At 42.2% G+C, this 256,008-nt stretch overlaps 7 protein-coding genes across 24 annotated transcripts in view; 3 read left to right on the top strand and 4 right to left on the bottom strand.

Annotated features, from left to right (window-relative positions):
- Positions 1–12,982: 12,982 nt before the first annotated feature.
- Positions 12,983–87,557, top strand: acot7 (acyl-CoA thioesterase 7). 6 transcript variants are annotated; one of them, XM_052482934.1, is made up of 11 exons: positions 12,983–13,139; positions 14,157–14,256; positions 29,459–29,576; positions 37,192–37,348; positions 47,683–47,774; positions 47,879–47,993; positions 48,748–48,762; positions 49,091–49,177; positions 55,831–55,947; positions 66,999–67,183; positions 87,114–87,557. In XM_052482934.1, the coding sequence occupies exons 2-11, from the start codon at positions 14,207–14,209 to the stop codon at positions 87,210–87,212; spliced, it is 1,035 nt and encodes a 344-aa protein (XP_052338894.1). In that variant the 5' UTR covers positions 12,983–13,139; positions 14,157–14,206; the 3' UTR covers positions 87,213–87,557. The 6 variants fall into 6 exon arrangements, with proteins under 6 accessions (XP_052338894.1, XP_052338896.1, XP_052338895.1 ...); XM_052482935.1 differs by having other exon boundaries at positions 13,028–13,139; positions 14,160–14,256; XM_052482936.1 differs by lacking the exon at positions 48,748–48,762.
- A 12,009-nt stretch (positions 87,558–99,566) lies between these two features.
- On the top strand, positions 99,567–154,481 carry LOC118361243 (probable G-protein coupled receptor 153). 3 transcript variants are annotated; one of them, XM_052482933.1, is made up of 6 exons: positions 99,567–99,984; positions 117,809–118,473; positions 124,903–125,332; positions 142,249–142,438; positions 147,807–147,826; positions 148,166–154,481. In XM_052482933.1, exons 2-6 carry the CDS (start codon positions 118,085–118,087, stop codon positions 148,988–148,990), a joined length of 1,854 nt encoding a protein of 617 aa, XP_052338893.1. In that variant the 5' UTR covers positions 99,567–99,984; positions 117,809–118,084; the 3' UTR covers positions 148,991–154,481. The 3 variants fall into 3 exon arrangements, with proteins under 3 accessions (XP_052338893.1, XP_035596907.1, XP_035596908.1); XM_035741014.2 differs by lacking the exon at positions 147,807–147,826 and adding an exon at positions 145,158–145,339; XM_035741015.2 differs by lacking the exons at positions 99,567–99,984; positions 147,807–147,826 and adding exons at positions 113,562–113,796; positions 145,158–145,339.
- A 3,679-nt stretch (positions 154,482–158,160) lies between these two features.
- Positions 158,161–159,545, bottom strand: her3 (hairy-related 3). The gene is made up of 4 exons (XM_035739678.1): positions 159,393–159,545; positions 159,159–159,254; positions 158,990–159,071; positions 158,161–158,812 (listed from the first exon to the last, which is right to left on the bottom strand). Exons 1-4 carry the CDS (start codon positions 159,444–159,446, stop codon positions 158,298–158,300), a joined length of 747 nt encoding a protein of 248 aa, XP_035595571.1. The 5' UTR covers positions 159,447–159,545; the 3' UTR covers positions 158,161–158,297.
- Positions 159,546–172,446: 12,901 nt separating this feature from the next.
- On the bottom strand, positions 172,447–178,850 carry LOC118360422 (taste receptor type 1 member 1). The gene is made up of 6 exons (XM_035739676.2): positions 178,684–178,850; positions 176,892–177,189; positions 175,872–176,615; positions 174,047–174,256; positions 173,833–173,953; positions 172,447–173,548 (listed from the first exon to the last, which is right to left on the bottom strand). The coding sequence occupies exons 1-6, from the start codon at positions 178,839–178,841 to the stop codon at positions 172,620–172,622; spliced, it is 2,460 nt and encodes an 819-aa protein (XP_035595569.1). The 5' UTR covers positions 178,842–178,850; the 3' UTR covers positions 172,447–172,619.
- Positions 178,851–179,417: 567 nt separating this feature from the next.
- rer1 (retention in endoplasmic reticulum sorting receptor 1) lies at positions 179,418–199,665 on the bottom strand. Of its 2 annotated transcripts, XM_035741013.2 has the most exons (8): positions 199,515–199,665; positions 191,080–191,165; positions 190,729–190,833; positions 190,041–190,137; positions 188,870–188,948; positions 185,469–185,604; positions 181,886–181,940; positions 179,418–179,984 (listed from the first exon to the last, which is right to left on the bottom strand). In XM_035741013.2, the coding sequence occupies exons 2-8, from the start codon at positions 191,158–191,160 to the stop codon at positions 179,974–179,976; spliced, it is 564 nt and encodes a 187-aa protein (XP_035596906.1). In that variant the 5' UTR covers positions 191,161–191,165; positions 199,515–199,665; the 3' UTR covers positions 179,418–179,973. The 2 variants fall into 2 exon arrangements, with proteins under 2 accessions (XP_035596906.1, XP_035596904.1); XM_035741011.2 differs by having other exon boundaries at positions 179,418–181,940.
- Positions 199,666–205,279: 5,614 nt separating this feature from the next.
- wrap73 (WD repeat containing, antisense to TP73) overlaps positions 205,280–256,008 on the top strand; it is a 63,217-nt gene continuing 12,488 nt past the window's right edge. The window contains exons 1-4 of one of the 4 annotated variants that reach the window (XM_052482931.1): positions 205,280–205,507; positions 246,151–246,246; positions 251,520–251,672; positions 252,107–252,223. In XM_052482931.1, coding sequence (XP_052338891.1) covers positions 246,178–246,246; positions 251,520–251,672; positions 252,107–252,223 — 339 coding nt within the window. In that variant the 5' untranslated portion in view covers positions 205,280–205,507; positions 246,151–246,177. Of the gene's footprint in view, positions 205,508–245,277; positions 245,508–246,150; positions 246,247–251,519; positions 251,673–252,106; positions 252,224–256,008 lie in introns of those variants that run through there. The other 3 variants (XM_035741006.2, XM_035741005.2, XM_035741004.2) reach the window with 3 other exon arrangements.
- On the bottom strand, positions 207,251–252,232 carry tp73 (tumor protein p73). 7 transcript variants are annotated; one of them, XM_052482926.1, is made up of 15 exons: positions 251,979–252,232; positions 238,427–238,522; positions 235,949–236,090; positions 229,781–230,032; positions 216,741–216,927; positions 216,300–216,415; positions 215,491–215,600; positions 214,742–214,887; positions 214,398–214,480; positions 212,783–212,848; positions 212,412–212,536; positions 212,033–212,151; positions 211,652–211,787; positions 210,020–210,113; positions 207,251–209,810 (listed from the first exon to the last, which is right to left on the bottom strand). In XM_052482926.1, the coding sequence occupies exons 1-15, from the start codon at positions 252,008–252,010 to the stop codon at positions 209,412–209,414; spliced, it is 2,103 nt and encodes a 700-aa protein (XP_052338886.1). In that variant the 5' UTR covers positions 252,011–252,232; the 3' UTR covers positions 207,251–209,411. The 7 variants fall into 7 exon arrangements, with proteins under 7 accessions (XP_052338886.1, XP_052338887.1, XP_035596893.1 ...); XM_052482927.1 differs by lacking the exon at positions 251,979–252,232 and adding an exon at positions 243,724–243,974; XM_035741000.2 differs by lacking the exon at positions 212,783–212,848 and having other exon boundaries at positions 251,979–251,996.

Below are 256,008 nucleotides of genomic sequence, written 5' to 3'. Positions count from 1 at the left end.
TTCCGGCTCACACTGGCAGAGCTCTATTCTCACATCATGCACTCGGCCTGAAAGAAGAAAAATAGTTAGTCATGAAAAGTTATATTTTAAAAAATGGATCAAAAACTACACATTTTCCAATGCAAATATAAATGGTTTTCTTTGACATATCTGTGATGCGTAACTGGACAATCCACAGTCAGGAATTCAGTTTCACCATCAATCGGGGTCAACAACGTAGAAAACTTTGCATTTCTCATAGTAAACATAGCCAACAAGTTGAAAAAGTTGAGGTTTGGTGAAAAATGTATGGGAAATAACATTACCACTGGGTGCATTATAATTAGCCTTGTCCCAGCCATGACAGCCCATAGGGCAGAAGACTATCTCCTGTTTCAGTAGTGTGAGGTAACTAGATATACAAGTAAACCCCTTGGACAGGGTGCTAGTCTATCGCAATGCCTTACCCCATATCCATCTGCTTAATGCGGAGTGCCAAGCTGAGATGCATTCGGTCACGCTTTTTAGAGTCTTTGGTATGACTGAACTGGGGATCAAACCCAACCTTCCAATCTCAGGGCCGACATTAACCCCAAGGCCACTGAGTTGATGGGTGCATTCTGCTTTAAATAAACAACATCCTCTGCATATTGTCTGCTGCTGTAGCTGACAACTGAGGTTTTAGGTTTTCTCCTTCAATGATTTGAGGGCAATTGAAACTGTCATGTTCAGTTTTAATATCCACAAAACCATGTATTTTGAGTCGTAAAGGGGTGGCCAGCCAAATCATTCGTTTTAAAAGTCTCCCATGACTATATCCAGTAATAGTTTCTTATTGTTCTAGTTATGATCTCGTAACACAGTTACGCTACTACAGTTAAGGCATAAGTCATAATCAAGGGGTATACACTGAGTAAACCAAACATTAGGAACACCTTCCAAATATTGAGTTGTGTGCCTCCCCCTTTTGCCCTCAGAACAACCTCAATTCGTCGGGGCATGGACTCTACAAGGTGTTGAAAGCATTCCACAGGGATACTGGCCCATATTGACTCCAATGCTTCCCACACTTGTGTCAAGTTGACTGGATGTCCCTTGGGTGGTGGACCATTCTTGATACACACGGGAAACTGTTGAGTGTAAAAACCCAGCAGCGTTGCAGTTCGTGACACGAACCGGTGCGCCCGGAACCTACTACCATACCCCGTTCATTTTTGGTCTTGCCCATTCACCCTCTGAATGGCACACACACAAACCATGTCTCAATGGTATCAAGGCTAAAAAAAATCTTTCTTTAACCAGTCTCCTCCCCTTCACCTACACTGGTTGAAGTGGATTTAACAAGTGACATCAATAAGGGATCATAGCTTTCCCCTGGATTCACCTGGTCAGTCTGTGTCATGGAAAGAGCAGGTGTTCCTAATGTTTTGTCCACTTAGTGTATTTCATTTGAAAATGCAAACTAAATTGCCTTGAACTTGTTACGTAATAAAAAGGTTATATAGAGATGAAGTTGAAAGATTTTTGTTTAATGTAAGATATTACTAACAAATGCATTTATTACTTCTCAACGTCATCAAATACCCTCAGAGGTCTACTGTGGTTGAGTGAGCACTTATGGCCACCTCTCTGCCTCCAGTGCCATTCAAAAGCAAACGGAAGGGTCCTTTTGAATTGACCATCCTTAAGAGGAAGAGTATTGGTTAAGAGCTTGGGCTTGGTTTCAATGATTTAGCCATGGCTAAAAAGCATGACCTGGTGAAAATAAGTAAGTTGTGGGTGGAAATATGTATCAGATAGAGCGAGAGAAACAGAGAGTGTCTGAGACCTCTGCGAAGGCCTCAGACACTGACCATTTCACTTAACCGATGTTTGAGAAATGAGTTTCTTTGTCAATTGGGCATATGATGAAACATTGTCATTGATAATATTGTCTCAGCCCCACAGTCAGTGCACCGCCATAGTATCTCTGGCTCGATCCCACACACGGAGCAGATGGAGTTTTACTGGGGGGTCCGTGCAGATGCTCCCGTATTTCTCTCCATGCAGTCACTGTTTCCCATTTTCTCCTCTGAGCATTGGTAGACTGGGTATTACTTGTAGATGGACGATGGTCCTCTCTTTGGGACTGAGGACGTTCCGAGCTGGAGGTGCAGCACTGAGGGACAATGTGCCTGTTTTTCTTTTTGCCTCTCAATGGAATTTCCTTTCTCAGGATAAAGATTTTTGTTTTCCCAAATTTGGGCATTGTTGCACAATTCTGAAACAGAGACAGTTCTGAAGAATCCGATAAAATACATATAGTTGATCACAAACTCAAGGAAGGCAAAGAAGCCAGCAAATTCCTGTTCACTTTCCAAAGGTATTCATCATATGTTTCACAAATCATTTTACAAGGATTATGCTATATTTGGGGCAGGGTTCATCAAATAGATTCAGCCGGGGGCCAAATTTGTTTTGAGCAGATAGTCAGGGGGCCCGAACATAAGACAAATATTTGTAGATTGCAAATTCAATATTTGACTAAAACCTAGTCATTTCAAACCTTGATTATGTTTGGGGACATTGCGTAGGGTTCCGTCTTCCGGATGGGACGTTAAAATGGGTGTCCTGACTCTCTGTGGTCATTCAAAATCCCATGGCTCTTATTGTAAGAGTAGGGGTGTTCACCCCAGTGTCATGGCTAAATTCCCAACCTGGCATTCAATCATGGCCACCTAATCATCCCATCATTCCCAATTGACATATATCACTCCTCACCTCTCCACCTGATAGCTGATGTGTGGTGAGCGTTCTGGCGCATAAATGGTCAGTACTACACATTGATGGTGGATGAGGTGAGTTTCCCCCTACTATGTAAAGCGCTTTGAGTACCTCAGTTGGTAGAAAAGAGCTATATCATCAGATTTCAAAAATTAAAATCACTTGGGAGCTGATTTCCTGGTGTTTTTTTTGCGTCTTTTATGTCCAACAATTTTAGCTTTTTTTAATAATATATATATTTTTAAATAGAAAATGATAATGCCAACCATTTTTTATAGATACATATATGTTTTTTATACATATAGTACCTGTCAAAAGATTTGGACACACCTACTCATTCAAGGGTTTTTCTTATTTTCTTTCTTTGTTTGAACTATTTTCCACATTGTACAATAATAGTGAAGACATCAAAACTATGAAATAACACATATTGAATCATGTAGTAACCAAAAATGTGTTAAAGAAATCAAAACCATTTGCCTTGATGACAGCTTTGCACACTCTTGGCATTCTCTCAACCAGCTTCATGAGATAGTCACCTGGAATGCATTTCAATTAACAGGTGTGCCCTGTTAAAAGTTCATTTGTGGAATTTCCTTCCTTCTTAATAAGTTTGAGCCAATCAGTTGTGATGTGAAAAGGTAGGGGTGGTATACAGAAGATAGCCCTATTTGGTGAAAGACCAAGTCCATATTATGGCAAGAATAGCTCAAATAAGCAAAGATAAATGACAGTCCATTATTACTTTAAGACATGAAGGTCAGTCAATAATTTCCAGAACTTTGAAAGTTTCTTCAAGCGCTTCAAGTTGCAAAAACCATCAAGCGCTATGATGAAACTGGCTCCCAATGAGGCCCGCCATCAGAAAGGAAGACCCAGAGTTACTTCTGCTGCAGAGGATGAGTTCATTAGAGTTACCAGCCTCAGAAATTGCAGCCCAAATAAATGCTTCACATAGTTCAAGTAACAGACACATCTCAACATCAACTGTTCAGAGGAGACTGCGTCAATCAGGCCTTCATGGTCGAATTGCTGCAAAGAAACCACTACTAAAGGACACCAATAATAAGAAGAGACTTGCTGGGCCAAGAAACACAAGCAATGGACATTAGACCGGTGGAAATCTGTCCTTTGGTCTGATGAGTCCAAGATTAGATTTTTGGTTCCAACCACCCTGTCTTTGTGAGACGCAGAGTAGGTGAACGGATGATCTCTGCATGTGTGGTTCCCACCATGAATGGAAGAGGTGTGATCGTGTGGTGGTGCTTTGCTGGTGATTTATTTAGAATTCAAGGCACACTTAACCATATGCTAGCTATGCTACCTAGTGTTGCGTTGTGGGTTTTGTATTCGACTTGAGCTGCAACAGATTTCCACACCAATTTTCACATGTTGCTACCAACCTTACTATAATGACAAAATTATCCATTTGTTCACAAAAAAAAGAATGTTCTCAAATATGAGTGTTATTTAACACTGTAAATTATAGGAATTAGTGGTTTGGGGTGGATTTTTCCTTTTAATTGTTGACATCGACCAGAAACAAATAGTTTGGCCTGCATCGTGCAAAAGGACACCGCAATCATAATTATTGGGAGTAGGGGGGAGTTCTCTATCTCCACAGCATCCTGCATATGGCTATCCGTTCATATTCGACTGATAAATTGCAATACGTTTCATCACCAAAGGGTGGCAGGAAATTACATTTTGGACCACAGCTCACACAAGCAACCTTGTTATGCATACAAATTGGATTAAACATAAGCAATCTATGAATAAGAGAGACTTGTATATTTATGTTATGCAGATCTTTACCCCAAAAGCATTAGACCAATTGAGGGCTTATAGGGGTCTCAACAGTTTTACATATACTGAACAAAAATATAAAACGCAACATGCAACAATTTCTAAGATTTTACTGAGTTACAGTTCATATAAGCAAATCAGTTAAATAAATAATTTAGGCCCTAATCTACGGATTACACAAGACTGGAAATACAGATATGCATCTGTTGCTCACTGATACTTTAAAAACAAGATTAGGGCGTGGATCAGTAAACCAGTCGGTATCTGGTGTGATCATCTTATGCATGATATGTACATGTCGGGATAACTCTCATGTACATTCGGAAAGCATTCAGACACTTTCCCCATTTTGTTACATTACAGCCTAATTATAAAATTGATTAAATATTTGTTCCCCTCATCAATCTACACACAATACATCATAACGACAAAGCAAAAACTTTTTTTATTTTTTATTATTATATATATTTTTTGTGCAAATATCAAGGGGTCTGAATGCTTTCCGAATGCACTGTATATATGGGTCATTCTATGAAAATTGTGGATTTATGAAGAACCAACTTGTACACATTTTATTTATTTAAAAAAAATCATAACTTATAGTCAGATAATAGTTAACCCCTTAACATTATATATCATCATAAATGACAGTTTAACAAATGTTTTGATTTTTACTACATTACATAAAAACATGCTTGTGCTGCCTTTTTGTCACTGGTGTGTTACCTATATTTTCGATGACAATTCAGTCTTTCTGTATCACAATTCCAGTGGCTCAGAAGTTTACATACACTAAGTTGACTGTGCCTTTAAACAGCTTGAAGAAATCCAGAAAATTATGTCATGGCTTTAGAAGCTTCTGATAGGCTAATTGACATAATTTGAGTCAATTGGAGGTGTACCTGTGGATGTATTTCAAGGCCTACCTTCAAACTCAGTGCCTCTTTGCTTGACATCGTGGGAAAATCAAAAGAAATCAGCCAAAATAATGTAGACCTCCACAAGTCTGGTTCATCCCTGGGAGCAATTTCCAAACCCCTGAAGGTACCATGTTCATCTGTACAAACAATAGTACGCAAGTATAAACACCATGGGACCACGCAGCAGTCATACCGCTCAGGAAGGAGACGTGTTCTGTCTCCTAGAGATGAACGTACTTTGGTGCGAAAAGTGCAAATCAATCCCAGAACAACAGCAAAGGACTTTGTGAAGATGCTGGAGGAAACAGGTACAAAAGTATCTATCAGTGAAATGAGTCCTATATCGACAAAACCTGAAAGGCCGCTCAGCAAGGAAGAAGCCACTGCTCCAAAACCACCATAGAAATGCCAGATTACGGTTTGCAACTGCACATGGGGACAAAGTTTATACTTTTTGGAGAAATGTCCTCTGGTCTGATGAAACAAAAATAGAACGCTTTGGGAATAATGACCATCGTTATGTTTGGAGGAAAAAGGGGGAGGCTTGCAAGCCGAAGAACACCGTCCCAACCGTGAAGCAAGGGGGTGGCAGCATCATGTTGTGGGGGTGCTTTGCTGCAGGAGGGACTGGTGCACTTCACAAAATAGATGGCATCATGAGGAGGGGAAATTATGTGGATATACTAAAGCAACATCTCAAGACATCAGTCAGGAAGTTAAAGCTTGGTTGCAAATTGGTCTTCCAAATGGACAATGACCCCAAGCATACTTCCAAAGTTGTGGCAAAATGGCTTAAGGACAACAAAGTCAAGGTATTGGAGTGGCCATCACAAAGCCCTGACCTCAACCTATAGAAAATGTGTGGGCAGAACTGACAAGTGTGTGCGAGCAAGGAGGCCTACAACCCTGACTCAGTTACAACAGCACTGTCAGGAGGAATGGGCCAAGATTCACCCAACTTATTGTGGGAAGCTTTTGGGAGGCTACTCGAAACATTTGACCCAAGTTAAACAATTTAAAGGCAATGCTACCAAATACTAATTGAGTGTATGTAAACTTCTGACCCACTGGGAATGTGATGAAAGAAATAAAAGCTGAAAGAAAGAATTATCTCTATTATTATTCTGACATTTCCCATTCTTAAAATAAAGTGTTGATCCTAACTGACCTAAGACATGGACTTTTTACTTGGATTAAATGTCAGGAATTGTGAAAAACTGAGTTTAAATGTATTTGGCTATGGTGTATGTAAACGTCTGATTTCAACTGTATAATCAAAGACAGAAAAGGTTAATGATAATACTAAGAAATTGTTTAGATAAGTAAAAATTTAAGTTTGAACACACGTGTAAAGTTATTTTGTCTGACATTTTTCCATTTATACTATTGTTTTGCTGTTTGTAACATTAGAAATAATTGAGGTTGAGTCATCAAAAGTGAATGATCATATCCTTAAAATGTTTACTCATGAATGTAGCAACAGTTAGGTAGACACAAAAACCATATTCAATTAAATTGGGCAAATCTAATGCCAGAACACCAATATGCCATACACTAACACCAGTGACACAATGTGAAATCAATGACAAACAAATGTTATCAATTTATTAGTAATATTTTACATTTCTGCTGGATCATGCCTTCTGCTAGGTGAGGTGTTGCAGAAGGTGATGGGGGGCTCCTCTGCCACATAGAGGACACTTGATTGTGTGACCCCGAAGTGAACTGACTGGATCTCTGAAGCATACTTGCAAGTGAAGTTCTCACGGAAGTCTATATGGATCAGGCAATCAGTCAATCATTTTGTAATTTGGGTGAACTATCCCTTTAAGTAACTCTGTAGATACAGAGTACATGTGTCTTCCTACAGACAGATTGTCTTAATTCTGACCTTGCAGTACTGGGTTCACTGTCTGGAGTGGATGGGGAGGTCAACACTGTCGTTCCTGCTCTCAATCTCTCTGTTTAGCCTATCTGACCCGCCATTTCCTTCGCTCCTGTCTTTTTTTCCTTTCTGTGAGATCCTTCAGTCTCTTTTTTAACTCTCTAAATCCTTTAAGTAAGTCTGGTGTTTTTGTGGTGTGGGTCAGCATCCCTGCGCTGTCTGTAGAGTATTCGCTTTTCAACAGCACCTAATTTCGCCATATCTAACAAAAGGAAAGCCATATTATGTGATTACAATATTGAAAGTAATAAAATGCAAATAATGCATTATCGTCATGTCACCGATGTTAACAGCTAGAACTGAAACACCGGTGACAAATCTGCAGACAAGATGGCATATCTAAGATGGCGGCCACTCTATCTCAAACCACACTTCTTAAGTTTTAAATAAATCACTTAATCATGCAATTTTATCAATCATTTTAATCCAATTTCCTTTCCCCTTACTATAAACTGTATCACACCAGTGACACATCTTAAGTCCTTGCTGTCACGCCTTGGTCTTAGTATTTTGTGTTTTCTTTATCTATTTGGACAGGCCAGGGTGTGACATGGGTTATTGTGGTGTGTTTTCTGTCTTGGGGTTTTGTGGGGTGACTAATTAGTCTATGGCTGCCTGAGGCGGTTCTCAATCAGAGTCAGGTGATTTATCGTTGTCTCTGATTGGGAACCATATTTAGGCAGCCATATTCTGTGAGTGTTTTCGTGGGTGATTGTTCCTGTCTCTGTGTAGTTGTTCACCAGACAGGCTGTATAGGTTTTCACGTTCCGTTTGTTGTTTTGTATATATATAGTTATTCCATGTGTCGTCTATTCTTTATTAAAGAACATGAGTAACCACCACGCTACATTTTGGTCCGCTTCTCCTTCAACTGACGAACGCCGTTACAGAATCACCCACCACACCTGGACCGAGCGGCGTGGTAACAGGCAGCGACAGCAGGAGCAGCGTAAGGAGGAATGGACATGGGAGGACGTTATGGACAGCAGGAGTATAGAGTATACGACTTGGGAGGAAATAGACAGGTGGGCGGTCGACCCAGAGAGAGTGCCGGAGCCCGCCTGGGATTCGCTGGAGCAGTGCGAAGAGGGCTATAGGAGAATGGAGTCGAAGAGAAAAACACAGCGGCGCAGAAAGAAACCCGAAAGTCAGCCCCAAAAATGTATTGGGGGGCTCAGGGAGAGTGTGGCAGAGTCAGGGTTCAGACCTGAGCCAACTCCCCCTGTTAATCGTGAGGAGCAGCGATCAAAGGACTTCTGGACTTGGGAGGAGATATTGGACGGAAAGGGACCCTGGGCACAGCCTGGTGAATATCGACGCCCCAAAGAAGAACTGGATGCGGCAAAAGCGGATAGGCGCTGGTATGAAGAGGCAGCACGACGAAGCAGATGGAAGCCTGAGAGTCGGCCCCAAAAATGTATTGGGGGAGGACTTACAGGGAGTATGGCTATGCCAGGTAGGAGACCTGCGCAAACTTCCTGTGCTTACCGGGGGGCTAGAGAGACCGGGCAGGCACCGTGTTATGCTATGGAGCACACGGTGTCTCCAGTGCGGGTGCATAGCCCGGTGCGGTACATACCAGCTCTTCGTATTGGCCGGGCTAGTGTGGGCATCGAGCCAGGTAAGGTTGGGCAGGCTCGGTGCTCAAGAGCTCCAGTGCGCCTGCACGGTCCGGTCTATCCAGTGCCACCTCCACACACCAGTCCTCCGGTGGCAGCTCCCCGCACCAGGCTTCCTGTGCGTGTTCTCTATCCAGTTCCACCTGTGCCAGCACCACGCATCAGGCCTACAGTGCGCCTCGCCTCTCTAGCGCTGCCGGAGTCTCCCGCCTGTTCAGCGCTTCCAGAGCCTTCCTCCTCTACAGCGCTGCTGGAGTCTCCCGCCTGTTCAGTGCTGTCGGAGCCTTTCTCCTCTCCAGTGCTGTCGGAGTCTCCCACCTGTTTAGCGCTGCCGGAGTCTCCCACCTGTTTAGCGCTGCCGGAGCCTCCTGCCTGTTCAGCGCAGCCTGAGCTGTCAGCCTGCATGGAGCAGCCAGAGCTGTCAGTCTGCATGGAGCAGCCAGAGCTGCCAGTCTGCATGGAGCAGCCAGAGCTGACAGTCTGCATGGAGCAGCCAGAGCTGCCAGTTTGCATGGAGCAGCCAGAGCTGCCAGTCTGCATGGAGCAGCCAGAGCTGTCAGCCTGCATGGAGCAGCCTGAGCTGTCAGTCTGCATGGAGCAGCCTGAGCTGTCAGTCTGCATGGAGCAGCCAGAGCTGCCAGTCTGCATGGAGCAGCCAGAGCTGTCAGTCGGCATGGAGCAGCCAGAGCTGCCAGTCTGCATGGAGCAGCCAGAGCTGCCAATCTGCATGGAGCAGCCAGAGCTGCCAATCTGCATGGAGCAGCCAGAGATGCCAGTCTGCATGGAGCAGCCAGAGCTGCCAGTCTGCATGGAGCAGCCAGAGCTGCCAGTCTGCATGGAGCAGCCAGAGCTGCCAGTTTGCATGGAGCAGCCAGAGCTGCCAGTCTGCATGGAGCAGCCAGAGCTGTCAGCCTGCATGGAGCAGCCTGAGCTGTCAGTCTGCATGGAGCAGCCTGAGCTGTCAGTCTGCATGGAGCAGCCAGAGCTGCCAGTCTGCATGGAGCAGCCAGAGCTGTCAGTCGGCATGGAGCAGCCAGAGCTGCCAGTCTGCATGGAGCAGCCAGAGATGCCAGTCTGCATGGAGCAGCCAGAGCTGCCAGTCTGCATGGAGCAGCCAGAGCTGCCAGTCTACATAGAGCAGCCAGAGCTGTCAGTCTGCATAGAGCAACCAGAGCTGCCAGTCTGCATGGAGCAGCCAGAGCTGCCAGTCTGCATGGAGCAACCAGAGCAGCTAGATCCGCCAGTCAGCCAGACTCTTCCAGATCTGCCAGTCAGCCAGACTCTTCCAGATCTGCCAGTCAGCCAGACTCTTCCAGATCTGCCAGTCAACCAGACTCTTCCAGATCCGCCAGCCAGCCAGGATCTGGCGGAGCCAACTACCTGTCTGAGCTTCCTGGGCTTCCCCTCAGTCCCGGGCATCCCCTCAGTCCCGGGCTTCCCCTCAGTCCCGGGCTTCCCCTCAGTCCCGGGCTTCCCCTCAGTCCTGAGCTTCCCCTCAGTCCCGGGCTTCCCCTCAGTCCCGAGCTGCCCCTCAGTCCCGAGCTTCCCCTCAGTCCCGAGCTGCTTCTCAGTCCCGAGCTGCCCCTCAGTCCCGAGCTGCCCCTCAGTCCTGAGCAGCCCCTCAGTCCCGAGCTTCCCCTCAGTCCCGAGCTGCCCCTCAGTCCCGAGCTGCCCCTCAGTCCCGAGCTGCCCCTCAGTCCCGAGCTGCCCCTCAGTCCCGAGCTGCCCCTCAGTCCAGTGGGGTTCTGGGTGAGTGAGGACTACTAGGCCATGGTCGGCGGCGAGGGTGGACTATCCCAGGACGTGAAGGGGAGGAACTAAGACATTTATGGAGTGGGGTCCACGTCCCGGGCCGGAGCCGCCACCATGGACAGACGCCCACCCGGACCCTCCCTATGGTTTTGAGGTGCGTCCGGGAGTCCGCACCTTAGGGGGAGGGGGTTCTGTCACGCCTTGGTCTTAGTATTTTGTGTTTTCTTTATCTATTTGGACAGGCCAGGGTGTGACATGGGTTATTGTGGTGTGTTTTTTGTCTTGGGGTTTTGTGGGGTGACTAATTAGTCTATGGCTGCCTGAGGCGGTTCTCAATCAGAGTCAGGTGATTTATCATTGTCTCTGATTGGGAACCATATTTAGGCAGCCATATTCTGTGAGTGTTTTCGTGGGTGATTGTTCCTGTCTCCGTGTAGTTGTTCACCAGACAGGCTGTATAGGTTTTCACGTTCCGTTTGTTGTTTTGTATATATATAGTTATTTCATGTATCTCTATTCTTTATTAAAGAACATGAGTAACCACCACGCTGCACTTTGGTCCGCTTCTCCTTCAACTGACGAACGCCGTTACAATTGCATGAAATTACCAAGTTAATCATCAAATTGTTAACATATGAGGAGAGAGTGCACACTCACCATGTGCTTTCAAAACAGTCCCATCACCAATGAACCTTCAAGGACACAGGAAGAATTTGGCAAGGATGTTGCATTTTTCCAAGTGGTGGTTTTTACATATTTTAACACCAGTGACATGAAATTGAGGGACAGCTATTACTTGTAAATGATTTGTAATATTTATTTGATATTTTAGTTCTTTAAGTTGTCCACTAAATAACTATAATACTTTCATTTGTATTATGACATTTAAAGAGGGAGAAAAATATATTTTTAAACTAGAAATATGTCACTAAACCATGACTCCTGACCAGAGGGACAAGCCAATTTCATGGTACTGACCGTGCTCTACAATATATAGAAAAAATAGTTAGCAATATAACTGTCTTACATGTGTTTTATTAATAATAAAAGGTCAATAAAACTAAGTGTTTTTCCTGATGAATAAGGCGGGTACAGGAAAGCCACCATTTTTGTAGAATGACCCCTATCACTAATAAGCTATAGAGATGCATTCATTGTCATATTATCTTGATAAAAAGCTATAATTCATGTTAAATCATGTTAGTTAAGTATTATATACCGAAGTAGACGTCTTCTGTCCAGTAAGTGGACAAGGTTAAAGACGTTCTTATTATTTAAGGTCTGCATGGATTCTGTTATATTTAGTCTTCTTTGGGGTTAAATGATAAAGACACATAAAACTCCCCTGTAAACCCCAAAGGGTTATTATATAATGTACATCATTTTGCACGAGACTTCAGTATCCTGGGTCTGTGCAGATAAACGATATGTAAGCACATTGTGTTATGTTACTTGAAAACATAAAATGTCTCTACTTTCGGTATGTATTTTATTATGTAGGCTATTACTATTGCGCATTGTACATATATTTAACTGTATTAAAACTACAATACTGTGGTATATTACTCGTCCTATTAATTTCAACTATCCCTTTTTGGTATGACTCGGCATGTAGGTGAGAACATAGTCCTCGACAAAGCGCCAAAACGTTATTTCATTTTACTTGGTAAGAAAATGTATTCGTACTCTATATATGCACGGAAAGCGCTCTAATCAAGGTGCACCCAACAGCTGTTACCCCAAAGTTTAAGGTGCAATATGCACTGGTTGCTAGAATTCTAATAGTTCGCCTAATTTCAGTTTGTGTGACAAAACAAGCAATGCGCATGGTGTAGAGAAGCATTGTACCATCTAAACCGCTGTGGAAATATATTGTCAATAACCAAAATATTGTTTGAAGTTGGTGTACAAAACCGAAAGTAAAAGACGCAAAAACCAAGCGTATGAACCGGAAGCATAGAAATAGCTAACATGGAACAGATCAACTGCAACTTAGACTTGCTTTCAATTACAATTACATATCTATAACTCATTTATATTTATATTTGGTTGGGTCTCCCAAAAAGTTACATATTGCAGCTGTTGGATTTGCATAGGCGCTTGGACTGACAGTCGTTGTGAGGAACAATCGCGCCCTTGCAGACGACAAAAAAAATCGTTGCGACCCATCAAATGGGATAGTCTCTGCTGCCCTCGCGTGGTCTTTTATCGTGATGATTTGAACTGCACGTGACGCAAGTTCTTAAAAAGTTTAGCTAGTTTTTCCTGTAAAGGGTGACACTGACAGCTTCTCACGGAACTGATCATCTGTTGTGAGTTGTGAAAACCAGCTAACCTGATCCACAGCAAAAACAGGTAACTTTTGAGATATAGTACTTTCTTTGTATGCATTGTCAGTTGAACCGAAACAAACATGTTCGCCTAAATAGTGCACAGGAAGCCTGCAATCAGTTATGAGACCGCTATTCAAAGAAACCGACTCATTTCATTGTCAACAAAACAACTAATTTATTTGGCTAAACTTAGCTTTAGAAGTACACTGAGGAAATTACATTATTTTGTAATGTTACAGCCTATGTAACAAAATGTAGAATAACTGTTTTTAATACTTCATTTCCAGTGGTGGAAAAGTACTCAATTGTCATACTTGAGTAAAAGTAAAGATATGTTAATATTAGAAAATGACTCAAATAAAAGTGAGTCAACCAGCAAAATACTACTTGAGTAAATATAAGAGTATTTGGGTTAAAATATACTATCAAAATAAGTGTAATTGATTAAATGTAGTTAAGTATCAAAAGTAAAAGTATAAACCATTTCAATTTCCTCATATTAAGTCAACCAAACGGCACGATGTTCTTGTTTTTTAATTAACAGATAGCCATGGGCACACTCCAACACTCAGACATAATTTACAAACGAAGTATTTGTGTTTAGTGAGTCCACCAGATCAGAGGCAGTAGATGACCAGGGATGTTGTCTTCATAAGTGCGTGAATTGGACCAGTTTCCTGTCCTGCTAAGAATTCAAAATGTAACAAGTACTTTTGGGTGTCAGGGGAAATGCATGGAGTCAAAAGTACATTATTTTATTTAGGAATGTAGTGAAATAAAAGTAAAAGTTGTCAATAAATAAAATAGTAAAGTAAAGTACAAATACAAAAAAAAACTTAAGTAGTACTTTAAAGTATTTTTACTTAAGTACTTTACACCACTGATCATTTCTAGCTAGTAATAGGCTACATTATAACTTCACCGGTAGGCTATTCCTTGAATTTACGATCTGTCAAAACCATGTCCCTTGATCTTGCTAACCGGCTGCAATAGCATGCTACCCGACTGAGTCTGCATATTGCTATCCTCACTGCACCAGGAGACTTGCGCCAAGACAAGCTCAACAAAGAGCCAGTCATCATTATCATCATGTCGGGAACACAATCGCAAGCCACCGCCTCATCCCTCCAGATATGCAGGTAAGCAAAACGATGCGCTGTGTTAAGAAATGTAATTTATATGTTTCTTTATCTGTGACATATTGGATGAGATCCAACGAGTGTACTGTGGAGAGCAGCTCAACTACCGGTTTGCGTGCACATTTCAAAGCGGCCCGATAATCCGCCAAATAGATTTTGCTCTCGGTCTATTCCGGCAAATGTTGACTGCATAGAAGTCACATAAGGCCGACACACTATAATAGGGACAAATACTGTTATTCTCAGTACAATACAGAACGACTACCGGGAGCTGAGCCTCAAATTGTGCACGCGATCACATGTCGTGTGAGGATCTTTTCGACAATGATGCTCGGATATGATGACGAACCGGTACAAGATGCGTAGAGGCAAACAAGGACATCTTAAGGTCGTCCTGGGGCATTTATAGTATATTTACGAGACCCCATGTAAATCACACCAAACATGTAGGCCTAATACATAAATAAATAATTAAACTCCCAAATAACCTCTCGCTATTCAGTTTGAATGGGCAAACGTCAGACCAGTGTGTTCTGACTAGTATAATTGTATCCGTTTTAAATCGTCTCCCAAACGGTTCCGGTTGTCGTAAAAAGTAAACAGAACAGTAAAACATGGGCAGATAAATGATGCGCATTCCCGTCGGCGGTAGTTTTGTTAATATTTGCATTGGCTTTTGTCGCAGCATTCATCTTATCAAATGCCTTTGCTGAGTCTTACAATGTAGTCTACAGCAGCGTCCATTTGCACTGCATTATGGTTCTGTATTATCATCCTCCTACAGGTAGAAAGAAGCATTGCACCACACCAAGAGAGACAAAGGCATTGCTCAATATGAACATGTCCCATGAAGAAGAAAAAAGGCCAGACTAGCCTATACTTAACACTGATTGCTATAATGCTTTAATAGTTTGTTATAATCATGAATGTCTTATTACAAGGCTTATTATCTTATTATAAGGATACTAGTGTTGTGTATTTCTATGTAGCAGCTATTCAATTGGACACCATAGCTGCTTGTTAGTATCGTCAGTTATAAAATTATAATACAACATTGTACGTAAAGTTGTAGTAGGCTACAATGCTTTATGACTCTCACATACTAAAATAATTTATAATGTATTAAAATCATCTTGGTCCTACTCTGGAACATTCCATTGCAAAAGCGGAAATCCAACTAACTTCACCTCCCTTTTCGGATCATAAATCAGGGTGGAGCAGATCCATGACATAGCAACGCAGTAAATGAGAGTGAGTAGTTTGTACCGGCCATATACGTTGATCATTAGCCAAGGCTCCTCCCCTGACATTTGTTTACACTTGGGTCAGTCAATTTGGAGGGAAGCATTTATACTGGATTGTATGGAACAAGCATGTCTGTGACTACCGCCAGGTAAGAGAGGACAATGCCATGTAGTGCTTCGCATGTTCAAATTAAAACCTTAAGTCGGTCTGATACTTTACAGGCAGCCAATGCAGCGAGGCTTAATCTGGAGTAATGTGATTGTACTTTCTTGTAATGTTGGTTAAAATGTGTCTGATAGTGTTCGGTACAAGTTATACGTTCTTATTTTAGGTACTTGACCAACCAGACCGTAGGGCATGACTACACAAAACCTCGCTCTCCCAGCTTGGGCCTTATCTGAATCAGATCAAATCTATTCTCTGTTGTCGATGACTTCACTAAGCTTAGACAATAGACTATTTGAAATCATTCAAATCATTTTTGCGTTTGGTGTAGTCTGCCTGGAGTGCCAGATGGGCAGGGTTTGAACTCTTGCGACTATATTCTATTTGTTTCATTGTGCCAGGCAAACGCAATCAATCCCAGATAAAGTATCTTAAATGAGCGCTGGACACATAGCCGTGCAGGCCGACACTTTATATTAAGTTCATCTTGTGCCTGTGTAACACTGTAATTACTCTAGTAACAACCTTGTATTCACATGCTGTTATATGCACTGTTTTGATTCAAATGATGAGACAATGCTTTTTGTGACCCTTGTGTCAGCAGATGACACCAGTGTAAAGTTGTAAGATATCTTAGGGTAGGGGTTCATAAACATTAGACATGGCAAAATGTGTAGAATTGCAAGAACATTTGCTTTAAAACAGCCCAATTTCCTCTGCACCCCATGACAAAATGTGTAGAATTGCAGGAAACTCGCTGCCAACCAGATGCATTTGACATTTACTGTACTTTTCACACCATCTGTCAATAACAAAATCTCAAAATACTCTGGATACATTCAGTAACACCATAATATTCATAGAAATCTTGGAGTTGGTGCAAGATAAGACAAAAGGATGACAAGGGTTTGAGTGAGAGGTCTAACTGGTGACTCCAAGTGGCCACACACCTCTCCAAACTGCACAGTTACTAAGTCATTTCAATGCACTTTTTTGACTCAAGGAAAGAGCCTTCAACTATAAGGTGCTTTTTTTGAGCTCTCCTAGCTTTGCCATTGAGGAACTGAAGCAAGCACACTTGTAGTTCCCACCATAACACAATTACAGTTATTTGTTTACGCAATCCAAAAACGTTCCATTAATAAGTTACAATCCGGGTCAGATGTGCATCATTTGAAAGCTTATTCTATTGCAACATGACTAGCTAAGTTATAAAATACGATCTTACAGTGTTAGGCTTTCAAAAGGCACTTCAGAGTAACAGATTGTAATTTTAGTGCTCATAGAATGGAGTCATGAGTGTATTCAAGTGTGTGTTCCGCAGCTAATCGTCTCCACAATACAACGAACACGGGCTCATTCTGTTCAGGACAAGCCAGGGTATAACACGTTATCCTTGTAACTGTGGATCGAACATAGCGATAATAAACATCAATGCTGTAAATGACATTTGTTTTCAAAAATGGAAATGTGAAGTGCACATTTGGACTCATGGGTGTGTGGTTTTCTTCTATGACATTAAAGCGGTATTTATTATAATCTCATCTTTCAGAACACATCGACTCCTCTCGATTTACAGCATTTCCCTCACTCAGACAAATACAATTTTTGCAAATGTAGCCCAATTACCAAGAGGGATGGGGACATCTTCTTGTCGCACACGTGGTGCTAAAATGTTTAACTGCTGTCAGTCAAAACCCATACAGTGCTGTGAAGCGGAGAACTTGAGCTTTAATGTCATGTATAGCATGTTACTGTACAGCCACTGCATTCCAATTTAGGCGGTTATCAATGTCAAAACCTGCCATTTTCAACCCGTGTACAGGATGACAGTGGCTGTGAGTCAAAAGGGCTACCAACCAGTTAATCCAATAGCAAAAAATACAAGATACATGTTTCTGAAAGTAATATGCTACTGTACTGTAAACTATAGTACATTACACTGTTTTAACATGAGGTTATACACTTGTACTACCCATCAACATTTACTGAAAATAACATTTCCATCATTTCTATCTCATGCGTGATCAAAGGTGTGATCATTGTAGATCTTCCACAATTATTGATGCATGAATACATTGGTTTTTTTTCAGATATAATTACAATGTGGGTGTACTGTAACAGATGAAATTAAACAAAGGAAACAATTGAAAGAAATAAACTAGTTAACAGGCAGTAGTTTGCATCAAGCCTGTCTTGAGCATTTGGCCAAAGGTTCTCATCCATATTGCAGTGAATGTCCTGATTGTTGATGCACCTAGGGAAAAACCTTTTGGTATGGGGAATCCAAGCCTGACATTGGTCTGGGTTGATGTCATCGCATGACTCATCAGTGGGCATGCTCATGTGGATGGCGATCATACACCTTCCAACTCCATTCTGAAAATAGTTCCTCGATAGGGTTGAGGAAAGGAGAGTATGGGGCCAGGTATAGGTTCAGGAATCGGGGATGGACTGGAAACCATGCCTGAACCACCTCTGCATGGTGGAACCTGACATTGTCCCACACAATGGCATAGGTGACCCCTTCACCTTGACAGGCCTGCTCAGTCTCATTGAGGAACTCAATGTAGGACCCAATACTACTAGGGATGCATTGGTGTATAAGATATATTGGTAAACATATCGGAATCGGCCGATATTAGCTAAAAAATGCCAACATCGGTATCGGCCAGATGTCTAGTTTAACGCCGATGTGCAAAACCGATGTCAAAGCTGATGTGCATACCTATATAATGTAGGTACATAACGTAATACTCGGTGACACCCACAGAACACAACTGGGAAGAGTAAATATTAGCATTGTAGCTCTTATCGCAGGACTGTGACTGTGTGAAATCACCTCCCCAGTCAGGCTATTGTTTGTATTGACATTCATATTGTACTGTACAGCTTTACCACAATATTTTTCCCAGATGTCCTCCTCAGAGTTATCAGACTCCAAAACATCCACCCAGTATTGTTTTTCCTCGGGAATAGTATTCAATACACATAGATTGACAATAAATGTGTCTCAATTCAGTTGTTTCAGAGTCCCGCAATAATAACTACGACGCTAATGTTCTCTGGGTGTCACTGAGTAGATTTGATACCTCATGTCATTGATCCACAATCCATAGGAAAAGGCTGTACAGTGAAATAAGTATGCCCCCAATGCAATTCTAAAGTATAATATACATCCAGTGTGATTTCAACAGATTTTTGTCAAATTAACAAATTATTGTCTTTTGTTGATTTTATATAAGAACATTCCAACCTCGTTTAGCATGATCTATTCAATTATGGCATAATTCTACTGTTTGTATTCATTTGCATTACTGTCAATGGCAGACTTTTATTTTGAAGGCTAACCGCAAAGTCCACTATTCTAGCTAGTCCTTATTGTGGCTGGCTTCACATAGATGGGTCCGACCATCATTAATCAAATAATAACAGTCTTGTAAATTAGGGTTATTTTAGATGATTACACCTAGCTATATAGTTAGTTAGCTATAGCTACTGAAACAGATTGTCGTTTGCTATGTTTTTGGGGAAGAACATTGTTTGAAAGAACAGGGCTCCGGGCAGCCGAGCGGAAATGGAGGAAAACTCGCCTCCCTGCGGACCTGGCATCCTTTCACTCCCTCCTCTCTACATTTTACTCCTCTGTCTCTGCTGCTAAAGCCACTTTCTACCACTCTAAATTCCAAGCATCTGCCTCTAACCCTAGGAAGCTCTTTGCCACCTTCTCCTCCCTCCTGAATCCTCCTCCCCCTCCCCCCCCCCTCCTCCCTCTCTGCAGATGACTTCGTCAACCATTTTGAAAAGAAGGTCGACGACATCCGATCCTCGTTTGCTAAGTCAAACGACACCGCTGGTTCTGCTCACACTGCCCTACCCTGTGCTCTGACCTCTTTCTCCCCTCTCTCTCCAGATGAAATCTCGCGTCTTGTGACGGCCGGCCGCCCAACAACCTGCCCGCTCGACCCTATCCCCTCCTCTCTTCTCCAGACCATTTCCGGAGACCTTCTCCCTTACCTCACCTCGCTCATCAACTCATCCCTGACCGCTGGCTACGTCCCTTCCGTCTTCAAGAGAGCGAGAGTTGCACCCTTCTGAAAAAACCTACACTCGATCCCTCCGATGTCAACAACTACAGACCAGTATCCCTTCTTTCTTTTCTCTCCAAAACTCTTGAACGTGCCGTCCTTGGCCAGCTCTCCCGCTATCTCTCTCAGAATGACCTTCTTGATCCAAATCAGTCAGGTTTCAAGACTAGTCATTCAACTGAGACTGCTCTTCTCTGTAACACGGAGGCGCTCCGCACTGCTAAAGCTAACTCTCTCTCCTCTGCTCTCATCCTTCTAGACCTATCGGCTGCCTTCGATACTGTGAACCATCAGATCCTCCTCTCCACCCTCTCCGAGTTGGGCATCTCCGGCGCGGCCCACGCTTGGATTGCGTCCTACCTGACAGGTCGCTCCTACCAGGTGGCGTGGCGAGAATCTGTCTCCTCACCACGCGCTCTCACCACTGGTGTCCCCCAGGGCTCTGTTCTAGGCCCTCTCCTATTCTCGCTATACACCAAGTCACTTGGCTCTGTCATAACCTCACATGGTATCTCCTATCATCGCTATGCAGACGACACACAATTAATCTTCTCCTTTCCCCCTTCTGATGACCAGGTGGCGAATCGCATCTCTGCATGTCTGGCAGACATATCAGTGTGGATGACGGATCACCACCTCAAGTTGAACCTCGGCAAGACGGAGCTGCTCTTCCTCCCGGGGAAGGACTGCCCGTTCCATGATCTCGCCATCACGGTTGACAACTCCATTGTGTCCTCCTCCCAGAGCGCTAAGAACCTTGGCGTGATCCTGGACAACACCCTGTCGTTCTCAACTAACATCAAGGCGGTGGCCCGTTCCTGTAGGTTCATGCTCTACAACATCCGCAGAGTACGACCCTGCCTCACACAGGAAGCGGCGCAGGTCCTAATCCAGGCACTTGTCATCTCCCGTCTGGATTACTGCAACTCGCTGTTGGCTGGGCTCCCTGCCTGTGCCATTAAACCCCTACAACTCATCCAGAACGCCGCAGCCCGTCTGGTGTTCAACCTTCCCAAGTTCTCTCACGTCACCCCGCTCCTCCGCTCTCTCCACTGGCTTCCAGTTGAAGCTCGCATCCGCTACAAGACCATGGTGCTTGCCTACGGAGCTGTGAGGGGAACGGCACCTCAGTACCTCCAGGCTCTGATCAGGCCCTACACCCAAACAAGGGCACATGCGTTCATCCACCTCTGGCCTGCTCGCCTCCCTACCACTGAGGAAGTACAGTTCCCGCTCAGCCCAGTCAAAACTGTTCGCTGCTCTGGCTCCCCAATGGTGGAACACACTCCCTCACGACGCCAGGACAGCGGAGTCAATCACCACCTTCCGGAGACACCTGAAACCCCACCTCTTTAAGGAATACCTAGGATAGGATAAAGTAATCCTTCTCCCCCCCCCCCCTTAAAAGATTTAGATGCACTATTGTAAAGTGGCTGTTCCACTGGATGTCATAAGGTGAATGCACCAATTTGTAAGTCGCTCTGGATAAGAGCGTCTGCTAAATGACTTAAATGTAAATGTAATGTAAATGTTTGCATCCATCAGCGAGCTAGCTTTTTTTATGACCAACACTGTAGGTGCGCGAGACAACTTTACAAGCATCATAGCATACGTATCGATGAATCGTTGTGACATGAAATAAAGTGATAGTGTAATGAATGTGTAATACCTACGTTAAAAATGTATTAAGGTGTTAAATTATTATGTGACGTGCAGTCATATTCAGGTCCTGATTGGTCAATAAGCTTATTTGACACGCAAAGACCTAAACGCCGTTTCATAGTTTGAGAAATCCTGATCGAGAATGAAAAGACTGAACAAATGAACAACAAAACAGCACAGCAAGTTAGTGAAAGAAATAGGTTTTGATTAGGTTTTACTGGTAATGAGGAAATACGTAAATGCCAACAAAATAACTTTTTGGTCAGTGTGGTGTGTGTGTAACCTTTATTTAACTAGGCAAGTCAGTTAAAAACAAATTCTTATTTACAATGATGGCCTACCCCGGGCCAAACCCGGATGACGCCGGGCCAATTGTGCACCTCCATATGGGACTCCCAATCATGTTCGGATGTGATACAGCCTGGATTTGAACCAGGGACTGTAGTGACGCCTCTTGCACTGAGATGCACTGCCTTAGACTGATGCGTCCATGTGTGTGTGTTAACTATTTAACTCTACTAGAAGGCCACAAAAATGTTAAATATCGTCATCGGTATCAGTATCGTTTATTTTGGCAAGGAAAATATCGGGTATCAGCCAAAAATGTAATATCGGTGCATCACTAAATACTAAATCATTTTATTTTTGTCAGCACGATATCATTCCTGGCCCTCACCATTTCCACCACTTCCCGCTCCTGCACATGGCCACCACCATGGATGGAGTCTTCTGTCATTCTGAGGGTAGAAAAGAGTATGGTCAATCTGTCATTAGAGTCAAATCAAAATCAAATCACATTTGATACCGAATACCAACAATGCAGTTTGAAGAAAAATACGTGTTCAGGAAAAAATAGATAAGTGAAAAATAAGAAATAAAAGTAACAAATAATTAATGAGCGGCAGTAAAATAACAATAGCAAGGCTATATACAGGGGGTACCGGTACACAGTCAATGAGCGGGTGCACTGTTTTTTAATTTATTTAAATAGGCAAGTCAGTTAAGAACAGATTCTTATTTTCAATGACAGCCTAGGAACAGTGGGTTAATTGCCTGTCCCGGGGTAGAACGACAGATTTGTACCTTGTCAGCTCGGGGATTTCAACTTTCAACCTTTCAGCTACTAGTCCAACACTCTAACCACTAGGCTACCCTGCCACCCCGAGGTAATTGAGGTTAGTCGAGGTAATTGAGGTAATATGTACATGTAGGTAGAGTTAAAGTGACTATGCATAGATAATAAACAGAGAATAGCAGCAGAGTAAAAGAGGGAGGACAATGCAACCTGTCTGGCTAGACATTTGATTGGCTGTTCAGGAGTCTTATGGCTTGGGGGTAGAAGCTGTTGAAAAGTATTTTGGACCTAGACTTGGCGCTCCAGTACCGCTTGCGGTAGCAGAGAGAACAGTCTATGACTATGACTCCTCTGACACGGCCAGGTCCTGGATGGCAGGAAGCTTGGCCCCAGTGATGTACTTGGCCGTACGCACTACCCTCTGTAGTGCCTTGCGGTTTGAGGCCGATCAGTTGCCCTACCAGGCAGTGATTCAACCAGTCAGGATGCTCTCGATGGTGCAGCTGTAGATCTTTTTGAGGATCTGAGGACCCATGCCAAATCTTTTGAGTCTTCTGAGGGGGAATAGGTTTTGTTGTGCCCTCTTCACAACTGTCTTGGTGTGCTTGGACCTTGATAGTTTGTTGGTGATGTGGACACCAAGGATCTTGAAGCTCTCAACCAGCTCCACTGCCAGCCCCGTCGATGAGAATGGGGGTGTGCTTGGTCCTCCTTTTCCTGTATTCCACAATCAACTCCTTCATCTTGATCACGTTGACGGAGAGGTTGTTGTCCTGGCTCCACCCGGCCAGGTCTCTGACCTCCTCCTTATAGGCTCTCTCATCGTTGTCAGTGATCAGGCCTACCACTGTTGTGTCATCAGCAAACTTAATGATGGTGTTGGAGCCGTGCCTGGCCGTGCATTCATGAGTGAACAGGGAGTACAGTAGGGGACTAAGCACGCACCCCTGAGGGGCCCCCGTGTTGAGGATCAGCGTGGCGGATGTGTTGTTACCTACCCATAACCACCTGGGGGCGGCTCGTCAGGAAGTCCAGGATCCAGTTGTAGAAGGAGGTGTTTAGTCCCAGGGTCCTTACCTTTTAGTGATGAGCTTTGAGGGCCCTATGGTGTTGAACGCTGAACTGTAGTCAAGGAACAGCATTCTCACATAGTTGTTCCTTTTGTCCAGGTGGGAAAGGGCAGTGTGGAGTGCAATAGAGATTCCATCATATGTGGATCTGTTGGGGCGGTATGCAAATTGTAGTGTGTCTAGGATTTCTGTGATAATGGAGTTGATGTGCGCCATGACCAGCCTTTCAAAGCACTTCATGGCTACCAATGTGAGAGCTACGGGTCGGTAGTCATTTAAGCAGGTTCCCTTAGTGTGCTTGGGCATAGGGACTATGGTGGTCTGCTTGAAACATGTTGATATTACAGACTCAGACAGGGAGAGTTTGAACATGTCAGTGAAGACACTTGTCAGTTGGTCAGTACATGCTCGGAGTACACGTCCTGTGAATCCGTTTGGTCCTGCGTGTCTGTGAATGTTGACCTGTTTAAAGGTCTTACTCGCATCGGCTTTGGAGAGCGTGATCACACAGTCGTCTGGAACAGCTGATGCTCATGCATGCTTCAGTATTACTTGCCTCGAAGCGAGCACAGAAGTTATTTAGCTAATCTGGTAGGCTTGTGTCACTGGGCAGTTCGGGGGTGTGCTTCGCTTTGTAGTCTGTAATAGTTTGCAAACCCTGCCGGTGTAGTACGATTTGATCTTAGTCCTGTTTTCATGCTTTGCCTATTGACGCTTTGCTGCTTTGCCGGTTCGTCGGAGGGCATAGCGGGATTTCTTATAACCTTCTGGGTTTGAGTTCCGCTCCTTGAAAGTGGCAGCTCTACCCTTTAGCTCAGCGCGGATGTTGCCTTTAATCCATGGCTTCTGGTTGGGGTATGTATGTACAGTCACTGTGGGGACGACGTCATCGATGGACTTAGGAGCCAGTGACTGATGTGGTGTACTGCTCAATGCCATCGGAAGAATCCTGGAACATATCCCAGTCTGTGCTAGCAAAACACTCCTGTAGCTTAGCATCTGCTTCATCTGACCACGTTTTTATTGACTGAGTCACTGGTTCTTCCTACTTTAGTTTTTGCTTATAAGCAGGAATCAGGATGATATAATTATGGATAATTATGGTCAGATTTGACAAATAGAGGGTGAGGGAGAGCTTTGTATGCGTCTCTGTGTGGCGTAAAGGTGGTCTCGTGTTTTTTCCCCTCTGCCTGCACACTTAACATGCTGGTAGAAATGAGGTAAACAGATTTAAGTGTCCCTGCATTAAAGTCCCCTGCCACTAGGAGCTCCGCCTCTGGATGAGCATTTTCCTATTTGATTATGGCCATATACAGCTCATTGAGTGCGGTCTCAGGGTCAGCATCGGTTTATGGTGGTAAATAGACAGCTACGAAGAATATAGATGAAAACTCTCTTGGTAAATAGTGTGGTCTAGAGCTTATCATGAGATACTACCTCAGGTGAGCAAAACCTCAAGACTTCCTTATCGTGCACCAGCTGTTGTTTACAAATATACTTAGACCACCACCCCTTGTTTTACCAGAGGCTACTGTTCTATCCTGCCAATACAGTGTATAACCCGCCAGTTGTATGTTATTCGTGTTGTCGTTCAGCCACAACTCAGTGAAACATAAGATATTACAGTTTTTAATGTCCCGTTGGTAGGATATACATGCTTGTAGTTCGTCTATTTTATTATCCAATGATTGTACGTTGGCTAATAGGACCGATGGTAAAGGCAAATTACCCACTTGCCGCCAGATCCTTACAAGGCACCTGACCTTCGTCCTCGATATCTCTGTCTCTTTCTCCTGCGAATGACGGGGGTGAGGGCCTTGTCAGGTGTCTGGAGGAAATCCCTCTCTTCTGACTCATTAAAGAAAAAAATGTCTTTCAATATGAGGTGAGTAATCGGTGTCCTGAGTTCTAGAAGCCCTTTTCGGTCATAAGAGAGTAGCAGATAACGCCATAAAACACACACACAATAGCACAATTGGTTAGGAGACCGTAAAACGGGAGCCATTCTCTCCGGTGCCATCATAAGAATACAGGTACTAACAAGATACATACAACACTTAGTATATTATATTGTGTGAATGTACATGTATACAAATATGTCATTTTGTGGTAAAGCATATTGCATATTCTGCAAACTGACTTATTTTCTTTGCGAAATGTCATAATGATAGAATTGACCGCTGATTTCTTTAGGCTAGTATGAACCAACCTTGCAGCCTCTGCCATGGTAAGGAGTCTGTTGATAACATTTTGGATACATGTTTACTGTAGATGATGCATTTGTTACATACAATACCTCTCTGTTCTTGTCAATATCAGACTTAGTTTACAGTAAATTTGGTGCAGCTTACTACTTTGAACATCTCCAAGAGGCAATGTATAATCTTAACCCTGAAGATGCTCATTCAGTTAAGCCATTTCGCGTATATTTCAGCTATTCATTCCCCTTAATCATTCTCCTTACCATATTAATCGAGAAGACGTCACTGGAAAACAAGTGTATGTGGAGTGGCTGCCAGGAACAGCTGTGTGTGTGTTTGTTTCACAGATACCTCTCTCGCTAGGTAGCCCTGTTGAGAGAACACATTGGGATGTGTTCATTAGGCATCAAATGTAAGAAAACAGACTGAAACAGGTAGGGACTACCTTGGATTGTCCATCAAGTACTGCAAATTTTCATTTTCTGTTTAGAAACATAAAAATAAAAAAATCCAACTGAACACGACCCTGATGTAATATTGGTGATGCTGAACCTCAGTCAGTCATATGCTTGTAGTACCTGTGGCCGAACCACAGCTTTTAATGTCTTAATTACATCAATGATGCACTTTCATGGGACAGGACGGATTTTTCGAAAGCACGCAAAATGTTTGGTCGTTTGCCATTCGCCGCTTAGGTAAACTGTTTTGTATTTTGTATTTTGCATGTTGTTGTTTCTTCTTGTGGCATGTCAGCTGGACATGGATTTCTCGAAAGGAGAATCAGCAACACATTATAGTCGTTTGACAATGATTTAATTAACACTTTCTACACTGATCTGTTGACTTACTGTCTGTTATAGTCATACCGGTTAGCCTACATGGGATGATTAATGATAGCATAAGAACTTTGTTCCACTTTTTAAGCAGTTACTTTTCAAAAGAAGGGAGATACAAAATGAACATGGAACAGAATTTAACACAACACAGGATCATTTTGAGCTGTATTAAATGCTTTGAAAAACTGGGCCCTGGAGTAGCGTTTTCCTGGGAAAATGTGTAATGTTGTGATGGCTATGGATTTAAAAATAGCTTTGATCTAAGAGATTCAAACTGGTTCTCGTCCCTATCTGGTTTCCAGATCCTGGCTATTTGGTTCTTTGTTAGAAGGAGGAAAGTGTGTGTCACTGTGTCGAGTCATAAAAGAGAGATGCTGAGATTAGAGACACAGAGGTGCTGGGCTTCATCTGGTTTATCATAAACCCTGGACACACGCATAGGCAGACACACACACACATGCATTACATTTGATCTCAGTGTAATGCAGACAGATGTTCTTGTATTATCTTTACACATGTCAATCACACCGTACATCTCTTTCCTGTAACTCATTATTAAAATGACTATGATTATGACATTTACATTGCCAGATCAAATGAAAGCTCAACCTCCCCACAATATTTCCTGTCCTGCTCTCCAAATATGGCAATTGCCATGGCAACCACATGGAGAGGGAAGCTCTTATTGGCCAAGGTCCCATGGGGATGGGCAGTAGCGCGAGTGCTAGGAAGCCAGTTAGTCCGGAAATCACAACAGAGGCGGGGTCAGTGTGATGGTGTCAGAGTATGATGTCATTGTGGGCTGTAACAGGGAGATGAGTGGTGAATGAAGAGTAGCAAATGAAAAGCAGAGAGGCTGATGGACTGGTCACAGACTGGTTGTAGATACAGATAGACAGCAGGAGTGTTAAGACACACAGGTTGCACACAGGTTTCCCTCAATCAGCAGATTGGAGATGGGTCCCAAACAGCAACTCAGCAGGTAGAGTTGACGCACGCACACACACACACACACACACATTTTTTCCCCCAGAGGCCATGATCATGCTTTGTAGCCTACTTCTTTGAGTGAGTTATGACAGACTACCTGTGTCCTTTTGTCATTTAGTCAGATAATTAAGTAAAGAGACAGGTTCAGTATACAGTAACCTCCATTGTGATTACAACGCTGATTTTCTAACATTGCAAACTATTGGTCATTAGTTTCTCCCTATTACTTAGGGATCAGTCATGCATTGAATATGAATCAAAGTGAGACAAATTGGAAGTGCACTTGGCTCTTCTTACTGGCACGGATTTCACTGATAGCTGATTTATTAGGGAATGTTTTACTTGCAATGACCAAAATGTAAAATGTCAATCTATGATTGTGAAATAATGTTAAAGATTACTATCAGAAGTAGCAGGCTTACACAATATGGATTTGTAGAAGACTGTCCTATTATTTGTGGTTGCTTATCTGTGTGTGCGTGTGCGTGCTCGTGTGTGTGTGTGTGTGTGTGTGTGTGTGTGTGTGTGTGTGTGTGTGTGTGTGTGTGTGTGTGTGTGTGTGTGTGTGTGTGTGTGTGTGTGTGTGTGTGTGTGTGTGTGTGTGTGTGTGTGTGTGTGTGTGTGTGTGTGTGTGTGTGTGTGCGCCGATACGTAAGGTCATGAATGTGCACGGTCTGCATGAGTGAGTTTGTCAGGAGTCTTGAACAGGGTGTATTGACGCTACATCATGTCTGTGTGCCCACTGTCCTAATGACACATTCAAACAGAGCAGGCCATTAAGTCATTGGGGTGTGTGATGTAGATGGCTTTTTAGGTGGAGCACACTTCAGTGAGGCCTGTGGACAGGAAGAGGAAACGTAGGAGCACACTTCAGTGGGGCCTGTGAACAGAAAGAGGAAACGTGCCACAGTTAGTTAGGGACGGCTGATGGGGGTGATCAATCTGACTTAACTGCTATGATACTCCAAATTTGTTGGGAGACAGAAAAGCTCAGTCCATCTGGCCAGAAATAGTGGAGATTTGCCTTGTAACTTCTCTGATTAATAGCTGAGAGAGCTGTTTGTGTGTGTGTGTGTGTGTGTGTGTGTGTGTGTGTGTGTGTGTGTGTGTGTGTGTGTGTGTGTGTGTGTGTGTGTGTGTGTGTGTGTGTGTGTGTGTGTGTGTGTGTGTGTGTGTGTGTGTGTGTGTGTGTGTGAGGGACGTGGACGTGGAGCGCTGGCATACCAAAAAACAAAACATAAAAAGCATTGATCAAAATATTTATACAAATATAACATTCTGATTATGAAACTGATAAGAATGATTTATGATTATTGAACCAAGAATGTGTGAATGAAAAAATATTTGTACTCCCTTTGGATCTAGAATGAACCAATGGGAGTACAAACAAAGTATTCAAATGTGTGTATGAATGTTTGTACAGAATGGCTTTTGTAGCCCTCCAGCTACAAAAAACTTTCAATAACAAAAACTCTTAACTTCACCTCATATTCAACTAATGCATCAACATTCACAGAGAGAGAGAGAGTTACTATACTTTATTTATAGCGCAGAAAATGGTTTAGGCGAAACAGCTGACCAAGTGGGATCTAATGACGAATGTAGCATCAAGAAAAGCTCTGGGGAAAGTCACAGAAAAAAAACTGTAGCACTGCTCTTTTGTCGACAGTACCTACCTGTCTACTGATCAGTTGATCTAACCTTCTTATTGAGACTGTCACCTATAGATGTTACTGCAACTGTACTGGTGCAATTCATGTACCTACGTAGGAGGCAGTGAAGAGAACTTCCTCATTTGAGAACAGTAAGCCATTGTATTCTTCTATTCCTAATGCTAATTTGTGATGCTGTCCATTTCTGTCTGTGCCAGGATCATGCGCCCCGATGATGCCAACATAGTGGGCAACGTGCATGGTGGCACCATCCTGAAGATGATTGAGGAAGCTGGATGCATCATAGGAACACGCCACTGCAACACGCAGCCTGGGGTACGTGTGTCCCTGTGCGGAACTGGGTAAAGTGTGTGTGACTGATTTGCACCAGGAACAAGCATTGGCTGCTAAAGCTGTGAAACGTTAGCCCTAAGTTGATATTTTATAGTGCTTGCACTACCAGCATATCTGAAGGCAAAATGTTCCTCAATTTCAGTTTTATTAATATAATCTGTCGTTTTACTGCTTGGCTAGAACGAAAGCCTGCACATACCACACCTGCCCTCTGCTTTTTAATAAGAAGCCCCATCCCTGTCTTAGAGTCTACTTCACCTGAGCTGTACCTACCTCGTCAGTTTCACCAGTAGCTTCCTTTTGATTTGCATCCTCATGGTATTGTCTTATACATTCTTGGCACATTCTGAACATGTTTTAGTAATTACAATCATCTGCGTCACATGCAGTGACATTTTTATAAGAGCATTATTATTATTATTAAAGCTAATCTCATGCTATTTTACACATTTTGCCATGATGCTGAGAGAACATTTTGCTGTTTTAGAGCTCAGGGATTCTTGAAAGACGGGAACAATGTCAACTTTTCCCCCACAAATATTTGTCTTAAAGGGATACTTTGGGATTTTTGCAAAAATACCCTTTATCTTCTTCCCCAGATTTAGATGAACTCGTGGATACTGTTTTTATGCGCATGTGTCCAGTAGAGGTCGACCGATTATTCGGAATGGTCGATTAATTCAAGTTTTCATAACAATCAGAAATCGGTATTTGTTTTTTTGTGTGTTTTTTTACACCTTTATTTAACTAGGCAAGTCAGTTAAGAACACATTCTTATTTTCAATGACGGCCTAGGAATGGTGGGTTAACCTCTCTGGGATATGTGGGATGGTAGCGTCCACCCCGCCAACAGCCAGTGAAAGTGCAGGGCGCCAAATTCAAAACAACAAAAATCTCATAATTAAAATTCCTCAAACATATATGTATTTCATACCGTTTAACGGTAATCTTGTTGTTAATCCCACCACAGTGTCTGATTTCAAATAGGCTTTACAGCGAAAGCACCACAGACGATTGTTAGGTCACCACCAACTCACAGAATAATTCTGCCATTTTTCCAGCCAAAAAGCACAAATAGAGATAAAATTAATCACTAAACTTTGATGACCTTCATCAGATGACACTCATAGGACTTCATGTTACACAATACATGTATGTTTTGTTCGATAAAGTGCATATTTATATCCAAAAATCTAATTTTACATTGGCGCATTACGTTCAGTAGTTCTAAAACATGCAGTGATCTTGCAGAGAGCCACGTCAATTTACAGAAATACTATTTACATAAATGTTGATGAAAATACAAGTGTTATACGTGGAATTAGAGATATACTTCTCCTTAATGCAACCGCTGTGTCAGATTTCAAAAAAACTTAATGGAAAAAGCAGACCATGCAATAATCTGAGTACAGCGTTCAGACAACAAAGCAGCCAAAAAGATATCCGCCATATTGGGTAGTCAACATTAGTCAGAAATAGCATTGTAAATATTCACTTACCTTTGATGATCTTCATCAGAATGCACTCTCAGGAATCCCAGTTCCACCATAAATGTTTGATTTGTTCGATAAAGTCCATCATTTATGTACAAATAGCTTCTTTTGTTAGGGCGTTTGGTGAACAAATCCAAAAGCGCATTCAGGTCCAGCCGAACGTCGGACGAAAAGTTCAAAAAGTTCAGTTACAGCCCGTAGAAACTTGTCAAACTAAGTATAGAATCAATCTTCAGGATGTTTAGGATGTTTTTATCATAAATCTTCAATCATTTTCCAACCGGAGAATTCCTATGTCTGTAGAAAAGCAATTGAACGAGACCTAACTCTCCCGTGACCGCGCAATACGAGCCTGTGGCACTCTGCCAGACACCTGACTCATTCCTCTCTCATTCGGTCCCATTCGGTCCCTATTGTATCTACAATAGGGACTGAGTTAAAAAACTATACGCCTCAGATTTCCCACTTCCTGGTTGGATTCTTCTCAGGTTTTCGCCTGCCATATGAGTTCTGTTATACTCACAGACATCATTCAAACAGTTTTAGAAACTTCAGAGTGTTTTCTATCCAATAATACTAATAATATGCATATATTAGCATCTGGGACAGAGTAGCAAGCAGTTTACTCTGGGCACCTTATTCATCCAAGCTACTCAATACTGCCCCCCTGTCACCAAGAAGTTAACTGCCTAGTTCAGGGGCAGAACGACAGATTTTTACCTTGTCAGCTCCGGGATTCAATCTTGCAACCTTACAGTTAACTAGTCCAACGCTCTAACCACCTGATTACATTGCACTCCACGAGGAGCCTGCCTGTTACGCGAATGCAGTAAGAAGCCAAGGTAAGTTGCTAACTAGCATTAAACTTATCTTATAAAAAACAATCAATTAATAAATCAATCATAATCACTAGTTAACTACACATGGTTGATGATATTACTAGTTTATCTAGCGTGTCCTGTGTTGAATATAATCGATGCAACACAGGGGGATGATTTAACAAAAGCGCATTTGCGAAAAAAGCACAATCGTTGCATGACTGTACCTAACCATAAACAACAATGCCTTTCTTAAAATCAATACACAGAAGTATATATTTTTAAACCTGCATATTTAGCTAAAAGAAATCCAGGTTAGCAGGCAATATTAACCAGGTGAAATTGTGTCACTTCTCTTGCGTTCATTGCACGCAGAGTCAGGGTATATGCAACAGTTTGGGCAGCCTGGCGAACTAATTTGCCAGAATTGTACGTAATTATGACATAACATTGAAGGTTGTACAACGTAACAGGAATATTTAGACTTATGGATGCCACCCGTTAGATAAAATACCGAACGGTTCCGTATTTCACTGAAATAATAAACGTTGTGTTTTTGAAATGATAGTTTCTGGATTCGACCATATTAATGACCAAAGGCTTGTATTTCTGTGTGTTATTATGTTATAATTAAGTCTATGATTTGATAGAGCAGTCTGACTGAGCGGTCGTAGGCAGCAGCAGGCTCGTAAGCATTCATTCAAACAGCACTTTTGTGCGTTTGCCAGCAGCTCTTCACAATGCTTCAACCATTGCGCTGTTTATGACTTCAAGCCTAACAACTCCCGAGATTAGGCTGGTGTAACCAATGTGAAATGGCTAGATAGTTAGCGGGGTGTGCGCTAATAGTGTTTCAAACGTCACTCGCTCTGAGACTTGGAGTAGTTGTTCCCCTTGCACTACAAGGGCCACGGCTTTTGTGGAGCGATGGGTAACGATGCTTTGAGGGTGGCTGTTGTCGATGTGTTCCTGGTTCGAGCCCAGGTAGGGGCGAGGAGAGGGACGGAAGCTATATTGTTACACTGGCAATACTAAAGTGCCTATATGAACATCCAATAGTCAAAGGTACAGTGAAGGAAAAAAGTATTTGATCCCCTCTATACCATTTGTATGAAATACAAATGGTATAGAGAAAAATAGTCCTATAAATACTATATTAACTACAACCTAAAACCTTGGAATACTGAAGTCTCATGTTAAAAGGAACCACTAACTTTCATATGTTCTCATGTTCTGAGCGAGGAACTTAAACGTTAGCTTTTTTACATGGCACATGTTTCACTTTTACACCTTTATTTACCCAGGCAAGTCAGTTAAGAACAAATTCTTATTTTCAATGACGGCCAAGGAACAGTGGGTTAACTGCCTGTTCAGGGGCAGAACAACAGATTTGTACCTTGTCAGCTCGGGGGTTTGATCTTGCAACCTTCCGGTTTCTAGTCCAACACTCTAACCACTAGGCTACCCTCCTCCAATACTTTGTTTTTGCATTATTTAAACCAAATTGAACATGTTTCATTATTTATTTGAGGCTAAATTGATTTTTATTGATGTATTATATTAAGTTAAAGTAAGTGTTCATTCAGTATTGTTGTAATTGTCATTATTACAAATAAATAATGAAAATCGGCCGATTAATCGGTATCGAATTTTTTTGGTCCTCCAAAATTCGGTATCGGTATCGGCGTTGAAAAATCATAATCGGCCGACCTCTAAAAACCTCTAAAAACATAACCATTCTATCAGATCTTTCAACACTCTGACGGAGTTGATGTTAGATCAAAATTGACATTTTCTTCCTATTTCAAGTTTGTATACACACAAGCAATTTGGTTTTTCCTCAGTCGCTTGCGACTCTAAAACCTAATTAAAATGTAACATATTTGAACCAAAATTCATATTCTATTGTAATCTATTATACAGAAGGAGTTGACAGTTTATGGTTGTGACCATGGAGATTCCAATATTGTTTGTTTAAATCTATCAAAAGTAGAGAACTTTACAGACCATTAGTGATCTCGTGGCACTACATGTAATGAGGACATGAATACGGGGTCCTTATGGTATAGCTGGCCCTGCTCATTCATTCAGCATTTTAAACAAATATGACAGAGTTGACCAAATCTCCGGACACATCTTTTGGGAATCGCAGTTTTGAGAGAAATATTATTTAATGTCACAGAGGGCTATTGCAAGAAACTACATAAGATAATTTTCCAGTTAATATCCATTATTGCCAGTTTTCTTTCATTTTAAACACTTTTTTGGAGAGTTTGAAATTGAGATCCTTTGCTCCAGACAAGGACATTTCCAGACGAAGAGCCGACATGGAAATTAATAATATTCAAAAGCCAATATTTATCAAGAATCTCCTGCTATTTCCTGCTATTCTAAACATTTTGCCATGGGACTGAGAGAATATTTTGCAGTTTTAAAGCTAATTTACTGTAATTCTAAACATTTATTTAATGGCTTTTGACGTGTTTATATGCTATCTGGGGGGCCCGACCTCTGGGGGGATCCCAACCCCCTCGATAAGGGTTGGAGTCCCCCAAAGCTCATTGGGGTGTGTGCTGTGTTAGTGGTCACATGGTGTTCCTCTATGAGAGATAAGATGGCCTCCGGTTTCATTTTCAGGGCACTCCAACATTCCTCACATACTGTAACTGAACCTGTCCCTCAAATTAACATCACCTCATCTGCCCAGACAAAACGACTTTGGATATGTATGCGTGTGTGTAGGTGTGGGTGTGTTTGAAAGAAAATGGCTGTGTCCCAATACTGTTCACATGCATCCGTTCCTTCCTCCCTTCCTTGAGGGCCATATCTTAATACTCCACATTGTTTAACCCAGGTAAAGAATGCAGAGCAGACTTTGAATGAATCTTTGTCTGGATGCATTTCTAAAGAATTGGGAAGGGCCCATATTTGAGCATGTTAATGTAACGTGTCATGGCTGGCATAATCTGAGCATAGGAGAAAGGCTCATTTAGAAGTCAATGCTTCTAAACTCAGCAAAAAAAAGAAACGTCCCTTTTTTAGGACCCTGTCTTTCAAAGATCATTCGTAAAAATCACAGATCTTCATTGTAAAGGGTTTAAACACCGTTTCCCATGCTTGTTCAATGAACCATAAACAATTAATGAACATGCACCTATGAAACGGTCGTTAAGACACAAACAGCTTACAGACGTTAGGCAATTAAGGTCACAGTTTTGAAAACTTAGGACACTAAAGAGGTCTTTTTACTGACTCTGAAAAACACCAAAAGAAAGATGCCCAGGGTCCCTGCTCATCTGCATGAACGTGCCTTAGGCATGCTGCAAGGAGGCATGAGGACTGCAGATGTGGCCAGGGCAACAAATTGCAATGTCCGTACTGTGAGGCACCTAAGACAGTGCTACAGGGAGACAGGATGGACAGCTGATTGTCCTTGCAGTGGCAGACCACGTGTAACAACACCTGCACAGGATCGGTACATTTGAATATCTCACTTGCAGGACATGTACAGGATGGCAACAACAACTGCCCGAGGTACACCAGGAACGCACAATCCCTCCATAAATGCTCAGACTGTCCGCAATAGGCTGAGAGGCTGGACTGAGAGCTTCTAGGCCTGTTGTAAGAGCAAAAAGTGCCCTTCACTGACGAGTCGTGGTTTTGTCTCACCAGAGGTGAGGTGATGGTTGGATTCACGTTTATCGTCAAAGAAATTAGCGTTACACCGAGGCCTGTACACTGGAGTGGGATCGATTTAGAGGTGGAGGGTCCGTCATGGTCTGGGGCGGTGTGTCACAGCATCATCGGACTGAGCTTGTTGTCATTGCAGGCAATCTCAACACCATGCGTTACAGGGAAGACATCCTCCTCCCTCATGTAGTACCCTTACTGCAGGCTCATTCTGACATGACCCTCCAGCATGACAATGCCACCAGCTATACTGCTCAGTCTGTGCGTGCTTTCCTGCAAGACAGGAATGTTAGTGTTTTCCCATGGCCAACGAAGAGCCCGGATCTCAGTCCCATTGAGCACGTCTGGGACCTGTTGGATCGGAGGGTGAGGGCGAGGGCCATTCCCCCCAGAAATGTCCGGGAACTTACAGGTGCCTTGGTGGAACTGTGGGGTAACATCTCAGAGCAGGAACTGGCAAATCTGGTGCAGTCCATAAGGAGATACACTGCAGTACTTAATGCAGCTGGTGGCCACACCAGATACTGACTGTTACTTTTGATTTTGACACCCCTTCATTCAGGGACACGTTATTCCATTCCTGTTAGCCACATGTCTGTGGAACTTGTTCAGATTCTGTTTCAGTTGTTGAACCTTTTTATGTTCATACAAATGTTTACACATGTTAAGTTTGCTCAAAATAAACGCAGTTGACCCCCGAAAGGACGTTTCTTTTTTGTTGTTGCTGATTTGACGTTATTGGAGGCTTGTCCATAAATCTGCTCATACCAACTCTTGTCCGGTCCAGATGTGGCCTCGGATATGGCCTTGGGTGTGGCCTCGGATATGGCCTTGGGTGTGGCCTTGGATTTGGCTCCGGATGTGGCCTTGTTCTTGCGCTGGCTTTTGCTTAGGTTGGAGTATCCTGTAAAACAGGTTTGTTTGGTATCAGAGAGAGCAAAGGCGTCTTGATCCCCGACAGATTTGTGTTGTTGACTGGTGAATGATAAAGGGAAAAGGAGAGGGTAGAAGGCTAGGGAGTGCTACATGGAGATGCAGTTCAATTTGAAAAGTAGAATTGAATGAAGGTCTTTGGTTTGCCACAATAGGGAAACAAGGAGGACGAATGATCAAATTCTCTTCAAATAGTTATGTAAGTAAACCTACCTGGTTTTGGGCAGATAGTCCGTATCTGGTCGTTGTACTAGAGATTGTAATAAACATTGACTGGACACAAATAGCCGTTCCCAGTACCTTGTCATATTTATACGGTCCACTAGGTGGCTCTCCAGGGCTGAGAACGTCTGCATGGATATCTTGAATGGGTATAGACACCATTTGCTCCTTACATAGACAACCAAACATATAACCATGAAAGACAACTGTCGGTGTTAAGACATTGCTTGTGTGTCTTTTTTTTGTCAGGCCATAAAAAATTATATATTTCCAGGGGTTGTGAAGGATCATATCTAACCTAGATGATGTGAAATGTTTGGCTGGGAACCGGAACCTGGACTGAATTGCATCTCTCTCTCTCTCTCTCTCTCTCTCTCTCTCTCTCTCTCTCTCTCTCTCTCTCTCTCTCTCTCTCTCTCTCTCTCTCTCTCTCTCTCTCAGGATCGCTGCGCAGCGCAGCTGGCTCGCGTGGAGCGTACCGACTTCCTGTACCCCATGTTCATCGGGGAGGTGGCTCATGTCAGTGCTGAGATCACCTACGCCTCCAAACACTCTGTGGAGGTGCAGGTCCACGTGATGTCAGAGAACATCCTCACAGGTAACCAAAGCGACAGTCCATTACGCGTACCTCTTCCAATAAAATGTAAAGTGTACCCTCCTTCACACTCTGTTTGAGGTGCAGGCCCACGTGATGTCAGAGAACATCCTCACAGGTAACCATAGCGACAGTCCATTACGCGTACCTCTTCCAATAAAACGTAGAGTGTACCCTCCTTCATGTCGATGAATGTCATTGAATATTCAAATGTAACACTTGCTGTCTGAAAGTGTGTCTGGCCACAACACTTTTGGACGACCAATTAGCCAAATATTGTACTTTGTAATTGGCTCTGGGTGGGTTAACGAATGACCTCATTGTGTTTGGCGGTGGTCGGTCACTAGGGGGCAGCGCGGCGTAAGTCAAAGAACAAAATGGAAAGAAAATACTTCCAATTGTGTTCTCTTGGACCCAAAATGAGGGCTTGTGACATTAATGTTGCTTCCGTTGACAGTTTACTTCTATGATGTCATATACGTACCAGAATAATGTTACCCCGCTGACATCGTCTGCACAGTACAATGAAATGCTTCAGAATGGAAAGACTTGGTGTTTACATGTGGTGACATTCTGGTGTAGTTATTTAACTTGATATGTTGGTGCTACAATGGTGTGAGTGCAGTTATCGTCTTCATATCTCATGGCTACTCCTCAATGAGCTGCACACATCAGTCCCCTGCCTGGTCCCCAATTCATGATTTGGCATTAGGTGTGGACTAGCTACTATGTATTGGGACAATAGCTATATATCCACATCAGCTGAATATTCACATTCATGTGCGTGTTGTTGTATGTATGTAATCTTGGGCTGAGTGGACATGCACTGTAGACAAATATAGACTGCTGTTAGAGGTTGGATATTGGAAGGTACACACACGGCTAAAACGCACACACAGACTCCCCGTGCATGAAGGGAGCGAACAGCACAGTGGCACGGCCTGACATGCTCTTCTGACCCTGAAATGTCAGCTGACATGACAATGCTGCGAATGACTGGCCAAGCAGTACTCTGATCATATCTGTGACCTCAACGGAAAGCAGCAGGAGACAATCCAATGTGCGTCTTGGCCAAAAAGGCTGTGGCCATTAATTGTCTTTGAAGTAAACACACAGAATAGTCATGTATGTTATGACGGTTGGTGTGTTTTGTTTGGATCCTAGCATCGCCACAATGAATACACTGGACATTCCCACTAGCATGCTAAGCTGAAATAATGTCCATTTGTGTGTTTTAGTTCAAAGTAGACTCAGCGAAATGAGGCAGATGCAAAAAGTTAACAGCATATTGGGGTCAATTTCCGCAACAACTAAGAGTGTTGAAGCACGAGGCTCAACCTCTCCACTGTTTTGGTACCCTGGGTACCACGCTGTGTACAGCCTGAAGTGAACCTGTGCACATGCTCAGATGCTGTGTGTGACTGTGTGAGAGCGAAGTCCTGCATCACTCCCATCTCAATATCTGCGGTGCTGCTCATGGCAACATCATTTCACTGAGTCTACCTTTAAGATCAATAATGGATCAGAGGAAAGAGAGAGAGAGAGAGAGAGAGAGAGAGAGAGAGAGAGAGAGAGAGAGGATGAGAGAGAGCGAGAGAGAGAGAGAGAGAGAGAGAGAGAGAAAGGGGGATGAGAGAGAGCGAGTGAAAGCGGGGTGAGAGAGAGAGAGAGAGAGAGAGAGAGAGAGAGAAAGGGGGATGAGAGAGAGAGAGGGAGAGAGAGAGAGAAAGGGGGATGAGAGAGAGCAAGAGAGAGGGGGATGAGAAGAGGAAACAAAAGTGTGATCCCCCAGGCGGCCGTTGCCACAGCAACAATGTTTCTCCGTGTGGCAGGAGCAGGTTGGGAAACGCGGGGGCAGAGCGATGAGGATGACAGGTGGAGAGAGAGGAGCTAGCTGATGCTGCTGCTGCTGCTGCTCCACACTGGCACAGCCAAACACACCCTTCAGTCAGTGTCCTTCCTGAGGGGTGGGACTATAACTAGCCATGGGGAAGTCTATTAGGTCTGTCCTATGAAATGGGCTGGAGTAGGCATTTTAACAAGATTGCGCTTGTTCATTTCCATTCATTCTCTATCCTACTGACTTTGTCCACTAAATAGTATAGAAGTATAACATTCTGTACACAAACAAATGCTAGCAATGTTTAGGATAGCAGGGTCTCTCCCTTTTGGCATGGGACATATTCTCCCTGTGTGTGTGTGTGTGTGTGTGTGTGTGTGTGTGTGTGTGTGTGTGTGTGTGTGTGTGTGTGTGTGTGTGTGTGTGTGTGTGTGTGTGTGTGTGTGTGTGCATGTGTGTGTGCATGTGTGTGTGCATGTGTGTGTATGTATATAGGTGTGTATGTTTGTGTGTGTGTGTGTGTGTGTGTGTGTGTGTGTGTGGGGGGGGGCATGTATGTGGGTTTGTGTATGCATGTGTGTTAATTTGTGTGTTTGTGTATGTGTGCCACTGTGTGTGTGCTGTGCCAGTGTTTGGCCCTTTAAAGGCTCCTGCAGGCCCTAGGGGAAGAGAAGCTAACGGGAGCAGACATTATTTGCTTCTGTCCTTTCCACTCAGTGTCAGGCGTCACAAACAGCGGCCCAGTCGGCTACAGACGCCGTGTGTGTGTGTGTGTGTGTGTGTGTGTGTGTGTGTGTGTGAGAGAGAGAGAGAGAGAGAGAGAGAGAGAGAGAGAGAGAGAGAGAGAGAGAGAGAGAGAGAGAGAGAGAGAGAGAGAGAGAGAGAGAGAGAGAGAGAGAGAGAGAGAGAGAGAGAGAGAGAGAGAGAGAGAGAGAGAGAGAGAGAGAGAGATGTGCGTGTGAGTGTGTAACAGGGCTTATGTGGACACACAGAAGCCCTTGCCTCTTTATCGCTTCTACATCTATGGCTGTTTTCACCAAGTGACATTTGAGATTTCGCCCTCTTGTGCCTCTTTTTTGACCATAGCCTCCCAAGCCTACTCGTCTACCTTGTACAGACCAGTTATAATTCCACGGTCCTATTCACTGATAGAAGTGTTGTGGTAAGGGTTTGATGGTTTTGTATATTCATAGAAAACTAGCCTCTATACTCTTCTTCCCTGGGTGACGGATGGACGGCTGGGTACTGGGTTGTGTGTGTTAATGTAAATGTGTGTGTGAGTGTTTTTGCTGGTGTGTGTATGTGGTGTGTGAGGGTGTGTGTGTGTATGTCTGCATGTATGTTAATGTAAATGTGTGTGTGTTGGTACATATATGTACTGCATGTGTGAGGGGTGTGGGTGTGTCTGTGTGTGTTTGTGTGGTCACATGACCGGGCTCCCAGGTTCCTCACAAGCAGTCAGTGTGCATCTCGTCAGCGTGGCCTCACTCACACTCCCCCAGGGGAACTCTGGGTACTGTGTGCACAAGCCGTGATGATTTTCCCCGCAGGGTGGACCATCCACACACACACACACACACACACACACACACACACACACACACACATTTTAAATACTTTACTTGAATCCACAAATCACATTACATCAAGAAAGATTTACACACGTCAAAGGTATTGAATACAAGGAAACTTAAGGATACAGAAAAAAACACTTTCTCCACACAGCTAGGCTGCCCATAGTGGCTGAAACAGAGAAGTACCTTGCCAGTTGCTTTGCTTTTGTCTTAGACAGGCCGGCAATCTGAAGGCCACGTACCGTAAGCCTATGTACGTGGCCAAGACTGCCAAATATCAGTGCCACCAACTTGCAAGTATATCCAAGGCTGTCCAAGCGTGATAGAGGGGCTGGTATTTAAGAAGCCTTTCAGCAAAGGCCTGCTCCATCTAACAATCAAATGAGCAACCCACTTCCAAAATGAGCACCTCCCTCTGGCCTTCACCCACAACAACAATATCTGGCGTATTTGGAACACAGGAAAACACATTATCATCAACATCAAACACACGCACAATTGAGCATAATTGTCTCGCATGTAAACAGTCACATCTCAGACATCCACGGGGAGCAGAGATTTACACTGAAGTTTTCACATCAGATGTAGCCTATCCACTACCAACTCTATAGGACGTTTGGCTAAATTCTCAGACAATAAGACTAAACACAATTCCTCGAGTGAGAAATGCATTGTTGTGTGAATCATTGAGCATCAATCAAATAAGCAAATGTTTACTCCGTTCAAAAAGCTGTTACTTTAGTTTAAAGTACACTGTATGATGACTAGATTTAATCCCGCCCTAAAGTATATTTATAGTCTATCTTCCCCATCTGTTCTGTTCAGCAGGCCGGCAGTTCTGCATTGGTCTTAGCTTGGCTCACTTCTATGGAAAGTCTGTGGTTTTGAACATCGGATCAAGTGTTAAACGATCCCTGCTGTCCTGTCTTTGTACTTGGAACACATTGTTCTGAAGAGCCAGTAAAATATGGATTATTTGGGGATGGAAGGGACAGAAAGAAAGATCTTGGGGCCATCTCTTCTGGGGTTCGGATTCTGAGTGTTTAAAGTCACTAGGAATGGAATGCTTCCCATGGAGAATTCCCAAGAATGGGATGAAGGATTGACTAGGGGAGGGGATGTGAATGTACTTTGTGCTTCAGACTAGTCAAGGATAGTCTCCTCACCTAAGTGAACCCCGCATACAAATGTTGTTTGAATTAGGCCAGTCTGGGAGCAAATTTCTCTTCTTAGATTTAGCTAAATTTGAGCATCTCTTCCCCTTCAGTCCTCCAAAGCAAAAACAAAGAAGAGTTTGTTTATTCCAAGGATTTGAATGACTTTGGTAGCAAGCAGGACTAAGGTAACACCGAAATCAGCTTTTAGGGAGCGGTAATGTGTTGACCAATAATGGTTGCATTTTGAGATCAACTGTGCGGGCGAATTTAGCGTGTATTGGTGGTTTAACGAGAGATCAGCTGGCGATATTCTGGTGGCCATCGATGGTTGCAATAAGCCCGACAAGACTACAACGCCATATCAAACATTCACTTATGCAATATTAGCCATTTCAAATTTAGAGCCAGTGATCTGATAGCATTGCACTCCTCTCCCCATCGGTTCGAAAGGTCATGAATTGGAGTGGGAATCGCCTTCATTCGGATTCTTTCCCTCATCCCTTCCCCTCCCACCCTCTCCCCTACATTTCAGTGAAGAGGTCCAGTAGAGCTATTTATAGCCTAGTGTCAGTCTTGGTGAGCTGAGGATATGTAAATAAACCTCTGCTTCCTCATATGTGAGGGACTTCCTGGGTGGTAGAGAGCAGTGAGCTAACGAGGCCGGGTGAAGCGCGCCCGATTCTGCGCATGGTTGGCATGGCAACGCCATCTGTCTTCACAGCTATAACTTGGGCGTGCATGCAAATCCCAAATGCAGTCTTTCTTGTCACAATTCCTCTTCCATTCAGAAGCCGCGCTACGTTTTTACAGCCTACTACTATGTGGTGTGCCGACCAAGGCTACTACATACAGCATGTAATGATGTGTGTGATGCTTGTTCCATTGTCACCTACTAAGTCTGCGTTTAGACAGGCAGCCCAATTCTGATATTTTTCCAATAATTGGTATTTTGACCAATCACATCTGATCTTTTCACATCAGATCTTTTTCATAGCTGATCTGATTGGTCAAAATACCTATTAGTGAAAATAATATCATAATTAGGCTGCCTGTCTAAACCAAATAAGTATATATACACTAGATGACTGATAGGGGGAGCTGTGTTAACGCCACCCTGCCTCCGTCTTGGCATCCCCACCAGTGTAAAACATATTTTAAAAGCTATAGAAATATATTTGTTAATGTCCTCATTTGTTTTTGCCACATGTATTATATTACAGGTACCTTAAATGCATACTTTAAATTATATTGTGTGAACTAAACATAAGAATAACATTTTTAATTTAAGTATATTTCTTGGATCTTACTAATGTTACTGTCCCCACTACAACAAAGAAATACCTAAATACATGTAATTTTGTTCTTGAAACGTTTCTTTAAAATACTGTAGAGTTCTATTAATTCCTATGGAGGACTGCTCCTATTGGGGAGTACCAATATGGCTGACCGGTAGCTTCAAAGCCTCTCAATGGTCAATACATAGCGACAGCAATCCAGGGTTTATATACATCATTGGTCTAAACGCAGCCTCACGCCTCGATCATACCGGTAGCGTCATTGAGCAAAATGGTACGCAGCATCAACAAAAGTTCAACATTCACCTTCTGCTACCATTTCTGTCAAAAGATAATTCCAACAACGTATGCAACACACAGAACACACTGCAACTGCCTCTGCAACACAAGGCTGCAAGGCAAACGCAGCGTTCCATTGGAAATGAATGTACTTCTGGTGTACCAGCATGCAATGACGCTGTCGGTGTGATCGAGGCGTAAGGAACACAATGGTGACAGAGGATATGATTGTTACACTGAACAAAAATATAAATGCAAAATGCAACAATTTCAAAGATTTCACTGAGTTACAGTTCATATAAGGAAATCAGTCAATTTAAATGAATTCCTAAGGCCCTAATCTATGGATTTCACTTGACTGGGAACACAGATATGCATCTGTTGGTCACAGATACCTTTAAAAAAAGGGTAGGGGTGTGGATCAGAAAACCAGCCAGTATCTGGTGTGACTATTATTTGCCTCATGCAGCGCGACACATTTCCTTCGCTTAAAGTTGATCAGGCATGTTGTTGCTTGTGGCCTGTGGAATGTTGTCCCACTCCTCTTCAATGCCCGTGCAAAGTTGTTGGATAGTGTGGAAGTCGTACACATGGATCCAGAGCATCCCAAACATACTCAATCGGTGACGTGTCTGGTGAGTATGAATGCCATGGAAGAACTGGGACATTTTCAGCTTCCAGGAATTGTGTACAGGTCCTTGCGACATGGGGCTGTGCATTATCATGCTGAAACATGAGCAGTGGTGGAAAAAGTACCCAATTGTCATACAGTAAAATTAAAGATACCTTAATAAGAAATTACTCAAGTAAAAGTGAAAGTTGCCGAGTATAATCCTACTTGAGTAAAATTATTTGCTTTTAAATCTACTAAAGTAGAAGTAAAAGTATAAATAATTTCGAATTCATTATATTAATCAAACCATACGGCACAATGTTGTTGTTTTAATTTACGGATAGCCAGGGGCATGCCAACACTCAGACATAATTTATAAATTAAGCAAGTGTTTAGTTAGTCTGCCAATTCGGAGGCAGTAAGGATGACCAGGGATGTTATGTTGATAAGTGTGTGAATTAGACCATTTTCCTGTCCTGCTAAGCATTCAAAATGTAACAAGTACTTTTGGGTGTCAAGGAAAATGTATAGAGTAAAAAGTACATCATTTTCTTTAGGAATGTAGTGAAGTAAAAGTTAAAGTTGTCAAATATATAAATTTTAAAGTAAAGTACAGATACCCCCCAAAAAACTACTAAGTAGTACTTTCAAGTATTTTTACTTTAGTACTTTACACCACTGAACATGAGGTGATGGTGGGGTATGAATGGCACGACAATGGGCCTCAGGATCTGGTCATGGTATCTCTATGCATTCAAAATGCCAACGATAAAATGCAATTGTGTTCATTGTCTAACTTATGCCTGCCCATACCATAACCTCACCGCCACCATGGGGCACACGACGCCACACATGCTGTCTGTCATCTGCCCGGGACAGTTGAAACCTGGATTTATCCGTGAAGAGCACACTTCTACAGAGTGCCAGTGGCCATCGAAGGTGAGCATTTGCCCACTGAAGTCTGTTACGATGCCAAACTGTAGTCAGGTCAAGACCCCGATTAGGACGACAAGCACGCAGATGAGCTTCCCTGAGACGGTTTCTTACAGTTTGTGCAGAAATTCTTTGTTTGCGCAAACCCACAGTTTCATCAACTGTCCGGGTCGCTGGTTGGTATCAGACGATCCTGCAGGTGAAGAAACTGGATGTGGAGGTCCTGGGCTGGTGTGGTTACACGTGGTCTATGGTTGTGAGGCCGATTGGACGTACTGCCAAATTCTCTAAAATAACTTTCTGGCTTATGGTAGAGAAATTAACATTAAATTCTCTGGCAACAGCTCTGGTAGAAATTTCTGCAGTCAGCATGCCAATTGCACACTCCCTCAAAACTTGAGACATCTGTGGCACTGTGTTGTGTGACAAAACGGCGCATTTTAGAGTGGCCTTTTATTGTCCCCAGCACAAGGTGATCATGCTCTTTAATTAGCTTTTTGATATGCCACACCTGTCAGGTGGATGGATTATCTTGGCAAATGAGAAATGCTCACTAACAGGGATGTAAACAAATATGTGCACAACATTTGAGAGAGAAATACGCTTTATGTGCGTATGGAAAATTTCAGGGATCTTTTATTTCAGCTCGTGAAACATGGGACCTTTACATGTTGCGTTTATATTTTTGTTCAGTATATAAGATGATGGGAATTAGTAGAACATCATTTGTTTCAGTGTGATGTAGTGCACAATATGCAGCACAGTTCATATCTATGCTGTCTATATCTGGACAGATCACATATGACATCACTATGCAATTTGGAGGTCGTCATGACAACAGTCTGGGTGATAATAATGAAGCCTCCCTGTATGTCAACGTACCCTTGCTTCTGCTAAGACGTCCTGTTTTTTATTGCACGGGTGTTCACGTGCCCCTGATAACGCAGTAAGGATCGTGGTCCTTCTGTTCAGTTGGTAGAGCATGGCGCTTGTAACGCCAGGGTAGTGGGTTCGATCCCCGGGACCACCCATACGTAGAATGTATGCACACATGACTGTAAGTATAAAAGCGTCTGCTAAATGGCATATATATACATATATATATAGGATAATGATCAACTTCATGGGTAAAGCGCTTTTCAAACATTACGCTCAAAGTGCTACATATAAAGGTAATCAATAATGATGTTAATAACCCAAAAGACATTCTGCTCTTCTGTTGCACTCTGCATATGTGTTCCCTGATCGGATTCAATACCGACCTGAGTTAATTAGGTTGCATGGCCAGGAGCAATGTGATATGAAGAGTGGGTTTTCTTGATCTTTGCATACCTCACCTACACTTTCCTCTGTGCATCCGTTGTGTACAACAAAAAGTCACCCCCCCCACACACACACACACACACACAAAAACACGTTCGCAGTTAGTCAGCGAAGAACTGAAAATATCTCGTCAAGAAGGAGCTGATATCGCCATGACAACGCCACTGCCTGACGACGGGAAGCGGTGCAATTTGATACCTGAATATTTTTGTGTCGAGACACTTGAGAGATCGACTTAACTTTCTCATTCATTTCTCGCTGGCTTCATTTCAACCAATGGGATTTGGGGACCTTGGCTGTGCAGGTCACATAGGGTTTGGTCATACTTGGGATGAAACAAGGTTTTTGCAGAGTCTCATAGATTTCCTCTGTTCGTGTTTTGAAAGAATACAAGTGTTGTCTCACTTTCAGCAAATGCCACAATTGTTTACTCTGCAAAAATACCAGGAAAGGGAAGGAAACTGACATTCAGCCAAAGAATTTACAAAGGTTGCTGTAGTGGGCCTCTCGAGTGGCGCAGCGCTCTAAGGCACTGCATCGCAGTGCTGCGGCGTCACTACAGCCTGGGTTTCAATCCCAGGCTGTGTCACAACTCCCATTGGGCAGTGCACAATTGGCCCAGCGTCATCTGTGTTAGGGGAGGGTTTGGCCGGGGGAGGGGGCTTTACTTGGCTCATCGTGCTCTAGCGACTCCTCGTGGCGGGCCGGGCACATGCAGGCTGACTTCAGTGGTCAGCTGAACTGTGTTTTCTTCGACACATTGGTGCAGCTGGCCGGTGTTTAGAAGCACGGCTTGGCGGGTCATGCTTCGGAGGACGCATGACTCGACCTTCACCTCTCCTGAGCCCGTTGGGGAGTTGCACGGATGAGACAAAATTGTAATCATGAAATTGGGGAGAAAAAGGGGGTAAAAATTACACCACCAAAAAAGGTTGCTGTAGTGCTAGCCTTTACTAGCAGTCAAACACTGAATTCATAGATGTCATATCATTTGAAGGAGTCTCTCATTATTTCTATCATATAGCTGCATGTCCTTGCTATTTTTAAAAGTGGACTCAGCAATATGTCATCCTCACACACAGTGGGGCGACTTCCTGCTTACAGATATCAACATTGACAAACAAATCACTAACGCTTCCTTCCACAAGGAGGGCGCTAATTGAAAAGAGCCAATAGGCTTTCTTGGCAGATTTGAGTCGTATTGTTGATATTGTGTTTGATCATGTCAAATTGCCGATTGCACCTTTCAGTCGCTGCAGATGTTTGAAGAACTGGGAGGGCATGAAATGCTATGTCATAGTAAACTCATGTTCACTTTCACAGGGGCTACGAAGATGACCAACCGGGCTGCGCTCTGGTATGTCCCCTTCTCTCTGAAAGACGTGGACAATGTCACAGAGGTGCCTCCCATCAAGGTGGGTCAATGCACAGAGAAGGATGAAGTTGACCCTAGACACGGATCTATGGTTAGTTCAGCATTTCCCTCACATGATGGTTACCGTGCGTGTGTCCCTTCTAGTATGCCAGCCCGGGGCAGGAGGAGGAGGGGAAGAAGCGCTACGAAGCTCAGAAGATGGAGAGACTAGAGACGAAGGAGAGGAACGGAGAGCTGCTCATGCCTGTGTCTGCCCCGGGTAAACACCGCTTACCCCTATTGCTGACCTCTGACCTCTAGGACTTATGGGATTTATCTCCTCCATACGATCTAATCCCTAAGGGTTGGATAGAGGGCACGTTTGCCATAATGGCAAAGATAGAATTAGATAGAGGGCACACACCCTATGTCTAAATCGGAGCAGTAGTGTAGATATCACCCATTAGAAGAAAGTATGTTTAGCCTTGGGGTTAAAAGCTTTGGGTTAGTAAAAAGGGACTCATGCAAAGGTTGCTGGTTTGAATCACCAAGCCCACTGGGTGAAAATCTGTGCATGTGTCCTTGAGCAAGGCACTTAGCCCTAATTGCGCCTGTAAGTTGCTCTGGATAAGAGCATCTGCTCAATGACAAAAATGTAAAATTTCTGTGTTTGAGAACCGTGTTTGAATTCCCCCTAGTTGTAAACTAAATGAATGTAAAAGTGTGATGGCTCAGTCGGTTTGGCCATGGTGCTTCTGCCTTTCTCGTCACAAAGTAGTTACCAGTTGTATTTGATGTAGGTGCCGGAAAGTATACATTTTTATCACATAAATCACTCTTACCCTAGTAAATAAGTAAAGATCAGTTGAAGTGCCAGCTTAAACTGAAGTAGTACAAAGTATGGTATAATTTCGATAGTGTGTGTATTACTGGTGAACAGCTGATCTGACAGTAAAATAGTGGGTAAAATAGCATGTTGCTTTTCTTTCTCCATCTAATTTTGATTTTCCTGGTTCGTTTGACCTGCTGCACAGACAGAACAACAAAAGGTACGTCGGTATGGATTTTTAAAAGACTAAAGACTGCATGCATGTCAGCACAGAGATATTGGGATGGATGGATGGAATTGTTCCATCCTTGAACGCTTGGCAAAGTATTCCTGGTTATTCCCTGATTTATTTTAGTAATACCGAGGCCATTTAACTGTCTCAATACTTATATTTCAACCCTGTTTTTTTCTGTCTGTGTGTGCGCGTGTGTGCGCGTGTGCGCGTGTGCGTGTGTGTGTGTGTGTGTGTGTGTGTGTGTGTGTGTGTGTGTGTGTGTGTGCGTGCGTGCGTGCGTGCGTGCGTGCGTGCGTGCGTGCGTGCGTTGCAGAGCCCTATACGGTCGGCTTTAGCCAGTCCAGTCTGATCCATCTGGTGGGGCCTTCAGACTGCACGCTGCATGGCTTCGTACACGGAGGTGAGTAAATCCGCTCGATCACTTCTCGTGCGTGTGTGTGTGTGTCATTCAACAGAGTTTGAAATGGTTTGTACATTCCGGATAGAGAGTAAGGAAGGGAGAGACAGAGAGGCAGCAGCATCCAGCCAGGAGGTCTTATGTAATCACGACAGTGCTAGCATCCTCAGCAGCGTTCTCTGCATAGCGTCCTTAATGAGCGACTCCATGTGAGCGAGGTGGGAAGCATGAAAAGGGCACAAACTGCATTCTAAATGGCCACCGCCGCTTGTTCCTCATTTGCCTCTTAATTGGACACATTCCTCAGTGGGTCCAAATTAAAAAGTCAGACATTTCACATCAGCCTCTTAACTGTGTCTTCCCCCTCTCTCTGCCCCCCACGTCTCTGTACTCTCTCTCTCTCTCTCTCTCTCTGCTGTTATCTATCCTTTCCTTTCTTCCCTTGTCTCTCTTTCTCTCTCCTCCTTTTTGTTTATTTCTTCGTTCCCTCTGTAGCGATCAATGCAAGTGAATACGGAAATGTAATATTGTCGCACAACAACAACATTGACCTGACACATTATCACTGTGTCACGTTAACGATCAGTCAGACCTTTTCAAATCTGCTGCTGCTTAAAGAGATTGAATCTTCAAAGGACTGCAAGTGAATGCAGTTTTGTTTTTTTTGCCCAGTATCTGTAAAATCCGATATTCAACACCATCTGTAGAAGGTAAACACAGAACTTTTCCCGTGCGCTGATCTGTATTTCTCTCCGATGGCCATTCTTGTGGTAATGAGCACATCACAGATGAGGAGCAACAAGGTTCCCAGGCCGCCAGTTATCGATCGCTCATCATACACAGCTAAAGTCCTCATGGGCCCTTTTACCCCTCTCGCTCTCTCCCTCCCTCCCTCCCTCTTTTCAAGATAATGAAGGTTTTCTCTTTCATCGTATCTCTGGCAGGATTTCCATGCTAGACAGGCCCGGGGATGGTCCTATGGAGTGTTGTTGGGAATACCAATAAGCTTGTCTGCAGGGTTGAATAGTACAGTGGTTGAAGCCGCTGCCTGATGCAGGGTTTTAAAGTTAGTACTGTGCTGGGAAAGCCTTGGAATGCAGTGTGTGTGTGTGTGTGTGTGTGTGTGTGTGTGTGTGTGTGTGTGTGTGTGTGTGTGTGTGTGTGTGTGTGTGTGTGTGTGTGTGTGTGTGTGTGTGTGTGTGTGTGTGTGTGTGTGTGTGTGTGTGTTTTTGTCTGAAGAGTCGTGTTGCTTTCTGAACCAAATAAACCATTAAAACACAGTATTTAAATTAACTATCTAAACAAATATATATATATATATTTTGATTGCGCAGCATCTTTAATGACTGATTTCTAATGACTCAGGAGATGAGTCCAGGGCAGATGAATCACCATTGATTTCAGTGAAAGTGAATAGATGGATGGGAGCACAAGGCTCTCAGGCAGTGAGAGGGGGGCCTAAGGGGTCCATCCATGACAGAGTGGAGTCTGGACTTCAGAAGTCCTTCAAACTAGGCCAGCCCAGGGAGCCGTGACTGTGTCTCTCCCTCACAGCCAAACTGGATGTCACAGCCACAGTTTACATGGTCAAGGACAAGTGCCTCATCAAAAGGTTTTTCTGGGTAGGCGGACACTGCCCCTAGACCTAGATGCTGATCTTAGATCAGCTAATGGATTAAGTTAGGAATTGGGTAGGGGAAGCTGATCCTGTGCTTAAGAACAACTTCCATCTGCAGTCCATAGCCTGGACTCTCCACACTAGAGTGCTGCTGAATTCCCTTTCTCTGTTTCGCCAAAGTGTGTATCCATTCACTCCCAACCTCAGAGGTTTAAAAGAGATGGACTGGTGTAAATAAGGTGAACATTTCCTCTCTAGCCCATGTTCAGACCAATCCAATGTTCCTTGAGGGCTAACTCAGCTGGTGTGAGGAAAGAAAGAGGATATCGCTCCCTGGCAACCATCATTCATTCTCTCTCTCTCTCTCTCTCTCTCTCTCTCTCTCTCTCTCTCTCTCTCTCTCTCACTCACTCACTCACTCACTCACTCACTCACTCACTCACTCACTCACTCACTCACTCACTCACTCACTCACTCACTCACTCACTCATTCTCTCTCTCTCACTAGCTCTCTCCTTGTGTTGTTAGGAAGCTTTCCACATGTTTCCATGGAAACAGCTGTTGACTGCGACAGGCTTTGAGATCATGACAGTGATTAAACAATAGACAGATGAATGGAAATAACATGGGTGATTCAAAGGTTTTGTCGTTTAATTTCAGAATTGTTTGGCATGTTGGAGCATTCATCGATCAGATGTAGGCCTGCCGTCTAACGGGGCCATGGTGTGTGTGTGTGTGTGTGTGTGTTGTATATATATTTGTGTGGGTGTGTGTGCTTATCAATCAATTCAATTCAATTCTGCTTCAATTCAAGCTGATACAGAAACTAACAAAACACATTGACCTACCGCATCACCAACATGACGGGTGCACACACACACACACACACACACACACACACACACACACACACACACACACACACACTGTCATTTACTGTAAGTGTTAATCAACCTAACACCAGCCTTGGCTTGCTTGAGTGCTAGTCAGTCTGTCTGTTATAAAAGTGTCTCTTAAATTTTCAGAACGTCAATAAACCAATAGTATATATATGTATATGTTTGTTGGTCAAATCACTGTTAACACATCTATCCAGCCTTGTTTGTCCCTCCTTTTTGCTCTCCATATCCCACTGAAACTTTGAAGCCATTTCTAGTATCGTGACACTGTTTCCTGCCAGCCCTTGATCAGCCGAAGCAATTTTTATGGTAACCATGACAGCGCCCACTTGCTATTTGTAGAATACAGCACCCACTTGTTATCTGTGCCCAGTGGGAAGTTGTTTATGCAGGAAACAGCTGCAAACTCTAAAACAGCAGACAAATATACATAAAATATGTGGCTTTTCAGGACCTCGGGAGCTACTTGCGAAAACATTAACGGGACCTGTTTCTATGGTAACACCTCATTAGGAAGCAGGTTGAGCCATTTGATTATAGCACTCGCTGCGGAGAGAACGAGAAACACAGAGAGAGAGAAAGAGTGAGAGAGAGATTTTATTTACCTCCGTCCGTAGGGGAGTGCTGTGTTTTTTTTTTACAACTAAGCATCCTGGGGAGGCCATGAATGTGGGCACGGCTGATGGGAGACGAGCGAGCACCTTGGCGCTGCCCAGATCTCCCTTTGTTATCCTAAAGCCTGGGTTTCAACTCAGAGTATGCTATTCTGTTCTTCGGAAATAGACTACATTTTCTTCATATCATGTTTCTTTAGACCTGTCTAAGATAAATAATGGATTTATTGTGAGGGTGCAGGCTATATGAATTATTTAGACTTTTTTTAAATGTAGATGTTCCAAAGGTCTACATCAGTGGCTTGTAGGCTGTGTGTGGAAGCCTGGAGATGTTAAATGTGTTTATGTTAATTAACGGTGTCAATTGCCGTGAGGCCGGCAGTTATTTGCTTGACAATCACCAGCTGACAAAATTTTGTGACCGCCACAGCCCTAGTCGGGGGTCAATCCAAAGAGAGGCCAGTCGTATCTCAACAAGCTCCGTCCCCCTTCTCGTCTGTTGCCATATTTTGAAATATACAGTCGAGACACTGACCTCTTATACATTCCCTCCCTTGAGCAAGGCAGTTAACCCCAAAACAACAACTGCTTCCCGGGCGCCGATGACGTGGACATCGAATTAAGGCAGCCCCTGCACCTCTCTGATTCAGAGGGGTTGGGTTAAATGCGGAAGACATATTTCGGTTGTATGCATTCACTTGTGCAACTGACTAGGTATCCCCCTTTCCTTTCCCTTTTCATTGTAGATGGGTTTTCTCTCCATTTGAAAGATATTTCCTGTCAGTTGGTTTGGAGAGGAGGTATAAACTCATGAGGTGTCTCCGGGCGCAGGGCTTTTTCAAGCTAAACGATGGGAGGTGCTAGTGTTAGCCATTAGCATTAGTGATAACATAACATAGTGTTAGCCATTAGTATTAGTGATAACATAATATAGTGTTAGCCATTAGCATTAGTGATAACATAACATAGTGTTAGCCATTAGCATTAGTGATAACATAATATAGTGTTAGCCATTAGCATTAGTGATAACATAACATAGTGTTAGCCATTAGCATTAGTGATAACATAATATAGTGTTAGCCATTAGCATTAGTGATAACATAATATAGTGTTAGCACATTAGATATATTTCGGCGTAGGAAGAAATACCAGGGAATAACAAACACCATGACATAAAACTGTCATATACAGCGTATAATCCCATTTGCAGCATCTCTCGACTCCAACAGATTTGACTTCGCCATTTTGAATTCCTTGATAACACTGTAATTTCCAGGACTGTAACGTTCTAATAAATGTTGAATAAAGGCAGAGAGAGACTTCATTGCCTAAAGCCAAAGGCACCAATGCATGTAGGAAAATAAACAGTGCGTATTTTGAGAGAGAAACACTAAGTTTGTTCTGGTTTACATCCAGTTCTGTTTACATTCAGTTCTGATTAATGGCTCGCAAGAAGGTCTCTAGGAAGTGGTAGCAGTGAGCAGCAGCAGCAGGGCGGCTGCATGCACAGACACGACTTCCGACAGCTCCTGAATATATGCTAGTGGCATTTCCATAGACTCAGGGGAAATTCAATCCGAGGTGAGATCCCATCAATTTTCACGTGGGGCTGAGAGGGGGGAAAAAAACAATGCAGTGTCTCATGATGCTTCATCACACACACGGTCATTGACAATGAGCCTACACCGATGGATAATAACTTCCCCTGTCCACACACTGAGAGCACGCTGGATGCTGTCACCTTTTTAGATGCACAACCACATCAAATGGGAGAAACAAGGGAAATAAGGAAGCTGGGCAGGGACTTTTTTTTTCCAGAGGGCAGCTTCCTGCTGTCTTCCATTGTGAAGATGAGGGAGGTGAGAAGGTAAAGGATGCGATTGCCTCCCTTGTAAATGGCCTCCCACATACTGTCTGTTTTTACGGCATGTATTGAGGCCCCTTCTTAGTCAGGTCTCCCTTGATAAAGATGTCCTTCCTCAATGGGACTTCCTGGTTCAATAAAGGTTGAATATAATTGAAAAAATGGGTTACTTTCACACCTGTATGCCATCAAACCTATTCCAGAGCCATAGCACTGGTCTAGTATACAGTTTGGAGGTAGCCGTGTTGCCTATAGGCTCAAACCTTTTTTTTACCATTCCAAAACGACCATTAAGCCCCATTCATGACTATCTACAGTATGTCTGTGCAACGTGCAACCTCATGCAGGCAAGTTAAAGCACACTGCAGCACGTCGGCAGGCTGTTAGAAGTATCAACCTCATAAAATGAGTTCTCTCAGCTTTAACATACCCACGCCTCAAAGTTGTAGCATAGATCATAGTGAGCCAAAACGTATCTTGGTATTTTTGCTGAACTTATAGCTAGCTCTCTTTGATCTCCAGCACCTGCTCAAATCCACTGGATGTGTGCATGTTTCTATCTTATGGCTACTATCCTAGAACCCCGTGCTTACGTTTCCTCAGCAAGAGAAGCATTGAGAGTGACGGGCATTCATGTCTGTTACTCTATTACATAAGCAATCTCAAATGTGGCTTTGCATCTTTCCCAGCACTTAAGATGCTACCAGCATAATGACTACATTTGGCCTCGTCTAAATGTCTGGTACTTCGCAGAGAAAATGAGCTGTGCCGTCTCACTTCTCATGTCGAGCCAGGCTACGTAATACATTCTGATTGCAAGATACAATCTTGAAGTTCTGATCGTTGTAATTAGGTCTTCATCAGAACTGTGTGTGTGTGTCTGTGTGTTCGTGGGTATGCGTGTCTAGGTCTGTGCATCAGTAGGTGTGAATAGGCAATTTATTGTCATTAAGCTCTCTGGCAGAGGGGGAACGTATCAAGAGTTCTGCAGCGTTTACTATCTTCCTGTCAGCGCTGACACCTCTGGTCGGCATCAATCTCTGGCTGTGGCCATGAAGGGCATGATTGGACAGTCTGCCAGCCCTCATACATCACATCCTGTCTCCACACAGGAAATCCATCCCCCTTCCCCTTATCTCGGTGCACTCTCAGCCGACAGCAATCTGGCATCATCATCAGCGATGGATGTACAGTACAACCCCTCCTAACTCTCTATTTTGCTGTACATCTCTCTCTTTCTCTATCGCTCTCTCTCTTTCTCACTTTCTCTCTCGCTCTCTCTGTCTATGCAACAGAGATGCGGACCACTGATTTTGAGGCTCCAAATCGATATCAGAGATCATGCATTTGATTAGAATGGACTGAAACAAATGCAGTTGTTCCATTTTCTTACTAGGCCCAATGCCAGTCTTCCATTTTGACATTCCTAGTGCCTCCTCCGCATGAGCTAATTGTCGATACATTTTAAAAGGGGGGGAAAGTGATTAAATAGTCTGAAAAATAGACTGCAAAGTAGGTCATGTTCTTATGGCCCTGAAACTGATCAATGCCGTATATGAAAGACAGAATACTTTTATTGATATACTGTGGGGGAAATTATATTAGAGGAAAGATTTGATTTAATGACAACATAGGAGTCACATGCTGTCTGGTCTCCCCAGGTGTGACAATGAAACTGATGGACGAGGTGGCCGGAATCGTGGCAGCCCGACACTGCAAGACCAACATAGTCACCGCCTCTGTGGATGCCATCAACTTCCATCGCAAGATCATGAAAGGTAAGGAAATAGTAAACGGACCGTTGTCCGTACGGGTGTCCCTCAGATCTTAGTCCTTGGTCCCCTCCGAACAAAATGTGTCAATACTAAATAATATACAGTACATACTGCATAATTACAGGTAATTCACTTGATTGGAGATTTATTTACAGCTTTATATTAAATATATTTTATTTATTCACACATGTTTACTAGCATGACTGCTGTGGTGCAACGGTACAGTACGTCCCAGCTACTTTCATGGCGCTCCTTCTAGTGTAGGCTAACCTGCTAACTGATGATTAACAGCTTCAGAACACACCGTTACCTAAGAATGTGTCAAATTCAACTGCCTTCATTTTTCAACCTTCGACAAGCAGCATGTTGCATGTTGCTAACCTGTGTCACATTTGATCTTATCAATACCAGCCACTTTTGTTGTGCACCGTATCTGGAAAAAAACATGGTATTTTACCTTATTTTCCATTTACATTATTCCTGGCTAGGCTAATATTGCTTATTGCTGAGAGGATATAAATCATTGATGGCAATCCATTACTTCCTGTTTCCTTACCAGGATGTCAATACAGTGAATAATTGATTCTCTGCTAGAGCCATAATACACTCAGATTAGCAAGTGCAATAGGAGCCTTCACACAGAATCTTGATGTACTGTTGATCTTGGGTGAAGGCCATTATCAATTAAACCCGGGAGAGGGACACATCCATTTCTGAAAAATGGACATTCTATCTGCATAATTTGAGTGAGAAACTGCCATTCCATGACACCGTTGACCCATATGCCATGTCACAGTCTTGGCTCAATTACCCATCTGAAACTCCAGGCCTGCCTTAGTCTATCTGTGTGATGTGAACTTGACAGAGCTTTTACAATTTGTGATTCTTTAATAAACCGTGTTTAACTTGAAACCTATAAAACCATTGCCGCTGTTATCATTCCAGGGTTTATTTGGTTGTTTAGTTGTAGAGGCTCATGCTTTTAGAGATGGGTTTTGTTCTCAACAAAAGTTTCTTCATCATGTATCTCATGGAAGTCATGTTACTTGATGAGGTGCATTTGATGAGGGGCGGCAGGTCGCCTAGTGGTTAGAGCGTTGGGCCAGTAACCGGAAGGTTGCTTGGATCCAATCCCCGAGCTGACGAGGTAAAAATCTGTCATTCTGCCCATGAACAAGGAAGTTCACCCACTGTTCCCCAGTAGGCTGTCATTGTAAATAAGAATTTGTTCTTAACTGACTTGCCTAGTCAAATAAATACCATTTTGATTTCATGGATGGAAGGAGCTGGCAGTTGGTTATGTGGTAAGTACTAGCCCTTAGAAGCCAAGCAATTGTCTGAATTTCTTGCCAATATTTGGAAAACCGTAGCCGTTAGAGGCTGAGCAATGAGCACTAAAGTTGTTGTGTTATGACATGATCCAGATACACAGTGCTGTATTTATTCCAGTAATGCCAGTGTTATGGTTGTCATCCAGCACGGTGTTCCCATCCCACGATGTAGGGATCGGTAGGAGACCACCATAGAGGTATGTGGTCTGTTAGCATTAAGAGTGTGTAGTCTAAATGGTGCCTCTCTGCATCTCATCCATCAAGAGTGGACAGACCCACTTAGACCTCTCAGATAGACACCTCAGACAAAATCGCAATCAATACTGTCACTGACTCAGCTGCCTTTGCAGCATCTTGCGTAAACCAATGCGTTCGGACCGCGTGATCGCTGTTGAATACACGCACCGGTGAATACACACACAGGATGCAACCGTTTGTCTTTTGAGAGAACATTGACAATGCGGGAGAGTCAAACAGGATGCTAGTGCATCAGGAATATGTCGTGGTTCAGCACAGAATGCTGGTCATCTCTTCAACCTGTCAACCCACACAAGGTAGGGGGTGTTTCCGCTTATCGGCGATGGAAAAAGACTGTATAAACCAGCATGCTTTGAAAGCGGCAGCTTTCAGCTGATTGGTCTATGAGTTGCGGGTGGTCCCACCAATGTCTAACACATGTTCCCTTGGCCTACTCTCTGCACCCACACAATTAATGATGTGTTTATACAGGACTTTGACTTATGGTGTACAATGTTTTTGGTCCGTAAAACAGCACTTGAACTCTGTTGCAAAAACACCGTAATACTCAAATGTTTGTAGCAGGAATGATCTTGTATTTTTTACTATGGTAGTGTCAAGCCTGTGAATATATATGTGTTACTTGCGATGTATGCGTTACCTGCTCATTTTGAAATGCAATGAGCAGTATATAGGGATGACACCTGAAGATTTTAGGTGAATATTCCCTTGACACGTTGGGGCATGCAGGCTTACCTTCCTAGCAGGAGATGGGAGATGGGTGAGAGTAAGTGACTTGTTCTCTACGTAGTCAGTTTCCTGGTCTGATGTATCCCATCTGGCAGTCCGTTTTGCGGCTGTAGAGGAGTTTGAGGCAGCGGTTCAATTTGTTTCTCTGCACCTCATCCATCACCCTGAATGTGTCGGGGAGAGAGAGCGAGGAAGGGAAGACAGATCAAATTCAATAAGGTAAATGGTGGATTTAAAGATCACTCTCACTACCATGTATCACATGGTTTGACTGAGCCCTTAATGTGCCCCCCCAGTTGCCTTTTCACCTCATTTAACACCTGATATATGTAACAAAAGGCTAATCTCGATAGGTAGTCCAGGTAAATCATGACATCACAAGTGGGGGGAGGGGCCTTTCCTGTTTTTTTCTCTATTGCTCCTCTATTGTTCCTCAAGCAAGCGGAGGGGTGGGGGGGGTGATGACATCCGGGATTCCCATCAGACCAACTCCCTGATTGCCTGACTCCTGGTTTGCAGTTGTGTCTAAAAAACACTATTTTGCTTAAAAAAATGTTTTACCCTTTTGTTTGTGTACTTTACTGTATTCATACTTGGGATATTGCTTTTCGACAGTAAAAGTTTGAAAATCGCTGGAGGAAGTCTTTAAACAAGTAGCAGTGCACTCTTCCACACAGCGCCGAGACTCCAACCTACTTTTCTCTGTAAATGGAAACTAATGGTTTAATCCCCTAAGAGTCTAAATCCTGTCTAAACCGGGGCTGGGGGTACTACTAAGCTAAACTCAGCAAAAAAAGAAACGTCCCTTTTTCAGGGCCCTGTCTTTCAAAGATAATTCGTAAAAATCTAAATAACGTCACAGATCTTCATTGTAAAGGGTTTTAACAGTGTTTCCCATGCTTGTTCAATGACCCATTAACAATTAATGAACCAGTGGAATAGTCGTTAAGACACTAACAGCTTACAGACGGTAGGCAATTAAGATCATAGTTATGAAAACTTAGGACACTAAAAGAGCCATTTATACTGACTCTGAAAAACACCAAAAGAAAGATGCCCAGGGTCCCTGCTCATCTGCGTAAATGTGCCTTAGGCATGCTGCAAGGAGGCATGAGGGCTGCAGATGTGGCCAGGGCAATAAATTGCAATGTCCGCACTGTGAGATGCCTAAGACAGCGCTACAGGGAGACAGGACGGACTGCTGATCATCCTCGCAGTGGCAGACCACGTGTAACAACACCTGCACAGGATCGTTATATTCGAACATCACACCTGCGGGACAGGTACAGGTTGGCAACAATAACTGCCCCAAGTTACACCAGGAACGCACAATCCCTCCATCAGTGCTCAGATTGTCCGCAATAGGCTGAGAGAGGCTGGACTGAGGGCTTGTAGGCCTGTTGTAAAGGCAGGTCCTCACCAGACATCACCGGTAACAACGTCGCCTATGGGCACAAATCCACTATTCCCTGGACCAGACAGGGCTGGCAGAAAGTGCTCTTCATTGACGAATTGCGGTTTTGTCTCACCAGGGGTGATGGTTGGATTCGCGTTTATCGTCAAAGAAATGAGCGTTACACCGAGGCCTGTACTCTGGAGCAGGATCGATTTGGAGGTGGAGGGTCCGTCATTGTCTGAGGCAATGTATCACAGCATCATCGGACTGAGCTTGTTGTCATTGCAAGCAATCTCAATGCTGTGCGTTACAGGGAAGACATCCTCCTCCCTCATGTGGTACCCTTCCTGCAGGCTCATCCTGACATGACCCTCCAGCATGACAATGCCACGAGCCATACTGCTCGTTCTGTGCATGATTTCCTGCAAGACAGGAATGTCAGTGTTCTGCCATGGCCAGCGAAGAGCCTGGATCTCAATCCCATTGAGCACGTCTGGGACCTGTTGAATCGGAGGGTGAGGGCTAGGGCCATTCCCTTCAGAAATGTACAGGAACTTGCAGATGCCTTGGTGGACGAGTGGGGTAACATCTCACAGCAAGAACAGGCAAATCTGGTGCAGTCCATGAGGAGGAGATGCACTGCAGTACTTAATGCAGCTAGTGGCTACACCCGATACTGACTGTTACTTTTGATTTTGCCCCCCCCTCTTTGTTCAGGGACACATTATTCAATTTCTGTTAGTCACATGTCTGTGGAACTTGTTCAGTTTATGTCTCAGTTGTTGAATCTTGTTATGTTCATACAAATATTTACTCATGTTACATTTACTGAAAATAAACGCAGTTGACAGTGAGAGGACGTTTCTTTTTTTGATTTGTTTATATGGAATTGTTTTAAAAGGGTTGTACCGGGGGGATCACGACCCTTGAACGAGATGGCCGCATGAACTAAGAGCTCCGCACAAGTAGTTTCCAATTCCTAATCTTACCTCCACTCCAAGTTCAAACTCATTTAGCTTTAGTAAGAAAAAGTCATGGCGGGTACAAAAGGCGACACTACAGGTGATATTTTTACCCGGACTCGAGCATTAGCGATGGAAAAATCCTCCAAGAAGAAGCTAGCTTCAGAAAAAACTAGCGCCATTAGCCAGGAGCAAGAGAACCCGCTCCCCCCCGAGGCACAACGAATGCCAACCTCGCACTCTGTCGAAGACATCCTTTCTGAGTTGAGATCCCAACGTACAGAACTAAACACCAAATTAGATGCCATTAACTCTCAGCTCAGTGCGATAGGGGGCAAGGTGACAATCCTGGAAAACGCTTTGCCTGACATCAACAACAAGATAACTATAAACGCGGTGCGCCTGGACGAGGCAGAGGGGCGAATCCTATCCATGGAAAACTTATTGCCAGATGCCATGGAAACAATAGCATATGCTAAAAAGAAAACCGAGCATCTGGAAGAGAAAACAAAGGACCTGGAAAACAGGGGGCGAAGGAATAATTGTGTTCTATTCAATCTGGGCGAAAAAGAAGAGGGAAACATGCCACTGATCCGCTACCTGCAAGACAAACTTCCCAAGTGGCTCCACCTGTCCACCGACAGGCCCATAGAGAGAGAGCTCACTGAGCACTGAGGCCCCCACCAGCAGCCAGACAACCACCGCGCCCAATCACCATACGTTTCCTGAGATTCCTGAGATTCACAGGCATTTCTTTGGTGGGGAGAGGGAGACGTTGTGCGTTGCTCACTGTTCCCGGTTTTTGTTTTATTCGGAACACAGAATTGAGACTGAGCGGGGGGGATGTGGGATGTGTCGAGTTGTTTGGGAACTCGGCTGGGGTGTTCAGAGATTATTATTTTATGTACACCATTTATTTTCCTTTTATGTGAACGCAGCTGTAATTACTATCCACTTTTACCCAGCGATGACTTGCACTAAAGTTCGATTACTGTTCGATGACGATGACTAGTACCTTAAATCTATTGACATGGAACTGCCATGGTCTAGGGCATGCAATAAAACGGAAAAAGATACTATATGCTCTAAAAAAGGAAAAATGATTTTTGATGATTTTTACTGCAAACTATACACCTCTGAGAGAAAACACACGGAGGCAGAACTCCACTTTTTCCTAGAGGGAATCTCGCTACCTAAACTATCAGAGACCGACCAGGAAGATCTCAACTCCCCCTTCACTCCTGAGGAGATCCTGGAGGCAATTACCTCCATGCCACCTAATAAGTCCCCAGGCCCAGATGGATTCTCCAGAGAGTTCTACAAAGCTTTTTGGCCTCAGCTCCGACCTATCTTCATGTCAATGCTGGAGGATTTTTGCAAAAACAGAGTTCTCCCAGACTCAATGCACACAGCTCGCATTACAGTGTTGCTAAAAAAGGACAAGGACCCCCTATCCTGCTCGTCCTTCCGGCCCATAAGCTTGTTGGATTTCTACTATAAAATAATTACCAAATTGCTCACCAAAAGACTAAACACTCTTCTTCCCAAAATAATAAAAGCAGACCAAACTGGATTTATTAGAGACAGATACTCTTCTGATAACATTCGCCGTCTTTTTGATATTATTGATCAAGTAAACGCACAGAAGACCCCTGTCCTGCTGGCTTCACTGGATGCTGAGAAGGAGTTTGACAGGATGGAGTGGAGCTTTCTGTTTTCAGTCTTAGAAAAGTTCAATATGGGCCCACATTTTATTAAATGGATCAAATCACTATACTCTCATCCAAATGCCATGGTGACTACTAATGGACTGAACTCTGACAGATTCCTTCTGGAAGCACAAGACAAGGGTGCTCGCTGTCCCCCCTGCTCTACTTGTTGGGGGCGGAGCCTCTGGCAGAGCTGATAAGGAGCAATCCAAGTATTATGGGTGTTTCTGCAGGCGGCCTGCAGCACAAGCTAATGTAACTGAGCTAAACGACTACCGCCCCGTAGCACTCACTTCCGTCATCATGAAGTGCTTTGAGAGACTAGTGAAGGACCATATCACCTCCACCCTACCTGACACCCTAGACCCACTCCAATTTGCTTACCGCCCAAATAGGTCCACAGACGATGCAATCTCAACCACACTGCACACTGTCCTAACCCATCTGGACAAGAGGAATACCTATGTGAGAATGCTGTTCATCGACTACAGCTCGGCATTCAACACCATAGTACCCTCCAAGCTCGTCATCAAGCTCGAGACCCTGGGTCTCGACCCCGCCCTGTGCAACTGGGTGCTGGACTTCCTGACGGGCCGCCCCCAGGTGGTGAGGGTAGGCAACAACATCTCCACCCCGCTGATCCTCAACACTGGGGCCCCACAAAGGTGCGTTCTGAGCCCTCTCCTGTACTCCCTGTTCATCCACGACTGCGTGGCCATGCACGCCTCCAAATCAATTATCAAGTTTGCGGACGACACAACAGTGGTAGGCTTGATTACCAACAACGACGAGACGGCCTACAGGGAGGAGGTGAGGGCCCTCGGAGTGTGGTGTCAGGAAAATAACCTCACACTCAACGTCAACAAAACTAAGGAGATGATTGTGGACTTCAGGAAACAGCAGAGGGAACACCCCCCTATCCACATCGATGGAACAGTAGTGGAGAGGGTAGTAAATTTTAAGTTCCTCGGCGTACACATCACAGACAAACTGAATTGGTCCACCCACACAGACAGCATCGTGAAGAAGGCGCAGCAGCGCCTCTTCAACCTCAGGAGGCTGAAGAAATTTGGCTTGTCACCAAAAGCACTCACAAACTTCTACAGATGCACAATCGAGAGAATCCTGTCGGGCTGTATCACCGCCTGGTACGGCAACTGCTCCGCCCACAACAGTAAGGCTCTCCAGAGGGTACCTGGCCTCCAGGATACCTACACCACCAGATGTCACAGGAAGGCCATAAAGATCATCAAGGACAACAACCACCCGAGCCACTGCCTGTTCACCCCGCTATCATCCAGAAGGCGAGGTCAGTACAGGTGCATCAAAGCTGGGACCGAGAGACTGAAAAACAGCTTCTATCTCAAGGCCATCAGACTGTTAAACAGACACCACTAACATTGAGTGGCTGCTGCCAACACACTGACTCATCTCCAGCCACTGTAATAATGGGAATTGATGGGAAATTGATGTAAAATATATCACTAGCCACTTTAAACAATGCTACCTAATATAATGTTTACATACCCTACATTAGTCATCTCATATGTATACGTATATTCTGTACTCTATATCATCTACTGCATCCTTATGTAATACATGTATCACTAGCCACTTTAACTATGCCACTTTGTTTACATACTCATCTCATATGTATACACTGCACTCAATACCATCTACTGTATCTTGCCTATGCCGCTCTGTACCATCACTCATTCATATATCTTTATGTACATATTCTTTATCCCCTTACACTTGTGTCTATAAGGTATTAGTTTTGGAATTGTTAGCTAGATTACTTGTTGGTTATTACTGCATTGTCGGAACTAGAAGCACAAGCATTTCGCTACACTCGCACTAACATCTGCTAACCATGTGTATGTGACAAATAAAATTGTATTTTATTTTATTTGATATTCTTCTATTGTGGGCCTCTAATACCCCTCCTACATTTAAAATGTGGATTGACCAGATTGTTGACTTTCTTCCTCTTGAAAAGCTCACTTATGACCTCCACAAGAGACAGCCCAAGTTTGATAGACTCTGGTCTCCACTATTCAGCTATATTTCAAACCGGACAGAGTGAACGGGGTGACTAGGGAAATGCACAGATACATGTTGTGTAAGGTACTGTAAAATTGATAGTGCTGCTGCAAGTGTTATATGTTTGTTTTGTGTTTTTAATTAAATTTTGTTTTTGAGTATGTATGCATGTATGTATGTATGTATGTATGTATGTATGTATGTATGTATGTATGTATGTATGTATGTATGTATTTATGTGTGTATGTATGTACGTATGTATGTATATATATATATATATATATATATATATATATATATATATATACGCACCAAGGAAAATAAACAGATTAAGAAAAATAAGTGTTTTTATTTGACTTTATCTTTCATTTTAATTGTATTTTTATTTTTTATTTTTTCATAAGTATTATTATTATATTTTTTGAGTTTTTATTTTTTTAAAGCCTGTCACATCTGTGAATGTGGAATGTGTTTTGTTGGTTGATTGAACAACAAGAAAACTTTAAATTAAAAAAAAAAAGTTTGTACCAAGGATTATTTTGCTATTTGATTTTGAATTTTAACACCCCTTGAATTATAAAAAAATATATATTAAAAAGTATTTGATGTTATACAAGCGCATTGAATAACAAATTCACTACATGGAACAACAGATAGTCTCTCCCAAAAAATCTAAAGGAAGTTTGTTCTGAAGTGTCTATCCTATATCTGAGCGATATAAGAAAGATCCGGAAACATTATTATTATATATTTTTTTGTACATGTATTTAACCTCTTATTGTTGTCACAAAACAGTCTCTATATATACTGCCATTCATTTTTTAGACTGGTACCGGGGGACCTTGAGACGAGTCTTGTGAGGCCTACAACCGACATGTACGTGTGTTCATGAGAGTCTCACCTTCACACATAGGGGTCGTATTAGTGTTTAGGCTAAACTGTTTGGGCGCTACAGACAATTTTGTGAGGAGGCCGATTTTCGGGTTGTGTCATGGTCTGACAAACACCACTCTTAACTCTGTGACCTTTCACCGCAGATGCGGAACTGTTACGTCGGCGGATGCGGTGGATTGAGACGCAGATATCTCTAACTTTAAACAGAGAGATTTTGACGCGGATGTTTTTATGACGCTAATTCGATTTCAGCAGGGGCGCGGACATTGATCTTAGGGGGTTGAAGGGTTTCATTGGGCTATTACTGGACTACTTTTGTGTTTGTCTCACTGTTTTTGTACTGACTAGAATCAGGACCATTTGAAAGATCTAGGGTGAGTGTGTTTACCACTTGAGACCAGTACTAGACCCAAAGCAAAAACCATCAGAACTCGTGGTGCCGAGTTGAACCCCCCTGACTGTATAGACTGTATTTTCAGTAGTTCAGGCATTACAGGAGAGGCATGTCTCGTAAGGCTGTCTCTCTCATCTGGCCGAGTGTAATGGAAAAATAAAAGAGGTGAAATTGTGATGAGATCCAGAGTTGATAAGATCAAAGCGAGCAGACGTGAGAGGGAAACTTTGGATGACGAGTGTGGTTCCTGGCACGGTTGACGCACGTCTGTGCAAAGTCTCTGGTCTCAGTGCCAGCGACAGATGTACTTTCTAGATATACTGCCTGTTTGGCCTTTCAGGTTCACGTCCACATTTTTTGTATGTTTTCCGTTCAGTTTTATTGTGAATGGGCCTAGGTTTTGCACATTTGATGAGTTATTTTGAATGCAGCCATGTTGCAGATACATTGAAATGTTCATTAAAAAATAATTAAAAATAATGACTTTGAACAATAAAAACGACATTTTCCTTCTAAATACACCATAAAGTGGTCAACCAATAACGTTTTTTCTTTTTTTACAGCACCGATTATATTCCGTGTCTATGTTCTCAACAAAGACCATTAGCAAAAACCAACCAGATTTAAATTCCCACTTAGTTGTCGTCTTGTGCCGGAGGATATGCTGCTGTGAGCACTTTGTAGTTGTTAAACATGGTTGGCTGAGATAAAAGTGAACAAGGATGAAAAACAAATAAGTCTTAATTATTCCCTGGGTGGATGGAACATGAAAAAAAGTTGAGTTGTTCAGTGCTTAGAAATAAAGATGTGTTCTTTCTTTTCATGATATCTTTCACTCAGAGGCACAGGCATCAGATATTGTGTTGTACAAGTCATTGAATGACTTTGTAATAAACATGTGACGAAGCCAGTGTTGTTGTTTTTCGGTCTTGCAAAGCCAAATTCTAAACTGTTGCCTGACATCTTGGGACCTTCGACTTGTAATTCCTGTGCCTACTCATAGTTTGACTTTAATCTCTCGCAAATCTGAACCGGAACACAGGTTCAGAGGTCTAATTCACTTCCAGAACCCTGTACTTTAGCCAACTCGGACTATTATTGTCATACCATTGGCAACATTTTACTTATAGTAATGCACAGCATGGCCTAAATTGCTGTAATACTGACAAATCCTCTAGCCGCGGGATGTCTCAACTTCCATTTGAAAACTGTCCACAAGGAGGTGGCGATTATTTATGTAGATATCACGTCAAATTTGCTATATGTGGTAATTGCATGCTGCAGTATTCCTGTTATGTTATAGGGTCCATTGATGAAATGTTCCCTCTTCGTCCCCAGGCTGTGTGGTAACTGTCTCGGGGAGGGCGACATTCGCCAGTAACAAGTCTATGGAGATCGAGGTGTTTGTGGACGCCGATCCTCTGATAGAGGCTGAGAAGGGGAAGTATCGGGCCGTCACAGCCTTCTTCACCTACATCTCCCTGGACAAGCAGGGCAAGCCTCTATCCATCCCCCCTATGAAGGTACCGTATAAATATAATTCTTAGAAAAGTGAATTGACTCCAACCACATTGCTTGGTGCCTACCATAGATATAGAATTATGTTCTAGGAATTATATTTCTATGGTAGACACCAAACAGCAGGGTTGGAGTCAATTCCGTTTGAAACTCAGTCTGTTCAGGAAGTAAATTGAAATGCAATTCATGAATTTCCAATGGGCTAAGATTTTGTTTGTGGGCAGCCAGGAGAATTTCAGCCCACAGCTGCAAACTGAATATGCATTGTCTTGTGTAAGTGACCAATTTAGTTGAGCACACTAATTGAAGACTTTCAGCCAACAAGTCCAGTGCCTGTATTCATAAAGCGTCTCTAAAGTAGGAGTACTGATCTAGGATCAAGTGCCCCCTATCCTTGTAATCTTATTCATTGTGATCTATAAGGCGAAACTGATCATAAATCAGCACTCCTGTTTGAGACACTTAATGAATACGGGCCCAGGAGAGTGTGGCAGTACATCTAAGGAGCTAAAAGGGTCATTCTTGAATTGTGGTAGCATTTGCGTCCCTCGCCTTTGCAACAATGAAAAACACTTTAAACCTGTTTGGGAAAGACGTGCCGCTAGCTGGACACCTCAACAACATCCGGTGAAACGGCAGAGCGCCAAATTCAAATTAAATTACTATAAATATGAAACTTTCATGAAATCACAAGTGCAATACATCAAAATAAAGCTTAACTTGTTGTTAATCCAGCCGCCATGTCAGATTTAAAAAATGCAAACAACGTTTATAATCCAACTTTAGGTATCCTAATACGCAAATAAACAATACAATTTAAGACGGAGAATAGTATGTTCATTACCGGAGATAAATAAGAAAAAAATGCGCTTTCCTTCATGCGCTTTTCCTTCATGCGCTTTCCTTCACAGCTAAAATGGGAGCCACCTAGAAAACTACAATTTCTGGGGCATTTTTCCAAAAACCAGCCTGAAACTCTTTCTAAAGACTGTTAACATCTAGTGGATGCCCAGAGAACTGCAATTTGGGAGGACTTGGGCTTATAATTATAGTACTAGCCATTGAAAACAGTGGTAAGGAGAATTAATTTTTTGGGGGGGGTGGTTTGTCCTTAGGTTTCGCCTGCTATATCAGTTCTGTTATACAAACAGACATAATTTCAACCGTTTTAGAAACTTTAGAGTGTTTTCTATCTAAGTCTACCATTCTATATGCATATCCTAGCTTCTGGGCCTGAGTGACAGGCAGTTTACTTTGGGCACGCTTTTCATCCGGACGTGAAAATATTTCCCCCTATCCCAAATAGCTACACATCGTACGTGTTTTTGTTTACATCGGTCTGTTTATCAATGATAAAACGTAATGCAAGTCATTTATACAGCAAAACTTTCTGTTTATGCATTGTTTAAAGCTAGAATCTTTAATTGTTGAAACGGCCACGTCAGTTTGGGATATTATACAACAACAAAGAAGTTACTGCAAACAACAAACACCGTTTTCTTCCCTTCTGACATCACTGCACGAGCGATAGAACAGCACAATATGGACTGCAATTTTTACCTCGATGCGTGACGCTCACCACCTCTGCTTCGTCAACAAAACAATAACTACGGCCATGGGGCGGACTGTAGTGCTGTTTTCCCCTAATGCGGATTCCATCTTTAAAGTACTTAAGAGTAAGCCAATTTGCTTGTCCCGGTAGTGACCCAGTAGAGTTGTACAGTGACATGTTTCGGGGATTTTGAGATCTATTGAGATTTAGATATCTATTATTTGTTTATGATAGAAAGTAAACAAACTACTTGTATATATTGTATAGATCATCAATAAAAAGAAAGATGCCTATTAAAATAACTTGTTTTTACAAATATCATATGTGTCCCGAAGTTTAATGTCATTTGGGGTGAACGCCTTGAAAATCACAACGATTACAAAGATATACAAGAATCTTTAGCGTTCCCTCTAGTGGCAAATTGTTATTGGGGGAGGGGTCTATATTAAAGAAAAGTATTAGCTAATCACACCCTTTTAGTCTGTCATACATTTGAGAATTCCATTGATAATTTGATCAAAAGTGTCATTTGGTGTTACTCAGTTTAAATGAAGGGAAATGACATTGTGAGCAAAATGATTAATCATATCACTTTAGTAAATTCTTTATAAAGGGTTAATTAGGTTAGATTTGAGCATCTGTGGCCTCCATTTCAGAACATCCTATTTTACCTCAAATGGATCATTGGCGTAACTGTCAGATGGTATAATCTCAGTTAACCCAGAACCAAAGACTTGCGCAATTGGTCAGATGCTCGATTAAGTTCTGGGTCCATACGTGTTAAGACAAGAGACAAAACGAGGATCGGAACCTGGAACGAAGAGCTCCACCCTCTCTCTTGGCAAGTTAGGGGCAGGCCAAATGTCCCCTCCCCTTCCGAAATGATGCTAACACCTGGGAAACTAATACTGCTCATTATCGCACACATCCTGTGGTATCATGACAGACCTACATTACCATTTATGTTTACGTTTACGTACGTTTATTTAAGTCTGTCCGTGAGAGATTGTCATTGATGTTACTACTCCTACTGGTGACACAATGGTGTCAAAATGGTAAAACATATTTCAAGTCATCAAGCTGCCATATTAGTTGATTTAGAATGGGAATATATACCCAAATACATTTAAATATTATTTTGTTGTTGAGAAAATTGAAGTTATTTTTTACATTTTCATGCCATGCGCAAATGCCACTGCAATTGAAGAACGATGCAAAAGGCAGATGGAGTACATTGATTTTTCCTGTGTTGTTTCTTTGAAAATAGGCTGGAATGGAAAATGTGCAAGATGAAAGGCTTGCAAGTTAGTTTTGATAAAAGCAAAGTGTGGAAATGAATTGATGTGGCGGTGTGTGATGCGTTTCTCAGAGCACTGTAGGTAATACAGAGCTTACCCCCCCCCCACACCTATCTGTAGCCCCTCTGCTCTGTGTCGTTCTCTGTCTTGCTTTTACTAACATGCCAAGGGGATTATAATACCACCAGTATACACTCCACCCTTTTGGAAAGGAACACCATCTGTCCTTCACAGACTGCATCCCTAGCCTAGACACTTCCTAGCCACATCAGAAAGACAGAACTGAACCCCCTCCCTTTAGTCTCCCTTCTCAATAAGCACACATTTCCATTTCAGACAAACCTCTGGCTTTAGCATTGTCCATTGTGCATTAATCAGCTAGGTTACCATTTTAGACGGTGTTTCAGATCCTGATCACACGGCCTTTGTTTTCAGGGAGACCGACGAGTGACGTCGAACATGATTGTAATCTCTGGTGCACGCTTGCTTTTAAAAACATCCATCTCTTTTAAGAATTAGGCCAAATGAGGCTGCCAGTGTTCCTGTGCTGAGTCATCACATTACTGGCAAAAACAATAACAAACATAACATTGTAGATTTCAGTGGCCCATTATGTATATTCCTCATGATACACTAATAGTAATAAATCAATATCAGTCAATCAGTACTAACAAGGAAGATAACATCGTTGGGGATGAGGGGTCGTAAATGAAGACTTTTGATGGCTTGGCCGAGCGCTCCAACGACGGACGGTGTACCCATCCGTACACCATTGATCTGAACATTTCTCTTCCTAGCAATCCCTCTCAGCCCCAGAGGCTGGCATCACGTGCAAGAGGAAACGGGTAACGTGTATCACTACAATCAACTGATTTGATTTGAAATGAAATGTCAAAATAGAAATACATGACTAAATTCATATATGGGCAATATTTTGGGTTGATCCGCTATCTCCTGGAAGAAGTCGCTTTGTTTGCTAGGTCTTGGCTATCATAATGGATTTGGCACAATATAAGCTGAAAACCAAAAAAATCATCAAACTCATGAAAAGACTAAATAAACGGACAGTTGGTGTGTGTGTGTGTGTGTGTGTGTGTGTGTGTGTGTGTGTGTGTGTGTGTGTGTGTGTGTGTGTGTGTGTGTGTGTGTGTGTGTGTGTGTGTGTGTGTGTGTGTGTGTGTGTGTGTGTGTGTGTGTGTGTGTGCGAATTCTGGCCTTTGTGTGTTCTTACTCAGGGCACTGAACCATGTGCAATTTGAGCAAAAAGAGTGGAGTTGACTTGGTATTGAAATAACATCACAACGAAGTGTTTTGGTTGCCGTTCACTCAGGGTCTATAAAAATAATATGAACATTGGCTGAACAAATGTCAACGTCTCCTTCTGTAATTGCACTTGTCACGTTGTGACCGATTACACATGTTCCAACACTATAAATAGCCCATCGACAAGCCTCCGCCTGACATTTTTTGGCTGCAGGTAATTTTTGCTCTCTCAAGTGAAAAATCTCTGCCGTCTATTTTTAGCCTTTCCATTTTTAGCTCCGCAGGGAGGGGGGAGTGTGTGTGTGTTAGGGGGGTAGTTGGGATTGGCTGCTAGTGTCTGTGGATAGGCGGAGGAGGGGAGCGGAGAGGGGGGAGAATCAGCCTCAGCATCAGTACCCTTGAACATGGTCACAGTAAGAAAATAGTGAAAATGAGTCAAAGTCCACTGACTGTGTGTCCCTGAAGTACGTTGTGTTTCCATGGAGCCAGGAGTGGTATGCCCATGTATTAGGCTCTCCTCTCTGTACAGATGGGAGGGACAGTAGATACTGGGCAAAGAGCAGACAGGCATCAACTTTTTTACATTTGATTTTTGCACCTCCAAGTATGATATGCAATAATGGTCTGGTTACTTAAGACAGAAACAAAATGATGGAGGTCGGATGGGTGGGCATATACCATCTAGCAATCCAAAGGTTACATGTTGGAGTCGCGTTGGGGACAACTGTAACATTTTAGCTAAACCTTCCCCTAACCCTTTTCCTTAACTTAATTCACCTAACCTGCTATGTAAATTATCCTGACCTTTGTTATTAGTTCTCCTAACCTTTTAAGTAAGTTCTCCTTTTGTCATTGTCAACTTTTGTCATTTGTTCAGCTAACTAAAAATGTACCTCCTAAGCAGCCTGGTTTCGGAAAGAAGATGTATAATACGAATGATAAGTTACTTCATCCAATTCGTATGATATTGTACGACCACTTTTCGATTCCTGACGTGACCTAACGTCAAGTAATATATCATACTAAATGGAGGGAACTCATTTACATACCAAATCCTACACATTTCCCTGAGGCCAGGTTGCAAAGAGATTAAGAAACATTTTGTGATGGAGAGAGAGAGAGAGAGAGCTGGAGGGCGAGAGAGAGAGATGGAGAGAAAGACGAGGAGAAAGAGGAAGGGAAAGATGGAGAGAGAGAGAGAGAGAGAGAGAAAGAGAAAGATGGACAGAAAGAGAGAGATGGAGAGGGAGAGAATAAAGAGAAAGATGGAGAGAAAGATTGGGCAAGAGGAAGAGGAGGAGGAAAAGGAGAGAGTGACTTGACAGCCCTGGGTTTTTACTCCTCTTTCTGGCTCCCTCCATCCCTCCCTGCCTCCCTCCATCCCTCCCTGCCTCCCTCCATCCCTCCCTGCCTCACTCCATCCCTCCCTGCCTCACTCCATCCCTCCCTGCCTCACTCCATCCCTCCCTGCCTCCCTCCATCCCTCCCTGCCTCCCTCCATCCCTCCCTGCCTCACTCCATCCCTCCCTGCCCCATTCCATCCCGCTACAGAGCTGGCATAGTCTCAGCTGGCCCCTTTGACATGAAAACAAGCAGGGTTGTCATGGCAACCTCCACTAGATAACATGAAGCAGCCTGCAATTATTTTTAGATGCCTCCCATTGAACATGATCATCAACCGGTTAATGGCTGTGCCCATGTCAGGATTGTACCTCAACAATGTTTTCGAAACAATAATTTTTTCAGGGTTAATAATATTCTCAAAGATATTTACTACCCCGTCAAGTCCACTGATCAAAGGTAGTGAGAACAAGTCGACCTGTAAAATAAGATCAATTTTGACGATGTGTGGATTGATGGCATATCAGAGCGTATTCGATTCTAGAAGGGAGGGAATAGGGAATGAAGTTGTTGGGATGAATCCCACCTCTGATTTGAATGAAAAGCCAACAGGGAGTATTTAGATTTTTCACTCAATGTGTTGTTTCATGTATTCCAGAAGCTTTTAATTGTGCAGCGTGACATCCATGCGAGGGTCGAAAGTCTGTATTTAGGTTTAGAGCTTTGCCACACGGTGTATTTGAAACTAAACACTATTTGGACTACAACAAATGCTAAGTTGAATAGTCAAAATGTCACCCTTTATCTCAAATAAACACTCATGCATACACATGCACACAAAAACACTATCCTTATGGGGACCAAAACATTTATTCCCATTCAAAATCCTATTTTCCTTAGCCTTAACCTTAACCCTAACCCTTAAACCTACCCCTAACCTCGAAACCTACACCTCACCCCCAATCCCTAACCCTAATTCTAATTGTAATCCTCACCCTAAACCTAACCCCTAAAATAGCCTTTTTCCTTGTTGGGCCTGGCGAAATATTCCCCACTTGTCCGAATTTTCCTTGTTTTACTATCCTTGTGAGGACTTCTGGTCCCCACACCGAGTACATCATCCAACCACATACCACTAGTGCAGATGGCTATTATTTTTCTCTCACTGGTTAGTTACTGTTTAGAGCCACTGTTCAGGCGAGGGTGGCATTTGGCATGTCACTGATGCCTGTGACTGCTCCAATAACAGGCCATGCCAACACAGCGGAGCCCTCTGGCATTTCTCTGGCACCCTCTGAGCTGGCCTCCCTCCACCCTGGGTGCCAAGTTTATGCCACCGCATCCATCACCACCCTCTCAGTCTGTCTACAGCCTTCTCCTGCCCTCCTTTTAGACAGCTAACAGACAACTGATCTGTAGGTCTCAGTACTGGGGCTGTGTCTGAAATGGCCCCCCTTTTCAAGGTATGTTGTGCTACTTTTGGCAGCCCAAACCCACAGGGTTATTTGCATATACTGCAGATGACTGTTCTATGAGTTTGGGAGGTCATGGGAGTACTGGGACTGGTCTTGCATTTGAAATGGCACCCTATTCCCTATGTAGTGCACTACTTTTGGCCAGAGCTCACATTCCCTTTGTATCACAGGATCCCAGCTTGTACCTTTACTGCTTGCCAGATCCAATGACTTTTTATTTAAGCACTCACCCAAGATTGGGTGTTTTCAATTTGTAAATAGTTCATGACGAGTTGGCTGGAGTTGGCTGGTCACATGGTCATCATCTCAATTACTTTTTAGATGTACATTTATTTCATATAGCAGACACTCTTATCCAAGCACTTACCACCCCCATCTTGTACAGATGTCTTCAACAGCAAAGCAATTTTGCTGTAAATCTGTCTCTCTCTGCTCTCTCTTTCTCTCTCTCTCTCTCTCTCTCTCTCTCTCTCTCTCTCTCTCTCTCTCTCTCTCTCTCTCTCTGAGTGTCTATCCTTGAGTAACCTCAAGATAATGTTATATTACGCAGGACCCAGTCGCTCTCAGGCCAGTTACAAAGGCCTAATGCCAGAGGCTAATTGACCCATTATGGACGCAACAAACCACTTACAGTACAAGACCCCTTTTTGTCTCTGACACTACAGTAGCCTATATTAGTAGTATATACCTTGAAACCCAGCAACAGCAGGCACGTAATGGCTACCCATACAGGACTAGCCATTTCACATCATCGACATACAGTTGAAGTCAGAAGTTTACATACACTTAGGTTGGAATCATTAAAACTCATTTTTCAACCATTCCACAAATTTCTTTTTAACAAACTATAGTTTTGGCAAGTCGGTTAGGACATTTACTTTGTGCATGACACAAGTTATTTTTCCAACAATTGTTTACAGACAGATTATTTCACTGATAATTTACTGTATACTGTACAGTGCCTCTTTGCCTGACATCATACGAAATCAGCCAAGACCTCAGAAAAAAATTGTAGACCTCTACAAGTCTGGTTCATCCTTGGGAGCAATTTCCAAATGCCTGAAAGTACCACGTTCATTGGTACAAACAATAGTACGCAAGTATAAACACCATGGGACCACGCAGCCGTCATACCGCTCAGGAAGGAGACGCGTTATGTCTCCTAGAGATGAACGTACTTTGGTACGAAAAGTGCAAATCAATCCCAGAACAACAGAAAAGGACCTTGTGAAGATGCTGGAGGAAACCGGTACAAAAGTACCGAAAGACTGCTCAGCAAGGAAGAAGCCACTGCTCCAAAACCACCATAAAAATGCCAGACTATGGTTTGCAACTGCACATGGGGACAAAGATGGTACTTTCTGGAGAAATGTCCTCTGGTCTGATGAAACAAAAATATAACTGTTTGGCCATAATGACCATCGTTATGTTTGAAGGAAAAAGGGGGAGGCTTGCAAGCCGAAGTACCATCCCAACATCATGTGGGGGTGCTTTGCTGCAGGAGGGACTGGTGCACGTCACAAAATAGATGGCGTCATGAGGGAGGAAAATGATGTGGCTATTTTGAAGCAACATCTCAAGACATCATTCAGGAAGTTAAAGCTTGGTTGCAAATGGGTCTTTCAAATGGACAATTACCCCAAGCATACTTCCAAAGTTGTGGCAAAATGGCTTAAGGACAACAAAGTCACGGTATTGGAGTGGCCATCACAAAGCCCTGACCTCAATCCCATAGAAAATTTGTGGGCAGAACTGAAAAAGCTTGTGCGAGCAAGGAGGCCTACAAACCTGACTCAGTTACACCAGCTCTGTCAGGAGGAATGGGCCACAATTCACCCAACTTATTTTGGGAAGCTTGTGGAAGGCTAACCGAAACGTTTGACCAAACTTAAACAATTTAAAGGAAATGCTACTGTTAGGTTCTTATTTTTCAGAATAAATTACTCACGGACACTAGAGCAGCTTTAACCAAGTTTAATTATTCCCAAAGGTTCTGTACAGCTGTATTCAGACACCAAAACATTTCTCTTCATCACAGTTATATACATCCTACTTAAGACACACCTTCTCTCCAGTCCATACATCTTATGGTTCAACAGAAAGAGTGTAACAGAATATCAAACCCGTATTACTCCCTTAAGGGAATCTGTCCTCACCCCCTGACCTCAACCCCTCCTTCATCTAATCCACAGATGTCCATCTGTCTCCCCTGTATCAACTGTCTCTCCTGCTCTGCTCCTGTTCCCCAACACATTCCAACACATTCCACAGCTATCTGTCTTTCTACAGAGGCCCAGTCTCTTTCTCCTTTGATTCTATGCTTCTTTTCTATCATTTATTTAATATCTCAATGTTCAAAATGTCGAATCCAACACTACCAAATACTAATGGAGTGTACGTAAACTTCTGACCCACTGGGAATGTGATGAAAGAAATAAAAGCTGAAATAAATCATTCTCTCTACTATTATTCTGACATGTCACATTCTTAAAATAAACTGGTGATCCTAACTGACCTAAAACAGGGAATTTTCACTAGGATTAGATGTCAGGAATTGTGAAAAACTGAGTTTATATGTACTTGGCTAAGGTGTCTGTAAACTTCCGACTTCAACTGTATATTGTAGTGAACTCATTTTTAAAGTCTACTGTTGAAACAATTGGCTCATGAATTGTGCATCATGCGATGTAGTTGTTTTCGGTTAGTATGTAAATTGTTGTTTTGGGAGAATGCAATAAGCTTTTTCACAGTGAATAGCATTCTCTTTGTTTGCTATTGCAAGTGAGACTTCAGAGGCGACAGATTTGATGGGGGGGTGGAAACTGAAAGGAAGGAAACTGATTTGAAAGCGGTCAGTTAGAGGGAGAGGGAAGAAGTCCCGCAGCGCTAGTAAAATGGAACCGCGCGTCTAAGCGCTTCCAACTGACTGAACATGGTGTATTGAGGCTGATTTGAGAAGCCATTGAAATTCAATGAGCGCAGCTACGTGGGCAGTTAAGGAAAAACAAGACAAAGGGGAGATATTGTGGCTTTACATAGTCCTGTATTTGGAGTTCGTAGATGAGGAGAGCACTGTCTAAAATTCAGGGATGTTGTTAAAGAATCCTGTTCTCTTTCAAAAGTCGGGGTATTTTATGAAAGAATCTGAGAAGGTGTGAAATATATGTGTAACAGACCTTCATTAAGCCAGGCGAGCTCACTCAAGCACTGTATTTGAAATGATTTCAAATCATATTTGAACCCAGATCTGATTTTTGATTTGATTTAACCTTGATGTGTATTGATTTCCTTAAACAAAGATACAAACCACAACACAGTAGTGGTTTGGTCTGTCCTATAAAAACATGAATATAGTTAAGCAATAAGGCCAGAGAGGGTGTGATATATGGCCAATATACCACAAATCCTAGAGGTGCCTTATTGCTATTATAAACTGGTTCCCAACCTAATTAAAGCAATAAAAATACATGTTTTGTCATACCCTAGGTATACGGTGTGATATACAACGGCTGTCAGCCAATCAACATTCATTTAGCAGTTTACCACTCCTTTTACTACCAGACCAGATTGCTGTCCGTCATAAGCGTTCATAAAACAGATGAATATAATCTGAAAAATATGGGAAATGCCGCTTGAACGTTATAAAGGGGATTGTTGTGACTGAATAATTTTCTAATCGTGACATCTACATGTGTGGGGGGTTAAACAGTAGAAGGAGATGGTGGTGCAGCGTTATCATTGGTGATTAGGACAAAGCCACAGAGGGAATACCAAACGATGCAGAGACACAGAAAGGATATTTAGCCGAGCACTAGCGTGTCTCATGTAGTTATGCAAATGCACATCAATGGGTGCACAAACACATGCACTCACACACACACTCACATAGACATGCACACACACACACACACACATGGACGATGATGCATGTCAAATCAAATCAAAGTTTAACATGTACAAACACACACACTCTCTCTCTCTCTGTCCCTGTCTCACACACACTCACACCTCAGTTTCCCATCCTCTCCATAATCATTTCTCCACCGATGACAAAACAGCTACCTTTTACATTAACAACTGTCAGATCTAGATTTTAATTGGCTTCTCCCATTAGACAAAATGCCACCTTATACCTGTTGTGAACTGCAGTGTCCTTTGTTACATGTGTGTAATTAGACATAAAACCCAGAAAGAGGGAGCGAGGGAGAGAGAGAGAGGGAGAGAGCAAGAGAGAGGGAGAGAGAGAGAGAGAGAGCAAGAGAGAGAGAGAGGGAGGAAGAGAGAGAGAAAGAGGGAGGGAGGGAGAGAAAGGTAGAGGAAGTAAGAGAGAGAGGGGTAGAGGGAGAAAGAGAGAGGAGAGAGCGAGAGCGAGGGGTAGAGATATTACAGTGCAGTGTTGTATCCTCCGCTGCATGCAAACAGCTTTAAGATAATACAAATAACAAGAAGACATGTGGTGTATAAGATACACCACTTCTCAGACGTTCTTATCAGAAACACCTTACTGTAGAGTGAGTTCATACATTATTAGCTTGTGTATGTGATGCCTTGGGGGATTGCACCCACAATCTCTTTTTTGCTTGTGCTATGCACTTACCAACTGAGCCACACAGGACCAGGTGTATGTGTATGTGTGGTGAGCCATCGTCTTGACAAAAGGTTGTGTTTGTTATATTCCCTAAGTCCTCCCTGCCTTAACTGTTAGTACCTAATCAGCTGGGCTGTGTGCCATGTAGTCTCTCTGACTACACAGCCTCTGCCCCTTCAGCTTAATTCAATTTGTTCAAGACAGGAACTGTTTAGTGCCCTCTGCCCCCCCTCCCCCTCCACACACACACACGCACACACACACACACACACACACACACACACACACACACACACACACACACACCCAATGCCCAGAGCAACAGGACAGCCAGTGACCCAGGAAGGAGTTCCTTCAAGGTCACATGATGTCATCCTTTGGAAGACAAAACAGCTGAGGCAAAGACAAATGTTTATTTTAGCTGTCAGATGGCCTCAGCGTTGTAGAGAGTGCTTTAGACATGCACCATGTCCATGTTACACTAACTGCTGGCTAATATAGGATCATGTTTTCCTCTTTATTGCAATACAGATTCACCTTTGCAGTGTGTGTGGTGCAGTAGTCGTGTGAAATAATCTAGAAGTGTAGGTACATGTAAATGTTAAGACACATTTCTATTTATGGATTATGTTAATTGCGTAAATTAAAAAGTAAGTACACCAACATGAGTTTTCCATTCATTAAATGTGTAGGGTAAATTTGATTTCAGTTGCACAGAATGATTGTCGAATGGTTAAATCTATGCTTAGTTGTAACTATTTTCGTTGGTGGAAGAAGGAGTAGACCAAAATGCAGCGTGGTACGTGTCCATGATAACTTTAATACACTGAATACAAACGAACAAGAGAATAAAGGAAAAACCGAAACAGTCCCGTATGGTGAAAATACTGAAACGGAAAATAACCACCCACAAACAAGTGGGAAAACAGGCTACCTAAGTATGGTTCTCAATCAGAGACAACGATTGACAGCTGCCTCTGATTGGGAACCATACCAGGCCAAACACATAGAAATAGAAACACAAGAACAAAACATAGAATGCCCACACCAACTCACACCTTGACCAACCTAAAATAGAGACATACAAAAGGAACTAAGGTCAGGACGTGACATTAGTCTGGCTCAATGAGTATGTTTAATTTATACCAGAGATAATAAAATTATGTGGAGGTTGAAAACTCTTGAAAGATTTTGGAGGAAAGCAGGAGTAGAATTTAACACAGATAAAAGCTTTAGAGAGCGGTAGTACAGTGATCAGTAATGGTTTCAATTGTGATCAGCTGTGCGGGGGATTTGAGCTCATATGGTTTAACGAGAGATCACCTGGAGAAAATACGTTGGCCACCAATGGCTGCAATCGGCCAATCGTGTTTTTTTTAAGAATACCAATATTATCCCTGATTTAAAGACAACCCAGATTTTTCTAAAGAATATTATTGTATGTATAATAATAATATTGTCGGATCTCAGTGGGCATCAGAAAGGAAAGGGTTGAGAACCCTTGAGCTACATATTTTTGGTATATTCTCATAGATAGACAGATTTATTTCACAATTTAAAACAAAATACAACCACCTGTGTATCACGTTCATCATAGTGAGGAGACCAAGGCGCAGCGTGATTTGAATACATCCTTCTTTTATTAACGAAGAACACTAAACAAACTAACAAGAATAACAAATCGAACGTGACGCTATATACAGTGGGGCAAAAAAGTATTTAGTCAGCCACCAATTGTGCAAGTTCTCCCACTTAAAAAGACGATAGAGGCCTGTAATTTTCATCATAGGTACACTTCAACTATGACAGACAAAATGAGAAAAAAATCACATTGTAGGATTTTTCATGAATTTATTTGCAAATTATGGTAGAAAATAAGTATTTGGACAATAACAAAAGTTTATCTCAATACTTTGTTATATACCCTTTGTTGGCAATGACAGAGGTCAAACGTTTTCTGTAAGTCTTCACAAGGTTTTCACACACTGTTGCTGGTATTTTGGCCCATTCCTCCATGCAGATCTCCTCTAGAGCAGTGATGTTTTGGGGCTGTTGCTGGGCAACATGGACTTTCAACTCCCTCCAAAGATTTTCTATGGGGTTGAGATCTGGGGCCTGGCTAGGCCACTCCAGGACCTTGAAATGCTTCTTACGAAGCCACTCCTTCGTTGTTATCAGTATAAAAGACACCTGTCCACAACCTCAAACAGTCACACTCCAAACTCCACTATGGCCAAGACCAAAGAGCTGTCAAAGGACACCAGAAACAAAATTGTAGACCTGCACCAGGCTGGGAAGATTGAATCTGCAATAGGTAAGCAGCTTGGTTTGAAGAAATCAACTGTGGGAGCAATTATTAGGAAATGGAAGACATGCAAGACCACTGATAATCTCCCTCGATCTGGGGCTCCACTTAAGATCTCACCCCGTGGGGTCAAAATGATCACAAGAACGGTGAGCAAAAATCCCAGAACCACACGGGGGGACCTAGTGAATGACCTGCAGAGAGCTGGAACCAAAGTAACAAAGCCTACCATCAGTAACACACTACGCCGCCAGGGACTCAAATCCTGCAGTGCCAGACGTGTCCCCCTGCTTAAGCCAGTACATGTCCAGGCCCGTCTGAAGTTTGCTAGAGAGCATTTGGATGATCCAGCAGGAGATTGGGAGAATGTCATATGGTCAGATGAAACCAAAATATAACTTTTTGGTAAAAACTCAACTCGTCGTGTTTGGAGGACAACGAATGCTGAGTTGCATCCAAAGAACACCATACCTACTGTGAAGTATGGGGGTGGAAACATCATGCTTTGGGGCTGTTTTTCTGCAAAGGGACCAGGACGACTGATCCGTGTAAAGGAAAGAATGAATGGGGCCATGTATCGTGAGATTTTGAGTGAAAACCTCCTTCCATCAGCAAGGGCATTGAAGATGAACGTGGCTGGGTCTTTCAGCATGACAATAATCCCAAACACACCGCCCGGGCAACGAAGGAGTGGCTTCGTAAGAAGCATTTCAAGGTCCTGGAGTGGCCTAGCCAGTCTCCAGATCTCAACCCCATAGAAAATCTTTGGAGGGAGTTGAAAGTCCTTACCCAGCAACAGCCCCAAAACATCACTGCTCTAGAAGAGATCTGCATGGAGGAATGGGCCAAAATACCAGACTTACAGAAAACGTTTGACCTCTGTCATTGCCAACAAAGGGTATATAACAAAGTATTGAGATAAACTTTTGTTATTGACCAAATACTTATTTTCCACCATAATTTGCAAATAAATTCATAAAAAATCCTACAATGTGATTTTCTGGATTTTTTTTCTCATTTTGTCTGTCATAGTTGAAGTGTACCTATGATGAAAAATACAGGCCTCTCTCATCCTTTTAAGTGGAAGAACTTGCACAATTGTTGGCTGACTAAATACTTTTTTGCCCCCCCACCTGCTGGAGTGCGTGCTACGGGTGGGTGTTGTTATGGTGACCAGTGAGCTGAGATAAGGCGACCTTTACCTAGCAGAGACTTATAGATGACCTGGAGTCAGTGGGTCTGGCGACGATTATGAAGCGAGGGCCAGCCGACGAGAGCATACAGGTCGCAGTGGTGGGTGGTATATGGGGCTTTGGTGACAAAACGGATGGAACTGTGATTTATCTGCATCCAGTTTGCTGAGTAGAGTGTTGGAGGCATATTTTGTAAATGACATCGTTAAAGTCGAGGATCGGTAGGATAGTCAGTTTTACGAGGGTATGTTTGGCAGCGTGAGTGACGGTGGCTTTGTTGCGAAATAGGAAGCCGATTCTAGATTTAATTTTGGATTGGAGATGTTTAATATGAGTCTGGAAAGAGAGTTTACAGTCTAGCCAGACATCTAGGTATTTGTAGTTGTCCACGTATTCTAAGTCAGAACCGTCCAGAGTAGTGATGCTATTTTGGTGGGTGAGTGCAGGATGCGATCGGTTCAGAAGCATGCATTTAGTTTTACTAGCGTTTAAGACCAGTTGGAGGCTACGGAAGGCGTGTTGTATGGCATTGAAGCTCGTTTGGAGGTTTGTTAAGACAGTGTCCAAAGAAAGGCCAGATGTTTGCAGAATGGTGTCGTCTGCATTGAGGTGGCTCAGGGAATCACCCGCAGCAAGAGCGACATCGATATATACAGAGAAAAGAGTCGGCCAGAGAATTTAACCCTGTGGTACCCCCATAGAGACTACCAGAGGTCCGGACAACAGGCACACTGACACACAATTGACACACTGAAATCTATCTGAGAAGTAGTTGGTGAACCAGGCGAGGCAGTAATTTGAGAAACCAAAGCTGTTGAGTCTGCCGATAAGAATATGGTGATTGACAGAGTCGAAAGCCTTGGCCAGGTCGATGAAGACGGCTGCACAGTACTGTCTTTTATCGATGGCGGTTATGATATGGTTTAGTACCTTGAACGTGGCTGAGGTGCACCCGTGACCAGCTCGGAAACCTGATTGCACAGCTGAGAAGGTACGGTGGGAATCGAAATGGTCAGTGATCTTTTTGTTAACATGGCTTTCAAAGACTTTAGAAAGACAGGGCAGGATGGATATAGGTCTGTAACAGTTTGGGACTAGATTGTCACCCCCTTTGAAGAGGAGGATGACCACGGCAGCTTTCCAATCTTTAGGGACCTTGGACGATACGAAAGAGAGGTTGAACAGAATGGTAATAGGGGTTGCAACAATGGCAGCGGATAATTACACATACAGTACATTTCACGCCCTGACCATAGAGAGCCCTCGGGGTTCTCTATGGTGTTTTAAGTCAGGGCGTGACTAGGGGTGTTCTAGGTATTGTGTTTCTATGTTGGTGTGTGAGTATGGTTCCCAATTGGAGGCAGCTGATTATCGTTGCCTCTAATTGGGGATCATATTTAGTTTGTCCTTTTTCCCACCTTGCGATGTGGGATATTGTTTTGTGTTTGTGCCTATGTGCGCTACGTATTGCACGATCGTTTTATCTTTGTTGTTTTTGGAAGTTTCACTATTAATAAAATGTGGAACTCTACTCACGCTGCGCCTTGGTCCACTTATTTATACAACGGTCGGGAGAGTACCAGTCAAAATTTTGGATACACCTACTCACAGCAATAGAAAACAACTGTTGATGTCTGTACACAATGCTACAGGCTATGACAATGTCTTCCTGTTCTTTGTTTTGTTATGTGTTATACAGTACCAGTCAAAGGTTTGGACACACCCACTCATTCAATGTTTTTTCTTTATTTTTTACTATTGTAGAATAATAGTGAAGACATCAAAACTATGAAAGAACACATATTGAATCAAGTAGTAACCAAAAAAGTGTTAAACAAAGATTCTTCAAAGTAGCCAGCCTTTGATGACAGCTTTGCACACTCTTGGCATTCTCTCAACCATCTTCATCTGGAATGCGTTTCCAACAGTCTTTTTATTTTACCTTTATTTAACTAGGCAAGTCAGTTAAGAACAAATCCTTATTTTCAATGCCTAAGAACAGTGGGTTAAACTGCCTGTTCAGGAGCAGAACAACTTTGTACCTCGGGGGTTTGAACTTGCAACCTTCCGGTTACTAGTCCAATGCTCAAACCAGAAGTAGTCTTGAAGGAGTTCCCACATATGCTGACCACTTGTTGGCTGCTTTTCCTTCACTCTGCGGTCCAACTCATCCCAAACCATTTCAATTGGGTTGAGGTCGGGTGATTGTGGAGGCCAGGTCATCTGATGCATCACTCCACCGCTCTCCTTCTTGGTCAAATAGCCCTTACACAGCCTGGAGGTGTGTTGGGTCATTGTCCTGTTGAAACAATAAATTATATTTATGGTACCACTAAGTGCAAACCAGATGGGATGGCGTATCGCTGCAGAATGCTGTGTTAGCCATGCTGGTTAAGTGCACCTTGAATTCTAAATAAATTACAGACAGCCACAAGCAAAGCACCCCCACACAATCACACCTCCTCCATTCATGGTGGGAACCACACATGCAGAGATAATCCGTTCATCTACTCTGCGTCTCACAAATACACGACAGTTGGAACCAAAAATAAAACATTTGGACTCATCAGACCAAAAGGACAGATTTCCACAGGTCTAATGTCCATTGCTCGTGTTTCTTGGTCCAAGCAAGTCTCTTATTATTGGTGTCCTTTAGTAGTGGTTTCTTTGCAGCAATTCGACGACAAAGCCCTGATTCACGCAGTCTCCTCTGAACAGTTGATGTTGAGTTATGTCTGTTACTTGAAGTCTGTGAAGCATTTATTTGGGCTGCAATTTTTGAGGTGCTGGTAACTCTAATGAACTTATCCTCTGCAGCAGAGGTAACTCTGGGTTTTCCTTTCCTGTGACGGTCCTCATGAAAGCCAGTTTCATCATAGCGCTTGTTGATTTTTGCAAATGCACTTGAGGAAACTTTCAAAGTTCTTGAAATGTTCCGTATTGACTGACCTTCATGTCTTAAAGTAATGATGGACTGTCATTTATCTTTGCTTATTTGAGCTGTTCTTGACATAATATGGACTTGGTCTTTTACCAAATAGGGCTATCTTCTGTATACCCCCACTACCTTGTCACAACACTGATTGGCTCAAACGCATTAAGAAGGAAAGAAATTCCACAACTTAACTTGACATTCTTTTTAAATGAAGTTATGGCCGGCGTTGCTTTCAGTTGCTGTGGTAGTTTGTTCCACTCAACAGCGCCGGTATATCAAATGGTGTTCTTACCAGACTTACATTTCAATTTGATAGGTACCTGGGAGCTGAGTCAGTAATCATTCTATGGACCGGACCATATCTTGTCTATTGGATATGACAGTTAGTACAGGGGACAGAATAAGTAGGAGGAGGAAGTGTACAATAAAAGCCACGGGTCGGCTTTGAACCCGTGTGATGTGAGCCCTGATTCATAAGTTCCAAGGGCAGCGGCTTTGACCACTGGGCCACCGCCACCCGCTGATTAAAAGTTATGTGAAGATGGGTTTGTCATGGCTAAGGACCCTGTAGCTGGATGTGGTGAATCCACGGTGCGTCATAAGGTTAAGATGCCATCTGTCAACAGGTGCACAAATGTGCAGAGTCATGGGAAATTGCACAGTTTTGCCCACGGTATGTTTGTGTGTGTCTATGTGTGTCTGTTTGTGTGCACGAGTTTGTGCATGCGTGTGTGTGCCAACAGCCATGGTTGCAACTGGTTGATTCAGGCTGTTAATTGATTTTGTATTCAGAGCTTGCAGTGTGAGATTCTATGTGTCATGACATGAACAGTTAGGTGATACAATTTGAAAGAAGTGCACAGCGTATAGGCATTCAGAACTTGAACCCTACAGATGAAACATGATGATTTATTATTAGAACTGTTTATAACCCCTGACATGAACGTTCTGTAACACCTTTATGAACTTTATAGTAACCCACACATTTTATTCAACATTACTCACTCATTACACAACCAGTGGACTTGATATTTTATTTGATTTAACTAGGAAAGTCAGTTAAGAACACATTCTTATTTACAATGACGGCCTACCCCGGCCAAACCCTAACGACGCTGGGCCAATTGTGCACTGCCCTATGGGACTTCCAACTACAGACAGTTGTGATACAGCCTGAAATCGAACCAGGGTCTGTAGTGATGCCTCTGGCACTGAGATGTAGTGCCTTAGACCGCTGCGCCACTCGGGAGAACATATTGATACATGGAGAGACAACATATTATCAGCCTTATCAGAAGATATTACACTTGCCGATACAAACTGAAATAGCTTCAGTTTCACACAGAAGTGATACTGAAATCGCTCCAATGTGTAGTGAGCATAACATCAGAGCCACACAATATTCCAGTGGAACTCATGCTAGAAATGTTTGGGGAAATATGCTTCAGTACGAGTGAGGCATGTGTGATGGGTGCATCCATCCATCAATGTGTCACCCTGGCTTGCCTTGTGCACCAGCCTGAGTGAAGTGACAGGATTTGGGTTTTGTTGGTGTGTATGTTCACAGCAGACAGGGAATGCAGGGAAATAGGTCACACACGCACACGCACACATGCACACACACACACATATTGATAGTGTCCCTGTCACTATACACTGTGAGTGGATGGAAGCAACATCCTAGCGATGAAACAGTACCATGTAAGGATATTTGACACTGCTGTAATTGTTGTGTTAGTCGTGAGGTTGTCATGAGGTTGCCAGGCAGCTTCATTAACACTGTGCAGCCAGCGACCAAGTCTTCCCATGATGCAGCCAAGTGCAGCGAGGCTGAAGAAAATAGTCCCACGCAACAATAGTGTCGACAGGGGTGTAAAAAACTTGACAGAAGTGAGTGTGGATGGGGCTCAAAGACACGGTGTGTGTAAGTGTATGTTGATCTGGGTGAAACTGTACTAAAAATGGCCGCCTTTCTCTTTCCACAGCTTGAAGGAGATGGGGAGCAGAGGCGTTTTGAGGATGGCAAAATGCGATATCTCCAGAATAAGGCAAAGAGACTGGCAGACAAGGAGCGCCAACAATGACACCACAACCCGGAATACTCCATCATCCAACCCACAGCACTTAGATGGAAAACTTCCCTATCTTATTACTAAACATAAAACTAAAATTGATGGGGTCTGACTTGAAAAAATGTATGACTAGAAAAAATTCATCATACTCTTCTTGACTTTTTAATGTAAGTTTCATTGCTGCACACCAAAGTGTCTATATGTGTATGTAAAAGAAAGGAGATACGTATGTATCTTTATTTTATCGTCAAAGATTTTTATTTAAGAAGGCTATCGACGATCAGTCTGTGTGCAAAGTTATGGGTCTGTATATGCATTGATAAATCAATTAAAAGTAAATAAATACTGTACATGGTAGCCAGAGGTGTCTGTTCTGTCCTTTGCTTGCTCACTGATGTCCTAGGCCCGGGCTTGCCTTGGCTGAGAGGGCATCCACTAAACATATTTTATGCATTCTGTCGTTCACACAGAAATCAGTCCTTGGCTCGGGTGCTATGACTCTGCTCCTTTCATCTCTCACTCACTCGCTCTCTTGTCATTTCAGCAAGACATGACACCCACCATCTCAGATTGTTCAGGAATCGTTTTGGTAGTTAGAAACAGATGACATTAGCGTTCCTTGCAACATTATTTTGTTGCATTTTCATTTGAGCTAATTAAGCTAACTTATTGCAACCAAATTGGCCCTTTTTAATGATAGGATTCATATAATATCCAATAATTAATTTTAACTACAAAAACAATTTCAGCACAATCTGAGATGGTGGGTGTCAAAATCCTCTTTCTTGTGCTTCTTGAGGTAGAACAACCCTTAATCTGGCTCCCTACTCTCGCTCTCCACTGTTTCACGGTCTTTCTCTTCATCTCTCCCTCTTTCTCTTTCTCTCTCTCTCTCTTGTTCTCTCTCTCTCTCTCTCTCTCTCTCTCTCTCTCTCTCTCTCTCTCTCTCTCTCTCGATAGATGCAGAGATTCTCCAGTTGCCTGATGTGTTGATAGGACTGTACATTTTAGCCTGTGTGTGTGTGTGTGCGCGTGTGTGTGTGTGCGCGTGTGTGTGTGTGCGTGTGTGTGTGTGTGTGTGTGTGTGCGTGTGTGTGGTGGGTTTCCATGCAACACGACAGACCTCTGGCACGTAGATTGTTGCTTCCGGGACCAACCAACATCCCTAGCTAAATGAACATAGATCAACAGCTATTCAAATATCCCGAGGCAACTCTACATTCAGAAGATGAAGTCCCTGGTCTTAGATTTCCTTTCACCTAGTCACCTGCCTGCTACGGTAAAGATGCAACTAATAGGAGACACCATCTAAATCAAGAAGATGTATAACAAACATGAGCCAAGGTTGTTAACCACTGCTTAAAGCCATCAAAAGTATAGTAGTATAGTTTTCCCATTTTGGGATAGTATCTATATGGCTGTTTGAGATAGTATTTCCTACTATTTAAACAGACATAAGGTTACACAGCAAGACAGTGTGTCATTGGACTCCCGAAGGTTATTGTCTTCACAGCTGTGTGCTTTTAATTTTCCCATAGAAAATGGAATAAGGGGGGCATTTTATTTTTTATCCTTAATGAAGGATAGAGTAGGAAGAGGCAATATGAGGAGAGGAAAGGGGGTTGTAGACAGAGTTTTATCTCAGATGGGGGGAAAGTATTTGGCCTGTTCAATAACACTGCTAATATACCAGGCTATACACACAACCAGGCATGTAACTCCTTAACCAGATAGTGGAGAGCAAACTAGTATCATTTTGATTATTATTATTTTTTTAAATGCTGGATTTACTGAGACAGTCCCGTTTAAAGTAATAATGAGGAACTTTCAATGTGCTGAAACGCATTGAGTACACGCCTTCTATTAACTACATCAACTACTTTGTTTTGTGAGTATATCTCACTGTCCATCCTCACTCCCCCACATCCTTGTTCCTCACTCCCAACAATACAAATAAGATGCATACGGGCACTCCTTTGCAGTGGTGGAAAAAGTACTCAATTGTCATACTTGAGTAAAAGTAAAGATACCTTAGTAGAAAATGACTAAAAGTAAAAGTGAAAGTCACCCAGTAAAATACTACTTGAGTAAAAGTCCAAAAGTATTTGATTTTAAATATAGTTAAGTATCAAAAGTAAATGGAATTGCTCAAATGTATTTAAGTATCAAAAGTAAAAGTATAAATCATTTCAAATTCTTTATATTAAAGCAAACCAGACGGCACTATTTTAAAAAAAATTTTTATTGACAGATAGCCAGCGGCACACTCCAACACTCAAGACATAATTTACAAACTAAGCATTTGTGTTTAATGAGTCTACCAGATCAGAGGCACTAGGGATGACCAGGGATGTTCTCTTGATAAGTGTAACAAGTACATTTGGTTGTCAAGGAAAATGTACATTATTTTATTTAGGAATGTAGTGAAGTAAAATGGTAAAGTACAGATACCGCAAAAAAACGACTAAAGTAGTACTTTAAAGTATTTTTTACTTAAGTACATGACACCACTGCTCCTTTGCGGAGTGTATCTATATTCTATAACCTAACCTGTTTCATAAAGACTGTGTCTCAGGTCTTTTCCTCCTCCTTCGTACAGCCCCGGACGTGTTCCCAGCCCAGCCTTAGGGGGTTTGCGGCCGCCTCGCGCTCTTACCCAATGTGGAGACTGACAAGGCTATTTAGAAGACGAATTATCCACAATGACGGGAGGAAACCCATTAGGAGGGAGGGATGGAGGGAATAAATGATCCGGAGGAGAGAGAGAGAAAAAGAGAGAGCAATCTGGTTTCATCAACGCTGGCTCCCGGCCTGTTTTATAGGTTCCACCCGTTGTGCATAGTGGGGAGAGTCACGATCACTAAGGTGTTCACTGATGGTAGGGCCAAACGACCGTTAAAGGATGAATAGCACAGAAATGCAGCCTATCTAGCTAACATCCACAAGGTTCATGTAAAAACAAATAAGCTCTTGAATGTTAAAACTCTAGTATGCTGTATACTGTGGCCAACAGTCCGAGTCTACTCATAAGCATACTGTTAGAGGCAACTTGCTGTTGGAGAAAAATCAACTAGAAGATAAATAACAAGGGGATATTGGCCTACTTGTTGAGAGCTAGAGGAAGAACACAAACCTAGAAATATGAGATGCTGCCACTGGAAAAAGAGTGAGTTAAATGAACCAATCCCATGCACCTTGCTGAAGAAAAGAAAACAGCATACATTTCTTGCTGGTATTTTCTGGTCTACGCTGGTCAGTGCTGGTCAGATGCTGGTCTGACTAGCATAGTCTAGCTGGTTATGCTGGTTTACCAGCATGGTCTAGCAGGTTTTGCTGGTGACCAGCCTTCACTATGTTTTGGACACTGGTGATCAGTCTTCACTGTCTTTTGGACACTTGTGACCAGCCTTCTCTGTGTTTTGGACACTGGTGATCAGTCTCCGCTGTGTTTTGGACACTTGTGACCAGCCTTCTCTGTGTTTTGGACACTGGTGACCAGCCTTCTCTGTGTTTTGGACACTGGTGATCAGTCTTCACTGTCTTTTGGACACTTGTGACCAGCCTTCTCTGTGTTTTGGACACTGGTGACCAGCCTTTGCTGTGTTGCTGATCTAGCATGGTCAGACACTCGTTGGTTAAGCAATATCATATTTCCCAGCATGCTCTATTGCAGTTGATTTTTAGGATTGTTTGTTTCATTATCTTTTTTGTTTGTTGTACACAAAGATAAATAACATACATTTGTGTAAACTTGTTTGTTGGACTTATTGCACCTGTTACTGAAATTTGTTGATCCAGTTTAGATGGTTTGAGTAGTCACACTTATTTTCCTTTCTAAGCCTGGCAGTCATTCTGAATGCATATTTCTGTGAAATAAAGTTCCAATTGTTAGATATCCCCACTCTGGCTGCATTCCAATAAGAATTAAACATAACTTTGCAAGCCAGCATGATGTGACTTGATGCTGGTTTTGCTGGGGATCAGCTTATGCTTGTCAACAGCAAAGCACAGCGAGGGCTGGTCACCACAAAAACGCAGCGAAGGGACCACGAAACACAGCAAAGGCAGGTCAACAGCAAAGCACAGCGGAGCCTGGTCACCACGGTGACGGCTGGTCCCCAGCAACACCAGCACCAATGCTGGACCAAGCTATGCTGCTCTATGCAAGTTTTGTCAGCAGGGTAGTGAGTGTATGGCTGCTTAAAGGGTCATGCTTTAAGAATTCTTTGCTGCCAGAAACTGAAAAATGTCTTCACAAACACAGACTAGTTTAGATTCGACCTGAAGTCATGTAGATTTGTGTTGTTATTGTTATTGCTTCTACTGACCTCTGAACTTAATAAGCAGGCCTTCAAATGTGTTCCCAACGTATTCAATGCTGGTGTGTACAGTAGGACTGCTGAGGGAGGTTGGCTGAGCTCACACAGGAGGTGGGAGATGGGCAGCCCTGTGTTGCCCTGCAGACACAGTGGGCGGGGATGCCTTCTGTCACTTTACTTCCAGGTCACGAAGCGTCACACAGGAAAGAGCCCTGCTCTGTCTTTCTCCCTATCTCTATCCCTCCTTCTCTCTCTATCTCTCCATCTCTCTCTCTCTGTTCTCATACATGACCTGTGATAACCTTGCAGTGTGCTCATCCAGTGATCAAAGCTCACTGGTCTCCTTATATTAAATCAATAGTATCTACTACTATGGATTTTTTATTTTTTTATTTAACCTTTATTTTACTAGGCAAATCAGTTAAGAACAAATTCTTATTTTCAATGACGGCCTAGGAACAGTGGGTTTACTGCCTGTTCAAGGGCAGAACGACAGATTTTGTACCTTGTCAGCTCGGGGATTTGAACTTGCAACCTTTCGGTTACTAGTCCAATGCTCAAACCACTAGGCTACAGATGGGATGCTGGGATGCCAGTTTGTTAAGCCACAATAAAGAATTGATTGAGAATTGACCTAAAATTGATTTCCATTCCAGATCTTCCCTAGCCTTAACCGTAATCTTAACCCATAATCCTTAACTCAGACTCTAATTATAATCCTAACCGTAAATCTAACCCCTAAACTTAAAATAGCCTTTGTCCACGTGGAGATGTGCGAAATGTCCCCACGAGGACTTTGGAGGATTTCAGGTCCCCTCGAAGATAGAAGAACAAGACCACACACACACACACACACACACACACACACACACACACACACACACACACACACACACACACACACACACACACACACACACACACACACACACACACACACACACACTGTAGTACTACAGTATTAGTTTTTTTCTTTCACTTTGAATATCCTCCGGCGTGGAAATGATCTCAGAATGATGAATATTTGGTATGGATGTTACAGCCAAATAGTTACTCAGCTCATCTGAAGTGGCTTGGGGTGCTCAATTAATGGAATATTTCCATCCTGAGATATTGTTACAGTACAGATGCTCATTAATGCTACTCCTTACAAGCATATCACGTGGAGCAAACAATCACCTAACACAATGCATTGCTATGGACACCAGAATGGTATTGAGACAATACATGTAAGGCAATGCATGCAATGGCTATAGGTTGCCTCCCATGGCCTTGTTGCTAATTGTGGTGTATGGGTGGGATAAACATTTGAAATGTTATATTTGATGTTGAATGCATGTTTGCATGGTCTTTCAGATCGGATTGTAGGCCTAATGTAGAGGCCCTCGAAATAAGGTCCCAAATCCTTTTTCATGAGCTATCTTGGAAACACAATATAAGATGATATAGACAGCAAATTCTCTGGTTCAATCAAAATGCATCATGCAGGGGAGGATTTCTGTATTTTGAAAGTTACATACCAAAATATTGTTTTGAGTTTTCCTTTAAACGTGTCTATGGGTCCACACGTTTCAATGTTAAATTAATCATTTGCTTAGTGTAAAGCCTTATTTGCATATTGTCCAGTATACCTTGCCTTTCAAGTGAATTGTGAGTTACCACTCATGACTGTATTTGTTAGTGACAAGGGAGATTCTAATTGAATATGTAACATAAAAATGACATTTCTTAACACAATCAGAATGTACACATTATGCTGGCTTGCAAAGTGATGTGTAATTTCTATTGGAATCCAGAGTGGAGATATCCAACATTTGGAGTTTTTATTCACCCGCAACCTGCATTCAGAAGGACTTCCAGCGTTGACAAGACTAAGATATGAGACTACCTAAAGCATTTCAACTGGAACAACCATTTCAGTAATGGGCGTAATAAGTCCAAGTAAGAGTGGATTAGTTTAGAAAAATGGATGTTATTTATATTTGAGTAGCATAAGACTAATTCATCAATGTAAATGCAAAAACATTTACATTGAAACAAACAATTGTCAAAATCAACCTACATTTGAGCATGTTTTGTTCCAACTCTGGTTATTAACACCAACACTGGGGTTCTTTTACACCAATGAGTGTTAATTTAACACTTACAAAGTTCATTTGTAACTCTGAATCAACACCAGAAATGTTACACTGAAAAATCAACACTGGGTAACACTGTTGTGTAGGACATTGTCTCAGCCCCCAGAAAATAATAAAATAAAATGACATAAAATAATTAGAAAGGTGAGTAGAGATCCTCTTGCCTGATTCACACTATAGAATATTTTGTTTCCAGATTGTGCTTTCCAGCATGGTTACCTCTTAGCTGGAAGATGTAGCCTCACCTTCAGCCTTCAAGTAGCCTACAGTGCATACTGCACATCGCAGGTTGGACATCAGTTGAAATGCATAACGGGCCCACAAAAAGATGTCAGGCCCTGTATGCACTGCAGTACATTGTGCAGCTCACTTTGAGATGGAAAAAGGATATTCTCTGCCAAGGATGACATAACTTCACCTGATTTGTATAATGCTGCCCAACTATTTAATCTCTGTTCTCATGGTTGTCATGTAGCTATGTTTATTAGTATTTCTCACTAGCCTACAATCTGAGCCCCAAGGAGGGACATCCATTCATGCAGAATCACCAGGAAAGAAGTCTTATGTGTCACGTAACAAGTGCAATAATGTCAGTGAAAAGGGACCACGAGAAGAAGCATAAAGAATATTATTGGAGAACAAGTGGCTGAGGACAAAAAAACTATTGATAAATATGAGGGTGTAATGGTTCTATGAGCTAAGGACTATGCGTGTCACTCAATGAGTGGCGGCAGGATGAGTCGAGATATTAACCTCAGAGTAATTCTGTGCCATAGGTGTGATGTGTGAGCCCCCCGCACGTCACTTCCTCTTGACACTTCATGGGGATACAAGGTTACCGACATCTGGACTAGCATTGTCCCTAGCTCATAGAACCGTGGTTACATGAGTAACCTTTGTTCTATTTCGCTTGAGAGACTATGCTAGTCACTCAATAGGATGACAATACCAGAGTAAGTCGGTTTGCTTAGGTCACTGCCTAGAGCAACACATCACCATAAGTGTCCAATGCAGCACCAAGCACAGCTGAGCTCACACCGTGAGGGTCAACCACATTCTCCTGGTAAGAACTTATATAGGTACTGGGGGGCGCCCAGCTAGCAGCCGCACATACTGTATGTCAGAGAGGGGGACTTCCTTAAGCAGTGCCCAGGGGGTGGCAACTCCCCTAGTGGTGTGCTACAATAGAGGATGGCACTGGGTGGCCAGCTAGGCTACATGCTTGCAGGATAGTGTGAACAATCCAATGTGACGACCGTTGACAACCGTTGGTTTGAGAGAGGCTTACCCTGTATTCCAACGTCCGCTCTACGTATGTGTTTAGGGATCTCACAAGACACAGAGCACGTACATCAACATCATGAGTGGGGCATGGAGGGGGCATGGAGGTGGACAAGGCTGTTAGCACAAATTCCCTGTTGTCGTGACCGGGGGGCAGGACCTTTGGTAGGAAGGCAGGATTAGGCCGCAGAATTAACGCTCGCCTTACCCGGGCCCAGGCGATAACATCCATTACTAACAGATAAAGCATGGAGCTCGCCAACCCTCTTGGTAGAGGCGATGGCCACCAGAAACACAGTCTTAAGAGAGAGATGTTTCAAGTCTATAGCGTCTAACGGTTCAAAGGGAGGTCTAGATCGTACTCCAGAATCAGATCCAAATCTCATTTGGGAACTGAGGGGGCTCTTGAGGGGCGTAATCTACGGACTCCCTTAAGAAATATTGCCATGAGCGGATGGCTGCCAAGTGGACCATCCTGCTCTTTATCATGACATGCTGAAATGGCTGCTGTGTATACCTTACGTGTGGATGCAGCCCTGCCGGCATCGAACAAAGCTCTCAAAAACAGGAGCACAGTTTTTATGCCGCAAGATTCTGGAGCAACCCCCTGCTCCCCACACCACTGGCAGAACACGCTCGACCTTGTGTCATCGGTTGATGTGGTGCACGGGGCCCTGGCACTCTGTAAGATGTTAACTACAGAGGGTTCAAAATCTAAACCAGACCATTTTTGCTGTTCAGCGGGCCAGGCCCACAGCTGTAGGAGGGAGAGTTTCAGATGCCACAATGTGCCCTCCGCCTGTGACAATAGGTCCAAATAGGTCTCCAAGGTAAAGCAGTTCCCATGCTCTCCCTGCTAGGATTGACAGTATTGTGCTGAACCAGTGGCGTCTCGGCAATCTCGGGGCAATCAGAAGGTCCTGGTGGCCCACTTTCCCAATTCTGTCCAGAGTCGCTGGAATCAGCGGGATTGGAGGGGAAGGCGTATAGCTTCTTCCTCGGACACTCATGTGCCAGGGCATGCTAGGCCTAGTGGGGGGGGGGGTTATCGAGAACCAGAGGGGGCACTGTGTGTTCCTCTCTGAGGCAGACAGATCCACCTCCACTTCCCCAAATAATCCCTACATGCGACTCACTATTCGGGGATGTAGTCGCCACTCACCTTCCGGAGGGCCTTCCCTGGACAGCATGTCCACTGCAGTGTTTAGGATCCCTGGGAGGTGTACAGCTCTTAGTGAGGCCAGATTCTTCTGTAACCACAGCAGAAGTGTATGTGCCATCTGGTGTAGGCAGATGGAACCCAGACCCCCCTGGTGGTTTATGTTTGGGAGAAAATTTAGCAGAGCTAGTTGGAGTGTTCATGTGGAGTTTGGACCAGCTAGGGCTCCATGTCCTGCTGCCTGCCCTCCCCCTCAATACTGCTCCACAGCCTGACAAGGAGGCGTCTGTTTGAACCAGTTCCCTCCGATGGACTCTGCCCAAGCGTTTCCTGCCTGGAAGGAATTTCAGGGATCGCCACCTTGCCAGTGCTCCTGCACATTCCTCAGACACAGTCAGGTGATAATACCTTTGTTCCTTGGAATGTAAACCCTGAGCATTGAACCACCTCTGCAGGTGTAGAAGGCCCACTTTGTATTCAATGGCGTTGAATGCGAAGCGCAGGAACTTCCTGTGAGCCGGGTGGATCGGTACGTGGAAGTAGGCCTCTTTTAGGTCGAGAGTGGTGAACCACTGGCCTGGGTTGATAGCCTGTAGGATGCGGGATGGTTGAGAGGCCTCAAGTCCAGGACGGGGCGAAAACCAGCATCTTTCTTGGGGACTAGGAAATATGCTCCATAGAACTCACTGTGCTGTTCTGATGGTTCGAGTTGTCTGATTGCATTCTTCTCCAGCAGGGAGGCAATCTCCAGTTGGAGAGCTTCTCTTTTCAAGGAGTCGGCTGTTGTGTTGACCAAACCCCACTGAATGATGGTGGCCGGCATTGGGACTGGAGTTTGTACCCCTGTGGGACTGTATCCAGCTCCCAGGGGCACTCCACAAGCTCCTACCACTTTTCCAGATGGGCTTGGGAGAAGAAGACGATACCGGGGCCACACCCATCAGGATGACTGAGGTGGCCCATCCTTAGTCTAGGTCATTACCAGCAAGGATGGAGACAGCATCAGGATCCTGTCTTAAGTCTTCAACGGATCCTGTCGGGCAGAGAGAGTGGACCTGCGAAAACAGAGAGGCTGCCTGGGCCTCCAACTCATCTAGAGTAGGTCCCCTGTCCTTCTTTGACTGCTTGGTGGGAGGGCCCACCGCTGGGGAGGGTTGCTACGCTTGAGACTGATCCTGGAGCCTCTAGCATTTGTCTCCTTCATCATAGCTAATTGTGCATCACATAGGCGTCGGCCAAGAGTAGCACAAAACATGCAAGCCAGCATTGCATTTATTGCAAAAGTATGGCATGGATAATCTTCTCCTCGTCTTAGACATAAGCAGAAATACAGATGTGTCTTATAGACCAGATAATAGTCTTAAAGTAGTTCTGCTCTCAGGGAAATATGTGAATTAAGTAATAATATATTCTATGGATATCAGAATACATTCGAGGAATTCCACTCACAATGTCCAAAATGTATGGATGTGAGGAGCCAAACTCAACTGACACAGTAACAGACTGTGTGAAGTGATGTCCTGAGAACAGACTGGCCAACTCTTGCGAGATTACGGAGGTGCACATGCTCTAAATGCAACAGCTGCAGCTCAAGCCAGCAAGAGAGTATGCTAGCCAGTATGCGAAGCCTGGAAATTAAGGTGCGACTCAGAAATCATCAGTCCTACTTCTGGAGAGCAACTGTGTTTAGCTAGAGCTAGATAACACACAGAGTTTCCCCTATCCTGGGTAGGTGCGGTACCCAGCCTCAATCTCCAGAGAAGAGACTAGCTCCCAGCTGAAGCGAACAAGCAACAGGTAACGCAATTAGCCAGGAGGCTAACATGCGGACAGACAAGACACCTGAGCCTAGTGCCGTGAACAGGTTGGCCCAACCCGTTCACTCTACTTCGTAGCACGATGTCGACCTGTAAGAAAAATCTTAACTGACGACAAAACACTGCAGAGCACTCCTGGGAGGGTTAAGCTCTTCCCAGAATAGAGTATACTCTACACACTCAACAAAAACTCATCTGCAGAGTCTTCATCCACTTCTCACTCTACTGTGTAGCCGAGGGAAGAAAAGAGGAAGTAACTCTATGCGCCCCCAGGTATTTATAGGGGGCACGCGCATCACACCCATGGTACGGAATTACTCTGATATTTATATCTCGCCAGGCGGAAGGATATCCCAGATCCCTCAAACTGAAAATAATTTCTCTTTCGTATCCATTTGCTCTACGATATACTAGGATATAGTATATTCATAATTCACGTCGTTACTCAGCTATCGATGCAAAGTCTTGTCCAGTATAGCTTCAATTTGACGAAAATACATTTCACTGCCGGTGCAACCACACATGCATAAAATGTAGCATCCGGGTCAACTTGTGTTCTCCAGCATTACAATATACACTGAACAAAAATATAAACGCAACATGTAAAGTGTTAGTCCCATGTTTCATGAGCTGAAATAAAAGATCCTAGAAATGTTTCATACACACAAAAAGCATATTTCTCTCAAATGTTGTGCACAAATTTGTTTACATCCCTGCTAGTAAGCATTTCTCCTTTGCCATCTGACAGGTGTGGCAAATCAGGAAGCTGATTAAACAACATGATCATTACACAAGTGCACCTTGTGCTTGGTAAAATGAAAGGCCACTCTCAAATGTGCAGTTATGCCACAGATGTCTCAAGTTTTGAAGGAGCATGCAATTACCATGCTAACGGCATGAATGTCTACCCGAGCTGTTGCCAGATAATTTTATGTTAATTTCTCTAACATAAGCCTCCTCCAACATTGTTTAAGAGAATCTGTCAGTACATCCAGCCGGCCTCACAACTGCAGGCCACGTGTATGGCATCGTGTGGGAAAGCGGTTTGCAGATGTTACCATTGTGAACAGAGTGCCCCATGGTGGCGGGGGGTTATGGTATGGGCAGGCATAAACTACGGATAACGAACACAATTGCATTTATCGATGGCAATTTGAATGCACCGAGATACTGTGATGAGATCTCGAGGCCCATTGTCATGCCTTTTTTAAGATATCTGTGACCAACAGATGCATGTCTGTATTCCATAGTCATGTGAAATCCATAGATTAGGCCCTAATGATTTCATTTCAATTGACTGATTTCCTTATATGAACTATATAACTCAGTAAAATGTTTGAAATTGCATGTTGCGTTTGTATTTTTGTTCAGTATAGTTATAATGTTTTTGCAATGACATCTGGAGTAAAATAGATCTTAGAGTATTTTCTCCTCTGAGTCAAATAATCATATTCAACCAGGGGAAAGAAAAAAAGTGGGTAGTTGAAAGTACGCATCAATAATGTATTGTATAGATGTTACAAATATAGGCTAAGCACAGAGGAGACGACAACCAAGAAAATGATATTGTCCCAATAAATTATTTCTTATTATTGCGGTTTACTCCCACTGCCACAGGGAACTAAGCATGCCACATCCATCCAGCGGCGCAATCAGATATCGTTCAGTTACTGCCTCTCTTAGCGGCGGGTAGGCCTACATCCTATGTGATATGGAGCATTGTGGCCTTAATTAAATGGGGAAATTTACGAGCAATATCATTTCTTATGACTCATTTTTGTAGATATGACACTCCATTAGTGGTGTGCACCGCCAGCCGTCAAATATACGTTATTTTCTCCAAATAGGACAAAGGACGCGCACGCTACAATAATGGCCACGTACAGCTGTGCTGATACTGTTTCAAATCTGCCCGTTCATTTTCGAAATCACACTGTTGGATTGATGTTAACGGTCGCCGGTGTCGTTCCTCAATTCGGAATGTAAGGACTGACCACGACTTTTGTGGACTACAGCAAAAGTAATATCACAGAAAGATTGGAATAGTCTGCGGGTGGTATCTTTCATAAGGTAAGAATACAACATTAGCCTAAGCATCCACGCATAATTCTCGAGGCTGGGTGATTAGATTAATTTAACAAACCTATTTAAATGATTTATGAACCAGATAAGTAGCTACTAATGCTGTTTATTAAAACAAAACAAAATTGCTTATTATTCAATGCTTAAGGTAAACTGTATTTCTCTTCACTTAACATGTTGATGTCATGGCGAAACCAACCCTTCATAGACTAGAAAACCAGAGACTAGAATTTATATGCAAACCTCTTGAATAAAATATAGCATAAACTATGCCTACATAGGAGGTAATCCTTGGATGCATTTTATTAAATGTTGATATGCCTAATTTGATGAACAAGACAGAATTCGAAACGAATTAACCGTTATCAATTGACAAGGCACGAGCGCTGTAATCATCGGAGAAGTCACGGCTTACTGTACATTGCCTGCAGTCAGAGTGAAGAAGCTCTATCTATGTATGATTCCATTGCAAGAACTCGGTTGAACTGTTTAAAATTAAAGGCTTGAGAACTTCAGAGTTTGTGAGAAAAAGATAGAAGACAGTTGAATGGTTTTAGGAATTGCGTGTTTTATGTATATGGAATTGGATCTCAGAAAATACAACGCTTTGGCAGCATAGAAAACAGTAAATTACAATACAGAAATTACTAGAAAATGGATGCATCTGTGGTTAGGTCTACAGCCTGACTCCCCAAAGCTTCTGGTATAACGTAGCAGGTAGCCTAGCTGTTAAGAGCGATGGGCCAGTAACCTAAAAGGTCACTGGTTCAAATCCCTAAGGTGGGCATTGTGCCCTTGAGCAAGGTAGTGTACACTGAAGAACAACTGCTCCCTAGGCATTTGATTAAGGTAGCCCTCCCCCACCTCTCTGAATCAGAGGGTTAAATACGGAAGAGGCATTTCAGTTGATTGCATTCAGTTGTGGAACTGACTAGGTTTTCCCTTTCTTGCGCCTTTTCAATATATCAACTACAATGGTGTCTTGTGAACATGATCAATCATTTATATCAGGCACATATTCATCCTCAGGCAGAGACTGTAGTACTTTGTCTCAACTTTTTTGTTTCCTATTGAATTGCGTAAAACATTTTCGTTTTTGTTAAGTTATACCAATCTTTCGTGTCTAATGGCGGGTAATGATTTTTCTTGGCTCTGCCGTTGCGTTGCATAGTGGCCAGTTGTTTGCACCAACCTAATCATTTAAGTATTGTCTAACAGGGCCATAAGGAAAGGGACGGAGGAACTGCTTATTGCCTCCACTTTTGTCTGTAGATTACCATATATTACACAACTGACAGGATATTGGAAACTGGTTGTCGGTGTGACTGAAGACCACATTTGCCCACTGAGCTAAACCTTAGACATTATCTCTGAGAGAGCCACTACACAATTGTTTAGGTCTCTGGCATCTTGTTTAGGTCTCTGGCCATCTGGTGAACTGGCTCCACTACTTTCACTCTTCCTTTCAATCTTGGCACCAGTGTTACTGACCATGTATCGTCCGGACTGCATTAACCTGCTAAGCAAAAGCCGAGACGTTGGGTGTTTCAGCCCAAACACAAAATTACAAGTCTTTCAGGTCTCCGGCAAGGTTACTCATCACATGAAACAAGTGAATGAACTATCTCATATACCACATCTATCTATATATCATTGATAGGCCTACATCTGAGCACCAGTACAAACCCTTTCTTACACACACCTGAACATGAGCACACATTTACCACACACCTTTGAAAACAAAGACCAATATACTGGACACAAATACTATTTACAAATACACATTCAGGTACACATTGAATACAATTATACATGCAATCATACACCAAATTACATGTAGCCTATGCATTTGGACATGACTTGAGAATATTCCATATCATACACACCTGAACAGAAATTAGATGCTTCCTAGTCATTCAATAGTGTTAATTAAGGCAGCTTATGAATCATACACACAAGCTTGTCACCTGCCGCCCCTCTGTTTAAAATATTTTAACTAGGGCATTGCCGACTGGGATTATTTTTTAGACTTGTGAATTACGGGGTGCAGGTGCACTAGATACCAAGGTTATTATAGTAAACTAAAACTGAAATTTAAGCCAAAACTAATCATGAAAAAACAATTTAGTAAACTGAAATAAAAATAATTAACTACTTTGAAGAATCTCAAATCTCAAATATATTTTGATTTGTAATAACACTTTTTTGTTTACTACATGATTCCATATGTGTTATTTCATAGTTGTGATGTCTTCACTATTATTCTACAATGTAGAAAATAGTTGTAAAAAATAAGAAAACCCCTTGAATGAGTAGGTGTGTCCAAACTTTTGACTGGTACTGTATGTTTTAGACTTTTTTATGAATTAATATACAATGAAAAGATTAAATGTCTTGAGTAAATAAGTATTCAACTCCTTTGTTATGGCAAACCTAAATAAGTTTTGCTAAATAAATTGCAGTTACTCCACAATACTAACCTAATTGACAGAGTAAAAAGACGGAAGCCTGCACAGAATAAAAATATTCCAAAACATGCATCCTGTTTGCAACAAGGCACTCAAGTAATACTGCCAGAAATGTGGCAAAGAAATTCACTGAATACAAAGTGTTAGGTTTGGTGCAAATCCAACACAACACATTTCTGAATACCACTCTCCATATTTTTAAGCATAGTGGTAGCTGCATCATGTTATGGGTATGCTTGTATTCTTTAAGGACTGGGGAGATTTTCAGGATAAAAAATACATGGAATGGAGCTCAGTACAGGCAATATCCTAGTGGAAAACCTGATTCAGTCTGCTTTCCTCCAGACACTGGGAGATTAATTCACCTTTCAGCAGGACAATAACCTAACCCACAAGGCCAAATCTACACTAGAGTTGTTTACCAAGAGGACAGAGTGGCCGAGTTATAGTTTTGAAAGTCTATGGCAAGACTTGAAAATGGTTGTCTAGTAATGATCAACAACCAATTTGACAGAGCTTGAAGAATTTCGAAATTAATAATGGGTAAATATTGTACAATTCAGGTGTGCCAAGCTCTTAAGAGACTTACCCCAAAAGACTCACTGCTGTAATCACTGCCAAAGGTGATTCTAACATGTATTGACTCAGGGGTGTGAATACTTATGTAAATGAGATATTTCTGTTTTTAATTTCCAATAAATTTGCAACAATGTCTAAAAACATGTTTTGACTTAGCCATTATGGGGTATAGTGTGTCGATGGGTGACCATTTAAACAAATATTTAATACATTTTTAATTCAGGGTGTAACTCAACACAATGTGGATGGATTAAGTCAAGGGGTATGAATACTTTCCGAAAGCACTGTAAATGAAGGACTAGATGGATATAACTCGTTTTAGCATAGACACTGCCATTCCACCATCAGCTAGGTGAGTTGGAAGCCAATTATCAAATAAAATGTGTCACATGCTTCATAAAACACAGGTGTAGACGAACAGTGAAATGCTTACTTACGGGTCCTTTTCCAACAATGCAGAGTTAAAGATAAAAAATGTAATAAAAAATAGAAATAGTGACACGAGGAATAAATATCCAGTGAATAACGAATAACAATAATGAGTAAAAATAAGATGGCTATATACAGGGAGTATCAGTAGCGGTATGAGGTAATTGAGGTAGCTATGTAGGTAGGGGTTAAGTGACTAGGCACTTAACTAGGATAGATAATAGACAGTAGCAACAGCGAATGTGGTGAGTGTAAAAGTGTGTGTGTGAGTTTGTGCATATGTTATGTGTGTGTGGGCGTATGTAGTGTTTGTGTGTGTACAGTGCATTCCAAAAGTATTCAGACTCCTTGACTTTTTCCACATTTTGTCACGTTACAAGCTTATTCAGAAATCTACACACAATACCCCATAAAGGGAAAACAGGTTTTTAGAAAAGTTTGCAAATGTATAAAATCAGAACAGAAATCACTTATTTACATAAGTATTCAGACCCTTTGCTATGAAACTCGAACTTGAGCCCAGGTGCATCCTGTTTCCATTGATCATCCTTGAGATGTTTCTACAACTTGATTGGAGTCCAACTGTGGTTAATTCAATTGATTGGGCATGATTTGGAAAGGCACACACCTGTCTATATAAGGATCCACAGTTGACAGTGCATGTCAGAGCAAAAACCAAGCCATGAGGTCAAAGGAATTGTCCGTAGAGCTCTGAGACTGGATTGTGTTGAGGCACAGATCTGGGGAAGGCTACGAAAACATTTCTGCAGCATTGAAGGTCTCCAAGAACACAGTCGCCTCCATCATTCTTAAATGGAAGAAGTTTGGAACCACCAAGACTGCGCCACAAGGCCAAACTGAGCAATAGGGGGGAAGGGCCTTCGTTAGAGCTACAGAGTTCCTCTGTGGGGATGGGAGAAACTTCCAGAAGGACAACCACCTCTGCAGGACTCCACCAATTAGGCCTTTATGGTAGAGTGGCCAGACAGAAGCCACTTCTCAGTAAAAGGCACATGGCAGCCTGCTTGGAGTTTGCCAAAAGTAACCTAAAGGACTAAGGCAATGAGAAACACGATGCCAAGTGTCATGTCTGGAGGAAACCTGGCACCATCCCTATGGTGAAGCATGGTGGTGGCAGCATCATGCTGTGGGGATGTATTTCAGCAGCAGGGACTAAGAGGCTAGTCAGGATCGAGGGAAAGATGAACGGAGCAAAGTACAGAAAGATCGTTGATGAAAACCTGCTCCTGAGCACTCAGGACCTCTGACTGGGGTGAAGGTTCTCCTTCCAATAGGACAACGACCCTGAGCACACAGCCAAGACAATGCAGGAGTGGCTTCGGGACAAGTCTCTGAATGTCCTTGAGTGGCCCAGCCAGAGCCTGGTCTTGAATACCCAAGAAGACTCAAGGCTGTAATCGCTGCCAAAGGTGCTTCAACAAAGTATACATTTGCAAACATTTCTAAAAAGCTGTTTTTGCTTTGTCTTTATGGGGCATTGTGTTTAGGTTGATGAGGGTAAAAAATGATTTAATCAATTTTAGAATAAGGTTGTACCATAACAAAATGTGGAAAAAGTCAAGGGGTCTGAATACTTTTCAAATGCACTGTATGTGTGTGTTGGAGTGTCAGTGTAAGTCCGTGTGAGTGTGTGAGTAGAGTCTAGTGTGTGTGCATACTAGTCAGTGCAAGAGAGTTAGTGCAAAAATGGGTCAATGCAGGTCGTCCCGAGCCATTTATGATTAGCTATTTAACAGAGAGAACAGTTTACGACTTGAGCTGGAGACTTCTTCAAATTGGGTTTCCTATGGTTTGTAAACCAAAAACTAAGGTTATATCCAGGTTCCAAGACCAATATTTATACCAGGACATTGTTTCCAAGATCCAGACCTAGCAAGTTGAGAGCATGACAAGTTAAAGACCAAATTTATAGTAGAGAACATTATAGTAGAGTACAGTGAAGTACAGTAGAGTAGGTTACAGTACAGTAAAGGGGTGTGAACTTTTAAACATTAAAATGTTTGAGCAAAATTGGGATGTTAACATAAAAAAAAATCCTTAACCATTTCTTTGTTTAAGTTTTTTCTCACAAAATTAAAATCCCAGTGCAGTTATTAAAAAACTACCACTAACAACAGGTCACGATCATCATAATAAAGGGGAAAATGTCAATTACAAAAAATGCCTAACGCAGCAATGCTGTAAAGTTGGGAGATCTTTCAAATGATTTACCACAGATAGGAAGTGCTCTGCACTTTACCACCATTACGTTGGAGAAGTGGCAGAGAAAGGCAAGCGACAGCAGAGAACAGCCTGCTCTGCCCTGAGTCAGTATATGGAGTCTGCTGCTGCGCTCTGCTTTTAGCTGACCCAATGTTACAACCATTGGTGCTTTGTAAACATGCTGAAGTACGGACTGACTACTGGGAACTTCATCAGCAAGCTGTCAAACTATTGCAAATGAGTGACAAGCTACACATTGTTTATCAGTGCAGTGCCTAACATCCTTACACTCTTAGAGAAAAGGTGCTATCCCAATAGGACAACCCTTTTTTTGTTGCAGGGAGACCCTTTCGGGTTCCATGTAGAACCTTTTCTACAGAGTGTTCTACATGGAACCCCAAAGGGTTCTACCTGGAGCCAAAAAGGGTTCTACCTGCAACCAAAAAAGTGATCCTATGGGGACAGATGAAGAACCCTTTTGGGTGTAGCTATTGTAGCTTGCTAAAGTTCCATCCCTGTGTACAGGTTAGCGTTTTTCGAATCTTGTTCTGCAGGCAGCTCTGCAGAGTGGTCACTAGCTGGCACAGCCACAAAATCATAAAACCTAATCCTAACCTTAACCCTGACCTTAACCATACTGCTTAGCCTCCTAACCTTAAAGTAAGTCCAAAAAGCAATATTTAGAGCGAATTTTGACTTTGCAGCTCGCCTATCTAAGGAGAAGTCACTCAGTTCTGCTTCCAGGACAAGACTCATGACAATAAACGTCAACCTGCCCTTGTGTTTGTCAGTGAAGCTAGCTAGCTAGCTAGGCAGGCTACAACAAGCTAAATCAGCTGAGGAAATCACTGGTGACCGATATACTTGCACATATTTTGTGCATGAGTAGAGAGAAGTAATTTTGTAATTTTGTTTTCTCACTGTCTATCAGAGTGTGCGTCTGTGTCTGTCCGATCCGAGTGCCCGTGTTTCATAGCGAGTGACCTGCACAACAGGTCACGGGAGACAATGCTCACAAATGGATTTAGAATTTTGTAATATTGTTACGTGGCAGTTGGAATGTTGAGTGACCAAAACCACTATCGAACTATTAAACAGTGATCACAATAGAAAGCGGCCCCTCGATACAGGACATAGGGGCCAAGTTTTCGGTTTGAGATTCAGCCTATGACTGAATTATTGCCCCATAGCGGTCATACGCAATAGGACCATATTCTGCATTGTGAATTCACAAGGGATTTTTACGGAAAACTGATAAAAAAATGTCTGTTTAAACATGAAGAAATGTTCCATTTGTCACATCCCTACTACAGTAGAGTACAGTAGAGTACATTACAGTAGAGTACAGTAGAGTACAGTACAGTACATTACAGTAGAGTACAGTAGAGTAGAGTACAGTAGAGTAGAGTACAGTACAGTACAGTAGAGTGGGGTACAGTACAGTAGTGCACAGTACAGTGGTCCTCTGTAGTTCGAGATGCCCGTGCTGTCACAGTTGCCATAATGGCAAAGATACAAAGATGAGACCTCTATACACTCACTGGTTAGTTTATGATGTAGACCCATTTAATCCTGGGTCGGACCCCCCTTTGCCTCCAGAATGGCCTGAATTCTTCTGGGCATTCTACAAGATGTCGGAAACGTTCCACAGGGATGTTGGTCCATGCCTACGTGATGGCATCACGCAGTTGCTGCAGATTGGACAGCGGTACATTCGTGCTGCGAACAGCCCGTTCCATCACATACCAAAGATGTTCTATTGGGTTGAGGTCTGGGGACTGACCAGGCCACTCAAGTAAACTGAACTCGCTGTCATGTTCCAGGCAATATTTTTCCATTCCTCAACATTGCAGTGTTGGTGATTGCGTGCCAATTGGAGACGCTTTTTCTTGTTTTTAGCTGATAGGAGTGGAACCATGTGTGGTCGTCTGCTGCAATAGCCCATCCGTGACAAGGATCAACGAGTTGTACATTCTGAGATGCCGTTCGACACACTACTGTTGTACTGCACCGTCATTTGTCTGTTTGTGGCCCATCTGTTAGCTTCCATTCTCGTTTGACCGAATGTTTTAAGTTTACAGACTTTTTTTTTACAGTAGTTTGTTTTTATTTACCCCCCCATTTGATTTGAATATATAGTTTTGTTTTACAGCACCTTCCACTTTCACCCTATGCATTCTTTTGAGTATGTTATTTTTGCATCTCGACCTCCTTGAGTTATTCCTTTTCATGGTTTTGAGTCCGAATAACTTTTGAACTCCCCAAAATATTTGTCATAATTCGCTCTTTTATGATTGCTTAATCAATAGAGACTACACCAACGCATAGGACATACTTTTGCTCTGTGCAAAGTTGAGGATTTGATCATTCATTTACTGTCAGCATGTCTTCAGCAAGACCTCCAGTCCCTAATGACTCAATCAAGTACTTTATCAACCTGGAATGAAGTGTTGCCGATCATATTGGGATAATTGTTTATCACAAGTTGATTATTCGTCATTCACTGAAGATGAGTCAGATTGCATCTTGGCTTCTGAAGGACTAGTTCCTCCCACTTGGTGAGAGTGCTGTGTCTTCTGCCTGCCTGCCTGCCTGCCTGCCTGCCTCCCTGCCTGCCTGCCTGCCTGCCTGCCTGTCTGTCTGTCTGTCTGTCTGTCTGTCTGTCTGTCTGTCTGTCTGTCTGTCTGTCTGTCTGTCTGTCTGTCTGTCTGTCTGTCTGTCTGTCTGTCTGTCTGTCTGTCTGTCTGTCTGCCTGCCTGCCTCCCTCCCTCCCTCCCTCCCTCCCTCCCTCCCTCCCTCCCCCTCCCTCCCTCCCTCCCCCCTCCCTCCCTCCCGCCCGCCCCCCCCTCCTCCCTGCCTCCCTCCCCTCCCCGCCTGCCCGCCTGCCTGCCTGCCTGCCTGCCTGCCTGCCTGCCTCCCTGCCTGCCTGCCTGCCTCCCTCCCTGCCTGCCTGCCTGCCTCCCTCCCTCCCTGCCTGCCTGCCTGCCTCCCTGCCTGCCTCCCTGCCTGCCTGCCTGCCTGCCTGCCTGCCTGCCTCCCTGCCTGCCTGTAGTGGATGACTCAGCGGGCCACGCCAGCTGTAATTCCTAAACTGTCTCTGACTCCCCCATCCTGGAGACAGGCTTTGTACTCCATGACACTACACTATTCTGCACTATTCCAAAAGGGGAAGATCAGTTAATACCTCAGAATAGTAAGCCCCACTCTGCTTCCATTCAGGCCCAGTCGCTCACATGGACAATGGGAGTGTCAGATATCTTCCAGTAACAGATCATGCTGATGATGGTACGCTGAAGAGAGCTGTTTGTATGCATGGGAGGATGACGCTGTAGTCAGCCATTTGATAGCACTCCAAGAACACTCGCCACAACACTCTGAGTGAGGCCTTGTACGTGAAACAGAAAAGATGTCACGATTGTACTATGTACGTATGTACATGTTCTGAGAGACCCTATGACCTAACCTGTGTCATTAATAAATTGGAGACCTGTGTCTCTTAAACAACACAGTAAGAACAGGCGAAGGGTAATCTGATCCTAGATCTTTCATTCAGGGCAACTTCTTACTAAGCTCTACTATGTCTGGCTCTACTTATCAGCTGTTTGCCATTCACTTATAGGAGGCATAGTGTTGCCTTCATGATAATGTCATAAGCATGCCATAATACTCCATAACGTGTGAATTATGTCAGTAAGCTGCCGATAATTTCTAAGACATGTTCGCCAGCGTTCGTGAAATTATTCGGAATCATATTTATATTGTGTTTACATTTCAGCTATACATGTTAATAACTTCCTAATGGGACCTCCATTATGACAGTTCACACAGGTCACATAGAAATGCTTGGAAACACAAATATCAGTTCAACTCAAATAAATTGAATAGTTCTACTCTCTATCGTATTGTTCTGGGTTTTGCGGTTTCCTTTCAGGTTTTCACTCGATGTTACCACAAAATGGGAATACCAGCTTGGAACCACCCCCTGACTAGACAAGTGACTTCTCTTTTTGAGTGTGGCATTGTGCTATTTTAGCTCACTTCCCGAGCGGTAGGTGAAAAGCTCTCTTTGGATGACCAGAGCCTTTCAGTGACTTAATGAGTCTCTCCTGGGGCCAAAGCAAAGTGCTTGTTGGGTTTTAGGGTCACGAGGCTTCACGGCTACGAGGGTGTGCAGGCGGCGCTTCCGGTGTAGACGCCGGCCTGCTGCGGCACGGAGTGTTCGTCTTTTCCGACAGCTCTGGAGAGACAGGCGCTCTCGGCCTAGGCCGATGCATCGTGCTGATTGGTGGCAAGGCACCGGGGGCATGCACAGCTCTCCCGCCCCAACTCACAAACCAATGGGGAGATGTAGGTCAGCTTCACATTCAAACACTCACACCTCTGTTCTGTCTCTCCAAACGCACTGACCTGTCTATCTGTCTGTATTCTATCCTTTTGTGTGATATAATGTCTCCATCAATCTACTTTATATTCTGTCTATTTCTTTCTTTGTCTCTCACTCTCATTAACTCACACACTTATTCACTTACTCTCTCTCTATATATATATATATGCACAGTACCAGTCAAAAGTTTGGACACACCTACTCATTCAATGGTTTTTCTTTAGTTTTTACTATTTTCTACATTGTAGTATTATTTGTGACAACATCAAAACTATAAAATAACACAAAAGGAATCGTTTAGTAACCAAAGAAGTGTTAAACATATCAAAATCTATTTTCAATTTTAGATTCTTAATAGTAGCCACCCTTTGCTTTGATGACAGCTGTGGTTGCCATTCTGGTTAAGTGTGCCTTGAATTCTAAATAAAGCACAGACAGTATCACCAGCAAACCACCCCTACACCATCTCACCTCCTCCTCTATGCCTCACGGTGGGAACCACACATGCCAAGATAATCTGTTTAGCTACTCTTCGTATCACAATGACAGTGGTTGGAACCAAAAATGTCAAGTTTGGAGTCATCAGACCAAAGGACAGATTTCCACCGGTCTAATTTCCATTTCTCGTGTTTCTTGGTCCAAGCAAGTCTCTTCTTATTGGTGTCCTTTAGAAGTGGTTTCTTTGCAGCAATTTGACCATTCAGTCTCCTCTGAACAGTAGTTGTTGAGATGTGTCTGTTACTTGAAGTCTGTGAAGCATTTATTTGGGCTGCAATCTGAGGTGCAGTCAACTCTAATGAACTTATCCTCTGTAGAAGAGGTAACTCTGGGTCTTCCTTTCCATTGGCATTCCTCATGAGAGCCAGTTTCATCATAGCACTTGATGGTTTTTGCGACTGCACTCAAAGAATCTTTCAAAGTTCTTGCAATTTTCCGGATTGACTGACCTTCATGTCTTAAAGTAATGATGGACTGTCATTTCTCTTTGCTTATTAGAGCTGTTCCTTTTATAATATGGACTTGGTCATTTACCATATAGGGCAATCTTCTGTATACCACCCGTACCTTGTCACAACACAACTGATTGGCTCAAACACATTAAGAAGGAAAGAAATTCCACAAATTAACTTTTAGCAAGGCACACCTGTATTTGAAATTCATTCCAGGTGACTACACCCATGAAGCTGGGTGAGAGAATGCCAAGAGTGTGCAAAGCTGTCATCAAGGCAAAGGGTAGCTACTTGAAATAATCTAAAATCAATTTTGATTTGTTTTACACTTTTTTGGTTACTACATGATTCCATATGTGTTATTGCATAGTTTTGATGTCTTCACTATTATTCTACAATGTAGAAAATAGTAAAAATATAGAAAAGCCCTTGAATGAGTAGGTTTGTCCAAACTTTTGACAAGTACTGTATATCTACAGTATCTATCTATCTCTATATGTGATGATGTGATGCATTCTGTAGCCCCCCCTCTCCCCCGTGTCTCACTAAGCTTCACTGACAGATTTGCAAAGCACTAAATTACTCATCCAAAGAGTAGGAGGACGTGGGACTAAATATTGGCTCCTTATGCAACACTTTGTTTGAGACCTCCATTGAAATGATTTTGATAGGCTACTAGGCTTCCACATTGCCACCGACAATGCTGGCATTGTATTTATTTGTTTAATGAAGTGAACAACATGTTAGACAGTATGTTTATATTACAAATACAGCATCATTCGATACATCATTTGGCATCACTCTGAATCTGGTTCTTACGTCGGTGCACATCCTGCAATTTATTTCATCTATACTCTGGGACACTATGGCTCGCCAGCATTTTTCTTGGGACATAGCCATATGTAAACTGTATATTTATGTAATGAGTTGTTGATTAAGCAGGTCCACTGACTGGAAATATTGATCAAGCCAGACTGATATCAGATGATTTGTTGATTTTGGGGGATGTTTGGCCTGCAGACCTGGGCTGGCGCCTTGCTGCTTTGGCATTGTCGCTGGCACACAAAGGTCTAGAGAAAAACTGAAACATGGACAAAGAGGAGACTTTTAAAGACTTTGACAGTCCATCAGAGTTGGACATTTTACCTTAAGCTCCCGAATGGCTCAGACAGACACCACAAATTGGGAGCACAGATTCAGCTGCAGAACAGCGCGCCTGGAAGATTGTAGGGCTTATGTGACTCGCTCAAATGCAGGAGAGGCTATCTGTGATCTACCTTGTGGTGGCCAGTTGACCTCCCCTATTGTCCAGTACGGGATTCAAACTGGAAACCTTCTGGCTTCTGGTCCACTCGTCTAACCTCTGAACTTCCTACTGCCCGAGATCAGAGGAGATGTGAAGGAGGAAGCACCCCACTACAACTGAAGCCACATAATGAGAACTTAGCCAATACCCCATGTGTCTGCCCACTCCCTTCCACATCTCTGAAAGAGCCTGTCAAAAACAGACCAGGCTAAAAAGATTGTAGACAAACAATATGTGTAAGTTTGACGAATGACTTACAAACTATCCTGAACAAAAATATAAACGCAACATGTAAAGTGTTGGTCCCATGTTTCATGAGCTGAAATAAAAGATCCCAAAAATGTTCAATACTCACAAAAAGGTTATTTCTCTAAATGTTGGTGCACAAATTTGTTTACATTCCTGTTAGTGAGCATTTCTCCTTTGCCAAGATAATCCATCCACCTGACAGGTATGTCATTTCAAGAAGCGGATTAAACCGCACGATCATTACGCAGGTGCACCTTGTGCTGGGGACAATACATTGCCACTTTAACATGTGCCGTTTTGTCACATAACACAATGCCACAGTTTGTCCAACCGACCTCACAACCGCAGACCACATGTAACCACGCCAGCCCAGGACATCTACATCCGGCTTCTTCACCTGCGGTATCATCTGAGACCAGCCATCCGGATAGCTGATGAATCTGAGGAGTATGTGTGTCTGTAATTCTTTCCTTTTGTGAGGAAAAAAACATTCTGATTGGCTGGGCCAGCTCCCCAGTGGGTTGGCCTGGCCCCCAAGTGGGTGGTCCTATGCCCTCCCAGGCCCACGCATGGCTGCACCACTGCCCAGTCATGTGAAATCCATAGATTAGTGCCTAATTTATTTATTTCAATTGACTGATTTAATTTAATGAACTGTAACTCAGTAGAATTTTGAAATGGCATGTTGCGTTTGTATTTTTGTTCAGTATAGTTCTAATGTTTTTGCAATGACATCTGGATCAAAATAGATCTTAAGAGTCTTTTCTCCTCTGAGTCAAATAATAATATTCAATCAGGGGAAAGAAAAAAAGTGGGTAGTTGAAATTACGCATCAATAATGTATTGTATAGATGTTACAAATATAGGCTAAGCACAGAGGAGACGACAACCAAGAAAATGATATTGTCCCAATAAATTATTTCTTATTATTGCCGGTTTACTCCCACTGCCACAGGGAACTAAGCATATACGTTATTTTCTCCAAATAGGACAAAGGACGCGCACGCTACAATAATGGCCACGTACAGCTGTGCTGATACTGTTTCAAATCTGCCCGTTCATTTTCGAAATCACACTGTTGGATTGATGTTAACGGTCGCCGGTGTCGTTCCTCAATTCGGAATGTAAGGACTGACCACGACTTTTGTGGACTACAGCAAAAGTAATATCACAGAAAGATTGGAATAGTCTGCGGGTGGTATCTTACATAAGGTAAGAATACAACATTAGCCTAAGCATCCACGCATAATTCACTAGGCTGGATGATTAGATTAATTTAGCAAACCTATTTGAATGATTTATGAACCAAATAAGTAAAATTCATTCCTGGCTCCCAAGTGGGTCGGCCTATGCCCTCCCAGGCCCAGCCATGGCTGATCCCCTGCACAGTCATGTGAAATCCATAGATTAGGGCCTAATGAATTTATTTCAGTTGACTGATTTCCTTATGTGAACTGTAACTCAGTAACAACCTGTGACATTTTTGCATGTTGAGTTTAGATTTTTGTTCAGTGTAATATTGCTCAATTGCTGCACGTCACGATCATTTCAAATCAAGATTTTGTTAGAATTATGCTCTAAGTGCATCTCATGGGTAAGTTTGGGAGGCAGCTGTGACCTGGGCATTTTGATAAGACTATAGGTTTACATCATTGTGAATGTCTGAGCCTTCTGCTTATAAAAGGCCTCCAATGGCTCCAACCTGTCTGTCGACTCAATTTATTAGGTGGCACCACTTGCCCCTTTATGCTTATGCTATTGGTCATCATCATTCTCTCCAGGAAACCACAAGAGTCTCTGCGAAAGCTTTTAGCTGGCTTTCTCCATGACCTGATTCACACAATAGGGCTGATATTTCCAGCAAGGTTCCAGCAACTATGGTGGATGTGTAACAAGGCCAGCCCAGTACAGCTCGGCTGGGTTGGCCCTCTCCTCTATAATGGGATTCAGGCTGCTCTGTGGCTGAATCTGTGCTGCTGAATCTGTGGTGTGTCGGGGGTTTGGTATGCGCTGACAGCAAAAAGACATGCCCAGAGTTGTAGGGATAGTTTGCAATTTTTTCATCATCATCTTTCAAATGGTTAGCAACAATATCTTGAGCAGTATTGCAATAATCTTTCACTTATTTAGCAGGTTAATGTTTATTGGGATGAGTCTTGTCCTGGAGGCAGAACTGAGCAATTCGCGCTAGATGGGCCAATTGCAAATTCAAAATGGGCTATATTGTAAAAATGAATGAAAGCAAAAAAAATAAGCTTTTTGATGTTAATTTAAGGTTAGGGTTAGGCACAAGGGTTAGCAGTGTGGTTAAGGTTAGAGTTTCAAATCAGATTTTATGACTTGGTGGCTGTGCTAGCAAGTGACTACTCTGCAGAGCTGCGTCCAGTACAAGATTAATTACGAAAAACGCTAACCTGCATTTATTTCCTGTACCTGGGACTTCTCCCAATTAGTAACCTCATGCTGTGCTAGCAGCACACTACCATATCGGCTGTCATCAGTAGGGTGGGAATTGCCAAGAACCTCAATATACGATAGTATCACAATACTTGTGTGGCGATTCTATATATACCACGATTTATTTACAATTCTATAAGTATTGCGATTCTATGTTCCTAACATATTGCTCACTATATGTCTGCTGCAGAGGGACAAGAGAGAACCATGAGAAAATGTTTGATCAGACATGTCATGCTAAAAACATATTGGCTCACAAAAATATTGATGCCAAGCTATAAAAGGAGAAATACCAGAGTTTTGGACTAGTTACAAATTATTAGCGCTAGCTAACGTTAACTACCTACAAGAAGAAGAAACAATAATATACTTTTATATATTTATTTATTTATTTATTTTGAGAATCGATCCTTAGAATAAATATAATCTCTTCAAAAAATAATTTTGTGATACTCTACTGTATCGATTTTTCCCGCCATCACTTGTCATCAGTATAATGACAAGGTTCTGACATTGACTTGCCTGCCTGCAGTGGTGTGCTGTCTCATAACCAGCAGTGGTCCAATAAGTGCTTGCTAAATGGGAATTCAGTTAAATATCAACCAAAAGTTTATGTTAATCTGATGTCTTTACCCAGTAGTTTCCCTTAGTGTAGAATGTAGTTGGTTGATTGAGTGATTGATTGATTTAGATTATTAAAAACACTACTCTGTAACATAACATACACTATATATTCAGAAGTATGTGGACACGCCTTCAAATTAGTGGATTCGGCTTTTTCAGCCCAACCCGTTGCTGACAGGTGTATAAAATCGAGCACACAGCCATGCAATCTCCATAGACAAACATTGGCAGTAGAATGCCCTTACTGAAGAGCTCAGTCATTTTTAACGTGGCACCATCATAAGATGCCACCTTTCCAACAAGTCAGTTTGTCCTGCTAGAGCTGCCCCTGTCAACTGTAAGTGCTGTTATTGTGAAATGGAAACATCTAGGAGCAACAACGGCTCAGCCACAAAGTGGTAGGTGACACAAGCTCACAGAACGAGACTGCTGAGTGTTGAAGCGCTTAAAAATCATCTGTCCTTGGTTGCTAGACTCACTACCGAGTTCCAAACTGCTTCTATAATATATATGATAATAATATATGCCATTTAGCTGACGCTTTTATCCAAAGCGACTTACAGTCATGTGTGCATACATTCTACGTATGGGTGGTCCCGGGGATCGAACCCACTACCCTGGCGTTACAAGCGCCATGCTCTACCAACTGAGCTACAGAAGGACCACAAAGTCAGCACAAAAACTGTTAGTTGGGAGCTTAATGAAATGGGTTTCCATGGCCAAGCAGCCGCACACAAGCCTAAGATCACCATGCGCAATGCCAAGCGTCGTCAGGAGTGGTGTGAAGCTCACCGCCATTGGACTCTGGAGCAATGGAAACTCGTTCTCCAGAGCAATGAATTACGATTCACCATCTGGCAGTCCAACGAACAAATCTGGGTTTGGCAGATGCCAAGAGATTCCTGCCCTAATGCATAGTGGCAACTGTAAAGTTTGGTGGAGGAGGCATAATGGTCTGGGATTGTTTTTCATGGTTCGGGCAAGGCCCCTTAATTCCAGTGAAGGGGAATCTTAATGCTACAGCATACAATGACATTCCAGACGATTCTGTGCTTCCAACTTTGTGGCAACAGTTTGAGAAAGATTTTGAAATGAGATGTACGACGAGCAGTTGTCCACATACTTTTGGTCATGTAGTGTATCTTTTTGCAATGCAACCCTGAATGTAAAGCTCAAACCGAAAGCTAGCACCACAAAACAATGCAATAGCTGTTGGGAGGCAGGCACTCGGATAAGTTGGCTATCCTTTGTACGAGAGGCCTGAGCGATGACATCTCACTAATTTTGAGTGTCTCTCCTTGGGGTATGGCCCAGAGCACATCACTCTCCGGACAATAAAACAGACAGGAAATAGAAGTGAATTGACAACACTCCAGCTGCGCCAAGTGTTTTACACTTCACTGTGGTGTGGGGAAAAACGGATCTCCTTAGTGTATTCTCTCTAGCAAGGGCAATTTGACTGAGAAAATAGCTTTGAATGCTGATCAAAGAGCATAATGCAGTGTACACATGCCTGCAGATGGCTGATGTGAAAAGAGTGGCATGTGGATTGTTTGGGGGTCATTATGCTGTCCATACAGACATTTTATGGAAAACAGGGAGTTGATTGACACATTGTCATATGTCCTATTACCATACTGGCCATATCTATTATTGGGAATAAATGTGATAAAAATGTATTCAATACTACTGTATTGAACTAAACAATATTACTTTACAGCACCGCCAGTTCGAATCAGGAGCAAGAATTGGATTTCGTGTTACTGGCACCATTTCATTATTTCCAGATTCCAGTTGCAGGACATGGCAGTGAATAGTGAAGCCTACCTTAGAGCATCCGTAGCCTACTGTAGAGTCTAGTTTTGGATTCAGCCAATGAACCTAATAGATGGTCGAAATTGTAAACTCTGCTGGAGTGTGTGGTCAAATTCTCTTTGGTTGCACATGAAATGAACCTGCCTTCACTTGCACCATGTTCACCATAAGTGTTTTACAATGAGTGGCCTATCAGTTGATTGTTAAAATTGAATTGGAATTGTTATGTATTGAAGTAATGTGAATGTAAACTATTACTCCTTTATCATCTCTCTTTGTATCCTTCTCCCCTCCCCTCCTATTTTCTCTTCCTTTTCACCCTCTCCAGGCCTGTTAGTGACGCTGGCTGGGCTTGGCCACTCCTCCCCAGTCTCTCCCCCTCCATCACCCTCCCCTTCTACTCATTCTCTCCTGCTTCTGCCACCACCATGCCCTCTGTCCCCTGCTGCACCACCTATCCTGTGGAAAGTGCCTGTCCGCCCCGGTAGGATGCCCGAGTCGCCCTGCTGTGCCCTGCGCCCCCTCCTGCCCGCCTCCACCACTACCAACGCCGTTTCCTCCTCCTCCGCTGTGACCTCTCCTCTCGCCGCCGCCCCGCCCCCCGATGGCATCGTCCCCGCGCTCCGCCATGGATGAGGATGAGGTGAGCGAAGTGATCAGCACCAACGCGCTGGCCTGGCTGGTGTGCTCAGCCGTGTCCATCCTGGCCAACGCCTGGGGCATCCTGAGCGTCAGCGCCAAGCAGAAGAAGTGGAAGCCGCTGGAGTTCCTCATCTGCACGCTGGCCGGCACGCACATCCTTAACATGGCCATCCCCATCACCATGTACTGCGTCATCACCCTGCGCCGACAGCACTCCAGCTACCAATGGAACGAGGGCCTGTGCAAGGTGTTCGTGTCCACCTTCTACACCCTGACGCTGGTCACCTGCTTCTCAGTCACCTCACTCTCCTACCACCGCATGTGGATGGTACGCTGGCCCGTCAACTACAGGTATGTGTGGGGAAGAACTGGTGTCTAGTTTGATTGCTTCTCTCTTGCTGTGTGTTGTTGCGGGTGGGTGGACTCTCTTGTGCGAGTGTCCCATATCTTTTCCTTTGGTTTATTTAAAAATATATATATATATCTTTTTTTCATTTGATATTTTTCTCACTCCATATACAAACTTATACATACGAACAATAACTTAGAGACGCACACAAACAGTGACTATGTTTGTTTGTCCTGTTTCTACAGATGCTGTGAAAAGTTGCACGTCCAAAAGAAAAGTGGAAAGGCATTCAGTGCATTCGGAAGTTATTCAAACCCCTTGACTTTTTCCACATTTTGTTATGTTTACGGCCTTATTCTAAAATTGATAAAATTATATTTTTTCTTCATCATTCTACACACAATACCCCATGATGATGAAGCGAAAACAGGTTTTTATACATTTTTCCAAATGTATATACAAAAAACTGAAATACCTAATTTATATAAGTATTCAGACCCTTTGCTATGACACTCAAAATTGAGCTGAGGTGCATCCTGTTTCCATTGATCATATCATCCTTGAGATGTTTCTACAACTTGATTGGAGTCCACCTGTGGTAAATTCAATTGATTGAACTTGATTTGGAAAGGCTCACACCTATCTATATATGGTCCCACAGTTGGTAGTGCATGTCAGAGCAAGAACCAAGCCATGAGGTTGAAGGAATTGTCCGTAGAGCTCCAAGACAGGATTGTGTCGAGGCAGATCTGAGGAAGGGTACCAAAAAGTTCTGCAGCATTGAAAGTCCCCAAGAGTACATTCCTAAATGGAAGAAGTTTGAAACCACCAATACTCTTCCTAGAGCTGGCCAAACTGAGCAATCAAAGGAGAAGGGCCTTGGTCAGGGAGGTGACCAAGAACCCGATGGTCACTCTGACAGAGCTCCAGAGTTCCTCTGTGGCGATGAAGGAAAATCATTTCTGCAGCACTCCACCAATCAGGCCTTTATGGTAGAATGGCCAGACGGAAGCCACTCCTCAGTAAAAGGCACATGACCGCCTGCTTGGAGTTTGCCAGAAGGCACCTAAAGTACTCTCAGACCTTGAGAAACAACATTGAACTATTTTGCCAGAATGCCAAAGGTCACATCTGGAGGAAACCTGGCATCATCCCTACGGTGAAACATGGTGGTGGCAGCATTTTGCTATGGGGATGTTTTTCAGCGGCAGGGACAGGGAGACTAGTCAGGATCGAGGGAAAGATAAACGGAGCAAAGTACAGAGAGATCCTTGATGAAAACCTGGTCCAGAGCGCTCAGGACCCCAGACTGGGGCGACGGTTCACCTTCCAACAGGACAACGACCCTAAGCACACAGCCAAGACAACGCAGGAGTGGCTTAGGGACAAGTCTCTGAATGTCCTTGAGTGGCCCAGCCAGAGCCCGGACTTGAACACGATCGAACATCTCTGGAGAGACCTGAAAATAGTGGGCAGCGACGCTCCCCATCCAACCTGACAGAGCTTGAGAGGATCTGCAGAGAAGAATGGAAGAAACTCCCCAAATTGTAGAGTCATACCCAAGAATACTTGAGGCTGTAACCGCTGCCAAAGATGCTTCAACAAAATACTGAGTAACTGGTCTGAATACTTATTTCCTGTAAATGTGATTTTTAAAATGTATAATACATTTGCAAAAATGTCTTAAAACCTGTTTTTGCTTTGTCATTACGGTGTAGATTGATGAGAGGGGGGGGGGAATTAATCCATTTTAGAATAAGGCTGTAACATAACAAAATGTGGAAAAAGTCAAGGGGTCTGAAGATATTTTCAAATTCACTGTATACACATTGGCAGCCATTGATTGTGCTTTTGGTCCCACTTTTTTAAAAGTGGTGCATATACCTGTCTTAATAGTAGTTAAATAATGTTGGGAGATCGGACAACTATGTAAAGCAAAAATAGAAAAGGTGCACTGTAATTGGTAGACATTGTTACTTAGTAATTACAACCGTTACACCTGTTCGTGGGATTGCATTAGATAAACCACAAATTATGAATGACCTTCCAGTAGCCTAGAATTAGCGTAATCTACATTGTGAGTTTATTTGCAAATCTACTAACAGCTACAGTAAATGTTGTTTTTCTTCAAGACTTTCAAGTAATTCAATGCAGCCTCCCTCTGACAAAGCATTCAGCTACAGCGACATCATATAATTTCGCCAAATATAGCCTAGGCTACATTATCTCTCTCCCAGAACACATAGTCATACTCATCCTTTCCAACCATGCCAATCATAATATGAAGAATCTGACTGAGTGTCTGATGGACTTGGTTTCATAGGTTTAGAGAAACAGGAGAGTTATTGATGCGTTCCCAGTGAGTTCACTTTATCCCGGACACATCTGTTGGTGTGGAATCCAGGTAATCCCGTGTGGGACTAGACTTGCTAGACTGTGAGAGCCTCCGCTGCATCACTTCCATCCAGTTCCATCTGGCTTCCACAACCATCAGAAGTAATGTGATCCTTGTTGGCGCTACTTGAACAACACAGGAACCATGAATTAGGGTCAAAGTCGGAAGTCCAACTTATCTGAATGATCTGTTCTGTGCCATTTCTACCTTACGTGCCCCTCAATAAAGATGTTTCAAATCTCAGACCTACAAGTATATTGTAGGACGAGGAGAAATGTTGTAAAGCCACCATTTGTAACTTGTTTGTCAACTGCGGTTTGTTTAAAAAAAATAATAATGTTCTTCTCCCCAATTGGTAATTCCGGTCTTGTCCCATCGCTGCAACGATGGGCAAAGGTCAAGAGCCGTGTGACCTCTGAAACACAACCACACTGCTTCTTGACACAATGCTCACTTAACCCGGAAGCCAGCCACACCAATGTGTCGGGGGAAACACCATACAACTGTTTCAGCATGCATTGCACTCCGCCAGCTACTAGAGCACAATGGGACAAGGACAACCTGGTTGGCCAAACAATCCCCTAACCCAGACAACTATGCACCATGGGTCTCCCGGTCGTTGCTGTCTACGACCCAGCCTGGGATTGAACCAGGATCTGTAGTGACACAGTTAGCACTGCAATGCAGTGCATTAGACCACTGTGCCACTCAGGAGGCCCCAACTGCAGTATGGTTTTGACAGTTATTTGAATAACAGATTAAAAGTGAAGTTTGTGCTTTTAATTTCAAAATGTCTGAATGTTATTATTGTTATGCAAATCTGTCCCCATGTTGATCATCAAAAAGTTCATAACAATCATTTGTAGATGAATGCATCTCAAGAGCGATGTAATTGCAGGCCAAGTGCACATGAACAAACACATTTTAGTGTGCAAAAACCGTACTGCAAACCAAATGAGTTTGGGGGTGGGTATCAAACCAGCTTAAGAGTCAAATTTTAACCACTTTGAAACTGAATGTCATTTTAGAATGTCAGAATCAGCCCAATGAAAACAGGGAGATGGATACTGTGTGTTAATGACAATGAGATTAATCAAATGGTGTGTATTGATAAGGATTCTCTAAATAGCCCTTCCTGTGCACAGATATTTTATTCTAGCTCCTATTGTCAAATTGTCTACAGATGTCCAGATCATAGTTAACGAGGCCAATTTTCCAGCTCAGCAGAGACAAGGTTTTTGGCAAAAAATACAATTAACAACATTTTTGTTTACCCAACAAGCGGTGCTTGTCCTCAATTATCTTTACCTAATATAATTTCAGAGTAGCTAAAGCTATGGGTTTGTGTCCAAACAAATCATCCCAAATTGTTGTGAAACCTGTGTACAGATTCTCGCTCTCTCAAAAAAGAGAGGGGGGATAGAGAAAGAGCAAGCGAGAGTCAGTTATAGACCTGAAGCTTGATTCACAATAACATTATCCATCTTCTGTCCCCCAAAGTCATCTTTTTTCTCACCCCGCCACCATAAAGACCCTCACACATTTTTTCCAGCTCCTCTTAACAATATAATTCCACATGTGACCTCTTTCTATCATGACACAAGGCGAGACCCAGATGCAGACACAGGAGGCAGACGGTTGGAGTCTTACAATGTTTCATAATCCAAAAGGGGTAGACAAGAGAATGGTTGTGGACAGGCAAAAAGGTCCAAACCAGATCAGAGTCCAGGAGGTACAGAGTGGCAGACAGGTTCGTGGTCAAGGCAGGCAGAATTGTCAGGCAGGCAGGTACAGAATCTAGAACAGGCAAGGGTCAAAACCAGGAGGACTATAAAAAAGAGAATTGCAAAGGCAGGCGTACAGGAAAAACGATGGTAGACTTGGAACATACAAGACGAACTGGCACAGAGAGACAGGAAACACATAGATAAATACACTGGCACAGAGAGACAGGAAACAGAGATAAATACACTGGGAAAACAAGTGACACCTGGAGCGGGTGGAGACAATAACGAGGACAGGTGAAACAGATCAGAGTGTGACACTTTCATCTTTCACCTGAAACAGACCCATTTTTCTCCTTTTGAATGCACATGGCCGCGTGCTTTACCTGACGTGAGCATACTGAAGGCCTGAATAATGCATTTTGCCATTGCACTGGAAACAAACGCTTCAGCATCTGTTCTTATCAGCCAGTGCTCACTATCTCTCAGGAGTTTTTTTCTCTCCCTCTCCTCTTCCTCCCTCTCGTTTTATGGTAATAGATTCAAGCAGCTTGATGACGTAAATCCCTCTCTTTGCTCCCACCTCAGGCACTTTGAGGAAAGGCTAGCGATCTGTGACTCGCAGCAGCTAAGAGACCCACATCTTTAATGCAAACATGGCAGACCCAGGGCAGCTGCCTTCCTCTATGCGTTGTTCCCATAGCCCTGCATACATGTAGCACAGACCAATTCAAATCAAAATCTACCATTTAAATATTTTGTAATACTGTATACTTTACTTCATTTGGTGAGGTTGGTGTCATTCTCTGTGCAAAGACACACGTACAATGTCTCTGTGAAGTGAGGGAGATTAATCAAAGGATGTGAATGAGGGTAAGAGGAGATGAGAGAAGAGGGGGATGGACGAGGCTGGCTTTGATCTCTCCCCTGAAAGACAGCTTGGGTTTACCTCCAGAACTCCTCTCGGACAGTTGTGGTAGGCTATGGGGGTTGGAGGAGGGGCATCCTCAGCCGGAGTAAACTCTGAGAATCTGCCTGGATACTCTTGAGTCCCTTTATACCGTAGCCACTTTCTAAAAACAACCCACAAAAAAATCATACAATCGACAATCGGGTATCCATAAGTAAGGCAACCAATAGAGGCCGTTGCAACACAAACTGTCTCATGATGTCTTCAATTTTTTCTAGTTTAGTCAATGAATTTCAGGGCTCTGTTTAATCAAACTCACATTGGTGTATTTAGACAGTGGCTTGAATCATGGTAAAATAAAATCACTGACTTATTTTGGCTCACTGACTTATTTATATTAAAACCACTAATGCTTCCTGAGACTTGCTTTTCAGTGTCAGGGCTTAGTCCAATCTGTTAAACTGAAGCGTTACTGATTCTGCCATAGAGATGTAAAGGTCATTTCCCATTGAGCCGAGATATGCAGCATTTACCGTGAATGTGGTCTTTAAATTTCAATCATTCTGTAAATATGAACTTCTGAGATGGGGATCGAATAGAGCCCGAAGAAGTGCAGCAGTCTTTAAACCATGACACTGCACCAACATTACTCCGGCAGGTTCGATTTGAATTCCAGACTCGGTCTTTGTGCAGTTGAACTTTGTGAATGTGCTTTCATGTGCTGCAACCGTGTGTGTGTCTTAGTTCAGGTAAAGCCTGTGTCGCCTCTCGTAGATGTGTTAAAAGGAAAAACTCCCCAGCCTCCTGCTGTATTTTGTTTGATGTGTGCCGTGCACATAGCAAATGCATACTACCAGAGGACACTAACACTCTGAGCAAATTGCTGGGCTAAAACAATTACTTAGAGGTGAGGTAGAACCCTTTAAATAGACCAAGGAGACAAATATACCAAAGGTCATGGCAATGATCTGGGTCATCAACCAACCATTTCCATTGATTTCCACTCCTACTCTCTATCCAATTGAATGGTGTTATTCATAGAATATATTGAAATGATGTACATTAAGTAAGTCTATTCGTGTATTATTGATTTGATCGTAATCAAATTCTCTCAGACCGATCCTTATAATATCATGAAGCTCATGTAGAAGTTTAGATTTGTGGCAGTTTTATTATCGTGTCCTCTGATGATGTGGAGTAGATCTTCAAACATCCCCCCTCCTCTTCCTCCCCCAAGTTGAGTCTAATAATAGGAATCGAGTAGGAATTAGACAACACTTTGCAAGCCATGTGGAGTGTGGTTTATAGAGCCAGGAGTTTCAGACCACAGTTTAAGTGAATAACTATGACATCAAAGATAGGATTATGTTATTTACAATCCCCCTCTTCCTCCCCCATGTAGGTTGAGTAATACCAAGAAGCAGGCGGTGCACACGGTGATGGGCATCTGGATGGTGTCCTTCATCCTGTCCACACTGCCCGCCGTGGGCTGGCACGATACCATCGACCGCTTCTATGCCCGCGACTGCCGCTTCATCGTCACGGAGATCGGCCTGGGCTTCGGCGTGTGCTTCCTGCTGCTGATCGGCGGCAGCGTGGCCATGGGCATCATCTGCATCGGCATTGCCCTCTTCCAGACCTTCGCCATCCACGCGGGCCACAAGGCCGACAAGAACAAGTTCAACGTGCCCACCATCGTAGTGGAGGACGCTCAGGGCAAGCGGCGCTCGTCCATCGACGGCTCGGAATCGCTCAAGACCTCGCTGCAGATCACCTACCTGATCAGCGGCATCGTCTTCATTTATGACTTCCTCACCGGCTTCCCCATCCTGGTGAGTTCAGCTTCAAGTTTTAATAGTGGTATGTACAGGATACACATGGTATATACCGTCCAATGAAATGCTTACTTGCAGGTTCCCTCTCGATAACGTAACAACAATAAGAAATAATAAAAGATAAGAATAACCAGGAAATGGCTCTCTGGTAGAATATAATAAAATGTTTAGCATATGTATAAATATAAGAAAGGCTCTCAACAATTGATAGTAGAATATTTACACGTGTGTCGGGAAAGGGGGGATTGGAGAGCAGGTGTTTAAACTGTTTAGCAGTAATAAATAAAAGTCTAGTAGCAGCAGTTTTGATGTGTGTGTTGCATGGGTGTATATGTGTGTATGTGGATGTGTGTGTGTATGTGTGTGTGTATGTGTGTGTGAGTGCTAAGTTGTGGAGAGTCAGTGCAGGTGGTCAGTCCAGTTCAAGTGTTCAGTCTGATGTCTTGTGGATAGAAATTGTCTGAGCCTGTTGGTATCAGACCGGATGCTCCGATACCGTCTGCCCGATGGTAAGGAATTGAACAGTCTGTGGCTGTGGTGTGTGGGGTCCTTGATGATGCTGTGGGACTTCCTCATGCACCGTTTTGAGTGGATGTCCAGGCCATGGCCATGATGCAGCTGGTCAGGACGCTCTCGATGGGTGCAGTGGTAGTATTTGGAGAGGGGGCGTGACAATTTTATTTAACCACCTTAGGAAGTAGAGGCGGTGTTGAGCCATCTTGACAAGAGTGGCGGTGTTGTGTTGTGGTGGTGTTGTGTTGTGGTGTTGTTGTTTTCATGGTTCAAATTGTGTGTGTCTGTGTGTGTGTTTGCATGCGTGTGTGTGTGTGTTTGTATGCGTGTGTGTGTGTTTGTATGCGTGTGTGTGTTTGTATGCGTGTGTGTGTGTGTGTGTGTGTTTGTGTGCAGAACATATATGGGTTTTATGCAGCCTTTCCCCATAGTCCCCCCGCCCCACATCCTCTCTGGCACAAGTCTGCCCCACTTATGCAGTGGTGAGGGGAAAACGGGTTAGATGTATTGGATGGTTATACAGTCTGTTGTTAAAACTTTACAATGCAAATAATAATACATAAAAAATCAGTTATACAAGCCTTGTAGTTGGTGGTTGAATTATAGAGCTGTTCTGTGCTGTAGCTTAGTCCATTTCTGCCATCGGTAAAGGGTGTAATGGTTCACCAAACACGGTACGTATTGCGATTTTGGAGTCACGGTTTGGTTTTTGGTACAAAGGGGGAATTACATGCCATTCACAATGTTCAGCATTCACAATGTTCCTGGCATTGTCTGTTGTGACTCTGGCATTGTCTGTTGTGACTCTGGCATTGTCTGTTGTGACTCTGGCATTGTCTGTTGTGACTCTGGCATTGTCTGTTGTGACTCTGGCATTGTCTGTTATGACTCTGGCATTGTCTGTTGTGACTCTGGCATTGTCTGTTGTGACTCTGGCATTGTCTGTTGTGACTCTGGCATTGTCTGTTGTGACTCTGGCATTGTCTGTTGTGACTCTGGCATTATCTGTTGTGACTCTGGCATTGTCTGTTGTTTCCACTCTGCTTTTGTAACCATGTGGGAGGTGGGAATTTACCAGTTGTGAAGTCGTAAATAGCAGTTGGATGCATTCAAGTTATTTTGTCTCATTGAGAAATGCCAATTGGCTATCATGCATGTAAACAAATTATAGAGTTGAAAAACCACATGAATAGATTGCTTTTTATGTATAATGTTTTGCTGTTGCATTTAACTGCCAAACATGCTGTTATAGAGGCCATTTCCTTAGTATGTGACGTCAGAGGTCACCATGTAGGAGAAGTGGGTGCTCAAGATGAGTTTCCCACAAGTAATTACCAGTTGGAAGGCCGTTCAAGTGGATTTGTCTCAGTTGTATGTGGTAAATACCGACTTGCATCTTGGTTACGAACGCACCATGACACTGCCTCCTTCAGTGTCAGATGATTCTCATAAAGGGGATGTGCCTATAGCACAGTACATCTCCCATTCCAGGTTAATGTTATGAGCTGTCACTGTTAAGTAAATGCAACACAGGGTGCATTGGCCAATTAGTTGAAAACTTCGGCTTTGGCTTTCTTATATAAAGCAGGTACTACTTGTTTGCTGAAATGGGTACAAAGGAAGTTTGTAATATGTTTCGAGACCTTTCAAGAGTTGCTGACAATCACCGGAAAACCACCGAGTGGATAAACCGTGACAAGTGGATAAACTTCATCTACCCTCTGTTCCATTGGCGAACGTGCAATCACTGGTCCCCACAGTGACCGTACGTACATATCCCAACCAGAAGCCATGAATTACAGGCAACATCCGCACTGAGCTAAAGGCTAGAGATGCTGCTTTTAAGGAGTGTGACTAATTCGGACGCTTATAAGAAATTCCATTACTCCCTCCATTGAACCATCAAACAGGCATATACAGGACTAAGATTGAGTTTTACAGGACTAAGATTGAATCTTACAGGACTAAGATTGAATCTTACTACACCGGCTGACGCATGTCGGTTGTGGCAGGGCTTGCAAACTATCACGGATTACAAAGGGAAAACCAGCTGCGAGCTGCCCAGTGACGCGAGCCTACCAGACGAGTTAAATGCCTTCTATGCTCGCTTCGAGGCAAGCGATGCTGAACCATGCATGAGAGCACCAGCTGTTTAAACAGGTTAACATTCACAAGACTGCAGGGCCAGACGGATTACCAGGATGCCTACTCAAAGCATGCGCTGACCAGCTGGCAAGTATCGTCATTGACATTTTCAACCTCTCCCTGACCCAGTCTGTCATACCTACATGTTTCAAGCAGACCACCATAGTCACTGTGCCCAAGAACACCAAGGTAACCTGTCTAAATGACTATCGCCCCTTAGCACTCACATCTGTAGCCATGAAATGCTTTGAAAGGCTGATCATGGCTCACATCAACACCATCATCCCAGACACCCTGGACCCACTCCAAGTTGGATACCGCCCCAACAGATGCACAGATGACGCAATCTCTATTGCACTCCACATTGCCCTTTCCCATCTGGACAAAAGGAACACTTATATGAGAATGCTGTTCATTGAAAACAGCTCAGCTTTCAACACCATAGGGCGACAGGTAGCCTAGTGGTTAAGAGCGTTGGGCCAGTAACCCGAAAGGTCGCTGTTTCGAATCCCTGAACCGACTAGGTGAAAAATCTGTTGATGAGCCCTTGAGCAAGGCACTTAACCCTAATTGCTCCTGTAAGTTGCTCTGGATAAGAGTCTGTTAAATGACAACAAAAAAAATCTAAATATTGCCCTCCAAACTCATCAATAAGCTAAGAACCCTGGGACTGAACACTTCCCTCTGCAACCGCATCCTAGAGTTCCTGACGGGCCGCTCACAGGTGGGCCATTGACATCGATGGGCCTGTAGGGGAGCGGGTCAAGAGCTTCAAGTTCCTCGGTGTCAACATAAGTAAGGACCTATCCTGGTCCAAACACATCAACACAGTCTTGAAGAGGGCACAACAACGTCTCTTCCCCCTCAGGAGGCTGAAAAGATTTGGCATGGGCCCTCAGATCCTCAAAAGGTTCTACAGCTGCACCATTGAGAGCTTCTTGACTGGCTGCATCACCTCTTGGTATGGCAACTCTTTGGCATACGACCACAAGGCGCTACAGAGGATAGTGAGTACGGCCCGGGACATCACTGGGGCCAAGCTCTCTGCTATCCAGGCCCTAAAAATGTTCTCTCTTCTACCGCACAGCAAGCGGAAGTCTGGAACTAAAAGGCTCCTGAACAGCATCTACCCCCAAGCCATAAGACTGCTGAACAGTTAATCAAATGGCTACCCGGACAATTTGCATTGACACACTTTCTTTGCACTGGCTCTATTAACACTCACTGGATTCTACCCACAACCTCACACATACTACACTGACACGCCAAAACACACATAAGCACACACTTTTTATCTCTGAATTGTTGGGAAAGGGCTCGTAAGTATTTTGCAGTAAAGTCTGTTGTACACCTGTTGTATTCGGTGCATGTGACAAATAACAGTGATTTGATTTGAATGGGTGCATATCCACGACTACAAAGCAAAGACTGAAAATAGATACATCTGGCCTACCTTTTGCTATTGCAATCTCTTTGGCCCTGTCAGAATCAGCTGCCAAAGGCTGCTTGAATGCAGAGGGAATATGATGCTGTGTTGTTGTTTCTTTGCGTTTCAGTCTTTCGTTTATATATTGGGGTGATGTCGGCGTAAATGTGTCAACATATTTGAGGTGTTGGCAGTTGCAGAGGCTAGTCTCCTTGAGCGTGGCGACATACTGTTAACGTTTTGTCCACCACTCTCTGTCCATCGCCGTAGTAATCGACTGGGAAGACAACAAACTGGAGATTTAAACGATGATGGAGGATCCTCCCATTCTGCTTTATTGACCCCACCACTCGCTATCTCAAAAGGACAACACTAATTAAGATTAGAATTTTCATCACAACGTGCACATAGGTTCTAGTTGTTCAAACGGAATAGCCTGAAATGTTGAAATGAATGAAATGAAATGCTGAAATGCTCTGGCTCCCCAATGGTGGAACAAACTCCCTCACGACGCCAGGACAGCGTAGTCAATCACCACCTTCCGGAGACACCTGAAACCCCACCTCTTTAAGGAATACCTAGGATAGGATAAAGTAATCCTTCTCACCCCCCTTAAAAGATTTAGATGCACTATTGTAAAGTGGCTGTTCCACTGGATGTCATAAGGTGAATGCACCAATTTGTAAGTCGCTCTGGATAAGAGCGTCTGCTAAATGACTTAAATGTAATGTAAATGTTGTTGTTTTTTCAGCTCAGATTTACCTGAGTCATAGGCCTACAACGCAGCATAGGCATAGCCTATAGGCCTAGCGTTTTCAGTATGGAAATGTCAATGTTTTTATCTATTCATTTGGGTTCACAGTGCAGCCCAAACCAAGGTCCCTATATCAAACGGTTGAATATGAATACATGTACCATTACAAACTCAAGCCTAAATATGTATATAAAGAAGCTGTACAGCACGCTTTCACTCACTCACTCACTCACTCACTCACTCACTCACTCACTCACTCACTCACTCACTCACTCACTCACACACACACAAACACACACACTCGCACTCAGAAAAGCACTTAAAGACTCCCCTAGCAACACGCCTGTGACATGCTAACTCAACTGCAGATTGAAAGATTTATGGACCATATTCAGTAATGCACTTATGATTTTAGCAGGCAAGTGACAAACTAGGCTGAGGCTACAACTCTCAGATAATTCCTCAAGAAATCCTATTCCCGTCACATAGCATTCCACACATTTTAGCATGCTGCTAAGCATTTGCATCTTCTTAAAATGTCATGCAGTATACTGCTATGTAGGCCGGGCAATGTTTGCCCACCCCCTGCTGCCCCCTCGCAGTGGTGGCAGCCATTTTGTCTGACATCAGCAGAGCTCCGTCTGTTCGTTGTGCTCCAGAGAGGGAGTAGGGCTGAGGCAGATGGGAAGGAAGAGGATGCACTTTGAGTCAGCACAGGAGGACTCCAAAACACCATAGAAATGAGCTACCTCGCAGGAGAACGGAGCATGAACAGAGTATGCTCAGTGTGGGCCAGTGTGAAGTATAGGCAAACCCATCGTTAATTAGTAGACTAATGTTCCCCGTAGGGCCTCCTATAAGACTAGTTTATTATTTAAATTAACTTTAACGCTTTACCCAGCTCATCTGGGGCTTTAGGTAGCCCTGGAAGTGAGGGAGGCAGGGTGTGTGTGAGTGTGGGTGTCTCTGCTCCAGTGCACGTGTCTCTGTGTGTGTCTCTGCTCCAGTGCCCTTCAAGAGCTGCTCCAAAACATCACACTAGGGGGCGGAGAAAAGTGGCTATGCGTGCATATGCGTGCGTGTGTGTGTGGCGGGATTCCCCCTCATCTCTTTGTGCAAGACTGCTCTACCCAACAGAGTGTTTGGTAGCATTGCAGGTGACATACAGTTAACCCTTGTGATAATCAATGGTTGTTGCCATTTATCACCAATGTGTTGCTACAAATGGCATCACATACAGCTTCTGAAGCCATTTCGCTGACCTTATGAGTGTTCCTTCATAGGAGAGAGAAGTCTGTACCCTAGGGTTAAATCTGCTCTATGGCTAATGTACTATGTCATGTACTTCTCGTGGTTTGTTAGCAGTAGACATCTGCGTAGCCTGTCAATTTACTCTCCCTCCTTGCTCGTTAATAGCCTTGAATTTTGTCAGCAGGTTTTTTTCTTCCTCTACACACTCTTTGGTTTAGCGCTGTTCTCTTCACACAAGTAAACAGATGAAGCACCATCCATCCACACAACAACTCCGGATTCGAAACCTTTAGGAAATGGGTGGGTGGCACAAAGCCAAATTTGGCATAAACTGTCCCTATCATAATGTCTATTACGTTGATTAGCAGCTGCAGTTCAAATGTGGGGTCATTCGATTAGCCGCAGTCGACCTGCTGAGAATCCATATGGCAATCAAATAGGTAAAACGTCAGTCAAAGACAAAGTGTAGTCACAATTCAACGTCTCAGACACGAGACGTATGTGGCAGGGACTCCAGACAATCAAGGATTACAAAGGGAAAACCAGCCATGTTGCGGACACTGACGTCTTGCTAAACATCATCTTCGCCCTCTTTGAGGATAACACATTGCTGCTCCCGAGGACTGTGGGCTCTTGTTCTCTGTGGCCGACGTAAGACATTTAAGCTTGTTAATCCTCACAGGGCTGCCGGCCCAGACGGCATCCCTAGCCACATGCGCAGACCAACTGGCTGGAGTGTTTACTGACATATTCAATCTCTCCCTATCCTAGTCTGCTGTCCCCATTTGTTTCAGGATGTCCACCATTGTTCCTGTCCCAAGAAAGCAAAGGTAACTGAACTAAATTACTATCTCCCCATAGCACTCACTTATGTCATCATGAAGTGCTTTGAGAGGCTAGTTAAGGATCATATCACCTTCACGTTACCTGACACCCTAGATCCCACTCCAATAGATCCACGGACGATGCAACCACCATCGCACTGCACACTGCCCCATCCCACATGGACAAAAATAATACCTATGTAAGAATGCTGTTCATTGACGACAGCTCAGCCTTCAACACCATAGTGCCCTCCAATCTCATCATTAAGCTCGGGGCCCTGGGTCTGAACCCCTACCTGTGCAACTGGGTCCTGAACTTCCTGACAGGCCGACCCCCAAGTGGTGAAGGTAGGAAACAACACCTCCACTTTGCGGATCCTCAGCATAGGGGCACCACAAGGGTACGTGCTCAGCCCCTTCCTGTACTCCCTGTTCACCCATGACAGCGTAGCCCCACACGCCTCCAACTCAATCATCAAGTTTGCAGACGACACAACAGTAGTAAGCCTGATTACCAACAATGACGAGACAGCCTACAGGGAGGAGTTGAGGGCCCTGGTGGAGTGGTGCCAAGAAAATAACTTCTCCCTCAACGTCAACAAAATGAAGGTGCTGATCGTGGACTTCTGGAGACAGAAAAAGGAGCACGCTCCCATCCACATTGATGGGGATGCAGTGGAGAAAGTGAAAGACTTAAGGTTCCTCAGCATACACATCACTGACAATCTGAAATGGTCCACTCACACAGACAGTGTGGAGAAGAAGGGGCAACAGCGCCTCTTCAACCTCAGGAGGCTGAAGTCATTTGGCATGGCTCCTCACAAACCTTTACAGATGCACCATTGAGAACATCCTGTCGGGCTGTATCACTGGTACAGCAACTGCACCATCCACAACCGCAAGGCTCTCCAGAGGGTGGTGCAGTCTGCCCAACACATCACCGGGGGCACACTGCCTGCCAATTTCCCCTGGAATATTTTTAGGCACTGAGCTAATTTCAGGTCTGCTGAGCGCAAACTTGAACGTTGTGAAAATTCGGTGCAACTTCCAACACATGTTTACTGTGAACACTGAGGCTGTACCATCTTTAAGTTACAGTTTTAACAGTGGTCAAGTACTGTGGATATTTGATCATAATGTAGGCCTACCAGAACAGTCTACCATCAAAAACAATGTAGAACATGCATCCCATAACATTTTTTAAAACATTTTTTAATATTAATTTCCCCCCTCCCCTTTTCCCCCCTTTTTCGTAGTATCCAACTGTTAGCAGTTACTGTCTTGTCTCATCGCTACAACTCCCGTACGGGCTCGGGAGAGATGAAGGTCGAGAGCCATGCATCCTCCGAAACACAACCCAACCAAGCCGCCCTGCTTCTTAACACAGCACGCATCCAACCCGGAAGCCAGCCGCACCAATGTGTCGGAGGAAAGACCGTACACCTAGCGACCTGGTCAGCGTACACTGCACCCGGCCCACCACAGGAGTCGCTAGTGAGCGAAGAGACAAGGATATCCCTACCGGCCAAACCGTCCCTAACCCGGACGACGCTAGGCCAATTGTGCATCGTCCCATAGACCTCTCGGTCACGGCCGGCTGCGACAGAGCCTGGGCTCGAAACCAGAGCCTCTGGTGGCACAGCTTTAGACTCTCTGGGCCCACTGGGAAGGCAGAGTTTGTACTATCAGACACATGGAATGGTTGAAACAGTTTGCCTACCTGGCGCAGGACAGGTGAATCGAGTGCAACTACCACCAACAGCCCCGAGACGAATAAATAAAAAATTGGAGATCGGCCAGTCGATTGCGATCGACCGGTTGGTGACCACTGTTCTATAAAGTTGAATGATGTTCAATCTCGTGCTTCTCTCTGTGTGCTGATATATTCTGCGCGGCAGTCTTGGGACTACTGCACGTACACATGCAGCTTAGAGGGAATGTCACTGCCTGCCCTCCAGGACACCTACAGCACCCGATGTCACAGGAAGGCCAAAAAGATCATCAAGGACATCAACCACCCGAGCTGCGGCCTGTTCTCCCCGCTATCATCCAGAAGGCGAGGTCAATACAGGTGCATCAAAGCTGGGACCGAGAGACTGAAAAACAGCTTCTATCTCAAGGCCATCAGACTGTTAAATAGCCATCACTAGCCAGCCTCCAACCAGTACCCTGCCATGAACTTAGTCACTGTCACTAGCTGGCTACCACCCGGTTACTCAACCCTGCACCTTAGAGGATGCTGCCCTTTGTACATAGTCATGGAACACTGGTCACTTTAATAATGGAACACTGGTCACTTTAATTACAATCTGTTAACAATGCAATCCTATTCAACTATTTCTGTATATATACTATTCTATCATACATACTGTCCATAATGTCTATACATCCCATCACATATATATATTTATACTCCGGACTCTGACATTGCTGCTAATATTTACATGTTTGTTAATTCCATTGTTTTAAGTTTAGATCTGTGTGTATTGTTGTGAATTGTTAGATATTATTGCACAAGCATTTCACTACACCCGCAATAACATTTGCTAAATATGTGTATGCGACCAGTAAAATGGGATTTGATTTGAGCGGGCGCACACACAGTGGCTCAGGTTGTGCTGTTGCCATTGTTGTTGCCCTGTCCACAGATGTGTCCAGACGGAGTAATTATACAGTGGAACAAAATGGCGTTAGGATGAATGCACCGTGGTCCTGCCTTACTGACTTTAATTATCTCTTCTTCTGGACTACAGCAGCTAAGGAGACGAGAGGGATTGAATTCATAAGAGCGCATGCCAAAATGAACAACTCTAAGACGACTCTCATAATCTGAGAGTCCCAAATTCCCAAGAAGGCCACGGACCTGGGATGATTGAGGCTGTTTTGGCACAAAGGAGAGAGGTTGTGGTTAATGCCTTTTTTCTCTAGGAAAATAGTCCTCTTTTAAGCGAGTGGGTGTAGGAGTTCTATTACTCTCTTCTATATTCATCAGCTTGCCTGCTCCACTGTCAGGTTCTCATCCATTTTTCAGTGAGACGTTTTCTTGGGTTATCATGCAGACTTGGAGTCGGTGGTGGGTGTGATCAGTGGGATAGGATAGGAGGGACTGGTGGTAGAAGGGAGGGACCATGCACAGAGACAGGAACCAGGAAGGCAAAGTCTATGAGGGAGAGACCCCACCCCCTATCTTTGCCATTAGGATATAAGGACAATACTTTATTGGTGTTCTTATTGGACAAGTTCAGGTGGCACAGTGACGTTTGAGAATGTTTGCTCCCATTTGGAACCTAATGAGTGTGACAGGCTATAGAGGCTGCAGCAGTGTTCGAGCAGCATCTGGTACACGTGTTTGGGCCAGCAGAAAGTTTTTAATATTGTGGAACGATGAAATCGGGACAATATACAGTATATTGTGGCATTCATGAATACAGGGATGTACTGTGTTGTGATAATACAGGAATATATTGTGATATCTAGGAATACAGGCATATATCGTGACATCAATTAATACAGGCATATATCGTGATATATATAAACTGGTATTTACTGTAATATCCATAGGCCTATATCCATCAATAGACAGCATAAAGCCTAGACCATGTTGTTTGGCATCCAAGCTTCATCAGTATTTCCAATGTTAATTGGAATCAATTCCAATGTTCTGTTAATAGATTCCTGGTATACTTCCCTTTAATGAATTCAGGTCAGCAATTGCTGGATCGCACTGCTTGCTGTATAACCAGGCAGGCAATGCTATTTGACTTTGCTACCCAATTAACAAGTCAATCCAACTTAATTGATTGTGTGATCAGTTTAAAAGCTACAATTGAATGCTTCAGGACATTGGCTGGTGATGCCAATTGATTGATTTATAATGGCTTTTGTACTTACTAATAGAGATTTAACCAAAGGCATCAGAGGTTGTACATGAGGATTATTACACATACTTATCAAGGGGACACCTATACTATTGAAAGATAAACTGGTATAGTATTTTCTCTGACTCTCGGTGGAGCAGTAGACAGTTTATGTTTTATCACACTCATACATAACAGTTTACTGTGTGTGTGTGTGTGTGTGTGTGTGTGTGTGTGTGTGTGTGTGTGTGTGTGTGTGTGTGTGTGTGTGTGTGTGTGTGTGTGTGTGTGTGTGTGTGTGTGTGTGTGTGTGTGTGTGTGTGTGTGTGTGTGTGTGTGTGTGTGTGTGTGTGTGTGATTTATGGAGGCACATGATATCTGTGTATCCCTCATTTGCTGCGTCACATAATCTCCCCCTGGAGTGAGAGAGAAAAAGGGAGAAGAGAGCGAGTGAGAGAGAGACAAAAGAGAAAGAGAGAGATAGCAGTGGTAGTATTTATGTGTGTAAACCAGTTGGCCAAGTCCAGCTGTTTGAAATCGATAAGAGCGAGCGAGACAGAGAGCACACGTTTGGTTATGACCCATTGATTTATTTATACTAGTGGCTGGGGACAATTTCATGAACACTTTGTTTAAACCCCTCTGTATTCCATACGTGACCTTGAATGCTACTGTTCTCAGCCGCTTCATCCTTAATGTCACGGGGGATCCATATACCTTCTACACAGTTTCACCCTTTTGACCTGCACCACACACCAGTGGAGACTGGTGAAGGTGGACGACTCAGTAATGACTGGAATGAAATGGAACGGGAATAAACACAATGGAGCCCACCACTGGCACATGGATGAACGCATGCGCACACACACACACACACACACACACACACACACACACACACACACACACACACACACACACACACACACACACACACAGACACAAACACACAGATTCGCCCAGACACAAACACACACACACAATCACCCCCCCCCCCCCCACACACACACACACACACACACACACACACACACACACACATACATACATACATACATACATACATACATACATACATACATACATACATACATACATACATACATACATACATACATACATACATACATACATACAGAATAGGCCCAGTTATACGATATGTGAACAACCATTAAGTGGCTCTTCAGCAACCTTTAAATGTGATTTATCTGTTGGCTTTATGCCTCTCCTGGTGTCGACACTTCATCTCTGAGTGATGCCCCTCTGCCCCTAACATTTACTTACACTCCAAAGAATTATGACCCAAAGTGTGTGTGCAACAGAAACCCTTAAAATGATTATAGCGGATCATATTTCCAGTGTGCCTACTAAAGCACAACAAATCTCCAGCCACTCCCTGGTGGCCTGGAATAATGAGCCATTTAAATGCAAGGGCAGTTATAATACAACATTCATCCATTATATTTCTATGGACTTTAGCTGAGAAATACATGCATTTAGTAGATTTTCGCAATTGCTATGCTACTGTATTTCACCCCTCCCACTATGACGGATGGATGGATCCATTGATCCATGTAGAGTGCATTATGATGGTGATCCATGTAGAGTGCATTATGATGGTGATCCATGTAGAGTGCATGATGATGGTTATCCATGTAGAGTGCATTATGATGGTGATCCATGTAGAGTGCATGATGATGGTTATCCATGTAGAGTGCATTATGATGGTGATCCATGTAGAGTGCATTATGATGGTGATCCATGTAGAGTGCATTATGATGGTGATCCATGTAGAGTGCATTATGATGGTGATCCATGTAGAGTGCATTATGATGGTGATCCATGTAGAGTGCATTATGATAGTGATCCATGTAGAGTGCATGATGATGGTGATCCATGTAGAGTGCATTATGATGGTGATCCATGTAGAGTGCATTATGATGGTGATCCATGTAGAGTGCATTATGATGGTGATCCATGTAGAGTGCATTATGATGGTGATCCATGTAGAGTGCATTATGATAGTGATCCATGTAGAGTGCATGATGATGGTGATCCATGTAGAGTGCATAATGATGGTTATCCATGGAGAGTGCATGATGATAGTTATCTGTGTAGAGTGCATGATGATGGTTATCCATGTAGAGTGCATGATGATGGTTATCCATGTAGAGTGCATGATGATGGTTATCCATGTAGAGTGCATGATGATGGTTATCCATGTAGAGTGCATGATGATGGTTATCCATGTAGAGTGCATGATGATGGTGATCCATGTAGAGTGGGATGCTAATGATAATGATGGTTGTACAAGTAAGAGAGGTGTGGGGGGCTGCCATAATCGATATCCACGTCTTCGGCACCCGGGGAACAATGGGTTATCTGCCTTGCTCAGGGGCAGAACGACAGATTTTTACATTGTCAGCTCAGGGATTTGATCCAGCAACCTTTACGTAGCGGGTTAGCCCGGGTACCAGTCTGTTTTTGCTATCATTCCACTCCTTGTACTCCGTGTCATTGTTTGGCAATGACAGATTAGTATGATGGTACATGCAGAGTGTGTGATGATAGTGATGATGATAGTTATACACTCATGCTGTCTCTCTGAATCTGACTGTATCGCCTTGTGTTGAGAGGAACTGTGACTTCCCCACTCAGAGGTCAAACCAAGTGTAGCTGCTGGAGGCGAGACATGTCGGTGCCTTTATTATGGTGCTTAAAGGCACAATCTGTGATTTTAACAGCCTGACCCTGCCACTTTAGTTTGAGTAAGCTTAGAGGGATGGTTTAATGTAACCCCTCTCAAATTCATAGACTGATCTATCGGTGCAAGGAAGGACTGACAGTCTCTGAGATCGACATGATGGTTTTAAACGTATTTCAAAGCTATACATTGTGTTGTTTGTTTATAAAAACTAAAATGCCAAAATACAACAATGATGAGTAACAGGCGTACATACTTGGTTTATGATAGGGTATGACAGTTTACTAAGCTCAAAGGGTGTTACAGTCTTTAACAATCATTATTTGAATTGAACTGAACATTGAATGGGGGAAATCTCACAGATTGTGCCTTCAAAGGCAAATGTGAATTTCATTTTATTAACTTGATTGAGTATTTAGTACTAAGCCCTAATAAGCCTGTCCTCTGATGATTTTGTTGACTTGATTCATTGTGATTGGGTGGTCTGTTGGCTTGCGGTGTACAGCATAGGGATTTGCCTGCCATAGAAACCCTTAGGCGGGCCCCTTAAGCATTTGTACGGAACGTCTAAGTCCAAACTGCCAAAATAAAACAGTCAGGGGAATTGAAATTTCCAAAAACAATTAATTTAACAGAAATTATTTTGTTATTAAGTTTGAGCAAAAGAACACAGCATTAGCTATGGCAAAATGCATAGTAATTGCAGGAAATCATCTTTAAAACAGCAAATGTTCTCTCAGCTACATGGCAGAATGTGTAGAATCCAGGGGTAGTCGGTGCCGTTTAAGATGAGGAAAGGCAATTTTTTTTTAATGAGCAGGGCCTTATTTCTATTACAACATATTGGATGACTGTCATTCATATTCCATTCACCCAGCTCAATGTAACATTGATAGGTTTGGGCTACTACATGATGCTATAGAATTTTCCCGATATGAGGTCCCATCATGTTCCCATGGTCCCATCATGGTCAGGTCCCATTTCCCATCATGAGGTTGCTACAACCTAGCCTATGAATGAAAGTTTACAGCGTAGGTGCACAGGTCAAGAGAATTTTGAGTAATCAAGGTGACAGACACTGACACATTCAAAACCGCCTTGCACAATCTTGCCTGTATCTAGCTGATTTAGGGTGAAATCGTCAGTCCAACGAGAGTTTCTAATGAACAAATTCAGGTATGTTTATTCCTGTTTTGTTCTGTTTGTTTCCATGTAAGAATGGTTTTTCAACAGAATCGGCGGAATGACTACACCCCTGATCACACTCAAACACAGTTCACTTTCATAGCAGCCACATACAAACAGCATGAACCCTTTGATCGATAGAAAACTCCTCCTATCACCTTTTCCCTTCGCTTGTGGACTTCAACGCACAACACATCAGCTGTATGTGACCAGGCGAAAAAAACTTTCCAAGCCAAACCTTCATATCATAACCACTACACACAGCCTACAGCATTGTCACCATATTAGCTAATGTCATAGTCAACATAGCTACTAGAGTTAATGCGTTAGTAAACCTGCTACAATCATGCAGTACAGTGTAAAGTTAGCAAGCAGTTTAGAAGTTACACTAGCCGGTGGCAATAAATTCATAAAACCAAAAACTTACCTTGACTTGGAATAGTTCCAGTGTTGGATAGCCATAGCCAGCTAGGTAACATAGCATCCTTCTCTGTTTGAGTAAGCTAAACTAGCTAGCTGCATTCGGCTAATTAAGTGAAATTGTAAATATATAAATATTTACAAATATATATAAATATCTCTCTCGCTCTCTTCTCCTTCTTTTAAGAAGGAATTCATTTGTTCAAAACTATTTTCATATGCACTGCAGTGCTAGCTAGTTGTAGCAGGTGTCCACGTACTTTTGCCGTGTAGTGTACTTTCTTATATATAGTGTATCTTGGCTCCATCGAAAAATTCAGAGAATTGCAGAATTTTTATTTAAAAAAATAAAACATAAAAAAAGATATATTGTTGTGCCGTCTGTGCCCATTGCCACGCCCATTGCCACGCCCATTGCCACGCCCATTGTCACGCCCACCACTTAATCCCCTTTTTATCCAGAAAACCCCTGCAGTATCTTACATCTAATGAAGATGTAGATTAGGTTGAGAGTGATCTAATCGGCCTAATCGAGTGGCTCATTGATGTACCCTCCATTGTGCTCCTGAAGTTGACTCATTACACCAGGGCCGTCGCTCAGCAGGGCCTAAAATTTAGCACATGCCACCTGCCAAATGCAGGTAGATTTTGGCATTGGCAAGTAAAGATGTGTATTTTGTGAATAAAAATAGTCAAGCATGATCACATTTATAGTAAAATAAATGCTGCAGTGGTTTTCAAAGTATTTCCGACATTTTGTTTGATAGCTGGTAAATTCTACGCACAAAGTCAAAGAACTATGAATCCTATATAGCCTATTCCACCTTGCGCTGCAACACTGCCTGGCTGGGGCCTCTTCGCACATGAAGCGCTGAGTGAAAGATTCATTTTTAGAAGCACTGCACACAGGCATAAAAGTTGAACTCATTTACTTGAAACGGAGTGAGACTTTGTCCTTGTGTTTCTTGGCTATTTACATGGTTTTGTTCACAAGTTAGGTTGTTTTTCTGTTTGAGTTTCAACTGCTAGGGAAGAGAAGACACTTAATCAGACACTTAAACTACTAATCAGACTCAATTTCACATGCACAAACATGACTGGAGTCACGCTACCACGGCAACCTCCCGCCCATAAAGGGGCAGGTGAAAATGTTTGTCTGTGATATTTTGGTTAAAAGACTTATGTCACAAAATGTATAATTATTCAATATACCACATTAGTTAATTATTACCAGTAATACATATTTTATTTGTTTAAACATTACAAAACATGCTCATCCGTTTATTATCTGTTTTGTTGGTGTAATTTTAGTGGGGGGAAAGTATTTTGGCTGGTAAAAAATCTGAGTGGCTGGTAGATTTTTAAATCTACTTAAATCTACCTGCCACAGTGGCTGGTGAACTGAAAAGTAAATGTTATGCCCTGTTGCTCAGGCTGGTTAATTAGTTGAATTAATCAATTTGATTAAAGTGTCAAGGCCCAGTGAAAAGGAGTACATGCTTTGGTCCTGGAACACACTATACTATATTATACTCTACTCTACTCTACTCTACTCTACTCTACTCTACTCTGCTATACTATACTATACTATACTATACTATACTATACTATACTATACTATACTATACTATACTATACTATACTATACACTTTTGCTCAGGGAGAGGCACCACAGACACTTCTCTGCTGGTGTTTCTTGAGATGTAAACATAAACCGCTCTATTGGACAAATATCCGCTTGGGTATTGTAGTAGTTTCGCTTTGTACTTGATGTTCACCGGACTATGCCTTGTGCCCTTCATCTTCCCTTCCTCCCTCTATCCCTCTCATGCAGGTGGTGAGCTTTACCAGTCTGAAGTATGACCGCTCCTACAGCTGGATGGTGCTGTGCGTGCTGTGGTGCTCCATCGCTCAGTCCATCCTGCTGCCCATGTTCTTGTGGGCGTGCGACCGCTACCGCGCAGACGTGCGCATGGTCTGGGAGAAGTGTGTGGCCATCATGTCCAACGACGACGTGGACGAAGGTAAAACAGGCGAGGAGGGGGAGGTGGAGCAGGCCAGGTTCCATCTGTCCACCATCTACCCCCTCCAATCCCTGGCTATGGTGACTTCATAACATGAGGGGGGTAAGAGGTAGGGGGTAGAGGTCTGGAAGTCTGGTCCTGGAGAACTGGCATAGGACCTGTGGGCATTTGATTAAGTGGGGGATAAGGGTAGAGGTCAGCAACCCCCAGTCCTGGAGCCTCTGCTGGCATCTCACCTTAGTGCACAAGCCCAATCTTAGCTTTGGCCTTGGTTGATTTATGAATGGATGATTTGATAGTCATCTGTGAATGGATTCAGAAGATATAAAACTGGATTTGAATTCTGAATCGGGCAATTGATTTACATTGGGGGCGCCATGTAGGTCTATGGTGATGTTCTGTCGAACGTAGTACAATTCACGAATTGAGCATGATTGATTGTAGATAAACTTCAACTGAAATAAGCAGACCTAGAAGGTTCTCCGGGAGCAGGGCTGGAGAGATCTTGTTTTGAGAGTGATGTCTGTTCAGCTTACAACGCTAGATTTGATTCAGTATATATAATTTTCCTTTAATGTGGTCATATGTAGCCATCCGGGGGTCCTTATGTGATCGGTCTAATTTGATGTGGTCTAATTTATCATGTGACCTATCATGGGACCTTTTTCTCCAAGTGGAGAGGAAGTGACCAAACAAAAAGTGTCTGTAGGAAGGACTTATAGCCACATTTTGTGGTTTCATTCTTAGTGGGCTCAATTAAAAAGAGTGAATTATATGCTATGCTCTCGGACTGTTACAAGATATTGCTGGAAAAGCACATACTTTCCCCGCAGAATTTGACTTTGTTTCACTTGAATGAATTCAAACTGTGAAATCTTCCCTGGCCTAGAACACCCTGACCCACGACGCAGAAATAAAGAGAGGATTTATGAAGATTACAACCAAACCAATACTGAAGGACTTTAACTAGATAAAAAAATCGCAGTACATTTCAGCACGATGGTCATATTTCCAATCCTATGAGATTCTGGTATGCGTTTTTCTTATGATACACATCGAGGCATGATTGTACGCACACCTATCAAGTTTTTTTGGACTAATGTCAGCGTATGAGTGTAAACAGATACTGCCGGGATGACTCAATACTCTTTTGGAAATGCACTAAATTGTTCCTGTCCATGTTGGCTGTAGGCCTATTAGACATCACAAGGAATCTCGTTCACAATATTCCCTCAAATTATGCAAATGAGGTAGCCATTTTGACAAACCAAAATGGCTTAGTGATCCAAAGAATACATATATTTACAATTCAGGAATACACAGACACTTACCCAAGTTGTGGTCCCTAATTAACTGTAAAGTTAGGTCACATGATAAACGTAATCGCCCCTATAGTTTGTTAATTGAGGATTGGGTAGATATGAACTATTCTATATTGATATGAGATCAAAATAAGAATAAGAAACTTAAGAAATCCTCAATGTCAAAAACCTGCTAATTGAAATGAACCCTGTGAAATAACTTGCCTTTTCTTGCAATGAAATTGTTTAAACTCAACTTAATATCTCCCCTCTCCCCTCTTTCTAACTCCCACACCTTTTTAATAACCTCCCTTTCTATACGTCCATCCATGTTGATTGTTTAGCATAAGGCAAAAAACTCAAATGTAGGACAATGTATTGTCTGTGTGGTTTTAATGTTGCTAGCGTTTATTTATTTTTCAGAGGGCTTGCCTTGTATATCACAATACAGTTGTATGTATAAGGGTTGTTTCTTGTTTCCAAAGCTACTGACTTGCATGCTATGCTGCCTGTGCAAATAGCCAATCTCATCCTCCATCCTACCGGCCAACATTTGTCCTAAGATCAGCATTTTACACCGATCTCCAATTGACCTCTCATTGAATCGAATGCAATTCGTCTTTTGATCCTAAATTTGCCTGACAAGTTATACAGTATGTAAAATGATTACTTGAAAGTATTCCTTTGATTTGTAGTATTATGGTTCTCATGATAAGCCCCAGTTTTTGACAGATTAATATAATTATTTCTGGACAGGGTCTCTGAATTTGGAAGGAGTTGTTTTGTATTTTTCTATTCGGTAAACGCCCACAGTCATGATTTTCAGTCAGTGATTCTTTTCAAATGCACTGTTCAACCCTCTGAGCCATAGGGCATCTTGTTGCAGAGATCATTTAGTCACAATCATTTAGTCACAATCTACAACATAATGACCCACTTAGTGTTATGTTCCCTGTTATTCGAAACACTTCAGACTAAGTTCACAACAATATCGGAAATTATTTTCACAAAAGCAAAGATCTGTGATTGCCACAAAGACAACAATAAAAAGGCACTAGTTAATTAGAAGAATTGTGCAATTTTGTGGCAATAATGCACTTATAATATATCGTGATAGTCTGAAGTATTCTGAATAAAAAGATATATAACACATAATGGTTCATACTAGAATATTTATTTTATTTAAAAATATTAACTTTTTAAAAAATCTTTAAGACTCAGAGTGCAAGAATGTCTCGAGGCCTCGAGGGCTACAGTGGCTCCTGTTTGATTAGGAACCCCAGCGGACACCCCCCCAAAAAAAAGAGAAAGATGAATTGTCTCTATTATCTATTCGTCTTGTCTGTCTGTCTGTCTGTGTATTTTGAGTACGTTGGTCTTTAATCCTGACGCCGCGTATGCTTTTCTGCGTTTTGCAGAAAACAGCCAAGATGGAGGAATTCATGCGGACTTAATATATGACAGACCATATGACTATAGCTCCGCGGCTGATATCATGACGGTAGACCGTATTGCCAAGTACGAATTCTCAACCTTAGAAATGGGGGTCCCACAAGGGTATCCATTGCAACTACAGGAAGATAAAATGCAGTATTTGCAGGTATATTTCCATTGATTTTTATTATTTTATCAATTGATTGATTTTTCACTTCAAATACAGATAACAATGTGCATGGTGAAAGAGGCCCTTCGGCCTACTATAATATCTATCTTATTGTTTGATCTTGCTGGAATCATTTTACATTTTGCTAACTGATATTTCCTATCTAGACATGGCATTGAAAGGTCAAAAAGCATATATCTGGCTGACTAATGTTTGGCAAATATGACCATCAGTTGTTTTCACCTTCATTGCAGATACGTTTCTCTAATGTTTATAGGTGGGTCTTTCACAGGCCTCCAACGTATTCATCGTAGTATCACAAGTTAAACATAGAAGTACCAGAATAGTATGAGGTGGTAGGGCTGATGCTGACTTCCAATATCCTTGACTGAACCACTCTGCTAAAACAATGCAAATGCTTGCTCGTGCTAATGCTATTTAGTCCTTTTGACTCCTATTGAGTCCTGTTGAGTACCGTTAACTCCAATTGAGTACCATTGACTCCTATTGAGTACCATTGACTCCAATTGAGTCCTATTGACTCCGGGCTCAAAGCAAGTCAGTTGTAGAGCTGTGAAATGCTCCTCTTTGACATATTATTAGGAACCCCAATGCTGCTCTCCCAACATGCAGTCTTCAAGAGCTTACAAACAACCAAACCACAACTGTGTGTGTGCGAGTGCTTGTGTGCGAGTTTGCGCACAATGTGTGCGTGAGTGTGTGTGCGTGCAGTCGTGTGGCCCAGATAAAAATGAACTAAAAGAGCAGCATAATTACAGGATTGGAGAGGAAATGAAGGCTTTTGAAGGCTGAATTTGGAGACCAAAACTAAGAATGGCCATGGCCCTTTTACCTAACACAACCCAGACTTACGGTCACCCCCGCAAGACATCTACCACTGTGTCATCTTTGTTCCATTCTTTTTGCAAAACAATCACCCAATTGGGCTCTCGACTACTCCATGTAGCAAATAGTTGCTAGCAAAACCACATGTAGCACAGCACAGTGTAATGCTAACAAGAAAGTAGCACACAGGAGGTGTAGCCCTTAGATTTAGACATCAAATATTCATGTTATTTTATAAATGGTTTATGATAGCTGGCTGCATTATAACAAGCTGCCAGATGGCCGACGTTTCTTATCTGTCAACTTGGACTTCAAATTAGTAGGCCTAGCCATGAAATCTATGGGCCTATGATATGATATAGACTGAAATTTGATCTCCTGATTCAGTCTCTTGTTGATAGTCACGCTCATTCTATTTTCTAGTAGGATCGAGTCTATTCTATTTTGGGATAGTTATTGAAACAGAGATGTATACAGTAGCTATCATTTCACCACATTGACTCATTAAACCATTGATTCTGTTTCATCTAAATAGTACATCTTATACACTGAGTGTACAAATCATTAGGAATTACACCCCCTTTTGCCCTCAGAACAGCCTCAGTTCATCGGGGGATTGGCTCTACAAGGTGTCGTAGGCGTTCCACAGGGATGTTGGCCCATGTTGACTCCAATGCTTCCCACGGTTGTGTCAAGTTGTCTGGATGTCCTTTGGGTGGTGGACCATTCTTGATTCACGCGGGTAACTGTTGGGCATGAAAAACCCAGCAGCGTTGCAGTTCTTGATACACTCAAACCGGTGCACCTGGCACCTACTCCCATATCCCGTTCAAAGGCATTTCAATATTTTGTCTTGCTCATTCACCCTCTGAATGGCACACATACACAACCCATGTCTCAATTGTCTCAAGGATTAAAAATCCTTCTTTAACCTGTATCCTCCCCTTCATCTACACTGGTTGACGTGGATTTAACAAGTGACATCAATAAGGGATCATAGGTTTTACCTGGATTTTACTTTCACAGTCTGTCATGGAAAGAGAAGGTGTTCCTAATGTTTTGTGCACTCAGTATGTAATTGGTTAAGATACAGTCTGTTTTAGCAGTGAATACTGTATAATGGAAAGTAATTATCAATAAATAATTATCAATAAAACAAATGTGTTTGTATTACAACTAAATACATGTCATGGCATTGAAACAGATATATTAACTACATATTGTTGCCTACTATTTGGGGTGCTACAATTTGTCAATACATTTCAATAAATCATTTTGTTAAAATAACATTAACATGTGGCTCCATTTAAGAATTGTTGGTGCAATTCTCAAATGGCTTTATATTTACAGAATCAGACCTTTTCATTTGCCATGTTGCATCTCGTTGGGATGACATTCTCCATCCTTCCCCTGTCATTCCTCATTTTCAACTACTACTCGTGCTTTGCTTCCCCCTGTTGGTCAAACTTCTCACTCAACACTACTGTATCGTCTGCTGTTTCATTTCTGCATTTACCAAAAGACACCACATAGTGGCACTCTGATATTAGTTTTGTGCTGTGTATCTTCTCATTGACAAACCCATACTAAAAGCTGACGTTATGTCTCTCCTACTTAGTTCTCAGAACAATGTGGAATGTGAGTATCAATTTGGATTAGAATGCCGTTTAGCCCGACAAGTTAGTTGTTATAGTAGTGCTGTATTACTGTCATAATAGTTTCAAAAACAAATATGTGTTGCATTAATGACTCATGTTAGAGAAGACAACTGTTGATTAGAAAACAGCCTAATGTTTAACACCAAATCATATAAAGAACTTTGCCTTTGTAGTTTTAGCAGGAAGAGAAACAAAATGTATTGCTGTTGTTTTTTCATCGAAATGTATGAATGTATAGCCATTTTCGTATGCATATTATCCAGGCCTAACCTTCTCCATACAAGCTGATGTTATTGGTCTGTGTGTTGTGTTGCGCCAGGTACCCCCTACAAGAAGATTCTCCCACGACGAAACCGACATGTGGACCAGCGGCCAGATCCCCTCCTACCTACACCACTGGGGCTCCACAGAGGACGTGATGGGGATGGTCCATTACAACTCCAGCTTGCCACGCCACGAGAGGCGCAGGAGCAGCCCGGTCTCCTACCACGAGGAGAGCCACCCGCACCGCAAGCGCCGGCGCTCAGAGGATAGCGGGCACATGCTCAAGCAGCTGCCGCGGGTGAGCGGTGGCGAGCGCTACGAGGAGGCAGATTTGCGCTGCTTTAGCCGCGACGAGGTCATCAACTTTATCGATGAGACCCCGCTTCCCAGTCCCATGAAGAGCCCACGCCGCACCTCCACCATTTCCCTCATCCCAGACGTCTACGAGCAGCACATCATCTTGTATCCGCATTTCCCACTCACCGATTTTGAGCGTGAGCCCCATGCCCTGCGGCGCCTCTCGCAGCATGGCAGGAGCTGTAGTCGGGGAGGGTCACCAGATGGCTCACACAGGGCAGACAGGGCGTGCGGTGGGGAAAGCTCCGGGGCATGCCGTTCAGGTTCCCTCCGTGAGCACCGGCGGGATGGGAAGCGCCATGGCGAACTAGTCCCCGCGGGGCAAAGCCTGCGGACTGGGGAGCACTCGTCTCACAGGCCCAGCAGGACAGGAGCCCACAGAGCTGGGCCCGACTGGGGGGGACACAAGCACCTGACTACGGGAGACAGTAAAGGGAGCACAAATAGTTTTATAAGCTCACCTTCTGCATCAGCCTCGGGATATATCACATTTCACTCAGATTCCATAGGATCTGCCACCTAGATAGAGTAGAGAAAGTTTTTATTATAAATATTATTAGTATTATTATTACAGAACCATGGCATTGGGGTGGTGTAAAGATTTCATACTGGTATATCCTAAATAATGGTTGATTTTTTTCAGCCAAACTAAACTCCCAAAGCCAGGACTTATACTCTGTTTTATTGGCCTTAAAGCTTTGTACACATTTCATGACCTGCCTACCTTTGCTTTAGTACCTGGTAGGCTAGACAACGTAGCAACTTTGAAAGAGGCTGTGCAATTCCTGGGAGGCAGTGAGCTCCACCACATAGTGACTCGAACACATTGCTTTTAGTAAACCCATACTAACATCTCCTTTTAATCTTGTGCATATTCCACTCTTTTATTTTGTGTCATTTATTGTACGAGGATTGGGGGGGGGGATTGGTATTTTGATATTTTTTTGCACTTCAAAATCTCAGATATTGTGTAAGGTGTTATGAGATGAGAGGGCAATGCCAAAACAGGCCATGTTCTTATTTGTTGTGGTTATGACGTGTCTATTTGATGGATGATCATTTGCTAGATTTTTGATCGAAATAAACAAGGAAGAGAGGGAATGTTTTTAGGAAATATACAAAACTTTATTTCTTCGTGAAGGAAGCCCTCTGATGTTGTGTTGTGGCCTATCGTTAAATATCCTATACAAAGACATTATTGCAAATTGCCTCACTTCAGTGTCATTTTCTACATGGTTGTGTAAGAAGAATTTCTACCATGACGTCCCTTAGACACTTTGAAAAAGTTAACTCGGCGTGGAGTGGATGTGACGTGTACATAATGAACGTTACAGGTACATTGGATGTATGGTTTGGTGTGCTCCTCGTTCTTTCATTGAGGATTTGACCGGGATGTGTTCTTGTTTCCTCTTATAAATACTGTCATTCGATATTTATGATTACAAATGTGTAACAGTGGTCAGCACACGCACAGATATTCATGCAGACATACATAATACGACATACATCAGCCGTCAACAGTAGCTTAACCTCATCAAATGGTGCTTGACACTTGGCAGCAGAGTGTTGGTCAATCTGTATATCCCTAGATTGGCCCCAGTGGCCCTTTTAGGAAGCACCAGGATGTGCAGAGGAAAATCCTCCAGACCAGGGGTGCATCTCAATAGTCTGAATTGGTCTCCAAGCCTCCTTGTCTCCTCTCGATCGGCACAGATATCAAATGATAAGGTAAATCTTGCAATCAGTTTACACCTTTCCCATTCTTTCAGCTCAGTGAGGATGAAGAAAGGAGACGAGGAGAGGGAGTCACTACACTATTGAGATGCACCCAATGGCTCATGTCCAAAACATCTGCCATATCCCAATTTGAAAGATGTAACTCAGACATTCACATAAATCAGTCATTGATGTCAATGTGATATTTCTGGGAGGTAAAATTATGCATGCAGATCTCAAATTAGGATTGCACCTCCTTTTGCTGAGCTGCATCTAAATAGTCTAAAATAGTGTCTATTAAAAAGGATGAGGGCCACATTTAGTCCAGGATGGAGCTTTAATCTGCTACTGGCACATACTTGCACCATAGAAATAGAATTCCATGTCAGTCATACTAAGTGTACCAATGAGGGTACAGTCAAACTGCAATGGTCTGAGGGTCTTCCCCGTTCTAGGGATTCTATTTCTATTGCTTTAACTGTGACCAATCAGTGAATCTGGATCGAAGGACCATGAATAGAAGTACAGGTTCTCTGGGTGACCTCGACTAGAACGAGGTGCTTTTTCAGAGAATGTTTGACATGCCAAAGGGTGGCCAGTAAGAAGTGAAGCCAAGCATGGCTGAAGGAACGTGAATGGTGTTCATTAAATTCACCACCACCAATGCACTCCAGTGTTTATAGAGTATGTGGTTCACTGGTGGTGTGGGTACACATTTATATTCCTTTTTGCTTTGACATCCTTGGCTTAAATTCTTACAAAACTCTTGGGAAACACTTGAAATCGGGGTCCATCAGGTGTATAAGACCATTGAGGCATGATGGACCAAGGCAACTGAGTCTTCCTCATGCTGGAAAGATTTGAATTCTATTGATAACTTGTTATTGCAAATGTTTTCAACTTTAAAATGTAATATTCCCCAAATATGTTAATTTGGCAGTTCTAAAATCCTAAGTTTGACATTTGACATGAATGTATTTAGACAAGTTTTGTGTAGGTTTGCAGATCAATTCATTAAATGGAGTGATAGTACTTTCAACTCGCAGTGTGCCCCAATTAACCCTTTTATAGCCTCATTATGTTGTAAAAAATCCTCGACTTTCTATGAGGCACACACACATTGGTATTATAATGCATCATAGTGATGTATTATAAGGATGTTATAACTACTTGGAGTTATGACAGCTTATAATATGCATTATAATGCACTATAAGAGTATGGAGTTAAATGCTAGCCTGGGTACCAGTCTCTTTCTGCTAACATTCCACTCCTTGTACTCTGTGTCATATGCCAAACATTTGGCATATAAGCTAAACATTTGGCATATGACATAAATGCGGTTAAGAGGTCAATGGAACGCAGACCATGGGGTATAGAAACACGCTCGATTGGTGCACATTCAACAAAGTGGATATATATACAGTACCTGTCAAAAGTTTGAACACACCTTTTCTTTATTTGTACTATTTTCTACATTGTCAAATAATAGTGATGACATCAAAACTATGAAATAACACAAATGGAATCATGTAGTAACCAAATAAGTGTTACACGAATGAAAATATATTTTATATTTGAGATTCTTCAAAGTAGCCACCCTTTTGCCTTTTTGACAGCTTTGTACATTCTTGGCATTCTCTCAACCAACTTAATGAGGAATGCTTTTCCAACAGTCTTGAAGGAGTTCCCACATATGCTGAGTACTTGTTGGCTGCTTTTCCTTCACTTTGTGGTCCAACTCAACCCAAACCATCTCAATCGGGTTGAGGTCGGTTGATTGTGGAGGCTAGGTCATCTGATGCAGCACTCCATCACTCTCCTTCTTGGTCAAATAGCCCTTACACAGTGTGTTTTGGGTCATTGTCCTATTGAAAAACAAATGATAGTCCCACTAAGTGCAAACCAGATGGGATGGCGTATCCCTGCAGAATGCTGTGGTAGACATGCTGGTTAAGTGTGCCTTGAATTCTAAATAAATCACAGACAGTTTCACCAGCAACGCACCCCCACACAATCACACCTCCTCCTCCATGCTTCACGAGGGAGCCAAACATGCAGAGATCATCCGTTCACCTACTCTACGTCTCACAAAGACACCGGTTGGTTACCAAAATCTCAAATTTGGACTCATCAGACCAAAGGACAAATTTCCACCGGTCTAATGTTCATTGCTCGTGTTTCTTGGCCCAAGCAAGTCTCTTCTTATTATTGGTGTCCTTTAGTAGTGGTTTCTGTGCAGCAATTTGACCATGAAGGCCTGATTATCACAGTCTCCTTTGAACAGTTGATGTTGAGATGTGTCTGTTACTTGAACTCTGTGAAGCATTTGTTTGGGCTGCAACCTGAGGTGCAGTTAATGAACGTATCCTTTGCAGCAGAGGTAACTCTGGGTCTTCCATTCCTGTGGCTGTCCTCATGAGAGCCAGTTTCATTAAAGCACTTTATGGTTTTTGCGACTGCACTTGAAGAAACTTTCAAAGAACTTTCAAAGAATTTACTGACCTTGTCTTAAAGTAATGATGGACTGTAATTTATCTGCTCGTTTGAGCTGTTCTTGCCATAATATGGACTTGGTCTTTTACCACATATGGCTATCTTCTGTATACCACCCCTACCTTGTCACAACACAACTGGTTGGCTCAAAGGCAAAAATAAATTCCACAAATTAACTTTTAACAAGGCACACCTGTTAATTTAAATGCATTCCATGTGATGCATTCGTGAAGCTGGTTGAGAGAATGCCAAGAGTGTGTAACGCTGTCATCAAGGCAAAGGGTGACTACTTTGAAGAACCTCATATAAAATATATTTTGATTTGTTTTGATCACTTTTTGGGTTACTACATGATTCCATATGTGTTATTTCATACTTTTGATGTCTTCCCTATTATTCTACAATGTAGAAAATAGTTTTTAAAAAATAAATAAAAACTATTGAATAAGTATGTGTCCAAACTTTTGACTGGTTCTTGTTATGTATATATTTGTACCTTTATTTTATCAGGAAGTCATACTGACACCAAGGTCTCTTTTACAGATGAGCCATTAATTACATACATTATAGAAAATACACATGAAAATATAAATACAAGCAGAAATAAATAAATAAAAACACATTCATCAGTAATAAGCAATAAGGATATTTGTCAAATCCGTCATGATTAATGTATTGTAACAGGCACACAATGTGATTACTAAAGTCCGATTTTTATATTTTTGACTCTTTTCGTTGCATAACAGTTAGGCTAGTTGTCCCTTTTCAAGTTTAGAAGTGACTACTAATTGCTAAATGGTATTCCTATAAACTGATAGCATAGCTAAATTAGCATACAGAAATCGGTGACATTAGTCAAAGTCGTTTTTAAGCAGTTGATTTATGATGATGACATGATGGAAATGTATTGGGGTTGACATCCATACAAGCATTATACTCCGATGTTTACCCCAACATAGTGTGAAATACACATATAAACAATAGTCTAAATGTAGGCAAATGTTGTTGTTGGACAATGAGGAGATTAGGGATCTTTCCCCCACAGCATCTTTCCCCCACGCGTTTCCATGGTATTCCCATTGTTTTGGTCGAGTTCAATTGACCTCAGGCTAGATAAATGCACTTATAAGGTATACTGTGTGTGTGCCTCATAGAAAGTGTGCTATTATCATAATACTTTGCTTACAAATGTTTTGCATACACATTAAGCTAATTTGTTTCTATAGCATAAGTCATACTCCAAAGTCCAGGTTATTAATTTAGGTTAGCCTGTTAATTGTGCACCTCTCACCCCTTGTTCAATATTCAAATGAATATCATAATGTGAACACCTTTCTTTGAAAGTATTGCCGTCTTTATATTCCCTTTTCGAAATATGCCACGTCATTGACTTTTTCTGCATTATGTTTTTCTCTGTGTTTACAGTAGCCTACCTATTTATCAGAATCTAATTTTGTAACATATCCTGCTCTGTTAAAGCTTTTATGACTGTCAATCCTATGAACAATATTTGGTGTTTTTGTTGCTCAGATGATGGTTTTGTTAAAAGGATAAAGATCTATTTCGAATCAAAGTTGCAGTGGGAAAAAAACACTTTATTAGTTTGAAATCGTTGAAAGTGAGTTTTGCGTTTGTATTTTGAATTGTTTTTTTGTTTTTGTTTTTTTCCGTGAGGTGCACATCAACCATATTAGAGTTTGATTCACAACACGGTTTTATTGAATTGATGTTCACACTTCTTTGAGATAATTCGAGATATTATTCTGTACGGACCAGAAAAAAATAAAGCAGATGTTTCGACATATATTGTTTTTGACATATTTCTTATGCACTCACATTTCTTAATGGGCTCGCGGTCCAGATGTGGTCGGCATGCGCAATTTGAGTATCACTAATGTAGTCTAATCAATAGACAGTTCTAGCACTCCAACGTCATGTGATTCTTTTCAGGACTAGCTCTGTATGAGACTGAAGAACATCCTCAAGTTGCCCCTGAACACTGTAATTTCACGCATGCGGTCATGTCTGGTCCATAATTCACGTATCGTAAGCCTAGCCCTTAAAAACTCAAGTAGCCTAAATTTACACGATCATAATTTTTTTTAGCAGGTGTTTTGAACGCTTGACTCTGCAGATTCAGTTACGTCAAGCCACTCATACTCGTTTCCTTGAAGAATGCCCACACCTTGTTCACAACTTACCCGCAGCTTGTGAGCCTCGACATGGGTCTTTATCCATCTATCTCGAAGGGAAATTCCACGGTATTGTGCAAGTCTAGTCGTGCTGCGACCTGGTCACATGGTTAATACACACAATTGCAACGATTATACATACGCCTAATTATGATACATTTTCGTTGGTGGAATGGGGGTAGTCGAGTATTTAACCCATGTTAGTCCTATTACTTAACGCTAGAATAATGTTATAAATTAATGATACATAAGCCGACCCATTGATTCTTGAAGAATGTAACCTATAAATGAGTTTAGTTCAACTATCGTACCCCACCACAACCCAATAATAAACTTGTTTTACTCCAATGTTTGTAAACAACTTCAATGTAAACGAACACTGTATAGCCTCAAAACATGGTTAAAATGTGACATTGTATATCATGGATGGTCAGTCCTTGAATTCATAACTCTGTCTATGAATTGAAGAGTGGTTACATTTCTTCACCCCATCCCTTAGCTTTTTAGCGAAACAGGGGCGGGGACTATGCTTTGTTATTGTTCCAATAAAGGATTATGTCTTTAAAATAGATTGGATTTTATCCAGTTTCTTTCAAATTAGATGATTTGAGGCTATTTTGCACTCTTCGTTCTAGTGTAGCCCTATAAAAAAATTGGCCAAGAAAATATCGAATATGCCTCACCTTGGTCATAGACCAAACGTTCCACCTGAAAAAACATCTCTCTAGTCCACCACAGGGTGTTGAAAGGCTCGGTGGACACGGGGCATGGCTCTTTGCATCGCTGTATATAGGCCAGGCCTACACGTCTGCCTCTTATGGGCGCTTGACTGGGCACAGTCTAATGCAAATACGTTTTTATTTTCCATTCTCTGTGTTTCGGCTCTGATGCACCACTATTATGGTGCAAACCAAACTAGCTTATTTAAACAACGCTGAGACGAGTTCATAGACATTCTTAAAAGTTTCAGTGCATTCAGGGTGCACATCACGTGGCTTGGCTTTTCTAAAGTAAAACAAACTCAAGGGCTTTGGTAGGTTCTTTAGCCTATACATCTCCATGTATTCACTTCACTAAAAGCGCAACAGCGGGACTTTTGGGCCCATATGGTTGCAGTGGGTCTGCCTATATTGAAAACGGCTTGCTCTAAATAGGCTATCCTGGTCACAATCGTCTAAAACCAAACTTTTACGTTAGATATAAACGAACATTTAGTACAACATGTAGGCTATGACGGACAAAACGTGGATGCATGGTGTAGGCCTGCTAAGAAAAGGCATAGAGATATAGGCCATTAATGTGAGCCGCGCAGTCTACAAATAGCGTGTGGGGCAGAGTTTGCACACAAGCAACTTGAACCAGTCTTTTTTGTCTTCTTTTTCTCTCACATTGCTGGAAGGCGTCCTTTTCTTCTGGAACCCATGCGTCGTCAACGTCCCCAGCACGCAGCAGGCCGGCAATACCATCTGAAAGAGCGATGGGCGTTTCAGTGATTCTCCTCGCTGCAAGGTGCCATCCTCTCCAACCTTAGTCGACATGAAAAGAGAGCCATTTTATGATTCTGATGCTAGACCTCCAACCAACTATAGCAGCGGAAACGCTGTTTTCCATCCAAAAGAAACCAACTTTTATTTTTGGGGTCACTTTGGGCCGGCTATATATCGATACATCTTTATGAGTAGCCTACTATCTATAGGATATATAGACCTACCCAAACTGACTAAATGAAAGTGAAATTAAGCGACTATTCTTATATGCATAAGCTTCCAAAACCAACGTCTGGTCCACAATGAATCCCAAACGTCCATAGCGTTTAAGATAACATGGGGCCTATGAGACGAGAAAGCAGATAACGTGCATGTAAATAATTAGTAGCAGAAAATTGCTGTGCTGTTCAACAAGAACCTAATTTGCGCGCTGCTGTTTCGGTAGTTATGCGTAAAACTGGAGAACAATGAGATGAATGGCGCGTCATGGGATGCGCCCTAGGCGGTTGACAACCCCCCAGGTTTGTTTCCTCACTGGTTACTTAGGCCAATGTCGTAACATTGCCAATGTTGGAAAGGGACTGATATAGGCTATAGCTTCATTGACAATGTTAATACATAGCAGCTTGAGCTTTATCATGGATGTGGCACTACTGGGAACATGGGGTGCCCCTGGGAACCAAATGCCAAGGTTACCCGATGCCAATCGTTTCAGCAACAGGTGACAGCCATGTTTGCATCTTTACCTGCAGTCGAAATAAAGAAGAAAAAGCAACAATATAATATAAAATGGTCAAGTTATAGATATTAAAATAAACGTAATCCCCTGGCCAGTCCCAATGATGCTTTTTCGAACGAAGAAGCTGGTGAGGTCCGCCACCATTTGAATGCATGTTCTAAACCTGTATCAAGCACCTGGTGGCACAGCTCCCTGTGCAACTTCATACACGAATTTATTGATATGCTTTTGGACTTTGGTACAGGATGACACACCCCTGTTTAATAATAGGCTAAATTAATAAAAACAATGTGTGACCTATAACTTCCCCCACCAGCCAAGTGGCTAATTTATATTCCAGCTTACTAACTAGGCGTACTGCAGATTCGAAACCATTTTCATTACATATGTAAGATGTTAATGTGAGACAGTTTTGTTTGCTACAGCGGGAAAATAATCCTGCAGCAAATGTGGAAAATCAAGTTTGAAATGGCAAAGTGGAAATGACTAACTTCAGAAGACTTTTAAAATCTCAAATACACTACAAGTTTAAAATGTCCTGCATTGCAGCAACGTTCTCTTGCAACAGGGTGATCAAATTAAGATCCTACATCTGTATAAAACACACTTTTAACCATGTCAGTGACAAGGATGAATTAATCACTCCGTGTGAGCAACCATGGAGAGGTTAGAAGAATGACTTCAAGTTCAAAAAGGGGGAGGGGTTAGGGCACAGCATTTTTACGAAGTCAAAATAAATTTAGGGAATTTTGCAAAGCTTTTGTATTAACATTTGCATTGGTGTTATCTATTCGAGTCTATTCAGTAGCCCTATGAAGCCAGCTAAGGTCATGGCTGCTTCAGAGACTGTAGCTAAATATTTAGATGATGAGGAATGGCCTATTTGGCTTGCAAGATGAGTTTAGGTGAATAAATGCATTGTTACTATTGCATTTTATTCTGTATTGTACAAATTGGTTACAGAATGACTTATTACTTTCATAAAGAAATGTGTGTGTGAGTTTCCCATCCATTCACATTCCCAGTCCACTACCAAATAAGACAACAAAAGGCTTATTTAGTTCTTTCAGTTCTTTGATTTTATTGATACAATTTTTAAAAATCTGTACAATAGTAAAAACAGTATTTAGAAAATACAAATCTACACCGTGCAAATACTACACAAAGTATTTATCAGTTCAAATAAATCTCCATTCAACATGCTACCAAGGACGCCAAACATTGTGCATGGTAACTGCATGGCTGTGTTGACCATTTGAGAGACACTTGTTTCTGTAGCATGAGCTGAGACTGTTATTTAGTTTAATCTTATTGGTGGATACGATGACTTGACTGGTCCCTGCGGAGAGTTTAGTAGGTTTGGATTCGGACACGCACACCGTAGCGCTGTAAGGTTCGAGCGCCCTGATGCACCGGGCGAGGGGCACTGTGGTCGGTGCCTTGCTCACTTCGTGCCCAACTATCGAAGGAAGACGTCTTTGCATCGGGCAGCACACCACAGTTTCGGGCAGCACATGTTTTGCGACCGTGTCGCTGTCCGCGGTGCTGGAGTTCTGAGCCTGTCCTCCGGCGCAGTGCAGGCTGCTTGAAAGGTGCGTCAGCATGGTCAAACGACTGCTGCTCCCACTCGAGTTGTCTTGCAAGTACTGGTTCACGCCTGCTAGGCAGCTCCTGAAGCCAGCTTGGTATTCAGCATACTCGGAGTTCATGGAAAATCCTGTAGAAAATGAGAGGAACATTTTGAGTAAATATGGCACCATGAGTGAAACCCAGCCTGACAAAAATGTCACTTGACAGTAGATCGAATAATTGCTGGTAGAAGCTAATAGTGATAGGCCAGCCTATCGAGGCAAGGCCTAGAACGAGATACAAATAGTTGTGATGGATAACGCACCACTCTGGATCTTCTGAAGATTTCTCAGATGCTTTACAGTTAGTTCCAAGATGTCCGCTTTCTCGAGTTTGCGTTTTCGAATCTGAAAAGGAGCATACATTTAGCCACTAAGCTCTAAAGCACGATTGGTTTGTATCAATTGACCTAATAGATTCGAAGTATTACTTACATTGCTGGTGTAATAATTCTCCAGCAGAGATTTTAACTGGTCCAAACATTTATTTATGCGCGCTCGTCTTTTCTTCTCCATCAATGGTTTGGATACCTTACAAAAAAAAGAGAATTAATGCATTAACAAACAATTCATCAGTTACTTTAAAATATTCGTTTTTGAAATTAATTTGTTTGAAAGCTATTATTACTTGCCAATAAAGCATGCATGTAGGTAACATAGGTTACACACCTTTTTCCCGTTTATGATTTTGGTCTTGATTACACAATCGGATGTCGACACCATTCTGAAGGTAGTTTCTGGTTTGCTAACAGATGTTGTTGACCTACTGCCTGAACTGTTCCTGGCGCACGAGTGAAGGAATTCTGCCTCCGGAGCCGATTTATAACGTCCCCCACTTAACATCTCAATGCAACAAATGCCCTGTGGGTCGCGCGCGCCGAGATGAGCGCTGCTTTGACAGCCACAAACAACCAATCAGCCAAGAGCTCTCAACGAATAATCTATTGAACGCGTATCATCTCCAAAGGCAGCATATCTTGGACCTCTAACAGCGTAAATATCTAACATCTAAATTTTTATATATTATTACAACGTTATGCTATTTATGGAAAGAAGCACAGTCATTGCGAAAATTACATTGTCTCCAACACGTTTAATGAATTGATGAAATAAAGGTATATTATAGCCTACCATATCTGGAACATAGATTAATTAAATAAAAACATTTTAGGGAAAGTAGGTTTCAATGCTTGACTTATTATTTTAGCTATTTTCATAGCCTTCAATTAGTGTGTGGTGAGCTAATGTCAATGTTCTGTCAACTAAATTATAAAAAATGACTACATGTTCATTGAAATCTGAGGCAATTTCCAAAGGCTAAATGTAAACCTATACCGACACGCCTATAGACATATCAGTAGGCTTCAACATTCAACGTGTGAGGTGAGATTTTACAGAAAAGCGTAGAAAATCACCCCATAATGTGATGATGTTAATTGTGTTTTGCTCGGTTTGGGGACTCATACCAGGTCTTGCTATTGATTCTTTTATATCGGAGTTTCACGCCAATGAGGTTAAAGGCAGTACCGTGGAAATTCTCTCCATGTCTCCACAACATTTCGATTTTCTGGTGATACAAGAATCTGAGACACCTGTTGCAAAAACCTATGGTCAGACACTAAATCGTCTTGCGACCATAAAGCATATCTAGGCCTATCTCAGCGATATCCACCTTTACATTATACAGAAGTGAATATGTGAATATGTGTTCCCTATGTTTTTGTTTTATTCAGAAATAACGCATTGCCACTTTTGTCTCCGCAGGCACCGAGGAGAATCGGTGGGCCGCCCCCTGTCTTGAGGCCCTTGCCTCCAGATTCTTCACACAGCGCACTCAAAAGGCACAACCCTTGGGAAAGTCATGCCAGCTGAACCGCCTGAACTAGCCCACCTGCACTGCTTTGCGCATCACAGACATTGACAATATACGGAGACCTGGAGAATCAGGGACTGTTCCTTGAAGTACAGCCAACCCTGAAGAAATATACATTATAGCCACAACATTAGACACTTTCTATCTTCAGCTTTTTTGTTCTTCTAAAAATCTAAAAGTTTAAAATTCTTGTGACGTTAAATATGGTGGCAGCGGAAGTATCGTGCAAGTAGGCCATATATTACGTAGCCTATAATTGTGGTGTAAATGATTGATAACAGCCGAAGTGAAAAATCGAATGTGAAACGGGACCATGCCATTTGTTGGACACGCGACATGCTCAATGGAGATTCTATAGACTACTTTCAAAGTTGCTTAAGTCCTCTCAAGTTTGATTCCAGACACAATGGATGTGTTCAGATGACAATAAGCGCGCGGGAACAAATGGCGGGGAAAGAGAGAGGGTTTGGGCATTAACATCTCAGTGTATTCAGTTCAGGGACAAGGCGCCCCTGAAAAGAAGGCAGTATATATGCCTACTGAGAGGCCATGGATCTTTTCTTCTGTCCGTTTTGTGTCCACAAAAAGTGGGCCGTATCAAAGATTCCTCTCACTTTCAAACACAAAACCACATTGTCCCGTAAGTCTTTGAAAGGGAGTTGTTAAAGAGAGTTGAGAAAGGCAGTGGATTAAAGATAGGCCTTGCTAGGCTTGTGTCAGGGAATATTTCCTGGAGAGTTTTTTCAGGAAAAGTATGTTTTATTAGAACAGTAGCCTAATAGCCTAATAAGGCCTACGCATAGGCCTATATACATTCCACAGTGGTATAATTTTCATGAATTTACTCAAAAAAAGTTAAGTAATCTTAATTGTAGTGTTTAAAATACATGCAATGTAGCCCGCAGTTGGCCTGTATAATAGCTTGCATAATGAATAGGCTACACATGGACAATGCACAAATATTAATGAGCCTCGCAGATTAATTTGTATGTTTAATTACTCCAATCGGACATGCAATAAGCCCGAAAATAACGGATGGAAAACAATAACCTATAAGCCTATGTTGTATTAGTCATTGAACTCAAATGATTAATCCTTGAATCAAGGTGATGACATATCATGGTCAAAATAAAAAAATATATAGCCTATATTTATAAAGCTATGCCTATGTCTACAAATTGTACCTTAAAGGCTATATACAGTGCATTCGGAAAGTATTCAGACCCCTTGACTTTTCCCTCATTTTGTTACGTTACAGCCTTATTCCAAAATTGATTACATTTTTGTTTCCCTCAAGCTACACACAATGCCCCATAATGACAAAGTGAAAACAGGTTTTAAGAAATTGTAACAAATGTCTAAATATATTAAAACAGAAATACTTATTTACATAAGTATTGAGAACCTTTGCTATGAAACTCGAAATTGAGCTCAGGTGCATCCTGTTTACATGGATCATCCTTGAGATGTTTCTACAACTTGAATGGAGTCGACCTGTGGTAAATTCAATTGATTGGACATGATTTGGAAAGGCACACACATGTCTATCTACAGTGCCTTGTGAAAGTATTCGGCCCCCTTGAACTTTGCGACCTTTTGCCACATTTCAGGCTTCAAACATAAAGATATAAAACTGTATTTTTTTGTGAAGAATCAACAACAAGTGGGACACAATCATGAAGTGGAACAACATTTATTGGATATTTCAAACTTTTTTAACAAATCAAAAACTGAAAAATTGGGCGTGCAAAATTATTCAGCCCCTTTACTTTCAGTGCAGCAAACTCTCACCAGAAGTTCAGTGAGGACCTCTGAATGATCCAATGTTGACCTAAATGACTAATGATGATAAATACAATCCACCTGTGTGTAATCAAGTCTCTGTATAAATGCACCTGCACTGTGATAGTCTCAGAGGTCCGTTAAAAGCGCAGAGAGCATCATGAAGAACAAGGAAGACACCAGGCAGGTCCGAGATACTGTTGTGAAGAAGTTTAAAGCCGGATTTGGATACAAAAAGATTTCCCAAGCTTTAAACATCCCAAGAAGCACTGTGCATGCAATAATATTGAAATGGAAGGAGTATCAGACCACTGCAAATCTACCAAGACCTGGCCGTCCCTCTAAACTTTCAGCTCATACAAGGAGAAGACTGATCAGAGATGCAGCCAAGAGGCCCATGATCACTCTGGATGAACTGCAGAGATCTACAGCTGAGATGGGAGACTCTGTCCATAGGACAACAATCAGTCGTATATTGCACAAATCTCGCCTTTATGGAAGAGTGGCAAGAAGAAAGCCATTTCTTAAAGATATCCATCAAAAGTGTCGTTTAAAGTTTGCCACAAGCCACCTGGGAGACACACCAAACATGTGGAAGAAGGTGCTCTGGTCAGATGAAACAAAAATTGAACTTTTTGGCAACAATGAAAAACGTTATGTTTGGCGTAAAAGCAACACAGCTCATCACCCTGAACACAACATCCCCACTGTCAAACATGGTGGTGGCAGCATCATGGTTTGGGCCTGCTTTTCTTCAGCAGGGACAGTGAAGATGGTTAAAATTGACAGTGAAGATGGATGGAGCCAAATACAGGACCATTCTGGAAGAAAACCTGATGGAGTCTGCAAAAGATCTGAGACTGGGACGGAGATTTGTCTTCCAACAAGACAATGATCCAAAACATAAAGCAAAATCTACAATGGAATGGTTCAAAAATAAACATATCCAGGTGTTAGAATGGCCAAGTCAAAGTCCAGACCTGAATCCAATCGAGAATCTGTGGAAAGAACTGAAAACTGCTGTTCACAAATGCTCTCCATCCAACCTCACTGAGCTCGAGCTGTTTTGCAAGGAGGAATGGGAAAAAATGTCAGTCTCTCGATGTGCAAAACTGATAGAGACATACCCCAAGCGACTTACAGCTGTAATCGCAGCAAAAGGTGGCGCTACAAAGTATTAACATAAGGGGGCTGAATAATTTTGCACGCCCAATTTTTCAGTTTTTGATTTGTTAAAAAAGTTTGAAATATCCAATAAATGTTGTTCCACTTCATGATTGTGTCCCACTTGTTGTTGATTCTTCACAAAAAAATAGTTTTATATCTTTATGTTTGAAACCTGAAATGTGGCAAAAGGTTGCAAAGTCCAAGGGGGCCGAATACTTTCGCAAGGCACTGTATATAAGGTCCCACAGTTGACAGTACGTGTCAGAGCAGAAACCAAGCCATGAGGTCGAAGGAATTGTCCGTAGAGCTCCGAGACAGGACTGCGTTGAGGCACAGATCTGGGAAGGATGCCCAAACATTTCTGCAGCATTGAAGGTCCTCAAGAACACAGTGGACTCCATCATTCTCAAATGGAATAAGTTTGGAATCACCACGACTCTTCCTAGAGCTGGCCACCTGACCAAACTGAGGAATTGGGGAGAAGGGCCTTGGTAAGCGAGGTGACCAAGAACCCGATGGACAGTGCTCCAGAGTTTCTCTGTGGAGATGGGAGAACCTTCCAGAAGGACAACCATCTCTGCAGCAGTCCACTAATCAGGACTTTATGGTAGAGTTGCCAAACAGAAGCCACTCCTCAGTAAAAGGCTCATGAGAGCCCACTTGAAGTTTGCCAAAAGGCACTGAAATGACTCTAAGACCATGGAAAACAAAGATTCCCTGGTCTGATGAACCCAAGATTGAACTCTTTGGCATGAATGCCAAGCGTCACATCTGGAGGAAACCTGGCACCATCCCTACGGTGAAGCAAGGTGGTGGCAGCATCATGTTGTGGGGATGTTTTTCAGAAGAAGGGACTGGGATACTAGTCAGGATGAAGGGAAAGATGAACAGAGAAAAGTACAGAGAGATCCTGCTCCAGAGCTCTCAGGACCTCAGACTGGGGCAAATGTTTACCTTCCAACAGGACAACGACCCTAAGCACACAGTCAAGACAACGCAGGAGTGGCTTCTGGACAAGTCTCTGAATGTCCTTGAGTGGCCCAGCCAGAGCCCGGATTTGAACCCGATTGAACATCTTTGGAGAGACCTGAAAATAGCTGTGCAGCGATAGATCTTGAGAGAATCTGCAGAGAAGAATGGGAGAAACTCCACAAATACAGGTGTGCCAAACTTGTAGCGTCATATGAGGCTCTAATCACTGCTAAAGGTGTTTCAATAAAGTACTGAATAAAGGGTCTGAATACTTATGTAAATGTGGTATTTCAATATTTATACTTTTTATACATTTGCAAAAATGTCTAAAAACCTGTTTTTGCTTTGTCATAATAGGGTACTGTGTGTAGATTGGTGAGAAGAAAACAACTGTTTAATCCATTTCAGAATGAGGCTGTAACGTAACAAAATGTGGAAAAAGTCAAGGGGTCTGAATACTTTCCGGATGTACTGCATGCTGTTCAAATTGCGTAAAATGTGCCGAAAAATTGGTGCAGCAATTTCGATGCTATGTTTTCAAGTGATAATGCAACGTTTAATCAGTATGAAATCTGACCGCTCTGCTTTGGTGTATGAAGGCTGGTTCTCTTCCTTTGTTCTGATCTCTGCATTATGTCGTCGCTTTCACGCTCTGAGTTAACATGCACCGTGTAAAACCTGATTTCAGCATGGCAACTTGGCAACATGGCAAACTTTGTTCTTTTTTGTTGTTGTTGCAAGCGCACACTGGAATGATTTCACGTTAATTACGCGGTGTGTTATATCAGTTATCACTGGTTATAGGCGAGTTCAGAATATGGAGGCTACTCAGAACGTTGAATACAGATATTTATATAATTAATATAATGTTAAACGAATTGAATGAGTTACAATTCACAAAAGTTCGAGATTTTTTTTCCTGCATGGGCTTTAAAAATGTCTTTAACTGGGTTATACCGTCACTCCCTTTCTTGCAGCTCTCAAAAGAATTGGTTACCTCTCCATGATAATAGCTCAACGAGCGACTTGTGTCCAAAATGGGCATGATAATGACGTACCATTAAATAACACGTTAAGTGTATGTTTATAAAAGGACCTCAGACTTTTTCCCTCCACTTTCACTTTTCTCCCTCGAGTAACTCATTAACCACGACAGTCTATTGTCATGTATGCCTGCCAGGGGGACCTGACAAAGAGTGCTGTAATAATTGGAGTATTCGAGAACTTGTTAACAACAATTAGTGAAGCAATTATACAATTACCTGCAATAAACTGTTTTTCTCCAGAGGAAAACTCGCCCCCATTTGCAAGAGAATGGCTATACATTACACAACAAAGTTCAGGTAAATCGAATGGAGATGACTTTTGGCAAAGTAGACATGTATAGCGTGAATTGCCACATGCATATTCCAGCATTGTATTAGGCTCAGCCATCGGATCATATACATGTTGGCTTTTAAAATGCTTCACAATGCATCTAATAACCTACACTCTTAAAAGAAAAGTTATATATAGAACCAAAAAGGGTTATATCGCTTGCTTCATATTGGCACCCCTAAAAGTTCAATATAGAACCCTAATTAACTCCCATTTAACAAAAATGAACATATGGGTTCTATTTAGAATATTTAGGGCTGCCATATATGAAGCAAGCTATATAACAATTTTATAACCCTTTTTTCTGAGTGTAGCCTACAATAAATTGCCAAAATTAAGTTGCCAAACATAAAGCTTTTGGGCAAGAAAAAAACGATAGACTTATTTAAAGATGTGAAGGCAATTTCACACATAGAAACTGCAACGGGTCTCTGAGAGCGAAGCAAATCGAGGAACCGCCTCTCAACTATTCAGGGATCTGACGCAAACTGGAGGATGCAAAACCTTTATTATGGGCCTACACTTGGGGAGTTCGAAACGAAATCACACAGGTGCTGACGCTGGTGAACTGTTTATATCGAATCATCTACATCCTTCGAAATTGCGGAAGGGGGATAAATAAAAGCCACGCGACGGGCCTGTTGGCGAAGCTCTGATCAAACATCAAATATCATGAATTTCTATAGACTGATCTCCAGGTTATTTAAGGGTCTTTACTTTGGTTAAGGCGCACAATAGGTTGTGTTTGGCTATTTGCACCGGGGTTACCGTCTGAATAGAACAGAGGTCCACATTAACATCGCTTAGGGTTTTCTCAAGGGCCGAAATGAACTAGTGGAAAGTAACTTTATAACTCGCAGAGGACGAACCCTTTGTCAAGCGCTCCACTGAAAGACACAAGCGCCTAACAAAAGAGAGACGTCATTGTTAAACACTATGGCTCATGGGTATTGATGCGCCTTGAATTGCTAAACATCTGCCATTTACTTTGCAACCACTTCAACCGATTTGAATACGAATAAAGTGTCTGTGCTTCTTAGTAGTCTGCACTATCTTTGCCCGTGCGTAAAACAACAGAGTTGCCAAGCGTATGAGCGGATTAGAAATCGAAACTTTTGAGCTTGGCCTAAACATATGGCTCCCCTATGGCATCGAAAAAGAGCTAACTGCTAAAAAAATGTTTTATTGGAAACTGACAAGTCAAATAATAAGAATCCTTGATATCAGGCCTGGTTGTCAAAACGTTCTTCGTTTCTTATTTATCTGCTCACAAAAAGAGACACTAAACGTTACTTGCGCTATTAGTTAAGCCTGCATGAGACTATTCAATGAATATGAATCTAGTTTCTTTTTAAACCTGAAATTATAACTTTCTTTCTGTAAAAACAAAATTGTGCGTCATTACGCAGTTGGTCCATCAATAGGCATGCGCTTAATGACCAAACTAGAGAGATAGAGAGAGCGAGAAAGTATCACTAGCGACAAACAACTGTATATATGGATATTAGGCCTAGTCAATCTTAAATTCTAATAATTTTGTAGCCTACTCACTTTGTTAATAATCAAACCAAATTGCGCTTCAATGTATTACCGACGGAGTTTATGAAAGAGTTCTCGACTCAATCAAAAAGGCATAGGCTATATTCTGTAGTCTACTGCTATATACCCATTTGTTTTATTTTAATGACTAGTCATATGAGAAACAAGGAGTTGTGGCATACGATGTGGCATGTAAAAAGCACAAGAAACAGACAACTCTGACAACGCATTTGTCTACTTGCGCACGACAGTTATTCCAAACACAATAGACCAACTGTATAGTTATAATTTCTTACTGAAATCGAGTCCAAATACTGTAAGTCTATATAAGCATTTAAGAAATAGCCCGGCTACACAGCTGGTGGGTGAATCAAAGAAAGACGTTCTTGTGACCCGTTTTCTGCAGCAGGTTTTCCCAGGGTTCGTCCTTTATATGGCAAAAGTGGAAAATCGGAGTGTACAACTGAAAAGCCAGGGGGCGTTCCTCCAATTTTCCTCGCTCCATATTTTGCAGGGCAGAGAAATATGCATTCTCTCCCTCACTATCAGCAAGTAACATGGTTGCTGATGCCGTTAGTAGACAGCCAAATAAACCATTGGACAGGCTATACCAGATCTAAATGCATGACATTTTTACATGCAATATTTTGTAATATTAGCTAAATGTTTCCAATAGCCATTAGCCAATTAATTGAGATAATAGTTATATTTTGTATTATCATCAACTTTTTCAATAGAGAAAAGTCCTGCTTTTTTAACAAACGTGTATATGCTAAAATGGATATGCTCGCTGTTTGAAATATCCAAATAATATAACTTAATCGACGTGTGTGGCGTGTATCGTGCATCTACCCTAAAATTGGTATGAAATCGTCAATTTGTTGGTGTCAGCGTTCAGCTGGCCAGGCGCGCCATATGCCATGCTTAGTGGCACTATTTACCGATTCGTTCCTACTTTCACGGTCCATCCTCCTCTTCTTCTTGCCAGAGAATTGAATGACAACAACAAAATAGCAATTTACCCTCTGAAATGGTCCCATACCCCCCAAGGTACGAGTCCTTTCCGTTTCCATCAGGGGCATTATCCTTACTTTTTTTTTTTACAGCACAAAAATGTAAGAGCTAAATATGTGAGAATGTGTGTGTGTGTGTGTGTGCAAAAGTCTGTCAAAGGTTACAATTCAGATTAAAATAACAAATATAGGCTAAAGCTTAATTCGTCTGTGAGACTTTAATTCGGCTGTAGAACATATCGTCCTCTTTCTACGTTTCTGAATATTGCAAAAGTAGGTACAAAACTGTTGTAGCATCCTTGGTAGAATATACACTATATATACCAAAGTATGTGGATGCACCTTCAAATGAGTGGATTCGGGCTATTTCAGCAACACCACGTTGCTGACAGGTGTGTAAAATCGAGCACATAGCCATGCAATCTCCATAGACAAACATTGGCAGTAGAACGGCCTTACTGAATAGCTCAGTGACTTTCAACGTGGCACCATCATGGGATGCCTCCTTTCCAACATGTCAGTTTGTCAATTCTCTGCCCTGCTAGAGCTAGCCCAGTCAACTGTAAGTGTTATTATTGTGAAGTGGAAACATCTAGGAGCAACAATGGCTCTGCCGCAAAGTGATAGGCCACACAAGCTCATAGAACAGGACCGATGAGTGCTGACGTGCTTAGCACTACTGAGTTCCAAACTGCCTCTGGAAGCAACGTCAGCACAATAACTGTTAGTTGGGGAGCTTCATGAAATGGGTTTCCATCGCCAAGCAGTCGCACACAAGCTTAAGATCACCATACGCAGTGCCAAGTGTCAGCTGGAGTGATTTAAAGTTCGCCACACATTCTCTGCAGTGATGAATCAAGCTTCACCATCTGGCAGTAGGGCGGACAAATCTGGGTTTGGAGGATGCCAGAAGAACGCTACCTGCTCGAATGCATAGTGCCAACTGTAAAGTTTGGTGGAGGAGGAATAATGGTCTGGGGCTGTTTTTCATGGTTCGGACAAGGCCCCTTAGTTCCAGTGAAGAGAAATCTTAATGCTACAGCATACAATGACATTCCAGTCGATTCTGTACTTCCAAGTTTGTGGCAACAGTTTGGGGAAGGCCCTTTCCTGTTTCAGAATGACAATGCCCACGTGCACAAAGCGAGGTCCACACAGAAATAGTTTGTTGAGATCAGTGTGGAAGAACTTGACTGGCTTGCACAAAGCCCTGACCTCAACAAACACCTTTGGGATGAATTGGAACACCGACTGTTAGCCAGGCCTAATCTCCCGACATCAGTGCCCAACCTCACTAATGCTTGTGGCTGAATGTAAGTAAGTCTCCGCAGCAGTGTTCCAACATTTAGTGGAAAGCCTTCCCAGAAGAGTGGAGGCTATTATAGCAGCAAAGGGGGGGGACCAACTCCATATTAATGCCTATGATTTTGGAAGGAGATGTTGGACAAGCAGGTGTCCACATACTTTTGGTAATGTAGTGTAATTGACCAATTTCAATAATGTGCAAATAAACACAAAATTAAATACTGAGTTTTATAAAAAAAATATTAAACTATTATTTTACCAGGTAAGTTGACTGAGAACACATTCTCATTTACAGAAACGACCTGGGGAATAGTTACAGGGGACAGGAGGGGGGATGAATGAGTCAATTGTAATTTTAACTTAGTGCGTTAATATAAATTAGTGATCTAAAACAATAATTCTAGAAGTTTAGCCACAAATAAGACTTTGTTTCACAAATCTAATGTTCATAAAAATGTAATAAAACATAATGGAAAAATACACATTTTACCCATGAAAGGAGCTAGGGTCAGAAGACTGCTGCCAGATGTCTTTGGGAGTGACTGGAGGATACAGAAAAGCACAGGCCCACCCATTTTATTTAGTGTCAAGGTCTACTGGCACCACCCTCTGGTAAAATAATGTATAAACTTTACACATCAAAAGTGTGATTGGCTGCGTTAAAACAGGAAGCCAAATTCGGATATTTTTCCAGGATAAAATAGGATAAAAAGCACACAAGGAGAACATAAGGAGTACATTTACTTCAAACTTTTTCAGCATAATGACAAATTGCTTTGATATGCCTAAGACTCATGACATCTGTGCAACGAACCTCGTCCTCCTCTTCTGAGGAGGAGGAGAAGCGAGAAGGATCGGAGGACCAAAACGCAGCGTGGTAAGTGTCCATATTGATTCATTCAAAAAACACAACTGAACACTGGAACAAAATAATAAACGTGAAGAAACGAAACAGTCCCGTGTGGCGACTGACACGGAAGACAAACACCCACAACCCAAAACTGAAACCCAGGCTACCTAAGTATGATTCTCAATCAGGGACAACAATTGACAGCTGCCTCTAATTGAGAACCATACTAGGCCGAACTCAAAAACCAACATAGAAAAACCAACATAGACTGCCCACCCCAACTCACGCCCTGACCATACTAAAACAAAGACAAAAACAAAGCAACTAAGGTCAGAACGTGACAATCTGTTCTAAATTTATGCAATATGTGAGCCTACTTAATCCAAATACTTACATAAAAGGTATTATAGATATAAATCATACCAGCATAAATACAGTGCCTTCAGAAATGATTCATGCCCTTTGACTTATTCCACATTTTGTTTTGTTACAGCATGAATTCTAAATGGATTAATTTCCCCCATCTACACACAATACCACATAATGACAAAGTGAAAACATGTTTATAGAAGTTTTTGCTAATGTAATCAAAATTAAATACAAAAATATCTAATTTACATAAAGAGGTCACAGCCCTGAGTCAATGCATGGTAGAATCACCTATGGTAGCGATTACAGCTGTGAGCCTTTCTGGGTAAGTCTCTAAGAGCTTTGCACACCTGGATTGTACAATATTTGTACATTATTCTTTTAAAATTCTTCAAGCTCTGTCAAGTTGGTTGTTGATTCTAGCTAGACAGCCCTTTTCAAGACTTGCCATACATTTTCAAGCCTATTTAAGTTGAAACTGTAACTAGGCCATTCAGAAACATTCAACGTCATCTTGGTAAGCAACTCCGGTATATATTTGGCCTTGTATTTTAGGTTATTCCTGCTCAAAGGAGAATTTGTCTCCCAGTGTCTGTTGGAAAGCAGACCATGTTTCCCTCTAGGATTTCGCCTGTGCTTAGCTTTCTTCTGTTTCTTTTCATACTAAAATAACTCCCTAGTTATTGCCGATGACAACCATACCCATAACATGATGCAGCCACCAACATGCTTGAAAATATGAAGAGTGGTACTCAGTGATGTGTTGTGTTGGATTTGCTCCAAACATAACACTTTGTATTCAGGACATAAAGTTAATTTCTTTGCCACATTTTTTGCAGTTTTACTTTAGTGCCTTGTTGCAAACAGGATGCATGTTTTGTGTACAGGCTTCTTTCTTTCACTTTGTCAATTAGGTTAGCATTGTGGAGAAACTACAATGTTGTTGATCCATCCTCAGTTTACTCCTATCACAGCCATTAAACCCTGTAACTGTTTTATAGTCACCACTGGATTCACAGTGAAATCCCTGAGCAGTTTCCTTCCTCTCCGGCAACTGAGTTAGGAAGGACGCCTGTATCTTTGTAGTGACTGGATGTATTGATACTACAGGAGGTTTGTGGCACCTTAATAGGTGGAATGTTATCAAATACATCAATCACATGGTTTCCATGTGTTAAATGCCATTCCATTTACTCTGTTCCAGCTATTATTATGAGCCGTCCTCCCCTCAGCAGCCTCCATGATGTATATACCATCCAAAGTGTACAGAGATGAAGTCGTCATGCAAAAATCATGTTAAATTCCATGCAACTTATTACGTGACTTGTTAAACAACTTTTTACTCCTGAAATTATTTAGACTTGTCATAACAAAGGGCTTGAATACTAATTGATTCAAGACATTTCATCGTTTAATTAAAAAAATTAATTAGTAAATATTTTTACAAACATAATTCCAATTTTACATTATGGGTTATTGTGTGTAGGCCAGCGACCCAAAATCTCAATTTAATCCATTATAGATTCAGTCTGTAAGACAACAAAATGTTGAAAAAGTCAAGGGGTAAGATGAATCAATACTGGTAAACAATTCTATCAAGAAAATAATTTCCTTGATTCAGTAAAACAGTTGAAATGAACTATTTTCAACTACTTACTACTGATGTTTTGAGTATAACGTTGGATGATCCCTTGGAAATGCTGTTGTGTATTTTTCTGCGGCTGAAAGATAATGATGTAGCACTTCGGGAGAAAGTAGCAGAAGAGGATGCTGTATGAACTGGAAAGCACTGACATTGCATTGAATAACTGTAAATATTTACCATGGTATAATATGCTTGCTGTACAGAAAGTGATCCATGTAAGTATAAGGAAAAGCAGGTACAAGGTGATTGCTTTGGACTCATTGTAGTTTTTGGGCAGGTCTTTCCCCATGTATGAGAAAATAAAGCAAAGACTTGCCAAGACTATAGTCAATAACAAGAACATGATCACTGTTCTTGTCATGGCACACTTTAGTATTATTTGATCTCTGTATGATGTCATGTCACTGACTGGTGTGGGAGGGCTGGCAGTGAACACTGTTGTAAGCAACAACAGCTGAAGAACAAAGACTATGGCTATGAGCCACCACTGTCCATTGTGCTTCACCCACCAGCTGTGAATCTTAGGGAACTTGGTGGCCATTTTGAAAATGCACACTATTTGAAAGGAGCGCACAGCGAAACAGCCTAAACAGACAGTATAGAACAACAAAAATAGAAAATACCTCAACGCACAATTGGTCACTGTTGGTTTCCCAAAGAAAAAGAACACACTGATACTGCTTACACTCAAGCAGCCCAGAAGAAGGAAACACATTGGCCCACCGGCAGACTTAACAACCGGCTTGTCATAGTTCAGTGCAAAAAGAATGACAATGGCTAGTGTTAGCGCTAACAGGACGCCTGTGGAAAACATGAGTGTGATGGCAATAGGGTCTGTGAAAAGTATATACTCCACTGAACGCTGTGTGCAAAAGGTGCTTCCTGGTTTGGACCACTCTGTCTTCCTACAGTCGATGCAGCTGTATGGGTCGTCTGTTTGGCAAGAAGACGATAGTCAATGATGAGTCAGGCACCATGCATGCATTATATCATCTCCAGTGGAAGAGCTCATGAGGACAGAATTAGTAGGTCTATGGTAACATTTGGACCAGGTGTGAAGTGTGTTTTCTTAGTAGGAAGCAAAACACCAAAAACAAGCTGAAACAAAAATCTACATAAATAATGTCACATTCCTTTTCTTCTTACTTTAACCCCCACGAGTGTCAATGGACACCATAATCCAATAGGATTTCTCTCTTTATCCCTGGACCTCTTACCTGTGTAGTTGACATAAGTCATACCAGGGCAGACGTTACACTGGAAACAACATTGATGGAGTCCATCTATCTTCTTTGCAAATCCTTCTGAACATTCAGGGGAACAGCGTGCGACGGGCACCTTCAGAAAGACCAAAGGTTGCGATTAAATGGACTTGGTCATACATGTCAAATAGAAAAATATGATTCATTAAAACCAGAAAAAATGACTTACTTGGTCAGCATACCAGTGAATTTGAGTGTTGTTGATAGAGAAGGGAACGTCAAGTGTTGGATCAGTTTCATAAGAGCCAACTTTCTCGGCCTGGCCACTCTGGTTCCAGAAAACAATAGCATAAGAAGTAGATGTCGGGTCTCCATTGCTGTCAAACTCAATATGCCGGTTCAATATTGTGAAATTTGACCTCTTTAATTCTCGGAGAAGCTGAAATCAGACAAGAATGTAGTGTTGCAAGAGCATTTGTGGTGTGTAAACACTATAACAATGTTATAGGGATTATTCACTATTGATTCACACTTTCAAAGGTTCACACCTTTGCGTGGACATTTAAAGGTAGACTTAGCAATGACAACATCAGACACGTTGGGGTACGAATTTCGATTACTGACGTCAACAAAATCTGGCGCAATTGGCTTTTCCAAATGTGGAAATATGGGCATGCCCGAAGTGAGGCCACAAATTAGAGCACACAGGTAATGGCTGTCCTGGCAGGTTCAAATGTTGCTTCTATTGATGCTGTTGTCTGTAAGCGGGAAGTTGCCCTACTGTGTTTGATGATGTCATATTGCTAAATCTACCTTTAAAGACACACTCCAGCCTCCCCATCACCTCATTTATCACAAGTGTAGCCTAGATGCATCCTTTCAATTTCAGCCACTCCCCATGTATAAAATCGAGCACACAGCCATGCAATCACCATAGACAAACATTGGCAGTAGAATGGCCCGTACTGAAGAGCTCAGTGACTTACAACGTGGCACCATCACAAGATGCCTCCTTTCCAACAAGTCAGTTCGTAACACTTTCAGCCCTGATAGACCTGCCCCAGTCAACTGTAACGTGCTATTATTGTGATGCAGAAACGTCTAGGAGCAACAACAGCTCAGCCGCGAAGTGGTAGGCCACACAAGCTCACAGAACGGGACCACCGAGTGCTGAAGCGCATAGCTCGTCTGTCCTCGGTTGCAACACTTACTACCGAATCCCAAACTGCCTCTGGAAGCAGTGTCAGCATAAGAACTGTCCTTCGGGAGCTTCATGAAATGGGTTTTGATGGACGAGCAGCCGCACACAAGCCTAAGATCACCATACGCAATGCCAAGCATCGGCTGGAGTGGTTTGAAGCTCACCGTCACTGGACTCTGGAGCAGCGGAATGTGTTCTCTGGAGTAATGAATCACACTTCAAAATCTGTCAATCCAACTGACAAATCTGGGTTTGGTGGATGCCAGGAGAACGCTATCTGCCCTAATGTATCGTGCCAAATGCAAAGTTTGGTGGAGGAGGAATAATGGTCTGGGTCTGTTTTTCATGGTTCAGGCTAGGCCCTTTAGAACCAGTGAAAGAAAATCTTAACTCTACAGCAAACAATGACATTCTAGACAATTTGTACTTCCAACGTTGTGGCAACAGTTTGGGGAAGGCCTTTTCCTGTTTCAGCATAATTCCCCTGTGCAAAAAGCGAGGTCCATACAGAAATGGTTTGTAACGAGATCGTGTGGAGGGACTTGACTGGCCTGCACAGAGCCCTGACCTCATCAAACACCTTTGGGATGAATTGGAGCGCCGACTGCGAGCCAGGCATAATCACCCAACACCAGTGTCCAACATCACTAATGCCCTTGTGGCTGAATGTAACGAAGTGCCCGCAGCAATGTTCCAACATCTAGTGGAAAGCCTTCCCAGAAGACTGGAGGCTGTTATAGCAGCAAAGAGGGGACCAACTCCATATTAATGCCAATGATTTTGGAATGTTCAACGAGCAGGTGTCCACATACCTTTGGCCATGTAGTGTATATGCAAAGTTTCAAATGCTTACCATAAATGGATACACAGTTACATTGTCACTGCATCCCTTAATGTCACATAGTAACAAATTATGTAACGCGTGGGCCATAGCATAAATGGCAGAGTAAGTTGCGAAAGAATATGATGGGTTTTCACCGATGATCTCTTCTGGGCTCACATCACTACAGAGGTCACAAGCTTGATTGCATGTTTGTCTGGATGGTGTTTGTTCACAGGTTGAAGGCCTATTATTCCTTTGTGTTTGGGACAAATAGACAAAATCCTTAAACCCAGGTAATGGCATCACTGTCTCTGTTATTCCAATGATGGTGCCAATCGCCTTGATTCCACTCAATCTGGGGAGGTTCTTGTTCAAGGACCAACTGTCGCCTGCAATCCACACTTTGTTGTGTATGTTGTGCTTGATTGCTGATTTAATTAACGCAACAGCGCTGCTCTGCCCGGCAAAAACTATAATGACCTCTATGCTAAGACCCTCTAACTGTTGAAGTATTTCATAGTGATCAGACATTTCGTTGAGCTCTTTTGCATAAGCCAAGCAGATCTTTGTGTCTTTCAGCTTGCTTTTGAACAGCTGGAGGCCATTTTGGCTGTTCTCATCGCCGCTGCTGACAAATGCAACCCAGTTCCAATTAAAGTGCTGTATAATCAGAATGATCAGATGTATTAAGTCTTTGTTACTAGCTGTGGTTCGCAGGAATGAGGGATATTTCCACTTGTCGCTTAAAACAGAACTGGAGGACCCATAATTTACCTGTGAAGAAAAAGATGTCCATTTTAGACATACATAGACAAGAATAACCCAAATAGGGTGGTGACCTACCCAACCCTCCTCGTAGAGAGCTACTAGGAGTGCAGAATTTTATTCCAGCCATGCTCTTAACACGCCTGATTCAGTTAATCAAGCTCCTGATGTTAGAGAAGGGCTGGAATAAATACCTGCACACCCAGTAGCTCTCTGGGTGTACCCCAGCCTTAATACACTTTTTTTTTAAAGTGATCAAAATGACCTAAAGTAAGTATGTATTACCATGGGAATTAGATTCATCGCAAACATGGGAGCAACAGTCATAGACTCCATGCTTCTAAATGGACCGGCCACAGCTATGACTTTGGACAGATACTCGTTGACGCACCTCAGAACTTGAATTGATCCATTTCTGGAGATCATATTTAAGATGGCCTGAAAGTTGAATTTGTCTGAGCAGTGGTCGAATATCTCATAGCCGAGCGATACATTGGGCAGGATGAGGCTGGAGTTATTGATCTCTTGTACAGCGAACCTCATCACCTGAAACATCCGATAACTTGACAAGGTAAACGACTGTCTGTGGAAAGAGGAACAGTGTGTACACACAGCAAATTAGTAGATTTTTCCTGGTGTGACTACTGGCACATTTAATTACTTCACATACTGCGGTTTGTTTCACCTAATTTGTCAACTTTGTTAAAGGGGAAGTTTAGTATTTTACAACTTAAAGGAAAGATTCACCCATTTTTAATGTTATATATTGTTTTGTGCATGTCTGAGTGATGTTCTATCAATTCCCAGCGTCATTGCATGTTTTCATGTGTATCTGAGCTATTGTTTTTCAAGAAGGTATAAATACAGCCGGTATGACAAGTTTGGCATCACAACAGCCATTACAAACTTTAGCCAACAGTTAAAAACAGTGGGAGTGATTGGGGCATGAGGCACATAGGGCAAGAATATAATCAACTCAAGTATTTGGTTTAAAATTACTTTAAAATGTGATTTGGCCCTTCTTTTATCATGTGCCACATGCCCCAGTCACTTGCCACTTGCCCCAGTCACTTGCCACATGCCCCAGTCACTTGCCCCAGTCACTTGCCACATACCCCAGTCATTGATTTTTAGCTGGCAGTAGTTAAAGTTAGCTGACGTTTGTGGTGGCTGTTTAAAGAAAACCATACCACGGATTACAGTTTATCCTGACCAATAGACGACTTTCAAGGTGTTTAACCATCTAACATGAAGTTGTAAAAAAACTCAACATTCCCTTTAAATTGTCAATCTGCGATTGGTGCATCCAAAGTTTTACTTTTAAATTAATTATATATACACATTCCTTCTTATATTCTTATAAATGACTTCATGGGCTTAGCTCAACAATCGTATAGTGATGGGTTGTGCACGAACGAACTGATCTTTTTGAATGGCTCTTTTGGGTGAACGTCGGGAACTGAATCATATCTGTAAAAAAGACGTTAATTTGTTTCCCTGATTTGCATTCTACTACCGCTTTCTGATCTCCAGATAACGATTATCTGTAGATAAGCTATAAAAACATTCTCTGAAGATTGTAATTCCTCACTGCAGGAACAATAAATAGTGAGGGAGAGACATTTTCTGGTCCACCACACATTTTTGCAGTGCGTTCATTTTTTTATCTTTTTTTTTGTTGCAGGCCACAATAATTTGTTCAGGTAAAAGAAAACTCATTAAAACACAGATTACATTTAAAGAAAGTAACCCACCCAACCCTGCAGGCAGGTTTGTAGGCTTTATATAAGAGATTAGCCATTTTTACATTGTTTTGGGTACATTTTTAAGCGCTAATGAGCGAAGAGCTGTTTGGGAGCCAAATTAATGTCTCTCTTAGCTGAACGAATCCAAATGTGCCGGTTTACTGAAAATAATTGGAATCCTCATCACTATGTCGTACCCCATCAGAACCCAACATACACATTTGTTTTTACCCCAAAGTTAGTAAACTGCACTCGCAGTGGCTCTCCAGGACCAGAGATACGATTTCCCTGATGATTGAAAGGTATGTTGAATGGTGTGCTACAGCACTCACCGAGAGCAATCCACAATCACCGGTCGGTTGTAAACAACTGAGCTGTTGCGATGATGAATGTCGAAAAGGCCTCCCAGTATGTATTCTCCATCTAGTTTAAACTCAGAGGCCGAGCAAGAATATGATTCAGGTAAGCCATGCTGAAAAGACCCCAGCATTACCAGCAAGGCCAGGAGATGTTTCATCGTTGCCTTCAGATGTAGTCAGTCTGAGAAGACAAGTGGGGCTGTGTCTACACCAAATGCTCAGGTACTGGTGAAGATGGCTCCCCCACTTTGCATAGGGATGCTTTACATGCAATGATTTATATGCACCATTACATCAGGCAGGAGTTCCTCACAGTCAGACTGGAAGCAAATGTGCAGCACTGAACAGGAAATCCATGACATGAAGTGAAATAGAAATGTGCATTGAATTGCTGGTACTGGTTTAAAGGATGAATGGTGTGGTAAAGGAGTTGGCACCGAGAGCATTGATTGATTTCACTGTCCAACCCTACCCAGGTGGGTCAAATGTACCATGACTAGCTCCATCCTTTCTGCAAATGTAACATTTGCGCAATGATTAATGGACTTGTTTTCCAAACACAAGATGTTTCAGTGTATAGATACACAATATACCTCATACAGTAATACACATGTAGCAATGTAATAGTTATTTCTAAAAAGCAGATATGGATGAACGTTGACAAAATGTCAGCGGTCCCAAAACATGAAGCAGAAACAGCCACCTCCTTAGAAGGGACACAGTTTCTTTAATAGCAATTGGAGTGAAAAAAATACACTTAAAGTTATTAAAATCAAGTTTTGTTTATAATTGCAGCACAAGAAAAAACAAGAACATGCAATCTCTTTCTTGAGAAAGTGTTTATAAATCTAGAATCCAATTTTACCAGGTTTTGTTTTCATTCATTTTTTTTAATGGCATATGATAAATTGAACACTTGGAAATAGTAGCCTATAATGTTCAAAGAAAAAATAACATGTTCAAAATAATCTCTAAACAAATGTTATCTTTGCCATATATATAAATCCACAAGACAACTCTTGGAAACATGATGTACTTTGACAGGGGGAAAAAAGTCTGATCCTTCTTTACAGGGCTGATCAAAGGTTTTCCAAAATGTCTCTCTGGTTACCAAAAATACTACTGCACACTTTTCATAAGATACCCGACCGGCATAGTGATAAAAATGCCCAAAAATGTGAGGGGTGGGGGCCAAAAAGAAAAAAAGTGTTCACAACCCCCTTCATCCATTTGTTACATTAAAAGCTCTCAATCTCAATTTTCTTATGTTTCCTCTGCAAAAGAAGAGAGAGAGAAAATATTTTTGTTTGGAATGATTAGTAGATTACCACATATGTCTAAAGTAAAATACAGAATATGATTTTATCAAGACTGCTATATTTGCATGGAATGGACCCCAGTTTCTAAACAGTTGGCCTCAGTGTAGAAGGTATTTCATTATTATTCTATAATGATACTATAAAGTACATTTTAAAGTAACTGTCCAGAAAAAATCAAACTTTTCTGTTAACTCATACACAAATAATGTCTCCTTCTATACTCATACACTTCAAAAACCACACCTCAAACTTGTGTCATACACACCTTTAAAAAAAAAAAATACTAGCCATTTCCTCATGGAGGATGTTGTCATCCTCCTGAGGAGGAGCTGGCCAATCAGCGGTCTACTTGAATTCACATTTTTTATGACCAGTATACGCCCACACCATTCTGTTGGGATATGCCCACACCATTTCAACACAGAAAATTTACTGTTTTACATATTTAATAACCATTTTTTGGAAGGAAAACTATTTCACCCCTATTGTAATTAATTATAGGTCATATTTCATAGAAATCTGGAAACATTGGACAGTTACTTTAAGAAATCTAAACTTGAAAAACGAACTATTTAAAATTATATTCACAGGGGGGGCGCATCGCAAAAATCTGAGGTTTAACTTGATTGGCTCGTCCATAGCTAGATGCCACCTCCATAAAGTAATCTCTATCATTTAGTTTCCAGGAGTGCTGAATGACACAGTATTATATTTATCTTCAACTGTACAAGCAAAGCGTCTTTTGACATGATGGGAAAGCAGATGGACTAAGCACAAAAAGGGATTATATGGCTACATAGGGCAAAACAAGAACACATTTGAATAAAAATCAGCCACACTTAACTTGAACGAGGCATTCTTAAACCTCACTGTACATAATGTCTTAAAAAAACATGACATGAAACATTTCATAATCCTCCATGATGGTTTATTCTCTGGAGAGTACACTAACTCAGTCTTGACCATGCAGTGATTTGCACTCTTAGCTGACTTGTTATCTAGCCAACCTCCTATACATAAATCACTGCTTTTGGCATAAAGAGATGGTTGGATTATGGTTCTGAATAGTTACAGTATGATAGGTATTGTATGTAGTTAGTGAATCCTTGTTCAAGTGAAGCATAACCAGTCATTGAAAAGTAACTGCATTAAAATACAGTGGGCAAATTTAGGTTGGGGGTGGGGGTGGGGGGTGGGGGGTTTCAAGCCGGCACAAAAATACACTTGATCTCAGAGACACATCATTCATCAATTTAAATATTTCATATTTACTTCAATTTCAAAATGTTACATCTTATCGTTATTTCAATCTAAACCTAAGGACTTCCCATAATTACACGTTATAAACGAGTAGGTACCAAGTCTTCAATCAAAAGTAGTTACTTTGCTTGGAGACAGAGCAGTGCACAGCAGTTGAAAAGGGATAGTCGTTAAGAATCCACAACTGAAATTTCTACTGAAATTCATCCAGTGCCGCCCCCTCTAGCAGAGTTTATACTTACCCCATGGGGTTACAAGGCAAAGGGCGACACTGCGTTTCATCCACTGACTTAAGACAATGTTATCCCGCGGCTGCAAGATGGCTCACCGACTCATATCCCCATAATAACCAAAGGCAGAGTTTTCTTGTGACTACAGCAATCCTCAGCACTAATAACATCCATCACTGTCACCATTTTGGATCAAAACTCTTTTCCCATTTCTCTTTTTTTTCTTCTCTCAATCCCCTCACAGACAATCATTGACCCCTGTTCCCCACCATATACTCTTTTTCCACAACTTTTAATTTTCAAAATGGGGGAAGGGGGGGGGGGGGTTATTTTAACTAGCAAAAGGTTTCCCTGTGTCTTCCTTGCCTCTGTAAGTCCTCTTCCCGTGCGTGAAGGGTAGGTATCTATACTTGACCATATGCTGGAAGTAGGAGAAAAGACGGAGTTAGCCACATTGTAATTCAAAGAAAGTAATAGTGAAAGTCACAGCACAGTTCACATTTTACTGCTTTAAAAATGAAAATGTATTACATTTAAAAACAAATCCTACACATGTACACAACCTATACATTCTGAAAGTGAAAGAAAAATTTAAGAAAATATTCAAAATGAATACAATAAAAAAAAAAGATGTCTTGATTGTGTAGGTCTTCACACCCCAGAGTGAACACTTGGTGGAATACATATTTTGCAGCCATTACAGCTGTGAATCATGTTGAATAAGATTTTACCAACTTTGCACAATTCGTAGGGCAACTGACTGTACAAAACATTAGGAACACCTGCTCTTTCCATGACCAGGTGAAAGCTATGAACCCTTATTGATGTCACTTGTTATATCCAAATCAGTATAGATGAAGAGAATGAGACAGGTTAAAGAAGGATGTTTCAAGCCTTGAGACAAATGAGACATGGATTGTATATGGCGCTGACGGACAGGGCTGCCGTGCTTCTAGCTTCTAGTGGACTTTTAGTCTGACTCAGGAGGTGCGCACACCACCCACCGCTTCCGAGTATATTACTCGCTAATGTTCAGTCTCTGGATAAAGTTGATGAGCTAAGGGCGAGCATTTCCTTCCAGAGAGACATCAGGGATTGTAACATACTCAGTTCCATGGAAACATGGCTCTCTTGGGATATACTGTCTGAGTCCGTTGAGCCAGCTGGGTTCTCAGTTCATCGGGCAGACAGGAATAAATATCTCTCCGGGAAGAAGAAGGGTGAGGGTGTATGATTAACTACTCATGGTGTGATTGTGATAACATACAGGAACTCAAGTCCTTTTGTTCACCCAACCTAGAATACCTCACAATAAAATGCAGACCGTATTACCTCCCAAGAGAATTCTCTTCGGTGGTAGTCACCGCTGTGTATAATCCCCCTCAAGCCGATACCACGACGGCCCTCAAAGAACTTCACTGGACTTTATGCAAACTGGAAACCACATATCCTAAGGCTGCATTTATTGTAGCTGGGGATTTTAACAAAGCAAATTTTAGGAAAATATTACCGAAGTTCTATCAACACATTGACTGTAGTACTCACGCTGATAAAAAAACACACACTTTGACCACTGCTACTCCAACTTCCGGGATGCCTACAAGGCCCTCCCCCGCCCTCCCTTTGGAAAATGTGATCATGAATCCATTTTGCTCCTCACTTCCGAAAGGCAGAAACTCAAAACAGGGAGCACCCATGCTAAGGACTATTCAACGCTGGTCGGACCAATTGGAATCCACGCTTCAAGATTGTTTTGATCACGCAGACTGGGAAATGTTCCAGGTAGCCTCTGAGAACAACAGACAAATACACGGATATGGTGACTGAGTTTATCAGGAAGTGTATAGCAGATATTGTACCCACTGTGACTATTAAAACCTACCCTAACCAGAAACCGTGCATAGATGGCAGCATTCGCGTAAAACTGAAAGCGCGAACCATCGCATTTAACCATGTCAAGATGACTGGGAATATAGCCGAATACCAATAGTGTAGTTATTCCCTCCGTAAGGCAATCAAACAGGCAAAAGGTCAGTATAGACAAAGTGGAGTCACAATTCAAAGGCTCAGACACGAGAAGTATGTGGCAGGGTCTACGGTCAATCACAGATTACAAAGGGAAAACCAGCCACGTCCCGGACACTGACATCTTGCTTCCGGACAAGCTAAAACACCTTCTTCGCCCCACTTTGAGGATAACACAGTGCCAACGCAGCCCGCTACCAAGGATGGTGGGCTCTCCTTCTCTGTGGCTGACATGAGAAACACATTTAAGCGTGTTAACCCGCGTAAGGCTGCCGGCCAAGACGGCATCCCTAGCCGCGTCCTCAGAGCATGCGCAGACCAGCTGGCTGGAGTGTTTACGGACATATTCAATCTCTCCATATCACAGTCTGTTGTCCCCATATGATTCAACACGTCCAACATTGTTCCTGTACCCAAGGAAGCAAAAGGTAAGTGAACTAAACGACTAATCGCCCCGTAGCACTCACTTCTGTCATCATGAAGTGCTTTGAGACTAGTCAAGGATCATATAACCTCTACCTTACCTGACACCCTAGACCCACTTCAATTTGCTTACCGACCCATTAAGAGTCACAGACGATGCAATCGCCATCACAATGCACAATCCCATATGGAGAAGAGGAATACCTAGGTTTTCTGTGGGAGTATCAATGTAGTTTGTGTGAGTGAGTGTGTATATACAGTCTAGTAAGTGTGCGTAGGATCAGTGCAGGGCAGAGTAAGTACAGATAGTTTGGGTCCCATTAATTGTCTATTTAGCAGTCTTATGGCTGTGGGGGTAGAAGCTGTCTGGGGGCAAGCACACTTGTAGATGTTTTGATTGGAACACAACCCTGGATCCCCAATATCACACAATTACTGTTCACGCAATCCAAAAAAGTTTCCATTATACAGTAAATAGCAATCTGGGTCAGATGAGCATCATTTGAAAGCTTGCTCTATTGCCAACATGACTAGCTAAGTTACAAAATACGATACTACAGTGTTAGCCGCTCACAATTCAATTCAGAGAAACAGATTGTCATTTTGGTGCGTGTAGAAAGGAGTCATGAGTGCATTCAGGTGCGTGTGCACGGCAAGTTAGACACAATAGACAAACATGGGCTCATTCTGTCCAAAACAACCCAAGGTATGATGCCACGTCATCTTGTAACTGTACATCCAACATAGTGATCATAAACGTTGGCACTGTATATGACATGAGTTTTATGCTATGGAAATGTGAAGTGCATATTTGGACTCACAGGTGTTTGGCTTGCTTGTATGACATAAAAGGGGTATTTATTATCATCCTCAACGTCTCATATTTCAAAATACATAGCCCTCTTCATTTACAGAATTTCCGTAAAAACGCAAAAGTTGCCCAATTAGCGGAAGGGATGGGGGCAACAACTTGTCGCACGAGGTGCTCAAATTCAGAACATCTGTCAGTCAAAACCCATACAGAGCTGTGTAGCGGAGACCCTGAGCTCTGACATCATGTAAAGCTTTTTACTGTACAGCCACTGCGTACCAATTTAGCTGTTTATCAGTACCTAAATCTGCCACTTTCAACCCATATACGGGTATGAATGCAAAAGGGATACACAAGAAGTTGTTAAATGTTGCCCTAAGAGTTGTACAAAGTTGGTTGGGGTGTGTGAAGACAAAAGCAATAAAGACATCTTTGTTTAATTTTTGTAAATAAATCAATTGGGAAAATGTTCTATAATTGTTTTCATTTAAAAAAAGAAAAGTGGAGTTGGTTGTGTAGATCGGTAGGAAAAATAATAAACTTATTCCCTTTTTAGAATGAATTTCAAGGCAGCAAAATGTGATGACTGTGCAAGGGGTGTAGACTTTCACTAGCGACTGTACATCTAGCTATGACGCATCTGATACGACTATCATGCAGTCAGCAGCAGTGTCACTGGGGTTCCCATACCTTGATCTGCCTCTTCATGGTGATGCAGAAAAGCATGATGAAGTACATTACGAGTATGGGCCAGAACACAGGCACATTGAAGGCTTCGAAGAATGTGCAAATCATGGCAATGACGATGCCTTTTGTTGCCGAATGCCTGCAGACAAAAAAAGGAACCGACATAAAACATACAACAAGGATGTGTAGTAGTTGGGAAAATAATAGTAGTTGGAATTTCACACTCATGGCCATAAACAGTTGTCAAAAAACAAACAGGACCCATATTGAAAGCGACACAGATGATCTAGGATCAGGTCCCGTCGATGCATATAATTATGATCTAAAATGCAAAGCTGGATCAGCTCTCGTAGTCTGAGACTCTTTGTGAATACGAGCCCAGAAGGATACCACAAAGCTAACCACCAGAGTTTTCTGTTTACAATCATCATAGGTATGGGCAACAACATATCAGTCAGTGACACCAAGTCAAGGGGTCTGAAGACAGTATTCAGACCCCTTTACTATTTCCACATTTTGTTACGTTACAGCCTTATTCTAAAATGTATTAAATTGATCCCCCCACCTCATCAATCTACACACAATATCCCATACTGACAAAGCAAAAACTGTATTTTTTTCTTTCGCTAAGTAAAATAAACTGGAATATGACATTTACATAAGTATTCAGACCATACGCAGTACTTTTTTGAAGCCCCTTTGGCAGCGATTACAGCATCGAGTCTTCTTGGGCATGATGCTACAAGCTTGGTACACCTCTATTTGAGCAGTTTCTCCCATTTTTCTATGCAGATCCTCTCAAGCTCTGTCAGGTTGGATGGGGAGTGTTGCTGCACAGCTATTATCAGGTCTCTCCAGAGATGTTCAATCGGGTTCAAATCCGGGCTCAAGGACATTCAGAGACTTGTCCTGAACCCACTGCTGCGTTGTCTTGGCTGTGTGCTTAGAGGACGTTGTCCTGTTGGAAGGCGAACCTTCGCCCCAGTCCGAGGTCCTGAGCACTATGGAGCAGGTTTTCATCAAGGATCTCTCTGTACTTTGCTCCGTTCATCTTTGCCTCGATAGTGACTAGTCTCCCACTACTGCCGCTGAAAAACATCCCCACAGCATGATCCTGCCACCACCATGTTTCACCGTAGGGATGGTGCCAGGTTTCCTCCAGACGTGACACTTGACATTTCATTCCAAATAGTTAAATCTTGGTTTCATCAGACCAGAGAATCTTGTTTCTCATGGTTTGAGAGTCTTAAAGTTCCTTTTGGCAAACTCCAAGCGGGCTTTCATGTGCCTTTTACTGAGGAGTGACTTCCGTCTGGCCACTCTACCATAAAGGCCTGATTGCTGGAGTGCTGCAGAAATGATTGTGATCTGCCTCACTCCAACAAGAACAACCATTTCTACTGCACTCCAACAACCAGGCTTTTATGGTAGCGTGGCCAGACGAAGCCACTCCTCCATAAAAGGCAAAACAGCCCGCTTGGAGTTTCTCCCATTTCCACAGAGAGAGCTCTGTCAGTGACCATCGGGTTATTGGTCACCTCCCTGACCAAGGCCCTTCTCCCCGACTGCTCAGTTTGGCCGGACGGCCAGATCTAGGCCGCCCGGTCTAGATCTGATCTTCATCCAAGTCACAACAACAAACACAGTCTGCTTCAACTAATAAATAATTCTACATTTTCATGTCTTTATTGATCACACCATTTAAACATTCAAAAAAGTATGTGAACCCTTGGATTTAATAACTGGTTGATCCTCCTTTGGCAGCAATACCCTCAACCAAAAGTTTTCTGTAGTTGCAGATCAGACCTGCACAACGATCATGATACATTTTTGACGATTCCTCTTTACAAAACTGTTTCAGTTCAGGAATATTCTTGGTGTTTTCTGGTGTGAACTGCTATCTTCAGGTCATGCCACAGCATCTCAATCGGGTTGAGGTCAGGACTCTGACAGGGCCACTCCAGAAGGCGTATTTTCGTCTGTGGAAGCCATACTATTGTTGATTTACTTCTGTTTTGGATTTACTTCTGTGTTTTGGGTCGATGTCCTGTTATACCATCGATCTTCAAATTGAGCTTCAATTGGCAGACAGATAGCCTTACATTATCCAGCAAAATGTACATTGGCAGGACGGCCACTCCTAGAGAGATTAGCAACCTTGCTTAACTTTCTTCATTTATAGACAATTTGTCTTACCGTGAACATCAAGGCTTTTGGAGATACTTTTGTAACCCTTTCCAGCTTTTATGTAAGTCAACAATTCTTAATCTTAGGTCTTATGAGATCTCTTTTGATCGAGGCATGGTTCACATTAGGCAATGCTTCCTGTGAATAGCAAACTCAAATTTTGTGATTTTTTTTTTTTTTTTACAAGGCAAGACAGCTCTAACCAACATCTCCAATCTTTTCTCATTGATTGGACTCCAGGTTAGCAGACCCCAATTAGCTTTTGGGGTTCACATACTTTTCCCCAACCTACACTGTCAATGTTTAAATTATGTATTCAATATAGACAAGAAAAATACAATAATGTGTGTGTTATTAGTTTAAGCACACTGTGTGTCTATTGTTGTGACTTAGATGATCAGATCAAATTTGGACCAATTTATGCAGAAATCCAGGTAATTCCAAAGTTTTCACATACTTTTTCTTGCCACTGTATGTAAATAAGGTGTTTTATTTTTAATACATTTGCAAAAATGTCTAAACCTGTTTTTGCTTTGTCATGACGGGGTGTGTAGATTGCTGAGTATTTCTTTTTATTTAATCCATTTAAGAATGAGGCTGTAACGTAACGAAAAGGGGTCTGAATACTTTGAAGGCACTGTATGCTATATCCACATATAGCCTTGATAGTAAGGAGAGTATGTACAACAAAGCTTTCCAGTAAAAGTCTATAGAGCCATCCTAGTGCAGTATCCTTCAGGAAGTATATTTTCACAAGCCAAGAACCTCTTCACATTGGAGGGTGAGCGAGCTACTTGGTGAACAGAATAAAAGGAGTGATACTTTGCAAGGGCAGTGTGCAGGAGCTTATTTTCTGTGAACCAGGCTATAGCTGGACATAGGACACAACACACATACATGGTCAGACAGTATTGTACATGTCACAGTGTACTACGTGAATATGCGTGTTCTCACTTTATTGTAATGTGTTTTAGTGCATTGATTTTGTGCATTATGATGTGTTGCTCATCCCACAAAATGAACTTCCATGCAAATGTTCCCCCCCAAAAAAACATATCGTAACCATTGGTGAATGATTGATGAAAGAATATTCAAACAGGAGACTGTGGTAGGATGTTAGGACAAGGGAGCACAAATGATGCATGCACAAGACTGTGGCTCAACCCAGTTCAGTGAAAGGCCAGGCTGGGTAGATGACGGTGATTGGGGGCTCTCACCAGAATTTGAATTCGGGCAACCTCCTGATGAATGGGCGGAACTCCTCGTTCTGCTTGGTGGGGAGCGCCGGGCCCTCATCTATAGGTGAGTGGAGGAGGAGCAAGGTTACAACAAGGATCAGTGGTCACGTTCCGAGCCAATCAAATGGATTCAAAACAAGAACAGTGACTACAGATTTAGAAAACTGATCCCAACGGCATCCCAATAAGAATACTGGGGTAAAAACTTTGCATTCTGTTTTAAATACCAAAATGTCACTAAAAAAGGTGTTAAAATAGTATTTACATAGCAACCAAAGAGCTTTCAAAGAACACCCTTTCTTTGTTACTCTCACCACACTGGAAGCAAAAGAGCTCTCCAATAACTTGTTTCTCTAGTGTACAGAGTGCTTCTAAAAACTGGTATGAGATGATGCCCCCCCCCCCCAATTCGGTCCAAATCCTTTCAGTAAAGAAATTCACACCTTGCAGCAGCGTCAGTAATTAACGCACATCAAATAGACCCCACATAACCAGTGCATCCCCCCATTTTAAATTAGTAGGCGTGACAAAGGGTAAGATGCAGAAGACACATTTAAGTTTAATGCATTCAGTTGTACAACTGACTTGGTGTCCCCCTTTCACTTTCCCAAGGGCAAGGTAAACCAACCAATCGTTATCCACAATACTACATGTAAGTACACCGAACTGTACTAAACATGCACCTCTTTCTGAATTTTGGGATCTAATTTTGTAGTTTGCCATTGGGCTATAGGCTGTTTTTCAAAATAATGGGTAATTTGGCAATTATGTTTTATATAGTCTTTGTCTAGTCATTAACAAGGATGAATTCAGACTGCAAATAAAAATGTAATTGCATTGAACTAAACCATATAGTATTAAGTCTTCCCAAACGATAAGGTATCTTTTTTAAATTGTATACCCCAGTGTATTAAGACGAGATATCGAGTTGGCTTGAAAGCCAAAGATGCACCCCTAGTAAAAGCTTTTTTAAAAACATACTCTCTAGCCGCACCATGGAGTCTGAGCACAAAGATATTTTTGATTGTGTCTTAGTGAGGAGTGAGCACCAGAAGGCACTCCTAGACATGGTTTTATGGAGGAAAAGTAAACATCTTGAACATGACCGCAGCCAAAGGAATGTGGCATGGTTCAGTGAACTCTAACTTGCCTTCGTCGAGCATTGATGGATCCACTTTTGGTGATAGAAAAGCGATGAACAGGTTAAGATGGTAGATTCCCAGAGCATATGTTACAATATACCAACCCTGGAGGGAGCAGAGAAAACCTCATATTAGTGTTGATTTGAATGTCATGCATTCCCACCTGCAAACTGTAAATTAAATAAGCGTAAAAATGTATATTCCGTAATTCAATTTGCAAATGCATCACTGACTGAGGTGAAAATATCTGGAGCAATACTAGTCTAAAAGAAAACAGTACACCTTCACACAGTTAGATGCCCCCAAAATGTCTTCATATAACATTATCATAGTGAAACAGAATTCAAATCTGACAAGCCATTTATAGGCTCTTCCAAACTTGCTCTCTTGCCTGAGGCATGCCAACATCTTGGCAGATTTTACTTTGACTGTTTACACCTGTAAGGAGAAAGTTGTGCCTGATGAGGTGTCACATTGCCGAGGCCACCTTTAAAGACGTCAGGTGCGTATTCAGTAGGGCACAATGTTGTGGAACGTTCCGATATAAATATATTGTGCAGAACAGACGTGCCTTTTTGACATGTGGAGGAAGGAATTGCCAGCTTTGCTCATGGCATTTCTATGTGGAGTGTTCGGTATGTTGCACTCTCCTGAATGCGGCTCAGGATAAGCCCTGAGTGTGGTGTGTGGCTCTACCTGTAATATGTACACTCTGATCATGTAGATGGCCGTTAGAGAAAGAGTGACTCCCCATCGCCCTATGGAGAACGGCGTTGACTTGTCTAGCCATGACTGATAGATCTGGAAAAGACACCAACCAGAGACACAGCGCACAACCATTACCAGGAGAACAACTGTAACCATTAGATAAAGGACTGTTTTAACATTGTCTTATCTGAAGTGGAAATTCTAGTCTTTCTATGTGGCACCATCGTGACAGTGGGTCCAATGTTTATCTTCATCAATACAGTGGTGCAGAGTTCTATTTGGTTTAGCCCATTTCGCTTTCCTCTTGACGAGACCAACTAAAGGCCCCGGCAGCAGTACCTGTCCAACCCGTGTGAAGAAGCTGCCGATTGTGGATGGTTTCCCATGGATCGATTCACCAACACTGTCCCCTTCTGACATTATGTCTATGGAAGGAGAGAAAATGGTTGTTAACAGGTATTCCTTGACTTCACCACCCAGGGCTCTACAGTGCGACCATTTTACTTGAATATGCACCTAAATATTTTGCTGTGCGACCTAGATTTTATATTTTATTTAGGAGCACCAGAGCTCCTAGAAAGGAAATTAGCCCAGATGATAATTGTTGCAATGATTACTTCATTGTACCGCAGCCTGAGTGGCATGGAGAATACACAAGAGCAGATACACCACCATGCTTGCGCCAATACTACAAAAAAAGGCTTCTTAATGAAAACTATTTGAAGTGTGCTCTTCAATTTACACGTACTCCTTGTAAAAAAAATGTAAAAAGTCAGTGTAGAGCCCTGCTAACTCAGACTTTGTGTTTGAAAGATCTTGCCTGGCGGTGCTTGATAAAGCTAGTTTAGTTGTTCCATTTGCTGCAAGTAAATAATGTGTGGGAAGATGAGACTGGGGATATTATGCCTATAACTCAAAGAAATGTGTCAAATAGTAATGAACACCAATTTCATCCTTACATGTAGGCTTCAGTAGTCGTTTAATATATAGCTAGCTAGTTTATTTCTTCAGTTGCAGTCCTCTTCTACATTACCGGCAATAACATGGCACCAATACACAGAGCGACAACGAAGCTACATCAACATTAGCCCAACCGGCCACCAGATTGCATTTTTATTCCTTTTACGTAGTTTGTCATCTGCGTCCGACTTGAATGTGCCCAGCCGGCTATACACTCGTGTCCCCCAATGACTGTCTCGTACATAAAAAATGTCCTTCATACAGGCAGCAACAGCATCGGTTTCCTCCTTAAAAGGAACGTTCCGGCCATTTTTGGCCTAAAAATCATTGTCCAGATCACGTTACAAACATGCAGGAATGTGAAAACTACTTCCAAATGTGTTCTGTAGATCAAAAGCTAGGTATCGTTAGTTCATCATACCCTGATGAAGACAGCTTGGCTGTCGAAACATTGGTATTACATTTTTGCATCTGAGCTCCTAGAGTGTGTGGCTCTCTTTTATTTTCAAGTTTCTACTCCGCTAGCCAGCACCTCGTCTTAATAGGTGTGCGTTTCTTTTTCTTCTAGATCGTTTTATTTTCAGGTATCGTTAGTTACCAGATTTTATCCTTACTGATGCATTTGGGGGTAATTGTGTTATTTCAAAACTACAACAAGGTTTAGGGAGTGAGTTTGATTTCCTGATCTCGGCTTGTCCCACTCCCGAATGCTGGGAATCGGAAAACGTGGGCTTTCTTAGTTTAACAGCCTTGAGACAGTACTCCCGAAAATAAACTGGAGAAGAAAGCCTGAACCAGCGGGGCCAAGAGGACAGATAACAGAGCAAGTGTTTTGCTCCAGCTATTGTTTTTATATCTGCATAATTTCATAACATTAGTGCTGATGTGTGCATTGCGGTTGTGTAGCATTAGTTCGGCTATCGTTACTAGATCGAGTTCTACCTGGTTTGTTTATACATCCAGAGCTAGCACATTGACATAGCCTCGTTTCTAAAGTACAACCATTGCAACACTGACTTGAATTGTTTTATATTTGGCTGCTGAATGTGCTCCCACCATAATATCTATAACAGCTATATGAATGAGTCTCCTGTAGCTTGCTATGGTAATCTCCCGACATCTTGTTTATGTTGGCATCGTCATAGTAGACTAAGCAATATGGCCCCCCCAATATACCACAGCTAAAGGCTGTTCTTATGCACGACGCAACACACCTGGATACACCCCTATTGGCCATATATCACAAACCCCAGAGGTGCCTTATTGCTATTATAAACTGGTTACCAACCTAATTGGAGCAGTAAAAATAAACGTTTTGTCATAGCCGTGGTAATACGGTCTGATACCACGGCTGTCAGACAATCAGCATTCAGGGCTCGAACCACCCAGTTTATAATTAACGTTAGATCACTTTACCATCGTATTGGCTACATTTACCAGTGCTGTTTACAAATGTTGGAGTACAGTCTACCCTAACAACAAATCTGATTATTCCTTTTTTTCTTTTAGAAAATATCACTTGCCTACTGTTTTTTTCCTTTCTTCCTGGAATGGGTACAACGGAAAAACAACAGACTGGTTTTGCCTGCCTGTGTGGTTGGGAGGATTCGTGATCTCCTGATGGGAAGTAAAAGAGGCTTCGTCGAGGTTGATGATGTGCTGGAGGAATTGTAATAGCGTGCAATAAAATCTAGAAACGGCATGAATTCTTTGTCTTTATTTGATTGGTTGTATCACTATCAGATCAGTACATATTGAGTAAAACGAGTATCCTCAATAAGGAATCACTTAGCTACGTATTTGCTTTAGTTGTACTATAAACCCCCTTTGTTTTGTGTATACACTATTGATTTACCAGAAGTTGGTGGAGATATCAGTATCAGGGTTGGGCAATATTTTTGTCTGGCCTCATATGCATTAAGCATTTCCGTCATATAATGCTTTGCTTAACTATAAGGTTTGTTCAAATTTCTCATGAGACTTTTCCCATCTTGCTATTGTTTGTTCTTGCTCTCTCAAGATTACCTTTGGCCTACCATATTTGTAGGTTATTCAAAAACAACGTAAAACTTTGAGATAGCCTAGAACTCCATTAAATAAATTCATTGATCATGAAATAGCACGGTGGGAGAAATCATCCACTATTGGAGAAAGATATATATTTTTTAAATAATTAAATTGACCGGACATTTAGCGCTGCTTTGGTGAAACTTAGCCACGTCTACATTGTGCTCTTGCATTCTGTAAATATAACATGAATTGAAATGGGCTATAGCAAATCGGAATATTTAAAAAATTGACTCGGAATGACACCCATGCGCTGTCCTGCTGTGCACTGCCTGACTCCACTCTACTCTTTACTGCTTAAGGCCAGTCACGTTGGAATAGGTTAGGTATCGTCTGTCACATCACGATGTCGTCACTAGACGATGACTGTCAATCATCCTTGATAGACGATACTACTGTAATATCGACCAACCCTAAATTATTATTGCTCATAATATAGATGTTCAATAATACAGCTCATATTCACACAGCGGATATGCCTAGTACAGCCATTAAAGCTTGTTTGGATTGATTTGTTTATAGAGAATAATATACACATTTAATTTACAATAACATGGGCAATGATGTTTTAATTTGAGAACCTTGTCTTGTGCTTCTTAATGACATCCTGTTTTGCTGGCTTTGTTGCTTGGGCAATGTTCTTTGGAATGGCAGGGGTATGTATGCCTGTGTTGAATTTAGAGTTGGACAAAATACTTTGTCCTGATAAATCACCACCCATCAATTTGGCCCGCCTAACCCTCTCGTTGTCCTCTGGTGTGAAATGCTTGCTACATACTAGAGGTCGACCGATTATGATTTTTCAATGCAAAAAACGATTATTGGAGGACCAAAAAAAGCCGGCCAATTTCTATTTATTTATTTGTAATAATGACAATTACAACAATACTGAATGAGCACTTATTTTAACTTAATATAATACATCAATAAAATCAATTTAGCCTCAAATAAATAATGAAACATGTTCAATTTGGTTTAAATAATGCAAAAACAAAGTGTTGGAGAAGTAAAAGTGCAATATGTGCCATGTAATAAAGCTAACGTTTAAGTTCCTTGCTCAGAACATGAGAACATATGAAAGCTGGTGGTTCCTTTTAACATGAGTCTTCAATAATCCCAGGTAAGACGTTTTAGGTTGTAGTTATTATAGGAATTATAGGACTATTTCTCTATACCATTTGTATTTCATATACCTTTGACTATTTGATGTTCGTTCTTATATGCACTTTAGTATTGCCAGTGTAACAGTATAGCTTCCGTCCCTCTCCTCGCTCCTACCTGGGCTTGAACCAGGAACACATTGATAACAGCCACCCATGCAGAGCAAGGGGAGCAACCACTCCAAGTCTCAGAGCGAGTGACATTTGAAACACTATTAGCGCGCACCCCGCTAACTAGCTAGCCATTTCACATCGGTTACACCAGCCTAATCTCGGGAGTTGATAAGTTTGAAGTCATAAACAGCGCAATGCTTCAAGCATTGCGAAGAGCTGCTGTCAACCGCACGAAAGTGCTGTTTGAATGAATGCTTACGAGCCTGCTGGTGCCTACCACTGCTCAGTCAGACTGCTCTATCAAATCATAGGACTTAGTTATAACATAATAAAACACAGAAATACGAGCCTTAGGTCATTAATATGGTCAAATCCGGAAACTATCATCTCGAAAACAAGACGTTTATTCTTTCAGTGAAATACGGAACCGTTCCGTATTTTATCTAAGGTGTGGCATCCATAAGTCTAAATATTCCTGTTACATTGCACAACCTTCCATGTTATGTCATAATTACGTACAATTCTGGCAAATTAGGCAGCCCAAACTGTTGCATATACACTGACTCTGCGTGCAATGAACGCAAGAGAAGTGACACAATTTCACCTGATTAATATTGCCTGCTAACCTGGCTTTCTTTTAGCTAAATATGTAGGTTTAAAGATATATACTTATGTGTATTTATTTTAAGAAAGGCATTGATGTTTATGGTTAGGTACACATTGGAGCAACGACATTCCTTTTTCGAGAATACGCACCGCATCGATTATATGCAGCGCAGGACACGCTAGATAAACTAGTAATATCAACCATGTGTAGTTAACTAGTGATTATGATTGATTGATTGCTTTTTATAAGATAAGTTTAATGCTAGCTAGCAACTTACCTTGGTTTACTGCATTAGCGTTAGAGGCATGCTCTTCGTGGAATGCAATGAGAGGCAGGTGGTTTGAGCGTTGGACTAGTTAACTGTAAGGTTGCAAAATTGAATCCCCGAGCTGAGAAGGTAAAAATCTGTCTTTCTGTCCCTGAACAAGGCAGTTAACCCACCATTCCTAGGCTGTCATTGAAAATAATATTTTCTTAACTGAATTGCCTAGTTAATAAAGATCAAATAAAGGTGTAAAACAAACATATATATATATATATTTTTTTTAAATCGGCGTCCAAGTCCAAAAATATTTCTGATTGTTATGAAGTCTTGAAATCGGCCCTAATTAATCGACCATTCCGATTAATCGGTCGACCTCTACTACATACACAGACCTTCCGGTAATTGTCCTGCGGTGATTTTACATCGTATTGTCGTAGAATTATTCTAATCACAAGGAGAGACTTTTAGATTTCTTCAAAACAAATCAAACTTTATTATTTAATTACTGGAGTAATGGAGCTTGTCAACGACCCACACGTAGGGGATTCGTTGAGAGCCCAACCAGCAGGACTAAGCCACAGCATTTTATAGCAAAGTCCATCCTCCTGGATATTCATGACAATTCACAGATGAGAGAATTTACACAAAAGGTACATTTTGCGCTCATGCAAAATAATTCAAGATTTACATGGCACCAAATATCTGTCTCTAGTTAATTTACTGCTTGCTTATACAGAAATACTAATGCAGCAGACATAAGGTCCTTAAATAAACTGGAGATTGTGCCTGTCTGTCGGTGCCAGGGAGACCCACAGACACTAATCATGGAATTTTGTCTTATCACCAAGCCATCGTAAATCTACTGTCAATGTTAAATCTTAGAGGCTTCTCTCTCTCCCCCCACACAGTCACATGAGAGTTCGAAGAACTCTATTCTGTTGCCTCTAAGAAAAACAGACAGTGTGAGCACTAGTATAGGCTTACATTATAATATAAAGGTAATGTGATTAACATAATGTAGTAATTGTACGATAGTATTTCGAGTTTTGAAGTTTTGAATAGGCGCCAACCACTGCTTGCATCTTTCCAAATGATGGAAACCCCGTTCAATTTTGGATTCTTAAATTACCACAGCCGAACACTTCTGAGTGAGCTTGACTGTCTAGTTGGCTACATTAGTTGTTATCCGTAAAGAAATGTATTCTTAAAATAACAATGCTTGGTAGTTGTTCAGTCAAGCTCGCTCAGAAGTTGACTTGAGACGCTACTGACAAGTATATCACATAACCACGCCAATCTAGCGAAGACGTTCTCCAAAAGTCAAACTTTGAAGTTGCTCCAAAATGTAAGTGTTTGTTGTTCCTGCTGCTATATATCGTTTAATTTCTTCAAATGTCAAATTTTAAGTTAACATGTTTGGGATAGGGTTAAAAGATTACATTTATGCACCCATTCCAAATGGTTTGGTTTGGGATAGGATAGGGTTCATCACCCCAAATGGTTTGGGATAGGGTTCACCCCCCCAAATGGTTTGGTTTGGGATAGGGTTCACCCCCCCCCAAAAAAAAACAGTGTCCATGACTGGCTTCGAACACGCAACCTTCTGATCTAGAGTGCAATGAAAAAACAGTGTCCATGACTCCAACCTCATGAAAGTGACAAACTGGCATGTTTTCATTTTCCTCAAAATGTGTGGTGATTGGGGATTTCTATTTCTAGAAGCAGTTTATGCCCATCTAGGGCAAGTGAACTGAGCAGTCGCACAAGTTGAACCTGCTCTGAGGTTTCCACATTGGGAAGGTGATACATTTTTTTTTATGGCAGTCGGGCAAGTTGAACATGCTCAACATAACTGAGTTACAGATCTGTCACTGATTGAAAGCAAGTCTAAGAAGCCATAGATCTGTCTTATGTACACTAATTTTATGCTTCCCGTTCTTAAGTTTAGTTGTGTCTTTTACTTTCAGTTTTGTACACTAGCTTCAAACAGCTGTAAATACAATAGTTTTGGTTATGGAAAATATATTTCACAGCGGTTTAGATGGTACAATGACTCTCTACACTATACATGCTTGTTGTCACAAACTGAAATTAGGTGAACTATTAGAATTTTAGTAACCAGGAAATGGCGGAGCGATTTCTCCATTGTGAAGCTTTAACGTCAATCCCTGCCACGCTATCATGGTGGTGGAAAAATGTGTTTTATTAAAACGGTATACATATGTCCCTGTTTTTTTTTTTAGACCGAGTTAAGGAGGAAACTGATGCCTTTGCAGCCTGAATTAAGGACGTTTATATACGAGCCGGTCACTGGGCGACAGACATTGTATAACCAGCTGGACGCAGAAGACAAACGAAGTAATAGTGTCCGCGGTCGGTTGGGCTACATCAACATACTGTAGGCTAATTCAGTGTTTCCCAACCCTGGTCCTCGAGTACCCAACAAACTGTTTATTTTAACCCGTGATACCTGATTCAACTAATCATCAAGCCCTCAATGAGTTGAACGTTGGGTTTTTGTCAAGGGCTACCACAAAACGGTGTACTGTTTGGGGTACTCGAGGACCAGGGTTGGGAAACACTAGGCTAATTGACCTAGCTAGCTACCACTATTCCAACACTTCCCACCCAAAATCGATAGAAGAGTTTCATTTTCCAGTTCATGTCAAATGGCATGTTGTTGTTGTTTGGCTATCAAACGGCTATCCAATTATTGTGAGACTAAGTTAACGTTGGCTGATACGACCATATACTTGATAGCTGACAGATCGGAGACAGACGGTCTCTTCCATTATGGATAATGTTAGCTATTATTTGCTCTCCAACGCTGAATCGTGTAATGGTAGGCTAGCTAATAGCAAGCGAGCTAGCCAACCAGCAAATGCAGTAGATAGCTAGCCAGCCATCTAGCCAACAACCCATTTATAGTGTGGGATTGGAAAGCTAGCTACAGTAACGTTAAATGTTTAGCAATGAAGTGTGATTATTCATAACGCAATTTTGAATACCTAGCTAAAATATCAGGTCATTGTTGTGGTTAGTTACTATTAGCTATTATTTACGTATTCAATGTTAAGTTTCTGTTTTGCAAGCAGGGTGAGTGTTGCTAGCAAATGAGCTATCTTTACAAAAAAAATATCTAGCGAATTAGTGATGTTCTTCCCTAAACAACCCATTTCTGGTTTGTGTAGTTTAAGCAACCATCTTTCACTAGCAGTGTGTGGTAAAACATTTATGTTTTCACTCTAATTCCCATAAGGTGCAGCGGGAATCAAACAGTTACTTGTTAACCCCTGCTATCAGAAAGATGGAAAGTGTAGTCCTTAGTGTCAATCTTGTCATTTTGAAGGCTACAAATCAGTTGGAAATTGAACTACAACCACCAGCTGTAATTTCGTGAATTTGACAACTCACTTCCGGTTAGAAACCGAGCTCTTTCTCGCTAGCTAGCATAGGCATATAGCCTCTCGTTACCATATTTAGAGATTCATTCAATTGAAATATTATTTCGGTATTGGTCTCCTAGATTCCACTTAAACTCGAGAACATATGTTCACAGTCCTACTGATAGACAAAATACTGCAAGACAGGTTTTTCTTACCTGATTCTGCCGCTGTGTCACTACTAACTACCTCTCGTGCTGGGCCGGCTAATGACGTATGAACACGTCAGTACTTCCGCGAGGACTCGCTCGAAAGTACGGCAGGCAAGATTAGAGGAGCTTCGAAAACGCTGGACCAATGTGATAGATTCTATAGAAATAGAATCTATGGATCAATGGATTATATTTCTATGGTAGTTACACTAGGGTTTTTGTGGCATTTTGCCAGGCCTCCGGCAAATTAAACATTGAAAAGACAATTGAAAAGACAATGGCAAAATATTAACTACAATTATATATGACACAATAATAATTTCACTTTTTTATCAGTGACACATTTACTTTGAACTCACGTACTATTTTATGTCTGTAGCCTAAGATAATGCTCCAAATTAAATAGCCTACTTATTAAGTCTCTCTAGAAATAAGTGCCTTCAGAAAGTATTCACACCCCTTGACTTTTTCCACATTTTGTTGTGTTACATCTTGAATTTAATATTGATTAATTGTGTCACCTGCTTACACACATACCCCATAATGTTAAAGTGGAATTATGATTTTTGAAATGTTTAAACATTAATTAAAAATTAAAAACTGAAATGTATTGAGTCAAACCTTTTGTTACGGCAAGCCTAAATAAATTCAGGAGAAAAACGTTACTTAACAAGACACATAAATTCCATGGACTCTCTATGTGTGCAATAATAGTGTTTCACATGATTTTTGAATGACAACCTCATCTATGTACTCCACACATACAATTATATGTAAGATCCTTCAGTCGAGCAGTGAATTTCAAAAACAGATTCAACCACAAAGACCAGAGAAGTTTTCCAATGCCTCATAAAGAAGGGCACTTATTGGTAGATGTGTAAAACAAAAAACAGACATTGAGTATCCCTTTGAGCATGGTGAAGTTATTAATTACACTTTGGATGGTGTATCAATACACCCAGTCACTACAAAGATACAGGCATCCTTCCTAACTCAATACATCAGGTGTAGACCTTACAGTGAAATCCTTACCTACGAGCCCCTAACCAAAAATGTAGTTTAAAAAAGAAACAAGTAATTAAACAGTAGCAATAAAATATAACAATAGCGAGACTATACAGGGGGTACCGGTTAGTCGAGGTAATATGTACATGTAGGTAGTGTTATTAAAGTGATTATTCATGGATGATAACAACAGAGAACAGCAGCGGTGTTGAAGGGGGGGCAGTGCAAAGAGTCTAGGTAGCCATTTGATTAGATGTTTGGGAGTCTTATGGCTTGGAGGTAGAAGCTGTTTAGAAGCCTCTTGGATCAAGACTTGATGCTCCGGTACCGCTTGCCGTGCAGTAGCAGAGAGAACGGTCTATGACTAGGCTGGCTGGAGACGTTTAGGGCCTTCCTCTGCCTAATGTAGAGGTCCTGGATGGCAGGAAGCTTGGCTCCAGTCATGTACAGGGCCATACGCACTACACTCTGTAGTGCCTTGCGGTCAGAGGCCGAGCAGTTTCCATACCAGTGATGCAACTAGTCAGGATGCTCTTAATGGTGCAGCTGTAGAACCTTTTGAGGATCTGAGGACCCATGTCAAATCTTTTCAGTCTCCTGAGGGGGAATAGGTTTTGTCGAGCCATGACCAGCATTTCAAAGCACTTAATGGCTACAGACGTGAGTGCTATGGGTCGGTAGTCATTTAGGCAGGTTACCTTAGTGTTCTTGGGCACAGGGTCTATGGTGGTCTGCTGAAAACATGTTGGTATTACAGACTCAGACAGGGAGAGGTTGAAAATGTCAGTGAAGACACTTGCCAGTTGGTCCTCGCATGCTCGCTGTACACGTCCTGGTAATCCATCTGGCCCTGCGGCCTTGTGAATGTTGACCTGTTTAAAGGTCTTACTCACATAGGCTGCGGAGAGCGTGATCACACAGTCTTCCGGAACAGCTGGCGCTCTCATGCATGTTTCAGTGTTATTTGCCTCAAAGCAAGCATAGAAGTAGTTTAGCTCGTTTGGTAGACTCGTGTCACTGGGTAGCTCTCGACTGTGCTTCCCTTTGTAGTCTGTAATGGTTTGCAAGCCCTGCCACATCCAACGAGTGTCAGAGCCGGTGTAGTATGATTCGATCTTAGTCCTGTATTGATGCTTTGCCTGTTTGATGATTCGTCAGAGGGCATAGCGGGATTTCTTATAACCTTCCGGGTTAGTGTTCCACTCCTTGAAAGCGGCAGCTCTAGCCTTTAGCTCAGTGCGGATGTTGCCTGTAACCATGGCTTCTGGTTGGGGTATGTATGAACAGTCACTGTGGGGACGACGTCATCGATGCACTTATTGATGAAGCCAATGACTGATATGGTGTACTCTTCAAAGCCATCGGAGGAATCCCGGAACATATTCCAGTCTGTGCTAGCAAAACAGTCCTGTAGGTTAGCATCTGTTTCATCTGACCACTTTTTTATTGATCGAGTCACTGGTGCTTCCTGCTTTAATTTGAGCTTGTAAATGCTGATAGAAATTAGGTAAGATGGATTTAAGTTTCCCTGCATTAAAGTCCCCGGCTACTAGGAGCACAGCCTCTGGGTGAGTGTTTTCCAGTTTGATTATGGCGAAATACAGCTCATTCAGTGCGGTCTTAGTGCCATCATCAGTCTGTGGTGGTATGTAGACAGCTATGAAAAATACAGATGACAACTCGGTAGATAGTGTGGTCTACAGCTTATCATGAGATACTCTACCTCAGGCGAGCAAAACCTTGAGACTTCCTTAGATATGGTATGTTATTTACAAAAATACATGGTCCGCCGCCCCTTGTCTTACCAGACGCCGATGTTCTGTCATGCCAATACAGCGTATAACCAGCCAGCTGTATGTTGATTATGTCGTCGTTCAGCCACAACTCTGTGAAGCGTAAGATATTGCAGTTATGAATGTCCCGTTAGTAGTTTAATCATCCGCGTAGGTCTTCTATTTTATTTTCCAAAGATTGCACATTTGCTAGCAGAATGGAAGGAACTGGAGGTTTATTCGATCTATTTGCTATTTTGGTCACATTCCTATTGTGTGATTCTAAATTGATTTCAGAATCGAAAATAACACCTTGTTTTTTAATCTTTATTGAATTAAAATGTTTGGCCAGATTCTCTCTCTGTGCTTTGTCTTGATTTAACTGGAGGAAGTTGTGAGCCATCAAAGTATTTAAATCATTAATACAGTCTAATAATTTATCGGTGAAGCTAAAATACTCTGGTGACACAGAAATGTGTCACCAGAGGGCGGCAGCGTAGCCTAGTGGTTAGAGTGTTGGACTAGTAACCGGAAGGTTGCGAGTTCAAACCCCCGAGCTGACAAGGTACAAATCTGTCGTTCTGCCCCTGAACAGGCAGTTAACCCACTGTTCCCAGGCCGTCATTCAAAATAAGAATATGTTCTTAACTGACTTGCCTGGTTAAATAAAGGTAAAATTAAAAAATTAAAAATGTAAAGTGGTGTATTGTCTTTGTAGCAGTGAAAATAAATACTGTGCTTTCTCATAATGCTTCCAAAGGGTAACACATCACTGGACCCAAATCTACACGGGAGTTGTGTGACAGTGAATATTCCTGTGGCGGAGTTACAGTTTTGACATAAATCTACTTGAAAATCTATGGCAAGACCTGAAAATGGTTGTCTAGCAAACGTCAACAACCAAAATAATTGGCCAAATGTTGCACAATCCATGTCTGGAAAGCTCTTAGAGACTTACCCAGAAAGACTCACAGCTGTAATCGCTGCCAAAGGTGCTTCTACAAAGTATTGACTCAGGGGTGTGAATACTTATGTGAAAGAGATATTTCTGAATTTAATTTTCAATACATTTCCAAAAATGTCACTGTTATTATGGCGTTTTATATGTAGATGAGTCAGAAAAAAAAACTATTTAATCATTTTTTAAATCAGGCTGTAACACAACAAAATGTGGAATAAGTCAAGGGGTAGCCTCTGGAACTGCCGATCTGCGGCCAACAAGGCAGAGGTAATCTCAGCCTATGCCTCCCTCCAGTCCCTCGACTTCTTGGCACTGACGGAAACATGGATCACCACAGATAACACTGCTACTCCTACTGCTCTCTCTTCGTCCGCCCACGTGTTCTCGCACACCCCGAGAGCTTCTGGTCAGCGGGGTGGTGGCACCGGGATCCTCATCTCTCCCAAGTGGTCATTCTCTCTTTCTCCCCTTACCCATCTGTCTATCGCCTCCTTTGAATTCCATGCTGTCACAGTTACCAGCCCTTTCAAGCTTAACATCCTTATCATTTATCGCCCTCCAGGTTCCCTCGGAGAGTTCATCAATGAGCTTGATGCCTTGATAAGCTCCTTTCCTGAGGACGGCTCACCTCTCACAGTTCTGGGCGACTTTAACCTCCCCACGTCTACCTTTGACTCATTCCTCTCTTCCTCCTTCTTTCCACTCCTCTCCTCTTTTGACCTCACCCTCTCACCTTCCCCGCCTACTCACAAGGCAGGCAATACGCTCGACCTCATCTTTACTAGATGCTGTTCTTCCACTAACCTCATTGCAACTCCCCTCCAAGTCTCCGACCACTACCTTGTATCCTTTTCCCTCTCGCCAACACTTCCCACACTGCCCCTACTCGGATGGTATCGCGCCGTCCCAACCTTCGCTCTCTCTCCCCTGCCACTCTCTCCTCTTCCATCCTATCATCTCTTCCCTCTGCTCAAACCTTCTCCAACCTATCTCCTGATTCTGCCTCCTCAACCCTCCTCTCCTCCCTTTCTGCATCCTTTGACTCTCTATGTCCCCTATCCTCCAGGCCGGCTCGGTCCTCCCCTCCCGCTCCGTGGCTCGACGACTCATTGCGTGATTAAACCCCTACAACTCATCCAGAACGCCGCAGCCCGTCTGGTGTTCAACCTTCCCAAGTTCTCTCACGTCACCCCGCTCCTCCGCTCTCTCCACTGGCTTCCAGTTGAAGCTCGCATCCGCTACAAGACCATGGTGCTTGCCTACGGAGCTGTGAGGGGAACGGCACCTCAGTACCTCCAGGCTCTGATCAGGCCCTACACCCAAACAAGGGCACTGCGTTCATCCACCTCTGGCCTGCTCGCCTCCCTACCACTGAGGAAATACAGTTCCCGCTCAGCCCAGTCAAAACTGTTCGCTGCTCTGGCCCCCAATGGTGGAACAAACTCCCTCACGACGCCAGGACAGCGGAGTCAATCACCACCTTCCGGAGACACCTGAAACCCCACCTCTTTAAGGAATACCTAGGATAGGATAAGTAATCCTTCTCACCCCCCCCCTAAAAGATTTAGATGCACTATTGTAAAGTGGGTGTTCCACTGGATGTCATAAGGTGAATGCACCAATTTGTAAGTCGCTCTGGATAAGAGCGTCTGCTAAATGACTTAAATGTAAAATGTAAATGTATGCATACTTTCTGAAGGCCATGTATATACTTTTGACAAGTTTGAAGATGATCTTCTTTACAGTAGGTCGAGGGCCATGTCCCAATGTAGGCTACTCATTGAAGGACTGATATTAGCATTTTTTGTGAATCATGTTCAAATAAGCTATAAGCAGAGGTGTGGACTCGAGTCACATGACTTGGGACTCGAGCCACAAAAATGATGACTTGCAACTTGACTTTGACTTTAACACAAATGACTCGTGACTTAACTTGGACTTGAGCCTTTTGACTCGAACTGACTTGATACCGTCCCCAAGCCCAAATATAAAAAATTAGGCTATTAAAAAAGAGAGCCAATCAAATTGTGCCAGCTGAGAAAAAATTGCGCGTGGCAGTGCAGAGGAACTTTTGGCGAGTGAATTCAGATGGAGCCCGTGCTTGGAAAGATGATACCCCAAATTATTATTTTCGGATATAAAAGACTACGCTGTATCATCAAAAAAGGGATTGCAACTTGCAAAACATGTGGGAAGAAAATGACAAACAAAGGCGCAACAACTTCCAACTTTGTTCGACATTTGAAGCTGCACAAAGAGTGGTAAGTCGTGGCTAATATAGTCGACGTTAAATCAATGGCCCACCACACAGTCAGTCGGTGCGGGAACGTGATCATTGCAGCCAAGATTGAGCTACAGCTGGCTAGGCAGTTGGTAGACTATATCCTGCTTGATGTTACTGCTGTTCCTAAAGCCATTGACATATGTTCGCCTACTGTAACCACACGTGTTAAGGTTGGGCGACTGTGTACAAGCCTACATTGCCCGATTGCGATCCTCGATAGTCGATCGCTATGTAATATACTAACTATTACTCTTGTTAAAAATATGAAATGGTATTAAATTTGGTGAAGAGCAAGTTTAGGACTTGAGACGTGACTCGGACGTGCCTGTCTTGACTTGGGACTTTTTGGATTTGAGTGCTAAGACTTGAGACTTACTTGTGACTTGTAAAACAATGACTTGGTCCCACCTCTGGCTATAAGTGACTTTGTACTTATACTTTCGATGATGCACGAAAAAATCCTCATATCGGTCCCATGAGTTGAATGAGATTTGTGTCAGAAATGCTAAAACGTTAGCATGTGGAAACAGTGCCAGGGAAACTAAACCAAAGCATGGATTGCTGTCATACCTTCTCCATAGACTGCTTACAATGTTAGGAAACCAATGTGTAATTTTGTAAACTATCCCTTTAAGCATTTTTGGGGAAGGATTCATAATGTTGTTCTCCCATCCTCGTGTGAATTTAGGTAAATTTAACATGAACATGTGTGTACACAATTGACCTGAAATATCTATTATTTACAACGCTACTGCCACATAGTGGCCATTTCAGGACGCCATAATATCCACATCAATGGTAATCTTCACTGTACCCATTAGAAGGCAACTCACTGGGCACAGACATCAGTTAAATTTATAGTTTTGATTTGGTTGAGTTGTCAACTAACATGAATTCAAAGTGAAATCAACAAAAAAATGTCAGTGTCACTGGATTTAAGTTAAAGACGGGTAAAAAAACAAAATGCCCTTATGTTGATTACTTTTTGCACATCCAATCCGTTTTCCATGTTGATTGAACATCATCACATTGATTTTTTTTGGGGTTGAAATGATTGAACCAGTTTTGCGCACTGGTTATTGACTCTGGTGTCTAGGCTAACCTTGTGATGACTCTCAGTAGATGGTCAATGTACACACAGTATACCTCTATACCTTTTGCCTATACAATAGGTGGCCTTCTTTGCGAGGCATTGGAAAACCTCCCTGGTCTTTGGTTGAATCTGTATTTGAAATTCACTGCTCGACTGAGGGAACTTACAGATAATTGTATGTGGGGTACAGAGATGAGGTAGTCATTCAAAAATCATTTGAAACACTATTATTGCACACAGTGAGTCCATGTAACTTATTATGTGACTTGTTAAGCACATTTTTACTCCTGAACTTATTTATAACAAAGGGTTGAATACTTGTTGACTCAAGACACTTTAACTTTTCATTTTATTCATTTGTAAAAAAAAATTATAATCAAAAAACAGAATTCCACTTTGAACTTATGGGGTATTTTGTCTCGATCAGTGACACATTTCAATTGAATCCATTTTAAATTGAGGCTGTAACACAACAAAATGTGGAAAAAGTCAAGGGGTGTGACTACATTCCGAAGGCACTGTATATCCAATGATCTTTAGAATTGGGAATCCAACAACATGTAGATAGACCTTATTATGCAAACCCATGTTTTTCTACATTTAGGAAAGAAAGTTGCTCCACACCTATACGTTTCTGTAAAGCACACTTTTTAATATTCATGATTTACAAGAAAAAACACTGTACACGTACAACCTCAAATAAGAAATTGAAATCAATATAAACAGCGATATTGGTACATTGTTACACATTGTTATAAAAAAAAGAAACACTTGAGACAGTACCTCTCCAGAAATATCAAAACAAAGTGACAATCTACCATTTACAAGTTATGACGTTGGCCTAATACTGATTATAAACACACTGAACATGAAATGATTTCTATCCTCTATTCTTTTCAAAGCAGTAAAGTGCTTTATTCTGCTTAACTGTTGGGTGTTAATGGAAGGTATGCATCCCTTCCTGTGGACTCAAGGACTGTTTTTGCACAGAGTATTGGAAATGGCATTATTCACAACCCCTTTTTTTATAATAGCAAAATGATCACAGTACTTTTTCCCCATGTACTATGCACTTGAGAGGAGTGGCTGCGGCCAAAATAAGACACCACACAACATTTTGAAACTGGAGTCATCCTCCTTTTTGTGCCACCCTAATTTTACGCTAACCCATCAAGTACAGGTGCATCATGGTTAAGTGTGGTATCAACGTGAACTACTAAACATGTCTGTTTGAATCAATATCGAAGCAAGTGCCATGCAGTGGAGAATTCAAGAACACATACAGTGGTGGCAAGGCTTAGTATGTAAAAACTGTCTAGATCAAATGTTGTGATTATGTATCTTCAAGGGAGATGTGTGTGTGTGTATATATATATATATATATATATATATATATACAAATAACTTGCTTTGCAGTTTCAAATACAATTCCACACAAGATATTGCTGTAAAATAAATATAGTGAAACGCATCAACTGAATTAATTGTTCATGTGGTGGTGTATAGCAGGGTTGGAATCATGGGTCTAAATTCAGGAATTGCATATAAATTAATTGATTTTATAGCATATTGGGAGTGTGTTACTACTAATAAAGAATTCTATAAAAACAACCCATTTCATTTTAATACACATTTTGTAAAGTGATTAAAGCCACAGTCTGCGATTTGGGGAAGCTGATTGTCAGTTATCTGATTGTCCTTATACACTCACTGCCTTGATTATTCTCAAATGAACTCGATCAATCTGACTTAAAGGCCTACCTTATGAACTAGGCACTAAAAGGGGGTCCTCTGTGATTTATCTGCCAGTAGCATTGCCCACTAGATACAGTACCTGAGCGTGACTTTTCTACAACTGCATGGCTCTATCTAATACTGATGGTTAGCTTTCCCTCTTTGTTTCAGGCAACCGAGACATCACTTGCATCTATTTAGCCTGGCCAATTGACTGTACAGGGTGGCTTCGTCAATCCATACAATCGTATCAACAACCAGGGTAGTTATCCAACGTGACACAGGAGAAAATCATTCCAATACATCGGCTACTATAGACACAAGACTCAGGGGGTACATGTACTCCACCGAACTAAACAAAGGGTTTGGGGTTGAAATGTAAGACAACAGCGTGCTTCTGTTCTGGAACTATGATGCTTTAGCACAGGAGTGATGGGGAATTAACACGGTACGAAGATCATGACCACGCTGATACACTCTTGTATGTACTTTGATTGAAATGGAAACTCTATACATCTGTCTGTCTGAACAGTTATACCTTAAGGAATCTAAATACACATGTTAACCTTTTTTTCATTTGACCACAAATCTAATACATTTTACAGAACATCATGTACATATTTACACCAAAAGAACATTTTATTGATCTAATTGAGTACAGGTATGTGATGGCTTGTTCAATGGAATCTAGCCATACGATGACATCGTGAGCATTTCGGTTTCAGGCTCAAATGTACTGACTTAATTATGACGAAGTCAACGGACTTATTAGTAAGCTGTACTGACTTAGCTGTACTGACTTACAAAAAAACAATACAGAAATTGTGCTACATACTGGTTGTCCTAAGCCAACCAATCTGTAAAGCAATATAAAAAATCAAACGACACTAAACCAGGCCCCTGATGGACATCAGAACTGAAGAGTCATCTCACTCGCTCCTCCTCTTCCTCCCATCTTCTCTATCCCTCTCTCTGTGAACATAGAGTCCCGTTCTCTCCATCTCGCTCTCCCCCTCCCCCTGTATCGCTCTCTCTCCCTCTCTCCCTCTTTCTCTCAGTGGACGTCACTTTCCATGAACTCCTCCTTGATGGAGTTCTTGTTGCTGCGTGACACTTTGCAGTCGGGCATGTCAAAGCCAAAGTCGGCCCACTCATCAGCGGCGGCAGCGACAGCCTGTGGCCCACCTCCCGGGCGGTTGGATGGGATGGTAATGGTGTGGCGCACACGGAAGTGTACGGCCTCCATGACACGCTGGCGCTGCAGCTCACCGCCGGGGACGATGGCCATGGCGGCGGCTGCCATGTTGCTGCTGGAGCGGAGGAGCTGCTGGCCATAGTGGTCTTGATGGTGGGAGGAAGGAGGAGGTCCCACCCCGCCGCCCTGCTTCATGTCCTGCAGGCCCCGCCAGATGGCCAGGCGGAACTGCTCTGGGATCTTTAGAGCACTCAGGTCCTAGAGAGAGAGACAGAGAGAGTGAAGGAAAGGATTGACAGAATGGGAGATAGAAAGGAAGGAGAAGAGAGAGGGAAAGGAGGAGAGTGAATAGTAGAAAGTGAGAGATACATAATAGACCTCAGGCCACAGTGATCCAAACCTGACCCCCCTCTAGGACTGGAATGATTTACTGTGTAAATTGCAGAGAGAGTGAATGGGTATTTTACCTCCATGGACAGAGTCTGGAGTTGGTAGAGACTCTGCAGGCCCTGCAATGTGAAGTAGTCGATGCAGTTCTGGCATCCCAGACTGGTTAGAAAGCTGTGTGGAGAGAGAAGCAGTGCCACTTAGATTTAAGACCAGAGTTAGTGTCCACTCCACCGCAGCCAAATTTATGTAGGGAGGCAATGTCTACTTCGGTCTACTTCATGTGATTAAAATCCACTACCAGAGTTAACTGTAATTTTATTAAATGGTTAACTATGCCAGAAATGTGCTTGTCTGTACAGATGTAGGATCTTATTTTGATCACCCTGTGGCAGGAGAACCTTCTTGCAATGCAGGACATTTTTAACGTGTAGTGTATTTGAGGTTTAAAAAGGCTTCTGAAGTTGGTAATTTTCATTGAGAAAGTTCAGACTTGAAAAATATATCAACCCCTACAGAAATGTCCATTAATTATAATCCACATAATAATTCACATTTTTGGTTGCAGCAGGATTATTTTCCTGCTGTAGCAAAACTGGCTTAAATTTAAGATCCTACATCTGTACCTATCGTAAAACTAAGATGATGGTTTCATGTCCAATAAGGAACATAGAATATTACGATCAATTACAAATGGAACAATTTCTCAATGACTATGGTTATTAATTTCCGTCAAATCAAATTCATGCAGTTGTATTAAAGATTCATAAAAGCCAATTTGGTTGAATTAAAACCTTTATTATAAATACATGGATATAAAATTCTCGTCTACAAACACTTTAAACAAAACAAAATGTACAAAACAGTATACGATAATAACCATGTTCATTCTAATGCTGCTTTTTGTCTGGGTACAAACGGTGCAAAATGGAAGCCCTAACATTATGACAAAACAACGTCTTAGTTTGAATGCAATGCTAGGCACTAATAGATTAGGAAAATATGTTTTGAATGTTCCAATACCGATTTCCCTTGTATTCTGCATATGATTAGAGGGAATTAATGGAAATAAGATGCTAATATGGACTTAATGGAAATAAGATGCTAATATGGACAAGTTGTTCATTTAGATTTGAAAAACATAATATTGGAATTCTCTGATGGGTAAACATACTGTATTGCTAATACAACTCCCCAAACCGTAGGAAAGTGAAACGGCAACCTATTCCTCCAAATCCGACCAGCAGAGCATTCACTTAACATTGCAACAAAACCCCAGAAACATCTTACTATCAGACCAAAGTAATGGAATAACGATTCATTAAAGATTGGTGGAATTTTTGTCCAGTTTCTTTTAATTTCTCTACAGTCTTATACAGTTCAATGTAAATGGCTGAAGTAGGTACACAAAATGGCTGTGTTCTCTGTGAGAGAAACAATATGACCCAAATTATTCTAAGCTGCTCTGGGACATATTATAGGCAGAGAAACCAAGGAAGATGAGAGAAACTACCCTCCATGTTGGCAAACATGTCATGACAGCACCATTCCCATTTCAATCCTTACCAGAATATAAGGAACTTTTGGTGCCAAGATGGCGACTGCAGAGATCTCAAACTGAAAAGGCCCTATAATCTATTTATCATAGATGGCTCTGACTGTTCGCTTGTGTCAGTGGGAGAGGAAGACGGTGTCATTGGAGGGGGAGGTACCTGACTAGGCTGGGGTCAGGGTTATACGGAGGGGGAGGGGTGCAGTGCGACGTGGACAACATGGACTGGCCGCCCCCATGTCCCCCGTTCATGTCACTGTTGGTCTGCATGTGGTGACTGTTGAGCATGTTGGGACCTGTGGGAGAGGGGACAGGAACAAATCAATAGGAGCAATCAATAGGACAATGCTCTCAGAATGATGTCATTCAGAGGTTTTTCAGAGGTTTGCCATAGCAGCTTCTAATGACTAGCCTCGTTCCACCATCCTGATCTCGCAAGAACCTGATCCAGCATCCTGACTGCTGCGCTATCTAATGGCACCCATTAGCTGTGATAATACACACACACACATTCCTCCCAATTCCTCTGACAAACACTCACCCACGTGCCCCATGTTGGGGAGGGGGTTTTGCTGAGACTGGTGGCTCCCATGGCCCCCGTGCAGCTTGTTCATGTTGGACAGGGGAGATCCATAGGAGGACGGTGATGCTACGTGGCTCCTGGAAATTGGAGAGGGGGAGATGATGGACGTGTGTAAGAGGGTAATATTTGAATGTGTGTTATGCACAGGTGTATGCATGGACGGAATGAGTGTATTTGGGTTTAAGTGTGTGTGAGCACACCTGTGTCTGTGTGCTTGTCTGTCTGTGTGTGTGAGTGAATGTGTGTGAGAGAATGTGTTTGTGTGTGCATGTGTATTCATGTGTGTGTTTGTGCATTTGCATGTATGCATATTTGAGCTGGTGTGTGGCCGACTTACTGTCTCTGAAGCAGCTGTTGCTGTTGTTGTCTGTAGGAGTCCACCAGCTGCTGTGGTACGAACTCCACCAGCTCTAGACTGTCCTTGATCTTCATCAGCAGGTCAAAGTTCTCTCTGCCGCGCACCTGCACACACACATATAATATATGTATACAGTAGTTATATGATACAGTATATATAATAGTTATATCATACTACCGGTCAAAAGTTTTAGAACACCTACTCATTCAAGGGTTTTTCTTTTTACTATTTTCTACATTGTAGAATAATAGTGAAGACATCAAAACTATGAAATAACACATGGAATAATGTAGTAACCAAAAAAAGTGTTAAACAAATCAACATATATTTGAGATTCTTCAAATAGCCACCTGTTGCCTTGATGCCAGCTTTGCACACTCTTGACATTCTCTCAACCAGCTCCATAAGGTAGTCACCTGGAATGCATTTCAATTAACAAGTGTGCCTTCTTAAAAGTTCATTTGTGGAATTTCTTTCCTTTTAATGTGTTTGAGCCAATCAGTTGTGCTGTGACGAGGTAGGGTAGGGGGGTATACAGAGGATGGTCTTTTACCAAATAGGGCTAAGTCCATATTATGGCAAGAACAGCTCAAATAAACAAAGATAAACGACAGTCCATCATTACTTTCAGACATGAAGGTCAGTCAATACGGAACATTTCAATAACTTTGAAAGTTTCTTCAAGTACAGTCGCAAAAACTATCAAGCGCTATGATGAAACTGGCTCTCATGAGGACCGCCACAGGAAAGGAAGACCCAGAGTTACCTCTGCTGCAGAGGATAAGTTCATTAGTTAACTGCACCTTGGATTGCAGCCCAAATAAATTCTTCAGAGATCACGTAACAGACACATCTCAACATCAACTGTTCAGAGGAGACTGCGTGAATCAGGACTTAATCGTCGAATTCCTGCAAAGAAACCACAACTAAAGGTCACCAATAAGAAGAAGAAGACAATTTGCTTGGGCCAAGAAACATGAGCAATGGACATTAGACCAGTGGAAATCTGTCCTTTGGTCTGATTAGTCCAAATTTGAGATTTTTGGTTCCAACCGCCGTGACTTTGTGAGACGCAGAGTAGGTAAACGGATGATCCACACATGTGATTCCCAACATGAAGCACGGAGGAGGAGTTGTGATGTTGTGGGGGTGCTTTGCAGGTGGCTGTCTGATTTATTTAGAACTAAAGGCACACTTAACCAGCATGGCTACCACAGCCTTCTGCAGCGATACGCCATCCCATCTGGTTTGCGCTTAGTCCCACTATCATTAGTTTTTCTACAGGACAATGATCCAACACTCCTCCAGGCTGTGTAAGGGCTTTTTGACCAAGAAGGAGAGTGATGGAGTGCTGCATCAGATGACCTGGCTTCCACAATCACCCGACCTCAACTCAATTGAGATGGTTTGGGATGAGTTGGACTGCAGAGTGAAGGAAAAGCAGCCAACAAGTGCTCAGCATATGTGGGAACTCCTTCAAGACTGTTGGAATAGCATTCCTTGTGAAGCTGGTTGAGAGAATGTCAATAGTGTGCAAAGCTGTCATCAAGGCAAAGGGTGGCGACTTTGAAGAATCTAAATAAAAAATGTATTTGGATTTGTTTAACATTCTTTTAGTTACTACATGATGCCATATGTGTTATTTCACAGTTTTGATGTCTTCACTATTATTGTACGATGTAGAAAATAGTAATTAGATGTATATCTATCGAGGGGGTGTGGTAAATGCACAATATACCACGGCTAAGGTCTGTTCTTTAAGCACGACGCAACGTGGAGTGCCTGGATACATCCCTTAGCTGTGGTATATTGGCCATATACCACAAACCCCTGAGGTGCCTTATTGCTATTATAAACTGGTTTTCAACGTAGTTACAGCAGTATACGGTCTGATATACCACGGCTGTCAGCCAATCAGCATTCAGGGCTCGAACCACCCAGTTTCTAAATAAATAAATATCTTACAGGCATATAGTAAATCTCCTCTTCACCATGCCGCCGTCTCTTCATGCCTGGACTAGGAATGTTTGGAGGGGTCTGTTTGAAAGCTAAATGTTGGGAGTACAAACAATGATTTAATATCATGAAAATTAGCAATAGGATTTTTACAAAGACATTCCTAATATCAATATGCACAAACTATTGCACTGGTGTATATGTTTGCATTGTGATCTGTGTCACTGTATGCATGTGTGGGCCCTGGTCAAAATTGATGTGCGATATAGGGAATAATGTGCCATTTGACTCACCCCAAGCAAAATGACCAAACATTTTGTAATGGTGTAGAGAGAGAGAGAAGGGTGACTCACTGCGCTTGTTGGCGTTGTTGTCGTTCTTGGACATGTTGTCGCTCATGGTCTGCTGCTCCCTGAAGTGGTCTTCATCTGCCTTGCGATCTCGCCCCGGACAGGCGCATATCCGCCCTTCAAACGACCGTCGTCCCAGCACCTGACCACTAATTGCAACAAAGAAAGGCATAATATATCATACGTTAATTTACAAGGCGTTGAAAGGCCTCATATGCTTACAACAGGTAATAAATAATATATTATAATTGTATGCCCTTATTAAAGTTATCAAAATATTTTGTTACACTTTACATATGCTATAAAAATAGTCACACACTATATATAAACTCTATATATATATATATATATATATATATATAAGTGTGGGTAATCGGCATCGCTGTGCCTTCTTCAGGGTGACCCAATAAATTACTGGGAGTTTATATATAGCGTGTGCGACTCTTTGTTTTTATGGCTTATAGTTTATTCGCCGTTAGTCGGCACCTCTACATAAAATAATTTTCTCAGCTCATGTTTTTTATTACACTTTTTATATGAGCCATGTGTTTAGTAATGCACTTGAAATGCATTCTTGATTTTTATGGATTTATATAGGCTCATCAGGAGCCATTGACTATGAATGCTTACAGCATGTTTTATTGTGAGACAGGTGTGCAAAAAGGCAGTTCAATCAGCTGTGAATTGTTGACACACACATGCACACAAGCATGAGCGCACACACACACACACACAATATGTCATGGACTTACTCGCGTGTCTCTAGGGTGATGATGATGAGGATGGGTCTCCTGTTCATCCCTCCCACACAGCTGCTGTTGCACATGAAGTTGTAGAGGATGGTGGTGAACTCTGTCCCCACCTATCAGAGAGAGAGACCTTTACTGGCTAGTCAATCGTTAGCCAGCTTGCCAATCACCAGACAGAGTGATAGCCAAAGCATACCATACCATGATGACACACTGAAGATTCCCATTTAAAATAAAGCAAAGTTAATAGACTGAAAGACACAACCTTTATCAGGCCAGGGCTTCGCTTGTGTGAAACCGGCCCTAACGCATCAGACTGAATGTTAACGGACAAAATATAAGCTGTATATTTTATTACCTCTAGATGGCAGTGTTGCCATAATGTTACATAGCAAAAGTCAGACATGGGACCTATTTTGAACATTTCAATCAAAATCATGGGCAACTAAAATATAAAGTTGTAAATAGGTATACTACATCTAAATAACTAAGTACAAAGACTGTTGTTTTCAAGGTGATTTTAAATGTTAACCAACCACCATGTTCTATTGCTGGGGTAGGCAAACTTGGCCCTGGAGTGTTATACAGACACATTATGTTTTTAATGGAACATTTGTGTTTTAAGACCTGGCAGACCAGGTGTGATGAATTTAACCAATCACTGTTGGTGAGGTGATTGGTGGAACCGGTTGTGTTGCCTGGTTGGGACAAAATTCAGTAGTGGCTCCGGCACTCCAGAGTCCAGCACCAGGGTGGGCTACAAATATTCTAGCGTATTGTGTGGGCGTTCCTAGCTGAGGGGAGCCACTCACCTGTGGGTTCTCGTAGGGCAACATGACACTCTGCCTGCATGTGACGGGGTCGTCCACATACTGGGACAGGTTGTTTCCCTCCACCCTGATCAGGTGGCTGGCTGGGGCCGCTTGGCCTGGGGGATGGAGAGGAGGGGGGTTACAGGTCAATCAACTAATCAATCTCTCCATCCATTTAAACTTTCTTAAATTTTTATACTAAACCAAAACTACACAGAAGCAGTCTCTTTGGACCAGAGGTCCTATTGAAATGCCATTTCAGTAGAATTGTTGTATATTTCTGTCATATAGCAGACACTCTTATGAGGGTGGTATACCATAAGTGCATTTAAGGTAGTCCAACAACCACATCATACTAGCACTGTTGTGAGTCAAATCTGTTGTGGGATACGGGTCGATGACACGAACTGATATGCCTATCAAGGTGGCGTGGTTGCTTACTGTCATTGAAGTCCCGTCCCAGCTCGTGGTTGGGGCAGCGTTTGACTACCTCAGTGACATGCTCCGCTTTCTTGTAGACCGGCATGGCACGGATGACACTGGCGTGGGGCGGGGCCGAGGACAGCTTGATCTGGATTGGACAGGTCTTGGCGATCTGACAGTAGAGCTTCTTCAGCAGTGGGGAGTACTGAGGGGCAAAACATAAGGGGGATGTTATTTTTGACTCGTCACCGTTGTGGTGTCATTTATTTTGTTACTTATCAAAAATCTCATCCACTTTGTTTGTTAATCATTTTTGGGTACACTTTACTAAAATCCTTCAGGTATGTTTTTTTTTTTTAAAGTTATAATTTATGAGCCGGAATGAGTCTTTATGTCTTAGCATGTTTCAGCATGATAATGCACTGCTCCATGTTGCAAGGATCTGTACACAATTCCTGGAAGCTGGAAATGGACCAGTTCTTCCATGTCCTGCATGCTAACCAGACACATCACCAATTGAGCATGTTTGGGATACTCTGGATCAACGTGTACGGCAGCGTATTCCAGTTCCCACCAATACCAGAAACTTCACACAGCGATCGAAGAGGAGAGGGACAACATTTCACAGTCCACAATCGACAGCCTGATCAACTCTATGCGAAGGAGATATGTCACGCGGCATGAGGAAAATGGTGGTCACACCAGATACTGACTGGTTTTCTGATCCACGACCCCTACCTCGGAATTACGAGTCATGTGAAATCCATAGATTAGGGCCTAATGAATTTATTTCAGTTGACTGATTTCCTTATGTGTCACATCTGCTCCTGCCACGCCCTCTAGTGCTCATCCAGTGCCTCCTTGCCCTGCCGCCACTCCCCCAGTGCTCTCTCTCTTTCTGTCTCTCTGTCTCTCTCTCTCTGTGATTGTGTGGGCGGAGACGGAGCAGATCCCCACCAACTGCAACCTGGTCCATAATCAAGACCTCTACAAATCCTCAGTGACAATAACTCAGTACAATCTTTGAAATTGTTGCATTTCTATTCTTGTTAAGTGTATTTATTGGTGATGAGATGTGATGTCTAAAAAAATGTACTCTCTCAAACCAAAGTGCTGAGTGGTGGTATTACTAGGGTATGAGATGGAAGGTTATGAACATGGTTATCATGTCAGATTAGTAGGACTAGAACTTATTGAGTGATTTTAAACATGAGGCAAAATACATTAAGGCTGTTTGAAGGCTGTAAAATTGGCTCAGTCATGTCATAAATAAAAGGACTATTCGGTTGCTGGAAGGAACATGATTAACATCTACCACCCTGGACTTGCAGGTGTTGTAGCAAAGTGGGTAATAATTCCTGGAGGGAAGCATGTCAGTTCAAAAAGCCATGTGTGTGTGTGAGAACGTTAAATGGAAGAGTTAGTATGAGTTCAGTAGGGACTGCAAACATAATACAATCAAATCATAACTGTAGCCCTATTCAAACTCCAAACGGATATTCAATATCACAAGCTTGCTCAATTGAATCAAGTCTACTGAGGAAAGCACCAACTACATTGGAGATACTCAGCTAAGATGCTATCATAGCCAGGCAGTGATGTATACTACAAGTCTGCATTCAGCAGGACTTGAAACAGTTATTCAGTGCAAATGTTTGGATATCTACCTGAAGTACATAAGTGCAAGTGAAAAGAGCCCTTTGTACTCTTTGACAGGCACGTCTGCCATTACCGATGCTGGCAGTCATCCTACTAAAAAGGAGGTTCAAATGCATCCAAACTTATGGGAATGGGGGGCGTTTCTTAGCGGACAAGCTTTAACATGCCCCAACACTATCAAGAAAACCCCAAAATCCACCTGAGGATATCAAACCTTCCAGGAAAGACCGTTTTTGTGGATTTGCTACAGTGACTCTAAATGCAGATGTAACATTTTTCCCAAAAGCCCTGGTGTAGAAATAAACATGTACTGTTTTCAATGCAGAGAGACATACGCTTTAGTCATTGATGCTACAATAGCATGAACATGCTGTTCAGACTCCAGTCAGTGGAATTAATCACTGATCATTTTGTTCTATTCTTAGGCCATATTGAAAATAGTGGACTTTTCCATTTGAATTACACACCATCATCATAAACTGTGGGGGAAATACGTCATCTTTGTAGACTATCATCTTTTGTTCTGCGCTGTTCAATGTCAAAACTCCCCCGTGGCGAATCCAACAGACAGCTTTGGGGGTGGGGCAGAGAAGGACAAATCTCTGAATTCCATATTGAGATACCGTTACTAAGCCTCCTGCAACCTTGCACCACTCAACCCACCTCACTCCAATCCCTTCTCCTCGCCCGCCCCCGGCCATAGCATAGACTTGAGACGTATGCGTAAAGCGGAAGCAAAATATTTGGGCAAAAAATCACGTCTTCCCATCCTTAGCCTGCAAGTTCAGACAGATCAGCCATACTTTGAATAAATCATTTGAAGCTGCAAAACCACGACGACGTTTTCACAGATTCAGGGATTTTTCCCCCCCCAGTGATTGAGCTGAGTAGCATTAACAGATCCCTCGGATGCAGTCGAAAGGTTACTGTTCTCTGAACCCGCAAAACGACCCTTGCTAACCAGCATTCCCAAATCTGATTTCTAACAGATATTGATGATTAGTGACACTTAGCCTTAGATAAGTGTACTGTACTTCAAATGTTACCACACATTTCCAATTGATGTGCATGGTACATGCAAATATTCTGTGCATGGATGTCTCAAGTTCCGGTTCGACCCACACAAATCGATACGTTCTACTCTAGCTAATGCTTGTGGCCCATGCAGGAATCAAACCCACAGCCCGGTTGTTGCCACCGGCACCAAGGTTATCTACAATACTGAGTCATTGGAACCACACTGAATACAAAATGAAGCCCATATGAATCAATAAGCATCATATGAGTTACATGTGCTGGGCAGATGGGGATCATTTTGATAGGTTCAGTCACAGCTCAGAGCATGGCAGAGCAATAAATCACTCTCTCTCTCTGTATGCAGCTGAGAGAGCGAGACGTCTGGACTTGTCCACTGACACATCTCCCTTCACTTATTCTACTTATTCATCATTGTTTTATTGAAAGGTGATATGGGAGTTCCGTACATCGACTGGAGAGCGCGTTCCACAGACAAGGGCGTTCCACAGACGAGAAAAGCCGAGTCACGGGCAAGCCCAATGCTGGGATGGATGGGCGGATGGATGGATGGATGGATCGGTGAATGGATAAGTGGATGGAGGAATGAGTAAAGAAAGGTGTTGAGTGCGAGAGGAAGATCAAGTGCAAGAGGGGGATAGAATGAGAAAAGCAGAGAAGAGAAAACGGTGCTAAATTTGGTCTAGGAGGTGAAGTGTATTGGAGGAAGAAGAGGTTGAGGGGGATTAAGAGGGAGAGGAGGATGTGCATGCTAGGAGATGGAGAAGTGTATTGGAGGAAGAAGAGGTTGAGGGGGATTAAGAGGGGGAGGAGGATGTGCATGCTAGGAGATGGAGAAGTGTATTGGAGGAAGAAGAGGTTGAGGGGGATTAAGAGGGAGAGGAGGATGTGCATGCTAGGAGATGGAGAAGTGTATTGGAGGAAGAAGAGGTTGGGGGGTTAAGAGGGAGAGGAGGATGTGCATGCTAGGAGATGGAGAAGTGTATTGGAGGAAGAAGAGGTTGAGGGGGATTAAGAGGGAGAGGAGGATGTGCATGCTAGGAGATGGAGAAGTGTATTGGAGGAAGAAGAGGTTGAGGGGGATTAAGAGGGAGAGGAGGATGTGCATGCTAGGAGATGGACGAGTGAAGAGCAAGAAGAAGACAGACGGAACTATACAGTCAGCCAGTCCAGTGGACCATATGTGCAGGTCCAGACAAGCTTGTGGGGAACGAGTGATAATTGCCATACTGTCATCCCTGTGGACATGCTCTGGCTTGCCTATAGCAAAGTCAGTTAACTGTCCAAATATGTTAACACACTGCAGTCCTCCTCGACTATATCCCACATCCCATTAATCATAGATGAGCATCAACAACACTTTCCCGAATCCCTCTCTACGCACATGGCAAAGAAAGAAATGAGTCTCTTGGATAAGAAGTGGAAATTCTATAGCGTTCTATGTGAATTCCCCCAAGGTGATTTCAGCTTTAATTGCTGTTTGGGAGCATTTGGGAGATGAAGTATATAATCATCTTTTGTTTCACCAAAATCTACCCAAAGAAATCCTGTCAGAAGTCACTGACCATCAAATCAAGCTTTATTTAGCACATTTAATAAATGGAATGTGACGCATTGTGCTACGCATTGTGCTTCACAGGACAAAAACAAATAAACTATGAAAATACAATGTGCTTCACAGGACAAAAACAAATAAACTATGAAAATACAATGTGCTTTACAGGACAAAAACAAATAAACGTTGAAAATACAATGTGCTTTACAGGACAAAAACAAATAAACGTTGAAAATACAATGTGCTTTACAGGACAAAAACAAATAAACGTTGAAAATACAATGTGCTTTACAGGACAAAAACAAATAAACGTTGAAAATACAATGTGCTTCACAGGACAAAAACAAATAAACTATGAAAATACAATGTGCTTTACAGGACAAAAACAAATAAACGTTGAAAATACAATGTGCTTTACAGGACAAAAACAAATAAACGTTGAAAATACAATGTGCTTTACAGGACAAAAACAAATAAACGTTGAAAATACAATGTGCTTTACAGGACAAAAACAAATAAACGTTGAAAATACAATGTGCTTTACAGGACAAAAACAAATAAACGTTGAAAATACAATGTGCTTTACAGGACAAAAACAAATAAACGTTGAAAATACAATGTGCTTTACAGGACAAAAACAAATAAACGTTGAAAATACAATGTGCTTTACAGGACAAAAACAAATAAACGTTGAAAATACAATGTGCTTTACAGGAAAAAAACAAATAAACGATGAATATACAATGTGCTTTACAGGACAAAAACAAATAAACGCTGAAAATAAAATGTCCTTTACAGGACAAAAACAAATAAACGATGAAAATATAAGCTGAAATATTTACTACACTATAAGCATAACATAAAAAACTAAATGACACAAACTGAACAACTAAAAAGCACCCTAAGGAAAAGCAAAGTTAAAAAGATGTGTTTTAAGATCTCTTTTAAATAAGTAGTAACTAAAGGCTGTCTCTCCATGCCTCTTGGTCCTAGGCTTTGGGATAGTTAAAAGGCCAATGCCAGAGGACCTGAGGGACCTACTGGGTACATAACTTAAAAGCATGTCTGACATGTATTGGGGTGCACAATCATGGATTGATTTAAAAACCTATATTTAATAACCAAATGAATTATATAACTCACATGCATAGAGCTTAAAACAGGTGTATTGTGTGTTGTCCGTCTGGTCTTGGTCAGTACCCGTGCTGCAGCATTCTGTATGTGTTGCACTTGACCAATAGCTTTTTTGGGTAGACCAGACAGGAGAGCATAAAATTAAAGTAGTCAAGCCTGCTTGTAATAAAAGCATGGATGAGTCTCTCTGTATCAGCCTGAGAGAGAGACGGACACACCTTGGCAATGTTCCTCAGGTGGTAAAAAGCTATTTTGGTCACATTCCTAATGTGTGATTTTAAAATTTTGTTCAGAATCTAAACTAACACCTAGGTTTTTTTACCTGGTGTTTTATCTTTATTGCCCGTGAATTAAAATGCGCAGCTAGATACTCTCTCTGTGCTTTGGCTCCAACAATTAGCTGGAGGAAGTTGTGAGTCTTCCAAGTATTTAAATCACTAATACAGTCTAATAATTTATCTGTGGAGCTAAAATCCTCTGGTGACCCAGAAAAGTAAAGTTGTGTATCATTTGCGTAGCAGTGAAAATCAATGCTGTGCTTTCTGATAACGCGGACAGGGGGTAACATATATATATATATAAACTGAACAGCTGGTCTCTTTTGAAGTGTTTGTTGCTTTAGGAATAATGAGCTACTGTTGCACTTGCAAACATCTCCAAATGTGGATCAAATGAATTGAGAATATTGTTCACTAAGAATAACTGCAGGCCTACCTATACAAGCACAGAACAATCTAAATGCATATCTGCAGTCTAAAAAGACGCGTTGTTTATGATGTACCTACTAGTTATCAATATTACTGGAAGTGTATTGATGTTGCTCATGGCTCCACAGCTCCAGGTAAAAGTTGCCTTTTTAAGCACAATCTGTTCAAGATTTCACAAATTGATGTTGGATGGTTCCTCACCCTGAAAGTAGTCCATGTGCCAGGAGAAACTGTAATCGATAGCTGAGGTTTGTGGCTGTGAAAACCAAACTAACTTTAGCTACCGGTAGCTGAAATCAATGGAAGTGAATAGGGAATGTTTGCATGTTGTTTTTTTTTTTTTTTTTTACAGCCAAATCACCTTTTAATGAAGTAACTAAATATTGTTTGTTAGCTAGTTGTGGCTAAAGTTGGCTGGGAAAGGTGTGTAAGGGTAATGACTTGTCAGCAGATAGCCTAGCATCTCCACTACAAGATTTAATCCATGCTTGAAATCTATATGATAAACTCTGTACACTTGATATACACAAACAAAAATATATAAACATAACATCTACTGCTGATCCCTTGTTTCAATGAGCTGAATTTAAAAATCCCATACAATTTCCCTACGCACAAAAAGCTTATTTCACTAAAATGTTGTGCACACATTTCTTTACATCCCTGTTAGTGAGCATTCTACTTTGCCAATATAATCCATCCACCTGACAGGTGTGGCATATAAAGAAGTTGATTAAACAGCATGATCAATACACAGGTGTACCTTGTGCTTGGGACAATAAAAGGCCACTTTTAAAAATGTGCAGTTTTGTCACACAACACAATGCCACAGATGTCTGACGTTTTGAGGGAGTGTGCAATTGGCATGCTGACTGCAGGAATGTCAACCAGAGCTGTAATGTTCATTTTTCTACCATAAACTGCCTCCAATGATGACTGACTTCCTTATAAGAACTGTAACTCAAGATTGTTGCGTTTATATTTTTGTCCAGTATAATGTTGTATCATGTATTAATGTAAAGAGTTTGAGTTTGATATAATGCACAAAAAGTGACAACACCTTTACCTATTGATATGCTTCATGTACAGATTCCTGTTTTGATTGATACATATCAAAACAGGAGCTACCTGCTCCAAAGCCTGATGCAGAGCGTCTATGGACATTTGTGTGAGTAAAGAGTGCGAGGATGTAACACCAGAAAAGGTGGCTAATTGATTCCAATTCTATGTGTGTTTACGTGTGTGAATGTGTGTTCGAATATCCTCATTATCAAGTGTGTGTGCGTGTTACCAAGCTGTGGCAACACACACATGCAGACAGGCAGTGGTGTGGATGGGGTAGACTTAGCGAAAGGATGTGCGGTCGGTGTCTGACTCTATGGGCATGTTCGGGCCTGCGTCCTGACTGTGAGAGGCTAATAGCTGGGAAGAGCAACTCCTGACACGCTGGGATGCAGAGCATGCTCCGGCCTGTCCCTTCCTCATCCCAATCCACACCCAGCCGAGTGGCGGAGCATTGTCGGAGCGTTGTCGGTGCATCGGGAGCGCCGATAGGTCGTTATTGGAAAAGGGCTGAGGCGTTAGATGTCATTTTCATCCCATCATGACACTTCTTGCTCTGAGAGCTCCAGGAATGTTTGAAGTTTTGGAGGCAAAGGGCTCATTTGAAGGATGGATGGTGCATGCTTGGGAGCAATTATCCCTAATACAGAATAATGTGTTGTTTACCAGACAGACACCCAAGACACCCATAACAGCAGCTATGAGATCACTTGTAAATAGAGTGGCTTAAAGTAATCTTGGGTAGATTCGTTCAGTGTGAATAATCATGATGGGGGTTTTTATGAAACACAAGGTATTCTTTGTGTTGTGCCTTCTATTCTATTCCACCTACAGTACCCAAAGCAGGTGTCAACTCCCTCAAATAGCCAATACTGCAGTCTAAAACTGATGACTGCTGTCAGTCAAGTAGTTAGTGTATTCAATTCAATGTTCATTCCCAAGGACAGATTGTTACTGGGCTGTAAATGGCAACAACATGGTAACCATAGCCTACAATACATAAGACCGTACAGACTCTCCACACAGACACAACAGCACTCCAAATCCTCATCAGTCCAGGTAAAAGAGAACATTTTGAAGTGAAGTGTCATTGAAAAGGTCCTATTGGCAAGGGCAACTCATTGGAGTGGCAATGTCACCTTTTTAATACATTTTTTAACACATAACGAGCTGCTTGCAAACACAAACCAAGTCTGTCTGAACAGCAGCCATAGTATTTAAGGAGTTAATCTCTCCAAAGCCCAGTGCCTCCTACAGTAGCTGAGAGGTGACGGCCAAAACTAGGTGGTGAAGTCAATATGCCCCTATGCCATTCCCCATAGCTTGGGCCCCCACAAGCCTGCAACCACCCAGCCTCTTCTCCTACCTTAACCCTTTCAAGTCCACCACACAGTGTCTCAACTCCCCACAGACACTGATCCCCAAGCCGATTCATGTTCAAGCACGGGCCCGACGCAGGATTAAAGGTGTTATACACTCTCCTGCCATTTTGGGAATCCCCCTGCATTAGAAGCAACTCTTTCATTCCTATCGGCTTGACGGTAAGCTATTTTCTTTTCAGAAACTCACGCTTGACATGTTACTAGTAGCCCAAAAAAGCATTTGCGATGCAAATGGTCCACGAATGGACTCGACAAACATTGTTATGTCCTGTCTTGGGGGTTTCTTTGATTTGTTGTCCTACTCGAGTACAAATGCTCCTTTTGTTTAGTGCTTTGGGTAGGAGTTGCCTGTGGGCACAGATCTAGGATCAGTTTACTGTCTCCCAAATCCAAACCATAACCATTAGAGGGGAGAGAATGCTAAACTGACCTTGGTGCTTAGTATAGAGGTATAATCCTGAATCCATAAATATCTCATTTACATAAGTATACACACCTCTGAGTCAATACTTTGTAGAAGCACCTTTGGCAGCGATTATAGCTGTGAGTCTTTCTGGGTAAGTCTCTAAGAGCTTTCCACATCTGGATTGTGAAACATTTGCCCATTACTCTTTTCAGAATTCTTCAAGCTCTGTCAAATTGGTTGTTGAGTATTGCTAGACAACCATTTTCAGGTCTTGCCATAGATTTTCAAGTAGATTTAAGTCGAAACTGTAACTCGGCCACTCAGGAACTTTAATTGTCTTCTTGGTAAGCAACTCCAGTGTTGATTTGGCCATGAGTTTTAGGATATTGTCCTGCTGAAAAGTGATTTAATCTCCCAGTGTCTGGTGGAAAGCTCCATTCCTTTATTTTTTTTATCCTGAAATATTACGCAGTCCTTAACGATTACTAGAATACCGATAACATGATTTTGCCACCACTAGACTTGAAAATATCGAGAGTGGTACTCAGTAATGTGTTGTATTGGATTTGGCCCAAATATTTTTTTGCAATATTACTTTAGTGCCTTGTTGCTAACAGGATGCATGTTTTGTAATATTTTTATTCTGTACAGGCTTCCTTCTTTTCACTCTGTCATTTAGGTTAGTATTGTGGAGTAACTACAATGTTGTTGATACATCCTCAGTTTTTAATTAACCTAATGACAGAGTGAATGATAAATGATTAACACCTGTTAATGTTTTAAAGTCACCATTGGCCTCATGGTGAAAACCCTGAGTGGTTTCCTTCCTCTCCGGCAACTGAGTTGGGAAGGACCTCTGTATCTTTGTCGTGATTGGGTGTATTGATACACCATCCAAAGTGTAATTAATAACTTCACCTGGCTCAAAGAGATATTCAATGTCTGCTGTTTTACCCGACTACCAATAGGAGCCCTTCTTTGCGAGGCATTGGAAAGCCTCCCTGGTCTTTGTGGTTGAATCTGTGTTTAAATGTACTGCTCGACTGAGGGAACTTACAGATAATTGTATGTGGGGTACAGAGATGAGGTAGTCATTCAAAAATAATGTTAAACACTATTATTGCAGACGGTCGAGACAACTTATTATGTGATTTGTTAAGCACATTTTTACTCCTGAACGTATTGAGGCTTGCCATAACAAAGGAGTTACTTATTGACTCAAGACATTTCAGATTTTCGCTTTTTATTAATTTAGAACATTTTAGAAAAATATTATTCCACTTTGACATTATGGGGTATGTGTGTAAGCCAGTGACAAAAAAAAAAAAATGTTTTATTAATTTAAAATTCATGATGTAACACATAGAAATGTGGAAAAGTTCAAGTGGCGTGACTGCTTTTTGAAGGCACTGTATTATATACGTGAATCCAAACATCTATTCTTCATTTGTCTGTCTAGAACAAATTGAGAACTTTTTTTGTAACATTCATATTTCAGTTGGATACCATTCATATTCTAATTCCATATTTTATAATAGGGGACCAATTATAACAATCATCCCAGACTTTTACAAATCCACTTTTTTTGCGAGGTCATCTTCTTTCCCCTAAGCATTTGCTATACAAAATGATGAATTAATGTAATACCAGGGTATATTTTCACACCGTGATACTTAACATTCTTCTCCCACTCTGTCTAACTACTGCATTCAGGTAACAATACTGCTTTAATTGTTCCGTCAGGCAGACACGCAAGGCAGTTTAGTGCAGGGTGTAAGGACTCTCCCTGTGCTACCTTAAAGGCCCACTCTGTGATATTTACGGTCATTTTTTTTGTATGTATATCAAAGGGACAATCTGTGATTTGGAAATCAATTTTTGTACTTTGAAATAATGAAATGTATACCCATTGATTCTTGAAGAATATAACTTACCAATGCGTCACGAACTTCAACTGTCAGAACCCCAAATATAAGCTTGCTTTACTCCATTGTTTGTAGACAATATAATTGTGAACAAACACTGTATAGCCTCAAAACATGGTTAGAACTATAATTGTGATATCACGGATGGTCAGTCCTTGCATCCATAGATCTGTCTATGAATTTGAGAATGGTTACACAGCAGTCCTTCAGCTGTACCAAAACAGTGGTGGGTAAACTCTTTGTTATTGTTTGAACTGCAGATTGCCCCTTTAATTATAGAAATGCATTGATTCTTGAAGAATAGGAATTTGAGATTAGTTGGTTTACATTGCTCCAGCCCCATCGCTCAGCTTAATAGCAAATCAAGTGGAGGGGCAACCATTTTGTGATTTTTCAAATAAAGCAGTGGGCCTGTAAGGAGTGTATTACTCAGTGTGTATCACCCTGTGTGTGTGCTGCTCAGTCAAGTCGTTTTCTGTCTCTACTTGAATATCGCCCGACCTCAAGTCCTCAGGTAGAAGTGTTTCGGATTTGTAACAACAGTTAATCCGTTCTCATTCAACATAAGGTGATGGATTCCAACTATCAATCATACAAACTATAGAATATAAGAAACCAAACACTAACACCAATTCTGCAATTACAGTAGGCTCCTCTCCTAAAATCTGTCAAAGGAAGGGCCCATAGATTATCCCGATGAAAAAAAAAAAAAAAAAAAAAAAAAAAAAACGTTGGCCCCTGTAAATTGTCTAGTTACAACAACGGAGCTGGTGTTTTCTGAGTGTGTCCTCAGTCGCCATGAGACAGGTAAGGGGAAAAGCTTGTGTCAAAGAACAGTTGACAGACACATTGGACAGGAAGCCTATGTGTGGGGACAGAGTGGAGCCCCGGAGCGACGCGGGTGACAGCCAAGAGAAGGGCTGAAGAAAGACGTAACTCGGTGGTGGGTCAGAAGGCAGCGTCTCAGTGGCCGGGGGATCCTTTTACAGATCCTTACTGCCATCGAGCCCTGAATAAAGTCCCCCACGCTTGAGTACGCTTGACAGACACAGCCAAAAAGCCCCCACAGGCAAGGAAACACAGGTTCACATTTCAAACAGAGGTCAACTCTGTAACAATCCGGGGCGACACCTTTCGGGAGGCAACTCTTTTTCAGCTCAGACAAATCACATCGCGGCAGCTCCCGTTTCAAGTGTCTTTACATACATTCCTAGACTGTCGATTTAGTTTGGATTTGGGTGTATGTCAAATACATACATGTCATTATAATTCTTCAGGTGAAACAAATGTGAATATTGATATATGTTCCCAGGATTCCCAGGTATTCCCTTAATATTAATGGAGAAAGTGACTTTCTTTAACGGGAATCCTATCTTGCAACAGATAGCACAAAAGAGGTAAAAACAAACAAACCAGGATTGACTTTTAAACTAAAGAGATGAACTAACATTCTTAATCAGTTACTATAGTATATTGAAAATCATTCAACATGTACAACCATTCATTGTTGTTCAGAGCTGTATTTGTCAGGCACTACAAAGTAATTGTCCCCCCCGACAAAAATCTCTTCCCCTCTGCACGCCCACTTTGTTTGACACGTGTTGCATGCACCTAAATGGAAGCATTTTGGATTGAGTCGTATGTACTGAACCTTTTTAGTCATGCTTGTGGTATGGTATCAATAACAGATCAGTTCTGGGATGAAGAAAGTAACAACAGAACTAACCCTCAATCACTTGAAAAACAGATCACTGTCTTATACTGATACTAGAATAGTTTGGTCAGTGTCTGCTCTTTTGAACTCATGAAGAGTCAAAACACACAGATTCCCACAACTCAGTCTTCTGTCACAGGAGTGGTTGCAGCCATAGACATAAATATATCCTTGGTTGCAGCCAACAACCCATCTCATCAAGAGAACTTCACTGATCTAATGCAGCAATGTCAGTCCGTTCTCAGGGAAAGTAGCACCTTAGCCAGCACCTTTTAGTTTGTGACTTTTACATTACCTTTTAGTCTAGGGAAGACCGAGACACCGAAACAGACAATAAAATGAAAAACTAGGGAGAGCAGAATAAAGAGAGAGACAGTCAGACAGAGACAAAACAACCCCTTGCCGTCCCATTAGCTTGTGACATTTGCGTGCGCATGTATGTCTGCCATGTGTGTACGTCGACATGATCTGAAACTCACCGTCCAGGTGGCGGACTTGGCAGTACTGGACTGCTGGAAGGTGACCTCGAAGCAGTGGGGTCCAGGGTAGTCGGTGTTTGACGGGATAGCTGGCGCCGGCGACAGGCCGTCAAATGTGCTGTTGGGCTGCGAGTAGGGGGACGGCGTCGGCACTGCAGACGTGTTCTCCCCCGAGCTGTAGGGGCTGGTGGATGCCGCTCGCTGGCTCCCCAGGTTCGCCTCCATGCTGCTGCTCAACAGGTTGTACTGGGACTGCACAGAGGGAAGGAGGGCGGGAGGGAAAGGAGGAGGGAGGGAGGAGGAAATTGTTAAGGAAAAGGTAAGGCCCAACCTGGAGAGACATACAAGGATTATTGGGCTCATCGGGGGGTTCAGATTACAACACTCAAAGGAAGGGTTTTTGGAGGGGTAGGGAGGGATAGGAATTGTTGAGGTGTGTGTAAAACAAGGAAAATTCAAACAACCTTTCGCCAGTCCCCACAAGGAAAAATGCTATTTTAGGCTTAGGGGTTAGGTTCAGGGTTAGAAGTTAGAGAAAATAGGATTTTGAATTGGAATTTTTTGTTTGGTCCCCACAAGGATAGTAAAACAAACGTGTGTGTGTGTGTGTGTGTAGACCCCCACCCTGTATCCCCCCCAGGGGGGGCTGGGTGAGGTTGTAAAACATCAATGTAATCTGTGATCTGCCTAATTGCCTGCCAGTGCCATCTCAATGGGGAAATGTGTAACTGTGGTGAGAAACTTCAGATCACTAGCCAAACTATCTGCACATGGAGGGAAAAGCTTGAAGAAAACAATCTTCTAATACTCAATTTACAGACAACCTCAAAATCATCAATAATCAGAGAGGGAAAGCCTCTGGTCATAATAAAGTCTATACAAAGTCGCCAACTCCTGCAGTAACTACTGTACTTGATTGAAGATTAGCACACAGCTGATAATTATCAGTCATCAATATAAGCAATATCATTTTGCAATGGAGTGTGGAATACTGTGGAGAAATACATTCAAAAAAATAAATAAAATGTCTTTCCCCACCTGATCTCCCTTCACAACCCCTGGACAATCAAAACACTACTACTGCAATGAACTGGGCAAAACACAGGTATACAAGACAAGATTGAACACACAGACATAAAATCAAACACCAGAGTTACCTTTTTTTTCACGTAGTACATCCTTCCAACCGGCTGTATTCACTTTCACAACACAAACTCCTAAGTCAGAAGTTTCAGAGCAAAATAAAGCAAGAAGAAAAAGGAAGCATAGCCTGTAGGATCAGTAGAGGGGTGTGCATCGATGGACACAACTCTCTCCCAAACACAGCAGCACCCCTTCTCAAAGACCCTTTAATGGCAAAGTTTAGGGGGAAAAAAACACTGCCAGAAAGAACGACAGGGGATGAACTGAGAGCGAGGGAAAGAAAGAGGGAGAGAGACCCAAAAAATTGCGCCAGTGTTCTAATTACAGCATGCCTGGACTCAGACGACAACATCAGCGCAAGTATGCACACGCTGGAGAATGCATAGTGAAGACCCGCACAGCTAGGATAAACATTGTCTGTCTGACATTTGTCCCAGAGAGAAAGAGAGACCGAGGGGAATGAGGAAAACACTAAAAAAGTATAGGAGTCAGGCTCAAAGGTCACAGGAGGGGAGATAGTGGTGCGCCCATATAAGGACAGTGCATAGGATTGTCTGTGGGGCAGGCGGCCCATGTCATATCAATACTGAGTTGAATTCACACATTTTGAATGGGGTTTGTTGTTGTCAAGCAGCGGGTTGTGGTTCCCTAAGTGTTTAAAACAATGATGACTCATCGAAAGTAATTTTGATTCCCCCCGTACAGGAAAAACCAAACAGTAGGCCTATTTCTAGCCAGAACCTAGGCGTTCACCACTGGATCAGGACCCATGCACCATTTGAGGAACTTACACCAGACACTACACTCTCAGAAAAAAGGGTTCCAATAGGGTTCTTCGGCTGTCTCCATAGGAGAATCCTTTTTAGTTTCAGGTAGAACCCTTTTGGGTTCCGTCTGTGGAAAGGGTTCTTTCTACATGGAACCCAAAGGGATGAACTAACATTCTTAATCAGGAACCAAAAATTGTTATTTTCCTTTGGGGACAGCCGAATAACCCTTTTAGGTTATAGAGAGCCCCCTTTTCCCCCTAAGAGTGTACCTGACATGCAACTATAAAGACCCATTCCTGATTAAACCAGGCTTGGGCTGGATGTATAGTTCAAGGCTTGCTCTGAACATTGGTAAAAGCCAGTGGTTTCCTATAACAGCCTGAATGAATGAATGCCTATAAATGCATTCATCATTTGTAGTACACAAAGACGGTTCATAGAAAGTGTTCTTGATATTTTTTTTTACTGTTAATACTATGCAACATGTATCTATTTGAGAGACCTTGGTTCGTAAAGGGAGTTTCCACTATAGTGAGACAAGTCCAGCTGTTGTTGTCATCTCTAGAAAACATTTTAGACAAGTTCATCTGAGGAACATACTGTAGTCACAGAGGTAACCACACACACTTGCACCCACACACACACACACACACACACACACACACGCACAGGTGTGCTATGTCATAATGTCTCAGCTTGATCTATAACAAGTTGAAACAGAGCAAAAGCCTCCTGTGTGTGTGTGTGTGTGTGTGTGTGTGTGTGTGTGTTAGAATAGTGCACTCCCGGTGACCTACTGTTTGCGTCTTGAGCTAATCACAGCATCTAAAAACGTTCCATCTATCTTCTTATCAATTTACTGCGTTGGAATAACACACTGGTTAAATCAATATTGTTTTCAAGTCATTTCAATTAAATTACAATGAACTAATGTGGAATAGACATTGAATTGACAAATGTGACCCAGTGAGAAGACACAATAAAAATACAATAAATATCCCTACCAATCAGGATGCAATGAAAAATGCATTTCACGGCATCATGCGTTTTGTTGCATGTCTGGACTAAGCAGAATATTTGGGAGGAGTAGATTAGCGCCTGGTAACTGCTACATCACCAATTTGGTCTAAACTCTGATCATGAAGTCATGAATGTCTGCCCCCTATTGGGAGGAAATGGGAAGTGGCAGTAAAGAGGATAAGGTTAAGATTTGGGAAGGTAAGCTGATCCAAGATCTGCACCTAGGGGTAATTTAACCCCAGCGCCAGTAAAGAGTGTTTGTTATACTGGGGTAGTTAGAAGTTTCCCCTAACTGCTGGTCCAGGAACAGCGTTTTTATTTGACCATCCTAATGATTATGTTTATGATTTCTTACTCATTATTAATTAATGAATTATTCTCTGTTCGTGAAAAAAAGTTGCAAAATTCAACTTCTTACATCCGGTGTGAGATTTTTTGTTGTTGTTGTGAATTTAACTAGGCAAGTCAGTTAAAAATAAATTCTTATTTACAATGACAGCTTACTCGGGCCAAACCTGGATGACGCTGGGACAATTGTGTGCTGCTCTATGGGATGCCCAATCATGATGCAGCCTGGATTCAAACCAGGTACTGCAGTGACACCTCTTGTACTGAGATGAAGTGTCTTAGACCACTGTGCCACTCGGGATTCATGGAATTCACACAACAAATAATTGTGTGCATTGAAATATTTATCTTCAAAACTGTTATTGTGAACGCCTGTGACAACCAGTCCCATGATATCAGAACTGGAATGGTGACTATAATTCTTTATAGCAAACTCTATATCCCCAATCTACCCAATAAAGCCAAAAGAGCGTACCAATGTCAAATCAGTTGAGAAACATACCAACAATATGGATGGACTCCAGTCAGTAAGCATTTCACGGTAAGGTGTTGTATTCAGCGCATGTGACAAATTCAATTGGATTGGATTTGAAGTATAGTTAAATCCATGAGATACATCTTTTGTAATATTACAGTAAAATGACACTAGTCATCTATCATGTTAGTTACTCTGTGATAAATCTTAAATAGTATTTACACAAAAAGCAAAAGAACAGGAGGCATCCGACCTATCATTGACCCCCTTACATCTTCATCCGCCTACCCTACTTGAATAACCAGTCGACACAAATGATGGTTCTGAGTAACCGTACTACAGAACAATACTGTGACTGATTCCCAAATAAAACCAATGACACAATCCAACCAAAAATAAGTTTTATCCTCGCAAAAATAACACATCAAAATGACACATCCAAATGACATCCACACAGGTGTGTAGACTAAAACGGATATATATATTGCATAATAGCAGAAATAAAAGTCACAGACACCTTACCGTGGTGTAGTGCTGCCCGGGGTCACTAACATACAACATTTTAGATGTCCTGTAGAGAGAGGAGGGCGGTCGTAAGGAGAATGGCGCTCCCCTGACCGGGTGGTCATAGATGGAACTGGGAGAAGGGGAGCGGTAAGGTCAGGTGTGATCAGGTGCGGTCACTGCTATGAACCACACTAGTCATCTTTCAGATCCACAGGGCAGGTGAACCGCTCACTAGAACCCGGGTTGGGTCGTGATGGAGGAACGACGTATGACGGTTCATTCGCTTCTTTTGACCTGCCTCTGCTGCTGGTCTTGTCTCGGCCCTCTCAACTAGTTCTGCATCTAACAACAAATGTAAGGACCTCCCATTTTTTTTCCTCTCATGACTATTCATTAACTAGCAAGGCAAGTCCAGGCTTGCCCAGTGACATATTGGATCAGTCCAATATTGTACATCAGAAGGCTTGTTTGTAATTGAATAACTTGTCCTCTTCTCATAGATTTTGGTCGTGTGAGCATTGTTTTATGGTGTTCAGGTAAAACAACACACTCCCTCATAAAGCACTGACAAGGTATCTGTTTGCCAAGCACATTGAAAAATAATTTAAGTCGTCTGTTTACAATAGAGAGCTGTCTAAACATTTAGAAAATAATGTTATAGCAGTTTCTAGACTGTTGCAGCTGTTTTAGACACATACACACACACACACACACACACGCTACAGATGGCAGAGCAGAAGTTTGTGTGTGTGTGTGGGGCTTGGCTTGCTGCTCTCTAATTAAGGTGTTAACCTCCCCCTAATCCCAGACCACTCACCACAGAGTACTGAGGGAGGGAAAGGGCTCCGGAGGAGAGGGAAATGAGGAGGGAATCTCTACTTCAATGGAGGGAAAACCACGCCCCACCAATACAGGAACAACCCTGACCTGATACCGGCTAGTCTGTTATTGTCCACGCATGTCACACCGCCACAAAGTCGACGTGAAAAGAAAAGCATTAATCCATTCTAAAATACTAGTCCAGTATATAAACTGAGTGGACATGCATTTTTTATTTTCTTATTTAACTAGGCAAGTCAGTTAAGAACAAATTCTTATTTTCAATGATGGCCAAGGAACAGTGGGTTAACTGCCTTGTTCAGGGGTAGAACGACAGATTTTTACCTCGTCAGCTCGGGGATACGATTTTGCAACCTTTCGGTTACTGGTTCAACGCTCTAGCTACTAGATTAAGTGTACATGACATAGACTAACCAGGTGAAAGCTATGATACCTTATTGATGTCAATTGTTAAATTCAATCAGTGTAGATGAAGGGGAGGAGACTGGTTTAAAGAAGGATTTTTAAGCCTTGAGATGATTGAGATATTGATTATGTGTGCCATTCAGAGGGTTAATGGGCAAGACAAAAGATTGAAGTGCCTTTGAACGGGGTATGGTAGTAGGTACCAGGCGCACTGGTTGTGTCAAGAACTGCAACGCTGCTGGGTTTTTCATGCTCAACAGTTTCCTGTGTGTATTAAGGACAGTCCACCACCCAATGGACATCCAGCCAACTTGACACAACTGTGTGAAGCGTTGGAGTCAACATGGGCCAGCATCCCTGTGGAACACTTTCGACACCTTGTAGAGTCCATGCCCCGACCAATTGAGGCTGTTCTGAGGGGAAAAGGGGGTGCAACTCAATATCAAGGTGTTCCTAATGTTTTGTACACTCAGTGTATGGTGGTAATTTCACTCGTCTGTATTTTAACGTATTTCTTCTTGTGAGGACTAAATCTTATCATAACTCAAACTTCCTCAAATCTCATGATTTTACGCTAATTTTTGAAAGTTAGGACTCAGCCCATAGTGTGTTATTAAATTGTGAATGAAATTGCAGTTGAACTAGACTTTCTCTTCCTACCATGACGTTGTCGTTCATGTCCCTCATGTGGTAGATGTCCATGCAGACCTCTGTAGCGTTACTGGGGGTGCTGGTGGAGGGAGCCTGCCTCTCCCCAGAGTGACCCCCGTGGGGGAGCTCAAAGTAGGTGGTGTCCGGTTCTCTGGGGGGGTCAACAGAGACACATTCTGATCAAACACTTCTCACTCAGATCCAAAGACAAGGATCCATCATCACTCACATATGAACAAACTGACCAAAATCAAAGAAAGAGAATGGCCCCAATTTAATCTCTCGTGGGCAGAGTATGCGTGTTAACCAAGAGAATCTGTCAAGGCTGTAATCGAATGGCTGAGATAACTAGCAGCAGCAGTTCCTGTGTTTGTGTTTTCATCATTGATTATTTGGACAAATCAGGATTGGGTGAAGGCGGTGCTTTAAATCTTTGAGTGGGGATTTCAAGCCTGTGTGCACAGTAGTTAATTAGCGGAAGGGGGGGGGGGGATTGTCTGAAAGTTTATTTTTGCGACTTCCTCTCTGGCACAACCCGAACTCTCAACTGTTAACACATTTGGACCCAGAAGCAGAGCTGGCAGAAAACTTGTGGCGACACAGCATTAGCCTCCGCTACTGTTCAATCTGGTGTGACGCCGCCAAGCAGCAGCACCGACCGCCTGCATTTTTTCAGGTTCCAGTTCAGCAATTACCTGCTCTGTCGCAGTCTACCATTGAAAACCATTGAATAGTACACGCAGCAAAGTTGTGCTATTTGTATTTGAGGAATGTGATTGGCCATTCATTCAAGCACTACTACGCTCCCGCGAATCACATTTCGAGCAGTACAGAAGATGATAGCTACCTTCACACAGCACACGCAAGCTGTCCTGAGCAAAAAGAAGCATCCATCATCTACTCGCTGAGCTTGTTTATTATATGAAAGTGATTTACAAAAGTAAACCCTCAATAGTGAGCACACTAGCAATATGCTGGTTACTGTTGATAGTCTGCTAAAAGAAAACTATAAAAATACCCTTTAGCATGTGTCTTGGCTAGCCTACCGTAGCCAGGTCCAATCTTAAAAGGGCAGCATCTTATTTTGCGACGTAAAAAATGATATTCTAAATTGAATGCAATTACTACAATGCAATTGTAAAGAATAGAGTAATGGCTTACATTGTTAAATTATATTAACCTCTAAATGTCTAAGCCATTGTTATTTTTTTACTAAGCTAACAAATGGACTTGTTTTAAGATGGTCATACGATGGATAATTTACCTATTTGATATTGAATTTTAGGGCCCCTTTAGTTATCAAAAACAATTTACAAATGATTTAATAAAGTATTGAATTTGGTCTTCACCGCTATCGCCCATAGAAACGCATTGAATATAATGCCCGGCCCGCCACAGGAGTCACTGGTGCGCGATGAGACAAGGATATCCCTACCGGCCAAGCCCTCCCTAACCCGGACGACGCTAGGCCAATTGTGCGTCGCCCCATGGACCTCCCGGTTGCGGCCGGCTGCGACAGAGCCTGGGCGCTAACCCAGAGTCTCTGGTGGCACAGCTAGCACTGCCCTAGACCACTGCGCCACCCGGGAGGCCCCACCACAGATATTTCTGTGAGAAACCTAGGCGGATGTGGTGAATTGAGACACAGCCCATGCAAAAAAAAACATATCTCTAGCTTAAATTGACGGATTCTGATGGGGATTTTTTTATTATGTTCCTTAGATTGTCTTCGTGTCAATAGACTCTTAAGGATTTACAGCTTTTTAATACATATCATAATAACCAAATATAGTCTATTCATAAATATGCAAAAAATGTGTAAGCGAACAATACAATTGTATTTGAATTCATTTGATTTTAATAGCTGCATATAGAGAGAAAGCATGCAAACCTACAGTATAGGCCCTGCATGACCCCAATGCATTTAAAAACTACTCAGTGTCCGGGCCAGTTAAAATTCTGTCATAGACTACGAATAGGACCCAGAGTTTTACATGACCAGGTCATGAGATCAGGAAAAACTCCAGGCCCCAGAAAAGACGCCTACGAATTTTGCCACACCACCTTTGAAGCTGTGGTGCCACCTCTGCCAAGTAAATAAGAAAACTGACCATATTTCACCGAGTTTACTTCTGGGTAACAGCGATTGCCCCAATTCAATGAATTGCTAATAAGGAAGAAATAGGGCACATTCTGAATTGTTTATGACCATCTCTTTTGGCACACATTAGCTGTGGAATAAAATAGCCAACTCAAACACTTATTTCACAACTCAATAAAAATTTTATTAAATGAGACGAAACACTGCACCAAAAAGTGAAAAAAAAACCTAGTCGGAATAGATAATGCAATGACATAAAATTACACTTAAAATGTAATAAGTATCAAGAGAGAAAAGGGAAATTGTCTGGTCCGTTCATGGCTTTACTGTGTGTGTGTGTGTGTGTGTGTGTGTGTGTGTGTGTGTGTGTGTGTGTGTACACTTACAAGGTGTTCCACAGGTGCTCGAAGGTGCTCCCCTCGTCAGCAGCAGTGGGCTGGGACATTTTGGCAGGAGGGTAATCCACCGAAGGGCAGATCACTCTGTAGGGGTCAAAGGTCAACTAGAGTTACCGGTGGGGTATCAGGGATATACAGAGGCATGAACTGTCTCTGACACAAAACCCATCAGGCTGTTAAACAGCCACCACTAACATTGAGTGGCTGCTGCCAACACACTGACTCAACTCCAACCACTTTAATAGTGAAAATTGATGGAAAAAATATACCACTAGCCACTTTAAACAATGCTACTTAATATGTTTACATACCCTACATTACTCATCTCATATGTATATACTGTACTCTATATCATCTACTGCATCTTTATGTAATACATGTATCACTAGCCACTTTAAACTATGCCACTTTGTTTACATACCCTACATTACTCATATCATATGCATATACTGTATACCATCTACTCCATCTTGCCTATGCCGTTCTGTACCATCACTAATTCATATATTTTTATGTACATATTCTTTATCCATTTACACTTGTGTGTATAAGGTATTAATTTTGGAATTGTTAGGTTAGATTACTCGTTGGTTATTACTGCATTGTCGGAACTCGAAGCACAAGCATTTCGCTACACTCGCATTAACATCTGCTAACCATGTGTATGTGACAAATAAATTAGATTTGATTTAGATAACATTTAGACTAAAGTAAAGGGTATATAAGTAGTTGACAGACTGTCATTTTTTAAATATTCAGATATTAACAGTGAAGGGTAGGCTAGGTAAAGAAAAAAGGTTGGGCACCACTGGACGAGCTAAATCATTCCTGTTCACATATGTGAACATACAGATAACTCACACAAAACCACCACAACTGACTAACCAGGTGGCAATAGGCACTATATGTTTGCCTTTTTTCATATCAAACAAACATTACAACTACATCCTTGAAAGGAGAAGGAAAGGAGAAAGGAAAAACAGATGTGTTGCCAGGGGAAGTGATTCACTCAGGGTAATTTTATCGATGGCCGATAGAGTGTAATCACCGAATGGCCTGAGTGTGTTGATGATGTGCAGGGAGTGTGAGTGCGACACACACAGACACACACCCCTGTCTCTTGGTGCTGCTGTTTCCAGGTGTGATCACACCGGGTATGGGCCCAGTAGACTGGCACAGGGGTGTCGGGGGCTCGACATGCCTGGGCCTGCCCGCTCCTCATCATCTCACCCAAGAGAGGACCGTGTGCCACGTGGCATCGCACGCAACTTCCTCCTTCCCCTTCCCACTCTAAAGGATGAGGGCCCCACCCCTCTCCCCCATAGGAGAAACTACCAATCAAGTTTAAATATTGAGCTCTGTGGGCTTCGGAGCTGCAATAATGAATCTGTATAGGCCTAAGTAGTGGATATCGATGCATGTATGACTGAAACACGTATGACTTGCAAAATATGACAGATGGCTTGGATCAGAATCTTTGTTTGCTCTGCTGCTAACTGCACTTTGATACAAACAGACCATATTGACACTGACCTCTGATACACTACATGACCAAAAGTACGTGGACACCTGCTCTTCAAACATCTCATTCTATAATCATGGGCATTAATATGGAGTTGGTCCCCCCTTTGCTGCTATAACAGCCTTCACTCTTCTTGGAATGCTTTCCACTAGATGTTGGAACATTGCTGCGGGGACTTTCTTTCATTTAGCCACAATTGCATTTGTGAGGTTGGGCACTGATGTTGGGTGATTAGGCCTGGCTCGCAGTCGGCGTTCCAATTCATCCCAAAGGTTTTCAATAGGGTAGAGGTCAGGGCTCTGTGCAAGCCAGTCAAGTTCTTCCACACGGATCTTGACAAACCACAAAAAGCACATGGACCTCGCTTCGTGTATGGGGGCATTGTCATGCTGAAACAGGAAAGGGTCTTCCTCAAACTGTTGCCACAAAGTTGGACGCACAGAATCGTCTATAATGTAATTGTATGCTGTAGCGTTAAGATTTCCCTTCACTGGAACTAAGGGGCCTAGGCCGAAATATGAGAAAAAGCCACAGAACATTATTCCTCTTCCACCAAACTTTACAGTTGGCACTATGCATTTTGGCAGGTAGCATTCTCCTGGCATCCGCCAAACGCAGATTCGTCCGAACGCGTTTCCCCTGCTCCAGAGTCCATTGGCTGTGAGCTTGACACCGCTCCAGCAGACGCCTGGCATTGACCATGGTGATCTTAGGCTTGTGTGCGGCTGCTCGGCCATGGAAACCTATTTCATGAAGCTCCCGACGAAACAGTTATTGTGCTGACGTTGCTTCCAGAGGCAGTTTGGAACTAGGTAGCAAATGTTGCAACCAAGGACAGATGATTTTTACACGCTATGCGCTCAAGCGATCCCATTCTGTGAGCTTGTGTGACCTACCACTTCGCGGTTGAGCCGTTGTTGCTCCTATACGTTTCCACTTCACAATAACAGCACTTACAGTTGACCGGGGTAGTCCTAGCAAGGCAGACTTTTGACAAACTGACTTGTTGGAAAGGTGGCATCTTATGACGGTGCCACGTTGAAAGTCACTGAGCTCTTCAGTTAGGCCAATCGACTGCCAATATTTGTCTATGGAGATTGCATGGCTGTGTGCTCGATTTTATACACCTATTAGCAACACGTGAGGCTGAAATAGCCGAATCCACTCATTTGAAGCGGTGTCCAAGTACTTCTTGTATATATAGTGTAGGTGTTTCATAGATCAAGTAATCAAAGCCTATACAATGCAATGGACAACAAAACAAACCAAAAGTGACCGTTGCTGTTTAAGCAGATGGGTATGCTACTGATAAAATAATCCAGACAAAGCCATGATTTAGTAAACAATAACAACAAACACTTCAAATAAGCACTGATCAAATCAGCATATTGACAAAAGTATTATGTCAAAAGCATGGTGTAAAAGCTACATCATGTCCTGGTATATCCTCTTACATAATTCTGTACATTCATGTGCAGACTTTATCGCCTGTCCCTGTAGGATAATATATATTTTTTCCAGGTAGAACCCTTTTTGTTTTCATGTATAATCCTTTCACCCATTGAAGAACACTCAAAGAACCAGTTGGTGAAGCTCCTATGGGACAGCCATTTATGAACCCATTTTTCTAAGAGTCTATTACAAATGAGAGGCTACAATAGGCCATTTATATATTATTCAATTGAGAGTATATTTTTCCAAAACTGGAATATAATTTCCATTCCTCAAAACAGCCTCCACAAAATTGAAACACACAGCACGAGAAAAGTGTACAATCATTTCCTAATTGATGCGAAAGTGTTGCTAAAATTACCGCAAAATTCTCCTAAAACAGGATTTCTGAGTTTTCTATAGTCTCCAACACAACTCATTCTTGAACACATAGTCCCTTCCATTCGACCGCTATAAAGCTTACTCTATTTACTAATGCGCACAACGAGGCGTCATATCTCCTTAGCAACATTGTAAGAGCTAGAAGAAAAACTGTGGCAAAGGTTCGTGGGTTTAGGGGTTGAGCTGTGCGCACGAATGTGGAAAAGTTTAACCCCTGTTAGAATCAAGTTTGAAGCGCGTCGATAATAATGCATGTGTAGAGCAATTAGGCTAATATAGCAATTAATAGCCATGCGAAAAAAGCACGTTTGGGCATGCATAAAAATTGAATTTGTGCATAATAGGCTTGCCGTGATGACACAGACACTAAAAGGTGAAAATTATCTGCTGTAATGTCAACAGTCATGCGTAATCACTAAACAAACAAATAAACACACACGCGCGCTGACAAACAGACAGAAGCGCGCGCGCGCAGGTAGGCTATGGACAGATGAATTGCCATGTTGAAGCAGCTGCTTGTTGGTTAAATTAGGTTCCCGCTATTCCCGTGGTAGCTGCCGCCTTGAGAACTGTGCAGAACTGCACTTGGGGTAATTGAGGAATGGCAGGGGATTTAGCATGAAGAAATAGATTTCCATCAGGACGTGGTGGAGGCAACACACATTTCACTTACACAGAAAGGTCCATGCAGCTATACCAATTTTGGAATAGAATTGAAATGCGATGAAAGCATATGTGATTATAATTTAACTGTTTTTATTTTTTTTATAAATAATAACCTATTTCAAAGATATTAAAGATGAGTGGATAAGTGATCCTTAGTAAGAGGCAGTGTAGGGCCTTTGCCTTTATGTGAAATTAAAATGGCATATCATATTAAATAAAAACTCTTCCATATTCCAATAAATATCCTGAATGCATTGCAATAAGGGCAACAAGCAACTAAATAAAATAGGCCTATCGAAATGCACATTGATGTGTGGGATATGCTGATTTAAATTCACCTGTTCCACGCCCAAGTTGGAAACACTATGCAGCACCCATGACAACGACTAGATAGATACACAATACAAGCCATTCCTCCTGGGTAAATCGCCCTCCAGCAAACTAGGCTAATACCAGTGTTGTGGGAGAAAACTCTTAACGCCATTTGTCTAACCCTTATTTACACAAATACAAATTAGGTTGACTAAACGAGCTTTTATAATCTGTGAAATGTAACTGAATCTACGATGATCGTGTATTTCAATTTAACGGGAGTAGATTTAATCAGCCTGGCAGAAAACAAAATGATACGTTTTCATTATTGTTATCATTTATTTGTATTATTCGTCACGTATTATTACCAGTCTTATTATTTTTTATTATGGAAATAGCATAATAATGATAATATATTTTCATTACTTATTTTTCCAGGTTTCGTCATCAATAACACTCTCGATTTAAAAAAAACTGTTTCTGAATTTGCGTCTTTATTTTCTTATCAGACTTATTAACATCTAGCTGTTGTGTAGCCTACTCTGAACACTGTACAATATTTTGAATGCATTATTGATTTTTTTTATTGACAAGGAGGGTTCACAGAAAAACGATAGGTTATGTTTGAGTTTTGTTTCTGCAAGTTTGTATTATTGGTGTTTATACAACTCCACTTGACTTGTAAGTCAGTTTACCCTTATATATCACAATAATTGACAGGAGTTTACGTTTCTGTTCAATATAATATTTTGGAGACGCCAATTTCCCAAATCTTCTTCTGAATACTTGCTTTACAGATCTATAATTATGTAGTAACGCTCAAAGTATTATTTTGATATGGATAAATAATTGTAAGCTATAGGCTAATGCCCTTTGTTTAAGCCTTGCTATGTGACTGCTTCCCATAACATAATTAGGCCTATGTGCAAACTGCAAAGACAAGAACACTTACCAAACAAAATGAGCTTGGTCCAGTTTGACTACGTCCAAAAATAATGTGGTAGTGATAAACAGCGTATTTTCCTTTTTATAACATGTCTCATATCTGTAACATTCGTCAAAAATCAAGCCATCGATTAAAAAGCACACATTATCGAGTATTTTTTTATCCTTCCAGAAATGGCTGACCACTCACGACGAAGAAAATCATTAGATGATAAAGCGAGGAAACTTTAAGTGTCATGAGCTTCCTCCGCGAGGTTGTGTTATTGAGATTTAGAGTTGGGTGGGATTCGGGTGACAGGAGGAGGTGTTAGCCGCGGTTTGGGCGCACACGAGCGGGAAACATTTTCCTAACTCACTAGGGGGCACATGGAGGCAAATGCTAGATTAACCATTGGGAAAAGAGTTCTAACAATAAAGCTTTGAAACAAAAATACGTTGTTTTATACTTGTGAGTAGCCTGTCTGAAGCCTAGATAGAATAATTGCGTTGCAGAAGTTTAAAACTATGGGGCACTATTACTACTACGCTTTTTTTTGTATTTTTTTATTTAACCAGGCAAGTCAGTTAATAACAAATTATTATTTATAATGACGGCCTAACCCGGACGACGCTGGGCCAATTGTGCACGGCCCTATGGGACTTCCAATCACGGCCGGATGTGATGCAGCCTGGATTCGAACCAGGTACTGCAGTGGCCACTGCTCCACTCGGGAGCCCAAATACCCTCAAAATGATTCGGCATACCGGAGATCACTGTCACATTCCAATTTGTTATATATATACCGGGCCATAACCTGAGCTGCAGTGCACCGGGCTAATAGAACTCCCTCGTTGTTATAATGTGAAATATGGTTTCTTGGAGACGCCAATTCCACAAATCTTCTTCTGAATATTTGCTTTACAGACCTATAACCATATTTCACATTATAATAATGAGGGAGTTCTATTAACCTGAACTGCAGTGCACCGGGCTATGGCGCATGACGTGAACAGGCAAAACGTGGAAAGCCTTATTTGTGACCCATGTACAAATTAGAATTGTGCAATAGCAGAGCATAAGACAGTTGCCACATCAATGTTACACTGAATTAATTAGTTAAGTTATAGTTATTAAATGTTATATTCTAATTGTATTTAATGATATTGGTTATATTCCATTCCAATATTATATTCCAATATTTTTTTGGTATAAATTAAGAACAACTATTGAAAACTTTTTGCCCCTGAATGGTAACTGGCACCTCCAGGGGCAAGTTACCCCGATAAACGCGACCCGAGTTCTTAATTAGGAAACGCTAGTTGGATGACTGTTCAAATAGATTTTTCCCAATCTGAGCTAGTTTTTTTTCCCTGAGTTCCCAGTTGTCTTGAATGCACTGAAGTCTGAAATTTCCGAGTTGTCAGTTGTTTTGAACGCGGCAACTGGTTCCGAAACGAATGCACTCACTTTCCACCATATTAAAACACCTCACACCGGGATAACCCGGGACAGATAATCGAATCCCCTCTAGGTAACCTCTGCTGAACTACATTTCCCGGCATAATGAAAAATTGTCTTCATGCTGATTGGATGGCGCTCTTGAGATCAAGTGCGTTTGATTTGGCGCGCTCACCACGTCGGGTGACAGAGGAGATTGCTCTTTGACCAGACTCTTGTGCAACTTCTGCTCATCCGGTACCAGAGGTGAGGTAAATCAATCGCACCGACATAAGTATCAGACAGTTATTGTTGTCATGCACTTGTTTGATAGCATGTGAACGAGGAAAGTTTTCAACAAACCCTGGATACCGGTGAGTCGCTCAACCTTTACGATAAACTTCACGCTAAACATAAAACATCGTTATATGTGTGGAACGAATTAGTGAACTACGGTATCTAGCTAGCTAGGCTAGCTAACGTAAGCTTGACGATAACACTACTGTTAACTTGAGCCAGCTTGCTTAGAATGCAAAAAACACGTTAGCTGACCTTCGTCATTGGTTCACATTTACTGATTTGTTTACGCGACTGGTAGCAATAACAAATGATTCATTATCAATAGCTAGCCATTTCAACTGGCATCAAACAGGTGTAGCTACTTTGCTAATTTAGCTAGCTAATCTGTTAAACCTACTCGCTTGCCATTATAGAGCCATAACACTCTTCTGTGCTACCAATGCAATGTGCATGTTTGTTTGTTCACGCACTACTACTAGTTAGATGCATAGGTTTCTTTATTTTTAGCAAACGTTAGCTACAGTAGTACTGTACAGTTAGTCTTAACTTCCAAAGAAGCCATATGGTTTTTGTCTTGAAATACATTCACGGTCTCAGTCGCCACCTTGTGGTTATTATTGACCAAATATCTCAAGACTAGGTTAACACCGCGAGTAGCTAGCTTTTTTTGAGTTGTATACTGTTGACTAATCACATGATCGTGTCCCCTTTCTACAGTGACCAGTCATTTTGTTAAGTTCAGGGATGAACTTCTCTGAGGTCTTCAAACAGTCTAACCAACTGTGCAGAGTTTCACCAGATGGAAAATATTTGGTAAGCAATCATTTGTTTCAATATACACTTAGTAATCAAATCAAAGTTTAATGCTTACAGGCTCTAACCAATAGTGCAGAAAAAGGTATTAGGTGAACAATAGGTAAGTAAAGAAATAAAACAACAGTAAAAAGACATATATATATATATATATATATATACATACATACACTGGTTAGTCAGGCTGATTGAGGTATTATGTAGATATGTTTAAAGTGACTATGCATATATGATGAACAGAGTAGCAATAGCGTAAAAGAGGGGTTGGTAGGTGGCGGGACACAATGCAGATAGCCCTGTTAGCCAATGTGCGGGAAGCACAGCTCAATTGACATAGTATGTATATGAATGTATAGTTCAAGTGACTGCATATATGGTAAACAATGTAGATAATGTAATGATTAAGATTGTACACAAAATTAAACTGAAAACGGATACATACTGTATACAGGCTGCCAATAATGATTTATTAATTGAAGGCTGCTGAGTTCCATGAAATTAGTTCCTTTTGCATCCCTTTAATATTTTACGTAGAAATTGAGCATCAATATAGAATTTAAAAGCTTGTTATATTAAATTATGTTCCCTTTAATGTAGACCACATGGACAATTCAATAAATCTGATTTATGGTATGAATAAAGAATTGCTAAAGTGCCAGAATTCTACATTTTGACATGTCCCTCTGCTACTTATAGGAAGATTTTAATTAACTTAACCCCAGAATGTCTCCAAGCTTTCACCATCATTGTAAATCCATAGTTATTTTGTTGCTTTGAGTAATTTATGAATTATAATATTTATTTAATGTAATTAGTGATTCATCTAATCACATAATGCATGTCCCTCATTTTAAAGCCAACCCTGTTACGTGAAATGAACTTTCATTTTAATATGGTGAAAATATTCCTTTGAGTAATTTTTTTCAAACATCTAATTGTCAGAACTGGTTCTAATCTTTTTGGCCATTTTCTGTTGTGCTGTGGAAAACTCTTACCTATAGATGGGCTCTAAATGTTTTAAGTTTAATTTTATAAATTATGTTTGCATTCAATTGTCCCTCCCTGCACACTATAAGCTTCCAATTCCCCAAATCCAAGGGGATCTATGGCTGATTTAAGATGAAATCGTCAACCCTGTTACTTGATTTGGCACTTACCATAGTCTTTTTTTATTTAACCTCGAGATAGGAAAACTTTATTTTTATATTTTATTATGGAGTGACTTGCTGTTGCTAAATATACAGATATTTCTGGGCATGCAGGATCCACTAGTCTACCTACCTCCTTTCAGCTGCTGCTCATTGCTCAGTCACCCTGTGACTCTGCTGCCGCTTGTACACAAAACAGTTCGATCAAACGTAGCTAATTGTAACCGTAAGCTGTTGCAAACATAAGCATTACATAGAGGTCTAGCAATTTCATGTTATTTTTTCAGGAGTTAAATGCCGCTATTTAGGCAAGCTATATGTAGCTTACACAGCATATCAAACAATCAAGTCGCAAGACACTCAATCAATAGCGATTTTATGTCATTTCTTCATCATTGGAAACATTGTCTGAACAGGAGGCAGACTGGCTATATGGCAGCAAAATGTTCTACCAAAGGGACTAGTTGTGGATAAAAATCAGTGTGATGACGTAGTGCACACAATGTACTGTTTCGCATACGTTTTCATGTACCGAATAAGAATCTAAAGTTCAGTGCGTTATCGCATTTTCAACTGTCCTGTTTTTGGCACAAACTGTTGCGTTAAATAGCGAATGTGCCTACTCAGGTCTTGGCTACTGCTCTTTCTCGTATAATACATTTTACAGACACAAAAGATCCCACCATGTCGAACAAACAAATTATCTGTCTGCTTTTATACAATTGTAACGAAACTTCCTGTTTCGATCACAGCTTTTTTTGTTATACCATATGACTTGCATACAAACTGTGGATGGAAACATCGTTAATGACCCGTGTGATTCGGATCCTTAGATTTGAGAGAAGTTTCCAGAGTGATGGAGGTGGGGCAGGGGCCTCTGCCTTTTTGTTAATTTGAACATGTGCTCTTTATGAATCATGTTTGCAATAAGACACTAAAGTAAAACTGCAAAGAAATGAACGTTTTGTCCTGACATCACTGAGTACCACTCTTCATATTTTCAAGCATAGTGGTGGCTGCATCATGTTATGGGTATGCTTGTCATCGGCAAGGACTAGGGAGTTATTTAGGATAAAAAATAAACTTAATAGATCTAAGCACAGGCACAATCCTAGAGGAGAACCTGGTTCATTCTGCTTTCTAACAGATACTGGGAGACAAATTCACCTTTCTGCAGGACAATAACCTAAAACACAAGGCCAAATTATACACTGGAGTTGCTTTCCAAGATGACATTGAATGTTCCTGATTGGCCTAGTTACAGTTTTGACTTAAATCTGCTTGAGAATCTATGGCAAAACATGAAAATGGGTGTCTAGCAATGATCAAAGATGAACTATACAGAGCTTGAAGATTAAAAAAAAAAAAAAAAAAAAGAATGGGCAAATATTGTACAATCCAGGTATGCACAGCTCTTAGACTTACCCAAACACACTTGCAGCTGTAATCGCTGCCGAAGGTGATTGTAACATTTATTGACTAATGGTTGAATACTTATTTAATCAATATATTAGCATTTTCATTAATAAAGGTATAATTTGTCCCCAACTTTGACATTAGAGTATTGTTTGTGGATCATTGACAAAAGACAAATCAATTTTAATCCCACTTTGTAACATAACAGAATGTGTATAAAAAATAAAAAAAACTTTCTGAAGCACCGTAGCAACATGCCTATAAATTACCTTCTGAAAGTATTCAGACCCCTTGACTTTTCCCACATTATGATACAACCTTCTTCTAAAATGGATGAAATAGTTTTTTTCCCCATCATCAATCTACACACTAACCCATAATAACAAAGCAAAAACAGGTTTTTAGACATTTTTATATGTATTAAATAAAAATGGAAATATCACATTTACGTACAGTACCAGTGTGGACACCTACTCATTCAAGGGATTTTATTTTTACTATTTTCTACATTGTAGAATAATAGTGAAGACATCAAAACTATGAAATAACACATATGGAATCATGTATTAACCAAAAAAAGTAGCCACCCTTTTCCTTGATGACAGCTTTGCACCCTCTTGGCATTCTCTCAACCAGCTTCACCTGGAATGCTTTTCCAACTCTCTTTAAGGAGTTCCCACATATGCTGGGCACTTGTTGGCTGCTTTTCCTTCACTCTGCGGTCCAACTCATCCCAAACCATCTCAATTGGGTGGAGGTTACTGGAGGCCAGTTCATCAAATAGACCTTACACAGCCTGGAGGTGTGTTGGGTCATTGTCCTGGTGAAAAACAAATGATAGTCCCACTAAGCGCAAACCAAATGGGGATGGCGTATCGCTGCAGAATGCTGTGGTAGCCATGCTGGTTAAGTGTGCCTTGAATTCTAAATAAAACACCAACAGTGTCACCAGCAAAGCACCCACACGCCATTACACCGCCTCCTCCATGCTTCACGGTGGGAACCACACATGCAGAGATCATTAGTTCACCTTCTCTGCGTCTCAGTCACGGCGGTTGGAACCGATCCCAAATTTGGACTCATCAGACCAAAGGACAGATTTCCACCGGTCTAATTCTAAATCTTCTTCTTATTGGTGTCCTTTTAGGAGTGGTTTCTTTTCAGCAATTTGACCATGTCCTTATTCATGTAGTCTCCTCTGAACAGTTGTCTGTGAAGCATTTATTTGTGCTGCAATTTCTGAGGCTGGTAACATTAATGACCTTATCCTCTGTAGGATAAGCAGAGGTAACTATGGGTCTTACTTTCCTGTGGTGGTCCTCATGAGAGCCAGTTTCATCATAACGCTTCATGGTTTTTCCGACTGCACTTGAAGAAACTTTAAATGTTCTTGCAATTTTCCGGATTGACTGACCTTCATGTCTTAAAGTAATGGACTGTCATTTCTCTGCTTATTTGAGCTGTTCTTGCCATAATATGGACTTGGTCTTTTACCAAATAGGGCTATCTTCTGTATACCACCCCTACCTTGTCATAGCACAACTTATTGGCCCAAACCCATTATGAAGGAAGGAAATTCCACAAATGTAACTTTAACAAGGCACACCAGTAATTGAAATGCATTCCAGGTGAATATCTCATCAAGCTGGTTGAGATAATGTCAAGAGTGGGCAAAGCTGTCAGGTAAAGGGTGGCTACTTTGAATAATCTCAAATCTAAAATATATTTTGATTTGTTTAACCCTTTTTTGGTTACTCCTTGTGTTATTTCATAGTTTCCATGTCTTCACTATTATTCTACAATGTAGAAAATGGAGAAAGAAAAAAAAGAAAGAAAAAAAAGAAAGAAAAGAAACACTGGACACTCGCACCCATTCAAACTTTTGACTGGTACTGTAAGTATTCAGACCCATTACTCAGTACTTAGTTGAAGCGATAATAGCCATGAGTCTTCTCGGTATGACACTACAAGCTTGGCACACCTGTATTTGGGGAGTTTCTCCCATTCTCTGCAGATCCTCTCAAGCTCTGTCAGGTTGGATGCAGAGTGTCCCTGAACATCTATTTTCAGGTTTCTCCAGAGATGTTCACGTCCGTGGGCCACTCAAGAACATTCAGAGACCTGTCCCGAAGTCACTCCTGCGTCGTCTTGGCTGTGTGCTTAGGGTCGTTGTCCTGTTGGAAGGTGAACCTTCGCCCCCAGTCTGAGGTCCTAACCTGCTCCAGAGCGCTTTTCATAAAGGAGCTCTCTGTACTTTGCTCCGTTCCTCGATCCTGACTAGTCTCCCAGTCCCTGCCACTGAAAAACATCCCCACAGCATGATGCTGCCACCACCATGCTTCAATGTAGGGATGGTGCCAGGTTTTCTGCAGACGTGACACTTGGCATTCAGGCCAAAGTGTTCAATCTTGGTTTCATCAGACCAGAGAATCTTGGTTTATTTGGTAGCATTTAAATCCGCCACCGCATGGCAGGTACCCTAGTCATATAAATGTTTTCAGTGCAAATATGATGCACACCGTATGTACTCCACTTATGCACTCAAATATGCACTTTTAAACATCGACAACAGGCATGGCAGATAGACGTTCATGGTCTTACAACCGAGGAGTTAACAAGTCCAAAAGTACACAGATGTGCCGGAACATAACTTTTTTCTGCTCGACTGTCTCACTTCCTGTCTCTCTCCATCTGCCCCCCACCCCCCAGGCCACGTGTGTGCAGTACAGGCTGGTGGTGCGTGACGTGAACACCCTACAGATCTTGCACCTTTACACTTGCCTGGACCAGATAGTCCACATGGAGTGGTCCTCTGACTCGCTCTTCATCCTCTGTGCCATGTACAAGAGGGGACTAGTGCAGGTATGCGCTCCTCTATTAGGCTAGTGCATATTGTTTTTATCTCATTTGTCCAATAATGACAGTTGGTGTATTTTATTTTTATTTTTTGGTACTGAATTAGCTTGTTCAGACTGTTGATGGATGCTTAAATATACAGAATGTGGGAAATTAAACTGGGAATAAAGTGTACAAATATAAATCAACAACTTGCACAGATAAAGTGGAATTTAAGTAGATTATTACTGACCATTTTGTAATGAAAGGGAAATTACCCCTCATTTGAGACAGTGTTAAGATCAAATGCACTGTGCAAAAAGAACAGCTTACTTTTGCAGAGGTAACCATCTCCAGTCTTTCATTTCGTCTCTGGGTCAGATTTGGTGTGGTCAAAGGTTTGAGTACAGGTTGAGCTCAGGGAAAGGTAGTTGTCCTTCTCTCACAATCTCTCCTCTCAGGTGTGGTCTCTAGAGCAGCCCGACTGGTACTGTAAGATTGACGAGGGCTCGATAGGACTAGTCTCCTCGCGCTGGAGCCCAGACGGACGTCACATTCTCAACACCACAGAGTTCCATGTAAGTGTGAAGTCACTAGGAGTGTGTTTATGTGTTTGTCTGGTGTCGACTGTTGCTGCCCATAATGAAGGAGGAGACCTGAAAATAGACAGCAGACACCAGACCCTGCCCCACCTGACAAATGTATGCCTGATTTCAGTTACTCCAGCTAGTGTTCTGTCATATCCTCGACACACAAATTAAGTTACTTCCGAGTCCTATTTAATATCTCCTCCCCGAAGTGTGCACTCGTTCATTCCCTTTGAAGCATTTAAAAAGCACTGGATTGGTGTAAGTCTGTGCTTAAGTGGGTTTTCACCATGTTCCGTACACTACTCCCTCCCTTTGAAATCCATGGTGGAAGTGTACAGGGGAGAAACGGAATTGGGCTGTAGATATTTGTTATATTCTTGGAAGTTGACAATCCATCCAATGTGTTTTGTCACACATCCAATAGGCTGGGAAATTCAGCCACACTTAGACATTTTTAATGTGGTGAGTTTTGCTTAATAAGAAATGGCAAAGTACATTTATAGCGTCTTTCTGATTAGTTTAGACTTTGAATGAACATGCTTGCTGGAACCAAACCAGTGTCGGTGTGACGACATCGCAGCTTGCTTTGCACGTCTGCAATGACTGTAGGTGAAAGTGCAGTCGTCTGGCTTGTTGGGAGCATATTTGTCCCTAGGTATCAGAGGGGGGAGTGGGCTGCACTCGTCCTCGCCCTCCTGTTTGGGTTACGACTTGGGCACCGTGCCATGGCGGGGCTCGCCTGACGCCCGAACCCGACTCCAAGACTCACTGACAGGTGCCGGGGCCCAGGCACAACTGTGTCTGGAGGTTTGAGAGGGAGCAGGGAGTGCAAGTGTCTGACATTTCTGCTTTGTCTGTCTGCTTCTTCAACAAACACAGGAATAGAATGGAGTCTCCCTAGGTCTGTCTGCTCCTGGGTCTGTCTGCTCTTTCCATTAAATTCTGAGAAGGGAACAATTGTCAGTTGTTGATTTGGGGAAGATGTAAAACAAATACATTTTGCAACAATGTGCATTTCTTATTGGATAAGTTCAAGTAGCCCCCCCTGTTTGTTGCCTTGTATGGCTCAGAACTCATGCAAGATCCCATGTTTTCACATTTGGGGTGCCAAGCCCGTTTACCAAAAGTCTAGGGGTGATGACGCCCGCGTTGCCCAGTGCTGCTGACCTCACCTTCACCCCTCCACAAAGATTTCATTATGGCTGTGCCAGACGGGTGTTCGTATCAGGGCTCAGTTTCAGTAGGGAGCTCATGAACAAGATGCTATATTAACTTGTTAGGGGACAGCTGCTGTGTTGAACCCACTGTGTGTGTGACTGTGTGTTTTCTTTTCTCCCCACTGACTGTTTTGATACATGGATGCAATTTGTCAGTTAACAGCTGATGGTGCTAGACGAGGGTTTGGATTTACGCTCATCTCTGTAGATATGCCATTTCGCGTAGGAGAGTCGCCGGAGCAGCAGGCCGCTGCGTGAGCCAGTCTCCAGATCTGATCTTACCTCCAGCCCTCACCACAGTTTGCACTGCTTTATTGTGCTTTGAGCTTTTTGTCCATGTACAAATGGTTAACAAGCAGTTTTTTTGATGCTAAAATTGTCTTACACCATATCTTGCATTCATTATGTGATTTAACTTACGGCCAATCGCTACTGTACATAAAGGACAATTGGAAAGTTGATTAGTCTATTGCATTCTCCATGTTCTTACAAGTTAGCAGGACATCCTGGAGTCTCTTGGCTGTCTGAGTGGGTTGCCTATCGTACACTCAGAAGTGACTTAACATTGGTAATTAGGACTAGCTTCATGGATAGGCCCGATGTCATTCAAATAGGTGTTTGTAGAATTACTTTTACCCTCATTGCATGTTCGAATCAAAAAGCCATACATAATTCCCACTCCTGATTCTCTCCAATGGCACTATGCTGCACATATTCACTGCTAATCCAACAAACCAGCTGAGCGAGCTGTAAAACCGGTGTGGAAGACATCCACTCAAGGCCGGCACGAACATTATATACCTCTAATGGTTTAAGCATTGTTGAGATCAGGTTAGCTGCGTGCCTGGCCGGCGGCGCGGGATCCCCGCTATAGCGCGTAGCATGTTGGCAGCGTTAGCTATCAGAGAAACTGTGAACCCAAGTAGCTGTCACAGCTTTACTCTGACAATCGACAATCAGTCATTCAGACTGATGCCTGGCTACACCGCACTCCAATCCACGGGGGAATTATAAGGCTGTAACAGGAGAAATGTGTCTATATCGGGTTGAGAGACCGTCTCTGATGGGGAATGCATATGGACTTATCCATTGCTGACAGATAGGCCTATGCAAAGATTCCTCGCAGGAGTCGCAGCATCACTAATTCTCTCTCGCATATAAAAAGTGCTGCCACAGGAGGAGCTGATGGATTTGTGATTTGCTGTCAGGGATTCTGCGGTGTAGTTGGTCCTGTTTATCAAGTGTAGCCTTTCTTGTCCCAGTGGGCCTGTTCTTTCTAGGGTTAAGTTGAGGGCTTGAGGCATAACTCCTGTGAGGTTATGTTTAGAACAAGGCTGTGGGAGAGCTTTAACAGGATAAATGAAACCAAGTCAAATTAATTCCTCCAATGGGAAGTGAACCAGTACTGTTGTGAGCTGGTAGCCACGGTTTAGGCCCTCCATCCACCCTGCCAGTCAGCACAACACCCTAGCAGGCACCTCTGCTACAACTCTGTAAAATGTGTCTTCTCGTCGACACATGGCCTCCCTGCTTATACAGTGCATTCGGTAAGTATGTAGACCCCTTTTTCCACGTTGTTATGTTACAACCTTATTCTAAAATGGATTAAATACATTTTTCACGTCAATCTATACACTACCGCATAATGACAAAGAGAACTAGTTTTGACGTTTTTGCTAATTTATTAAAAAAAGAAACGTACCTTATTTATGTAAGTATTCAGACCCTTTGCTATGAGACTTGAAATTGAGCTCCGGTGCATCCTGCTTCCGTTGACCATCATTGAGATGTTTCTACAACTTGATTGGAGTCCAGCTGTGGTAAATTAAATTGATTGGACATGATTTGGAAAGGCACACACCTGTCTATGTAAGGTCCCACAGTTGACAGTGCATGTCAGAGCAAAAACCAAACCATGAGTTCAAAGGAATTGTCCGTAGAGCTCCGAGACAGGACTGTGTTGAGGCACAGATCTGGGGAAAGGTACCAAAACATTTCTACAGCATTGAAGGTCCACAAGAACACTGGCCTCTATCACTCTTAAATTGAAGAAGTTTGAGAAACAAGATTCTCTGGTCTGATGAAACCAAGATTGAACTCTTTGGTCTGAATGCCAAGTGTCAGGTCTGGAGGAAACCTGGTACCATCCCGACAGTGAAGCATGGTGGTGGCAGCATGCTGTGGGGATGTTTTTCAGATGCAGGGACTGGGGGACTAGTCAGAATTTAGGGAAATCTGAACGGCGCAAAGTACAGAGATCCTGCTCCAGAGCGCTCAGGACCTCAAACTGGGGCGACGGTTCACCTTCCAACGGGACAACGACTCTAAGCACACAGCCAAGACAACGCAGAAGTGGCTTCGGGACAAGTCTCTGAATGTCCTTGAGTGGCCCAGCCGTTCGAACATCTCTGGGGAGACCTAAAAATAGCTGTGCATCGACGCTCCCCATCCAACCTAACAGAGCTTGAGAGGATCTGCAGAGAAGAATGGGAGAAACTCCAAATACAGGTGTGCCAAGCTTGTAGCGTCATTCCCAAGAAGACTTGAGGCTGTAAT

The sequence above is a fragment of the Oncorhynchus keta genome, chromosome 28 (assembly GCF_023373465.1).
Source record: "Oncorhynchus keta strain PuntledgeMale-10-30-2019 chromosome 28, Oket_V2, whole genome shotgun sequence".
Classification (NCBI taxonomy): Eukaryota; Metazoa; Chordata; class Actinopteri; order Salmoniformes; family Salmonidae; genus Oncorhynchus; species Oncorhynchus keta.
Note: the sequence above shows the minus strand (reverse complement) of the source record. Positions and strands in the feature narration are given on the sequence as shown.

Excerpts from the sequence above, each read along its gene's own strand:
- her3 (XM_035739678.1), bottom strand. The coding sequence starts at position 159,446 with ATGGTGTCGACATCCGATTGTGTAATCAAGACCAAAATCATAAACGGG. Across the intron at positions 159,072-159,158 it reads AGAATTATTACACCAGCAAT|ATTCGAAAACGCAAACTCGA; the intron begins GTAAGTAATACT and ends GCTCCTTTTCAG. Across the intron at positions 158,813-158,989 it reads TCTTCAGAAGATCCAGAGTG|GATTTTCCATGAACTCCGAG; the intron begins GTGCGTTATCCA and ends CATTTTCTACAG.
- tp73 (XM_052482926.1), bottom strand. The coding sequence starts at position 252,010 with ATGAAAGACTGGAGATGGTTACCTCTGCAAAA. Across the intron at positions 238,523-251,978 it reads AGATGGTTACCTCTGCAAAA|AGTGATCTGCCCTTCGGTGG; the intron begins GTAAGCTGTTCT and ends TGACCCCTACAG. Across the intron at positions 230,033-235,948 it reads ACATGAACGACAACGTCATG|TCCCAGTACAACCTGTTGAG; the intron begins GTAGGAAGAGAA and ends CCCTCTGTGCAG.
- LOC118360422 (XM_035739676.2), bottom strand. The coding sequence starts at position 178,841 with ATGCTGGGGTCTTTTCAGCATGGCTTACCTGAATCATATTCTTGCTCG. Across the intron at positions 174,257-175,871 it reads TAACTGTGTATCCATTTATG|CTTCTCCGAGAATTAAAGAG; the intron begins GTAAGCATTTGA and ends GTCTGATTTCAG. Across the intron at positions 173,954-174,046 it reads TTCACTGGTATGCTGACCAA|GTGCCCGTCGCACGCTGTTC; the intron begins GTAAGTCATTTT and ends GTCTTTCTGAAG.
- acot7 (XM_052482934.1), top strand. The coding sequence starts at position 14,207 with ATGTCGGGAACACAATCGCAAGCCACCGCCTCATCCCTCCAGATATGC. Across the intron at positions 29,577-37,191 it reads ACTGCAACACGCAGCCTGGG|GATCGCTGCGCAGCGCAGCT; the intron begins GTACGTGTGTCC and ends TCTCTCTCTCAG. Across the intron at positions 47,775-47,878 it reads CAGAGGTGCCTCCCATCAAG|TATGCCAGCCCGGGGCAGGA; the intron begins GTGGGTCAATGC and ends TGTCCCTTCTAG.
- LOC118361243 (XM_035741014.2), top strand. The coding sequence starts at position 118,085 with ATGGCATCGTCCCCGCGCTCCGCCATGGATGAGGATGAGGTGAGCGAA. Across the intron at positions 118,474-124,902 it reads CGCTGGCCCGTCAACTACAG|GTTGAGTAATACCAAGAAGC; the intron begins GTATGTGTGGGG and ends TCCCCCATGTAG. Across the intron at positions 125,333-142,248 it reads TCACCGGCTTCCCCATCCTG|GTGGTGAGCTTTACCAGTCT; the intron begins GTGAGTTCAGCT and ends CCTCTCATGCAG.
- rer1 (XM_035741011.2), bottom strand. The coding sequence starts at position 191,160 with ATGTCAGAAGGGGACAGTGTTGGTGAATCGATCCATGGGAAACCATCC. Across the intron at positions 190,834-191,079 it reads TCTTCACACGGGTTGGACAG|ATCTATCAGTCATGGCTAGA; the intron begins GTACTGCTGCCG and ends TGTCTTTTCCAG. Across the intron at positions 190,138-190,728 it reads TCAGAGTGTACATATTACAG|GGTTGGTATATTGTAACATA; the intron begins GTAGAGCCACAC and ends TGCTCCCTCCAG.